The sequence below is a fragment of the Oryx dammah genome, unplaced genomic scaffold, assembly GCF_014754425.2.
Source record: "Oryx dammah isolate SB20612 unplaced genomic scaffold, SCBI_Odam_1.1 HiC_scaffold_3, whole genome shotgun sequence".
Taxonomy (NCBI): Eukaryota; Metazoa; Chordata; class Mammalia; order Artiodactyla; family Bovidae; genus Oryx; species Oryx dammah.
This window is the reverse complement of record NW_024070187.1, coordinates 19,524,852-19,813,209: the sequence shown is the minus strand read 5'-3', so window position 1 is coordinate 19,813,209 and position 288,358 is coordinate 19,524,852. Positions and strand designations below refer to the sequence as shown.

The following is a 288,358-nucleotide window of genomic DNA, read 5'->3' as shown; positions in this document are numbered from 1 at the left end:
TGGTCAGGGGATTAAGAATTTTGAAAACAGGGATTAAGTGGAAATTGAATTGTTTCTCCATGTGATGTGTAATATAAATCCCCTGTGCAGAAAAGAGTTAATACAGAAGACCCTGTTTCTGCGCTTTGAAACTTCTGCTTGCAAGATTTTGCAAGGTTGACCCTTGATTGGTATCTGAAATGCTGGATTTCAGGGAAGCAGGGAGAACCGTTCCCAGAATTAAGGAGAGTGGCCCATTGTGCCTAAAAGTGTGCAGACAATACAGTTTTTCCTGAACACCTGCTTTCCTTCTGGGAGTTTGGAATTTGAGTGCCAGGCAGAGTACCTATGTAGCCAGCCTCCAATAAAAACCCTGGGCACTGTGTTCTTAACAAGCTTCCCTGGTTAGCAACAATTAGCAATGAGTTGTCACAACTCATTGTCAGGGGAATTAAGGGCATCTTGCACTACTCCACTGGGAGAAGACCTTTCAAAATTTAGGCCTGACTTCACTCGAACTCTATTCTATGTGCCTTTTCCCTTTGCTGTTTGGGCTTTGTAGCCTTTTACTGTAAAATATCATAGCTGTGAGTATGAGTATATACTGAATCTTGTGAGTTCTCCTAGCAAATCACCAAACCTGAGGGTGATCTTGGAGACGTTCAACATAGCATCTTATGCACGGTGACTCCAACTCTTCAGTTAATCACACATCTATCGAATTTTCACTGTGTACCCAAATGGGCTTCCCAGTGGCTCAGTAGTAAAGAATCCACCTGCCAATTAATGCAGGAGATGTGGCTTCGATCCTTGGATTGGGAAGATCTCCTGGAGAAAGAAATGGCAACCCACTCCAGTATTCTTGCCTCATAAATCACATAGACAGAGCTGCCTAGTGGGTTATAGTCCATGGGGTCACAAAAGAGCAACCTTTGCACTACTCAGCAACTAAAAACAACCACCCAAGTAGCTTTAAAACATTGGGAACATAAGAATGAGTAAAGTGTATCCCCTATTAAGAGGCCTTGGTCCAGGGGTGCAGTTCTCACCCAAGGTTGATTTTGTCTCCCAGGGGACATTTAGCAAAACTGGAGACATTTTTGATTGTCACCACTGGGACAGTGCTATTGGCATCAAGTAGGTAGAAGCCAGTGAAGTTGCTAAACAGCCTATAGAATAAAGGGAACAGCTCTCCCCACCCCAATAAAGACTTATGCAGGCCAAAATGTCAACATGCCAAGGCTGAGAATCCCTGACCTAGAGGGAGAAACAGACACCTGAACAGATAATTGAAAAGGAATGTGAAAGCTGTCTGTTGGCTTCTTCCCTTGCAGGAGTCTTATCTTCTGCCCTGGTTTAGCCATTCACTCCCACAACTAGGGCACCCAACTGCCACCTTTTCACTCACCCCCTCACAACCTCATATTTCTCATGATAAGTTTAAATTCCTCAGACAATTTCTATAATCATTCCCTCTCCTACCCACCCTACCCCCATATATCTATCTCCCTGTGCAGGCCTCACTGGGCCAACCACAACACTACTAAATCCAAGTCTGCACACCTACCCCAGACCCACAACACAGATGGGTTTGATGGTTTCACTTCAAATTCATGACCACTAACCATCAAGTGAGCCTGAAAGTTGCCAAAGTGGTCCATCTAGTCAAAGCTATGATTTTTCCAGCAGTCATGTATGGATGTGACAGTTGGACTATAAAGAAAGCTGAACGCCGAAGAATTAATTAATGCTTTTAAACTGTGATGTTGGAAAAGACTTTTGAGAGTCCCCTTGGACTGCAAGGAGATCCCACCAGTCAATCCTAAAGATTCATTGGAAGGACTGATGCTGAAGCTGAAACTCCAATATTTTGGCCACCTGATGCAAAGAACTGACTCAATGGAAAAGACCCTGATGCTGGGAAAGATTGAAGGCAGGAGGAGAAGGGGATGACAGATGGTTGGGTGGCATCACTGACTCGATGGATATGAGTTTGACTAAGCTCCAGGAGTTGGTGATGGACAGGGAGGCCTGGCATGCTGCAGTCCATGGGGTTGCAAAGAGTCAGACTGAACCAAGCGACTGAACTGAACTGAACTATCCTTCACTCAGTGATTTCATACCTTGTCCTCTCTCCTCACCTGTATCTCCTACTCCTTTGTTACTTTCAAGATACTTGGGCTGTTTCCAGTGTGACACTGGAGAAAATAAAAACAGTCAGTACTTCCTCAAGCGCTCACAGTCACAGCTGCCTATGTACAGACACCTGGCCCCAAGTCCTCTGTCTTCCTGCTGTTATGAAGGATGGACTCCATTTGTCTACCAGTCCCAACCCGCTCACCTGCTGAAGGACATCACTCTACCAGCCCCTCCCATTTTCTCCTGCATCATCATTTCCTCTCTATCGCAGGTTTCCTGTCAACAGAAAAATATGCTACTAGCATTCCCATCTTAGAAACCTTCCTCTCCTGATCCCAGCTTTTCCTCTATCACTGCTCCATTTCTCGCCTCCCCTTCATAGAAAAAAATCTCAGAACAGTTGTATGTATTTGCTGCTTTGAATTTGCCTCCTTCTCAATTCAGGTTTCTACCAGCATTACTCTTCCCAATCTGCTCTTGTCATCCATGTACCACCCTGCGATGGCAAGTCATCATCTCCTAAGTCAGAGGCAGTAGGGGAACCCAGTGCTCTCCCTGAACTCCAGGGCTGTGCTGAGGTCCCAGCTTCTCTGTGAACCCGATTCCACTATTCCGATTTCTTTCACCAACATCACAGTCCCTCTAAGCTCTCTGACTCACCTCCTCATTCTAATTGCTTTGTTCTCTGAGTGGCTCTAAACTCAATTTCAATGAAAAATAATTCACTTGGCCAACTCATAGTTTCAAGCCAAGCTTCATCATAAACAATTTACCAGGCTATGGATTGGCTGATTAGGTTCAGGTATACATTGGTCACATATACACAAAAATAGCCCATTATTGCTTCTCTGAGTTGACAGCTGACGGAGAGGGAGTGTTCACAGCAACACTAGGCATTAAAGACAATGTATTGTAGCCAGTGTAAATTTCTAATCATTTCTCCCTAATGGCATGGATCACACACTGCCTTAAAATATAGTAATCCTTGCACATTACATGTAGCATTCTCTAGGTTTAAATGCTTACATTCAAGGACAATGCCTAATTATCTCCATATTTTTCAAGCATTAGACTGTGTTCTCAGCTTGATAAAGCCACATTAGGGTAGTATAAAAGGAATATTTACACTTAGGATCTTGGACCTGGCGTATATTTTCCCAATTCTCACCATGCTTCATTCTGTCCTTATGACTGTCTCTTCTGCTGCTAATTCTTTCTAGCTGTATGCTAGACCATAAACTCTGGGTGGGAAATACAGTGGTGTCCTTATATTTACTGCTCTATCTCGAGAACCTTGCTCCTCGGCCTAGCCCATAGTAGGTGACTGGAAAATGTTAACTGAATAAGTAGTAACTGAGAATTGGTCCTAGATCAGACCCTTTGGCTCCAATTCTATGACTCCCTGGCTAGCCCCTTGTCTCATGTGTTTAGTTGCTCAGTTGTGTCCAACTCTTTGCGACCCCACAGACTGTAGCCCACCAGGCTCCTCTGTCCATGGGGATTCTTTCTCTGGGCAAGTATACTGAAGAGGGTTGCCTTTCCCTTCTCCAGGGGATCTTTCCAACCCTGGGATTGAACCCAGGTCTCCAGCATTGCAGGCAGTTCTTTACCAGCTGAGCTACCAGGGAAGCCTCTTCTGCAATATCTTTCCCTACTCATTTTACTCTTGCCCACCCTCATTCAAAAGCCTCTCACCGAGTCTATGATAGGAAGCCTGGCAAGGTACTGTACACCAAACAAAAAGGTGGCTATGCAATGCACTGGTAGCAAACAAATTATCTTCCTGGAAATGTAACCTACCACCTTACTGACCAGTGCTATTGACATGGCTCTCAACTTTTCCTTGGCACTTCATCACCGTATACAATAGGAAAAAAATAACGTCATTCAATAACAATATAAATGTTACTATCAATAAAGATAAGAGCTACATTAGAGCCAGTTTACATATCTTTCATAGGACTGGGAAATTTTAATCTGCTTCTCCATTCAGGTACTTATTGTTCAGGGAGGGGTTTAGGGTTTATATGATCTCAATCATTTTTTTCTTTTACCTCTTACGACCCATATTTTGGACATTTCACAGATCATTAGCATGCCTAATAGAGGAGGAAAATATAAATAGAAAAGGAACTAAAATTAAAATGTATTGACTGGGTTGTACACCCATAACTCTGATATTAAAAAAGAGAGAGAGAGATGGTAACTGGCAGAAGGGGTAGGAGACTAAAATCAGCAATTAAAAATGAAGTGTGAGAACTGACTATGGAATTTCTTTATGAAGAATAGCCTTATTTTCCATTAGAATACACCCTGGGAAACCAGCTATAGTATTCTCTATATGGTAGGTCAATTTTTCCTGCAAAGGAGAATCATATAATCTCAGTGTGAGACATTTCACATGTGAGAGAGAATCTGGACCGGGGGAAAATGTGATGGAAATGAGCTAGAAGAGTGAATTACACACATGTTTGAGTTGAATCTGCTCCTGGCAAGCTGTAAATTACGAGACAGTCATTTATAAGAGAGTCCATAATTGCTAGAGGAATTTCTGTGTTAATCATCAGGAGACAGATTCAATAAAATAAAAAATCAGCACCAGCTTATGTCGGGTTCTCTCTCCTTTCCCTAGTCAGTTATTGGCTATTCTCTGTTGATGACTGAGGAATGACAGCACCTTAATTAGCTATTTTTCCTTGAAGAAAATCACATTGCTTTGATTTAAGCACACCCAGACAAGCTATCCAGGAAGTCAGTGGCTACAGATCTACAAGCCTGTAGATTTCAGAGGATCCCAAAGCCAGTTCCTGTGGTTCAAATAAAACGGCAATATAAGACAGAATTGTAGCCCTTATCTGAGAAGATTAAATTCTGTTTTAATGCAAAACACTTTTTTTTGGCTCCCCAATTACTATATTAGACTGAACCCTCATGTCAAAAATTCAATAAAATTAATTGTATATATATGAAGCATAAACTTGCCTGAATCATACCTATATGAAGAATGATAAATATCATTCAAGTAGAAAGAATAGTCATAAATTTTAATACAAATCAGCTGTTAGGCATGTTAATTTTGTCTTCTTCCTAGTTCAGTGAACTATTTGTATATTCTTATTTTTTGTGAATTAAAATAAAATTTTATTTATAAAATAAACTGGCTTTCTTGGGGTAAGAGGAGTAAGTTATTGAATAGTCCCTCAAAGGGCAGAATAGGCCACTGTGAGTCATAATTATTTGAGATGATTTTTTAAATAATTATACAGCAAAAGTAAGACAAAGATTGGCATTTTTTTCTTTTTTATTGTTTGTTAGCCATTATAACTGAATTACTGGGGTTAGCTATCAGCTTTTCAATCATTTTATTAGTCTTCCTTTCATATGTTAAAACCATCTATTTCCTTGAGTTCTAATTTTGAATTTCTGTATTTCTCTCCAACTTAGTTTAATTCTGTTTTTACCCATTCATGTGAGTAAGGTCATCATAATAAGCACTGTGAGGAAATAATCAAGTTGATTTAAACAAACAGCTTTCCCCTTCTGAAAGAGTTTTACATTCTAATAGGAATAAATCATGGCTACTTAACTAGAAAACAAGATAGAAATACTCAGAGACGAGTAGTATAAAGGGCTAAGAGAATTTAGAAAACAAAAATAATGGATCCAGGGTAGAGAAATTAAGGTAGGCATCACAGAGAAAATTCTGTGATGGGCCTTGATCTGTATCTGTGTTGGGCCTTTAAGGGAAGATATTGTTTATATATGCTGGGACACAAAATCGGGCAGACCTAACTCTATGAGATGACTCAACTTAGTAACTGAGAGAAATTTGTATTTCTCCTCTCTCTCATTTGGGGAAGCAAGGTGTGGTTCATTCAATGGTGAGCTTGATATCCAGCAACCCCCTATGGTAATGGCACAAGCAGGAATGGACTCCTAGGAACTGTTTCTCACCACAGGAGGGACACAAAATACACATCTTCAGCTTGACTCAGATGGGGGCACACTGAGGTCCCAGGAAATAAATGGTTTACACAGCATGTCCTCTTTTCTAAAAAGAGACCACACCTTGCATTTCATTCCTGATAGGGATTGAAAAATGAGAATTAGTCTTTTCTTTCCTTTTTTTAATCCTAGAATTATCTTTGAATTTTTAAACTTTGCCTTCTGAGTGACATGTGATAGTTGCTAAAGACTGTTAGGAAAATAAGGAAGAAATAATGGCCACAAAATGTAGGAGAGGTATTTTTTAAAATTTTAAGGTGGTTAATAGAGTGTCTAGCAACTTGATTACCTATAGCTTGGGTTCCCCTGGTGGCTCAGACAGTAAAGAATCTGCCTGCAATTGGCAAGACTCAGGTTCAATCCCTGGGTGGGAAGATCCCCTGGAGAAAGGAATGGCAACCCACTCCAGTATTCTTACTGGGAAATCCCATGGACAGAGGAGCCTGATGGGCTATAGTCCATGGGGTCACAAAGAGTCAGACAATTTCTTTCACTTTGAGGTCCCGCTATTCACCAGGAGGATGGCAGTGATGTAGACGAGAATACTTCTGTCATCCTTTCCAATGATGATCTGAAACCTAGAAGCCCTAAAGAAAAAAACTGACACAAAACACTTTAATATAAAGAGACACTACAAACATAAAAGACAGTAAAAACTGGAAAATATTTTCAATATATATGGTAAAGGATGAATACCACTTTATATAGAAAGTTCTGACAAATCAATTTCTTTTAGAATAACTACTCACCATTAAGTATATGAAACTATTCCCAACCTCACTGATAATCAATTCAATTTAAACAAGAAATAAATTTTACTTATAAGATAGGCCAAGATTTAAAAGAAAACTAATAGTCAGTCTTGGTGAAATTAGCATAATCATACACTTTCGTGGAAGTATAAATTGCTACAACATTTCAACAAGCTATTTAGCATATTCCTCAAAATTAACGTGCACAATCGCTTTGACTCAGGAATTCTATGAATTTATCCTACAGAAATATAGGAACATAAGAAACATACAAGCATGATCACTTTAACAGTGGTTGTCAAAAAAAAAGAAAAGAAACAACCTAGAAATTTGTCCATAGAAGCTGATTAAATAAATCATCACCAATTTTTACAAGCATGTATCCATTTTGTAATCTCAAGAAAAAAATTTAAAGTATGGTTGGGTGGTTAAAAAAAATTGCTTAAAATGTTCCCTTTAAAAATTAACTTTTTAAATCATGAATCACAAAAATATGTCAAGTAAAAGGTGAAAGCATCACTCAGCCCCCAACCCCACTCCCATTCCCCAAAGTTGGCACTATTAACAATTCGGTATGTATCCTTTGAGGAATGTGTCTGTGTATATTTTAAAGCCATGACCAGCTCTTCTTTTACTAAACCAAGATGCAGTTAAATATTAGTTTTTAAATCTCATAATAATATACAAAGTAAGCAGCACCAAAATGTTACTTCCCAAGTCTACAGTTTCCCAAAAAACTGAAATCCCCAGAGCCATTGTGCAGCTCTGCCTTCTACAGAGGAGTTTAATTTCTACACTTCCCTTGCAACATATTAAATGCCACAGACAACAGAGGCAATGAAGCTTCTCTGAGCCTTAACCATTTTCTCCCAAACTTCCTGACTTTCACCTTATGTAATATAAATGATTTGCTTCCTATTTTAGACCAATGTTTTGTAATTTCCATCACCTTTCTTCCAGTAGCTCTTTTTCTTTCTCCACAGCCTTCCCCTTTCTCTTTAAAATCCAAACGGTTATTTAAATTGTTTTAATTCAACAAACATTTAAGCAATGTTAGAACAATCGCTCTAAAGTGTTTAGATGTCTGGCTGACCCACAATTTCCATTTAAGCCAGACAGTAGCTGGAATTAGTTCAACTGATTATTTTTTTCTCAGTTGATTTGTCTTCATTCCCTGCCTTGGGAGACTCTTCTTCCACCTTCCTCCTCCTTTCCGTTCACTGCTTCCTCTTCTCCTGTCACTCCCTTCCTCTCCTTCTTTTCTCCCTTTCTACCATTCCTGCCCCTCCTATCACACCCACTCTACATTCTCTTTCCTTAATGTTTCAGCTACAATATGTGTTAAAACAGAACTTAAGGATTGCTCCTGGAACTAAAACATGGTGTAAACCATGGTTTCTCCTATAGGCTTTAGCAAGCGAAGATTATGAGCACAATTGTTCCTCATCACCCGCCAACAGCCTAGCCCAGAACAAGGGGAACATAGTAACTAGAGGGGGAGAATAATCTTTCATTTGCAGAACTTAAGCTTGTGTGTCTTGCCTTCTGCATACAGGAACCTCTTCACTTTGATCATTATCTTCTATTAAATTTTTTGAGACATCCTGTTGCTTTCAGTTATACCATCACTGTCTCATTATTTATAACTCCTCGTCCCTATGCACATTTTACTTCTCTAGTTATTTGCATCTAATTGTTACCCTCAGCTCACTTCTGCTTTCACCCATGCCTTTGGGAATGCAATAGCAACATACACAATCAAGATGCTGACCCTTCAATTTGTTGAAAGACACTGCAAAGTTCTAACATTCCTCCTAATGAGGTGTTTTTTTTTTTATTATTGCTTTACAATAACACGTGAAGAGGTGAGACAGGATGGTAAGATTGTGACAGACTTATCTAGGACTGTGAAACATTAAAGAGATTTACATGCTGGTTCTTAATAATCAAAAGTCCAAAAAGTCAAGTCTACTATTGAGACACTATACTTGCAGCTTTGTAAAAGGAACGTAGGAGATATTGTAAAGAGAGATGTTATTTCAGCTTCCCTGGTGGCTCAGATGGTAAAGCGTCTGCCTGCAATGCAGGAGACCTGGGTTCGATCCCTGGGTTGGGAAGATTCCCCTGGAGAAGGAAATGGCAACCCACTCCAGCATTCTTGCCTGGAAAATCCCATGGTTGGAGGAGCCTGATAGGTTACAGTCTATGGGGTCACAAAGAGTCGGACACGACTAAGTGACTTCACTTTCACTTTCTTTAAAATATGAAATTTACTAAGAGAACCACTGGGCTTCCCAGGTAGTGCTAGTGGCAAAGAACCCTCCTGCCAAGTCAGGAAGTGTAAGAGATGGACGTGGGTTCGATCTCTGGGTCGGGAAGATCCCCTGGAGAAGTGCATGGCAACCCACTCCAGTATTCTTGCCTGGAGAATCCCAGGGACAGAGGAGCCTGGTGGGCTACAGTCCACAGAGTCAGAACATGACTGAAGTGACTTAGCATGCATACAAAAGAAACACCATCGTCTTAACTGATTATTTTCACCTCTTGAATCATTCTCATTCACCCTCTTCATTTTAGAAAAATCTAATATTATTGTAATTTCTTCTCTCGAGCTTCCCAGGTGGCACTACTGCTAAAGAATCTGCCTGCCAGTGCAAGGGATGCAAGAGACTCAGGTTCCGTCCCTGGGTGGGGAAGACAGAAATGGCAACCCACTCCGGTATTCTTGCCTGAGAATTCCATGGACAGAGGAGCCAGCTGGGCTACAATCCATGGGGCCACAAAGAGTCAGACACGACTGAACGACTAAGTGCACACAGTCTCTTCTCTGAAGTCTAAATCCTTTAGCGTGGCATCAGTCTACACATGTACTCTTCCCTCCCTCCTGTCATTTTCCCACCCGGGATCTATTCCATTACCATAATGACTTCTCAGTACTCCCTGCTATAATTCGCTATTAGAGCCCAGCTACCCGCTTGGTCCTGAATCCCTTCCCCACTCTCCAGCATGTCTGCTTGCCTCTGCCAGCATTCTCTCCTCCGCTCCAGAGTCTCCACTCTGTGAAAGTGCCTGACCCCTGGGCAAACACAGGCACTCCTTTCTCTATTCCTTTGGTCTTCACACATACCTCCATGAGAGTTTCTGCGTATATCGTTATATATTTACACATACTATTTTGAAATTTTGGTTTAGTATGTCCAGCTCCTCATTATATTGTATTTTTCTGCCATTGAAAAACCATATCCTTTTTCTCCATGACCTCAGCATCTAGAGTACACACCTGGCATTTAGAAGGTGTCTATATCAGTGACATTCCTTGCTTGTAGGTCATTAAAACCAACTACAGCTAAATTAGAAAATAAATATAGTAATAAAAATATTGGATGAATTAGAGAATCGAGGAGAGGGCTAGATAGAGAAATAGGCTCAGAAAATGGACAGGAACCAAAGGATTCAGGGCAGCAGAACCAAGACTAAACTCATGCCACAAGAATAATTACCTTGTTGCCATTGGTAGGTACCTCTATCCTCACTGGGCATCACTGTTGTGAACCTGTGGTGCTGCTACCACTGGACCCTCAATACTTTTAAATGACTTATTTAAAATAAATAAATTTATTTACTTATTTTCACTGCCTCTGCATTCAAATTCTGAGTGCAAGCATCTAGATGGCTGAGCCTAGTTCAGCAACCTGATTCTTAGCTTGTCGCTAGTAGTAATCAGTTCAGTTCAGTCACTCAGTCATATCCAACTCTGCGACCCGATGGACTACAGCATGTGAGGCTTTATAGGCAGGGTGAAGAGAAGTAAACTATTTATTCTCCCAACCTACCCAATGGTCAATTCCCTCAAGCAAGAAGAAAAATTATACAGAGTAGCCAAAAAAAATTACAAATGCTCCCAAGAGTTATATGTTATCATGCTGTAACTATGAACTACAGCAATGAGCAGAATACATTTTAGGTGTATTTAATGATTTTGAATCCATCTTCAAGGATAATGGGATGAGGTTTATTCCTTTTGCTTATTACAGACCCATGTAAGAGGAAAATAAAATTTCACATTTTTTTGAGCTTTTTAAAAAAGTCTGAACTGTCAAAAGACTTTCTAAGAAGTGAGACAGCAAGTAGAAATCTAACCAATGTGATAGATTATTAGCCCAACTCTACTATTGACTATATCAAAGAAATCAGATACTTATGAAGCAATAGTTAATTAGAATTTTAAAAATAGACAATCTACAATGATAGCTGGAGATTGTAGTATAACCCTTTCAACAATTGATAGCTTAAGCAAAATTAATAAATAGTAAGGATATAGAAGAATTATACAACACAATTAATGAATATTTGCATTTATAAAACACTACATTCAATACCTGAAAATATATATATAGTATTTAACTACACAAGAGACATTTACTGAAATGGATTCTATTCTGGTAAATAAAGCAAGTGAAAATTTTCAATGCCCTGAAATTATGTAGAATATGCTGTCTGATCACTGTGAAACTTTACTAATAAATAATAACAAAAAGGGAACTAAAAAATTTGTAACTATTTGGAAATTAAGCATCACATTTTAAAGAACTTATAATTTGAAGAAGAAATCATAGGAAAGTCAGGAAATAATTGAATTGGATAAAAATAAAATGTAATAAAACTGATGGACTGCAACTACTATAGTACCTAAACAAGAAATTTCTAAAATTTAAATCAGAAGAGGGTTTAAAAGAGGGTTTTCACCTCAAGAAACAAAAATATCAAATCCAAACAAAGTACAAAGAGCATAATTTTTTTAAGTAGAAATGAAAAAGCGAGGATAGGAAGAATTCAGAAAATCAACAAAGATGTAGCAGGTATTTGAAAAAAATATTATGTTAACAAGTCCATTCTCTTCCATCCCTGTAAATAGGTTTATCAGTACCATTTTTCTAGATTCCATGTATATACGTTCATATACAATATTTGTTTTTCTCTTTCTGACATACTTCACTCTAGAGGAAAAGGAGAGAGTGGGATAAATGGGGAAGGTAGCATTGACATATACACACTGTCATATGTAAAACAGCTGGTGAGCAGAGAAGTTGCTATACGGCACAAGGAGTCCAATCTGGTGCTCTGCGATGGTCTATGGTGTGGGATGGAGTAGGGGAAGGACGCTCAGGAGGGAAAGGATATACATATAATTATGGCTGCTTCAAGCTGTTGTACAGCAGAAACCAACACAACATTGCAAAGCAATTTTCCTCCATAAAAAATTTAAGCAAATAAATAATAAGTTAATAAAGGGTAAGGATAGCTGGTGACACTGTTGACATCAATCAGCCAAGTTATTTGATCTGCTTTGGTTTTTAGTGTCTTTTCCGTGCTAGCAGCTCTCTGGTAGGAGTTAATAAGTAATATGAAGATCTTTGACCTTTGTGCCTATTTGTATATATCCATCCATATGCTTCCACACCATATCTTTTGGTCTCTGACCATCCATTCATCTTACAGGCTGACTGCCCATAGGTCCATAGACTCTTTTATCCGACATAGATGACCGCATGTATCACACAGAGTTCTGTCTAAATGGAGATTTTCTCTCACCACTGTCATTCATAGCCACTGAATGTGGCTGTAGTGAACTTGTTGTCCATTTTTGGCAGGCACCAACATACCAAACAGGCCCATTCATAAACCAAGCTTGGACTTCGTTTTCCTCAATTATCTTATTGTAACTAGTTCAGTTCAGTTCAGTTGCTCAGTCCTGTCCGACTCTTTGCGACCCCATGAATCGCAGCAAGCCAGGCCTCCCTGTCCATCACCAACTCCCGGAGTTTACTCAGACTCATGTCCATTGAGTCAGTGATGCCATCCAGCCATCTCATCTGTTGTCCCCTTCTTCTCCTGCCCCCAATCCCTCCCAGTATCAGAGTCTTTTCCAATGAGTCAATTCTTTGCATAATGTGGCCAAAGTACTGGAGTTTCAGCTTCAGCATCATTCCTTCCAAAGAAATCTCAGGGTTGATCTCCTTCAGAATGGACTGGTTGGATCTCCTTGCAATCCAAGGGACTCTCAAGAGTCTTCTCCAACACCACAGTTCAAAAGCATCAGTTCTTTGGCACTCAGCTTTCTTCACAATCCAAATCTCACATCCATACATGACCACTTGAAAAACCATAACCTTGACTAGACGGACCTTTGTTGACAAAGTAATGTCTCTGCTTTTGAATATGCTGTCTAGGTTGGTCATAACTTTCCTTCCAAGGAGTAAGCATCTTTTAATTTCATGACTGAAATCACCATCTGCAGTGATTTTGGAGCCCCCAAAAATAAAGTCTGACACTGTTACTACTGTTTCCCCATCTATTTCCCATGAAGTGATGGGACCAGATGCCATGATCTTTGTTTTCTGAATGTTGAGCTTTAAGCCAACTGTTTCACTCTCCTCTTTCACTTTCATCAAGAGGCTTTTTAGTTTTTCTTCACTTTCTGTCATAAGGGTGATGTCATCTGCATATCTGAGGTTATTGATATTTTCCCAGCAATCTTGATTCCAGCTTGTGCTTCTTCCTGCCCAGCGTTTCTCATGAAGTACTCTGCATATAAGTTAAATAAGCAGGGTGACAATATACAGCCTTGACGTACTCCTTTTTCTATTTGGAGTCAGTCTGTTGTTCCATGTCCAGTTCTAAGTGTTGCTTCCTGACCTGCATACAGATTTCTCAAGAGGCAGGTCAGGAGGTCTGGTATGCCCATCTCTTTCAGAATATTCCACAGTTTACTGTGATCCACACAGTCAAAGGCTTTGACATAGTCAATAAAGCAGAAATAGATGTTTTTCTGGAACTCTCTTGATTTTTTAGTAATCCAGTGGATGTTGGCAATTTGATCTCTGGTTCCTCTGCCTTTTCTAAAACCAGCTTGAACATCTGGAAGTTCACGGTTCACATATTGCTGAAGCCTGGCTTGGAGAATTTTGAGCATTACTTTACTAGCATGTGAGATGAGTGCAATTATGCAGCAGTTTGAACATTCCTTGTCATTGCCTTTCTTTGGGATTGGAATGAAAACTGACCTTTTCCAGTCCTGTGGCCACTGCTGAGTTTTCCAAATTTGCTGGCATATTGAGTGCAGCACTTTCACAGCATCATCTTTCAGGATTTGAAATAGCTCAGCTGGAATTCCATCACTTCCACTAGCTTTGTTTGTAACAATGCTTTCCAAAGCCCACTTGACTTCACATTCCAGGATGTCTGGCTCTAGGTGAGTGATCACACCATCGTGATTATCTGGGTTGTGAAGATCTTTTTTGTACAGTTCTTCTGTGTATTCTTGCCACCTCTTCTTAACATCTTCTGCTTCTGTTAGGTCCATACCATTTCTGTCCTTTATCAAGCCCTTCTTTGCATGAAATGTTCCCTTGGTATATCTAATCTTCTTGAAGAGATCTCTAATCTGTCCCATTCTGTTGTTTTCCTCTATTTCTTTGCATTGATCTCTGAGGAAGGCTTTCTTATCTCTCCTTGCTATTCTTTGGAACTCTGTATTCAGATGCTTATATCTTTCCTTTTCTCCTTGGCTTTTCACTTCTCTTCTTTTCACAGCTATTTGTAAGGCCTCCCCAGACAGCCATTTTGCTTTTTTGCATTTCTTTTCCATGGGGATGGTCTTGATCCCTGTCTCCTGTACAATGTCACGAACCTCATTCCATAGTTCATGAGGCACTCTGTCTATCAGATCTAGTCCCTTAAATCTATTTCTCACTTCCACTGTATAATCATAAGGAATTTGATTTAGGTCATACCTGAATGGTCTAGTGGTTTTCCCTACTTTCTTCAATTGTAGTAAGTAATTGTATTGTAACTAAGTGATAACTAAAATTGGGAGGTAAGGGATTGCTGGTGTAGCAATGGCAGATGAAATGGGAGTCACCAGCTTGCTTTTGCTCTCTGCTCATCCTCAATTCCAGATGTACTACTTCCCTTTTACAATGGACTTTGTTAGGCCCACCCAACTGTCCATCTCAATGAGTCAGCATGCTAGCTCATGCTGGCAGTTCCAGACATGCAGTTATGCATTCTGCTTATAGTATTGCCAGCAGCATGCCAGGAGTTCTTTTCAAAAGGCATATGATCCTCTGGATGATTTTGATGTTTTTCAGCTTTACTACAATGCGCCTAAGTGATTCTCATTGCCTTGCTTGGAATTTATTGGATTTGCTGAATGTATCTTTCATTGTTTCTGGAAAGTTCTCAAGCCATAATGTTGCCAGGTATTTCCTGTTTCATACTCTCCTTTAAACTGAAATTCTAACTAAATATATATATTGTATTTATATATAATATATATATACACACACATACATGCACACATATATGTATCTGACCATTTCTGTCTATTCTTGCTATATTTTGACCTGTATTTGATATTTGTCATTTCTCTGTCTCTCTGAGCTACTAAGATTTTCTTCAGTAATTTTTTTTCTGACTTGATAGTTCTTTTCTTAGATGTGTATAATCTGTTATTCAACCAATTCACTGAGGTTTTAGTAATTATACTTTTTGTTGATATAAGTTCTGTTTTATGCTTTTTTTATTTTTATTTATTGAAATATGCTGCTGCTACTAAGTCACTTCAGTCGTGTCCGACTCTGTGCGACCCCATAAATGGCAGCCCACCAGGCTCCCCCGTCCCTGGGATTTTCCAGGCAAGAACACTGGAGTGGGTTGCCATTTCCTTCTCCAGTGCATGAAAGTGAAAATTGAAAGTGAAGTCATTCAGTCATGTCCGACTCTTTTCGACCCCATGAACTGCAGCCTACTAGGCTCCTCCATCCCTGGGATTTTCCAGGCAAGAGTACTGGAGTGGGTTGCCATTGCCTTCTCCGTATTGAAATATATTTTCATATTTTTATACTGTGTGTCTTATAACTCCAAAATATGAAGTTTAAGCATCTGTTTCTTCTTCCTTTCTCACACAGAATAGCTTATTTCCTTGTATTTAGCAATATTTTTTTATTATATACTGCTCATATGCCCTGAAATTTTATCTGTGGAAATGTGTTAATGCCTGGTATCAAAGTAGGTTATTCAAGAAAGAATTTGCCTGTTCCATTCAAGTGTCTGGAACACTTTAAACTGAATTCACAATTCAGATTTTTGGCTTAGTGGGTAGCATTAATTAGGTTACACAGCTGAATTGTGGTTACTAATATCAAAGAATAATTTTTAAAATTTTTCTACTAAATGTGAAGTTTTGAGACTGGCAATTTTTCTTATAGTTCCTCTTATTTATAGTCAGTGCATACTTTGGGCATAGAGTCTTTTGGGACTCCAGCTTTATGTATAAGGGATTTTTTAATTAGACTTTCACTTTAAGTGGCTTCCAGAATGTTTTTCCCTTCCTTGAATTTTACAGACTCACAAAAACCAATACTTAACTACTCAGTATGGTTCATTTACATATCTAGGTACCCAGGTATACCCCAATCTCTTACCTGCATAATCCTTCTTTATTTTCTAATGAATTCAATTAAAGGGTGTTTTTCTACATTTTACCCAGTGTTTTAGGCTCAAGATAGTCTAGAGAACGAATCTGTCTTTTTTCCAGAAACCTTTTTCCACTCAATTCATCAATATGGCAATGTCATAAGTGCTCAAAATCTCAGTTTGTTATCAATTATTTGGCTACAAGTAACAACAAAACAGATTAAATAGTTGCTAAAATAATTGCCTTAAAAAAAAAAAAAGGAGTCTGGAGGTAAACAATGCATTTCCTGCTTCTTTTGCTGATTCCTCTTTTTTTCTTACTATTCTTACACTTTTATTCTCTGTCTCCTGAGAGTTCATATTTAGACCTTTTGTTCCCCTCCTCAAACCTTTTTCTTCTGAGCAAATCGTCCTGATTTAGATGACTCCTTAAAGTAATGAGAACTGTTCTGCTCATTCCTGTACCTGTACTTATTGCCTTGTTGCCATTTCAAGCTCAAAGTTTCTAAAACTAAACTCATTGTCTGAAGTCCAAATATACTATTTATTCCAATTTTCCTCTTTCTTCCAGTGGTGCTATCCTTTTACATTGTCAGAGCATTAAATATTTAAGACATCTCTGACTGTCCCCGTCATGTTGATTTGATCCTTGAAATGTCTCTAATATCTATTGCTTCAATTTTCCTCCTCTTTCAAAGTTCAGATATATTTACCTCAGTTAACTAAATAACCTCTAACAGTTCACTCTGTTTCAAATGCTTCTTTTCTCCAATCTCTTTAAAACAGATTAATCTTTTGTAAATTTAGCTTAAATGAAGTTATGATTCTGAGCCAGAAAACTTCAATGACTCTCCCGTACCCATCACATAAAGTCCAGATTCATGAGACCACCTTTCAGAGCCAGCTCTAATCTGATACCACGGATATATCTGAGCTAATTGTCTGTTTCCCCAAAATGAGCATGTGTTATAGTGGGACAACTTCATTTTCCCCTCTGGGCTTTTACTGTGCCATGCACTGCCCTCCCTCTCTCAGTTTACCAATTTTGCTCCTATTTCTCCCATAGAGGACTTCTGGAAATCACCTTGAATGAACAAGAGACTCTTATTTCTGATATTCAATAGCCAATAAAACATTTGTTCTGCTTCCAATAGATTGGACTCCCTGATGAATCTGAAAAAAAAGAAAAAATAGGTAACTTGCATTATAGATTATTTGTTAGCAACCATTCTTCCCCAGTCTTGTCTGCAGTCTGTGAGCGTTTTGTTGTTGCTGCCACTGTGACTGTCTCTTGTGCTCCCCTCCCCACCCTTTTTTAAGTTTCATGGTTTGTGAAATTCAAAGATGAAAAAAACTTGCTTGAAGCCGCTTAGTTGACTGGGGATTTGTACATCCTTACATGGTTCTAGTTTGTTTTTGAATAAGCAATTCCATCTGGATATTGGCTTTGGGGGGGACTTTATGCAGGTGGCAGGCCACTTACCATGGTGGAGATTTCCTTTTAATTATGTTCATGTTGAATGCCTCCCACAAAGTAGGTAATCTGGACTGATTTCTTTTTGTCATTCTAAATGAGTGTTCATGCTAACATTTTTTTTCTTTCTTTTGAAGATTGTTTATTAGAAAAATAGTTATGGTTTTTAAAACTCCAATTCATTTGATCTTAATGTATTTTCTTTCCCCATAGAGCAGAGATATTTCAAAACTATTTTACTTTAATGGTTTTTTATCTAGGCTAATCCTTTATAAAAGTGCAAAGTGTCTGCATGCTAAAACAAATGTGCATTTGAATGCACAATTGATTAACCAATTTTCAAATAATTAACTTTTTAGATTTTGCATGTGCATTTGTTGCTCATTTGACCATATAATAATTAATTAGCCTTAATTATAATGGATTGCACCTTCAAATTCTGCATGCATATTCTAATAGAATAACAGTGTTTTTTTTATTATTACTTTTCACTTTTTATGTTTTAGTCAAACTGACAAGCACTCACAAGCAAAGGAAGAGAATTTTAAAGGTGGGGGACATTTCACATCTGCAGAAGTTGACATTTTGATTAATGAAGTGTTACAGTTGTTTTTAATGTATTTATTTGGTGGTGCATTCAGCAAAATTAATCCTGATAGATGAAATGTGTTTAAAGCACTGCTTACAAAATGAATGGTGTCTCTAAGCTAATAGAGTTATAAATGAACAGCAACAAAATGAAGAAGACTTTAAAAATGAGTCAAGTGAAAATAAATGCCAGATTATAAAACAATTTACTCTGTGTATCTAGAGAGCCAAAGGGAACTCAAATGCAAAGAATTTGAATTATTGACTAAGTGAGCAACTGAAATATTTAAATATTAGCCTAATGCTATTCAGTCATAAAGTAGGAAGGCTCTGAGACCTGGGCTTCCTACCTTCACTCATGGTATATGCTACTGAAAGACAAAAGCCAAAATTATGCCATGGGAGTATATCAAGAGTCAAGCAGGTAAGTGCAACCATGCCACCCATCAGTGGTTACAAGGGACCATGTTGTCTCTCGAGAATCATGGGAAACAAGAGCCAGAAATAAACAGCTGGCTCAGGTACCTAAATGGCAACGGATGAGCACTGCAAACCAAAACCAGCTTCTCCATAGAAACTTGTGCCCATCTCACTTTTTGGTTTTAAAAGCAAAATAGGTGTATTTAATGTGATCATCACAGAATACTTCTCTATAAAAACTCCTCATAAAAGAGAGTTTCTATTTTATGAATAACAACTTGAGTCTTTATAGACAATTCTTCCAAGATCTTTCAAAATATATAAATAGTCAAGTTTTCACTCTTGAAAGAAAGTGAAGTCGCTCAGTCGTGCCCAACCCTTTGTGACCCCATGGACAGTAGCCTGCACCGAGATCCTCTGTCCATGGGAGTTTCCAGGCAAGAGTACTGGAGTGGGTTGCCATTTCCTTCTCCGGGGAATCTTCCTGACCCAGGGATCGAACCCAGGTTTCTTGCATTGTAGACAGATGCTTTACCATCTGAGCCACTAGAACCCATTTCACTGTTGGGAAAGGTCAAATAAATGTAGATATTCTTTGCATAGAATATTATAGAGCTTCAGAGAGAACTATATGAGTGTAAACTCTGGCCTTATCACTCATTAAGTACTTGACACTGGGGACTTCCTCGGTGGTCCAGGGGCCAGCACTCCACACTCCCAGTACCGGGGGCCCAGGTTAGATCCCTGGTCAGGAATCTAGATCCCATATGCCGTGATGAAGCATTTGCATGACACAACTCAAGATCCCACATGCTGCAATGAAGATCAAAGATCCCCACGGGCCACAACTAAGACCTGAAGTGGTCGAACAAATAAATATTAAAAAAAACTTGACCCGGGGCAAGTTAAAAGATCTCTATCTTGGTTTCATCAAATGTAAATGAGGGTAGATAATAGTTATTATTTATCTTTAATCTCACTGATGTACCCTACCTGCTTAAAAAGTATTATACACTTAGTAGGTGCTCGATAGATAGTTGTTTAATGAATGAATGGATATATAAAGCAATTTTTACATTTCTTGGTACTGAAGTTTCAATAAATCAATGATAAACAAAATTTAATTTGTATCATCTCCTACAGGAGTGATCCTCTGAGATCTCCCCTGTTTGGTTTCTCCACTGAAATGCACTTAACTCATTACATTAGAACATTATCGCTAAAAAAAAAAAAAAAAAGCTCTGTGATAAAAGAAGTTAAGAAAACATAACATATTTTTGCCCTTCTTGGGATTCATGATATAATTAGTTTGCTAAGATACCCAATGAGCCCTGCTGTAGATAAACCTGTTTATCTTTGTTTGTCCAACAATTTCAAAATGAATTTGTTCACAGAAGTCTTTTTTTCACATCGTGATACTCCTTCATTTATTCAAATATTTATAGAGTTTCTAGTATACACCAAACACTATTTTCATTTCTAAAAAGTCATGAACAAGTCCCTGTCCTCTAAGAGTTTATACTATTAGTGATGGAAGCAGATAGTAAAAACTAAAATAATACATGACTTCAGGTAGTAATAAGCACCATGAAGAAAAATTAGACAGAGTTTGGAGATAAACAATGACAGCTGAGCTTGGAGTACAAGTGGTACAGGAATGCACAGAGTATACTTTGAGAAAGTCTACCTATGATTTATACCTGTGTGCTAATCAAGGTTGAAAAGACCCACAAAAGGAGAAGGCTTGAGAAAATTCTTAACACTCTCTTTTCACTTGAATGGATGTGTGCTCTCTATGAAGATCACATTCCTTGACTCTGCAGACCAGCCCTATTGATGGGAATTACTGACCAGGTATAAAAGGAAAACTGTTTCATGGGAGGCATCCAAAAGATTCTTATTTACAGCTCCTCAAATTGTACTTTGTAGGTGGTACTTACTCAGTATATGCCTAAGGCAATTTTCCCTCCTTATAAACTAAGAAAAAAGATGTAATGCTAACCCATTTTATTAAAAGTCTCAGCTGTTCAATTTGCCCTATAATATCTCTCATTAGTAGAAAACTGACTGGTATAATTCTACCTTCCCACACACATATAAATTGGATTCCAGGTTCAATGTCGTTCCTCACATCACTAAGCAGGCCAACTTATGCCTTCTTTTATTCTCTAATTTAGAACATCTACTCAGTATCTACTGTATGTGCAACTCTATGTTAGAAACTGGGTATGCAAAAATGAATTGACCCAAAGAAGCCTATACTAGCACATTGTAGGCAGATGGTTAGGTACTTTCCCTTGTGTTTCCCAGCCTCTATCTTAAGAAATCAGTAAAAGCTTCACAAAAATGAGGTGTAACTCGTTGGTTTCTCACTTTCCAAGCCACAGAGAGCATAATAAATAGAAATAGATGCCTAAGGTAGATTTTAAGTCTTCACTCATGAAATCTTTGGATGGTTTTTAAATATTTAGGATAATGATAATGATTAATATATGACTTTCCAGATGATGCAGTGATAAAGAATTGGCCTGCCAATGCAAGAGACACAGGAGATGTGGGTTCCATCCCCAGGTTGGGAAGATCCCCTGGAGGAGGAAAGCGCAACCAATTCCAGTATTTTTGCCTGGGAAATTTCATGGACAGTGGGCTATATAGTCCATGAGGTCTCAAACAGTCAAACAGGACTGAGCCACACACAGACACACAGAAATGTGCACACACACACACACACACACACACACACACACAAATGATCAATATGACAATCTTTTGCTAATCAATAGAAATAAGATACCGCAAAAGGAGAACTTCTTCCCATTCTTCTCACTGAGGGGTCTGTTTAGCAGCATAACTTCTAAATCTTCATCAGACCACCTATAAATTCTTGGAACTAGTTAGAGCAGAGAAAGCAGTGATTCTAAGCCACCACCTGAAGTCATATGACTCATCTGAAGCAGAAGTGGTAAGAAACATTTAGGCCAGGAATCTGAAGTTATGAACAGCAAAGAAAGTCATAATGATGGTACTGATGAGTCATCTGCCATCTGCTTCTCATTCAGAAAAGATAAGTCAAGATACAAATAACCAAGAATAAAGCAATACCAAGAAAATGCAAAACAGACTGTTTTTCTAGAATGATAGAAGGAAAGACGAAGTGTATGAGAAGCTATCGCAGGGAAACTGATTTATTCAGAACCGCATTAAACAGGCTGGGCAGATACAGATATGATGAGACCTAAAACCTGCAGGAACTGCCATGGGAAAAGGAAAGAGGCCTATACTCTAACCAGAGACCTGGAAGCCAACAGACTCAATAGATGAGTTTCAGTTTAACCAATTCATTCTTCCAACTCTACTTGCTGGCTCAATTTGCGATACCAGAGGCAAGAAAATGTCCTAATGACAAGATTCCATTCTAATGAAAGGAGAGAAGCTGACAGCTCACATAAGGTCTCTTCTTGGTGCCCTGATTCCCTTCAGCCCTCTCCCATGATCTATTTCGACTACCTCACTAGGAGAGACAAATATTCAGTGGAATTGTGTGATGCTCAATGGAGCTTCTCATGTCATTGCTCTTGCTTTATATTGCCATTTTAGCACCAATCACACTGTACTGTGAGGCTTTGTTCACACACTTGTGTCTCTAATAGATGATAAACTAAGAGCAGAAGCAAAAGCTGATTCATCTCTGTCTCTCTAGTACCCAGCAAAGTTCCTGGACCAGATAGGCATTTTTTAAATCTTGGTACAACAACGTCCTACTTTATAGCACAGAGAACTATATTCAACACCCTGTAATAAAACACAGTGGAAAAGAATATAAAAAAAGAATGTATGTATTTGTATACCTGAATCACTTTGCTGTACAGCAGAAATTTATAAAACACTGAAATTCAACTATACTTCAGTTTCAAAAAAAAAAAAAGCTTAATGTATTGAATTTAACTGAAAGTCCTCTTGATGTTTCATTTGTGGCTTGCCTTCCTATTAGTGTACACAATAGGACTTTGGTTATAACTCTTCTCCAGAACCCTAATGAAATTCCACTGAGATTATAGCAGCCCTACTCAAAAACTTAGCTAAAATAGGGGCTGTAGACTTATATTCAATCATTCATCTTACAAATCTTTATTGAGCATCTGCTATGTGCTACACATAGTTCTTAGGGTTTGGGATACACTAGTAAACAAATTAAGAACCCTGCCCTTGTGGAACTTACATTTGAGTAGGAAGCAGGAACAGAAAATTAATATAATAAGTAGACATGCTGGGGCTTCCCTGGTGGTACAGTGGTTAAGAACCCACCTGCCAATGCAAGGGACACGAGTTAGATCCCTGGTCCAGGAAGTCCCTCATGCCACAGGGCAATAAGCCCATACACCACAACTACTAAAGCCCGCTTAACCTAGGGCCTGTTCTCTGCCACAGGAGAAGCCACTGCAATGGGAAGCCCAAGTATCACAGCTGGAGAGTGGCGCCTGCCCTCCACAGCTAGGTAAAGCCCACATGCAGCAACCAAGACCAAGCTCAGCCAAAAAAAGAGTAATAATAATAAGTAGACATGCTAATATAAAAGAGTATAAATGCCACAGAAAAGAAAGAATGTAGAGTAAGAAAGATCAGGAGTGCCGGGATCGGAGTTGGAGGTGGGGCCGTTTGCAGCACTAAGTAGAAAAGTCAGAGTGTGTCTCATTTAGAAGGTGAGGTTTGACTAGACTTAAGGAGATGTTGGGGTTAGCCAAGTGAATATTTGAGAAATGATGTATGATGCTTTCCTCCCCCAACTCCATGGAGAACTTTTAGTCAGTGCTGTCTGAGATTCAGAAGATGTGGTTAGTTGGCTGAGCTGCCAGAGCACTTGCTTTTGGCTCATGCAGTAAATTCAGTGAGTAAGGTTTTAGTCATTTTGTTACTGCTGTGTGACGTGGGAGACTGAGAACAGGAACAGAGAAAGGAGAAGCACAAGACTCAAGAATGGGGAAAGGAGGAGAGGGAGCTCAATGCTTATCTGAGATCAAGGAAGGTTCTGGAAACCTTGTGGGTGGTAGGAAGTCAAAACTTTTCCTATTTCCTAAATATTCTCCCCTGTAGGAAGTTTAAATTATCTAAATTTACCATTGAAAACTCACAGGACCTTTTTGCTGCTGCTAAAGACTTCTTTAACTGGGTTTTTTCCTTCATTCTGTATTTCTGTTGCATCCAAAGGAAAGCAATCAGAACTATAATTTCTGGCCCAGGAGAGGGAACTCCAGTTTTATGGTTTTAATCCTTGCTCTCTGTCAGTCTTATCACATTATATCTCTCTTTTCCTTGGGACTTTTCAAGCTAATCAAAACATAGTTGAAAACGTATGCATTCAACTAAATATGTTTATTAAATGATTGACAAATCCTGACTATATTCCAAGGACACAAAGATGAGGAAGATGTGATCCTATCAGTAGTGAGAAGCCATCTTTAATAGCCTTTTGGGGTGTTATGTACCATAGACCAGGACATCTGACCATAAATCACAAGAAAACAATAAAATATATTTGTCATCCTCTAAAAATAATTCAGTCAAAAATAACATTTTTCCCAATGACATCTAAAGACTTGAAACTTAAGAAAACTCATGTTCTTCCCAATGACTATTTTATGACTGCCATTGTCTTTCCCATAAAAGTCTGAGGCCCCAGCAATATTTAGCCACTCCTCCCTTTCCTGTTAGTAAGTCCGTGTTTCAAAAAAAGGCCTGTATCGCCCACAGTTACCCTTTTATCACTACACCACAAGAAAGGACAAGGATGCAAGCTTCACAAAATTCAGTATAGAAGAACTGGACACAGTGAAGTTAGGCGACACTTTAAGCCAAGGATTATGGACAACCTACGAGCACAGAGAGCGATGGTGGTCCCGTGGTCATAAACCATGACTCTACAGTGAGGTCTGCCCAATGATGTTATTTACATAATATGGAGCTCAGTTGTCTGAGAAATAAAGGTCTCTTCAGCCGTATAGGTCTTAAGAATTTCCCCCCAAATTCAAATAACAAAACATGTAAACCACATGGACGTGGTGTTTGGCGTCACATCACAGAAATGTTTTTGCTTCGATGAGCAGGTAGTTGCTGACTTGAAATAAGACTGCGCTTCTGCAGGGGAATTGCAGACATATAGGGATGGGAGCAGAAAATAAGCGTCGCCCTCACAGACTGCTGTCTTTGTCTCATTCGTTCCGAGGTCCCACCATTCTCAGGAGGATTTTGCACTGCTTCTGTTTTGCTGCCGGGCCTATCCTGTTCCCATACCCAGATGAAGTATTCCTGGAATCGGAGGTGTCATTTTACCAGCCTAACCACAAGTTCTGCTTTGCTTCCTCTGCTCTGCTCTCACCCTTGAATAATACCTCTCCCTCAGTCTACGTTCTAGGACCCAGGGAAGAATACTGAGTCCTCTGCCCTGCATAGCTTCCAAAACAGTAAGACAGACCATCAGGGCCGTAAAATGACAGGCCCATTGTTTGAGCCCCAAACTGGGACTTCCCCTTTTGTATAAGCTGAGTCACATTTTTCCTGTTGTCAACTTGAAGCCTGTCCGTTGATGTACGATAGGCTATCTTGCTGATGTATAAAGCCAGGCAGACAGGTTTCCCTGCATTTGTTTGCCTTACCTTGGACCCTTACCAATTAGAAGCTGTCCACTGGCCAAAGGAGATAAGACGTGGCTTATTACAGCCCAGATACTAGACTGAATGAACTAATTTCTGACAATTTTCTTCTGTTAGCACGCTATCCCCGAGGTTCCTGCCTTGTGCAATCTTACGATTTTGACACACGTCTTTTGGGATGTATATGTGCATTTTATTCTTGCTATCTGTTCAGTTGACACATGCTTTCAAACCACACATCTCTTTGATTGGTTGGCAAATTGTGAAAACAGGAAGTCAAAGGATGGAATCAACTGTGAAACAAACATAACAAGTAAAGCTTTCTGCTTAAGTGCTAAGGTGGGAATGTTGTTATGAGGAACAAACAAACAAAAAATGAGATGATAATATTAATATAATTCCAACAGGAAGAGTGAGCATTCAGAATGCTCTAATTATCTTATTTTCAGGACCTTATAACCATGAAACAGTTGCAGATCTTAATCCACAATATTGCTGCTAGGAATGATAAAATCTCCAAAATTAGGTGAGGGGTGTGATAACATTTGCTGACTAGGAAATATTGGAGATAATATTTTTTGTCTGACAATCACTACCTGCATTGAACTCAAAGGAAAAGAAAGTTGCTGTTCTAATTTAATCCTTTCATTTATTCGCAAATATCTATTAGTTCTCACTCTGAAACAGGATTGTGGAGGTCATAGCATATTCCTTTCTTGCTTATGAGCCTTTGCAACAAGATTTCTCTTGTAATTCTTCAAAGTTGCAATGCATCGGTCCTCCTTTGATATTATTCTCTTCTGGTGAAGTCTCAAAATGAAGGATTTTACCACCAGGATAAAGAATAAAAGGTATCTTCAAATCAGTAGATATGAGGAACACAGGCAAATATTAGAATGAATGAATGAGGCAATCTTTAGACAAATATCAGAATTACTACTTCACTGATATGTAGAATGCTTATGGAGTTTATTACTTTATAACTTTCAAAACTGTAAATGGACTTTAGAAGGATATGGATAAATTTTCAGGTAGGACCACTGTTGGCAATAGAGTAAGGGAAGGACAGAGAATGAACCACTCCTGTAGTAAATCTTGTTTATCTATTTTCTGAGAATTTCTATATAAATATGCTATATAAATGATATCATGTGCCATCTATTCAGATAATTAACTCTTTTTTAAAGTATGATCAATATATCTCAAGCTCTACCACTGTCTGAAAAGAATTTAGAAGAACACTATGGGACATTTTAATGTCATCTTGTTGGAGGGAGAATAAAGAATTCTTAATGAGGACTTAGTACAAAAGTGCTTGTTCATTAGAAGATTAAAACCCAATACATGTATTAATCCATGTAACCTTCAAATACTATTTAAAAGACTGTTTTAGATTGAAGCACTTTTGGGGCAGTTGGATGTTCATTTCAGCCAGCCTTAACTGTATTCAAAAATCTGGTTTCTAGAAATTTAAAATTAAAGCTGGAAGAAAATAAATCTATAGGGAAAATGTGGGGGAAAGGAGGAATAAACTAAGAGTTTGGGATTGACATATATACACTACTGTACTATATATAAAATGGATACCCAACAAGGACCTACTGTAAAGCACAGGGAACTCTACTCAAATTCTATAATAACCTAAGTGGGAAAATAATCTGAAAAAGAATGAACATACGTATGTGTCTATCTGAATCACTCGAATCACTATGCTGTACACTTGAAACTAACACAACATTGTCAATCAACGATAAAATTTTTTTAAAGAGTTAAAGAAAATAAATTACTCTAACCCTCTTATCTCACAGATAAGGAAACTGAGGCACAAACAAAGTGACTCCAGAGATCACAGCATTGATACAATGCTTGAAAGACGCCAAGGCCAACCCAAGTCACTTAGATACTGAGCTTGTTTCATGCTTCTGTGCACGAGGAAATAAATCTGCAACCTAGAATTATCCAGTTACCCTCAATCCCATATTGTGAAATGATTCCATTTAAGGATGTGATCAATCCTAATTGTGAAGGCCCTGCATTGATTTTAAACTCATGAATCTGCCTTAAGAGGTGATACCCTTGTCATAGTTCTAGCCCCACCCACAATGCATTCCAGAGCTGCTCACCCACCTTGGACTACCAAAACAGTTCTTTTTGTTGTTTAATGGAAAGATGAAAAGTGAAGAAAATGTCTAAGTGTAAAGGCACTCCCAAAGAGAAATCCAGAGAAAATAGCAATAATAATGCAAAATATTCAACTATATAATTTCCAAGACTTTCATTTAACTGTGTAGTCAAATAATGCTATTATTCATTTCACAGTTATAGATCAATTTGCTCATGTGTGAAACCTATGAAATAACAACAATTTTCTCTTCAGAGGAATAATTCTGGTCTGAGTTACCCATACAATTTGATGAAAATACATTATTCCAGATGGACTCCAGTTGCTGGGCAAATGGAAATGTGTAAGTGAAAGACTAAAAACCTTATTATCCTAAATGAGGTGGTCAGAGAAAGCATGAGAACATAACTGTATCCCAAGTAATTTATAAGTTTTCTGAATTTTTAAAAATCTTTTCAGGAAAAAAAAACTGCTAAAGAGAAAAAAATGTATGTATTTATAATTTTGACAAATATTTCAGTTTTTTAAAAATCTACTTTTACAGTCAAAGTTTTATGCATACATTGTAGCTATACTAAATATAATACGGTCACTCTCCATCTTCACATACTTGGCCAATTTGTCTATAAACCAAGCACAGGTATTTTCACTCTCCTTTAGATGAATGCATAGTATTCCCCCCACCCACCCACGGGCACGGCTACAAACTAAGGGAATATCACTGGTTTAACTGTGCTGAGTGACATGAGGTTCTGGGCCACCTACCCATGCAGCTACTTGTGTTCTCTGTCATTGCCTGGGCCATTTCTGGACACACCTTTCTATCTAAAAACAGACTGTTGCTGGGCCCATCCACATTCATGACTTGGCCAGTCCAACAGAAATTAGCTCATAACGGGCAGCTCAACTGGGGTCCTGTGGACAAAAGTTCCACCTTTACCTGAACCCAATACCGCTTCAGGAGCTGTTTTTCAAGAAGTATGTAATTCTCCACTGCAAATGGCATGGCCTTTCTCCAAACTCCCAAAGACCTGCCTTGAGTATCTGCAACTAGATATCGCTAGAAGCTCCAGACATCTTTCCCCACCACTGACACCTCTATCGACTCTGATGGATCACACAGCCTAAGGTCTTGGACCCCCACTACAGGCTAGTCCTGTTGCAGAGTCCTTTCCTTCTCTGAAAGTGAAAAGAAAGTGAAGTCACTCAGTCGTGTCCAACTCTTTGCAACCCCATAGCCTGTAGCCTACCAGGTTCCTTGGTCCATGGGATTCTCCAGGCAAGAATACTGGAGTGGGTTACCATTTCCTTCTCCAGGAGGTCTTCCCCACCCAGGGATTGAACCCGAGTCTCCTGCATGGTAAGCGGAAGCTTTACCGTCTGAGCCACCAGGAAAGTCCAGCTGACAGCCTTCTGTGTAAACAAGTGTATGGGCTACAGCATTTCCAGTTTAGAAAGCACTGCCTCCAGAACTGAGAAGAATCCCATTGGGAGCAGTGTCTCCCTGCTTGTGATGGCGATGCAAAATGCAGCAATTTGGCTTTTATATAGGAGAGCGTATTCCACCATATCACTGATCGCTGGGTATCTGTAAACTTCACTGAAGTGGCAGGTCCCTGAAATTGCATCCCACACACTCAAGGATCGCCAACTCTTATTATAGAAGAGTAGACTATCTCTGGAAACTCTGAACACTCAGGCCAGTCTACAGAGCCAAAATCCTCTGGGGGTCATCTTTCCAGATGTTTCTATCCCATGTTTCAAGACCCCAGGTTTTCCAAATCAGGGCCCATAGACACCTGCTTTGGCTGAGCATCAAAATATCTCTTCAGCTTTCAGACTCTATCAAGTTCTGAGTCTGCTCTTGGCTGTTCACTGTTCTACTGGAGGAGATAAGAGGCTCTTCATCATCATAAGGTACCAAAGAGCCTCTCCAACACTCACTCTTAGTATTTGTGAACAGCCCTCAGTTTCTCATATCCCACTGCAGGGCATCAGTACAGGATAGTTATAACCAGTTAACTCTGCTGTCCTTGCATGCCCCATCCCCACATCCTCAAATCCCTGTTTCATCACACCCAGAGGGGTGTTCTCCATTGTGATGTGTCTGTACATCCCCACTGGTGAAATGTCCAGCTATGGGGCTGCCTTCTGTGCCAGGGAATGTCTGCATCCTACATTCCTTTCAGGATGGGGCCCTCCTTGCTTGCTGGGGATTAAGTAAGCCAATCCCCAAACCCATCTTACCACCTGATTTATCAGAACATTTTTAGTATCAACTATATCAATGCAGGTCAACCCAGAAGCAGACATCAAGATAGAATTTAAACTTGTAAGATATTAGGAAAAACTCCTGTGAATGATAAAGGGGGAGGGGGCAGGAGTGGGGAGAGCTTTCAGAGCACCATGAGGTTTGTCTCTGTAAAAAGAGAAAGTTTGTCATCCTAGATCAGAGGATCTCTAACTCTATAGCTCTCCCACTTCTGCATCTTCTGCTCACAAAGTTGTCAGAAGAACTAAAGGTAGGTGTAGATGGAAAGGCCTAGTTCAGAGTCCATGCTGAGAAGGTACTTTAACAACAATGGTTCTTTAACAATGTTAAGTTATATGTTCAATGCAGAAAAAACAGGAATAGGCAGAGCCCCTGCGTGTCCTTCAGAGAAATACAGTGCCCTTAATTCCATGTGTAAATAGGTAGCCATGGAGGCTGCCTCTCTCTGCATTTACAACAACCCTTATTTCTCACCAAAGTCAATGTTAAGCACTTTATATTTAGCTCAAGTTAAAAAACAGGATGCACTTATCTCTTACAGACACAACCTCAAAATGTATTCTGTTTTACAGCCATTATTACTAACCAAAATGCATCTCCCCTATTGTTTAAGCAGAAAGAGGAAAAATAGGGCTTGTGGCAAGAGGTAGAACAAGGCAAACAATTACTGTGTGCTGGTTGATGCCAGGCATTACTTTACACCCTTGATGAATGTCTTCTGACTTCATCCTTACAATAGCACTCAGGAGTAGGAATTATTATCCATATCTTATATGAAAATTGAGGTTTATAGAGGTTAAGTCACTGGTTCATAGTAACTCAATTATCAAAATGATTAATCATTGACTCTAGATCCTTGTATATTTCAGTATTTAAAAGTTTTATTTATAAAGGGAGACTTATGTAAGAGTTATAAAAATATTTCAGCTTAAATGATTTTCTTTTCAATATAAAAAGAATTTTTGCTATATTTTAATATAATGAACTCTGTAATAATTTTTTCCCTACCTCAATTAATACCACATTAAAGTAGTTAGTAGGTTGGTGCAAACATAATTGCAGTTTTGGACCATGAATTTTAAATCATTATAACTAGACTCAAATACATCTTTATTAATCAGAATAGGAACCGTTACAATCAACATATTTTTGCAAATGAGAAATAAGTTTGTTTATTCCCGTAGCAAAAAAAAAAAAAATCTGTGCTTTAGGATTCCATGAACTCTTGGAAACTTTTCTACCTCCTGCTGGTTGTAGAAGTATTTTGCCTGCAAAAAGCTGTCCAGTTGCTTGAAGAAGTGGTAATTAGTTGGCGAGAAGTCAGATGAATATGGCAGATGAGGCAAACTTTTTGTAGCCCAAATTGTTCAACGTTTGAAGTGTTGGTTGTGTGATATACAGATAGGCATTGTCATGGAGAAGAATCGGACCCATTCTGTTGACCAATACCAGGTTCAGGCATTGTAGTTTTGGGGGCATCTCATTGACTTGCTGAGTGTACTTCTCAGATATAATGGTTTCACTGTGTGTAGTGGATCAGACAGGCAGCAGATGACCAAACAGTGACCTCGACCTTTTTCTAGTGCAAGTTTGGCTTTGGGAAGTGCTTTGGAGCTTCTTCTTGCTCCAACCACTGAGATGGTCATCAACAGTTGTTGTATAAAATCCACTGTTCATCACCACAATCCAATTGATAAATGATTCATTGTGGCGGAGAATAAGAGAAGACAACACTTCAAAATGACAATTATTTTGATTTGCATCAGCTCGTGAGGCACCCACTTACCAAGCTTTTTTTCCACTTTCCAATGTGTTTCAAATGCCAAACAACCATAGAATGGTCGACGCTGAGTTCTTTGGCAACTTCTCATATAGTTATAAGAGGATCAACTTTGGTGATTGCTCTCAGTCGGGCGTTGTCACCTTCTGATTGCTGATCGCTACGCTCCTCATCTTCAAGACTCCCTTGCAAAATGTCTTGAACCACCACTGCACTGTACATTCATTAGCAGTTCCTGGGCCAAATGCATTGTTGATGTTCAAGTTTTCTCCACTGCTATACAACCTATTTTGAACTTGAATAAGAAAATCACTTGAATTTGCTTTTTGTCTAACATCATTTCCATAATCTACAGTAAGTATAAAATACACAGCAAGTAATAAGTCATTAGCAAAAATCATAAAGTGAGAAATATGCATTAAAATGATTATAGCATAGTCACATTTAAGAATGTATTCCAATAACAAGTGGCAAATTTCAACAGTGCAAAACTGCAATTAGTTTTGTACCAGCCTAATAATTGTTCATAGATCTATTTCTCTCACTTAAATTTAACCTCCTTGAGGACAGTTGTCATGTCTAATTCTTCTCATCCCTGCCACCCAGAACAAGGCCTAAATATTACAGCTACTTAATTTGTGTATGCTGAGCCAAATAGGAAATCTCAAACAACACAGTTAATTTTTCTTCTAATTCTCCAGTTATTTTGATATAACAAATTAGAATATTAGAGAGGAAAACACATTCTCCTCTTTATTCTGTGGGACCCACATTAACATGGAAGGACTCTCTCAAGAGCATTAAAACTCTTCTATTTGTTAAGAACCCAAAGTTGTTTAACTAGGTTTTTTCCTTGGCTAAAAGATAGATGTGGGCTATGGGAATCAACAGCAAGTCCTCATCCCAGAAACTGACCCCGAGGGTTTCCCCACTGCATAGAGAGAGGTTGGGGAGCGTGAAAGGAAAGAGCATCTGGGGGCTGGGGAACAGATCATGAAAGAGTCACTTCAGAAAATAAGGCTTTGACAGTGGCTTTCTTAGTTTGCATCATGGAGCACAGGCTTAGAGACAGACGAGCCTTAGTCTGAATCCTGCGTGTGGCATTAAGCTGTGTGACCTTGAACCATTTGCTGAAAACTTCTAACCACAGTTTCCTTGAGTGTTTCACACTAATACTATACTAATAGTGTTATTGTGAGGATGAAAAGAAAGAGCACATGTAAAGCATTGAGCACATGGCCAGAGCAGGAGAAATACTCATTAAATAATCACTGCTACTCATTCTTATTTTTCCTTTGCATGCAATTATCTCCTCGTCTGTCTGGGCCAAATGATAACAACACTTGGAACTCATGATTTTAGTAGGTCTTTGAGTTTCCACAGCATCCTCCATCTCAAAGAATCAAAACCCTGGAAAATATAAATTCTTATCTACTTTATTTATATTAGTAAAGGCAGGAGCACATACAATGGCCTATTTATTCAAAAGAACTGTAGTACAGAAAACTAACTCCACAGGCACAAAGAAAAACCAGGCAAACCCTTAGCAGAATCTAGGTCTCTCATCTTGCAGTATTCCTCTTTAATTGGATCAGACTATCTGTTTCCAATGGCTAAATATTATTTATTGGCAGCGTAAGTCATTGCTGCTGATATATTACTCTTTCGGGGAGTGTTTGTTTTTGGAAAACTGCTCTCAAATTTTTCTAAATGTGAATTTAAAAGTCTGTCAGTCTATGTGCCGATAACACAAAACAGATTGTAAATGTAACGGGATGCAATCAAGTCAAACAAATCCAATGAGAGTGCCAGAAGGCTTAATATTAGGACTGCTCCTGTTCACAGGCTTTTGCTAATGACGGAACAATTGTTTGTGCTGATTTGTAGCTGGCATTGATATGCAGACAGCGACACTTTCATCTAAAATCCAGCTCCAAAATTTTTTTAATCCTGTCAGTGAATTTGCTGTGTCTGCAAAGAGCAACTCCAAAGAATCTTTCTCAATAATAAGAAATGAGAATATGTAAGCAGAGTCTTTAATTCTAAATCCAAGGCATTCGTCAAAATAGACAATGATTCTTTTTCTCTTTGTCATTGTTTTGTCATCTACTGGGATGCCTGCCTCTGAACTACTTATGTGAATTTATAAGTAACACAGCTTTAAAATACTGAAATTGGTCAATGATGGAGGGAGGTGGGCATTAAACTACAGAAGGATATTGCAAGATTCCAAACTCATCTAACATTTCCTTCTGAAAATAAGAAAATGTAAATGTGCTCTGACTGCTGTTCACATTGACTGTGGGGACCAGTTTTTTATCAAACAGCACCTGCCTCTCTTTTCAGAGATGTCTGCGTGTGAGGATAAATGCAAACAACAAAGGCTTCGACTGTGGCAGCGGCTGCATCATTTGCTGGGAACTTGCCATTATGTTTCAGGTCAGAGACTGAGGCTTGATGCAGGGAATGGAGCTTTTAATATCAGGTGAATGGATTTTTAAAAGAGTTTGGGAAGCTTTGGGTCTTAGTGAGAAAATAGCACTTTAAAAATAGTCACATTTCTTTTGTACTGCAATTGTCAATGCATGACGAATCATTTTTTATTCTGCTCCATGTAGGCAAAGGGAAAAATCCCCTACCCATCTCTGTGGGCTGGACATTTAAGAAGTCAAAATGTTCCCATGTTTAATCAGTTTCTTGAGAATATGCAATTTACCTCAAAGATTGATCCTGAAACCAGACTTCTAAGGGAGGATGAACAAATGGCACAAATTCATCAATTTGTCCAGGAAGTCCCTGTCACATGTTCCCTGTTTAAACAGGTAATGTTAAGTAAATTGGTAGCATTTCCATAATTCCTACTGGAAAGAAGCTCACATTGTAAGTGACCAAACATCAGAAATAAGAATAATTAGCCTCATTAAAAATTGGAAAAAATGATAAAAAATGAAGGAACACAACACCTTGAGTTGAACACAGCTCTGACTTTGATGATGAAACCCAGGCAGATCTCTTAATGCCTCTGAGCTTCCATTTCTTTGTCTACAAAGCAGAAATAGTCAAAGGTTCCCCTAATTGTGAATAGGAAATGGGAAAATGTGAAGGGCTTTGCAAACAGTAAAACACTTAAAAGCATCAGGAAGAGAAGGAGCTAGAGGAATGATAATAGTAACAATAAAACAATTGTAAAAGCAATTTTATTATTAAATAATATGACAATTATTATCATTACTATTGAAAATAGTAAATCTTGCCCAGAAGTGCTGAAATTAGTAGATGGTACACCTCAGACTATGTTGTTCTTATGCTCTGGAGGAAAAGGAGACACAGAGGCGTCTTAATCTCATATGAAAAAATGAGTCTGTTCTGACTGATGTGGACTCTAGTCACATTAACATGTATTCTTTGAAAGAAATTCTGCAGGCCTTGAATTAAAATCACATCTTTCTGAGAGCCTTTTTCAAAAGCAAAGGGTGGGCTAGTTAAGGATCCTATTCTTCAGAGAGTTTGAGGGTTTCAAATGACCTTGGCCCACCTAACAGGAGTGAGGGATCACATTAACTTTTAAGGTCATATTTCTCTCTCAATAAATCAGTTGGCCACATGTTTATATAGCCTTACCCAAAGGTGCCTGTCAGTGGCAAGCATTCATTATTGTATCTCTGCTCTAAAATTCATAGTGATCCATTGCTTCAGGAACTAAAGATTTTTAAACAGCATCCTAAAAAACACTGCAGGAATTATGGATCAAAAACTACTGAGTATTTTTGCTTCTGAAACCAACACCCCAAGAAAATAAATATATGTTTAACACTAGATGCATTATATATACAACTTCCCACACTCACTTTCAGGGTGAAAAATTTTGTGGTAAGAAGGTAAGGCAACCGGTAGTCACACATGAAGAATCTAAGCACTACAATTCTCTGCTCAGAGATGGAGAAAGATGTGATCAGTATATAGGTTGCCAAGTTTTTCCCTGCCTTTGGTGGTTGTATACTGTGTCTGTTTAGATAAGCCCATTTCCTAGAGTCTTCTTCCTTGTGTAGTCCTGTGTTAGTGCTACCATGGAGATGTTTGCCTGAGATTTGGGAGATTGAGTAAATCAGCAGGCGTTATACTCAGAAGATAGTGGTTGCTTAAATCAGAGAGGAACGGAGAGGTTTGTGTGGTCCTGATCTCCTTGCTCTGTCCATCTTCCTACCTGACTGCCTGCTCTGCTAACCAATAACAGCCCCAGGCTATCTCCAGACCCTTTGTGGTGAATTCACAGAGGCATTAGCCACGAAGGACGGACGAGAAACTTTAAGCAGACTTCCCACTCAGTGCTGTTTCTGACTCCACTCTAGTGACTGGACTTAACTGGCTTCCTGCAAGCTCTACCCCGTTTACCCACTGGAGAGTTGGGTCAAGTCAGGTTCATATATCAACACAGTTAAAGTCATATAAAGATGTTTGGTATTAGAAAAAAAAAGAGCGTGGGCTTCAAAGCCCTTTAAATCTACGTACTCATCATAACTCTTTCCTTTTTTCAGCTATATTACCTTAATTTTCTTAAGCCTCCATTTCTACCTTCAGGCAAAATAGTAAAAAGTCTTGCCTTGGTCTTATGTGAAGAAAGTAGAAGTTCTTCCATGAGAATTTTTTATCATAGCTAGTCTTCAAGTAGGTGTGGGGCTCATGCACTCTGCTGCTGCTGCTGCTGCTGCTGCTAAGTTGCTTCAGTCGTGTCCGACTCTGTGCGACCCCACAGACGGCAGCCCACTAGGCTCCCCCATCCCTGGGATTCTCCAGGCAAGAAAACTGGAGCTCTACCTACATGAAAAGCCTAAGCGGAGACTAAATTGACCCATGATTGTTAGTGCCTTGGAAGCATTCGGGAAGATCAAATAGAGAAACTTTCCAAAGGAAAGCACCTTAGATCCAGGGCACAAAGTTTTCCCCAAAATATTTCCAAGAAACATGAGCTCAGTTAAGGGGGAAGAAATTGCAAACACTCAAGGAAACAAGTTGTCACTAGCAAGAATCAACAAAAACAGAAAAAAAAAAAACAGAATCTGGCTTGCAAAGATTGCAAATAATTAATTTACAAACGTATTTATCAATCTCATACTTTGTGTCAGACTGTCCTTGGTGCCTGGGATCGTTGATGTATCAATAAGCAAAACTGAATTCTTGCTATCTTGGTGACATTTATTATCAATGTTTAAAGTGTAAGGAATGTCCCTTTAAATTTTCTGAAGAGATACTAGAGGGTGTCAAGGGCTTCCCAGGAGGCCGCAAGGGTAAAGAACTCACAAGTCACACTGTTGTGTTGTTGTTTATTTGACAAAAAATAAAATTTTATGGCAACATATTTTATAACATTAGGCTTTGATACCAAATGCATATTAAAAGATGGAATAAAAATGTATCTTCTCTCATGTCTTCAAAAAGGGTGATGCACTCAAGGCATGAAATTTAAGGAGGAATAATTTAGAGACATTCAAGTGCAGGGCTGACCTGCAGCTCCTGCAGCTCCGGCGTTACAGGTGGATACTTTACCGCAGAACCACCGGGGAAGCCCTGTAGTATTTACATTTTATTTTTAAATAACAAGATAAAATTATCTAAGCAACACTTCTTTCCAAATGTCACATTACAGATATGAATTATCATTTTTGTAATAAATGAAAAGGCTAAGTTAGATGTGTTTGTCACTCTGCTTTTTTCTTTTTACACAGGCTTCAGAAGCACTAAAGAAAGAGATTTTGATGTACTATGTAAAAAATGTTGAAATTAGTGAAATCAGAATTTTGTACAGTATGTCTTGAGGCAAATTAGAGAATTACTATTATTTCTATACTCTTAGTTAAATTATATTTAACTTCATGTTCATTTTGTTTTTTGTCTATAGAAAGTTTATCATGGATATAAATTAAATTTAAAAGGTACAAAGAATTTTTTTTTTAAGTTTTAGCCTTATAACAATCGAAATCAACATAATGGCTAAACTGGGTGACCAAATCACAAGTGTAATTATCTTATATCCAATGATTGGTATGCCTGACCACTCCATACACTCTATCAAACTCTCAAAGTTTCAGTTCTGAAAGAAAAAACAATCACATCATCATTTAAGTATGTTTAAAACAGAAATTAGAGGTCACTAACTTAATTTTTATGCATCTCTGTATTGTTTTTCTAAGGGAGACATAATACATTAAATCTTCCCTGGTGGCTCAATGGTAAAGAATCCGCCTGCAAAACAGGAGACGTGGGTTCGGTTCCTGGGTGGGGATAATCCCCTGGAGAAAGAAATGGCAACTCACTCCAGTATTCTTGTCTGGGAAATTGCATGGACAGAGGAGCCTGGCAGGCTACAGTCCATGGGGCCACAAGAGTCAGACAAGACTTAGCAACTAAGCCACCACTACCATTACATTCAAAGATCTTTTATAGGCCTTCTCTGGTGGTCCAGTGTTTAAGATTCTGTGCTCCCCGTTCAGGGGGTACAAGTCTGACCCCTGGTCGGAGAACTAAGATCCTTCCTATGCTGTACAGTGTGACCAAAAAGAAAAATCTTTTATAAACTTACCAAATAGGTAAGTTTTTAAACATACCAGAAGCCAAAATAGATGTCAATACCATTTTTCATGATGAATCCCCTGTGACAATTTTACAAGCTTCTGAGAATTTTCAAACCACAATTCAGGAAATAAAATTTAACTGTTTATAGGCCACTTATGGCTCGCTAATTACTGCACATCATCAAGAAATATTCTCTGTAGCCAGTCACACTCTTTGAAGTCTCTGCATTATTTTACACCATTTATCAGACCTCTCCTTCTCCCTTATAATCCTGTCACTTTTTAATTAAGACCAACATTGTATTACTGTCTCTCCAACCTACCTAGATGGTTCATCTCTGCTTCTTTGCCAGTTCCTCTTCCTTCTCCATGGCTGCAACAAGGCTACACCCCCTGCTTTTCTCTCACCCTTCACATTTGCTTTCCTTTCATTCATCTACATACTGATCCTGGTCTCGGTTCCCCAGTTCTATTTCATTTTGCAGACTGTGTTTCCTGGGTATCCCCTGTCAGCTGGCTCCATTTGGTTAGACCAAATGGGGGCAGTGGAGGGAGAATGGAAGCAGCAACAGAGGCACCGAGGAAGACAGGAGGGTAAGGCGTGGGGGAAGCCAGGGTATTTCCCTCCCTCTCTGGGTCTTGGGTGTCATCTTGGATGTCTTCACTGGAGCTGGGTGGTGCAGGCTTCACTTACATGTCTGGCAATTTATTTTGGCTGCTAGCAAGGTTCTCCTTCATGTGATAACTCACCTCTCAGCAGAAGAAGACTGGGCTTTTTCACAGAGCGGGGTCTGAAGGTTTGGAGAGAGCAAGACTGGAACTGCAAGACCTCTAACGGCATATGGGTTCCAGAATTCACAGTGTCACATCCACCGTGTGCTATTGGTCAACACAAGTTATAAGGCCAGCCCTTATTTGATGGCTAGAAAAAATAGATTTTACTTCTTGATGAAAAGAGCAGAAATAATATATTACAAAAGGCCTGGACACAAAGGAATGTTATTCCATGGGGGCCATTCTTGTAACAATATGCTTCACACCATCCCTCCAGAAACACTACCTCCATCCTAACCATGGCTTAGAGTCCTAGCTGCATGCTGTTCCTAATCTCTGGCTTGTCTCCTTAGCTCCTTCATCACCTGTTAAACCTATTATTTGCATCAGATTGCTTCTGGTTTCTGAGTTACTGATTTCAAGCTAAATGTGTGTTACCTTTCTTACTTTAACAGTGAATAACTCAAATCTGAGTCCAGCTTGGTTTCTCATCCAAAATCCAATCCTAAATGCCCATATTGCCACCTAGGTTTCCTCTTCATCATCTAAACCTGGCATATCCAAAATCTAAGTTACAGTCCTCTCTCCCAGGCAATGACGATTGTCATTTTCTCTATACTCTAAACCGGGGGGTGATTAACGATAGCCAGTGAACAAATGCACCACTGGTGGTTACACTGGAACACGGTCATGCTTGTTTATTTTTGTACCATTTGTGGCTGCTTTTACACCACGAGGGCAGAACTGAGTAGCTGCAACAGAGGCCATGTGACCTGCAAAGTTTAAAATATTTACTATCTGGCTTTTTTGGAAAAATTTGCCAACTCATTTTCTAGACCTCTGGTTCCTTCTTTCTCGTGTACAATCACTGAGCAAGTGTTATCAATATCAGTTCAGACTCTATTTCTAAGTTATCTCAGTATTCTCTTATCTCTCCCTGTCTCCAATCTCCTGATCTGTTTTACATGTCTCCACTAAATTGATTGCCGCAAAATACCATTTTAATTGTTACTCACAGGTCTACAGTGACTTATTTTATGTATCTAGTAATTACAAACTCACAGTCTTCCATGAAGTTACCTTAATTCATCCAACAAAAGTAAATTTGCTCTTTTCCCAACCCATCCTTTCCAATTTAGTGTTCCTTTTCTTACTTCATGTCAGAGCCTATGAATACAGGAATTTTGTTTCATTGCTTAAACCTCTGGCACCAACTACAGTGTCAGGCACATAGTGACCTGAGAGTGAGTCCCTAAATGACTGTTCCCCCTGAATACTACTAACTTTTTCCCTCTTCTGATACTTTATTTATGCATTTCTTCTACCTAGGGTGCCCTCTCCATTTTCTATCTACCCAAACTATTTTCATAGTCTCAGCTTCTTTCCAAACTGTCTTAAACTTAATGATCTCTTCCTTCACTCAAATACTATGACCCTAAAAATCCATATCATCCATCCACCCACTTAGCCCCATGCACAACTGGATATGAAATTAGCTACTATATTGATTCCTGGGACAGTAAGAACATATGTTTAAACATTCAAATTTATAACCTCCTTTCACATACCTCACAGATCTCATTATTGTTGATTAGTGATTTGACCAAAATTACATAGCTAAATATTAAAAGACAGACCAATAGTCCAGTTTCTAAAAACATAAGTTCTAAGTCCAAAACTCTATGTTAATGAGACTTTCTAAGAAATGTCAGATGAGTCAGGTAATATAAAATTTTGTTCTTTTTATTTTTTTTGTAAACTGAGAGGTAAAATTATTCAAATAGAAGAGTCAGGAAAAAGAAATAGAAAACACTTACCCATAGGTTTTTACTCAAAAGAGAAAAAGATCACTTATACAGAATCTTAACAATTACAACTTATCCTTTCAATGTTTGTAAACAAAATCTTGAGATCAATACAGACATCCCTGGAAATAAACTCAAGACATTTAAGTGTTGGAACACTTTTATACCAGCTTGAGAGGACAGATTATTAAATAGTCAGGAATTTCACAATCTAAGCATTAAGTCTTTGGTACTTTGAAATCACCCACTGTGTAAGAACTTACATGGAAATTGGCAATGATGAAAATCAGGAATTTTTCATTTTTTAAAGCTTTTTAAAAATAGTTTTCAAGCATATCACTGGATTGTAAAAGAAGAGGAAGAGAGATAGAGAATAATAATAGCAGTAGCAATTAATAATTGATAAAAAAAGACACATTAGTTTTGAATTTAATATGTCAGTGGGGTGTTAAAGTTTCCTACTATTACTTTATAATATTACTGTCACTTTCTCTCTTTATGTCTGTTGGTATTTGCCTTATATTTCAGTTCAGTTCAGTCGCTCAGTCGTGTCTGACTCTTTGCCACCCCATGAATCGCAGCACGCCAGGCCTCCCTGTCCATCACCAACTCCCAGAGCTTACCCAAACTCATGTCTATCGAGTCAGTGATGCCATCCAGCCATCTCATCCTCGGTCGTCCCCTCATCCTCCTGCCCCCAATCTCTCCCAGCATCAGGGTCTTTATCAGTGAGTCAACTCTTCACATGAGGTGGCCAAAGTACTGGAGTTTCAGCTTTAGCATCATTCCTTCCAATGAACACCCAGGACTGATCTCCTTTAGGATGGACTGGTTGACTCTCCTTGCAGTCCAAGGGACTCACAAGAGTCTTCTCCATCACCACATTCAAAAGCATCAATTCTTTGGCACTCAGCTTTCTTCACAGTCCAACTCTCACATCCATACTTGACCACTACATAGCCTTGATTAGATGGACTTTTGCTGACAAAGTAATATCTCTGCTTTTTAATATGCTATCTAGGTTGGTCATAACTTTCCTTCCAAGGAGCAAATGTCTTTTAATTTCATGGCTGCAGTCACCATCTGCAGTGATTTTGGAGCCCCCAAAAATAAAGTCTGACACTGTTTCCACTGTTTCCCCATCTATTTCCCATGAAGTGATGGGACCGGGATGCCATGATCTTCGTTTTCTGAATGTTGAGCTTTAAGCCAACTGTTTCACTCTTCTCTTTTGCTTTCATCAAGGGGCTTTTTAGTTCTTCTTCACATTTTGCCATAAGGGTGGTGTCATCTGCATATCCGACGTTATTGATATTTCTCCCAGCAATCTTGATTCCAGCTTGTGCTTCTTCCAGCCCATCGTTTTTCATGATGTACTCTGCATAGAAGTTAAATAAGCAGGGTGACAATATACAGCCTTGACATATTCTTTTTCTTATTTGGAACCGGTCTATAGTTCCATGTCCAGTTCTAACTGTTGCTTCCTGACCTGCATACAGGTTTCTCAAGAGGCAGGCCAGGTGGTCTGGTATTCCCATCTCTTTCAGAATTTTCCACAGTTTATTGTGATCCACACAGTCAAAGGCTTTGGCATAGTCAATAAAGCAGAAATAGATGTTTTTCTGGAACTCTCTTGCTTTTTCCATGATCCAGCAGATGTTGGCAATTTGATCTCTGGTTCCTCTGCCTTTTCTAAAACAAGCTTGAACATCTGGAAGTTCACAGTGCACGTATGGCTGAATCCTGGCTTGGAGAATTTTGAGCATTACTTTACTAGCGTGTGAGATGAGTGTAATTGTGCAGTAGTTTGAGCATTCTTTGGCATTGCCTTTCTTTGGGATTGGAATGAAAACAGACCTTTTCCAGTCCTGTGGCCACTGCTGAGTTTTCCAAATTTGCTGGCATATTGAGTGCAGCACTTTCACAACATCATCTTTTGGGATTTGAAATAGCTCCACTGGAATTCCATCACCTCCACTAGCTTTGTTTGTAGTGATGCTTTCTAAGGCCCACTTGACTTCACATTCCAGGATGTCTGGCTCTATGTGAGTGATCACATCATCATAATTATCTTGGTCATGAAGCTCTTTTTTGTACAGTTCTCCTGTGTATTCTTGCCACCTCTTCTTAATAACTTCTGCTTCTGCTAGGTCCATACCATTTCTGTCCTTTATTGAGCCCATAATTGTTGCTCCTATATTGGAGGCACATAGGTTAATGAGTGTAATATTTTCTTCTTGCAGTCGTCACTTTATCATTATATAATGCCCTTCATCTTTTGTTATAGTCTTTCTTTTAAAATACATTTTGTTGATATGAGTATAGCTAACCTCATTATTTTATCATTTCTATTTGAAATATCTTTTTCTGTCTGCTCTGTGTGTGTCTTTAGCTCTGAAGTGATTTTCTTATAGCTAGCTTATTGAAGGTCCTGGTTTTTTACAATCAGATAATGCCTTTTGATCATTTAGTTCATTGATATTTACAGTAATTATTGATAGATATGTAGATATTGCCATTTTATTACTGGCTTCCCATTGTTTTTGAAGTTATTCACTGTCCATTTCTTTTTCTTTTTGTTTCTCACATTGCACTTTGATGATTTTCTTTAGTAGTTTTCTTAGATTCCTTTCTTTTTGGTTTTTGTGTATCTGTTGTACGTTTTTGATTTGTGGCTACTGTTGGCTTTACATATGTTGACTCATAATTATATCTACTTGACTTAAACTGATAGTTCAGTTCATTTCAGGTGCTCAGTCGTGTCCAACTCTTTGCAACGCCATGAATTGCAGCACGCCAGGCCTCCCTGTCCATCACCAACTCCCAGAGTTTACCCCAACTCATGTCCATCGAGTCAGTGATGCCATTCAGCCATCTTATCCTCTGTTGTCCCCTTCTCCTCCTGCCCCCAGTCTCTCCCAGCATCAGGGTCTTTTCCAATGAGTCAACTCTTCTCATGAGGTGGCCAAAGTATTGGAGTTTCAGCTTTAGCATCACTCCTTCCATAGAACAGCCAGGACTGATCTCCTTTAGAGTGGACTTGTTGGATCTCCTTGCAGTCCAAGGGACTCTCAAGAGTCTTCTCCAACACCACAGTTCAAAAGCATCAATTCTTTAGTGCTCAGCCTTCTTCACAGTCCAACTTTCACAACCATACATGACCACTGGAAAAACCATAGCCTTGACTAGACAGACCTTTGTTGGCAAAGTAATGTCTCTGCTTTTCAATATGCTATCTAAGTTGGTCATAACTTTCCTTCCAAGGAGTAAGCATCTTTTAATTTCATGGCTGCACTCATCATCTGCAGTGATTTTGGAGCCCAAAAAATAAAGTCTGACACTATTTCCACTGTTTCCCTATCTATTTCCCATGAAGTGATGGGACCAGATGCCATGATCTTAGTTATTTAAGTTCAAATACATGCTAAACAATCTACATTTTTTTCTCCCCTCTACCACATTTTGTGTCATTGATGTCATATTTTGCATTTTTCGTCTTATTCCTTTACTGTTTATTGTACTTATTAGTGTTTAAAAAAATTTTTTTTAATCTTTGTACTGGCTTGAGACATTATAACAGCTTATCTGATCCCTTATCAGCTTATTTAACATTTGTAATGTTATCCCAGAGACCTCATATGTTACACTATTTTTTTAATTGCCTGTCTGTTGTTTTTATAGGATGATTTCCATCATTCTATCTTCCTGATCACTTATGTGTTTTTTTCTATGTAATTTGGTTATTCATTGCTTCTAGCATATTTTTATCTCAAATAATGAATTATCTGTTTTTTTATTGGATCATCTTTATATTTTCTAGTTACTTGTTAAAATGATTTGTGTTGAGATCATTTCTCTTCCCTAATTCAGGTGGCATTTCTATTACCAATATCTTGAGTTCTTTCGTAAAATTGCTTTTATTTCATAATTTTTTTTCTGGGAATTTTCTCCTGCTATTTTTAAATTTTTTAATTTATTTTTTATTGAAGGATAATTGCTTTACAGAATTTTGCTGTTTTCTCTCAAACCTCAACATGAATCAGCCATGGGTATACACATATCCCCTCCCTTTTGAACCTCCCTCTTATCTCCCTCCCCAACCCACCTTTCTAGGCTGATATAGAGCCCCTGTTTGAGTTTCCTGAAGCCCACAGCAAATTCCCATTGGCTATTTGGCATAGGGTAGTGTAAGTTTCCATGTTGCTCTCTCTATACATCTCACCTTCTCCTTCCCTCTCCACATGTCCATAGTCTATTCTCTATGTCTGTTTCTCCAGTGTTGCCCTGTAAATTAATTCTTCAGTACCATTTTTCTAGATGCTGTATATATGTGTTAGAATATGATATTTATCTTTCTCTTTCTGACTTACTTCACTCTGTATAATAGGTCCTAGGTTCATCCATACCTCACTAGAACTGACTCAAATGCATTCCTTTTTATGGCTGAGTAATATTCCATTGTGTATATGTACCACAACTTCTTTATTTATTCATCTGTCGATGGACACCTAGGTTGCTTCCGTGTTCTAGCTATTGTAAATAGTAATGCAATAAACAATGGAATACATGTGTCTTTTTCAATTTTGGTTTCCTCAGGGTATATGCCTAAGAGTGAGATTGCTGGGTCATATGGTGGTTTTATTCCTAGGTTTTTAAGGAATCTCCATAACATCTTCCATAGTGGCTGTATCAATTTACATTCCCACCAACAGTGCAAGAGCATTCCCTTTTCTCCACAACCTCTCCAGCATTTATTGTTTGTAGACTTTTTGATGATGGCCATTCTGACTGGCGTGAGGTGATATCTCATAGTTTTGATTTGCATTTCTTTAATAATGATCAATGTTGAGCATCTTTTTATGTGTTTGTTAGTCATCTGTATATATTCTTTGGAGAAATGTCTGTTTAGGTCTTTATTCCATGTTTTGATTGGGTTGTTTGTTTTTCTGGTATTGAGTTGTATGAACTGCTTGTATATTTTGGAAATTAATCCTTTGTCAGTTTCATTTGCTATTATTTTCTCCCATTCTGAGGGTTGTCTTTTCACCTTGTTTTTAGTTTCCTTTGCTGTACAAAAGCTTTTAAGTTTAGTTAGGTCCCACTTGTTTACTTTTGTTTTTATTTCTGTTCCTCTAAGGAGGTGGGTCATAGAGGATCTTACTTTGATTTATGTCTTTGAGTATTCTGCCTACGTTTTCCTCTAAGAGTTTTATGGTTTTGGGTCTTACATTCAGGTCCTTAAACCATTCCAAGTTTATCTTTGTATATGGTGTTCAGTTCAGTTCAGTTGCTCAGTCATGTCCAACTCTTTGCGACCCCATAAACCACAGCACACCAGGCCTCCCTATCCATCACCAACTCCCAGAGTCCACCCAAACCCATGTCCATTGAGTTGATGATGCCATCCAACCATCTCATTGTCATTCCCTTCTCCTCCTGCCTTCAATCTTTCCCAGCATCAGGGCCTTTTCAGATGAGTCAGTTTTTCTCATTAGGTGGCCAAAGTATTGGAGTTTCAGTTTCAACATCAGTCCTTCCAATGAACACCCAGGACTGATCTCCTTTAGAATGGACTGGTTGACTCTCCTTGCAGTCCAAGGGACACTCAAGAGTCTTCTCCAACACCACAGTTCAAAAGCATCAATTCTTTGGCACTCAGCTTTCTTCACAGTCCAACTCTCACATCCATACATGACCACTGGAAAAACCATAGTCTTGACTAGATGGACCTTTGTTGACAAAGTAATTTCTCTGCTTTTGAATATGCTCTCTAGGTTGGTACTAACTTTCCTTCCAAGAAGCAAATGTCTTTTAATTTCATGGCTGCAGTCACCATCTGCAGTGATTTTGGAGCCCCAAAAATAAAGTCCGCCACTGTTTCCACTATTTCCCCATCTATTTCCCATGAAGTGATGGGACCAGATGCCATGACCTTCGTTTTCTGAATGTTGAGCTTTAAGCCAACTGTTTCACTCTCCTCTTTCACTTTCATCAAGAGGCTCTTTAGTTCTTCACTTTCTGCCATAAGGTTGGTGTCATATGCATATCTGAGGCTATTGATATTTCTCCCAGCAATCTTGATTCCAGCTTGTGCTTCTTCCAGCCCAGCGTTTTTCATGATGTACTCTGCATAGAAGTTAAATAAGCAGGGTGACAATATACAGCCTTGACGTACTCCTTTTCCTATTTGGAACCCATCTGTTGTTCCATGTCCAGTTCTAACTGTTGCTTCCTGACCTGCATACAGATTTCTCAAGAGGCAGGTCAGGTGGTCTGGTATTCCCATCTCTTTCAGAATTTTCCACCGTTTATTGTGACCCACACAGTCAAAGGCTTTGGCATAGTCAATAAAGCAGAAATAGATGCTTTTCTGGAACTCTCTTGCTTTTTCCATGATCCAGCAGATGTTGGCAATTTGATCTCTGGTTATTCTGCCTTTTCTAAAACCAGCTTGAGCATCTGGAAGTTCATGGTTCACATATTGCTGAAGCCTGGCTTGGAGAATTTTAAGCATCACCTTACTAGCGTGTGAGATGAGTGCAATTGTGCAGTAGTTTGAGCATTCTTTGGCATTGCCTTTCTTTGGGATTGGAATGAAAACTGACCTTTTCCAGTCCTGTGGCCACTGCTGAGTTTGTGTTCTAATTTCATTCTTTTACATGTACCTGTCCAGTTTTCCCAGCACCATTTATTGAAGAGGCTTTGTCCCATTGTATACTCTTGCCTCCTTTGTCAAAAATAAGGGATCCATAGATGCATGGCCTTATTTCTGGGTTTTCTATCTTATTCCATTGGTCTATATTTCTGTTTTTGTGCCAGTACCATACTGTCTTGATGACTGTATCTTTGTAGTATAATCTGAAGTCAGGAAGATTGATTCCTCCATCTCCATTCTTCTTTCTCAAGACTGTTTTGGCTATTCAGGGTCTTTTGTGTTTCCATATGAATTGTGAAAATTTTTGTTCTAGTTCTGTGAAAAATGCCATTGGTAACTTGACAGGGATTGCATCAAATCTATCAATTGCATTTGGTAGTATAGTCATTTTCAAAATATTGATTCTTCCTACCCAGGAACATGGAATATCTCTCCATCTGTTTATGTCAACTTTGATTCTTTCATTAGTGTCTTATAATTTTCTGTGCACAGATCCTTTGTTTTCTTAGGTAAGTTTATTCCTAGATATCTAATGCTTTTTATTGCAATGGTGAATGGGATAGATTCCTTCATTTCTCTTTCTGGTTTTTCATTGTTAGTATGTAGAAATGCAAGTGATTTCTGTGTATTGATTTCGAATCCTGCAACTTTGCTAAATTCACTGATTAGCTCTAATAATTTTCTGATACTATCTTTAGGGTTTTCTATGTACAGTGTCATATCTTCTGTAAAGAGTGAGAGATTTACTTCTTCTTTTCCATCTGGATTCCTTTTATTTCTTTTTCTAGTCTGACTGCTGTAGCTAAGACTTCCAGAACTATGTTGAATAATAGTGGCAAAAGTGGACACCCTTGTCTTGTTCCTGATCTTAAAGGGGATACTTTCAGTTTTTCACCATTGAGAATGACCTTGGCTGTAGTCTTTTCATATATGGCCTTTAGTATGTTGAGGTAGATTCCTTCTATGCCCATTTCTTAAAGAGTTTTAATAATAAATGGGTGCTGAATTTTGTCCAAAAATTTGCAGAATATTTTCTGCATCTAATGAGATTATCATATGGTTTTTATCTTTCAATTTGTTAATATGGTGTATCACACTGATTGATTTGCATATGTTGAAGAATCCTTGCTTCCCAGAATAAACCCAACTTGATCATGGTGTATGAGCTTTTTGATGTGTTGCTGAATTCTGCTTGCTAAAATTTTGTTGAGGATTTTTGCATCTGTGTTCATCAGTGATATTGCCCTGTAGTTTTCTTTTTTTGTGCTTTGCCTGGTTTTGGTATCAGGATAATAGTGGCCTCGTAGAATGAGTTTGGAAGTGTTCCTTCCTCTACAATTTTTTGAAAGGGTTTTAGAAGGATAGGCATTAGCTCTTCTCTAAATGTTTGATAGAATTCTCCTGTGAAGCCATCTGGTCCTGGGCTTTTGTTTTTGTTTTGCAGATTTTTTAATGACAGCTTCAATTTCAGTGCTTGTAATTGGGTAGTTCATAATTTCTATTTCTTCCTGGTTCAGTCTTGGAAGACTGAACTTTCCTAAGAATCTACCATTTCTTCCAGGTTATCTATTTTATTGTCATATAGTTGTTCATAACAGTCTCTTATAATCCTTTGTATTTCTGCATTGTCTGTTGTAACCTCTCCTTTTTCATTTCTAATTTTGTTGATTTGATTCTTCTCTTTTTTTCTTGATGAGTCTGGCTAAAGATTTGTCAATTATGTTTTATCTTCTCAAAGAATCAGCTTTTAGTTTTATTAACCTTTACTGTTGCTTCTTTCTTTTCTTTTTCATTTATTTCTGCTCAGATCTTTATGATTTCTTTCCTTCCACAATTTTGGGATGTTTTTGTTCTTCTTTTTCTTCTTGTTTTAGATGTAAAGTTAGTTTGTCTGTTCAACGTTTTTCTTGTTTCTTGAGGTAGGACTGTATTGCTATAAACTTTCCTCTTAGAACTGCTTTTGCTGCATCCCACAGGTTTTGAGCTGTCATGTTTTTCTTGTCATTTGTTTCTAGAAATTTTTTGATTTCCCTTTTGATTTCTTCAGTAACCTGTTTATTTAAAAATGTGTTGTTTAATCTCTGTGTGCTTGTGTTTTTTACAGTTTTTTTCTTGTAATTTCTATCTAGTCTCATAGCATTGTGGTCGGTGAAGATGCTTGATACAGTTTCAATTTTCTTAAATTTACTGAGGTTTGGTTTATGACCCAAGATGTGGTCTATCCTGGAGAATGTTCCATGTGCACTGGAGAAGAAGGTGTATCCTTCTGCATTTGGATGGAATGTCCTGAAGATATAAATGAGATCCACCTCATCTAATGTATGATTTAAGACTTGTGTTCCCTTATTAACTTTCTGTTTTGATGATCTGTCCATTGGTGTGAGTGGGGTGTTAAAGTCTCCTACTATTACTGTGTTACTGTCAGTTTCTCCTTTATGTCTGTCAGCGTTTGTCTTATGTATTGAGGTGCTCCTATGTTGGGTGTGTAGATATTTATAATTGTTGTGTCTTCCTCTTGGATTGATCCCTTGATCATTATGTGGTGTCCTTCCTTATCTCTTGTAATATTCTTTATTTTAAGGTTTATTTTGTCTGATATGAGGATTGCTACTCCAGCTTTTCTTTTGCTTCCCATTGGCATGGAACATATTTTTCCATCCTCTCACTTTAGTCTATATGTGTCTTTAGGTCTGAAGTGGGTTTCTTGCAGACAGCATATGTATGCGTCTTGTTTTTGTATTCATTTAGCCAGTCTGTGTCTTTTGGTTGGAGCATTTAATCCATTTACAATTAAAGTAATTATTGATATATATGTTCCTATTGCCATTTTCGTAATCATTTGGGTTGATTTTATAGAACTTTTTTCTTCTCTTGTATTTCTTGACTGTATAAGTCCCTTTAACACTTGTTGTAAAGCTGGTTTGGTGGTACTGAATTCTCTTAAATTTTTCTTGTCTGAAAAAGTTTTTATTTCTCCATTAATTTTGAATGAGATCCTTGCCGGTTGCAGTAATCTAGGTTGTAGATTTTTCCCTTTCAGTACTTTAAATATATCCTGCCATTCCCTTCTGGCCTCTGGAGTTTCTGCTGAAAGATCAGCTGTTAAGCATATGGGGTTTCCCTTGTATGTTACTTGTTCCTTCTCCCTTGCTGCTTTTAAAATTCTTTCTTTGTGTTTAGTTTTTGTTAGTTTGATTACTATGTGTCTTGGCATGTTTCTCCTTGGGTTTATCCTGTATGGGACTCTTTGTGCCTCTTGAACTTGATTATTTCCTTTTCCAGTTTGTTGGGCAAACTTTCAACTATAATCTCTTCAAAATTTTTCTCATACCCTTTCTTTTGCTCTTCATCTTCTGGGACCACTATAATTCAAGTGTTGGTGCATTTGATATTGTCCCAGAGGTCTCTGAGACTATTCTCAGGTCTTTTCATTTTTTTTACTTTATTTAGCTCTTCAGAAGTGATTTTCACCATTTTATCTTCCAGCTCACTGATTCGTTCTTCTGCTTCAGATATTCTGCTATTGATTCCTTCTAGAGTACCTTCATGCATTGCAGAAGGAAATGGCAACCCACTCCAGTATTCTTGCCTGGAGAATCCCAGGGATTGGGGAGCCTGGTGGGCTGCAGTCTATGGGGTCACACAAAGTCAGACACAACTGAAGCGACTTAGCAGCAGCAGCAGCTGAGTACTTTTAATTTCAATAATTGTTTTGTTTGTCTCTGACTGTTTTATTCTTTAATTCTTCTAGGTCTTTGTTAATTGATTCTTGCATTTTCTTCTGTTTGTTTTCAAGGTTTTTTAATCATCTTTACTATCATTATTCTGAATTCTTTTTCAGGTAGTTTGCCTATTTCCTCTTCATTTATTTGGACGTGTGTGTTTCTGGTTTGTTCCTTCATATGTGTAGTATTTCTATGCCTTTTCATTAATTTTTAAACTTATTGTGTTTGAGATCTCCTTTTCCCAGGCTTCAGGGAAAGTTGAATTCTTTATTTGAAGAAGATTGAATTCTTTCTTCCTTTTGGTTTCTTCCCTCCTAAGGTTGGTCCAGTGGTTTGTGTAAGATTTCTATAGGGTGAGATTTGTGCTGAGTTTTTGTTTGTTTTTCCTCTGATGGGCAAGGCTGAGTGAGGTGGTAACCCTGTCTGCTGATGATTGGGTTTGTATTTCTGTTTTGTTTGTTATTTAGATGAGGTATCCCACACAGGATGCTACTGGTGGTTGGGAGATGCCAGGTCTTGTATTCAAGTGGTTTCCTTTGTGTGAGTTTTCACTATTTGATACTCCCTAGGGCTAATTCTCTGGTGGTCTAAGGTCTTGGAATCAGTGCTCCCACTCCAAAGGCTCAGGGCTTGATCTCTGGTCAGGAATGAAGATTCCACACGTGGTTTGTTATGGCATTAAGTGAGATTAAAACAAATATCCAAAAATGAGAAATCAAAGATGAAGCCCAGACAAATGACAGTACAAAATCAGGCAAATAATAATTAAAATAATGGAATATACACATACACATACACACCCATGAGCAAAGTCAAAACAGTCCTACAAAAATAAAGTACAGTAGATTGACCTGGCAAACAAAGGAAATCAAAAATTATATTTACCAGTTAAGAACAAAACTAACTAAGGCACAAACTGGAAAATAAAACTAAAGCAAGATGCCAAGTGGCAAATAATGCAATGAAAACAAAACTAACAAGTATGTTGAGAGGAAAGGAAAGAAAGAAAGAATAGATATTCAAATTAAATAGAGGTAGATGAAGATTTATATACATTAAAGATTAACTGCAAGGGGAAAAGAACAGTAGGAAATGCAAACAAAGGAATAAATGTATAAAAATATAATAGGTTTTAAAAAATTAAAATTATAAAAAAGGAGAAAAGAAAAAAAAATGGAAGAATGAAAAAAAGAAAACTCCACAGAACTGCAAAAGCCCAAAGTAGAAGCAAAGGTTTATAACAACAATAAAAACTGTGACTGAATATACACATATACATATACACCCATAAGCAAAATCAAAGTCCAACAAGAATAAAATACAATAGATTAACCCAGCAAACAAAGGAAATCAAAAGTTATATCTACCAGAGCAAAACTAACTAAAGCACAAACTGGAAAACAAAACTAAAGCAAGGTGCCAATTGGGGAATAGACCAATGAAAATAAAACTAACAAATATGTTGAGAGGAAAGGAGAGAAAGAAAAGAAAGAATAAATATGCAAAGTTAAATAGAGGTAGATAAAGATTTATATACATTAAAAATTAACTGCAAGAGGAAAAGAACAGTAGGAACAGCAAAGAAAGGAATAAATGTAGAAAAAATAATAATAGGTTAAAAAATTTTTTTTAATTTTATTTATTTTTTATTTTACTTTACAATTCTGTATTGGTTTTGCCATACATTGACATGAATCCACCACGGGTGTACATGCGTTCCCAAACATGAACCCCCCTCCCAACCCCCTCCCCACAACATCTCTCTGGGTCATCCCCGTGTACCAGCCCCAAGCATGCCGTATCCTGCATCGGACATAGACTGGCAATTCGATTCTTACATGATATTATACATGTTTCAATGCCATTCTCCCAAATCATCTCACCCTCTCCCTCTCCCTCTGAGTCCAAAAGTCCGCTATACACATCTGTGTCTTTTTTGCTGTCTCACATACAGGGTCATCATTGCCATCTTTCTAAATTCCATATATATGTGTTAGTATACTGTATTGGTGTTTTTCTTTCTGGCTTACTTCACTCTGTATAATCGGCTCCAGTTTCATCCATCTCATCAGAACTGATTCAAATGTATTCTTTTTAACGGCTGAGTAATACTCCATTGTGTATATGTACCACAGCTTTCTTATCCATTCATCTGCTGATGGACATCTAGGTTGTTTCCATGTCCTGGCTATTATAAACAGTGCTGCGATGAACATTGGGGTACATGTGTCTCTTTCAATTCTGGTTTCCTCAGTGTGTATGCCCAGCAGTGGGATTGCTGGGTCATAAGGCAGTTCTATTTTTTTTAATTAAAAATAAAAAAGAGTAAAGAAAAAAAGCGGGGGTGGGGGGGGAACTCCACAGAACTTCAAAAGCCCAATGTAGAAGCAGAGGTTTATAACAATAAAAAATGTGACTGAAGGGAAAAAAAGAAGAAAGCTCAAAAGCTTAACTGGATTTCTTAGTGCCAATAAAATTGACAACTACAACAGAGGTGGAGAAAAAGGAAAAAGAGAAAAAAGGAAAAAATCCAAAAGAATCTACAAAACAAGTCAAAAAATAAGAACAATAAATGTTTTCCTCGAGTCACTGCTGTCAGAGTCCTTTCCCTCGCTGGGAGTCACAGTCCACCTCACCTCCCTAGGATGCCCTCCAACACTGTGCTGATCTCTGGACCTGCTGGGGGCAGCTCAGATTCTCATCTGGTCCTACTCCTCTGTGTTCTTGCCTCCAATGTCCACAGCTATCAAAACTAGTGCATTTTCTTTTGTGGGAGCTCTCAAAGACCTTTTATATATTCCATAGACACAGAGTCTGCCTTGTTTATTGTATGGATCTAATTTGCAGTTTGTACAGCTGGTGGGAAGGTTTTGGGTCTTCTTCCTTAGTCACACTGCCCCTGGATTTCTATTGTGGTTTTATTTCCACCTCTGCATGTGGGTCATCCACTGGGATTTGCTCCTGAGGCTGCCCTGGAGGACTTGGGTTTGCCCTTGTGAGGGCTAGGTGTGGAGGTGGTGCAGCTGCTTGGGTCGCAGGGGTTCTGACAGCACCAGGTACTCAGGGGGTTGGCAGCTAGGGCAGCAGGAAATACAGTGCTCTAGAAGGGTACGGCAACCAGTATTGGCCAATATGCTCCAGAATTCTTGCCTGGAGAACGCCCTCCCTGACAGAAGCCTAGAAGCCAGAATCCACAGGGTCGCAGAGAGTCAGACGCGACAAAGTGACACAGTGAGCATAGATGCAAGACTTTTTTGCCTGTGGCAGCTCTGCCCCAGTGAGAGTTGACCGTGAGGGTGGCGCAGCCACTTGGCTTGCAGGGACCCTGGCGGCACCAAGTGTGCAGGGACATGGACTGCCTCCACCGCAGGAGTTCTGGCCCCATCAGAGTCTTTTTTTCAAGCCTCTTGTAGCTGGCGATCAGAAGGCCTCTTTGGCCAGTCTTTCTCCGTAGCCCCACCTGTTCAGGCACTTAGAGGGTTCCCTTGCCTGGGGTCCTTCTCTGTTGTTTGGCTCATCAGTCACTTAAAGGAGCACCCTGGGTGGGGTCCCACTCGGTAGTGCCTCAGGCGTTTGATGGGTGAACTTCTCTATTGTTCAGCTGCCTATGCTGGCATGTGGGGAGAGGGAGGCTATGGCAAGGGCTCCACCCACTACGTGTGACTCAGCAGTATCGCCTTGCTTCCAAGGCTGCCCGGCTTTCTTCCACTGGCATTTCCCACCACGATCTCCTCCCTCACATCCTCTCAATTTGTCTCTCCACAGTCAACAGCAGCCCTCACCCCTGGACTGCTTCACCATCCCCAAACTCCAGCTTCCAGCTGCTGCGCCTTCCAGGGGACCAGCGTTCCTGTCCGGGGTACGTATGGTTTCAGCAAGGACTGTCTGATTCTCATTCCATTTAGGCTGCCACAGGTCAGCTGTTTCACTTTCGGCCTTAAATGTTTCTCCTCTGACTCAGACCATTGCTCCGATGTGGGGATCAGACCCCTGCTTCAGTTCCCCACCCGCCGAGGGCAGGTCCAGTCCTACTAACACGCCTGTTTTTCTCCCTAGTTCCTTCATCCTACTGAGTTTTACGTGGTTCTCTATATTGTTTTCCGCTGCTCAGGTACTCCTGTCCACTCTCAGCTGGTGTTCTGCATACACTTCTGTGTCTGAAGGTGTATACCTGATGTATGCATGGAGAGAGATCTACTCCACATCCACCTACTCCTCTGCCATCTTGTTCTCCCCTCTCTTGCTCTTTCAGTGGAAAACAGTTCCTCTGCCGTCTTATTTTACTTAACTTGCTCTGCCTCTATGAATTTAGGTGAAGCGATTTCCAACTCTGGTGACAAAGAGGTGTTCTTATGTGAGAGCGTCCTTATGCAGGCTGCATATGCCCAGTGCCTTTGGTGGGAGAGCTGGACCTGATGAGTTTGCCAGTCACATCTTTCCTCAGGATGTGCTAGCAGAGGGTATGGCTGATTATGGTGGAGCTAGAGCTTACCTGGAGTGTGAGATGGGATTTCCTCTCTGCTCAGTCATCATCACTGCCCTGTAGGGAGCAGGATCTGCTCTCTGATCACTGAATCAGAAGTTCTGAGGGTTGGGCTCAAGGTGGCTCTGTTCCCTTTAAGAGTGTGTGTTTCCTTCTCCCTGCTCTGGGACCTTTGCCCTCACAGAGGGGAGTGCTGAAGCAAGTGGGGCTCCTGTGCTTAGGGAAGTCCAGTGCTCTGTGTAGGTAACTGTGGTTGCAATCAGACACCGTTCGTGGTCACACCTTGCCATTGTCGTGGCCACCCCAGATCTAGTGCTAGGCTGCAGCGTGGAGAGCGCAGGGGCTCAGTGTCCCCTCATCTTGGGTTAGGACACACGGCAAGGCTGTTGTGGGAATTCCAGCAGCTGTACTGCTGTCAGAACCCTGGGTTGCTTCTGGGGTGCAACCTGAGTAAGCACCAACGGTGGCCACCACCACTCCACCTGAGCTACACCCCAGGGCCTCAGGTTGCCACTGCATTCCTAGACCAGGTCTTTTTCCAGGTCCTGGTTGCCTAGATCTAGTGCCAAGCTGTGGTACAGAGTGAGCAGGGCCAGGGTTCACTCAGTTCCAACTGGGGAATGCAGCAAGGAGGTAGCAGCTAGGACAGACCTCTCTCCGCCTTCCTGGGGACACCCCACACCTGTGCAGTCCTCACAAGCGGGGGTCTAGTCTTCTCCTGCCTTTCTATCTGTCCCAGCATTTCCCCAGGCAGCCAAAGGGGTTTGTCTCCTACTCACAGGACTCAAAGACTCTGGCACCCAGTCTGTGACTGGATCCACTCACTCCCCAGGGCAAGTGTCCATCCGTGCAATCTCCCTTTTCCTCTTGTTCCCTCCCAGGGCTGCAGGTCTCAACCTGATGCTTTTTTTTCCTGTCCTACTTTATTATGTGTTTATCTTTCTGATAGTCTTGGTTGTACAGGAGTCCTTCTGCCAGTTTCCAGTTCGTTTTCTCTGAGAAGTGTTTCACATGCAGGTGTATTTTTGATGTGTTCGTGGAGGGAGGTGAGCTTCATGTCCTCTTACTCTGCCATCTTTCTCTCTCCCTCTCCAGCACCTCATTGGTCTTAAGCCAGACTTTTACAAGACAGAATACTCACTATTGGTCTCCTGATGAATTAATCTGTGTCCTTTCATCAATAGGAAACCTATACTTGAGTAAAGAAACAGGAAGGAGAAATATGAGATTGCAACAAGTAAAGGAGACTCGACTGCAGTGTAACTCGTCTGTGGAAAATAGGGAGTCTAGGAACGAATCGCTTGCCTTCCTTCTGCCATGGGAACTTCTGGGGAAAGACGGCTGCATATTCTTCCATTCACTGTGCTATGTCCATCATCCTTGCCCTCTCCACGAAAAGAATTATGAACAGTTCAAACGCTTCACTTAACTCCTGGAGAATCACTAACCATTTCTGATCACACCCCTTAGTCATCAATAAGCAGGGATTTCCTCAATCCAGATAATCATTTATAAAATATGACCTTGAACAGGTTCAAAGCAAGACGCCAGCACTAATGAAGCAGGGAAAAGTGTGGGGCAAGGGAAAGAGAGCCAGAGTAAAGAAAGAAATCAAGAATGGCACCTAGGATGGGGTGAGTTCTCTAAGGGTTCAGATTCTACTATGTTAGTAGGGTTCTCTTGATGCTTTGAAATGGTAACAACATGGTGCCTGTGCTTGCATTCCGCTTTCCCTCCCTCACAATTCTTGGTGAATCCCTGAGAATATCTGGGAAACTGCACAAAAAGAAAGTTAAAGCAAACTTCTTCTGTCATATGTCCATAAAAGGAAAAGATTTCTATATTTCCAAGAAGCAAAAGTTCGTTTTTAATTCAAGTTTATGCCCCTCTTTAGGGGAAGAGCTATCCAGTAAATTAGATAAATTTCAAAATTTGCTAGCAGAAATAAAAATCCAGAAACTTGGAGGAAAATGAACACAATAACAAATGGTGAGTTTTCTGTCATAAACAACAACACTTGGCTTCGGAAGAGGAGAGGGAGGTGTACAGCTCAATTAGGAAGTGTTCGCCCAGAATACTAATGCCCTCCCAAATGCTCTGCTTAGTTTGCCATGGGCCATTGTCTTTCTCCATAAAGTTAAATTAGCATCTGCAGCAACTCTCCTAGAATTAAAGACTATAGCTCTGTGTCTCATTTTGAACACTTACTGGTCTTGAACTAAATTTGAATCATGAATGGAATATTATTTAAAGGTTGATAATCTTCACGTAACATTACTTCAGCAATGAAACTAAAACCCCTTGAATAAAATTCTGTTGGCTAGCCAAGAGGACCCTGTTAGGTTCCAGTTTAATAAAATTATCTAGCATTTGCAACTGTAAATGCTTTAAGGCTTTTTTAAAGGTGATATTATGACCTATACAGCACTGGGCATAAAGTGATTGACAATAAAACCTTGAGCTGATCTGTAGAGGAAGAGGGGGTGATAGAGGCCCAGGGGAAGTGGCACGTACTTCCTCCAGTTGGGAAGAGTCTCTTTTCTCTTTTCCTCTCTAACATCAACAAGGAGCAACTCTTCTGTTCCAAAAGGATTTTTAAATTTCCATCCCAAAGAAAACATATTCCACTGAGAAAATTCAATAGCCAGTGAGACTGCAGAGCCAGAGCACACTTACTGGGGAGCAAAGTGGCATCCACAGTTACCAAATTAACTTGTCACACCCATGACATCTACCAGTACCTCCAGGTACAGTCTGTCATGCTGTGGAAGGGTACAGTCAGCAGAAATAATCTTGTAATTAGACAATCACACATCTGCAAAGCCCTGGAGGCCATGCGGATCATCTTTTCTGCTCCAGTCTACAGGCATTGTCCCCAGTGGAGAGCCCACAGGCTCTTGTGGTGCTTGGTTCCCAAAGAAGGCTGGACATCCTGCAGACACTTGTGCTAAGATTGGGCTTCTGGAATGTGATGCTTCTGGTGTGTTATTATCTTCTTGTGGGGTGGGAGAGAATAAAAGGAGATCGGGAAGAAAATCCCATCCTGCCAACCTAGGGAAAACCGAACTACCTAGAGGAGGCAAAGAGACCTCATGAGAAAAAGGTTCTGCTTCATTTTTATTTTTCTCTCCCATTTAAAGATTTAGCCAACTCACTAATACCTGGGAAGCAAGAAGCAAGTGTCTCAGCTCAGGGCAGACCTGGAACTAAGAACAACAGGCCAACAGTCGATGTCCACCTAACAAGGGGAGCCAACCTTCCATACGATCCTGTTATGTGAGCTATCATGGATATCCTGATGTCCACACAGAAATCCCAGAAAATTCCAGAAGCCCTATTGGAAATTAGCTGGATCCGCTTGGTATCTATTATCTGATGGGACCTGATATCCTGAAAGTATATTGTATCATGTACTGAAGGACTATTACCTTCCTCATTGAATGCTCAGAGATAGGTGAAAAGCAGCTACTATGATCTCAGAAACTGAGGAAAGCTTCAGGGCTGTTCTCATAGTTCTGACCAGAGAGAAACAGACCCAGCCCATTCATTCTGTTGGACACAAGACAGGAAATGATCTTTTTGTAAGTACGCTGAGAATTGTTAGGGAAAGACGAGATCAAGAAGGAAGGTCACAGTCACTCTACAAACAGTCGTAGCATCAACAAATCAGCAAATGATTTGAGAAAACCAACGTGATTTATGATTAATAATCCTAAAAATCTGTAATAGGTATAGATAGACACAGATATAGATATATACACATACACACAAGGCCTAATGCAGGTAGAATTGAGACAAACATATGACTATTATCAAAAATTAGTTAAAAAATGTGACACGCCACTACTACTACGGCTGCTTCAGTGTCGTGTACAGGGTAACAGAAAGAGATACTCATGTGTCAATTACTATGTTCCCATCAGTGCTATCATCTTGGATCTTCATTCCAAAAATGGCAAGAAGTGATCATCATAATCACAAAACAATACCATTGGACATTATGAAATTTAAAATCGTTTCCTATGTGTTGTTTCATCTCATGATTGCCCTGTGAGAAAAGCAGGCTATTAGGGCAGACATGGTAGTATTAAGAAGAGGAAGCATGGAAAAGAAAGGAAGGGCAGAAAGGGAGAAAGGGAAGGAAGAGAGAAAGGAGGAGGGGGGAAAGTTGTCTCCCAGGTCTTCCCGCAATTGGATATCTGTCTCGATTCTAATAATATCTCCTAATATCTCCTAACAAGTGTTTCAGAGATTAAGAACCACATAGTTCTTTGAAATTCATGATAGCAATTGCTCTACAAATTCTAAGAAGTAATATCATCATCATCAATCTTAGCTATAAAATTTCTCATAAACTCATATATTAAGTTGGGAAACTTTAGAAAAAAACAACAGTAAGAGCAGAGTTAAGCACAAAGTCAAGGAAGTTGGTTAAGGAAGAAAAAAAAAAGCAACAAGCACTAACTTTCCCCATAAGTCTCATAATCTTTCTCCGGGAGGCACTCCGCAGCCAAGCAGTAAGCTTCCATGAAGCACAGGGTGTGTGTAAAGAGACCCAGAGACCAGCCCTTCGAAGGGAAATCCCTCCCATTTTGTCCTCAGTTCAACTCCCAAGATTCCCAGGCTCACTGTGTGAGTCACACTGCAATCGCCTAGGACAGGCATCTGCACGGATGCCCTCTGCTTCAGCAGGGAATTGCAAGTTCCCGCCTGCCTGTAATAAGGGGGAAAATCAGGGCAATAATGTGACCGGATGCTGGAAAGCTGGCAGCCAGAGAAAACAGTAGTGTATTTGGCAAATTTTCTTTTGCAGGGCTTTTTTTTTTTACTGTAAAGAACATTGGCCTCCATGGACTAAGAGAAATTTTGCGTCCCTTTCTCGAATTTGATCTCTTTGTTTCCATTTTAATAGGTCGTGGGAAGTTTCCTGTGAATACGTAAACAAGCTTTGTGTTTATTTTAATCACTTTTTCCTCCTGTTTCCAGGCTCTGGACAACCCCCGGCCCTCACTTGAATTGTGGTGGTTACAGTAGAACACAGCCCAGTTGTAACTCAAGTCTTTTCCTTTTGTAAGAGGAAGTGGTGAGATAAATAAAGGGATGGTGTTTCCTTAAAGCAGCTGCATCTCCTATTAACTGGCTAAAGAACTAACTCCTCAACAAAAATTAGTCAACTGAACTAGTTTAAGAAAGAAAAGAAATCTTTGAGCTGGCGAATTTGTAGCTTTGAAAACTGAACACCTACCTAAGAAAGAATCTCTCGCTTTCCTGTCCTTCATGAATAGTGCCTCTCTCCTTTATTTCTCAGTGAATCACCTTGAAAATGTTGCCATTTTATGATATCTAGTCCCTCTCATCTGAATTATCAACCCACTGTAATCTGGCATCTGCCCTTACTACCTTACTGAAACTTACAAAGAAAATGATCAAAATGACCTGCTTATTGACGAACAGTGAATATTTTAAAGTCCTTATCTTATTAGATTTCTCTGCAGTATTTTTAGATGCTGACCAAGCTCTCCTTTGAAAAATTTCTCTTCTTTTCTTTGCCATGATAACATACTCTCCTGATTCTCTGACATCTCAGAACAATTCTTTTTTTAAGGCAGCAATTATAAAATTTTTAATATTCTTCAAGTAGAGAATAAAGAGTTAAGTAAACACTTTTTAACTTTTAAATTAGATCAATTCTGAGAGTTCTTTCCTGAATCCTCTTCCCCCATCTTCTTAAAAATAGGTGTTCTTTTGTGTTCTCCACCTCTTCTTTATCTTATTTATTCTTGTGTTTTCAACATCACCTCTACATAATTTTCACATCTGTATCTCTAGCCTAGACTTCCTTTCTAAGTCCTTACATCTTCACCTCTCCATCTTGACTGTAGCCATGATTATTATGAACAGTTCTAACTCAGCTCCTGCTGCCAGACTCCCATCACAAGTGCCTGCTGCTGGGCGTCTTTCTGTCTTCTGCCCCCAGGACCTTCTCTAATGCCGCAGGAGTTCAGCAGCCCACAGTGGGGGTGTCAGGAGACAAAAGCTCCAGACTTCCATCCTTCAGATGACTAATTCTTGGAAGCATTCTTTGTTCTTCTCAAAAATCCCTTTTGCCCAGCGTACTGATCTGAATAAAGTACCCTGACATTGTCTCCTCCTCCTTCACCATCCCATTCTTCTTACCTGGATGCTCATGCTTTGTGGGATAACTACCCAAATAAACTACCCACACCCAGGTTCTTATCTCAGGCATTGCTTTTAGCGAAACCCAAAGGTATTTGGTACCAAGAATGGTCCTGGAAAGCAGATTCTCAACGTGAGACTCTATGACCATACTGTCTCCATTTAGATGACACCAGTAATATAATCACCGGTGGGAGCAGGAGAGTGATAAAACCCAGCAGGATGCAGCATTCAATTACTGAGACTCTCACCCAGAATGAATGTGATGAAATGCAGGGGAAAGGAAAAGCCCTGCATGAATGATATGGGCTGATGGTAATTACCAGTATTGTGGAATTGAAAGTTTTTTGTTAGATGTCATAAAAGGTTTGAAAGAATAGGATAGAATAGGAGTAGAAATAAAATAGCAGAATCACATCAGCTATCAACTCAGTGCCCACTGGAAGATCAGAAAGCTTCCATTGGTTCAGCTCAGTTCAGTTGCTCAGTTGTGTCCAGCTCTTTGCGACGCCATGAATCACAGCATGCCAGGCCTCCCTGTCCATCACCAACTCCCAGAGTTCACCCAAACTCATGTCCATCGAGTCAGTGATGCCATCCAGCCATCTCATCCTCTGTCATCCCCTTCTCCTCCTGCCACCAATCTCTCCCAGCATCAGGGTTTTTTCCAATGAGTCAACCCTTGGATGAGGTGGCCAAAGTACTGGAGTTTCAGCTTCAGCATCAGTCCTTCCAATGAACACCAGGAGGATGGAGTGGTTGGCTCTCCTTGCAGTCCAAGGGACTCCCAAGAGTCTTCTCCAACACCACAGTTCAAAAGCATCAATTCTTCGGCACTCAGCTTTCTTCACAGTCCAGCTCTCACATCCATACATGACCACTGGAAAAACCATAGCCTTGACTAGACAGACCTTTGTTGACAAAGTAATGTCTCTGCTTTTTAATATGAAGGTCCAAAAAGAACTTCACTCTTACAATCAGATGGTAGTCTATGTTGAAAGTCAGGTCAAAGAGCTAAACCTTATGAAAAGACTGAATGTACAATGTTGAGATATCTCCCAAGCTGAAGACACAGCCATAATAGAAAAATAGTGTAATCCTGAGACCTGATATGAAGAAATTTGGGTGGATTCATTTAAGAAGATTGAAGCACCAAGTTCTACTGGAGCCTTAAGACTGCCTGAAGCAGCTCGCCCCCTTCTGCTAGAGAAAAAGAGTGTCCCTTACCTGAATATATTGTAAAGATCTCACATGAGGCAGATTCCTAGAAAGATGATATTGCCTCCGTAAGACCTACCATAGTCTCCTCTTAGAATGCACAAACTAATAACTAAGGTCATGACCCAGGATTCACTGAGTAGGGAAATACAGTCCCTGCTCCAGAAGAAAATAGCTTTTTTTAAAAAACAAATTGCAGTACTAGCTTATTAAGACTTCCTTGGTGGCTCAGTGTTAAGAATCTCCCAGCCAATCCAAGAGATGAAGATTCAATTCCTGGTTCAGGAAGATCCCCAAGAGAAGGAAATGGCAACCCACTCCAGTATTCTTGCCTGGGAAATCCCATGGGCAGAGGAGCCTGACAGGCTATAATCCAGTTCAGCTCAGTCACTCAGTCGTGTCTGACTCTTTGTGACCACATGGACTGCAGCGCGCCAGGTCTCCCTGTCCATCACCAACTCCTGGAGCATGCTCAAACTCATATCCATCAAGTCAGTGATGTCATCCAACCATCTTATCCTCTGTCATCCCCTTCTCCTCCTGCCTTCAAACTTTCCCAGCATCAGGGTCTTTTCAAATGAGTCAGTTCTTTGTGTCAGGTGGCCAAAGTAATGGAGTTTCAGCTTCAGCATCAGTCCTTCCAATGAATATACAGGACTGATCTCCTTTAGGATGGACTGGTTGGATCTCCTTGCAGTTCAAGGGACTCCCAAGAGTCTTCTCCAACACCACAGTTCAAAAGCATCAATTCTTTGGCGCTCAGCTTTCTTTATAGTCCAACTCTCACATCCATACATGACCACTGGAAAAACCATAGCTTTGATTAGATGGACCTTTGTTGACAAACTAATGTCTCTGCTTTTTAATATGCTGTCTAGGTTGGTCATGGAGGGAGGAGCCTGGTAGGCTACAGTCCATGGGGTCTCAAACAGTTGGACAAGACTGAGCAACTTAACTTTCACTAGGTTGGTCATATCTTTTCTTTCAAGGAGCAGTGTCTCTTAATTTCATGGCTGCAGTCACCATCTGTGGTGATTTTGGAGCCCAGGAAAATAAAGTCTGTCACTGTTTCCATTGCTTCCCCATCTATCTGCCATGAAGTGATGGGACCGGATGCCACTGTCTTCGCTTTCTGAATATTGAGTTTTAAGCCAGCTTTTTCACTTTCCTCTTTCACTTTCATCAAGAGGCCCTTCAGTTCCTGTTTGCTTTCTACCATAAGGGGGTGTCATCTGCATATCTGAGGTCATTGATATTTCTCCTGGCAATTCCAACTTGTGCTTCATCCAACGTGGCATTTTGCATGATGTACTCTGCATAGAAGTTAGATAAGCAAGGTAAAAATATACAGCCTTGACATACTCCTTTCCTAATTTGGAACCAGTCCATTGTTCCATGTCTGGTTCCATTGCTTCTTGACCTGCATACAGATTTCTCAGAAGGCAGATAAGGTCATCTGGTATTTCCATCTCTTTAAGAATTTTCCACAGTTTGTTGTGATCCACATAGTCAAAGGCTTTGGCATCATCAATAAAACAGAAGTAGATGTTTTTCTGGAACTCTCTTGCTTTTTCTGTGATCCAGTAATTTGATCTCTGGTTCCCCTGCCTTTTCTAAATCCAGCTTGTACATCTGGAAGTTCTCAGTTCATGTACTGCTGAAGCCTCACTTGGAGAATTTTGAGCATTACTTTGCTAGTGTGTGAGATGAGTGCAATTGTACAGTAGTTTGAACATTCTTTGGCATTGCCTTTCTTTGGGATTGGAGTGAAAACTGACCTTTTCTAGTCCTGTGGCCACTGCTAAGTTTTCCAAATTTCCTGGCATATTGAGTGCAGCACTTTAACAGCAGCATCTTTTAGGACTTGAAATAGCTCAGCTGGAATGCCATCACCTCCACTAGCTTTGCTCATAGTGATCCTTCCTTAGGCCCACTTGACTTCACATTCCAGGATGTCTGGCTCTAGGTGAGTGATCACACCATTGTGGTTATCTGGGTCATGAAGATCTTTCTTGTATAGTTCTTCTGTGTATTGTTGCCACCTCTTCTTAATATCTTCTTCTTCTGTTGGGTCCATACTGTTTCTGTCCTTTATTGTACCCATCTTTGCTTGAAATGTTCTCTTGGTACCTCTAATTTTCTTGAAGAGATCTCTAATCTTTCCTATTCTATTGTTTTCCTCTATTTCTTTGCATTGATCACTAAGGAAGGTTTTCTTATCTCTCTTTGCTATTCTTTGGAACTCTGCATTCAGATGGGTATATCTTTCCTTTTCTCCTTTGCATCTTTTCTTTTCTCAGCTATTTCTATGGCCTTCTCAGACAACCATTTTGCCTTTTTGCATTTCTTTTTCTTGGAGATGATCATGATCACTGCCTCCTGTACAATGTGACGAACCTCCATCCATAGTTCTTCAGGCACTCTCTCAGATCTAATCCCATGAATCTGTTTGTACTTCCACTATATAAGCATAAGGGATACGAAATAGGTCATACCTGAATTGTCTAGTGGCTTTCCCTACTTTCTTCAATTTAAGTCTAAATTTTGCCATGGCTATACTCATCTCATTGGAGAAGGAAATGGCAACCCACTCCAGTGTTCTTGCCTGGAGGATCCCAGGGATGGGGGAGCCTGGTGGGCTGCTGTCTATGGGGTCCCACAGAGTCGGACACGACTGAAGCAACTTAGCAGCAGCAACATACTCATCTCACACGCTAGTAAAGTAATGCTCAAAATTCTCCAAGCCAGGCTTCAGCAATATGTGAACCATGAACTTCCAGATGTGCAAGCTGGTTTTAGAAAAGGCAGAGAAACCAGAGATCAAATTGCCAACATCTGCTGGATCATCAAAAAAGCAAGAGAGTTCCAGGAAAATATCTATTTCTGCTTTATTGACTATGCCAAAGCCTTTGACTGTGTGGGCCACAATAAACTGTGGAAAATTCTGAAAGAGATGGGAATACCAGACCACCTGACCTGTCTCTTAAGAAACCTGTATGCAGGTCAGGAAGCAACAGTTAGAACTGGACATGGAACAAAAGACTGGTTACAAATAGGAAAAGGAGTATGTCAAGGCTGTATATTGTCACCCTGCTTATTTAACTTCTATGCAGAGTACATCATTAGAAATGCTGGGCTGGAAGAAGCACAAGCTGGAATCAAGATTGCTGGAAGAAATATCAATAAACTCAGATATGCAAATGACACCATCCTTATGGCAGAAAGTGAAGAGGAACCAAAAAGCCTCTTGATGAAAGTGAAAGAGGAGAGTGAAACAGTTGGCTTAAAGCTCAACATTCAGAAAATGAAGATCATGGCATCTGGTCCCATCACTTCATGGGAAATAGATGGGGAAATAGTGGAAATAGTTTCAGACTTTATTTCTTGGCACTTCAAAATCACTGCAGATGGTGACTGCAGCCATGAAATTAAGAGACACTTGCTCCTTGAAAGGAAAGTTATGACCAACCTAGATAGCATATTGAAAAGCAGAGATATTACTTTCCCAAAAAAGGTCTAGTCAAGGCTATGGTTTTTCCTGTGGTCATGTATGGATGTGAGCGTTGGACTGTGAAGAAAGCTGAGCACCGAAGAACTGATGCTTTTGAACTATGGTGTTGGAGAAGACTCTTGAGAGTCCCTCGGACTGCAATGCGATCCAATCAGTCCATTCTAAAGGAGATCAGTCCTGGGTGTTCTTTGGAAGGAATGATGCTAAAGCTGAAACTCCAGTACTTTGGCCACTTCATGCAAAGAGTGGACTCATTGGAAAAGACTCTGATGCTGGGAGGGATTGGGGGCAGGAGGAGAAGGGGATGAAAGAGGATGAGATGGCTGGATGGCATCACCAACTCGATGGACGTGAGTTTGAGTGAACTCCGGGAGTTGGTGATGGACAGGGAGGCCTGGCGTGCTGCGATTCATGGGGTTGCAAAGAGTCAGACACGACTGAGTGACTAAACAACAATGACAACAGTACTAGCTTATCTGTTTTGAGAGGACTTGGAAGAATATGTGTGGGAAAGGATTGTGAGGGTTAAGATGGGGAGGCAGTATATTAGTCTGAATAAGGGAGATTTGTTGACATTGAAGTACTCTTCCATGACTCAGGATTTAATATCTTGGCAAGAACACAGGAACCCAGTTCCAACACAGAACTGGGATGCCTTCTTGAAGCTTAGTCACAATTATGGCCTATAAGGGTTGAGATCATGGAACTGCCTTGGCAGAGCACTGTAACAGGATCTAGAAGGCTCAGGAAAGAGGGAAAGAAAACACCCTAACCATGTTCAGCAGGACAGCCCAGGGGATATACCCTTTACTAAGATAGCAAAGAATCAAATTTTTGTAAGATTCTCTCATATCTTTGAGAATTTCAGTGCTAATTCTTCTCTGTATGCCTGTGTAGATAGCAGAAATTAATGCCACAATACTGCATTTCCATTTTGCTGATGGGGATGGAGGAATTCCAAAAAACCAGAGAGCAAGTTGTTGCAGTTAATAGTCAGAAGCAAGGTGAAAGTGATTACCATCAGTTCAGTTCAGTTCAGTCGCTCAGTCATGTCTGACTCTTTGTGGCCCTGTGGACTGCAGCACGCCAGGCCTCCCTGTCCGTCACCAATTCCTGGAGTTTATTCAAACTCATGTCCTTTGAGTCGGAGATGCCATCCAACCATCTCATCCTCTGTCGTCCCCTTCTCCTCCTGCCCTCAATCTTTCCCAGCATCAGGGTCTTTTCAAATGATTCAGCTCTTCATATCTGGTGGCAAAAGTATTGGAGTTTCAGCTTCAGCACCAGTCCTTATAATGAATATTCAGGACGATTTCCTTTAGGATGGATTGCCATAATAGGCATCAAATCCAGAATGGCAATCAGAGTACCTTGACCATGGTGTTCTGGGAATGACACAGATGGCCATCTGCCTACAGAAAAAAATCAAGGGCTGGTGAGCAGATAACTGATGTCAGCCTCCACATTGGAAAATCACAAAATACTCAGTTGATTTTCACCAAGGGTCCCACGAAAATTCAATACAGAAAGAGCAATCTTTTCAGCAATAGTGCTGGGACAACTGATGATCCACACATAAAAGAATGGATTTGGACCCTTTTCTCACACCATACATAAAAATTAACTCAAAATTGGTTGTAAATCTAAAGAGCTCAACTATAAAACACTTATTAAAAAAACACAAGTAGATCTTCATGACCTTGGGTAAGGCAACTTCTTAGAGATGACATGCAAGTGATAAGAGGAAAAAAATAATAAATTCAACTTTATTTTTAAAACTTTTATTTTTCAAATGTCACCATCAAGAAAATGATAAGACAATTTTGACTGTTAATTTTATGTTCCAATTTTTCTAGGGTATGGTGCTCTGTTACTTGGTCAAACACCAATCTACCTGTTGCTGTGAGAGTATTTTTTAGATGTAATTGATATTTAAATCAGTAGACTTTGAACACTTTACTCTCCATAAGGTATATGGGTCTTATCCAGTCAGTTGAAGACCTTAAGAGAAAAGACTGAGAGTTCCCTGGAAAAGGAAGTATTCTGCCTCCAGACTTGCCTTCATACAGCAACATATGAAAGACAACATCAACTCCTACCAGAATCTTCAGCCTGCCAACCTGCCTACAGATTTCAGACTTGCCCCCACAATATGTGAACCAATTCCTTAAAATATCTCTTCTCTGTATATATATATATTTTTTCTCAATATATGTATTCTTTCTCTGGGGAACCATGACTAATACAATAACCTACAGAATAGAAAAAATTTGCATATTTTGTATCTGATAAGAGACTACTTTTATCTAGAATGTATTTGAAAACATAGTTCAGTAGTAAAGAAAAAAATAACCAAAGTTTAAAATGAATAAAAGTTTTTACATAGACATTTCTTCATAAAATATACATGAATGGTCATTCATGAAATGATGCATATTATCTTTAGTCATTAGGAAAATGCAAACCAAAACCACAATAAAATATCATTTTACATTTACTAGGATCTAAAATCAAGATGTAAGACAATATCAAATATTGGCAAGAATGTGGAGAAATCATAACCCTCATACATTGTTGTGGGAATGTAAAATGATATAACTACTTGGAAAATAATTTGGGAGTTAACTGTTTAATGTCAAAATAGAGTTACTACATAATTCAGTCCTACATATGAATCCATATAAAATGAAAATACATGCCCACACAAATATTTCTGGAGTATTATTCATACTAGCCAAGAATGCAAACAATTCAAATGTCCATCAACTAGTAACTGGATAAACAGTATGTAGCATACAATAGAATATTATTTGGCAAAAAAAGAGAAATGAAATTCTGATATATGCTGTTAATACAGTTTTGATGACCCTTGAACACATTGTACTAAATGAAAGAAACCAGTAACATCAGATCAAATATTGCATGATTCCACTTACATAAAATGCCCATAATGGTCAAATCTATAGAGACAGAATGTCAATGACTCGTTGCATAAGACTGTGTAAGGCAGTGGAAAGAGGAATGTAAGGAATGGAAAATGAATGTTGGCAGGGATCAAGTGTCTCTTGCAATAATGAAAATGTTCTAAAATTAGCTTATAGTGATGTAACACAACTCTTTAACTACACACATAAAAAAAAACCTCTTTTGAATTATACACTTAAATGAGTAAATTTTGTGGTACATAAATTACAGCTCAATAAAGCTATTTTTAAAAAAAGAAAATAAATTCTTTATTGGCTTCCTCCATTTCTCATTTCATTTTCCCATTCTCTTTCCATGATTTCCTCTGCTTATCTCCCAAACAAACAACTGGCATTTCACACAAATCCCTTTTTTCATTGCATATTTTATGGGAAAATTAATAGTAGGCTTTGGATTTTAGAGTCATCATATACCACATTTGAGAATATTACTCTGACCCATATCACAGTACTGAAGAGGACTGAAAATTCTGAGAGGGCTCAGAGCAAGAGAGGACTTAGCAATAGGTCCAGTCTATGAAGCAAGCCTCCCCACCATTCAGGTCACAAGACCCTGAAGCCCCAGTGGTGATAAAGCTACATACCACAGTAGAGGATGCTTTATGGAGTCTCAGCAGGAGACTCAGCACAGAATCCTCGGGTTTGCAGATGTGTTTTCCACAATAGAGACTGAATATCTCACTATGGCTAATCCTGTGTCTACAATCAGATCTTCCCAATTTGAGCTGGATATTGAGAGAGCCACCAAAATTTGTAAGGTGGATGTTGATTGCACAGCTCCAATCAATCATATTGAATACAGCACCTTGGTGGAGTCAGGTCTCAATAGGCCTAGAGGATACAAGTATATTACGTGAATGTGAGGCCATGATCACTGTATCAGTTACCCCTGATAACTGAGAGCCAGTTTTCAGGACTGGTGGCCTCTTCTTCAACATATAACTATGTATTTGTTTATGGTGAGTCCTCCTTGTGATAGTCGGTCCAATATGTTGACATAAGACAAAAAGGTCTGCACTACACCAGAGCTCCATTAATAGACAATGTAGCCCCTAAAGAACAGAGAAAGGGAAATGAAGTTGGACAGAAATCTGATCAGTATTGTTAGTTGCCCACTATTTGTAGAGGGACAAATGGCCTGAGTAAGGGTATATAAACAGTGAATTACTATTACCCAGAGGTAATAGAGTTCTTGGTACTATTACCAAGAAGCAATAGTAGTATTGACTCCTCACTATCACTGCCAATAATACACTTGCAAAACCTGTGCTTTGATAGCCTATGGTCTTGGACTTTTTTGTATTTGAGGTCTTAGTTCTGAAAGGGGTGGTAATATTTGGGAATTCTTCTACCAGGCAACATTGTAAGTATTCCATTGAATTTGAAACTGTAGTTCCTCATGTCAATGGACCAATTGGCAAAGAAGAAAGCACTCTACTGAGAAGAACACTCAAACCTGATTCTCTTGAGGGGTTAGAGCTGATACAAATTAGAGATAAAAAAGGACTGCATCTGCAGCTTGCAGTGTTTACCACAGTCTCCTATGGTGCTTCCATGCTTGGTGATGACTGCTTATTGGCAATCGGAGCAATCACGCCACACAAGGGACTCAGGCCCTTTCATCCAACCAGTCAGGCAACCTCAACCAGCTGGTGTTGGACTGTTGTTGTTCACTCACTCAGTTGTGTCCAACTCTTTGTGACTCCATGGACTGCAGCAGGCCAGGCTTCCCTGTCCTTCACCATCTCCCAGAGTTTGTGCAAATTGATGTCCATTGAGTCAATGATGCCATCCAACCATCTCATCCTCTGTCACCCTCTTCTCCTGCCCTCAATCTTTCCCAGTACCAGGTCTTTTCCAGTGAGTCAGCTCTTTGCATCAGGTGGCCAAAGTATTGGAGCTTCAACTTCAGCATGAGTCTTTCCCAGTGAATATTCAGGGCTGATTTCCTTTAGGACTGACTGGTTTGATCTTGCTGTCCATGGGACTATCAAGTCTTCTCCAGCACCACAGTTTGAAAGCATCAATTCTTCAGCACTCAACTTTCCTTATGGTCCAACTCTCACAAGGGTTAAAAGCCTAGTGTCAGGAGTAGAAGAGGCAGAAGATAAAAATCAATGACAGTCTGAGGACCACTGAAACAACACAGATTGTAGCTTATACTACTGATCCACCTGAGTATCTTCCTGCCTTCTGTCCCAGGGCCTTCTCTAGCACAAGAGGAAATCCCATGGCTGACAGAACTTCAGTGCAGCTCGTACTTCCTGAGGCTTTCTTCACCTCCATTCATCCAAGTAATTCCTACATCCAGTTGTCTCTACTTCCCAAGAGTCTGTTGAATCTATCATTTGAACTGTGTCTCCTCCAGTCACCTGAGGAGTCTTACTAATTTCAAACCTTCTCTAATATCAAGACAGGCTTTTAAAAAGCAAGTTATGTTTCTGCCCTTTAAATCTTTCAATGGCTTCATATCACCTACAAGTTAAGGACTAAGTTCCTTAGCCAAGTATATAAGGCCCTGGATGGTATTTCTCTGCTTACTTCTCTAGTCTGATTTCCTATCATTTTTTTAATCCTCAGCCTTTTCACTCTCCAGAAATATCAAGTAGCTGAAGCTTCCAGATACCTTGTAGTAGGCATTTACTATTCATTCTCTCTTCTGGAAAACATATTCTAAGTTATCTCTAGGTGACCAGCATTTCTCCATTTTCCAGACTAAGTGCTTACAACTGGACCACAGTTATTGTCCCAGGAATGGTCACTACTTGATCAGAGCCAGCGAATCATGAGATTTATTTTTTTCAGGAATCCTACAGAAAAAAACTTTCCTATTGAAAGAAAACTTTCCTATTAAATGTAAACCCATGAATTACATGAGCTCTGCATCTATGGAGGCCACTTGTAGACAATGGGGGAAAGCCATGGGAATAAAGCCAACACAGTGGATGCAAAGTAAATAATGGAGCAAAAAGAGCTGGATACCGGCTACCTCATCTGAGACCTTATATACTGCCAGAATACAAATTAGATCTACTCTATGTTGCTCATGTGTATGAACCAGGGCCTTCCATTTTTAGCTTAACTTAGTTAGATTCAGATTTTTTTGGTTTTGTCCATTAAATACATCCTAATTGATATAAAATTCTCCAAGCCAGGCTTCAGCAATACATGAACCGTGACCTTCCAGATGTTCAAGCTGGTTTTAGAAAAGGCAGAGGAATGAGAGATCAAATTGCCAACATCTGCTGGATCATCAAAAAAGCAAGAGAGTTCCAGAAAAACATCTATTTCTGCTTCATTGACTATTCCAAAGCCTTTGACTGTGTGGATCACAATAAACTGTGGAAAATTCTGAAAGAGATGGGAATACCAGACCACCTGACCTGCCTCTTGAGAAATCTGTATGCAGGTCAGGAAGCAACAGTTAGAACTGGACATGGAACAACAGACTGGTTTCAAATAGGAAAAGGAGTATGTCAAGGCTGTATATTGTCACCCTGCTTATTTAACTTATATACAAAATACATCATGAGAAACCCTGGGCTGGAAGAAGCACAAGGTGGAGTCAAGATTGCCAGAAGAAATATCAATAACCTCAGATACGCAGATGACACCACCCTTATGGAAGAAAGTGAAGAACGAAAGAGCCTCTTGATGAAAGTGAAAGAAGAGTGAAAAAGTTGGCTTAAAGCTCAACACTCAGAAAACTAAGATCACGGTATCCAGTCCCATCAGTTCAGTTCAGTCGCTCAGCCGTGTCTGACTCTTTGAGACCCCATGAATCACAGTACACCAAGCCTCCCTGTCCATCACCAACTCCCGGAGTTCACTCAAACTCACGTCCATTGCGTCGGTGATGCCATCCAGCCATCTCATCCTTCTCTTTCATCCCCTTCTCCTCCTGCCCCCAATCTCTCCCAGCATCAGAGTCTTTTCCAATGAGTCAACTCTTCACATGAGGTAGCCAAAGTACTGGAGTTTCAGCTTTAGCATCATTCCTTCCAAAGAACACCCAGGACTGACATCCTTTAGAATGCACTGATTGGATCACCTTGCAGTCCAAGGGACTCTCAAGAGTCTTCTCCAACACCACACTTCAAAAGCATCAATGCTTCAGTGCTCAGCTTTCTTCACAGTCCAACGCTCACATCCATACATGACCACTGGAAAAACCATAGCCTTGACTAGACAAGCCTTTATTGGCAAAGTAATGTCTCTCCTTTTTAATATGCTGTCTAGGTTGGTTATAACTTTCCTTGCAAGGAGTAAGCATCTTTTAATTTCATGGCTGCAATCACCATCTGCAGTGATTTTGAAGCCCCAAGAAATAAAGTCTAACACTGTTTCCACTGTTTCCCCATCTATTTCCCATGAATTGATGGGACCAGATGCCATGATCTTCGTTTTCTGAATGGTGAGCTTTAAGCCAACTTTTTCACTCTCCTCTTTCACTTTCATCAAGAAGCTCCTTGGTTCTTCTTCACTTTCTGCCATAAGGATGGTGTCATCTGTATATCTGAGGTTATTGATATTTCTTCCAGCAATCTTGATTCCACCTTGTGCTTCTTCGAACCCAGGGTTTCTCATGATGTACTCTGCATAGAAGTTAAATAAGCAGAGTGACAAGATACAGCCTTGATGTACTCCTTTTCCTATTTGGAACCAGCCTGTTGTTCCATGTCCAGTTCTAACTGTTGCTTCCTGACATGCATACAGGTCTCTCAAGAGGTAGGTTAGATGGTCTGGTATCCCCATCTCTTTCAGAATTTTCCAGAGTTTATTGTGATCCACACAGTCAAAGGCTTTGGCATAGTCAAGAAAACAGTAAATAGATGGAAGAGTGGAAACAGTGGCTGACTTTATTTTGGGGGGCTCCAAAATCACTGCAGATGGTGACTGCAGCCATGAAATTAAAAGACATTTACTCCTTGGAAGGAAAGCTATAACCAACCAAGACAGCATATTAAAAAGCAGAGACATTACTTTGCCAACAAAGGTCCGTCTAGTCAAGGCTATGGTTTTTCCAGCGGTCATGTATGGATGTGAGAGTTGGACTGTGAAGAAAGCTGAGCACTGAAGAACTGATGCTTTTGAAGTGTGGTGTTGGAGAAGACTCTTGAGAGTCCCTTGGACTGCAAGGAGATCCAACCAGTCCATCCTAAAGAGATCAGTCCTGAGTGTTCATTGGAAAGACTGATGTTGACGCTGAAACTCCAATACTTTGGCCACTTGATGCACAGAGCTGACTTATTTGAAAAGACTCTGATGCTGGGAAAGATTGAAGGTGGTAGGAGAAGGGGATGACACAGGATGAGGTGGTTGGATGGCAACACCAACTTTATGGAGATGAATTTGAATAAATTCCGGGAGTTGGTGATGGACAGGGAGGCCTGGCATGCTGCAGTCCATAGAGTCACGAAGAGTCAGACACGACTGAGTGACTGAACTGAACTGAACTGATATACTGTTTCATGTATCTGTATACTTGTACAGGTATAAATGCCTTATTTAAATACTTTGTTTAAATGTTATCTTCCTTGGAAGTTTTTCCTAATTATTCAGAATGTGTTTGTCACATGGATCACTGTGTTTTCTCTGTACATAAATAGAGAAATTTGTATTTTTGTATTTGAATTTTCCCCATATACTGTATGCAGAGCTAATGTGTAGGTCTCTTCCACTAGACTATTATTAATTCTATTTGTTTCTTGAAAGAGAATTTTGCTTTCAACTAGCCCAATGACAGGCACATAGCAAATACTTACATTTGTATATTGTGGTGATTAATCACTGAGTTGGGTTTAACTCTTTGAGACCCCATGGACTGACTGTAGCCTGCCAGGTTCATTTATGGAATTCTCCAGGCAAGAATATGTAATTGGGTTGCCATTTCCCTCTCCAGGGGATCTTCCCAACCCAGGGATTGAACCTGGGTCTCTTGCATTCCAGGCAGATTCCTTACTGACTGAGCAAACCAGGGAAGCCCACATTTATATATTGTTGCACAGCAAAACTTCCCCAAAATCACTGGCTTAAAGCAATCAAGATTAATAATTTCTCTTTATTCTGGGTTTTGAACCCAAAATTTTGAACCCTGAAGAACCTTTCTGGGCTGGTTCTTCTGCTTCATGTAGTGTCATCTGGGGCACAAGGACAAGTGAAAAATACCACATGGCTTCATTCACATGACTGTCACTTTACAACCAGGAACTCAGCTGGGATTGTCAGCCAGAGCTCTTGGTTCTCGTCCAGATGGACCTCTCCTCTCCATGGGCCTGCTTGGGCTTCCTCACAGCATGGTGTCTGGATTCCAAGCAACAAAAGCAGCAACTAAAGATATTTTTAAAATTTTATTAACTATACTTGACTTATAATATTCTATTAATTTTAGGTATACAGCTTCAAAGTCTTTTCCATTACAGATTATTATAAGATACTGAATATAGTTCCCTGTGCTATACAGTAAATCCTTGTTGTTTATTTTATTTATAGTGCTGTGTATCTGTTAATTTGATACTTTTAATTTATCCCTCCCCCTATCCTTTCCCCTATGGCAACTGTAAGTTTGTTTTCTATGTCTATGAGTCTGTTCCTGTTTTGTAAATAAGTTGACTTGTATTCTTTTTTTAGATTCCACATAGAAGTGATATCATATTTGCCTTTCTCTGCCTGATTTACTTTACTCAGTATGATAATCTTTAGGTCTATTCATGTTGGTCCAAATGACAATATTTCATTCATATATATGCAGATTCACAATAGAATATATATATATATTATACATAATATATATATTATATATATATATATACACATAAACACACACATACACACACCCTGCACATCTTCTTGATCCATTTATCTTTTGATGGATATTTGGGTTGTTTCCATGTCTTGGCTATTATGAATAGTAGCAACTGAAGTTATTTTAAAGCCCAGCCTTGCAAGTTACACAGCACCACTTCTATCAATATTGTTCAATAAAGCAGCCATAGGCCAATCAAAATTCAAGGGGAAGAGAAATAGATTCCACTTCTTGATGTATAAGGAAGATTATATTGCAAAAGAGCATTTAATGTGGCAAATAGTGTTGCAGCCATCTCAGAAAACAAAGTAAAACAATCCACTATAGCACTTAACAATCTGTGAATGAATGAATGAGAAAATGAATGAATATACTATTGTCCCCCTTTATTCCTGTCACTCATCTCGTTCCACCACATTTGTGTTTAAAGCTTGATGGTGGCACAATTTCTTTTATTGGAATACTCATCTTTTCTTTCAGTAAGAGTTTCTAGAATTTTCAGCTAGTAAGATCAAGATTTAGGTCAGTTTATATAATTTTTCTCTAATAGTCTCTTTGTGGGGAAAAAAACACCTCTCTTTCAAGCCTGTGTTGCAGGAATGTATTGTGTGTGTATTTGCTTATTCTGTGTATTCAACAGATCTAAAATGCTCTGATATTCTGACTCAAATTTTAAATTCCTGAGACTTTTAAATTTTTTATTTATTTTTGGCTATGCTGAGTATTGCTGCATGGGCTTTTCTCTAGTTGCTGTGAGCAAGGGCTACTCCCTAGTTGAGAGATGCACAGGCTTCTCATTGCAGTGGTTTCTCTCGTGGCAGAGCGTGGGCTCTAGGGCACACAGGCTTCAGTCACGGCGGTACATGGGCTCAGTAGTTGCAGCTCCCAGGCTCTAGAGCACAAGCTCAGTAGTTTCTGTGTATGGGCTTAGCTGTTCCATGTCATGTGGGATCTTCCCAGATCAGGGATCAAACCCATGTCTCCTGCATTCACATATGGACTCTTTACCACTGAGCCACCAGGGAAGTCCCTTAAATTCCTGAATTTTAAGGATTATGTCTGGTTTAATTACTTTATATAAAACACAGTCCAACAATACTTAATGACTGTGAGGTGATAATTTGGCTTGTAGCCAAATTCTTAAGTCTATAAAAATAAGGCAAAGGAGTTTATTACCCTACATCCAAGTCTATGCTACAAAACTCCATGAAGAATGTATAAATGACTGGTTAGCATAGATCAGCATTATATTTTTTCATGTACTATTATAAGACATATAAAGTGAAAATTTTCAATGTTTGAGGCTACATGAACATTGCTAAAGTCTCCACAAGACCCTTCTATCCAATGAGCTTTTTTTAAGACCAGATGGCCCCAGTCAGAGAGCTTTTGTTCAATTAGTCATTTCCTGAGGACACATCTCTATGGTTTGTCCTTTTCAGAATAATTCCTCTGATTTCCTTTCTATCCTTATTGAGTTTGATCTAACTTCTCTTTTGACTTGGGTGTTCAAGATGTCATCACATCCTTTTTGCTGTATATCTTTATAAATTGCCCTGCTTGGGTTTTTGCCACAGTCTCTTCCCACACTAGTTTCTACTTTGGTCCTGCTATTTGTTGTTTCAGTTTTGCCTCATAAACCAAGCCCTAAGTACCAAGACAAATTCTCTGTTTCCAACATTCTTGAATCAGAAACAGTAAACTACATGAACCATCACTTGTCCTGGAACCACCAAACCAAGCCCAATATCTGTGGATACAACTATTTGGAGCTTGGCATATGTATCTTCACAATACCTGTGGTTAGGTTCTGTGCATCACAAAATTTCTAATCAAACCATGATGTAGCTTAAAACCTACTATCCAAGAGTTGAGTTTTAAGTCTCACATATATTTTAATCTTTGGCTCAGATGGTAAAGAATCTGCCTGCAATGTGGGAGACCCAGGTTTGATTCCTGAGAGAGAAAGATCCCCTGGAGAAGCCCATGGCAATCCACTCCAGTATTCTTGCCTGGAGAATTTCATGGACAGAGAAGCCTGGTGGGCTACTGTCCATGGGGTTGCAAAGAGTTGGACATGACTGAAGAAGCTTAGCAGATATATTTGAAGCTTAAGTTACTGAGAACTCTGAAGGTGGGAAACCAGAGGGATAACAGCTTGTATAGTGACCCAGGAAGGTGGTTCTCATGACAGCAGCCACCTATGTACCATGCAGAGGCATTCAGAGAGCATGTTTTAAAAATAAGCTGGAATTTATTTTCTGAATACTGAAAATGACACATCTGTTCTTCATTTGTCCTGGTAGGTGAACTTATGTAATCAGGGAACGGTACTAGTTCTCTGCTTTAGAAATTTTACAAAAACATCTTGTAAAATATAAGGAACAAGGAATTATTTTCTGTCATAGGCCTGTTCTACAGGGTGATCCATGTACTCTGTTTCTTAATCTTTCTTCCCACTTGAGATGCCATCAAGGTAATAATGTTGAATGGACTTCTTGATGTGTCCGAAATCTAGCCAGAGGCTGACGCCAACTCCTCTTCAGGGGCTTGCTGCTGGAAAAATGATATAGTATCTGGTGCTAACTAGCTAATGAATAAAAGAAGGAAGGAAAAAGAACATTAAATTGCTAAATCAAAAACAAAAAATGGAGGAACATCAGGAAATTAATTGAAGTCACCAATGTCACGGGATAAATCTGATGCTGTCTCGCCATCAGGATGCCAGCAGAGCCTTGACTCCTGTTCTTGGAAGAGCAATGGGGAAATCAGTGCTGGCCCCAGCAGGGCTGGGTGGGAGTGACAGGTTAAGAAGTGTCTAGAGAGGCCCAAGGGGCTACGAGAGTTATTGGAACTTTCTCTGGGAATTTGTTAAAAACTGAAGTCATATATCTCTTCATTATTAAGTTGTAAGTAGTTGGAAAATCTACTTTAAGCAAATTCATAAATATGAAGATTATCTCACTTGATCCAAAGGGAGATTTTAAGTCAAATGCCAGGGGTGAAATATATAGTTTCTTAGGCATGAACCAAGAGTAAATAGAGGAAGCCTTGTGCTTTTAAATAAACACCCTCCGTAGGCTCAGACACAGAATCTGCAGTCCCCAAAACATCTACACTTGATAGAGAACAGTATATTACCTGTCTTTCATAAACACACAGAAGAAAGGTTCATAATAAAATGTATTCCAAGATGCATTTGTAAATCAGTTGCTTGGCACTGGAACATATATATTTTTTAATACTAAATCCATAGTTCAGGTTCTTAGATGAATCCAAAAAATTACTTAAAATCATGCAGTTGAAAATCCAGACCATTCAAATGTTGAGTACAACAACCCAAGTTCTTTGAGTTCTAAGCTAAGCAAGCACCAAAGATAGACATCAGAGGAAAATCAGTGTCCATAGTAGTCCAGGAAAATAGTTCCTATGGTAACAATCATATGTATACATTTGCCATTCGTACATCAAGAATCTTCAAGATGTATAGCAGAATATTCCCTCTATCCAAATCCCAACTTGATCTAAGTTTCTTTCCATTTATCAATTAAAAAGTGTTTTCATTCCATTTTAAAATAAAACTGCTACACCATAAGAGGTTTCATTCACTTTTTCTATCTCAATCCATGTTTTTCTTTCTAAAACCAAAATATAGAGCTTTTATTCTACCAGTAATTTTCCTCCATGTTCCAGGGACCCATGATAAGACCTGTAATATAACTTGTCACTCTTTAAGCATAAGAAACCATTAGCCTTTGTCTATCTCTTCCTCACAGAGGCTTTTATTGCTGTCTTCTTTCTCACTTATCCCTTGAGAAAACAGTTCCTTCCAAATTGAAACTAACCAAAAACACTAGTCATTTTGCTCGACTCACAGTGAGACCTAACAGTACCAAAATGTATGAGTTTGGAACAGAGAAAGGGACCTGCAAGGAGTGGTTCACGCCTGAAAACCCCCGAATTCCCCAAAGGCTTTCAGCAAATCCCTTTTATAGGAAAGGTGAGGGAGAGCTGTGGAGAAGGAAATGGCAACCCACTCCAGTGTTCTTGCCTGGAGAATCCCAGGGACGGGGGAGCCTCATGGGCTGCCGTCCACGTTGTCGCACAGAGTCCGAAAAGACTGAAACGACTTAGCAGCAGCAGCAGAGGGAGGGCTGTGGTAGGTTTTTGCAGATTTCTTGGTGTCAGAGTCTTTGTTCTTGACCTCGTGGTAAGGTAATAATGTTCCTATAAATCTCTACCAAACAAATACTATTTTCTGTTCTGGAAAGAAGGGGCAAGGTCCCCAGGCACAACACTCACCCTCTGAGGTCTAGGCCCTGGCTAAGGGGAGGGGGTCCCTGCAAGGCCCAGTTACCCCGCCCAGGAGTATTCCTCCAGCCCCCAGTCTGGGTCGGCCCGCCAGGACTAACAAGGCAGATCTCAGTTGGTAGTTCCCTCAGGTCCAGGGCCCCATACCATGCCCAACTGTCACCACTGAGGGAGCCAGGAGCCCAGGAGCCAAGTAGGCCTCAGCTTCCTCGGTCCTCCAAACAGCAGGGCTCGAGCCTTACAGACGGTGTCCCATCGCAGACTGTCACTTCCATTAGGTCACAGAGGTGATGGGAAAGAGGCTCATGGCCACCTCAATGCCTCAGCTTGGCCAGTTGGCGGCCTTGGCAAGGGTTATGGAGCCCCGAAGGCTGGCCTGAGACCAGGTGAGCTGGAGAGCTCTAGGGAGAAAGCCAGCATCCATCTCTTACCTCACTCTCTGCCTGAAGACTGCCACTCCACCCACCAAGACCGAACAGGCTTCTACCAGTTGCTCATTGACCTCGGTTCGCTGGGGGAGGGGCCCACTGCAGGGTCGACCAATGACTGAGCAGAACCTCTAACCGCGGCTCTAACCTTCCGGTTAGTGGTCGCGCAGAAACAGTTGCCTGGTAATGGTGCTAAGGGCTGCGCACCGCCCTGCTCTTTTGTGAAACCGCTGCTCATTTGTATTTAGAGAATTGTTTAATGTTTGTGTTCCTAGCCTTTGCCAGGGATACTAAACTCACATTTCAATGTTCTTCAACAATAAATCTTCTCAACCAAGATGTCCCTACCTTACATGTTCCAGAATGACATATTTGCCAGGCTCCTCTGTCCACGGGATTTCCCAGGCAAGAATACCAGAGTGGGTTGCCATTTTCTTCTCCAGGGGATCTTCCTGACCCAGAGATCGAACTTGCATTTCCTGCATTAGCAGGTGGATTCTTTACCACTGAGCCACCAGGGAAACCATACAGCCATTACTTATAATTCCCTATTGAATTTATGATGGACATAATAAATTCTGGGATTCTGAATTAAGAATTAATTCTGGGATTTTAAGTGTCTAGACTAAGAAAGAAGGTTCTATTTGTCATTCTCCCCTCCTATTGCCCTCTTTTCCTCTCTATTCAAGTGTTTTTTCCAGAAAGTTGCTCAGCCATGCACTCTTCCAGAGCTTGATTCTTACACTTCATTTTTCAAGCAAGACATGCTACTGAGATAAGGTCTTGGCTGACTTACATTCTGGCCCAGCAGCGGTAATTACCTGCTGTGTAGACTGTCCCCCAGTACAGCAGAGGGAATTTTATTAGAAACGCCAGTGGGTTTTGTGTAAATAGTCATTCTAAGTCGTTAGTGACCATTCTCATTCCCAAGATTGCCATGAAAAATTACGTGTTAGCATCCAACCTAGCTCAGTGTAAGCTTTCAAGTTCCCAGCCAGTCTCAGGAGGCCCTACATCTCTTCTCTCTTGAGATATTCTTTGTCTGCTGGCCAACACATAGCCAAGAAGCAGGCAGACGGGTGTACAACCTCATGAAATTCAGCCCAGTTCTTCCAACTTTTTAAGTATCATTTCCTGTTTGCCTTGAATTAAGCAAGAATTGCTGTGGTATCATACATCATTCACCAAGTACAGTATACTACAGTTCACCTTTCCAAAGGTGTCTGAAACATTCAAGACTTAAGTCATTGGCTCAAAGTTTATGTTAGATTGACTCCAAATGATAATTTAGTTCATACTGTTGCCCCAAAATTCAATTTTCTATTATCTACTTGGTTACCGACTTTATTTCTAGTCTTAATAACTTTAAAAAAAATTATTTTATAGTAATAACTACTCTGACATTGTTATCACTTTAACGAAAATGTTAAAATTAATCATAAATGCAAAGTTTTAGTTCACTAAAGTGTTATTTTCTATTTTTAAAAGGGGAGTGTTAATTAGTCATAAATATCTGGTTTCTAGCAGATTCAAGTGGCTTGGTTCTGCTAAGGATAACATGTTTCATCACCAGAGGTGATAGAACACAAATTGCAGACAACAATCCCGCTAATCCATATTGGCAAGAAAAAACAACCAAACAAATTAATGTAACTCTAGATAAAATTCCTATTTCTTACCAAGGGTTTCACCATTAATCCTCTTAGGATGAAAAGTTCAGCACACTTGTGATACTGGGGAAATCCCAATTTGAGGCAAAGGTAGTTTGGGATAGCTATTGGCATCTCATTGAGTAACAATAATAAAACATTCTACACATGCACGCCTGTTTCCATTTCAGTGGAAGAAATCGAGTGGCATCTGGGTTTGAAGCTCTTACCACTAGGAGAGGCAGTGTATCATAAGGGTTAGGTATATAACCCCAGGAACATACTTGAATGAGTCTGCAGCCCATTCTACACAATCAATGTATGTGCGAGCGTGCTAAGTTTCTTCAGTCATGTTCATGTCTTTGTGACCCTATGGACCATTGACCCAGGAAACGAACTTACATCTCTTATATCTCTTGTACTGGGAGGTGGGTTCTTTACCATCAGCACCACCTAGGAACCCCAACACAATAAATAACATTAAACGAGTTACTCAAGGTCTTTGTGTCTCAGTTTTTCATTTTTAAAATGGGGACGATAATAATAAGCCAAATTTTAGGGATATTATAAACATCTAGAATGAACTGAACTAAACTGAACTGAACCTGGTCCAAAAAAAAATAATTCAACAAATGTTAAGTCCATGGCTATAGCTGTGAAAGCAAGACTACATTTTTATTTTTAAAGCTTTCAGTGGCTGCAGCTAATGAGGTTGTGACTTCTGCTGCTGCTGCTGCTAAGTCGCTTCAGTCGTGTCCAACTCTGTGAGACCCCACAGACGGCAGCCCACCAGGCTCCCCCATCCCTGGGATTCTCCAAGCAAGAACATTGGAGTGGGTTGCCATTTCCTTCTCCAATGCATGAAAGTGCAAAGTGAAAGTGATGTTGTGTCTGACTCTTAGCGACCCCATGGATTGCAGCCCACCAGGCTCCTCTGTCCATGGGATTTTCCAGGCAAGAGTACTGGAGTGGGGTGCCATTGCCTTCTCCAAGGTTGTGACTAGCCCTCTTAACATTTCATTCACATATTTTCAGTAAACTGAATGCAATGAGAGCAAAAGAAATCATTCTGAACTGAGAATAGGGTTATAGTGACTATCTTTGCCACCAACTGATGGTGATTATAAATGAATTGGGCTATTTCCTTATCTGAAGACTGAAGGGAGTAAAATTTATATCTCTAAGTTCCCTCCAGATCTTACAAATAAGACTGTACTTGACTATCTTGAAATAATTGGGATGCAATTTTTTTAACAACCATTTTTCAACAGGTATGTTTGCATGTTTGCTTTTAGATGTTTTCCTCCTTTTAAACTTTAAATTGAAGGTTTGAGTTAACTAAAATAGGGTTTCATGAATTTTGAACCAGAAATACAACAAAATGCATTTTTATACCAAAGAGTCAATAATAGCATATTATACCCTAAATGAACATAATTTTTTAAAACATAAACTTCTAGTTTAGGGCAACTTTGAAAATAAGGACTTCAATTAAGAGCTATATAAAGGAAAGACAGGGAGATAAGAGAAAGCAAGTGTAACTCTTAAAGGAGAATTTAAATTACACTTTTAGAAAGCATTTTTTAAAACAGAGTCATCTTTGCAGGGAGCACATAGTCTTGAAGGGAGGTGCTAAAGAGTCAGAAAGAAGACAAATCAATTACAATCTTCAAAGACAGTATTATCTCAAGGAAACAGATGAGTGCCTCAAGAGAAAAGTTGGTTAAGAAAAAAACCTGATAAAAGAGAACAAAGGGATTTTCCAGATAAATAGAGGGATAATGAAGAGATATGTGGATCAGGAGGAAGATTTTTTTTTTTTTTAAGTTATAAAGCAATCGGGACAATAGGGGAAATTTGGATATGGACAACACATTAGGCAACAGTGTGGTGTCTGATAATTTCTTCAGTGATAACAAGATTGTGGTTAAGTAGAAGAATGTCTTATTAGAAGGTACATGCTCAAGTATTTAAGGGTAAGTAAAGTGAAAAGATGCAACTTATTCTCAACTGGTTCAGGAGGGAAATGTTGAAGAAAAAGAAACAGTAAACGTGGCAAAAATTGGCAATCATGAACGTAGGTGAACAATCTGCAAGTGTTCATTGTATTTTTCTTGTAATTTGACTGTAGGTTTGACATTTTTTTAAAGGAGTTCTCAAAATTTTAAAAATTCACATATAACCTTTGAATAAATGTTATCATTTACCAAAAATAATGAGCTTTCAGATGTATTTGACCCTTGTCCATTCTCCTCCCCTAGCACTTTATCAAAGAAGGAGTGTTTGAATTGGTTCACACATCAGAACACCAGGGGCTTTGGAGGTTAGTGCTCTCCTTGTAATTAGAGCCAGTTATTTTGTGGTATCTATTGGGTAACATCGAGAGAAAAAAAAATGGGAACCTCGAAATGTAAAGTCAGCCAGTGGTGAGAATAAAGCTAGCAAGGGGAATTTCTTCCCCTAAACTGAGGTGGCGTAAAGTCTTGAGTGGATAAACAAGAAGGGATAACTCAATACATACAGCCATATGGCTCACATCTCTTGGGCAGGTATGGGTGGTGGAAAATAAACTGATTTTGGTAGTCTATTGAGCCTTTTTTAATTATAAAAAATCAACTTGTCTAAAACAACAAAATGTGAAAAAAATTTTAAGGAACCCTCAAAAGGTGGAATTTTTCTTAATGAGGAAGCATTCTATCACTATTTTAAATTTAAAACTATAATGAACAATTCTGGCAAGGAGAAAAAGAAATGGTGTTCCCATACATTGCTGATTTCAGCATAAATTAGTACAGCATTTTTGGTAAATAATTTCACAAGAAGTGTCAAGAGTTACAAAAATATTCTTTTCCTTTAATCATTTTTCACAAGGTATCTTAATGAAGGAGAGAAAAGTAAGGGAGAAGGAGGTGAGGGAAGAAGAAATGAAAGAAGGGAAAGAAAGAAGTGAAAAAGAGAGGAAGGAAAGGTGAGCTATATATAATAAGATGGTCATTGCAGATATCTACAAAAACAAAGAGAGGTTAAAAAGAGAGGAGGAAAAAGAAAGGAAATGCTCAATAATGATGACCTGTTTGCATAATGACATCAACATTTGCTGTCATTCATTCTCTGTCATGTCCAACATCAACATCAAGTACATAAAATATTTTGCAAATGGTAAGACTATGCATACATACTAGGTCTCTTCAGTCATATTCAACTATTTGCAGTCCTATGGACTGTAGCCAGCCAGACTGTCCATGGGATTCTCCAGGCAAGAATACTGGAGCGGGTTGCCATTGCCTTCTCAAGGGGATCTTCCATACCCAGCGATCAAACCCATGGCTTTTTACATCTCTTGCTCTGGTAGGCAGGTCCTTTACCACTAGCACCATCTCGGAAGCCTGTAAGACTATACAGGAAGAAGGAAAAATGCTTGCAGTGCCAGGCACATAGAATTAACAATTGCATCTACATTTTTAATTCAACTATGTAGTCATGAAGCACAAAGATATTGATCTGTTGGATTATAACCAGGATAGGAATTGGGTTTATCCTTTTAAAATCCCCATTGCTATTGTTATGAGAAGAGACTTGAGTTTAATTATTCTCCGAATAGTTTAGGGCATGCATGCAGCTTTGTTATTGCTGTTGTTTAGTTGCTAAGTTGTGTCCAACTCTTTTGTGACCCCATGGACTGTAGCCCACTATGTTTCTCTGTCATGGGATTTCCCAGGCTATTTCTTTCTCCAGGGCATCTTCTTAACCCAGGGGTCAAACCCATGTCTTCTGCATTGGCAGGCCACTGAGGCACCAGGGAAGCCCTTGCATGCAGCAAAGTATACTAAACTGAATATAAATTTGGGGGTATCAGTAAATATAAATTCTCTCTTCACCTCTACTGTCCGTATAAAATTATATTAAACCCTTATGATTCCTCAGCCTGTTCTTATATAAAGAAATCTAAAGACACGAAAATAATATTTACAAGATTAGAAAAACAATATATGCCAATTTGATGAGACTACTTATTTTAGGTTTCCACCTTTACAATGTGACTCTGATACTTACTGGCAACACATCTATTTGTCATTTCCAGGAAACTTGGTTTAGAAGGTCACATAGTACACCAGAAGTTAGAATATGGGCTCTAGAGTTAGGTAAATCTGAATCCATGTTGTACATTGAAAATCCTTGAGAATATTTGTTAGCAACTTTCTGCACCTTTGCTTCCCTATGTGTAAAGTGAGTAAAAACTACACCTGTTGTAGGGTGATCATGAAGACAAAATGAGTTGCTATATATAAAGTGGTTAGCACAATGTCTGACATACGACAATGCTAGGTGAACATCAGGGATTGCTGTTGGTCTCTTTAATTTCGTTAACAAGCCATGGTCCGAAACACTATAGGGCCCGGTTCTCTATTTGGACTCATTTACAGTAAGTCAGAGTATTCAGTGGGTAATGTTCCTTGAAAACATCTTCAGTGGCATAATTCTATCACCATATAAGATATGTTAAATAATATATTATTGGGCTATATTACATAATATATAAAATTATATAGGGTTGTGGGAGATTTTAAAAGAAAAACTTTACAAAGTTATGTCCAGATATGTTATTCTCAAGTCCCATAGGATACGTGCAGTTGAGAGGAAACTGAAGAGTAAGTTTAGGCTCTTCCTGGAACTAGCTCTGAAAGAGTTCATTTTCCTATTGCCTCTTGCTGCATTCATAATACCCAAATTCAGGATTTGAATACCCCAGAAGATACTGAGACATTTTAGATCATCTGCATCCCTTTGTTTCTCTAGAAAAGTCAATTACAGAATCATGGGGATTCATCCAAACTTCTTTAAGGAACGGGTCTAATTGTCTAATCCAGCCATAATCAAGAAATAGAGAAGCTGACCAAGAATTTCTCTGTAAAATAAGCAGAAAATTTGACACTAACTAAAAATACCTAAATAATAGAAAATCAATCTGCAGATTGCATCCTGTTATTACTCACCAAGCAGTTCTGGACACTTAAAACAAATAAGGCTGTGTATTAGCACAGCGGAGAAACAGGTGGCACTATTTTTGCTTGCAGGAAACTTGCACTTTATGTGATCAAAATATATGTGTGAATAAACAAATTATGGTGAACTATCAAATGCGTCCAAAATACAGTCCTGACAGCATGATTGTGAACGAGCTTTAAATCCTAAAGTCTTCATTCCAGCAGGTAGTAATCTTTAGGTTCTTTTTAGTTCCACAAATAACTTAGGTCTTGAACTTTCAACACCTCATTAACTGAAAGAAGAGGCTGGGGCAATCAGTGTTGCAATAGCATGACTGCTTTTTTTTTTTTTTTTTTAACTCTCTCAGCCACCAACGGATAGCCGCAAAGCTGCTTCTCCTAAGAATGTGTTGAGAGAGTTTCAAGGCTCACCAAAGTTCACTCTTTTGCTGTCAGAGGTACGATTAGACATTTGACGCATCCCTCGGGTTAATTATAAAGGAGGCATCTCATTGGATTAATAAATACTGAGGCTGTTGCCCTAGAAATGAGGGAAAATAGTACCAAATAATTCAGTTTGCTCTATCTGGTTGGCACTTGGCAGAGTTAGTTATTTGGCAGGTCGACGTGACCCGGGTTAAGTCACAAAAGACCACATGGGGCAGCTGTGGAAGCAAGCCAAGTGATGCTAGCATGTGTCACACAAAGCATTCTGTGCACATTTATCAAGTTCAAGTACCACACAAGATGAGCTGGCTTTCCTCTGTGGATGAAAAGCAAAATTGTTCTTCCACTTATTTGATTGATAAAGATACTTTATTTTGGAGCAAAATTTCACTAAAAGTAGTCTCCAAATGTATTTCTAAATTCTAGGAGTTTGAAAAATATACTGGCAGAGTAAGAGAGTCTATTCCTGGAAAAAGTCTTTCAAAATATATGTATAATCTACAGCCCAAATGCATTAGAAAGCAACTCTGCTTGGACATATCAAAAGTGACTTCTAAGTAAGCACAAACTTGGCACTTTGTTTTACTATGATAATAGAAATGACAGTTAAAAAGTTTATCTTTTTTCTTCCTAGAACAATATCTAACCTGTTTTAAGCTCTTGATAAATATTTCTTGAATAAATGAATAACTCTTTGACTAGCCTAGGAAAGTAGACTCCATTTGACATTTATGCCTATGATTAATCTCCTGGTAATTTCCACTGGTATTTTAGGGACATGTTTTGATACTCTAATTCTTTGAGATTCAAAATTTGGCCCACAGACAATCATCAATGTCCCCTGGGAGCCTGTGAAAACTACAATATTTCAGGCCTAATGAACCAGCATCTTCACGTTACGTGCATGCATGCTCCGTCATGTCCCACTATTTGCAGCCCCCCTAGACTGTAGCCTGTCAGCCTCCAGGCAAGAATATTGGAGTGGGGTACCATTTCCTACTCCAGGAGATCTTCTTGACCCACGGATCAAACCTGCATCTCCTGTGTCTCCTGCTTTGGCAGGTGGATTCTTTACCACTAGTGCCACCTGGGTTTGATAAAGGTTGAAAAAACCTGATTTAAAACAGGTGACACAGTTTTAAAATCAACACCCAAGCCTGCCTTAAAAGGAGACACAAGGGGAGAAAATCTCATAAATGGCAACAGGACCAAATGTGAGGTTTGGAAGGTCAAAAATTTCACTCATACGTGATGTGTGGTAGATACATGAAGTCAAATGCCTGTATCTAAGGAGTTATGACACTTCAGGTAAGTTTCTTAACTGCTCTTAGAATTATTTGTTTAAAAAAAGAAAAGGGCCAACGTAGATATCTTCTAGCCCTAATGAGACTTTTCTCTCGCCCTCAAGTGCCTCGGGTTTGGTTTCCCAGAAATTAACTGGAGCATCTCTTTCACCCTAGGTCACCCTAGTTTTGGACACGACTGAGTGACTTCACCTTCACCCTAGTTTGGCTACGCCATGTGCTTCCTGCCCATCTCCTGCCCCCTCCTCAACTCTGCCAGGTGTTGTACACATTCTGAGTAGACATCTAGTCCATGAAAATGTAAAAACAGCATTTATTCTGAAAAGCCTTGTCATTTCAGACAGCTCAGGTAAGAGTTTACCCATATGTATTGCATTCACGTGTACTTGATTAATAGGGCACAATAAAATAAATGTCTGGGGAATCCCCTGGCAGTCCAGTGGTTAGGACTCTGTGTTTACTGCCAAGGACCCAGATTTGATCCCTGGTGTGGGCCCAGTAAGATCCCAGAAGCTGTGTGGCAGAGCAAAAAAAAAGAAATCTTCCACAAAGATCTGTTTTGTACTTTTTTTTAGTTTTATATTTGTTCTATTAACTTTAGAAGTTTTCTTTTTTTTAGTATTTTTAAAGGTGATTCCATAGAAAATAATTGCCTATACAGCTTTCAGGAAAGTTAAAAGTTTTTATTTATATCCTTAGACTAGAGAAGTACTATGTATGAGGCATGATTTAAGGAAAACATTGCTAATAAACAGTGATTCTCAGCAAGTTATGACAAGTGGCCCTGAACACACCCCGTTCTCACCACCAACACCCCAAATGAGTTGTCTGTTGGGACCTTCCATTTGCCACAAAGACTCAGAACTGGAAAACCATATGTCTCTAAAGTAACCCTGATATGGTGACTGAAGGATATCATCAAATTCTTGCCACACCTCTCATCAAGCGTGCAGAGTGCTCAGTCGTTCAGTCTGAGAGCTGAGGTTTATTTCCCCTCCCCTTGATTCTAAACTAGCCCTTACACACACTTTGACGAATGGGATGTGGCAGCAGTGGCTATATAACTTTCAAGACTGGTCTTCAAAGATCTATAGATTCTACTTAACCCTTCCTGGAATGCTCCTTAGAAACCAGCCACCACTTAAGAAGTACAACTAACCAGGGATCACCGAGCAGTGAGAGAGCCCAAGCTAGCCTCTTAGAGGGTGAGAACCCATGTGGCGGAGCACAGAAGTGCCGTTTACATGAGGAGAGCTTGCTTGGGACTTCCCATCCAGCTCCACCACCAGATGAGTGAACGAGACAGCTCAGGCCATGTGGAGCAGAAAAACTTGCCCAAACTCTGCCTCAATTCCTGACCCAATCATGAGCAAGCAAAACTCTTGTTGATAGCACTGAGTATGGGAGTAATCTGTTACACAGCAATAGATAGCCAAAACACTTGGGGACCAATTATTTTCTCTTTTATTACTTTGTCGGTTTTCATTTTTATTTATTTATTTGGCTGTGCTGGGTCTTAGTTGTGGCTCAAGGGATATTCAGTCTTCGATCAGCATGCGGATCTTTCGTTGCAGCATGCTGGATCTTTTTAGTTGCTGGCACGTGGGATCTAGCTCCCTGTCCAGGGATGGAGCCTGGGCCCCCTGCATTGGGAGCATGGAGTCTTAGCCACTGGACCATCAAGGATGTCCCTTCTATTTTAATCTGTTTTTCCTGACTGGCCTGCCCATTCTGTTCTTGTATACCCTTCCTGGGAATTTTTCCTGAAATCTTCATACAAAACTCTGAAGGAGAGAGGATGATTGGTTTAGTGAATTATCTCCCCCTTATTGGACAGAACATTTTGAACCAGTCAGTCTTACAGGTTATAAGGTATCTATTCTGGTCAAATTAGTTCTGACTTTGCATGCAGAGCCTGGTGTTGCTTTCCTCAGCAGAGCAATTCATGGGGACATTGGGCATGACTGGCACCTGATCTGATTGTTCTGAATATTTTATGATTAAATCTTCAGCCCTCTGAATTAACCAATTATCCCATGCTAAAATTTAGATACTCTTTGTACACAAGAAACTACTCATTGGTTAAACTTCAACAACTGTATGAGAGTTTTCCAATATGATCTGGCTGAATCTGAACTTTAATGTTAGAAAAGGAAAAGAAGGCCTGATATCCATGAACATTTGGTAGAGGTGCTAAAAAGAAATAAACAAGGACTTAAAGACTAGAAGATGGTGAAGGATAACTTTTTCTGGTTCAGCCTAGAGCAGGCCTTTGGCTTAAAGGTGGAGTGTTGATAGAAGATAGGATTTTTCTAGATATGTGGGGTCACTTGAGAAGTCATGTGAAGGCATAATATGGTGACTAACTCTATGTGACAGTAAAGGAAGAGGAAGATGGAACAAGATGCTTGAGGAATATAAGCAAGAGGTTGGAGTCTAGAAAAAAGAGGAAGAGAATAGAAGTTTTGGGAAGTATGAGGTTGTTCACTGTCTACCCTTCTCTGGTAAATTCTATTAAATAATACTTAAAATCAGCATTTACACAATAGACATATATATAGTGTTTACTGACTTCTAGAATTTGTTCTGTATGCTTCCGGAGGCTTTCAGAGTTTTTTAAATGGCATTCCCTTTATAATTTTTTGAGGCGTCTCCAATTTGAAATGTACGTCGTCTCAAACATCTGAGCTGTTAGTATTCTATCCAGGTGATCCAGCACACTGGGTGATGAAAAGAAAGACAAAAATTGCCCAAGTGGCAAAAGTAAAAAAAAAAAAAAAAAAAGTACTCTCTTACATCAGTGAAGTTCAAAATCTAGATGAAGCATGCATTTTTCTTGCAAGAAAAATTCTTAATTTTTCCTTCAAGCTTATGTAAGATTTTCAAAAACAATCTTTTTAGTATTAATTGGACTAAATTTCTTCATTTTAATCAAAGACTATACAATCAGGAAACTAAAGACTTCTCTATGATATTTGTTTATTTATATCTGCTTAGTAAAACCATAATCAGTACTATATCATTACATTCAAAACTGTAAAAACAAACCCAACAGAAATCAAACATAAATCTTGTTCTCATTAAGATGAGAACACAAGAATCTTATATTTGTAAGATAAATCTCCAAGACAAAGTGTGGGACATGAGGAAAGAGTATGTATCCTAGAATTTGGCCAAGTGTGCGTTTTTAAAAATCTATACTTTATACTGGAGTATGGTTGATTTACAATGTTGTGTTATTTTCAGGTATACAGCAAAGTGATTTAAACATATATGTTAAAAATACACAGGCACCTGTTCTTTTTCAGATTATTTTCCTATGTTATTATAAAGTACAGTAGGTCCTTGTAGACTATTTTATATATATAGTAGTGGGTATATGTTAATCCCAACCTTCTAATTTATCCCTCCCCCTACATTTCTGCTTTGTTAACCATAAATTTATTTTCTAAGCCTATGAGTCTACTTCTGTTTTTCAAATAAGTTGATTTGTATCATTTTTCAGATTCCACATATAAATGATATTGTATGGTATTTGTTTTTCTTTCTTATTTCACTTAGTATGATAATTTCTAGGTTAATCCATGTTGCTGCAAATGGCATTATTTCATTCTGTTAATGACTGAAGAATATTCCATTGAATATTGTATACAACATTCATTGTATATATATTCTTTATTCATTCCTCTGTTAATGGGCATTTAAGTGCTTCCTTGTCTTGGCTATTGTAAATAGTGCTGCTATGAACACTGGGATACATGTATCTTTTCAAATTATGGTTTTCTCCAGACATATGCCCCGGAGAGGGATGTCTAAAATATTATCCTTCCTATTTTTTATTAATGTAAAATTAGTAATGTGAAATTTTAAGTGCTCTTTCATACTATGTTTTAAATATGTGGTATGTGTTTTACACTTTAGTCTCAAGTGCTCACTGGCCATCTGTGACGAGGCTACCATATTAAGCAGTGCAGTTTAGCCCATAGAAAACATGGCATGAGTTACAGAGAGGGAAAGAGTGATTTGGGGATATTCCTTCCCTGTTGGATCACCACATACTGGCTTTGTCCTTCATAGCCCCCCTCAGGGTGGCCTCCTCTACACAATGTTCTCTTCTGGGTTCTGGTAACCACTTCTTCAACTTGCCTCTGCAAGCTTAGGGGTGCTGGCAGCACTCTCCTTTGTATTTTGCATAAACCTTCTCCAAACATCTGCCATCTCTCTTTATTAAACCCTTTCTAAGTATCCTTGTTTGAGTATGCCTTCCATTTCCAGCTGGGACACTTTCTGACTCATCTCTTTTATTGGCATTTTTCTAAAAGGTCTAAGGGTTATGTCCCTGAAAGTATTATATTAGGAACAGTCAGTTCTAAGGATGAACCTGTCAAATGATAGGGCGATATACCTAAAAAGTTCACTAATAAGTAGAATTCACTGGAATTTGATAAACTAAAATTTGCTTAATGTAATTATAAAGGTGCCTAATAGGAGTATACCTTCTGTATTCAATACCTATTGCTCAATAAAAAATTAGCAACATGGAAAAGTTTCTGGATTTTTAAAGGTTGAAACAATCTAGAAACTTTAAATGTCAGTATTTTCCCATGTTCCAGGACTTCTGAACACAGTATTCTAGCAAGAATAAAACTTTTGGAAGTCCTACAAGTCTTAGATTTTATGGATTAAAATATCCTCTTTCAAAAAAAAATGTGAGAAAAAAATTCATTTATGTAACACAGATATTGATTTGGTTAGCTTTATTATTGATTTCTAAGATTTATTTTGTTAAGGATTGTTATCAGTTCCAAGAAGGAAATTATATATAAATAATCTTTCTAACTGGTAAATAATACATAGATTATAGGAAAAAGTCTTTGGCACCTGCTAATAAGAAAACTCACCCTGTGCCCATTTATAGATAAAAGAAGTCTATTCAATTGAGTACTGTGATCTATTATGTAAGCTATTTGAGAACATTTTCTAGACACTTTTGGACCTGCCTGTCTCCTTTATCACAAACTATGCATGTCTTCTTTATCACAAACTATGGTCATAATTTCAAATATTTTTGAAACACAGAAAATTCAGTTATATGTTATTCTCTAGTGAAATCCAGACATAAAATATTTTTGTAGATGCTTTTCTTGGCCAAAGACATTGTTTGTGGGACAAACGGGAAAATGGAAAAAAATCTATGCTGAAATGAAACGTACTTGGGGTTCATAAATTGATAACCTAATGGGATGAGAATATTTTCTCCTTTACAAAGTGAAGTGTTTTTTTTTTCAGAGATCAATGAGGTAATAACCACATTGTTGCAAAATATATTTGAATGAGATTCCAGCAGGCATACTAGAAAGAGAAGTACTTACAAAATCAGTTTTCAAAGCTAAACTCCACTTATTTCACTGATGCCAGCCAATGCCCTCCATGTTTCGAAATAGTTGGCAGATGTCCCTAACACCATAACATTATGGGTGCAGCCAATTTTCTTGTGGCTAAATCTACTCTTAAATATTGGTTAAAATAGAATGGAGAGTGAGGAGATTACTCTGAAACTGTGGGCTTCACTGATGCATATGTGGATTCATCTGAAGAAACTCAGGTTTTAAGGACAATAACTTGTAAAACCACAAGAGGGTTTACCCCAAACCTCGATCACTTAGAATTGGCCACAGAAGCTTGGTTTTGAATAACATACTATGTCAAACAGTAAATTAAGCTTCATGCTTACCATCCTTTGCTTCTGTTCAAAAGAAAACATTAGTTTAGAACATTAGTAGGTTAAGTTGTTGAATAAGAGTCTCAGAGTATTTTTTTCTGAGAAGGGGCCAGTGAATTACCCGAAATACTCTCCAACTTATTAATGCAAATATCTCTTAGCCAATCCATTAAGCAAAATTTCACCTACAAAAGTGAGTAATCTAGATTTTTAGGTCACTCTTCCTCTGTAAAATATGTTGAGAAATGTAGAGGGGAAAGAAGGAAATCTTGCTATAAAGAAGGAAATTTTGTGGCTCTGAGGCATTGTGTATAAACCAAAACATATGTATAGGCTGGTATCGACACTGGAATATGAGAATGGGAAACCAAGTCAGGCATTATACCAACAGAACTTCCTAAACTTTTGCAATGATAAGGAATCACGAGATTAACCAACTAGAAGGTGGTAATGTGGTAGTAACATTACATGGAGGAAAATGCTTCTTACTGTTAACATCTTTTAAAATATAGCAATAGAATTTAAAATCATACAGAAAGGCATTTTAGAAAGCCAACTCACTTTTCTCAAAGTTGTCTTTCCTAAAACTTTTCAATAAGGAACATGTTACTATCATTATATTACACATTTATTCCTCATAGTGTTTCATACCCTGAGTATCTCTGCATAAATATCTAATTTACAATTTTTAGTCTGGAACTGAAAGTAGATAATAGTATTTTGTCCAAATTCAGATACACAATAGGTTGTCAAGACATTTGATATTAATTGTTAGTTACTTTTTAAATGTATGCTGCTGCTGCTAAGTCGCTTCAGTTGTGTCCGACTCTGTGCGACCCCATAGATGGCAGCCCACCAGGCTCCCCCGTCCCTGGGATTCTCCAGGCAAGAGCACTGGAGTGGGTTGCCATTTTCTTCTCCAATGCATGAAAGTGAAAAGTGAAAGTGAAGTCGCTCAGTCGTGCCTGACTCTTAGCGACCCCATGAACTGCAGCCTACCAGGCTCCTCCGTCCATAGGATTTTCCAGGCAAGAGTACTGGAGTGGGGTGCCATTGCCTTCTCCTTTTAAATGTATATTTATACCCAAATAAGACTTCAGGTTCTAGAAATCAAAGAAAGAATTTTGTTTATACAAAGAAATTGTTTTGTAATTTTATTTAGTTAGTTTCATTTTTGGTTGTCCTGGATCTTCATTGCTGCACACAAACTTTCTCTAGTTGCAGTGGGCAGCTTCTCATTGCTGTGACTTTTCTTGTTGCAGAGCACGGGCTCTAGAGCACATGGGGTCAGTAGTTGCAACTCATGGGCTTAATTGCTCCATGGCACGTGGAATCTTCCTGGACCAGGGATCGAACCCATGTGCCCTGCATTGGCAGGCAGATTCTCAGCCACTGAACCACCAGTGAAGTCCTATACAAAGTAATTTTTCAGTCTCTTGGGGAGAAGTGTGGAGCGATTTCTTTCCTCTGGAATGAGAACACTTAATGGGCACATATTAAAATGTTCGTTAAAGGCAAACTAATTAATCATTTGGAAAACCTATTGAAAAAAGTAATGTGTGAGATGTTTCACCTCTTTATGTCCAAGTTGCATAGATGTGAAGTCCAACTTGTTTCCTCCTTCTATATGAAGCATTTAAAGCCACTTGGCTGGGAGAGAAATGTGCTTCTCTCCTGCAACTCAGGCCTCCTTGTGTGGCTTGCTTCCCACCATGAAATGAACATAGTTGCCTTGAAGGAAATTTTACACTTGGTCATAATTTTCCTCTTTTTGAACTTTTCTTGCATGCTGAGGAAGTGGAATAAGTCCCCAGCTTAAAAGCAGGCCCTCTTTTCTTCACAATAAATATGTTAGAGGTAAAAGATATAGAATTCAACAAAAATGAAGGAAAGAATTTATCAATGTAGAGTCTGGAGGCTTTTTTTCTCCTCCCAATTTGGCTCTTGTTTTCCACCAAGGTATAATTAGATGGATTTTTTTTTTTCTTGAACTTTTATTTAGACTTGAGGATTAGAAGTAAGAGGGGCCTAATTTAGTATTTTCTTTCATTTTTCTCACCTATTTTCTTACCTCTAGCTGCTTCAGAAAGTTACAAAAACACCTAAGAATCGAATATGAAGCTTATCATTCTATCCTTTAGTTTAGGTTTAAGTTAAAGTTTAGAACTTCTGTTTCTTCCATGCAGAACTAAATATTGCAGTGAAAAGTCTGTCTCTTGTGTTGTATCTTTCTGATATAAATTTCAGATTCTAAGTCACTTCCTATAATTGAATCATTATTTATAATTTTAACATATCTCAAGCCCATTTTTTTAAAAATTTTTAATTTTGTATTGGGGTGTAGCTAATTAACAATGTTGTTGCAGGTGAATGTCTAAGGGATTCAGCCATACATATATATGTATCCATTTTCCTCTAAACTCCCCTCCCATCCAGGTTGCCACATAACAGTACGCAGAGTTCCATGGGCTATACAGTAGGTCCTTGTTGGTTACCATGTCCATCCCAAACACCCTGTTTCTTCCCCCTGTCAAGTCTATTTTTAGAAATGTTTTAAGTTGTGTCTATATCTTAGATATAATTAAATTCAAACTAATTTTAAAAGAATAAGTCTATAACATGACTATTTGTAAAATGATTAATCAAATTTCTGTGCTCTCAAAATTATGAATTTAGAAATAACCTTATTATTCTGTTACATATTCCTACTTTTCATAAAGCACTCATAATCTTTCGTGCACAGTATTGACAGATCTTCTACAAATAAAGTTTCTCAGACCACTTATATCAGAGTTATCTGGGATGCTTTTTAAAAATGCAGACTCCTGGACCATACTCCAGCACAAGTAAATGAAAATCTCTGGGAATAGAATCCAAAATCCTCTTTCTAAACAAGCTCACCAGGAAATTTTTATGTATTCTAAAGTTTGGCAAACATTGGCATGGAGGGTATTCCCTCTATATCCTAAGAATAAAGAAAAAGTTAGATTTTTGTTTAGCTTTTAGTCACCTAATCTGCTACACGCACACACACATTATTTGGAAATAATAAACCATTCTATCTGATGGATGTACACACTAAACTGATGTATTAAAGAGCCACCAAAATCCCATGCTTTACATAAAGCAGTTTATTTCTCACAGGTTGTCCCAGGTGGGTAGGTGGCCCCAATCCAGGTGGTCACTTAGGGGTCCAGGTTGCTTCTGCCTTGCTGTTCTGTCTCCTCTAGAGTGCTGGCCCCATCTTCATGGCTCATGGTCAACACTGGCCCTTGTCATCATGTCCACAGTTCAGCCGCAGTGGGGAAAGGAGACGAAGTGGAGAGCAATAAAATGAGGTCTGCAAGTTGCATGGCTTCCCTGGTGTCTCAGATGGTAAAGAAACTGTTTGCAATGCAGGAGATCCAGGTTTGATCCCTGGGTCAGGAGCAGATCTCCTGGAGAAGGGTATGGTTACTCACTCCAGTATTCTTGCCTAGGAACTCCCATGGACAAAGGAGGCTGGCAGGCTACAGTCCATGGGGTTGCTAAAGTTGGACATGCCTGAGCAACTAACACTTTTCACAAGTTATAGACTTCACTTTTGTTGTTGTTGTTTAGTTGCTGAATTGTGTCTGACTCTTTTGTGACCCCAGGGACTGTTGTCGGCCAGGCTCTTCTGTCCATGGGAATCTCCAGGCAAGAATACTGGAGTGGGTAGCCATTCCCTTCCCCAAGGGATCTTCCCAACCCAGCGATAGAACCTATGTCTCTTGTTTCCTGCATTGCAGTCGAGTTATTTACCACTTGCACTGCCTGGGAAGCCCAAACATGATCACATCCCTGATTAAATCCAGTTCATGACTTCCAGTTGCACTTGGGTTAAAGAGTCTTTCAGTTGGAAGGAAAATAAACCCAACATAATCTAGATAACCTAGATTATCCCCCAAGAAAGTGGGAAGTGGAGGCAGGGGATTGACTCACATAGTGAAAAAAATTCAAGGATAGATTATTTTTAGGTTCACATAGATGGAAGGGACTCAAATGAGTCAAATGCTCTCATCTGTCTTAGTTTTATTGTCAGGTAGGTTCATTATTTATGATAGGTGCTCGAAACCCCAGGCTTATATTCTACATTCACAACAATCCCAACAGAAAGAAATTGACTCTTACCCAGCTCCAGAACTGTTCTGTTTCTTTTGATTTAACTGGCCTAGATATCATCATACGGTTCAGATGTCCAGAACTGATCACTGAAGTCAGAGGTTTACAATGTTTTGATTGGCCATGTCTGAAGCTCAAAGTGAAATCAGATTCACCTATTCACATGTAATGAAAGTTAAGAGTAGTTCCTTTGGGAAAATCAGGGAGCAGACCTAGAAGAAATGGATTCCAGATAGGTCAAAACACAGACATTTATTATAGTCCGCCTCCTAGCTGTACACCATCCAAACATCTTTTTCTTATACCTAAAAATTCAAAAATTCCCCAAGCTTACATTAAGCAATAATATCATGTGGAATCAAAAACATATGTTACAGCACCAGGCACTTGTTACCCACTTACTGCTCCTAGGCTGAGTCTAGACTCTTATTAATGTGCATTTCTCCTGGCTCAGAAACTTGTTGCACGATGATATTTAATCGTCTCCAACAAACATATATTTGTGAGGAGGAAACAAAATAGCTAACTACCATAAGAATTTCTACTTGAAAAAGAGGAAATGGGAGGAGGAGTGCCTTACAATATGCTATTTGTAGGACAGGAGTAGAGGGATCTCTTGTTCTGGCTTTAGAGTGAATTTCTTGAGAACCTCTTATTGTCTACTCCAGGATCTGTCTTCTCAGAGGATTTTGCTAGTCATCTGTCCTCTATGGCCATTGCTGAGAAAGGCACTGGGGAGTGTTCACTTCCTGGTCTTCATGGCCATCTCCTGGTGCTGTTTCTGTTAGTGTGGGTTTAGGATCCTGGCTGAGTACTGCCTTGGGAGTTGAGCAATCACAGCCTTGAGTTTATGGGTGTTGCAGTTTCTCTGGAAACCCAAGTTCCTTAAAAGTTTAGTAAACTCAACCCAATGTTGAGTTTAGTAAACTCAACCCTGTTTCCTATAAATTCAGGGAGTTAGCAACAAAAGCCAGTGTTGGTACTTGAGTCCAGTCCTTGACTCCAGATCCTAAAGGGGTAGTTTCTGTCTTCTAACAATTAACCTGGGTGCTCTGTCAACAGATGTGGGTGCAGCTCCTGGTTTCAGTCTTATCTTCTGATTTCATTCTACCCTCCCCACTTTTGCCAGCACTACATTTAGACTGGAACAGAGGACTTTACTTTCTAAACTCCAGTTATAAAGTTTCCGACTCCTGGTTGGTTGGGATTTCAGGATAAGGGCTAAAGGGGCTGCTGTTAGTGTTTTCACTGCTTTCGGACAAGCCAATGTTAACTGCAGCTTGTCCCTTTCTTAAAGGACCTCACTAAACCTCACAAGAAGGAACCAGTACTTTACTGATTTTTTTAAAAAACACATCCTCAAATCTCCAGTCTCAGTAGACCCATGCTCTGAGTCCCAAGATACTACAGATAGATAATCAATTGTTGTGTTTCGTTTCTCAGCTAAAGCAATGTAGTAAGCAGATAGGGTGGGGGTTCCTTGGTAAATGAGAACCAGGTATGATTTTCTTGACAGAAGAGAGGCCATTTGGCCTAAGCCTTTTTTTTTTTTTTTTAATCTAAACCTGCCCACAATGCTTGTCCTTGGACAGGCCTCAGTAATACTGATCTTAAGAGAACAGAAGGACAAACTTAGCAGGCAAGAAAAGTAACAATAACAAATATATCAAACCAGTTGTAAAGAATCCCAGCTCTATTTCAGTGGTAAAGACAAGCCTAAAGCACTGTCTTGAGCTGTTTCGCAGAATTTAAATCCCCCCACTCTGGTGCTCAACTACCAGATCAATTGGAATCTAAGGAGTGGTGATGCTGATCTTTTCTGATCCTCATGATTTCAATTAACTAAAGCTTGGGCTCTGTTAATCTTTGTCCCAATTCTATGCTGAACTCTCCTCTCTGCATGAATTAACATGTATTCTTAGCTTAAAACTTCCCCAATTTTGCTGTTCTGAAACCTTGTAACTCTGACTGGGACTTGAATCCACATGGCCCAGACTCAAACCCAGCCAAAATCCACAAACTTTTAACTAAAATCACACACCTAGTTTCAGGACTTAATGAAGCTCAGTGACAGATTTTAGAGTGAAACGCACTCCACAGACACAATGTAAACCATCTCAAAAGGCAAGGTGGCCTCAAAATATGGCATGGTTAGTTTTTATGGGCTGGGTAATTTCACAGGCTAATGAGTGGGAGGATTATTCAAGCTATTTGGATAAAGGGGCAGAGATTTCCAGGAATTGGGCCCCACCTACTTTCTTGTTCTTTAGTGGTCATTCTTAGAACTATCCTGGCCTTGTAAGTTAGTTCTAAGAATGACAACCAAAGAACAAAAAAGTAGATGGGGCCCAATTCCTGGAAATCTCTGCCCCTTTCCCCAAATAGCTTGAATAATCCTCCCACTCATTAGTCTGTGAAAATGAGTGTCGTTTAGCTTGTTGATGTGTTGTGTAGAGCATATACTGAGGCTTAAGGTCTAATGGAAGTTGTTGAGTCTGCTGACCATTTTGAATCTATTTGCTTCAAATCAGTTTTTGTGTTCATAGTCCTCAGGTTATGTTATCCTTTCAACTGTTGTGCCCTGCCCTCTTTACTCATGTGTCAGTTTGAGGAATCTGGCTGCAAGTAATAAATCCTTCCTTCTCCTGATCTTTGGCTTGGTTGTGTCTTTTAGTTCAATATCCTCCAAGAAGCTGAAATGCAGCAGGACTCTGTGCAGCCCTCCGAGGGAAAAGTCTTTTTCATATCCCTCTTTCTTGTTTGTAGGCAATAGAGTTCATTCAGCCTCCTTGACTTTCCCTGAATCCCAAAGGGCAAGTTCAAACTGTTGTTGTTGTTCAGGCACTCATTTGTGTCTGACTCTTTGTGACCCCATAGACTGCAGCACACCAGGCTTCCCTGTCCTTCACTATCTCCTGGAGTTTGCTCAAACTCATGTCCATTGAGTCAGTGATGCCATCCAACCATCTCATCTTCTATTATCCCCTTCTCCTCCTGCTTTCAATCTTTCCCAGCATTAGCTTCAGCATCAGTCATTCCAATGAATATTTAGGATTGATTTCCTCCAGGATTGACTGGTTTGATCTCCTTGCAGTCCAAGGGATGCTCAAGAATCTTCTCCAACACCACAGTTTGAAAACATCAATTTTTCAGCACTCAGCCTTCTTTATGGTCTGACTCTCAAATCCATACATGACTACTGGAAAAACCATAGCTTTGACTATACAGACCTTTGCCAGCAAAGTAATGTCTCTGCTTTTTAACATACTGTCTAGGTTTGTCATAGCTTTTCTTCCAAGGAGCAAGCGTCTTTTAATTTCATGGCTGCAATCAAAATCCACAGTGATTTTGGAGCCCAAAACAATAAAGTCTGTCACCGTTTCCATTGTTTCCCCTTCTATTTGCCATGAAGTAATAGGGTCAGAGGAGAAGGCAATGGCACCCCACTCCAGTTCTCTTGCCTGGAAAATCCCATGGATGGAGGAGCCTGGTAGGCTGCAGCCCATGGGATCTCAAAGAGTAGGACATGACTGAGCGACTTCACTTTCACTTTTCACTTTCATGCACTGGAGAAGGAAATGGCAACCCACTCCAGTGCTCTGGCCTGGAGAATCCCAGGGACGGGGGAGCCTGGTGGGCTGCCATCTCTGGGGTCACACAGAGTCAGACACGACTGAAGCGACTTAGCAGCAGCAACATGCCAGCAAATTTGGAAAACTCAGCAGTGGCCACAGAACTGAAAAAAGGTCAGTTTTCATTCCAGTCCAAAAGAAGGGCAGTGCCAAAGAATGTTCAGGCTACCATACAGTTGTGCTCATTTCACATGCTAGCAAGGTTAGACTCAAAAGCCTTCAAGCTGAAACCATTTACCTTAGATTGGAACATGAACCCATGTGGCCAGGACTCAAACACAGCCAAAACCTACCGAATCTGGTTTCAGGACCTAATGAAGCTCAGATTGATGTCTCATCTCAGAAAGAACTCAATGAGAGACAAAGTGATTGGTGAGAAATGGATTAGTTTAGAGAGAAAGATGCGCCACAGACAGAATGTAGGCCATCACAGAGAGTGAGAGGGAGGGCCTGATGTGGCATGGTTAGCCTTTACGGGCTGGGTAATTTTGTAGGCTAATGAGTCAGGGGACTATTCCAACTATTTTGGGGAAAGGGTGGCGATTTCCAGGAACTGGGCCATTGCCCACTTTTTTTTTTTTTTTTTTTTTGACAGTGGCTTGGAACTGTCATGGCGCCTCTGGCTGTGTCATTTAGCTTGCTGACTGAGGATCATGGTCTAGTCTGAAGCTGACCTGTCTGTCATCTTGGACACATTTGATTCTAATTCGTTTATGCTGTGTCCTCAGGCTATGTCATTCTTTCAGAAGTTGTGCCCTGCTATTTCAAAGTTAGGCTTCAGCAGTATGTGAACCCAGAACTTTCAGATGTACAGGCTGGGTTTAGAAAAGACGAAAGAACCAGAGATCAAATTGCCAACATCCGTTGGATCAAGGAGAAAGCAAGGAAATTCCAGAAAAACATTTTCTTCTGCCTTATCGACTATGCTAAATCCTTTGACTGTGTGAATCACGGCAAACTGAAAAATTCTTAAAGAGATGGAAATACCAGACCACCTTACCTGCCTCCTGAGAAACCTGTATGCAGGTCAAGGGGCAACAGTTAGAACCAGACAGGAAACAACTGACTGGTTCCAAATTGGGAAAGGAGTTCAAGGCTGTATACTGTCACCCTGCTTATTTAATTTCTATGCAGAGTACATCATGTGAAATGCCAGGCTAGATGAATCACACGCTGGAATCCAGATTGCCAGGAGAAATGTCAACAACCTCAGATACAGAGATGATACCGCTTTAATGGCAGAAAGTGAAGAGGAACTAAAGAGCCTCTTAATGAAGGTGAAAGAAGGGAGTTAAAAAGCTGGCTTGAAATTCAGCATTCAAAAAACTGAGATCATGGCATTTGATCCCATCGTTCATAGAAGCAAACCGAAGAGGAAAAAGCGGAAGCAGTGACAGATTTTCTTTCCTTGGCCCCGTGGGGCATCATGTAGTTTGTTGTATGTTACAGCGCGTGTATACCGATCCTCAAGGTCTAGTGGGCATCTAGTGACTAGTCTACCATCTTGGGCCTGTTTTGTTCTAATCGGCTTATGTTGTGTCCTTGGGCTATGTCATTCTTTTAAATGTTGTACCCTGCCCCCTTCCTTCCTGTTTCAAAAAGAAGGCTTTATTATCTCTTGCAGTGAGTAAAGAGAACACTGGGGATCTTTCCTAAAGCAGTGTCTCCCTGAACAGCAAAACTGGGGGAAATTTTAAGCTAAGAGTACATGGCCATTTATGCAGGCACTTGGGCAGTTGACATGGACCATTGGCAGAGTCCAAGCTTTAGTTGCTTGAAGTCATAAGGGTCAGAAAATGTCAACATCATCCTTCTTTAGGTTCAGGATGATCTGGCAGTTGAATGTTTCAGACTGATCTTTACCACTGAAATAGAACTCAGAGTCTTTACAACTGATATATTATTTTGCTATGGTTATTTCTCTTGCCTGAGAAGTTGAGAATTATTACTGAGACCTGTTCAAGGGCAGGCTTCCCAGGTGGCACTAGTGGTAGAAAACCTGCCTGCCAATGTAAGAGACCCAGGTTCATTTCCTGGGTCGGGAAGATCCCCTGGAGAAGGGCCTGGCAACCCTGCAGTATTCTTGCCTAGAGAATCCCGTGGACAGAGGAGCCTGGCAGGCTGCGAAGGGTCAGACATGACTGAAGTGACCTAGCACTCCACGTTCAAGGGCCAGCATTGTGCCCAGGCTTAGATCACAAAATGACATAAGTCAAAGAGGGCCTCTCTTCTGTTAAGAAAGTCATGCCTGCTTCTTTTTCTCCCCTATCTACTTACAGTTTACCAAGGATAATATCACAGTACCAGTATATCACAGTATCAGTATATGAGAAAAGGGAGGATGGATCCTGAGCAGGTTAAATCAATAGGAAATGACAGTAACAGACTCAGTATGACCTACAAGGACCTGTAAGTCTGGATCCCTGCCTATCTTTCCAGTCTCATCTGATTGTATTCTATTAACTTTTGGAGCTGCAGCTGCACTTGCCTTATGCCACACCCATCTCTGCTTTTGGCCTTAGAAGCGGAAGTGTTAATCGCTCAGTCATGTCTGACTTTTTGCAACTCCATGATATTTCCCCCAAGTCTCCTCTGACCATGGAATTCTCCAGGCAAGAATACTAGAGTGAGTTGCCATTCCCTTCTCCAGGGGATCTTCCCAACCAGGAATTGAACCTGGGTCTCTTGCATTGAAGGCAGATTCTTTATCATCTGAGCCATGAGGGAAGCCCTGCTTTTGGCCTTCCCCCTGTGCAATTCCTTCTGCCTGAAACAAGACTCCTCTCCTCATGCCCGATTTGATTGGTTCATTTCTAGTTATTTTTCAAGTCAGCACAATTATCGCTTCCTCAACAAAAGCTTAAGTGGGCTTCTAAACTGAGCAGTGTCCTTTTATCTTTCCCCACAGCCACTAAACTTCTCCTTTGTAGCACCTGTCATAATTAACAATTACGTATTTAGTTGTGTAATTACTGTAGCTCTAGTAGGACACAATACTTCTGTAAATTTTAGAATATTGTTCATGGAATGAATAAATAAAGTGCATGAACAAATAAGCCAGCTGAAGGAATATGTGGTGGCAAAGATAGTTCTTTTTTCTCTCATTAATCTCTATATGTCTGGATCTTGTTTTTCTCCAACTCTCTCTTCCTTGTACACCAATACTAGTTTTTCCCTAGGCTGATTGTTCACTAATATCTAAAAAAGAAGATATCTTAGTTGCATAACATGTGACTGTGAGGGAAACTGAGGGCAAAAAGAAAATTTTTCAATTAGGTATTTATGCAAGATACATCATGTTACTTAATGCAAAGTGCTCACATGCGGAAACGGATAACTAGTTGAGCCATTAACCAGCTCTTTGATGGTAAACGTTTATTCTCTCTGAGCCTTTACTTATCTGTAAACTGAAAATAGCAATCTACCATGCAGGATTCTCATAGGAATATAAAAATAGCATGTACTTTGTGCTTAGTAAGCAATCAGTATTTGGTATATATTCTTGTGATATTTCATGAATCACAGAGCTGTCAATATAGTAGGAAGCATGGATTAGAAACCATGGCCATCACTACACATCACCCTGATGGAGATTCTTTTGCCACCATATGATCCCTTTACTATTTATTTATTACCTGTGTGTGTATATGAGTCCTCAGTCATGTCCAGCTCTTTGTGACCACATGAGCTGTAGCCCACAAGGCTCCTCTGTCCATGGAGTGTTTTGTAATACACCCTTGTGTTTCGAAGGAAGCTCTGATTTCTAGAAATTCTTATTATATTATAGATACCACCTCAGCCTTGTCCAAGCACCAGCCTTTAATCCATAATACATTTCACAGACCCCATTCCTCTTTCTCGCCAAAGCAATGATGAAACTTTATGAAGAAAATCTACAGAGCCCTCTAAGGAGGTGGTAGAGGAAAGGCAAAGTGAAATGAACTCTTTTAGCCCATCGGCAACTATGACTATACAACCTGAACCACAAAAAATGGAAAGACATCTTTAAACCAATTCCCACCTCCCTCAACCCCTTTACAAGGCCTATCCTCTTCCTCCATTTATCAGCAGAATACTCTCTTAACAGACCCTACCTTTCAGGGACCTTGCTCAGTAAGTCTTTTTCACTTTCTGTATCTTTAACCACCCCCCTCAATCTGCTCTCTCCCATCAGTAAACATGGCTTCCATCTTAAAATATTCTTTCGTCAACCCCACACCCCCACCCCGCCACCCCGCAGCTCCTTTGCTATCTGCTTCCTCGTCTCTGCAGCCAACCTTCTTTAAACATTGGCTCTCCCTATCTCCACATCCTCGCTTCCTGTTTATCCTTCAACCTCAGGCAATCTGGCTTCTGTCACAGGACTCTTCTCCTGAAACTCACTTTGCCAAGGATTCCAATGAACACCCCACTGTTACATCCAAGGGACTTCTCATTACTTGTCTCAGGTGACAGCTGCTAACCAGGTCAGACCTCCTTCATGAGGCTTGTCCTTAACTTGGCTCCCGCGACAGCACACACCTCTGGCTTCCTTCTTTGGGGGTCCCTCTTCTTTCTCTCAGACCTCACAGGGGGTGTCCCTCTGGTTCTGTGGTAGAGAGCCACTTTTCTTCTTACTCAGAGTGTAAGGGTATCTCCCTCAACTGCCACCTTTATGCAGACAGTTTGCAAATTTCTAACTCCAGTCTGAATCCAGGTTTGAGGCTCAGTTACCCAACTGCTTACTGTACCTCTCCACATGGATGTCCCTTGGGTGACTCAAACTTGATTTTTTGATCACTGGTTTCTTTTTTCTCCCATAGCTCTCAACCACCACCAGCCCCCCCCCTCCCTCCCCAGGTCCTCTTTTCTTATCTCTGTCTCCAGTGAATTTTACCACCAACTACCCTTGGCCAGCTCAGAAACCCAGGTGACATTCTGGAGCCCTGCTTCTGCTTCATCTTGCTTCCAAGCAGTTTACTTGGCTCTATTTCTTCTGCCTCTGTGATACCCATGGAGCTGTCCATTTCTCTCCTTCTTATTGCCTAATCTCTAATTTGAGACCTCTCTAATTTTTCCTAAGTCACTACCCCAGTCTCCCCATGGGTGCCCTAGCCCCTTCTATTGTGTTCTCTCAATTCATTCTCCCCAGTGCTACTAGGGATGTACTTCCAACATACACAGCTGATCATTTTCCTCCCTCTTAAAACCAACCATTGATTTTCTACTGCACTTAAGGCCACAACCCAAACTCCTTATCATGACTATCACTAACTCAAGAACTGGTCCCCACACGCTGCCACACCTAAGCAGTCACCCTCTTCCTCTTCACTTCCTATACAAGTCATCTGGAATGTGCTTTTTCTGTCAAACACATCATGCTCTCTCCTGTCCCTGTTCTTCATATACTCTTTGATCTCCACCAAGCAGTCTTCTCTGACTTTCTACTTGGCTTGAATAATTCCTATTCATCTTTAAGCTCTCATTTTCAGTATCATGTTACTTTCATGGGAAGTTTGCTCTGAGCTTGCAAGTATGAGGTAAGCACCCTTCTGACTGTACTCTAGCACACAACATAGAGTGTTTTATCATTGCCTATATACATGTCAAAAGCAAAGATCATGGCATCTGGTCCCATCACTTCATGGCAAATAGAAGAGGAAGCAATGGAAACAATGACAGACTTTATTTTCTTGGGCTCCAAAATCACTGCAGATGGTGACTGTGGCCCTGAAAGTAAAAGACACTTGCTCCTTGGAAGAATAGCTATGAAAAACCTAGACAGTGTATTAAAAAGCAGAGACTTGACTTTGCCAACAAAGGTCCACATAGACAAAGCTATTGTTTTTCCGGTAGTCATGTACAGATGTGAGAGCTGGACAATAAAAAAAAAAACAACTGAGTGCTGAAGAATTGATGCCTTTGAACTGTGGTGTTGGAGAAGATTCTTAAGAGTCACTTGGACAGCAAGGAGATCAAACCAGTCAATCCTAAAAGAAATCAACCCTGAATATTCATATGAAGGACTGATACTGAAGCTGAAATGTCAATACTCTGGCCACCTGATGCAAAGAGCTGACTCATTGGAAAATACTGGGATGCTGGGAAAGATTGAAGGCAGGAGAAGAAGGGGACAACAGAGGACCAGCTGGTTGGATGGTATCACCAACTCAACAGACATGAGTTTGAGCAAACTCTGGGAGATGGTGAAGGACAGGGAAACCTGGCATGCAACAGCCCACAGGATCACAAAGAGTCACACGTGACTGATCAACTGAACAACAATTTTACATGCCTGTTTTCCCACTTGACAAGAGGCTCTTGGCAGGTAGGCAACACATCTTGTTCACTGTTATATCACTGAATGAGAGAATAAATATATTGAAGTGAGAATAATGCAGTGAAGCATCCCCACGTAAGTTCAGTTTTAATTACAGAATTAGGCTGAGAGAGCAGAGCCTGGGAAATGCCACCACTAGTGTGAAACAAGGATGACCAGCTATGTCATTATTATTACATCTTTAATGGATGTTGTTGCAATGGTATCTCTACTCCTTTCTGCTCCTGCTGTGACCTGAGGATCTCCTTGGCAGACCTTCATAATGGTGCCATTTGACTCTGGTGATGGTCATGTGCTGATTAAGCTGCCTCTCAGGAATATGAAATTGAAACACAAATGACACATCAGTATCTCAAGCACCAGCATAACCCATGACAGTGTAGAAACTTCAGATTAACCATTCGGCAATGGAAAATGAGACCAGCGAGACTTCACTTCTAAAGCTTAAAAAAAAAAAAATTTTTTTTTTTTTCTGAGAAAGCATCTTGCCTAGGTTAGTTTTCAATCACTTCAAATCGTTTGGTAAGCTACTCCCAAACCTTTGCATTTACAGCACAACCCTTTCATGAGCAAAGCAGTTCAAAGGTGGGGCCTACAATTTAGCGCTAAGGTCAGTAAAGCTATGCTTTTGAATTGTATGCATTGTCCACAGATCTGTACCCTCCATGTCAGGCAGGAAGTCTAAAAAGACCAAAAGTAGAAATATATGCCAGCAAATAAAATAATTATCGTCACCAAGAACTAACAATTCTATAGTAAATTTATTAAACGTCAGCGCTTTTCTTTCCGCCTAAAAATATGTGGCACGTAATAAAGTGCTCTTGTTTGGTAAGCAGCCGTCTTGGAGAGTACTCTCATTTGCTAAAGTTGCATGAAACTTGCCTTTTCATGAAATAGTTTAAAACAAAATGTTTTACTCATTCCAAATTGTGTGTATGAAGTTTCATTTTGAGTTTTAGTTTCATTAGAAAATCTGTGAGTTCGTAACTAACTTAAACTAAATTTACTAAACCCCACCCTCTACAGCCCTATTCAATAAAAGGGGAATTATTTCAATAAATTTCAGATTTTTTTAAAATTGCTTTTTACGTAAATGTAAGTCTATGTCTTCTCATCTAACGACTTTGCTCCATTAAACCCACACCCACACCCACCCACACACCTATAACCAAAATCTTTCTCTATGCTCTGAGAGGAAAGAATGCAAGGAAGAACTCCAGTGTTTCTCTCTTTCATACCTTTGAGTAAATTGTTATTCTTTCACTTAAGAAATGTTTTTAGGTAATAGATTAACTATCCCCTCACATTTGAGTGGGGAGAAGACAATGGCAATCCACTGCAGTATTCTTGCCTGGAAAATCCCATGGACGGAGGAGCCTGGTAGGCTGCAGTCCATGGGGTCGCAAAGAGTCGGACACGACTGAGCGACTTCCCTTTCACTTCTCACTTTCACGCATTGGAGAAGGAAATGGCAACCCACTCCAGTGTTCTTGCCTGGAGAATCCCAGGGATGGGGGAGCCTGGTGGGCTGCCATCTATGGGGTCACACAGAGTCGGACACGACTGAAGCGACTTAGCAGCAGCAGCAGCACATTTTAGTGAACAGAATGCCTACCACACTGCCTGGGCTACATTAAAATATAAACAAATAAATAAACAAATGAAAACACTGAACACAGTAAATATTTCCATTACTGTAGCTTTCTGCTCTGCCTGTGTGACCACCAGCAAAGAATACAAATGTATCAGCCTAGGATACAATGTCACAAGTTGGCCAGAACATTTTTTTCTGCTCCCAAGAAGGAATTAAAGTTGTTTTATATGTTTCCCTTTGGTTGTGGAAAAGTATTGAAGAACACTTAAGTCTGAGAAGGTATCACCTGCTGTGTGACCCTGGGCAAGTTACTTAATCTTTCTGACATGTCCCCCTATATATTGAACACATGTTCCCTAGTGTTAGAAAATAAGATAAAATGGGATTCATAAATGTCTCATCTATTTTAAAGATTATTACAAATACTAAATTAGATAATACATATTAAATATTTGGGGTAGCTTTAAACTACAGACCTACATGGTGTTATTTACTCATATCAGATTGAGTTTAACACTTCCAATAACTGTTTTTATTAGTTTCTCTTTTTAAAATTTTTGAATATCTATTTTGTGAGTTGCTAACAGTGGGCCTTACCCACCAAAATTACGATTTTACCCCCCTTTTTTCCCCTTTTCTTTAAATTTGAAATTTAGAAAGACTCTTGATTCTTGACAGTAGTTATTAATCTAAGATCTAAGGAGAATCAGGAATGTCTCTTTTATTAAACTACATCAGTATTATCACTAGGATTACACCCACCTGACATCTTCCAGCCCCATGATAAGCCTACCATTCTCCCAACAGTTCTCTCTTCCTTCTCTCTCTCTCTACCCAGTCTAACTAGGGTCAGTGATCATAAGATTTCAGAGAAATAAATGTTAGGGACCACCAAGCAAATGCTTCTTTAGTATTCTTTCTTATTTTTTTTTTAACTCTTTTTTAAAGATTGATTTATTCTAATTGAAGGATAATTACAATATTGGGATGGTTTTTGCCATACATCAATTTGAATTGGCCATAGGTATACATGTGTCCCCTCCATTCTGAATTCCCCTCCCACTTCCCTCCCCACCAATCCCTCTAGGTTGTCACAGAGCACTGGTTTTGGGTGCCCTGCCTCATGCATTGAACTTGAACTGGTTATCTATTTTACATATGGTAATGTTTATGTTTCAGTGCTATTCTCCCAAGTCATCCAACCCTCTCCTCCCACTGAGTCCAAAATAGCATCTGTTTTTTTGATGTTCTGATTTAATGTGTGTGTGTATTTCTTTTCACCTTCTACTCAAACTGCTCTTTCAAGAACACCTATTTTGTGGTCAGTGCTAAAATATAATTTATTCTCTTGGGGATTAAAGTCATTGTGAAATGCAGAACAATTGCTTGGCAATCAACCCACATTCAACTTAGAGGCATGCCTAATTACTGACAGATCAAGGAGATTTTCTGCCAAATAGTAACAGTATTCTATTCTAAGATATAAAATAAGAAAACAAGTTAAACAGAGGTTGGTGGTTTAGATCTTTGCAGGAAACTACTTCGCCTTCCCACAGGCTCTGAGCTGGCATGAGACAGATCTCATTACACTTTCTCACACATCTCTTCAAAGTATGAAAATACACTTAAAATATTTGAAAAAAACTGGATGTCAAGTACTCTTAATTTTTCTTTCTTTTCCATATGGAGTATCATAAGAAAGGAAAGACTCTAACTCATGGGGGCCTAAAATCAGTTTAATCTGGAAAGCTCTTCCTTTCAGGCAGAGCTGCACTAATAGTGAGCACGGTGCTTTGTAATATGTGCATCAACTACTGCCTGACTATTATTTTGGAAAAAGAAAGAAATCAGAATCAATTTGTCTAATTGCCTATATTAAAGATTTGTTTACATTTTTAAAGAAAACTGTAATAAATCTAAACCAATAGATTTTTCTTATTAGAACAAAAATCCCAAATAGTCTTCACCAGTTGAACTCAGGCAACCTTCAACACTTCCTCTCCTCTGCACCAAGCTACCAGTCCTGTCGTTTGCATTTTCCCCTGCTTCTTCCTTTTCACGACTGATAGTTGGGATCATTCTTTGGCAGCTAATTACTTATCTTTTTCTCAAAGGGGAGTCTTTATTTTTAACCTGCTATAAGAGGACTTAGAAGGATTTGCTGCTGCTGCTAAGTCGCTTCAGTTGTGTTCAACTCTATGCAACCCCATAGATGTCAGCCCACCAGGCTCCTTTGTCCCTGGGATTCTCCAGGCAAGAATACTGGAGTGGGTTGTCATTTCCTTCTCCAACACATGCATGCATGCTAAGGGGCTTCAGTTGTGTCCAACTCTGTGCAACCCCATGGACAGCAGCCCACCAGGCTCCTCCATCCATGGGATTCTCTAGGCAAGAATGCTGGAGTGGGTCGCCATTTCCCTCTCCTCTTAGAAGGATTTAACCAACCTGATATACGCAAAGGGAGTCACAGGCAGATTTGCTGGATTTTTGCAAAGGTATGAGGGCTTCAGCAGAATGCAGAAAGATACACACTGTTTGCTATTTGTCATGGGATGCTCCATGAATAACAACAGTGTGTGCCTATTAACTATTAATATTGTGTGTAAGCATTAATCATTTTTGTCATATTTTTACACACTAGGCTATACAAGTGATTTTAAGCAAAGCTGTACAATCTGATTTCTGTAAATCTTTTGAAAAATATTGTTACTCCAGCCCCATCCCAGATGTTAATCAGAATCTTCCAAGATGCTGCTGGGGAGTATAAAAGTGGAATCTAGTTATGTGTATTTTTCAAATGCTCCAGAGGGGATCCTCGTTCATTTTCCCAGTGGAAAGATTTGGTGCTGTCCCATTCTGAGTATCAAACATCTATATGTCCTATGACAATTTCAATAGGTGGCACTCTTTCCACCTGTCAGCTTTCCTCTTTGGTGAGGATGAACCCTAAGTTATCCCTAGAAATCAGGAGCAGATCAAGGGTGCAACTACCTTTTACCACACCAATATTGAAAACAGATAGCAGAACTTATGTTTGTAAACAATTTGTTAGTAAGACAAATTTGGAGTAAGACATACATTAAAGGTGTGCAGGGAGTAGGCAAGGGTGTGTGGCTACATTTATTATATAAATATAATCATTGATCTAAAGAGCTCAAACATGCCAATTTCTAATATACAATTGGGAAACTTAAGAAACTGGGTAGAGAGGAAATGATGCTAACAAACAAAACCAAGTAGAGGTTAAGAAAAGAGTTTTTGTTTCTGCTTTTGTTTTATAAGGAAGAATGGAGAACACTAATATCATTGCAAAAAAACACAAAACCCCCCAACAACAAAACAACCTCCCCTTGGCCCACACACACACATTAATTGTATGAAAAGTTTATCATGGCATTAAACATAGATATCTGTATCTATAAGCTGGGGAGAGAGCACAGTGTAGCTTGCAAGGACATGAGCTTTAAAAACAGACAAATCTAGATTCAGATCTGGACTTTGGTTCAAGCTCTTTAATCCCAACCAAGTTACTTGACGTTTAATTCTCAAGAAACTATTACCTACCTTATTAGGTTATTCTAAACATTAAATTAAAAGATCAGTTCAGTTCAGTTGCTCAGTTATGTCTGACTCTGGGACCCCATGGACTGCAGCTCACCAGGCCTCCCTGTCCATCACCAACTCCCAGAGCTTGCTCAGACTCATGTCCATTGAGTCAGTGATGCCATCCAACCATCTCATCCTCTGTTGTCCCCTTCTCCTCCTGCCTTCAATCTCTGCCAGCATCAAGCTCCACTACTTTGGTCACCTGATGTGAAAAGATAAGAGATCTAAAAAAATTATCATAATGCTTGGTATATAGCCAGTATTTAACGAAGAAATATAATGCTAGGTATATGTAAGTGCAGATGTTTTGTTTTTATTTTTTTAAGTAACAGAATATTGGAAAAGAGTTTTGAAGGGAAGATTTTTATACTAGTTAGTACTAGTAATGGTACAAAAATTTTGGAGGAAAGTGAGCAGGAAAAGATAGGAGGACAGTTTGGGTATAATGAAAAAGGTCTAATCTTGGATTTACAAAACTTGGGTTTGAGAGGTGATCCTTTATTTGCAGGCAAAGTCACTTAACCTCACTTTTCATTTTTATAAGATGGGAATTAAAGGCCATTTTGAATGTGGCATATGATTTTGAATATTAAACTTGTATTAGTGTGTAGCTAACCATAAAAAGACTAGCGTACAAAAACCTCTTTTTTATTTACTTTACAATATTGTATTGGTTTTGCCATTCATTGACATGAATCCACCATGGGTGTACACGTGTTCCCCATCCTGAACCCCTCCTCCCTCCTCCCTCCCCATCCCATCCCTCTGGGTCATCCCAGTGCACCAGCCCCAACCACCTTGTATCATGCATCGAACCTGGGCTGGTGATTCGTTTCACATATGATAATTCACATGAAAAACGTTTTTTAAATTAACTGTTCGTTTATTTCACTGTTGGCTGTGCTGGGTCTTCGTTGCTGTGTGGGCTTTCTCTAATCCTGAGAGGGAGCTGCTGTTCCGTGCAGTGTGCAGGCTTCTCACTGCGGGGGCTTCCCTTGTTGCAGAGTACCGGCGCAGGCTCTAGCTCTGTGGGCTTCCGTAGTTGCATCTCATGGGCTCTGGAGCTCCAGCTCAGTAGCTGTGGTGAGTGGACTGTTGCCCTGTGGCATAGGGAATCTTTGGACCATTGGCAGGCAGATTTCTAGTTGTAGAGAACAGGAGGCTACTTTTCGTTGTGGTGCACGAAGAGAAGCCCCCGCAAGAGCACAGACTCTAGAGCCTGCAGTTACACGCATGCTCAGTAGTTGTGGCAAGTGGGCTTAGATGTCCCACGGGCATGTGGAATCTTCTTGTACCAGTGATGGAGTCGTTTTCTGTATTGGTGGGTGGATTCTCCTCCACTGTACCACCAGATAAGTCCCCCGAAATACTTTTAAAACTATAAAAATCTTATATCGATGTAGACTGGTGCTGAAGTAATTACTAATAAACTTCATTACTGAAGTTTATCACTGAAGAAGAAGACGTGAAGTCGCTCAGTTGTGTCTGACTCTTTGCAACCCCATGGACTGTAGCCTACCAGGCTCCTCAGTCCATGGAATTTTTCAGGCAAGAGTACTAGAGTGTGTTGCTATTTCCTTCTCCAGGGGATCTTCCTGACTCAGGGATCGTACCCCGGGCTCCTGCACTGCAGGAAGACGCTTTACCGTCTGAGCCTATCACTGAAGCTGAAAAATTACTCTCTCACAGAAAGTGAGACATTAAATGTGTTACCAAATTTGGATGAGAAGAAGAGCAGTTACTGGACTGCAGATTCAGAATTCATGAGAAGGAAAGACATGGATGTCAGGAAGACATTGGCAATACTTCTAGAGGCATTTCCATGAGATCTCTAGCGATCCTAATATTCTTTTTATAACACCTTTGGCAGTTTTTTAATCAGATTAGATTTCTGAGTTTCATCTGACATCTTTTTTAACCCCCATTAAGTCAGTAGACACGTTTGGTTTGAGTGCTAGGATTATATCATTTGTTATCTATTTCTTCAAAAATTTCCAAATTATAGAAAGAGAAATTAACCATATGAAACAAGGTCAGAAAAAAATGTTAGAATCACGTTAACAAAAGAGAATCATAATATTATGATCCTTGGCTTTAGACAATGATTATTTATATTAGTAACAATGTATATCAATAATTTAGAGTGTTCTAAATGTTTCATCTCTTGGAGATTTTTTTTTTTAACTGGCAGTCGACTTATGTTAAATAGATACCTTGTATGGTGCGCAGTAATGTCACTAGACAAAAGAAACAAGAAAGTCCCTTCACAGCAATGACTGCTGTGCTGTTTGAAGGTCAACTGTCTCTTAAGCATGCAGAGAATCTTTATCATGTCATGCTTCAGAAATATGTTTTTGGAGATGGGAAACAACAGGCCATAATTTAATGTTTTTGTTAAACCACTGTAATTCTTTCAAAGGAGTATGTACCACAACTCTTTTCTCTCTGTTAAAGAGAAAATCAAGTCCTTAAGAAAATTTTCTATTCTTCAGGAGGGGAGGAAATTAAGAATCACCTATTATTTTTTGTTAGTACAAGAAATTTGCATTGTAAAGCAAGCTGCTGTTGTCAGCTCTTTAAAGGACAGAGCAGACAGGAAGCTGCCTCCACCCTAAGAGGCTTAGAGACCAGCAACTGAGTTAGACAGCAGGTGCCCAGGCCAATCAAGTCAATTTTCTAACACAGAATAGCATGTCGTGAAACTTGTTCTATTAGTCTTTTTTCTCTGGTAAGGAAGCAAGGATTTTTCTGTGTGGAAGCAGTGCTGGTCTTTCTAATTGGAGGAGGGGAAATGGTAAGGAGTTTAATAACAATTGACTGTTGTTAAAACAGCAAATTATCTTTTAAAAACACATTATCCACACCTATAAGGGGGAATCTCAAGAATGCACACAATTAACAAAAGCTGGCTCTGAATTACTCATGCAAATGTGTACTAATATTTAGTAAACAGCTGATTATGTGCACTATAGCTTTTCTTTCCCAGAAATAGAGGTTAAGAAAGAGGGTGGGTTTTTTTTTTTTTTTGATCAACAATACAAAACTTTACTAAAATATTTTATACCTGTAGACTTAGAATTTTACTTCCTTTTGCTGTTGAAAAGTCACAACAGCCAAGAGGAGTAAGTAATTTTCTTTCAAATTAACAAAATGTCATGGTGGTTAAGGGTGGGGTGGGGTGGGGTGCAGAGAAGTTGGCAAGAAAAGGTTCAGGGCCTGTCGCAAAACCAACTGCAAGTCAAGTGTGATTCCAGACAGACAAGAACCACCTGTTACAACACACAGAGAGGGAGGTGTTTAAAAGATAAATAAGGAGGTGACCCTACAGATCATTTCCCCAATTATCATATACATAAGTAAGGGAGCATTCAGGTAGTCATATCAAACTCATGTCAGTACAATATTTGCCGCATGTTATTCAATGTAAGAAGACATATATTTACGAATATACTTCTAGTCAAGCAAGAAAAACTCCTGGAAGTAGAGAGTTTATGATTGGTAATAGTATTAATAGTAACTACCTGGGCACTTAGTGTCATATTCAATTCTCACAACACACTGTTTTAACATGGGCTTCCCTAGTGGCTCAGACAGTAAAGAATCTGCCTGCAATGCAGGAGATCCAGGAAAGATCCCATGGAGAAGGGAAAGGCAACCCACTCCAGGATTCTTACCTGGAGAATTCCATGGACAGAAGAGCCTGGCAGGCTACAGTCTATGGGATCACCAAGAGTAGCACACCACTGAAAGACTACCACTTCATACTTGACAGAGGAGGGAACTGATACACAAAGAGTTAAGTACCATGCTCAAGGTCGCACATTGAGTAAGGGGTGGAGTCAAGATCCATCTAGGTCTGTCTGACTCCAAAGCCCATGTTTTCCACAATTCTGCTGTTTTGTGCTGGACACAAAGGTAGGTCACAGTCTTCAGGAAACTTTACTTTTGGGACTTGAAAAACAAATTACAAGGCACCTCTTAAACAGCTTACAGCTCATTAGCAATTACCAAGACTTCAAAGACACGTTCGTGTGCAGTTAAAAAAGATGTAAATTCATTTTACATGAATGCTTAGGGAAACGAATGATCTTGCTTAGACAAGTTCGAAACCAGAAGTCGAAGTCAACTTTGTCTCAAAGTGGAATAAACAATGTTTCATTGGAACACACTTTAAACGCTCTTCTTCGTAACAATGTAACATACAAAGAGTTCCCTTTTTAAAGCCTTTTCAAAGAGGAAATATTCCAATCTCATAAAATTAGGTAAAGCCTTCACTTCTAAAGAAATTACAGACAAAAAATGTGAGCTATACAAAATATCTTGTGTTGACTTAAGAATAGCCTGGTCACAATGGAGCGGTCCGATCACAATGTAGCGATCCCAAAACAGATGTGCCCCCAAAAATCTATCTAAAATTTGAATGCCAGTAACGTGAGAACGTCTAATAGAGGGCGAATCTCAAAAACTATCAATCTGATATAACGATTCACACGGGCTTTGTTCTTTATCTCATCTTCAACAAGAATGATTATTCTTTTCAACAAAGCATTAAAAAGAGAAGAAAATCTACTTGGCAATAGAAAAGAAAAACTGTCAACGGATGCGAATGATTATGGAATCCCGAACGTCAGGGAAAATCGAAAGTCCGTCATTCGGAGTTTAGTTCTTTACAGGTCGATTTCTTCATCACTTAATTATAAGGCTGGGCATTTTTGCAAAATAGAGGCTGTTACGCGAGTAAACTTAACCATTTGAAATTACAGGTTTATTTCTTATGACCGAATTTAGGGAGAAGTAAGGAGTCACTGTTGAGAAAGTCCTCTCGGATCTGCGTGCATCCTTCTTCTCAGCCCACGTGGCCAAAGTAAACAGAAGGTGGGCTGGGGCGGTGAGAAGCGGGCCTCGCTCCATTTCCTAATTTGTCGAGTCTTTGAGACTCCAGGCCCCTAAAGCACTAAGGGCATGCCCTCTGAGAGACTGGGGAGTGCTTCTGCAGAGCGAGATTAAAACGACGGTGTGGAGAGGATGCCAAAGCGGGGGCGAGGCGGGGCGAGTGGACCTACCAGAGGTTGGGGTGCGGGCCTGAGCGGGCGAAGGTGGGTGCGCTCCGGGGCGTGCGCGGGGATACCTGCCAGGAGGTGGGAGTCGGGCCGGATGCGCGGACACTGGGGATTGCGGAGGTGCGCATCCACCCTAAGGTCGCGGTGGGTACGAAACCAAAAAAAGTTTAAAAGGTTCAGCTGGGGTCTCGCATCCTCCTGCCGGGGACGCACACTACCTCCCCCGTCGCGCCAGTCCCACGCCTCCACCTGGGTGGCGACCCGTCCGAGGCTCCCGGGGTCCGGACCTTCCCCCGCGCGCCTCTGGGCGCGCTGCTCCCCTGCCTGGCTCCCCAGTCCCAGCCTCGAGCGCGCGCCCCTCCGCTCGGCCCCAGGTGCCTCCGGCTTTCGTGCTGGGAGCCCCGGGGCGAGGAGCCAATTCCCGGGGAGTCCGGGCCGAGAGCCCCGGGGCGGCGGTGGAGGCCCGGGCGGAGAAGGCGGTGTCCGGGGCGGAGGGGAAGGAGGAGGAGGAGGAGGAGGAGGAAGCGGGGCGGAGGAGGCGGAGAAGCGGGAGGAGGAGGAGGCGGAGAGCGGCGGCGGCGGCGGCGGCAGCGGCCAGAGCTCGGGCGGCCCCGCCGCCTCCTCCTCGCGAGCGCCGCGCGCCCAGGCCCGGCTCGCATGCGAGTCACGTCCGCCCCCTCGCCGCGGCCGCCCCGAGACGCCAGCCCCGCCGGGTGATGAGAACAGACGTCAAACTGCCTTATGAATATTGATGCGGAGGCTAGGCTGCTTTCGTAGAGAAGCAGAAGGAAGCAAGATGGCTGCCCTTTAGGATTTGTTAGAAAGGAGACCCGACTGCAAACTGCTGGATTGCTGCAAGGCTGAGGGACGAGAACGAGGTCAGAGCGCTTCTCTTACGCCGCGAAACTCCCCCTTTCCTCTCCCCTTCGCTTTCTCTCGGGCTCACCGGGGCTGGGGAGCGAAGCCTGCAGTGTCACCCGCAAATAACCGAGAGGGAAGAAGGGAAGCTTCACAAATTACTGGAGCCTCTTCAACATGGCTGACAAATATAGTTTTAATTCCCCCCCACCCCCCTTTTAAACCTGTAGTTGTGTGCTCTCCTCTCTCTCCTCTTCATTAATGCTCGTGCCCTCCTCACCCAGAAAACTTACCTTTGTGAGTCCGGCCGGCCGCTTTCCCGGCCTTTTAGCCTCCGGAAAGTGATTTTTCTCTGCTTTCCTTTCTAAACTAGTTCAGCTGTCGGGGGGCACGACTTTTTCCTTGAATCTTCCCCCACCCCCCTCCCTCGGTGGAAGGCAGACGAGCCCCGCGTTTATCCTCACCCACCCCTGGGGAGCACACGGGCCGAGTGGTTTTCGACCCTTTTCTCCGCTGGGGGTCTGGATCTGAGTGTGCGTTTGCGTCCGCCCCCTTCTGCCTGCCCCGTGTCCCCTTTTCGCGGGGGCCGCGCTCAGCGAGTGTCACGGCGAGTGGAACAGGAGTCCACTCGGTCGGGGGTTGTTGTGTGTGTGTGTGTGTGTTTCTTTCCCCGCTGAAGTACGCGTGTTTTGTTAGCGCTGCGGAGCCGAGAGAGGAAAGAATAGTTTCTCGGCTTCCCCAGACAAGACCCGAACCTCACTTTTCTCAAGGTACATCAGCTCTGCGATGGGCTGTACCTTCCAGCGTGGGGGAACGTGTGTGAGAGCATTTGTGGGCAAATCTGTGTCCTGGCTTTGTGCTTCTCCCAAATCAGCTTCGTCGGGTTCGCCGGTAAGTGACAGGCAGACACAAAGGCAGGCGCAGGCCGGGGGAGGGGGCAGACGGGCGGGCGCGGGGACGGGGGGAGAGTGGAGAGCTGGAAGACTGCAAGGTCAGGGGCGCAGAAAGAAATGAAACCCAATCCCAGTGAAGAAACGGAGAAGCAGAGAGCAGATTTCTAACAGTCTCGTCCAAATTTCTCTTTTTCGCAGTTCTCTGGTCTTTTTTCTCCCTTTCTCTGTGTGTCCCTTTTCTCCTCCCGTTCTTCTTCTTTTTCTCCTTCTTCCTTCACTCATACATGACTCTTGAATCTTTTTCATGGAGGCCGCTTTTCTAGTGATACTAAGCTAAGTTTCTATGGAGAGTTTTCTATCTGTGGCAAAATAAAGTGTGGGCTGGATAGACTGCTGGGAAGGTCGAATGCGAAATATAAGTGAAGTTTACAGGCTGTTGCCCTCCTGACATACTTTTAATGGTATTGAGTGAGTTTTTCTCCTCCTCCTTGTACTGTTTAGGAATTGAAAAGGGGTCATTTTCCAGTCGTTTAAAATTTAGTAAAATATTTTTATATTTGCCTGTCTAGGGAGTAGAATACAGCCACAGTTTAAAATCTCGAATCATACATCATGCTTTTCTTTCTCCAGTCAGGGATAGATAATAGCAAATCCAAATCCAAAAATATTCATCAATAAATGATCCAACATAAAAGTAAGATTCTATCTTAGAGACAGTTGGAAATGTATATAGGAAAGATACTGGCTATGGTTTGGTTTGATTTAAGGCTGTGGGTATTGTTGCCTGGCTAATGAAATCATATTTGCATTTTAATGGAAAGTCGAAATACTGGAGGGGAGTTATATTCTTTTCCTTGTTTGCTTGTGTGTTTCATAATAGGTTTGAAGTAGAATATACATTTCAACATAATAAATACTGATATTTTAATGCTATTAAACAGAGAAGTGTTAGTGAAGGATTGGAAAGTCAAACAAGTTTAGAAGTCATGTATACAATTAAAAGATGGATGGGGGAAAAACACAATAATGGACGTTGCTCCATAAATCACATCTCCAAAACTACTTGTTCTTAGTAATTCACTTTGTAACTCTACATTTTGATCTATGGAAAGCAGTTAAGTTTAATCGTTGTAGAGGCATGATTACAAGGGAGACATGTTACTCATCTTTGTGGAATAGAAACAGCTCATTTGGTTGTTCTTATTTGTCCTCAGATATTAAAGAAAACAAAGAGTTTAGCAGAAATGCTTACTATCTGTTGAGAAAACTGTGCTTAATTATCCCAGCAATTCAGAATTTAAAATATATAATTCCTTTTGCCAAGAGTAGTATCTAACTACTTTGGGGGGACTTTTCCAATGTTGTGTATACTGTCTTCAGGCTATTCAATTAATAATAGATATAATATTTATTGCTCACATTGATAAATAAGAATATCTACATTGGTTAATCATTTTAAATGTGACCATGAAGGCCTGTTCTTTCCCAGCATCCAATTTAGACTCTTTTCTAAAAGTAACTGCTAATGAATATTGTATGAGGGACTTGAGTGATTATAAGAAGGACCTGTACATTTTATTCACCAATCCAAATAAAAGTGTTTTTTCTTTTATTAGAACAATTACTTGAATTACTATGGAATAGTTTACAATGAAAGATATAACCTCAGCTCTTTGTTTACCGTATTTGTGAAAGTTAGTGCTACCTGGATTCTCCAAAGATTTCACAGCTTGACCTGTTTTGGGTAATTGAATTGTAGTGAAGTCATAGTGGAGAATAACAAGATAGTTTTTCTTAAACTACAATATTGTTCTGCTTATGTTTAAGAATTGAGCTAATGGTTAATGAGAAATTAACTTGGAATAAGGGAAGTCTCTTGTCTTATTTAAATTCACACATTTACCAAACTTCTTAGGGCTCTGATTAGGTCTGGCCTCTTGCTGGTCCATGCCAGGAACCGATGGGATTGATAGGATTTTGATTCAGTGGCACATGGACCTAAACATTGGCAGGTCCACGTCACTCCCAGCAAGTGAAATGCAGCTGCTCGGGAGTTGTTATGACAGACTTCCAGAGTTCTGTTTGGGCACTAGACTTATATTAGATAATAAAGACTGGAGTTAATGTTTTGGTTTCACTTGTTGGAGTTAGAATTTCTCTATCAATTTCTCCAGTGCTCCACCCATACACAGTGCTGTAAGCCAGATGTCACTATTGAAATGTATTTCCTTATTTGCTGACTCATTAAGAAGTTCTTATGATTCACAGAAACACCTGGCAGAATATCTTATTTTCCATCCTGCCTCAAATCCAAGTTAGTATATTCTTATGAATTCTCAAGAAATTACCATAAAATGTTCTCAAAAGCTATAGATGTTTGACAGTTTTTAGAATGTCTAATATTTAGAAAGTGTTTAATCTGCTTTTCTTTGCCCTAATTCCTTCTACTACAAGAGTTCAATTGTTGTCTTTGCTGTTGATGTTGTCGTTACTTAGAAGAATTTAGTAGTCTTACCTAGCAATCTTCACTAGGAAGAGACTTCTTTTGTAAACGACCGGGTAGACTGTTCCACTCTAATCTTTCTGAGTCATGGAGACAGGTTAAAAGTTTGGATCAGCTAGCTGTCAGTGTTGGTTCATGAAAGTAACATTTTCTCAACTATGAGGCCATCACTGCACAGTAGTTCTTAAGAGTAGTAATGGCACCAGAGCCAGTAGCAAGAAAGTATCTCTTAAGCCAGCTTTACAAATGGAGTCTTAACTGTGGGAGAGTAAGGTTGCCAAGTAGAGCTGGTGGTTATCTTAGAAACTGTGTTGAAGAACACAACCACAAATGATTTTGCCAAATATACAGTATTTACTTGGTCTAGATCTCCAATTTCTATTTTGATTCACTGCCCAAACTCAGTGAATACTGTGGCATTATTTAAGAAGGCTACATAGTGCATCTGTTGTTTTGGTATGTTGTAGGAGAGAAGAGTTTCAGAAAGGAAGAGGGTAAAGCAATACACCTGAATCATTGTGACTAGCAGCCAAAAAGAATTGTGTGTATTTGCTTATTTCCAGCATTATCCTTTAAATTGTGCATTGCAGAAAAACCCTAAGATAAACATATAATACTTTCTCAGTAAAATAGATTTTGGTTGCCCATTCCAAAATAGTAAATTCTACCAGCTTTCATTTATACCTTTTCCACTTGTCATGAAATGCAGTTAAATGTGCCAGGTTTCAAGAAGTATAAATAGATGGTAGGTGGATTTTCAATATTTTGTGTAAAAATAAATTCAGTGATAATGTCAACCTACCTGCAGTATTAAGAATTTGGAAATCAATAGTTTATATTTACTGAGGGTTGTTCCTCAAAGGGACTTGAATTCAAGCTTTGGATAATCTGAGAATTAAGTAAAAAGATGAGTGACTTGGGATGAAGTGTTTTGGAGGACAATTTAGGACATAAAATGAAGTGATTGCTTCACTAAAAATACCATAAATGTTTCTTTCAAGTTAGATTTATGTGTGTTGAAAGATTTATGTTCTGACAATAGCATTGAAACATGTATATTATCATATGTGAAACAGATCTCAAGTCCTGGTTCTATGCATGAGACAGGGTGCTCAGGGCTGGTGCACTGGGATGACCCTGAGGGATGGGATGAGGAGGGAGGAGGGAGGGGGTTCAGGATGGGGAACACATGTACACCCATAGCTGATTCATGACAATGTATGGCAAAAACCACTACAATATTGTAAAGTAATTAGCCTCCAATTAAAATAAATTAATTTTTTAAAAAAGAGTTATGTTCTATGTCTTTTTATTCCCTAATAGAATCTGTTGGTATGCTACTAAGTCAAGGTTTAATTTGTTAGGGGTCAGGGGTGGTGGAGTGAAGCTGCTCAGAGGGTACTAACTTCCAGTTATAAAATGAATAAGTGCTGGGTTGAAAGCATAGTATGGTGACTATAGCCAGCAACACTGTATTGTATATTTGAAAGTTGCTTGTAACTATGTGAGGTCATGGATGTGTTAACTAATAACTATGTGAGGTCATGGATGTGTTAACTAACCTTATTGTGGTAGTCATTTCCCAATATGTACCTATTATAAATTGTTACATTGTATACTTTAAATTGATACAGTGTTATACGTCAGTTACTCTAAATAAAAGCGGGGTGGGGGGGAGATATAATGAATGATGTAGAAGTAGCTAAAAAATGTCATTTAACTAGAAAATGTGTAATCTGTTCTCAATGCATAAGAGAAAAACAAAGTAAAAGGTCTTTGGTGATACAATGATGGAAGCAATGATGCTGTTTTTTCCTTAAATGTAACTTCTGTTATGACAGTTGTCCCATAAAAGCCATCCATTATAAGCATACAGTTGAGTGATGTTTAGTAAATGTATATTTTTAAGCTGAAAATTTTATTGAGCTAGTTGTAGATTCACATGCCATTGTCTGAACTAATAATTGGACATGGACATTCTGTCCAGTATTCCCCAGTGGTAAAACCATAGTATAATATCCCAGTCAGGAGACGGACATTGATATAGTCTACCAACCTTACTCAGATTTGACTTGAATGTTTGTGTATGTGTATATTTCATTCTGTATACCATTTTAAAGATAATCATTTGATCAGATAATTTTAAACATTTCCCCCCGAGAACAGAAGTTTAACACAGTTTTACTTCACCAATCATGTGACTGTGCTACCATGCCTTATTAAAATGTGTATCAGAATATAGGTTTTTGTTTATTCAAATATTTTAAGTTGTTATAACGTTTTATGACATTTCAAGTTACATCATTTGATTCTTATCACAACTCTAGAGGTAGTTGGTGGTAGTGTTATCCCTATCTCTGGAGAGGAAACTAATGCACAGTGAGATTAAATAACTTGCCCAAGGTCATACAGCCAGTACATGTCTTAGTTAGGATTTGAATTTAAGCAGTCTGTCTCTGGAGTCAGTCTTTTAACCACTGTACTATACTGCCGCTAATAATAAACACAGGTAGCGGTAACATAGGCTGAGTAGGGAAAGTCATAAAAGGAGACTTAAAATGCATGCAACTATGTACACAAAACCTTGTGCCTGAATATTCATAGCAGCATTATTAACAATATACATGTAAAATCAGTTTGAGAAAAGAAACTGGTCTGCAGAAGTCTTTGTGATGCCAAGACAAGTGGGAAAAAGAATCTGAACATTGATGGCTCTCCATGTTTTGCGACATATAGCCAGTCTTTACAAACACCAACAAAATTTGACAGATTGTTAATGGTAAAATGAGTTCAGATTTTTAGGAATATCCCCTATGAAATTAGGACATTATTTTTGACACACAGGAATTACTTGGGGTTGGCTTCATTTTAATTTCTAACTTTATATACTTCCAGATACTAGACATTTTTCTTTCCCATTTATCCTGTTGAGAATGATGCCAGCTGAGTCCCTTACCTTGATACCATGACTGTTAACAGCTCCAGGGGAAGAGCCAATGATCTTGAAGCATTCAGCTTTAATAACGTGTGCCTGTTGTTATACTCAGTGAGGACGTCTTGGCTTCATATAATTACTATAATCATTACTTTTTCAAGGAATAGCTATAGAAATGACCCAGAGATGCCTTTTAAGAGTATGATGATAGCATTTACTTATAGGTTTGTTATATATTGTGCCAGGTTCAAGTTAGACACTCTTGTTAGAACCTTTCACCCCATCAAGAAGTTGACATAGTGACTGTTCAGTTCAGTCCCTCAGTCATGTCTGACTCTTTGCGACCCCATGGACTGCAGCATGCCAGGCTTCCCTGTCCATCACCAACTCCCTGAGCTTGCTCAAACTCATGTCCATTGAGTTGGGGATGCCATCCAACCATCTCATCCTCTGTCGTCCCGTTCTCCTCCTGCCTTCAAACTTTCCCAGCATCAGGGTCTTTTCCAGTGAGTCAGTTCTTCGAATCAGGTGGCCAAAGTATTGGAGTTTCCGCTTCAGCCTCAGTCCTTCCAGTGAATATTCAGGGCTGATTTCCTTTAGGATGGACTGGTTGAATCTCCTTTCTGTCCAAGGGACTCTCAAGAGTCTTCTCTAACACCACAGTTCAAAAGCAGCAATTCTTTGGTGCTCAGTTTTCTTTATAGTTCAGCTCTCACATCCATACGTGACTACTGAAAAAGCCATAGCTTTGACTAGACGGACCTTTGTGGGCAAAGTAATGTCTCTGCTTTTTAATATGCTGTCTAGGTTGGTCATAGCTTTTCTTTCAAGGAGCAAGCGTCTTTTAATTTCATGGCTGCAGTCACCATCTGCAATGATTTTGGAGCCCAAAAAATAAAGTTTGTCACTGCTTCCACTGTTTCCCCATCTATTTCCCATGAAGTGATGGGACCAGATGCCATGATCTTAGTTTTCTGAATGTTGAGTTTTAAGCCAACTTTTTCACTCTCCTCTTTCACTTTCATCAAGAGACTCTAGTTCCTCTTCACTTTCTGCCATAAGGGTGGTGTCATCTGCATATCTGAGCTTATTGATATTTCTCCTGGCAATCTTGATTCCAGCTTGTGCTTCATCTAGCCCAGTGTTTCTCATGATGTACTCTGCATAGAAGTTAAATAAACAGAGTGACAGTATAAGCCTTGATGTACTCCTTTCCCAGTTTGGAATCAGTCTGTTGTTCCATGTCCAGTGACTGTTTGGAAAGCAATAATGTAGAATACAGATCTGATCTTTCTTATGGGAGAGATGAGTAGCTTATTTGCTTCTACCATCTCTTATTTCTTGTGACACTTTTTGAACCACCTCAGCTGATAGTCGATTTTCATGCTATTTTTATTATATTCAAAAAGCTATTCACTGAATTTGAGTGTAGTACTCCATCTTTGCTTTTCTAAAGTGAAAGTCGCTCAGTCATGTCCAACTCTTTGTGACCCCACAGTCTATACAGTCTATGGAATTCTCCAGGCCAGAATACTGGAGTGGGTAGCCTTTCCCTTCTTTAGGAGATTTTCCCAACCCAGGGATCAAACCCAGGTCTCCCACATTGCAGGCAGACTCTTTACCAGCTGAGCCACCAGGGAAGCCCAAGAATACTGGAGTGGGCAGCCTATCCCTTTTCCAGTGGATCTTCCTGATACAGGAATCAAATTAGGGTCTCCTGCAACGCAGGCAGATTCTTTACCAACTGAGCTATCAGAGAAGCCCATGAAAGATACACTATATTCAAAACAAAAACAATGGGCTGTGGATATTTGCTGATGGAATGACTGCTCTCTTCAGAGAAAACAGACTTGCCCATGATCAGACATAAAGAGTACATCTCCCACAAAGGTATACCATACATAGTATTGATGTCTTTCACTTGCTACTTTTGCAGTTTTGAGATTTATTAAATTTGTGGCTGTCACAAAGTAATGATAATTACTATTGTCATGATTCATTAGTTATTGCTAAAACTTGCCTCATCATGTCTTTTTCTTGATAGAGTATTAAGTATTGTTTCTATGATTAGATTATACTTTAATGGAAACTCTTCACCCAACTCTTAGAGTTTTTATTATTTCTCCTCAAATTGATTTTCTTTTAAATCTAGCAATAGATAAGAAAAAAGGCTTAAATAGTAATAGTGAAGCCTAGAGGATATAATGTGGTCTATCTCTGAGTTATTTCTCCTATTTTTCATCGCTGCCTGCATTGAGAAACAAGAGTACTTAATTATTATTTTTAAAATACCTTAATTATTAGCTGTGCTGATTCTAAAGTAAAGCACAAGAATCTAAAAATAATGCAATGATACCACACCCGGATTCCATCACTAACCTACTGTCTTGTTCCTATTAATTTATTTTTTAATGTTTGTTCTTTCAGCACTTTTTCCATTTTTGTTTGAAGTCTCTTACTTTGAAGTCACAGAATTTTCATATTTGCCATTGGCTATAAAGTTCTGTCAGTTCTTTTATAACCTTTCATGATTTTTATATTAAAAGGATTACTTTTGGACTCCCACTAATTAGTTTGGATCACTATTAGCTTTTTGTTTGTCTTACTGCATACATCATAACAGAACAAGAAATCATTTCTGCAAATACAGTGATATTTCATAAAATTAGACTGAGCCTCTTAAAAAGTAAATTCAGTTATTTACTTTATATTCATATTTTCATGTGCCAAACATGACTAATAAAAGGGAAAAAAATACCATAAATGGATACTTTCAAACATGAGGGAAGAACATACAGTGATGTATGTCAATTATTTCTCATTAAAACAGGAAAAGTATGAGGGAAGTACAAATCTTTCAACCTAAAAATACCACAAAAATTATTTTTGTAAAAAGAGAAGCAGGTATAGTTCAGCAAGAAAGCACGCATTCTAAACTTTACATTCTAGATTTTATCTATCTTTATTGTAATCTACTCACCTATATGGTGTCTTTTTTCTCCTGTGAAGTTATACTATACATAAAATTGAAATGAAAACAAAGTTGTGTTTTAATTTTTGAATTATCTACCACATTATAGCTTGGAGAACATATTGACCAAAAAGAAAGCTAGTAAACATTTTACTAATAGCTTACAAAGGTAAAATAACTATGACATAATTATGTATTTCTACCAGAAATCAAAATGAGAAAGGACATTTGGTTAACTTTGGGAGCTAAAATTTCAATATATTGAAACAACATTTTTAGTCAAGCATATAGAAGATATAGGATATGGTATTTTAAAATGACTAATACATATGCATGAGGTTTTGCTGAAGTCAGTATTTTTTTAAAATAGTTTCATTTACCACTGACAATTTGCATCAGTATTTTTGCATTGTTATAATTTGTCATGTTTTAAGTAATCCTGAAGATTATCAGAAACTTTTCATATGTAGGAATAAAAAGCTTAGTTGTTGACATTGTCAGTTTCCTTTAATGTAGGTAAGAATTTGGCCTCCTTAAGGAATAGAGTTGTTTTCTGTTAACAAACCCATGTAAAAGATACAATGAGTATAGTGAGGGTAAAATTTAAAATAAGAAGACAGGTAGAAAACTAAATTGTATTTCCGTTCACTCAGATGAAGTTATTGGATACTTTCCTCTGAAAGGATCATATTGTAATTTTATTTGGATGTTGAATTGTTACTTTGCAAACAGTTTGCCTACTCAGTGTCCTAGTAGTTGTTGTGTAATGCTATCTTTCATAATAAGAAAAACAAGAAGTTTTGAGAGGAGCTAGAAAGTGCATTCAGAATTCACTGTTGACATTACAAAACTTGCCCTAAATTTAATTAGGCAGGCAGTTAATTTTGATCATGTCCTTGGTCAGGAGCTACTTAAAGAAAAACGTGATGGAGATTGGTCATTTCCTCCAGTTCTTCCCGCTACTTTTTTTTTTTTTTTTTTTTTTGGCACGGGGCAGGGGTTGGAGGGAGAGAGAAAAAACTTCCCTTGGAAATAATTCCTTGACACTCACATGTTCTTTTTTTAGGGCCCAAAGAAATAGGAGGTTTCTCTTTGGAGCTTGTTGACACTTTCTCGCCTTGCGATTACACGCGGTCACATCAACATTTGACACGTGGGTTCCGTGCGCATGGCAGCGCTATTTACAAACACCATCCAGGGATTCCAGAGAGTCTTATGTAACAGCTGAGAGTACGGGCTTTGTGTGTCCGTGGGCGCGGAGGAATCAAACAATTTTATTCATAATGGAGGAGCCCTTGTCTGGCTCTGATGGGGTCCTGCATCATAATTCACCGAAGTCTAGGTCAGGATCTACCCAATAGGCAACTTACCGGCGCCTCAAAGACTTAATGTAGGATCACTCTTTTCTTTTCCCCGCCCCCTCCTGCAGCAAACGGAATCCGTTATGCCAAGTTTTTTCGGGTGTTTTTTCGAAATGTGGGCAAATTGTGTCTTGGTTCTGGTTGTAATTTACTTCTGCCACTTGTGACAGAAATGCATGTGCCTGCCACCCAGTCTCACAAATGCTTTTTTTTTTTTTTTGAAAACTATTTTCTTATTTGTAAGCAACTTCGGGTGCAAGAGAATTGGTAAACTGACTTGGTAACTCGACGCTCTGACCACAGAATACTCAGGAAAACGGTTGTTTGATCATCCTCCATATCCAGTTCAGTTGTACCCATCCCTGTCGTTTCTCACCTCCCTCTTAAATTTTTGCCATTATCACACCTCCCTCAGCCCTCTTCCATCTTGTTACATATCAAGACATGGTATTTCTTTTTAAAATTAGATTTCAATACTTAGGGAATTGTTCTTCTTTTCCATATTGCTTTTAAGTTTTTCATTTATACTTATCATTTTTTAAAAGTCTCAAGTTAAAAATAATTAAAACACCCAAGAATTTGTGTCTCATCCTGTGTACCTGTGTTCCTGGTGCTTTTTTTTTTTTTTTTTCATTGTAAATTGGTTGGAATATTTAAAATATGAGTAAATTTTGAGTCCTTTTTGATCAAAAAGGATCCTGAAATGCAATACAAAAAAATGACTCAAAATTTACTCATATTTTAAATAATCCAACCAGTCACTGATTATCCAAAAATAGAAACCTTGCCTAACAAAGAATTGAAATTAAATCATCACCAAAAAAAAAAAAAAAAAACTTGTAGTTACTTAAAAAGTTGGGCTGTTTGAAGTCTTTCATAGAATTTTTTTTTTCCTAATCACGCTATCTTTCTAAAAAGAGGAATGATCAGAATCTTTGAAATGTGGTACTGTAAATGGGAGGAATTTAACTTTACAAAATAAAGAATTTTCTCCCCAAGAGATAAACCAAACACCAAGGAATGTTTGGTATAGGAATAATTTAGAGGTTATGTCTTCAAGTCTATTATTTACCTGTGAGACTTAGAAATTAAATTTGAGCTGTTTAACAGCTGTATGTGCTCTCTTTTAGAAGAAATTATCAAGAGAGTGATTAATTTAACCAACATAAGGAAATCTGAAAATAGACATTTTCCATTTTTTCTTGCTGAGTAAAATTTCCTTCTAAATTTGAAGATATATAATTTATTTAGTGGTTATAAGTTATTGTACTTTTCTAAATCATTAAGATTTAGTAAATTTAGATTATAAGCTTTAAAAATTATTTTCATTTTTTATTTGCATGCTTATCATTGTTTTGACCTGAAGATGGTGTGTTTATCTTAATTGCCCTACATTCAAATAGTGAAAGTTTATGTAAAATTACCTACAAGTATACTTTCTTACTAAAAACAGTACCATGTCTGAATACTCTTGAGCTTTCACAAGGATGATCTTAGCCTATGTTAGAACATTACCATTTTCCTCTCTTCTTATACCTTTATTGGACAGTAAACTATATATGGTTATAAGCTGAATCTGCTCAGAATTTGATAAAGGTTATAAGTTGATTCATTTCTGCTAAGAAAGGGATTAAATATAACTATATTTTTGTTTCACTTGAAGCTGCAAGCATTCAGTAAACATTTATTCAATAGGTGGGCTTCCTTCGTGAAGGTGAGATGAACAGCAATTGTCTCTGTTTTATAAAAGATTAAAATGGTAGGTCAAATGTGAAGGATACCTAGCAAGATGCAGTGTGGGAATTTAGGTTGTTTTTTCTTTCCAGCAACTATTGAGAGCATGTGTTTGCACACGCATGTGTGTGTTCTCTCACTCAAAAAGTTTTTGGACTTCTGAGTTAATTTCTCTTCGGTAGGAATGATTAATTAAACCATAGTAAAACTATCTACAAATATAAAATTAAAAAAATATTGATGTCATGCATTTTCCCAAATATCGTGAAGGTGACCAAAATCCCCAGGGGTCTTTTATAAAAACTACTTTTATATGATTCCTTAGAAGACGGTTGAGGAATCACATAGGTGCTCACACATAAAAACAAACAGCTGGTGTGGTGATGTTAAAATTGGCCAGGGTGTTCCCTCTAGCGTGGGAGTCCTAGGTCATAATGATGCCTTCCCGTGTGGTCAAGGGCACATGGCTTTCGTGTTTACACACACAGTCCCAGAATTCTGGACACCAGTGGTGCAGCAGTGGGGGCAGGGGTGGTCTGTATCTCACAAACTGTTTAATGACCTGGGTCATGAATATTGATAGAGAATGAGAAAGAACTGATTGTGGTAAATGTGCCTGGAGGGGAAATAGAGTAGATGCTTAAAGCAGGCTTCCCCCCCTCACCCCCCAACCTCTAGACTGTTTATTTTAAGCTATCATTACCACCCAAAAGGAGCTTTCTACTTTGAACTTAAAATAGTAGCTTTTAACCGGACAAGTGAGTAAGCGCTTTGGTATCCAGGGACTGGAGGTGACAAAGCTCTCAAGAGTGTCACTCTCTTTCGTAACCAAGCTGACTCAGACTCTTTTGGAAGCTTTGATGGCAGTTTAACCAGCTCTAATGATATTACTGCATATGTGCATGGAAACAGATAATTGGAGCTAGAGCTACCATTTTCTCCTGTTTTAAAATTGTTTCTTACCCATTATTCCAATTTTATTTGTGAAAATAGGCCAATTCTACTACATATAGAAATGCTTTTCAAAATCACTGGATATATTTGTATAGAACTACTTTGTTTATCTATGTAAACATGTAGCCTATGTAGCCTATGTCTATAACAATACAGAGGGAAATACCTTCTTATCTGGTAGAATCATGATAAAGGGGAAAAAAGAGTGAATGGTAATTCTGGAAAAATATATGATAATACCATGGTGGTATTCATACAACTAATTGGCAAGCAACTATTTTTAAACATGGAAAAGACCTAAAAGGATGAGGGGGAAACATGTTATAAATAAGGAAAATATAGTTTTCCGTGAATAAATGCTTTATGACAAACTGTGGACATTTAAAATATTTGTTTCAAACTCTTTCCTCTTGGTAACAAATTATCCAAGACATTATCTACCTCTCTCTGAACTTTTAACAGATTGTTCTGGACTGTGGGTTTAATTTTGTGCACATGTATGTGTGTTTGAGTATGCATGTGTTTTGAGTATGTTTTTCTATTTTAGATCTAGCTATGCAAACTAGAGACATTGCCCACTACTTATAAGATATTGCTCCCTGGATTTGCATCACATTTACTTCAATATGTCAATAAATCATTCATCAGATTTGCAAAAAGTATAGCTTATTTTCAAAGATAGAATCATAGACTATTATTAACAAGAAACAAAACTTTAGAGATTATCTGTTGCATTAACTAGAAAAAAATGGTGGCATAGAGAGAAGACCATAGCCTCAAATTGAATAATAATAATTAAGGTCTTCACATTGTGTCAAGAACCATACTAGGGACTTTCAGAGGTTATCTTATTCAATTCTTACATCACATCTATTTTTGTTGGTGCTATTATTATCCTCATTTTATTAAAGAAGAAACCAAGACATTGGATTAAATAATTCCCCTATACATTTTGAATTATCTTTGACATCTCCCTATTTGCAAATTTATCCTTAAACCCTATAGAATATTTTACTATGGCCCTTTGGCTTATCTCTTTCCATTTCTGCTTCCCTCACCCTTTTTTTTTTTTTTTAATTTAAATATTTATTTATCTTTGGCTGTGCTGGGTCTTCACTGCTGCACGGGCTTTCCTCTAGCTGCAGAGAGCAGGGCCTCCTCACTAGTGGTATGCAGGCCCCTTATTGCGGTGGCTCTTTTGTTGCAGAGCATGGGCTCTAGGCCTGTGGGCTTCTTCAGTAGCTGCGGTGTGTGTTTAGTAGTTTCGGCTCCACAGGCCCAGTAGTTGTGACGCCCAGGCTCGGCTGTTTCATGACACATGGAATCTTCTGAGTCAGGGATCAAACAATGTCTCTTGGATTGGCAGGTAGATTCATTACCACTGAGCCACCAGGGAAGCTCTCACCCTATACTTGTCTTCGTTCTGTTCCTTTGTAACTGAAATTTCTTCCTTCTTGGTGTTCTCACCTATATGAACTTTCTCTTCCATCTTCTTGGCTTTTTCAGCTGTTCACCATATTTTCCCTGGAATCTGTCTTCATTGCCTCCTTATTTCTGAAAAATCAATCAACTCCTAAACAGTTCAGTTCAGTCGCTCAGTTGTGTCCAACTCTTTGAGATCCCATGAATTGCAGCACACTAGGCCTCCCTGTCCATCACCATCTCCCAGAGTTCACTCAGACTCATGAACATCGAGTCAGTGATGCCATCCAGCCATCTCATCCTCTGTTGTCCCCTTATCCTCCTGCCCCCAATCCCTCCCAGCATCAGAGTCCTTTCCAATGAGTCAACTCTTCACATGAGGTGGCCAAAGTATTGGAGTTTCAGCTTTAGCATCAGTCGTTTCAATGAACACCCAGGACTGATCTCCTTTAGAATGGACCAATTGGATCTCCTTGCAGTCCAAGGGACTCTCAAGAGTCTTCTCCAACACCACAGTTCAAAAGCATCAATTCTTCGGCACTCAGCTTTCTTCACAGTACAACTCTCACATCCATACGTGACCACTGGAAAAATCATAGCCTTGACTAGATGGACCTTTGTTGGCAAAGTAATGTCTCTACTTTTTAATATGCTCTCTAGGTTGGTCATAACTTTCCTTCCAAGGAGTAAGCATCTTTTGATTTTATGACTGCGATCAACATCTGCAGTGATTTTGGAGCCCCCCAAAATAAAGTCTGATACTGTTTCCTCATCATTTCCCATGAAGTGATGGGACCAGATGCCATGATCTTCGTTTTCTGAATGTTGAGCTTTAAGCCAGCGTTTTCACTCTCCTCTTTCACTTTCATCAAGACGTAAATTGAAGAAAGTAGGGAAAACCACTAGACCATTCAGGTATGACCTAAATCAAATCCCTTATGATTATACAGTGGAAGTGAGAAATATATTTGAGGGACTAGATCTGATAGACAGAGTGCCTGATGAACTATGGATGGAGGTTCGTGACGTTGTACAGGAGACAGGGATCAAGACCATCTCCATGGAAAAGAAATGCAAAAAAGCAAAATGGCTGTCTGAGGAGCCCTTACAAATAGCTGTGAAAAGAAGAGAAGCAAAAAGCAAAGGAGAAAAGGAAAGATATAAGCATCTGAATATAGAGTTCCAAAGAATAGCAAGAAGAGATAAGAAAGACTTCTTCAGTGATCAATGCAAAGAAATAGAGGAAAACAACAGAATGGAAAGACTAGAGATCTCTTCAAGAAAATTAGAGATACCAAGGGAACATTTCATGCAAAGATGGGCTCAATAAAGAACAGAAATGGTATGGACCTAACAGAAGCAGAAGATATTAAGAAGAGGTGGCAAGAATACACAGAAGAACTGTACAAAAAAGACCTTCATGACCCAGATAATCATGATGGTGTGATCACTCACCTAGAGCCAGACATCCTGGAATGTGAAGTCAGGTGGGCCTTAGAAAGCATCACTACGAGCAAAGCTAGTGGAGGTGACGGAATTCCATTGGAGCTATTTCAAATGCTGAAAGATGATGCTGTGAAAGTGCTGCACTCAATATGCCAGCAAATTTGGAAAACTCAGCAGTGGCCACAGGTCTGGAAAAGGTCAGTTTTCATTCCTAAACAGTTGTATTCCATCAAACAATTTGTTTTTTATTTTGTTTTTTGGCTGCACCATGCAGTTTGTGGTATCCTAGTTCCCTGACCAGGGTCAAACCTGGGCTTTTGGCAGTGAAAGAATAATGTCCTAACCACTGGAGCACCAAAGAATTCACAAACAGTCTGGTTTTTGGAGTTAGGAAGATCTATTTTTGAATCCTGACTTGCCTTCTTATAAGCTGTGTATATTCTTACACAACACGGCAGCTTTAGCCTCTCTGAATCAGCTTCCCCATCTGTCAAATGGGGCCAGCTAAAAATTCTCATCTGTCTCAATGGTTTTTCAAGTTTCTTAATTATACCACTTGGTGAATGAAATATACCTTCTATTTAAACTCTTTCTTCTCTGTGCTCTGTGCTTATTCTCTTCTGATTTAGTTTTCGTTCATTATTCTGCTGGTTGGGTCCACCGTTGCTTTAGCTCCATGTCTTTCTTGGGATTTCATTCTTTCTTTCCTTTCCTTTTCTTTTCACTGATTTACATCCACAATTTATTTATTTTGTCCAGAAATGGTGGGTAGGAGGAAAACTGAGTCCTTATATGTCCAAAATGCCTTGAATTTTCCCTCAGAGCTAATTGATAAAATAATGGTATATAGAATTCCATGTTCAAAGTAATTTTCCCTGAGAACTTGGGAGACACTGGTGCATTGAAACAACATTTCATCCAGTGTTGGTTAATGAGAGATCTGAAATAAATATGGTTCATCTTTTTTAGATAACTTTTTTCAAAAAAGCTTATTCCCTGAAGTTAGGGAAGTGGGGCTTTTAGGAGGGAATGAAAAGACAGATAAAAATATTTAATCTCTCAGCAAAGTCTGTTGACTCTAGTTTTGAACTCTATCCAGAATCTGACCCATTTTCTGTCATTTCCTATCATTTCACCATTTCCACACTCTTGCAAGCCACTATCATGTCTAACTTTGAATATAACCTTGTCATCCTAATGGATCTCCCTGCTTCTGACTTTGCCCTCCCTTCCTCACCTTACCAAGGTGTTTTAACCAAATTCAGAAATAAAAGTTTAATCATTTAAAAATTGTCAGCTCATACCTCTGCTCAAAGCTACTGATGAATCCCTATTTAACTCAGAGTAAAAGCCAGGGTTTTTTTTGTAGCCTCCAAGATCTCAGCTGATATTTATGTTTCTGATTCCATTTCTTTCCAGTTCTCTCCCTCATTCTAATAGCCACGGCTGTCTTGCTGTCCAAGCAACAAAATGAGCATCCTCTTTCCTCTAGGTTTTTGCGCTTGCTCTTTCCTTTTCTTGGAACCTTTGTTTGGGTATCCACTTATGTAGCTTTTTCCTTTACTTCCAATCTCTCCTTGAGAGTGTCAGTTTTCCAGGAATAAAATTCAGGGACTTTCCTGGAAATCCAGTATTTAAGACTCTGTGCTTCCTCTTCAGGGGTTATGGGTTCAATCCCTGGTCCAGAAACTAAGTTCCCACATACCACGTGGTATGGCCAAAAGGAAAAACAAACCCATAACCATTTAACAGAACTACCACACTTAACCTTGTCTCATTTTCTTTCATTAGGTTTATCATCACTTGCTAGAGTACTCGTTGCTGCTTTAAAAAAAAGAGGGGGAATTTCCTGTTGGTCCAAGGGTTAGGACTCTTGAGTTTCCACTGCATGGGTTCAATCCCTGTTTGGGGAACTAAGATCCTGCAAGCCAGGAGGTGTGACCAGAAAAGTTTCTTTTAATTTATTTCTGTTCCTCCCAGAAGATGTGAGTTCCATGAGAACAAGGGCATTGTTTGGGTCACTTATAGCTTCAGCACCTAGAATGGTGGCTGGCATGTGGTAGACACTGAATAAATATTTGGTGAATATATATATATATATGAATAAAATGGTGAGTAAAGGGGCAATAATATAATTTTATTTTTACTGCTTTCCCTTTAAGGCTACCAGTGTTCTGTTTGACACAATATCCCAGGAGTTTCTAGGGCCAAGGAAACATTTGTAGCTAAAATGTCATACATACTGGCAACTGTACTCCTTTCTGATGTTATTATAATTGGATAGTATTTCAGGTACCTATGTGTTTAAAAATCTACTTTCAAATACAAACAAGATTTTAAAAGCTACCTTAAGTTTTAAACAACTAGTTTATGAGTAGATTTTTGGAGCTAAAACCTCCTAAAAGATGAGCAATGCATATGTTCTTCTTTCTGCTTCCTTTCTCTGAGTTGTGTGGTTACCAACTTCCTTCCAGCTAGGAGAAATGGCACTGTTCTCAGTATCTCTTAGCTTCTTCTATCAAGATGAGATAATATCCTTCAGAAAATTAGTTATGAACTCAAGTATCCTTGACATTTATTTCATAGTGAAAAATAATTACAGATCGATGATTCTTCAATGAAGTTTTCCAAAAGTTTTGAAATACCCTCTTTATTAACTGAGGGGAGGGTGGGATATAAATTCATAGTGTTTTGAGTGCATTTTTCTCTCATTATTGATTTTATCATTTAAGGCTCAAAGTCCAGTAGAATTTGAGTGTGATTTGTAAGTTTCATGTTGGGAGTTCTATTTCTGTTTTAAGTGTTATGACCATTGCCTAGCATAGCACCTGGAACATTGTAAGCCCATAATAGCTATTTGTTGAATGTGGACCCTTACTTTTGGAGAATTCTGATTCCAAAGTCTTTGTAGCATAAAAACTCATAATGATCAATATTCTACTTGATGCTAGTAAAACGGAGTATAAACTGATAGAGTAATTCTTTGTTTTCTTCCAAATATAGAGAATTTTGTAAAATCAGAGATTTGGTTTAAGATTTTTAATATCTTCTATTAACATAATTATATGTGACCACATAGCCAGATAAGAGAAGCCAGTAGTCTTTCACAGTGTAACTTACTGAAGCATCCTTTGAAATTCTTAAAATTTATACTCGTGTTACCAAGGTACAATTCTTTTTTTCTTTTTTTTTTTTTTTTTTTTGCCTAGGACTGGGGAGATTGGGAGGAAATGGGGAGTAAGTGATAGTGGGCATGGGGATTCTTTTGGGGGTAGTGAAACTGTTTTAATGGCTGCACAATTCTGTGCCCAAGGTGCAGTTTTTGAGCTACAAGTTTCTTGATAAAGGATGCTGGTCCTTGCTGTCATTGTTTCCTTTGCCTGGTCACAGTCACCTACAGAAGTAAACTAGCTTCTTTCTTCTGGATGTCATTATTCATTTTCATATACTTTACCTGTTTTGGAAAAACAAATAGAAAACTGTCCCTGTCCAGTAGTCCATGGGGTTGCAAAGAGTCAAACATAACTGAGCAACTTTCATTTTACCTGTTTTGGAAGTCTGTTTTCTAATATTCTTCCAAGGCTTATCATCTTCCTATGTTTATAGCATGCGTTTTTCAGACAGGTCAAACAGGATTAATACATATTTGGTATTGCAAAAATACATTATTGACTTTAAATGAGTTCTTTAGCTTTTCATGTGATGCTGGGCAGGAAGTTTATTACTGTTTCCTCATCTATAGAAAGAATAACTTGGGCAAAATAATGTTTTCTGAAATTTCACTGAACTTCAAAATTTGAATTTGAATATACATATGGGCTTCCCTGATGGCTTAGCTGGTAAAGAATCCATCTGCAATGCAAGAGACCCCAGTTTGATTCCTGGGTCAGGAAGATCCGCTGGAGAAGGAATACAATATCCACTCTGGTATTAAGAATCTGTCTGCAATGCGGGAGACCTGGATTTGATCCCTGGGTTGGGAAGATCCCCTGGGGAAGGGAATGGCTACCACTCCAGTATTCTAGCCTGGAGAATTTGGGGTTGCAAAGTGTTGGACACAACTGAACAACTTTTGCTTTCATATGACTACTTGCAGCGTATCACAGATATTAACTATTTGTTTCATTGAAGTGACCTTGTTATTTCCTTTCAAGGAATTCTGCTTTTCAGACCTCTTAAGGATGTATATTTTGTTTTTAAGAGGAAGTTCATTTCTGCACATCAATACAAAGGATAAAAAGTTTACCTGTCTTTAATCCCTGAAGAAAAATGTTCTAAAATTGCCTTTTGCTGTGAACAATTTACTAAAGTGATGAGTTCCTGGATTAATCTTTAAAGAAAATGTCAAGCTTATTGAAAAACTTGAGATAACAAGTCATTTTAGTAAGTAAAGGAAGTAAAGTCTAGTTGAAAATGAAAGATTGTCTACAAGAATGCAAAGTTGATGAGTCTAGGAAATTCAGAGAAATTTGCTGATTTATTTTCTTTACTCAGTGAATACAAAAGTCCACTTACTCAGATATTAATTACATGCTAAATTAAACCATCTTTGAAGTCAGGCTAATATCCTTAAGAGAACTCCTCTTAAACTGATATATGAACAGGATATAATTTAACAGAGATTAGTACTAGTTAGGAACAATCTTGAGACTTCTTCAGGATTTCAGTTTATAACCTACTGATTGAAGGTTAGTTTTATACATGGAAATATAAAATGCACCATGCCTATAAAAATAATGAATATAATTTCTTAAATAGTAGATAGCAGTGACTTCAAAAGACCACAGGTCGTTCTGTAAACATACACGCTGACAAAAGTATTATAAGTATGGATTTAGCATGCTAATTATATTCTCATCCAGAACCTCAACTTGTTTTATAACTATATTACATATATGAATAAAATCTGACAGGTATCAGAGTTACAAAAAGCCAAGTGTTTTTATAAATATATATAAAACCTTGGTCAGTCTATACCTTCTTTGATAGGTCTTAAAGGTTATTTCACCAGTGTCTTCTAAAAGCTTTATTTGTACATTGTGAAAACCCTTTTTGAGAACCAGCTCACTGTGATCACAGAATTTTAGTCACTACTATTTCCCTATACCTATTTGCAAAAGAAGACTTGATATATTTCTAGGATGACATACGGTTTTGAAGTTTTTTTTTTAAATCCTGAGAGAAAAATACTGAGATTTTCTATTTCTAGTCCAGCATGTGAGGAGTTTGCCGTCCTACTAAGTGAAAAGCTGAACAAACTGAAAAATCAACAATTGTTCTTTGTTCCATGAGAGAAGCATGATCATAGGGCAAACTACTGCTTCCAAAATTGGAGACAAACAGGCAGATTCTGAGAATCATAAACTTGTTGGAGCAGAAATATGTGAGTAGAAATGGCCACAGGAACCAGTGCCATGGTAGAAAAAAATCCTGTAATTAGCAAACTGCTGGAGCTTCACTGTGGATAAAAGTCATAGGGATAAGTCATTAGGGGAGCCTAGCTATGGGGGGTGGGCAGGCACATTTTTGTGAATTTTAGCTCCAGGATCTCTACCAGGGCCTTAAAGTAAATACTAAATATATTTAAATATTTATAAGATATTTAATAGAAACATTAGAGGAAAATTGTCTTCTGCTTCTGGAAGGAGCAGGGAACGGTTTTGAAATATGCCAGAGCATTGTGTTTTTCTTGACAAAGCCTCCCTTCGGGGGAAACCGTTTTACCAGAGCTCAGAATACTGCAGATCCCTCTAACCTCCCATGTGGGGGAAGGGAAATATGCACCTCCAGACTCCTCCAGCTATTTTATCCTTCTTTTAAAAGTGAGGGGAAAGGGGACTGACAACCACTAGTGAGATTCACAGTCCGGGGGCAAAGACTCACCAGAAGACTGAGCTAAGACCTAATCATATGACTCTAGAATATGTCCCACGTCTCCACACTGCACTGCCTACCACATTTGTTGTTGATTATTGTTAAGTAGTATCTGACTCTTGTGACCCCATGGACTGTAGCCCACAAGGCTCTTCTCTCCATGGGATTTCCCAGGTAGGAATACTGGAGGGGGGGTGGTGCCATTTCCTCCTCCAGGGGATCTTCCTGACTCAGGGATAGAACCCGCATCTCCTTCATTGGCAAGCGGATTTTTTTACCACTTTTTACCATGGATTTTTTGTACCATTTCTTCCCACCAGGGAAGCCCCTGTATTACTAAAGGCCTGTTTACTGCAGTTTCTTATCCTGAGTACATCATGTCCACCTTACAACAAAAAATTACGAGGCATACTAAAAGGTTAAAACAAACAAACAAACAAAACCTCAGAATTTGAAGAGACCAAACAAGCATCAGAACCAGACTGAGATATGGCAGGAATGTTGGAATTATCAGACCAGGATTTTTTTTTTTTTTTTAACTAAAACCTAAGGATTTTAAATGGAAAAGTAGACAATGTGTAAGAACAGATGAGTAATGTTAGCACAGAAATGACAATTTTTAGGGAAAAAAATGCTTCTGGTGAAAAACATTGTAACAGACATGAAGAATTTGCCTTTGAGCACTCCTAAGTAGACTGTGGGCTTCCCCGACGGCTCAGTGGATAAAGAATCTGCCTGCAGTGCAGAAGACACAGGAGACATGGGTTTGACCCCTGGGTCAGGAGGATCCCCTGGAGAAGGATATGGCAACCCACTCGAGTATTCTTGCTTAAAATCCCATGGACCGAGGAGCATGGTGGGCTACAGTCCATGAGATTGAAAAGAATCAGACAGGATTGAGTGACTGAGCACACAAGTAGACTGTATATGACTGAAGAAGGAATCTCAGAACTTGAGGATATAACAACAGAAGCTTCAAAAATGGAAAATACAGGAGAAACAACAACAAAACAGAATATCCAGAACAGAATATCCAAGAACTGTGGAATAGTTACAAAAGATGTACTATAGGCAAAATGGGAATCCTCAGAGCAAGGCAGGAACAGAAGCAATCTTTGAAGCAGCAGTGGCTAGAATTTCCCCAAGTTAATGTCAGACACCAAACCACATATCCAAGAAGCTCAGGGAACACTAAACAGGATGAATACCAAAACAAAAAGCCACACGTAGATATCATATTCAAACTTCAGAAAATCAAAGGAAAAGAAAAACATTTGAAAGAAGAAAAAGAATACCTTTCCTATAGAGAAGCAAAGATAAAAATTACATTCGACTTATCCCAAGATACCATGAAAGCAAAAATAAAGTGGAGGGAGATATTTAAAATACAGAGATTAAAAAAAAAAAAAAAAAAACAACCATCAACCTAGAATTCTGTACCCTGTGAAATTGTTCTGTAAAAGTAAAGGAGAAACAAAGTGTTTCTAAGACAAGAAATGGAAGGAATTTGTTGCCAGTAGTTTTCCCTGTAAGAAATGCTAAAAGGCATTCTTCACAGAGAAGGAAAATGACATAGATCAGAAACAAGGATCTACATAAAGGAAGAGCATTGGTGATGCAACTGAAAATAAAATGAAGACTTATTTTTATTATTCTTAGTTGGTCTAACATATAATAGTTGGTTCAAAATAATAATAGCAATACTAAATCATATATGTGGATATACAAAATACATGGATATATAATGTCTGTATGTTGTAATTACATATATACACATATAGTGTATATTCTCATGTAGTGAAATAAGTGACAGCGATGATACACAAACAAGAAGGTGGAATTAAGAATATTTTATTATAAGGTACTTGTATTACCAATGAAGTAGTTTATATTGTTATTGGAAAGTAGACTTGAATTAGTTGTAAATGTCTGTTGCAAACTCTAAGGCAACCACTAAAAAATGATTTTTAAAAAGTATAACTCATATACTAAGAAATGAGAGAAAAGGGAAATACAAAATGCTCAGTGAAAACCACAAAAGAAAGGAAAGGTGTGGAAGACAAAAATAAAAAAACCAAGGCTATAATTAGAAAGCAGTAATAGCAGATATTAATTCAACTATACCAATAAACACTTTAAATACCAATTATCTAAATACACCAGTTAGAAAACAGAGATCATCAGAGTGGATCAAAAAACAAAATCTAACTATATGTTTTCTACAGGATATCCACTTTAAATGTAAAGACACATAGTGATTATAAGTAAAGGTTATGCAAACACTGACAGTAATAAAAAGAAAAGCTAAGATAGCTATATTACTTTCAAACAGAGCTGACTTCAGACTTAAAAAGTGGATTTTGTACTGATAAAGAGGTTCAGTTCAGTCGCTCAGTCGTGTCCGACTCTTTGCAGTACCATGAATTGCAGCATGCTAGGCCTCCCTGTCCATCACCAACTCCTGGAGTTCACACAGACTCATGTCCATCGAGTTGGTGATGGCATCCAGCCATCTCATCCTCTGTCATCCCCTTCTCCTCCTGCCCCCAATCCCTCCCAGCATCAGAGTCTTTCCAATGAGTCAGCTCTTTCCATGAGGTGGCCAGAGTACTGGAGTTGCAGCTTTAGCATCATTCCTTCCAAAGAACACTCAGGGCTGATCTCCTTCAGAATGGACGGGTTGGATCTCCTTGCAGTCCAAGGGACTCTCAAGAGTCTTCTCCAACACCACAGTTCAGAAGCATCAATTCTTCGGCGCTCAGCTTTCTTCACAGTCCAACTCTCACATCCATACATGACCACAGGAAAAACCATAGCCTTGACTAGACGGACCTTAGTCAGCAAAGTAATGTCTCTGCTTTTGAATATGCTCTCTAGGTTAGTCATAACTTTCCTTCCAAGGAGTAAGCATATTTTAATTTCATGGCTGCAGTCACCATCTGCAGTGATTTTGGAGCCCCCAAAAATAAAGTCTGACACTCTTTCCCCATCTATTTCCCATGAAGTGATGGGACCAGATGCCATGATCTTCATTTTCTGAATGTTGAGCTCTAAGCCAACTTTTTCACTCTCCTCTTTCACTTTCATCAAGAGGCTCTTTAGTTCCTCTTCACTTTCTGCCATAAGGGTGGTGTCATCTGCATATCTGAGGTTATTGATATTTCTCCCAGCAATCTTGATTCCAGCTTGTGCTTCTTCCAGCCCAGCGTTTCTCATGATGTACTCTGCATATAAGTTAAATAAGCAGGGTGACAATATACAGCCTTGACGTACTCCTTTTCCTATTTGGAACCAGTCTGTTGTTCCATGTCCAGTTCTAACTGTTACTTCCTGACCTTGATATAGGTTTCTCAAGAGGCAGGTCAGGTGATCTGGTATTCCCATCTCTTGAAGAATTTTCCAGTTTGTTGTGATCCACACAGTCAAAGGCTTTGGCATAGTCATTAAAGCAGAAATAGATATTTTTCTGGAACTCTCTTTTTCAATGATCCAGCGGATGTTGGCAATTTGATCTCTGGTTCCTCTGCCTTTTCTAAAACCAGCTTGAACATCTGAAAGTTCATGGTTCACATCTTGCTGAAGACTGGCTTGGAGAATTTTGAGCATTACTTTGCTAGCGTGTGAGATGAGTACAATTATGCAGTAGTTTGATCATTCTTTGGCATTGCCGTTCTTTGGGATTGGAATGAAAATGGACCTTTTCCAATCCTGTGGCCACTGCAGGGTTTTCCAAGTTTGCTGGCATATTGAGTGCAGCACTTTCACAGCATCATCTTTCAGCATTTGAAATAGCTCAATAGGAATTCCATCACCTCCTCTAGCTTTGTTCGTAGTGATGCTTTCTAAGGGCCACTTGACTTCACATTCCAGGATGTCTGGCTCTAGGTGAGTGATCACACCATCGTCATTATCTGGGTCATGAAGATCTTTTTTGTACAGTTCTTCTGTGTATTCTTGCCACCTCTTCTTAATATCTTCTGCTGCTATTAGGTCCATACCATTTCTGTCCTTTATCGAGCCCATCTTTGCATGAAATGTTCCCTTGGTATCTCTAATTTTCTTGAAGAAATCTCTAGTCTTTCCCATTCTGTTGTTTTCCTCTATTTCTTTGCATTGATCGCTGAGGAAGTCTTTCTTATCTCTTCTTGCTATTCTTTGGAACTCTGCATTCAGATGCTTATATCTTTCCTTTTCTCCTTTGCGTTTTGCTTCTCTTCTTCTCTCAGCTATTTGTAAGGCCTCCCCAGACAGCCATTTTGTTTTTTTGCATGGGGTGGATAAAGAGGTTAAGACTCCCAAAAAGATATACAATTTTTAATGTGCATGCATCTAACAATAGTATCGAAATAAGTGAGGCAAAAACTGATAGAACATCAAAAAAGAAAAGGAAAAGAATCTACTATTATAATTGGGGAATTTAACAACCTTTGTATTACAAATAGCCAGCTCTAGAAGGCCAAAAATCAGTCAGAACATAGTAGCACCATCAATCAGTGGGATACAATTGACATCTGTAGATTTCATCCAGTGATTGTGTGTTAGTCTAACACACAGCATATGTTGATATCATCCAATGATAGCATATTACATATTCTTTTCAAGCTCTCATGGAACATTCACCAAGACAGACCACATTCTAGGCCATAAAAAATACCTTATCGAGGTTTAAAGGAATAGGAATTATAATTCCCTTAGAGTCTGCTCTCAGACCCTAAGGGAATTATACTAGAAATCAATTACATTGAAAAATCCCTAAACACCTGGAGATTTAACATACTTGTAAATCAAACACAGGTCAAGGAAGGGATCTCAAGAGAAATATAAAAATATTTTGAACTAAATGAAAATGAAAATACAACATATAAATTTGTGGGAAATCAATGAATATAGTGTTCAAAGGTAATATATGTATAGTACTGAATACATATATCAGATATGAAAAATCTAAAATCAATAAGGGAATGTCTCTGGTGGCCTAGTGGTCAAGATTCTGTGCTTCCACTGCAAATGGCATGGGTTTGATCCCTGTTTAGGGAACTAAAATCTCGCATGCTGCATTGGCATGGCCAAAAATAAATAAATAATATAGATAAATAAAATCAATAAGCTAAGCTTTCATCTTAGGAAACTAGAAAATTGAGAGCAAATTCAATCCAAAGTAAGCAGAAGAAAATAAAAATCAGAGGTAAAATCAATGAAATTCAAAGCAGGAAATCAATAAAGGAGACAGTACTACAGATGCCATGGACATTAAAAAGATAATAAGAGAATAATGTGAAAGCTGTATGCCCACAAGTGTGGTAGCCTAGATGAAGAGAGCTAATTCCTTGAAAGACACAATCTGCCAAAATTCACACAAGAAGGATTAAATAATCAAAATAGACCTATATTTCTTAAATAAATTGAATCAGTAATTAAAAACTTTTCAAAACAAAACACCTGGTCTTTCTCATGGGTTCATTGGTGAATTCTACCAAACATTTAAGGAAGAAATTATATCAATTTCAGAGAACACATGCAGAGAAAATAATTTCTAACTCATTCTTTGAAGTCAGCCTTGTGTGTGCTACTCCCATACTACTAATTTATCCCTCTCTCTTTCCCCTTTAGTAACTATAAGTTTGTTTTCTGCATCTGTGAGTCTGTTTCTTTTTTGTATACATTTGCTTCAAATGGCAATGTTTCATTCTTTTTTATGGCAGAGTAAGAGTCCACTGTGTGTGTGTGTGTGTGTGTGTGTGTGTGTATGCACACATTTATTTATATATATACACACACACATATACACATACTCATACTGTGTCTTCTTAAATCAATCATCTCTTGATGGGCACTTGGGTAGTTTCTAAGGCTTGGCTATTGTAAATAGTGCTGCTATGAACATTGGCATGCGTGTATCTTTTTGAATTAGAATTTTCATCTTTTCAGGATATATGCCCAGGAGTGGTGTTGCTGGATCATATGGTAGCTCTATTTTTAGCTTTTAAGGAAAGTCCATACTGTTTTCCATATTGGCAGTGCCAATTTACATCCACCAAGAATGTAAAAGTATTCCCCTTTTCCCATACTCACACCAGCATTATTATTTGTAGACTTTTTTTTTTTTTTTGTAGACTTTTGTATCATAGCCGTTCTGACTGGTGTGAGTTGATAACCTCTTGGTGATACAACACCAAATACATGATTCTTGAAAGGAATAGTTTTTAAGCTGGACTTCATTAAAATGGGAATAAAGCATCTACCTGCAATGTGGGAGACCTGGGTTTGATCCCTGGGTTGGGAAGATCCCCTGGAAAAGGAAATGGCAACCCACTCCTGTACTCTTGCCTTGAAAATCCCATGGATGGAGAAGCCTGGTAGGCTACCATCCATAGGGTTGCCAAGATTCAGACACGACTGAGCGACTTCACCTTCACTTTCATGAAAATGAAAAACTGGAAATTCTCTGGCTGTCAGTGGTTAGGACTTTGAGCTTTCACTTCCAAGGGCCAGGGTTCGATCCCTGGTAAGGGAACTAAGATCCCACAAGCTGAGCAGCAGTGCCAAAAAAATTTTTTTAACTTCTTTTCTACTAAAGTGTATGTTGAAAGAATGAGAATACAAGCCATAGACTGGGAGAAAATATTTACAAAGAACACATTTAATAAAGGACAGTCATATACAGAGAACTATATGCAGAGAAAACTATATATGCAGAGAGAACTATATAGAGAGAAAAATATAGAGAACTCTTGAAACTGAAAACAATTGAAAAATGAACATCCTATTTAAAAATTGGGCTAAAGACCTGGACAGACATATTATCAAAGAAGATATACAGATGGTAAATAAGTTTATGAAAAGGTATTCATCATCATATGTAATTAGGGAATTACAAATTAATTAATGAGGTTACTCAGCCCACCTAATAGAATGGCCAAAAGCTAGAATGCTAAAAACACCAAGTGCCGGTGAGGTTATGGAACAACAGAAATTCTTCACTCATTGATGGTAGAATGCAAAATGGTAGAGCCACTTTTGGAAGAAAGTTTGGCAGTTACTAATAACACTAAATATACTCTTACCATATAATCCAGTGATTGCACTCCTGGGAATTTACTCAAAGGAGTTGGAAACTTAAGTCTGCAGAAAAATCCACATAGAGTGTTTATGGTCACTTTCTTCCTAATTGCCAAAACTTGATAGCAACCAAGATGCCCTTCAGTAGGTAAATGGATAAATATACTGTGGCATGCAGACAATAGAATATTATTTAACACTAAAAAAATTAGCTATCAAGCAATGAAAAGACATAGAGGAATCTTAAATGCATATTACCAAGAAAAATAGTCTATTCTGTAAAAGTCCATACCCTTTGATTCTGATTGCATGATGTTCTGGAAAAGGTGAAACTATGCAGATACTATAAAGATTAGTTTTTCCAGGAATTAGGGGTGGGAAAGATGAATAGGGTGAAACTGTTCTGTAATATATTACAAAGGTAAATATATGTCATTAAACATCTGTCAAAATTCATAGACTGTAAAACGGCAAGAGTAAAACCATAGGGTCAACTTGGTGATAATGATGAGTCAGTGCAGGTTCATCAATGATAACAAATGCACCACCCCAAAAGGAAGCCTCATAGTGGGAGAGGTTTTACACGTGTGTTGCAACACACCAGGCTTCTGTGTCCTTCACTGTTTCTCTGAGTGTGCACAAACTTGTGTCCGTTGAGTCAGTGATGCCATCCAAGCATCTTGTCTTCTGTTGACCCCTTTTCATCCAGACCTCAGTCTTTCCCAGCATCAGGATCTTTTCCAGTTAGTTGGCTCTTTGCATCAGGTGACCAGTGTATTGAAGCTTCAGCTTCAGCATCAGTCCTTCCAATGAATATTCAGGGTTGATTTCCTTTAGGGTTGACTGGTTTGATCTCCTTGCTGTCTAAGGGACTCTCAAGAGTCTTCTCCAACATCACAGTTCAAAAGCATCAAATTCTTTGGCACTCAGCCTTCTTTATGGTTCAACTCTCACATCCATACATGACTACTGGAAAAACCATAGCTTTGACTATACAGACCTTTGTAGGCAAAGTGATGTCTCTGCTTTTTAATATACTGCCTAGATTGGTCATAGCTTTTCTTCCAGGGGGCAAGCGTCTTATTTTCCTGGCTGCAGTCACTGTCCACAGTGATTTTGGAGCCCAGGAAAATAAAGTTACTGTTTCCACTTTTCCCCATCTGTTTGCCATGAAGTGATGGGACCGGATGCCACAGTGTTAGTTTTTAAAATGTTGACTTTTAAGCAAACTATTTCACTCTCCTCTTTCACTTTCATCAAGAAGCTCTCTAGTTCCTCTTTGCTTTCTGCCATAAGGGTGGTGTCTTCTGTATATCTAAGGTTATTGATATTTCTCCCAGCAATCTTGATTCTAGCTTGAGCTTCATCCAGCCCAGCATTTCACATGATGTACTCTGAATATAAGTTAAATAAGCAGGGTGACAATATACAGCCTTAACGTACTCCTTTCCCAATTTTGAACCAGTCTGTTGTTCCATATTCAGTTCTAACTATTGCTTCTTGACCTGCACCAGATATCTCAGGAAGCAGGTAAGGCAATCTGGTATTCCCATCTCTTGAAGACTTTTCCACAGTTTGTTGTGATCCACACAGTCAAAGTCTTTGGCATAGTCAATAAAGCAGAAGTAGATGTTTTTCTGGAACTCTCTTGCTTTTTCTGTGATCCAATGGATATTGGCAATTTGACCTCTGGTTCCTCTGCCTTTCTAAATCCACCTTTTTCATCTAGAAGTTCTCAGTTCATGTACTGCTAAAGCCTAGCTTAAAGAATTTTAAGCATAATCTTGCTTGAATGTGAAATGAGTGCAATTGTGTGGTAATTTAAACCTTCTTTGGGATTGGAATGAAAACGGACCTTTTCCAGTCCTGTGGCCGCTGCTGAGTTTTCCAGATTTGCTGGCATGTTGAGTGCAGCACTTTTACAGCATCATCTTTCAGGATTTGAAACAGCTCAACTGGAATTCCATCACCTCCACTAGCTTTGTTTGTAGTAATGCTTCCTAAGGGCCACTTGACATTACACTCCAGGATATCTGTCTCTAGGTGAGTGACCATACCATTGTGGTTATCTGGATCATTAGGATGTATTTTGTACACTTCTTCTGTGTATTCTTGCCACCTCTTCTTACTATCTTCTGCTTCTGTTAGGTCTTCGCCATTTTTGTCCATTATTGTGCCCATCTTTCCATGAAATACTCCCTTTGTATCTCTAGTTTTTTAGAGAAATCTCTCTCATTGTATTGTTTTCCTCTACTTCTTTCCATTGTTCACTTAGGAAAGCTTTCTTGTTTCCTCTTGCCCTTCTCTGGAACTCCACATTCAGTTGCGTATATTTTTCCCTTCCGCCTTGCCTTTTGTGCCTCTTCCTTTCTCATCTATTTGTAAGGCCTCTTCAGACAGCCCCTTCGCCTTCTTGCATTTCTTTTTCTTGGGGATAGTTTTGGTAGTGTTATGAACCTGCGTCCATAGTTCTTCGGGCTCTCTTGTCTACCAGATCTAGTCCCTTGAATCGGTTCATCACCTCCACTGTATAATCATAAGGGATTTGATTTAGGTCGTACCTGAATGGTCTAGTGGTTTTCCCTCCTTTCTTCAATTTGAGCCTGAATTTTGCAATAAGGAGCTCATGATCTATGCCACAGTTGGCTCCAGGTCTTGTTTTTTGCTGACTGTATAGAATTTCTCCATTTTCAGTTGCAAAGGATATAATCAATCTGATTATATGTGTGTGCATGTGTGGTAAGTCACTTTGGCTGCTGCTGCTGAGTCGCTCCAGTCATGTCCAACTCTGTGTGACCCCGTGGACTGTAGCCCACCAGGCTCCTCTGTCCATGGGGTTCTCCAGGCAAGAATACTGGAAAGGGTTGCCGTTCCCTTCTCCAGGGGATCTTCCCAGCCCAGGGATCAAACCCACATCTCTTACGTCTCCTACACTGGCAGGCAGGTTCTTTACCACAAGTGTGTAGACCAAAGTATATTACAACTCATTATTCTTTCCATTAAATTTTAGAGTGAACCAAAATCTGCTCTAAAAATATGTTTAATTTTAAAAATGTAATGCAACCTAAAAGCACCATAAATTTATTAAAAGAAAACATGCTAGGCAGTAAAAGTATCTTTTGTTTTTCTTAGTGTTTCAGTTCAAGTCCTTTCTTGACTCTAGGTTTCCAGTCTGAGGTTGAGAAAATAACCTAATCTTCTTAATCGAGTCACAACCTTATTTCAATGAACAGTTAGTACCAGTCCTTTATGTAAAAGGTGAGGGAGGGGATATGAGTTGATCAGAAGATGGCCAGTGGGAGAGATTTACTTGGCGTCGTTCAGTGCCTTTGATAGATGAAAGGCTACAAGCCAAACTCATGTACCTACAGAGTCCATGCCTTTTCTCGGAGTACTGAAGATGAGAGTCCTGTTTGGTTTTATGTGAGGATTCCCCGCACCCCCTCCCCCCGCCCCATCACTCCTCAGAAAATGAAGGATGTCTATCCTCCTCATTTAGGAAATGAGTGCTTGTAATAGAAACTTATTTTTAGTCAGCTGTTCCCCTTAGATGATTTATGCCACCTCTGACCTGCTTTCTGATAAAACATGACTTCATTCATGGCTCTGGAGATGACCTGGCATAAGCCTGGAGTGTTAAGTCATTTTAATGACAGTTGGAGAGAGGATTGGATCTCCCACTGTGAGACTGTCTACTGTGAGGTTCTGTAAAGCAGCTGCGTTGCTAGTGAGGCCTGGTTACGTTTATCCCACTATTAGGTTCTTCAGTATTGCTCATCTTTCTCAAAAGGAAAGAGGTTTTTCCAGCATGCAGAGTATCTGGCTTTTAATGGCTGTTGCGTGCTTAGTTGCTCAGTTGTGTCCGACTCTTTGTGACCCCGTGGACTGTAGCCCGCCAGGCTCCTCTGTCCACGGGGATTCTTCAGGCAAGAATACTGGAGTGGGTTGCCATGCCCTTCACCAGAGGATCTTCCTGACCCAGGAATCGAACCAGGGTCTCCTGCATTGCAGGTGGATTCTTTACCACCTGAGCTCCCAGGGAAGCTCCTTGTAGTGGCTACAGAGCTGAAATAACATACATATACTTGGTTGTTCTTTTATCTCTTTTCCCTTTGCTTTGTTAACTGACTCATTCTTGAGGGTTACAGTGGTTATGCTTTTCTGGTCAGCTGATGGTTGACCTTTCTTAGAAATGACACTTTCACCTCTCCAAGTATAAAGTTAATGCTCCAGTTTCATTGAGCATCTCATCTACTCAGTGAAGAATCAGGACATTCAGGATTGATTCCCATGGCCTGTGACCCCGAGTCAACTTGGTGCAAAGGCCTTTTCTCAGACATCCTCCTCTAAAGGCAGGGTCAGTGACTCCTTTTTTTTTTTTTTCCAAACTCTGTTTTTCTCAGTGATGATTTTAAAATGGTGATTTTGTTCTTTCAGTATCTAAAAATGCTTCCTATATTCCAGAACCTCAGTCATTAATATGTCGGGGGAAATAACATACTCTCACATTCCTGTTCTCATACTTTTAATTGGATAAAATACATTCACATGTTTTATAATTATTGAGGTTTTTTTTTGTTTTAAAATATATAGTTTCTTTGTTTTACAAGGGAGCTACATTATACTTTTTTGTTTTAGAGCTTATATGTTACGCTGTGGTATCATGACATTCCAAAAAAAAAGGTAAGCAAGTTCTGACATTTAAATATTTTCCATCATTTACCTTTCCCTGTATTGTATTCACCAATAGTATTTCACATTTTTATTGATGTTGCCCTTTTATCATTCTTTATAACTCAATTCCTCCTGTTTATTCCTCTGCTTCAAAATTGCTTTCCCCAGCTACCTCCTGTCCCACTTTTATTCCTTGTTTGCCTCTATAAAATATGGTTAAAAATAAAGCCTCTACTATAAATCATTATTATTATACTCATTTGTATTTCTACCTAGAACATTTTAAAGCCCTCAAAAAGTTTCCGTTGTTCAGTCACCCTCCCTAAGCTATGATCTGTGTACTCTTTGGCCAAGTCTTTTGTTATTTTCTTTATTGAATTGGGTGTTATATGTCTCTGTCTGTGTGGGCATGGTTGATAAACTTTCAATTTAGCCACAATTAATATGCTTTTGGATGAGTTTCTTTTTCTTGGGAGTTTGTTGATGGTATTACTTTGTCTTGTGATTAAAAATGTGTGACAGAGTTCTGTAGCAAAATAATGCTTTCTTACCTGTTTGCATTCTTCTGTTTAGAAGAACTGGTAGTTGACAACGGGCTCTTTTTAATTTTGGTTTCTACAACACAGGGGTTGCTAGGTAACTTCTAATCCCTTTCAACAAGAGAATAGTCAACAACAACAACAAATTTCTGCTCTCTTTAGATTGTATATTCCATCTAGAAGATCTACCAAATAAAAAATGACTTAAAACATTTTTTAAATGTGCAGTTCTATATAGACTGCCTTCTACATCTTTGGAACATGGCATCAAATATTTTTTAATTAAACTGTCATTTCTTCAACATTATGATCTGCTTATTCTTAAGAAATTAACTTCTAAGCAACATCTGCCATCTCCAGGAAATGTATGAAAATCCAGTCTAATTTGAAAATATTAATTTTATGACAATATATCAAAATTTTGTTATTAAAATATCTACTTGGATTTCTCATTTACTTATATGACTTAAGTGTGGTACAGCTGTTCATACTAAACATTTCATTTATTTAGGGGGAAAATGTACTTAAATTCTGTTATCCTGGTCATTACTTGAAAGTTTAACCTCATATTCTAAAGTTTAAATGATTTCAATCTCACAAAGCATATAATTTTTACATAAAATTTTTAAAAATTAAAAAAACCTTTTATCTTTAAGTTTTCATGTCTTCTATCAGATTTCCATTTCCATTTCCATTTTCTTCTATCAGATGTTTCTTTCTAGCTACTGCCAAAGATAATAGTTACATTTTCCCCAGTAACAAGTAGTACATTTGCAAAGACTTTAAAAATTATTTCATTGGAGTATAGTTGATTTACAATGTTGTGATTTGCAAAGATTTTAGGAATTGCTTAAAGCCTGTATTAAAAAATCCTTTATTTAAGAATCATTCAAATAGCTAGAGCTGATATGTAGCAGGTATACATGAGTAGGGCTGTGCTGAAGGTTGCTGAAATATTTCCAAGATGGTGAGGGAATTCTACTGCTCTAGGACACCTTGCCTCCTTCTCCATGACTCCCTGATCTTCCCCACAGTCCTGTAGCTAAAAGAGATGGTTTCTTGGACCTTCCTCCAACACTGTGACCCATGCTTTGACATGCTAGCTGTTAAGTGTTTTTATTATCACTCATGTGGATAGTGACAAAATCATCATTTACATGTTTTGGTGTTTTTAAGAGTACCTTATGATAGAAGTACTTTATGTCATGTTAATAGCATTTCTAATTTTGTAAAATGCATAATTTGCTTTTAATAATCCAAGTAAATAAAACCATGGTCTCATTACTCTGAAAGATCTGCTTTATTGCTTTATAATATGAAATTACCAAAACTAAAGGAGAATATATCAATACATTGTAAAATAATTTAGGGGAAATCAGTAAGCATTGTGATTATCAGTTTACAGTTACCTGTTATGTGAGGATTATTCATTACAAAGTTTTAATATTTAGTATATGGAGGTGGTTGTTGTTCACTTACTAAGTTGTGTCTGACTCTTGTGACCCCATGGACTGCAGCATGCCAAGCTTCCCTATCCTTCACTATCTCCCTGAGTTTGCTCAAACTCATGTGAAGTAAAATTATATTGATTATTCTAATTATTCTAATTTCCTATCAATATAATTTTGTCCTAGTTTTACACCTTATTCATTGTGTAATACCTCTTTTTTTAAACATGTATTTGTAATATCTGTATCAAATTAGACCGTATTTAAGTCATAGAATCATAACACCTTAAACCTGGTTTGGAACAGAGATAAAACAATTCAACATTTTATATACTTCTCAAAGCTCAGTTTCCTTAAGTGATTGGCCTCAGATCATGAAGTTATAGTGAATTAGTGGCAGAATTAAAACTAAGATGGATTTATACTTTGCTTATCTTTTCTACCTGCCTACTTCCTTAGTTTGCTTATGGGTCTACGAGAGTGATGGGTGAGAAATGTCTTCTGAGATTCAGCTCAAAGCCTCACTCCTAATAGAAATATTGTTCTGCAGTCAGCCATAGAAATTTAGTCACCAAGATCTAAAGTTCTTGTGTGGAGAAAAAGGAACACATGAACCATAAAAAAATCAGTATACACATTTTTCTCCATCTCTTTCATCTTCTCTGCCCCTTTCTTTTCCTCCACTACATAGAGTTCCTAGAAGGGATCCCCAAAATGCTTAGACATTGTGAATGGCAGCTCTGTTACAGAGAATTACAGAGAATTGTGTTTCCTATTCTAGTGGATGAATGTTTCCTATTTTAGTGGCTTTTCAGAGTTAAAAAAAAAATGGCCACACCTCCGTTGGTTTATGTAAATAACAGCCCAGTCTCTGACCTAAGAGGTCAAGTATTAACAAGTGTCAGAGTGTCATAGAAATGTTTGCATTTCGGATGCAAGAAATTATGCATGCTTGTTCTGCTTGACTTTTACTCAGTATTTTTTTTTTTTAATGTGAGTTTTTCATCTTGGTGTTCCAAAATATCTATTCCCTCATAACTTTTGTTTGCCTGTTTGTTTTTGGAAGGTATATATGTTAATAATCTATACACAACGCCAACACCAAATGAATTTGTATCTGTAACAAATTGGGACATGGTACCTAATTTTTTTGTGCAATAGAAATACTTTAACAGTTTATAACTGCTGCCTACTGTTTCAGCTTTGTTTGGCAATTTTAGTTCTATAGACTGTTCATTAGGAACAGTCTTGTTTGGTGTATATATGTATACTTTTATCTTAGTGGAATTTGTTCTGTAAATTCTTACTGAATTTTTCCTTGGAGTTACTATTTTGTGTTAGGAAGAGTGAGGAGTAAATATACATGAGGACTTCCTTTAGTTTTCTTCTTAGAGCTTTAACTGCTGTAGTGAATTATTATTATTATTATTTTTAAAGCTTTAATAGAACAAACATTGCTGCCAAGGAGCTGACATTCTGAAATAGCACTTCCCTTTGGGCACCTTGCAGTGGGGATCCTTTCCTTGCAGAGAGAGGAGGGAGCCTGAGCCCAGGCTTGTTGGGGCGGGGGAGGAGGAGAAGGGAGAGGAAAGAGGGAGGAGACCTGAGTCCTGGGGATATCCTGCTGAGGTCAGTAACCTGCTGTTCAGTGGACATCCAGTCTGACCCCTTTTAGACCTGGAGAAGGCTCACGTCCAGCAGGGAGGCAGCCCAGGCAGCATGACAACAGGAAGGAAACACCTATGTCTGGGAAACTTTGTAGAGACAGGCAGTAAAGGTGGCTGAGTAGCACAAAGGGGGAAGGAAGGACTAGATCCAGCAGCATGAACATAGTGCCCTGCTTGCAGTGGAGATATTTATCTGATGATTTGATCAGTGAAATATCTGTCTATTGGAAGGAGAATGAATATGAGACTGCAAAGAAAGATTTCTGTATACAACGCATAGTGTATAGTGATGTGTACATCCCGATAGTTTGTAAAGAAGAATTTGGTTCCACTTTTGAAGGAAAGTGTCTGCTACTAGTATTTGAAGTACAGAGTAACTTACCTTTCACCAAAAAGAATTCTGTTCTTCCCTGAATCTCCTATAAGCTGTTGGAGGCCTGCCACCTACAAAGTGCTCACAGACATGACTGACAGTATTTTGAAGATTCAATGACTAAGAATGTAATCAGTAAATCTTAGCTGTTTTTATTGTCACTGTTATTTTTTTCATCTACACTCTGGAGAATATTGCAAAAGGATATTATCCTTTTGAAACAGTGAATAGTTGATGAAGATAAAATAGCAGAATAAGCTTCAGTCTAGGGAGACAAAAGAAAAATCTGTCTCGGAACCACATTATCCTTAGAAAGATAGTGATTTTGACTGTGAGATTTATTTCATTCAGTTGAAAATATGGATGGGAGTGAGAAAATTTCAGTGTTCTTGGTTTGCAGCGGGTGGGGGCGGGAGGCAGTGTTACCTTGATTTCTGTCTGGTTGCAGTTACCCTTCATGTTTATTCTGTTTAGCCTTCTAAATGATTTTTGTTTTCTTTATAATCTCAGTATATCAGGTCAGAGGGAAAACTCAATATATAAGCAGATTGTTATTGTTTTACATTTGCTTTGAGAGTATTTACCATAGCATCCTAAATAGTGTTATTAAGGTTCTCTTTCAAACCCTGTACCCAAGCATATGAGTCATCACTGCAATGATTCCTGAATGATATCATGTTGGAGACATTCCAAGACTGAACACAGCTGAGACCATTGGTCGGTGAAGAACTGTGTTCTGCCAGGAGCCTTGTGGCCTCTTACAGGTGTACATTCTCTTTACTGTGACAGCCTCTTTCTATAAAGGAGCTTTTTGGGGCATAGAAAATTGGAACTTCATGGGCTCTTTGATGATTTGCCAGCTTGGTTCCCAGTGAGTCGGATAACTGCTCATGGTGACATGCATTTCTCTAGGGCCCCCCATCTTGGGCTGGTCTTTAGAGAGGAGCCTCACTCAGCCCACTCACACCATTCTGAGCCAAGGACATTGCTGTCCTGAATGCCTTACAGTGTAGATAAAAATCTTACACCAATTACATTCTGGTAAAACTTTGAGTTTACTCTGAGAATGCATTAACCATTTAGGTTTTACATTACTATTTTAAACAGAAAACAGCAAGGCAAGTGCTTCCTTCCTTCCTCAATATTTGGTCCATAAGTTGCTAAACCTAGCCTTAGGAATCTAAGGCTATGCAGACAAAGACCCTCTTCTTACCATTGTCTCTTTGACCTTTTCTAAAATGACAAAATATTTCATTGTCTCCAACCCTAACCTCCTGAACTGTACTTGTCTGATAATAATTATTTGGAATACATGGGTTCCTCAAATATGTCATGTCAGAAGTTTATTTTGTCATTTCAATTTCCTTTACAAAATTTTTTTTCCGATTAATACCATCATTCTTCCAGGCAACCAAACTCAAAGCTTTATTGCTATAATTGAGTCTTTCTTCCTACATCTACAGTGTTACTAATAACCACCCATTTCTCAATCAGTAATATTTCCCTACTTTATCAAGACTTATCACTTTACATCTGAACTATGACAACAAGCCAATATCTTTTTTTAAAAAAACAATTTTATTTATCTATCTATTTTTGGCTGTGCTGGGTCTCCAGCTGTGTGGACTTTTCTCTAACTGCAGCAAGCAGGAGCTACTGTCTAGTTGCAGTGCCTGGGATTCTCATTGCAGTGGCTTCTCTTGTTGGAGAGCACAGGCTCTGGGGCTGCGTGGGCTTTAGTAGTCGCAACTCCCAGACTCTAGAGCACAGGCTCAATAGTTGTGGTGCACGGGCTTAGCTGCCCCAAAGCACGTGGCATCTTCATGGATCAGGGATCGATCTGCGTCTCCTGCACTGACAGGTGGATTCTTTACCACTGAGCCGCTTGGGGAAGCGCCAAGCCTCGGCATCCTCTCCTGCATCACATTCACTAGGATGGCTTTGAACAAACAAAAAAGACAATAACAAGTGTTTGTCAGGGTGTGGAAGAATTGGAACCCTCATATAATTGCTGACGGGAATGTAAAATGGCAGAGACTTTGTAAAAAACAGTTTGGTAGCTCCTCAAAAGGTTACATGTAAAATCATCATATGACCTAGCAATTTCACTCCTAGGAATTCTACTCCCAAGAGAATTGAAAACATATGTCCATAGGAAAACTTAGAAACAATGAGCAGACATGTTTAGAGCTGCATTATTCACAGTAGCCTAAAGGTGAAAGCAATCTGTGTCTATCAACAGATAAATAGAAAAAGAGAATGTGGTATATGTATATAATGGAATACTCTTCTGCCTTAAGAAGGAAGGAGATTCTGATATGTTATACCATGGATGAACCTTCAAGACATTATGCGAGGTAAAATAAACCAGTCACAAAAGGACAAAGATGATTCTGCTTATATGAAGTACCTAGGATAGTCAAATTCATAGAGACAAAAAGTAGAATTATGTGCTTAAAAATGATGACTTCTATGGTATGTGAATTACATCTTAATTTTTAATTGAGACATGACAGTCTTAATACATTGACTTTTATGATGCCGTGTTGCTGAAGAAACAGCATGCCCCAGTCTCAGCTTAGTATTTCTGGCTATGTAATGGAGAAAAGTAAGTGACCTCCCTTCTGACTCTGTAAAATAGGGATAAGAGTAAGTACCTTTCCAGATGTTTGTGTTAAATGAATTAACATATCCAGTTACTTCTGGCACGGTATCTGGCATCACTAAGAACCTAGTAAATTTACTAAGACCTCTTGGGACGTGAGCCTTCAGCAGCTTCCAGTACTATTTCAGATACTATTTCCAGATATTCTGGAAAGTGGTCCAGTTCCTTTGCCATTTTACCAGTACTCTGTATTCTGGCTCAAAATTGCCTCTCCAGATTCTCCTAAGGCTATTTTATAGAAACCCCTCCTTCAGAATGGGCTTTTTTTAGTCCCCCTAATGTTGCTTTGCATATTTTTGCAACTGTGTCTTTTCTTGAAAACAATGCTCTCTCCCTGTTCCTCTCTCTGAATTTCATCCTGCCTTAAGACTCAACAGAAGCCTGTCCTCATGCATTAAACTTTTCCTCTCATTTCAGTACATGGATATCTCTCATTTTTGTAGCACCCAAGATTTTCACTACATCTTTGATCAGTGAAGCGTTACTTTGGTTATATTTTTTAAGTATTTATCTTATCATGGGATCTTTTGAAAGTATGTGTCGAGCTAAATTAAAGCCCCTGAGCATTGGGTTACATGTTATAACCCTTTACCTTTTCCACAGCATTTAGAACATTGCCTTGATGTGGTATATTTGGGATAAACATCTGCTATAGGTGAGTTAAGCTAGTGCTACATCTCAACAAGTACAGGAACTTAAACTAATGATTCTCTATTTTGGCTGCACCTTAGAAACACTTGGGGAATAAGGTTTCATTTTTAGGCCAACAAATCAGAACCTCTGAGTGTTAGGCCTCAGCTTTATACCCAGATAATAATTATAATCAAGACTGAGGACTATTGGCTTCAACCAGTGAAATAATAGAAGCCAGTGGGTCTCAAACTTAATTGATAATCAGAGTTAAGATGTGATGATCACAGACTGACATGGGCAGAGATGCTTTGGGTAGTGCAAACTGCTCTGCAAATACTAGACAAATATTATGGTGCCGTTGAGACTTTGATGGCCTTGAGAAAGATCCTTAAACCCCGAAATTTATCAGAGCCAACGGCACAGTGGGGAAATACCTAACTATAGGCATCTAAAACCTCTAAACTCTGCATCATAGCTTTCATACCAGATGTGCATGCCTAGTTCCTTTTAGCTCTTAAAAATATTTAAACTCTTCATCTTTTCCAGGCTGGCCACCATTCAGCAGCAGACCCTCTCAAGATTGTCCACTTGCCTTTGCTCCTGGTTGAGTTACCTCACATGGAAGCAGGAGATGGGCTCAGCGGCAGCCAGCAAGCCATGATCCAGGAGGTGCAGTGAGGGATAGAGCTGCTGGTAAGGCATGGCGACAGTGATGCTAGTTTGCAAGTATGTTTATTCTCACTTGAATGGTCAACCTCTCGTCCAGTCTCCAGCTCTGTACTCTCTCAAATGCCTCTATTATCTATGCTTACGATGCATGGCTTAGATTTTAAGGTCTGTGAATCCCCTAAAGTTGTGTGCTGACTTTTAAATGTATACGTTGTTTGTTTGTTTGTTTTCCTTCTGGAGAAAAGGAAGGTTTTCATCAGATTTTTAATGTCTGATATCTTAGTAAAAGAGAAATAAGAACTATTCAAATAAGTAAGCACAGAGAAAGTTCCTGTCTTTAACAACTTGTTACAGTATTTCTTTTCTCCATTCTTACCTCACCTCTAGCTACTTTGTCTCAATCTTGTTGAGGACCAGAATAAGGCTATTTTATGGTTATTTACTAGTCAAAGTGAGCATCTCTTGAGCTTAGGCAGCTGAGTTTCATGACAGTTTGGTTTCATAGACCTAGCTGAGAAATAAAGTTTAGAATGACAGATGTCAGAAGAGTCTATCTGATCTTCACATGATTTTTTTCTGAAAAATGAAAATAGAGGTATGAACAAAGAGAAAGACACCCTTTTCATTATGTTCTTATAGTTGATCTTAATAAAGATCAATAATTTTGTTAATGAGCATCCCAACCTAAAGGTTTTTTCTTTTTTTTTTTTAATCAGATCACTATCTTCTATATAGACATACAGAAGGAGGGAGCTGATTTATTTTTTCCCCAAAACGTTCAAGATAAATGTGTTTAGTTGCTGGGTCATGTCTGACTCTTTGGCAGCCCATGGACTCTAGCCTGCCAGACTCCTCTGTCCATGGGGATTCTCCAGTCAAGAATACTAGAGTGGGTTGCCATGCCCTCCTCCAGGAGATCTTTCCATCCCAGGGATCAAACCCAGGGCTCCTGCATTGTGGGCAGATTTTTTTGCCATCTGAGCCCCCAGTGAAGCCCATGAATACTGGAGGAGGGTAGCCTATTCATTCTCCAGGGGATCTTCCCAACCTAGGAAACAAAACAGGGTCTCCTGCATTGCAGGCGGTTTCATTACCAGCTGAACTACCAGGGAAGCCCTTAAGGTGAATAGTAGAATAAATTCTACTGTATATACCTTTGCTTGTTTAAGTTGTAGATGCATTGTAGAAGAGGAAGTACAGGTTAGCTGGACAAAGGGAGGAATGAGATTTTTTTTTTTTTCATCTATAGTTCTTTAGTAGGTAATTCTGCTTTAGTTTCACTGAGTCTTGTTTATGCGTTCAGCATAGTAAATCTTCTAAAAAGCCTGTGCAGCTTAATCTCTGCCCTCACTACAGATGCCTGAGGATATAAGTATCCACTCTGCCACTTGATACTTCTTAGAGACTGACCTGGTGCTGAGAAATCCTTCCCAAAGTGTCCTCAGTTAAACTCCCATGATTCCTGGATATTGCCATTTTCAAGACACAGGGCAAGTGCATCTGCCTAGATTACCTCTCTGCCCCGGGAGTTTTAAGTCACCATGTAAGGGAAAGAGAACTCAGCACAGTGGTAACTCTCAGAATGAAAATTTTCCCCTTGCATGCTAATGTTTTTAGAGTAATCATTGTCACTGAAAATAGACTTCCTCTTTCCCCTCTCATACTGGAAAATCTTAGGTAATTATGAATAAAGCTTTCTTTGCTTTTCCCCTCCTCCCTGAGTGAATGCTTTGCCCCTCACTGTGGGGACTGTGGCTATTCTTTCTGTGTTTGGCTTTAACATGAGAACTGAGACAAACATTAAGAAAATTTTATCTCAAGTCATAACATTAGTCAGAAGATTTTCTCCTCTTAGAGATGATGGGTGGATAAATAAGGAAAAGCAAAAGTTTAGGGGAAAGTATAAGATAAATGACTAATAAGAAAAGTGGACAGGGATTTCCCTGGTGGTCCAGTGGCTAAGACTCCATGCTCTCAGTGCAGAGGACCTGGGTTCCATCCCTGGTCAGGGAACCAGATCTCACGTGCTGCAGCTAGACCCAGTGCAGCCAAATAAATATAGTTTTTTAAAAAGAAAAGAGGACAGGAGATTAAAATATTAGCTGTTATTATTATTTTTTTTTTTAAATTTCAAGTCACTCCTGAAGGAGTCCTTCCTTCATATCCAAAAAGAATCTAATTTTGCATTCAGTTTTTTTTACAGTTTGGTAAGCTCAGCCTAGGACTTATTTTCAATAGTAAATAAGCTGGGGCTTATTTTTAGTAATGTTGATTAGCTGTGTGTTCCATGGGAAAGTTATTTAACCTCTTTAAGCCTTGTTTTATTTGGCAAGGAGGAAAATAGGTCAGAGTTAAATAATAATAGAATTGTGTAATGTTATATGGATAATATGTTCAGGGCTTGGCACATAGTAAGTTCCCAATTGTATAGTAGCATTTTTTTATTATTATTAATCACTATTACTAATGTTGCTTTTAGTTTTTTAATAATGAATTCATTCAAAAGGTGTTTCTTGACCACCTATCAACCAGGTACTGTTTAGGAAGGGACATATTAATGAGCAAAACAGACAAAAGTCTTTCCTTGTTTATAGAGTGGGAGCCAGACATAAATACAGATGCATACTATATGGAATATCAGGGAATACTAAGCATAAGCGTTTTGTCAGAAAAAGGAAATTGGAGGCACAGTGAGTTAGTAATTGAAGACAGAGTAGTCAGAAAAGACATCAGGATAAAATTGCTTGCTGAGTAAAAAACATGAGAAAGGAATATGCTCATACCGTAAAGTTACATGGGGACAGAGTGTTCCAGTAGAGGGGAAATACCACAAAGCCCCTAGAGCAGTTTTTTTTTCGGAGTGATTCAAAGAGAATCAGAACGTCATGTACAGCTTCTTCATGCATCACCAGTAAACATTTGCCCAGGTACCCAAGTGAATGATACAGATAAGAACTTTAAAAGTTCAGAGAATGGCAAGGTGCATCTAGACTAAAACAGGTAGAGAGGATTTCATGAAGGAAGGTGGTGGTCTGGATCTCGGAGGCGAGGAAGAATTTGGATAGTTGGTAAAAGGGTACAAACCTTCAGTTACAAGATAAATAAAATCTGAGGATCTAATATATAATGTGACTATAGTTGACAATGCTGTATTGTATAATTAAAATTTGCTAAGAAAGTACAACTTAAATGTTCTCACCAAAAAAAAAAAAAAAAAAACAAGAACCTAAACGTCAGGTGATGGCGGTGGTAATTAACTTGATGGGCGAAACTCTTTCACAGTATCTATGTCAAATCATCATATTGTATACTTTATATATTTTAGTTTTATTTGTCATTCATACCTCAATGAAGCTTAAATAAAAACTCCAAAGTAAAAGTTCTAGTTAAAATTACTTTTGTACAGTTCACAGTCATACAGCCTCACATCATCAGCCACAAAACAAACAAAACAGTAAGGAATGACATCCCAGTGGACTGAAGTAAATGAGAAATAGCATGAGGTGGAATAAAATTAGGATGTTGGCTTTGCAGGCAGGAGTGCACTAGGAAAAAGGAAGAGGCAGACAACTTTTCAGAGTTGGCAAGTAGTGGGCGGGAAGATGGCAAAATCAGTGAGGTCAATTTTTGTAAAACTCTTAAAGGCAGTTTAAAGATTATTACCTGCTCTCATATAAATATTGAGGAACAGCTGAAGCAGGTAAGTAACATGGTAAATTCAGGTCTTTAGTGATATTATTATAAGTAGTCTAGAAGAGTGAGGGAGATGAAGGAAGTGGTTGCAGTCACTGAGTGAGGCTGAAAACATGGATTACAGTAAGAGATAAGACAGAAAAGGGAAGATAGGTTTGATATATTTTAAAGAAAAACGCAAGGGATTAAGAAGAAATGTTTTCAAGTTTTAAATTGGCCAATGAAGTGTGGCCGTTATAGGAAATTATAGGAAATAGGGTACCCAGAGGTGACGTATGACTTCCCTAAGTCCATGTCACTAGTTATTGGCAGAACCCAGACTAGCTCCACGTCTCCATATTGACAGCCCCTGCCTCTGCTCCCTGTGCCTTCTGTAGGAAATATTACTGATTTGTATTTTGCCAGATTGCTTGTGGAGAACAGAGTTAGAGTGTTTGGATTTGCCTATTCACACTGTCTTATAGCCACTTTTTCTAATTAATGTGGACTTTTTTTAATTTACTCTCACATGAAACAGATCTAAGTTGCTTAGAAAGGGTCAAAGAAGCATTGGTAAAACTAGAAGAGGTTCATCGTATATGCTTAGATTCTCCCACCTGTGGTGATTATTGTTTCCTGATTTAAAACGTCATCTTTCTGCCTTTCCAGTAGTTTGAGATGGAACAGTTATTTCTATCATTGTACCTTTTTTCTGTTTATTTTTCTAAAGAAAAATGCCTTTTCTCATCCTAAATATAAATCACCACTCATATTTTTAAATGAACACTTCAGACGTCCCTTCCTTCTAGATCAGTTTTATAAACTGAAATTCATTGTCGTTGTTCTTATAGACCTGATCGATTTATCCTTTGAACCATAAGACTTTAAACAAAAAAGACCCTAGAGATCATCCAATGCAGTGTTCTTCAAACTGCACCCTTCAAACTATTATTTTGCTACCCATCTATTTGTTATTAAATATGTTCTTATTTTTAATGAAATGTAACTTTCTAACAAGAGAAAATTTTAGTTTTCTGTTCACACTAGTGCTACACGTCTTTCTTTATACATTCCTTTTCTTTCTCCATTATACATGCACATTATAATACAAGTCATGACTGAACCTTATGAAAGCAAAATCTTCATTATCTGTGGTGTCTTGTCATATATTTGTATAATGCCCAGTTTGGTCTCATAGTCTCTATGTCCCAAGAGAGTGAATTCTGGAAGACATGGGTTTCTGCTGAGAACTTTGGCAGTCCCTGAATTCACAAATAGCACTGTAACACTTTGGACATCAGTGCCTGTCCATGAATGACAGGTACTGTGAGTTTGGAACGAGTCAGCCATGCTAAAATAGACTGCACCCTATGAAAGTTATTTTCACCATTCTTGAATTTCAGTTTCCCTATCAAAAGGTGAAGTATCAGCTGCCTCTATTGATCTCATAGGATATTTTAAGCATAAATGAGTGAGTCTTGGTGAAAACACTTTGTATTCTGAAAGAAAGTTGCAATGCAACTAAAGACAATGGAACTGTTTACCTGTCTTTACAGATGTTAATCTAACCAAACCTTCTCCTGAAAGTGTGAAATTAATTTGTTATCTTGGCTTTTTTAATGTTGAAAAGATGGAGAGAACAAGTAACAGGTTTCTGAGAATCTGTGATCACACAGTTAACGTCGTGTATGTCTATAATGTGTCTCCCAGGTGGCACTAATGGTAAAAAGCCCGCCTGCCAATACTGGAGACATAAGAGATGTGGGTTTGATCCCTGGGTTGGGAAGATCCCCTGGAATAGGAAATGGCAACCCACTCCAGTATTCTTACCTGGAGAATCCATGGACAGAGGAACCTGGTGGGCTACAGTCTCTAGGGTCACAAAGAGTCAGATACAACTGAACCAGCTTAGCATGCACTCATGTAATTTTCAACCAAGAACACATACAGTCCTTTGAATGTTAGTGGTGGAGTTGAGGGAACTTAAAAATGCAAAACAAAAACAACAAACCAACCAACCAACCAAGAAAATACCTTGACCATCTTTTCCAGATCTAGAATCCCTCTCACATGTACACGTGCACACACATCTTTCCTTAAATTCTTCTCGTCATCTTGCTTCTTACTACATTGAGAACACGCCACTTGTTAAGCAGGAATGTCTACCACTTTCTTTTCCACTCACACCCACAAATCCAGCTTGTCCACATCTCTCTGCTCATTCTTACCACTCTTAATTTCCTTTTTCCATGAATTAATCACTTCCTAATTGTTCCCTGTGATTCTTTTCTTCCACTCCCCCTCCCCCACGCCCCGCTGGTCAATTTAAAGTACTTTAGTGTGCTCTTTCTTAAATCCAGATATAAGTAGGTATTGTTGTTGTTGTTGTTTAAACTTTGTAATCCCCATGGACTGTAGCCCACCAGGCTCCTCTGTCCATATTATTTTCCAGGCAAGAGTGGGCTGCCATTTCCTTCTCCAGGATATCTTCCTGATCCAGGGATCAAACTCACATTCTCCTGCATTGGCAGGCAGATTTGTTACCTCTGAGCCACCAGGGAAGCTCATAAGCATGTATGCTCCTCCTTACTACCCTTTGATAGGTGTCTGTTGGCAAACTTTGTTAAAGCACCCATGCCCCTCCCTACACACCTTCCTTTCAAAGTTATTACAATTAAAATGAAGTTCATTTGCTAAGTGCAGAAAGGGATACGATGTGGGGACTTGTAGGGCCACCTACCTACCCTCTTTTCAGCCAGTGTGGCCCTGAACAGCCCTGTGAACTCTTGCTATCTAAAGAGCTCAGTTTGGAAAACCATTGGCCTATAAGAAGTAGATCAAACTCTGTTTGATATTCCTTATCTGGCTCTTGATTACTCTTCAACCTCCTGTCACCATATTGACTGTCTCTCAGATTATGTGGTATAATTATTCCTAACTATAGGTCTAAAACATAACATAATATTTCATACATTCAAGTTTTCATGCCTGTTGTTCCTCTCCTGGTTAACTGCTCTTTTCCCATAAAGCCTCAGCTCAGATTTCTTATCAACACATCCTCATATTCGTGGCATTTCTTGTCCCTCAAACATCACACTCACTGTAGTCCTGTGTGCCTGTCTTCTCTGAAATCCTTAGGACAGGGCTGTCTTATCTCCCATGCCTAACATTATGTACAGTGTTTGGTTACATAGTAGGCACTTAATCACACTCTTCAGAAGAAAGAATTCACTCTGTGATCATATCTTCTATTATTTGTTGTTCTCTCTGGCTCCTTCAAATAGATACACCTGCCCTTTAAGTGGGAATGGGGCAGAGGAGGAACTGGGAGGGTAAATTAGAATTTACAGTGTCTAGACTTGGTAATTTTGTATACAGAGTTACATTATTTCAGAACTTGAACCTCAGAGCTACTCAACTGTAACTGTTGTTGTTGAGTTGCTCAGTCCTGGGGTAACTCTGTCCTGGTCTAACTCTTGCCACTCCATGGATGGTAGCCCACCAGGCTCCGCTGTCTGTGTGATTTCCCATGCAAGGATACTAGAGAGGGTTGCTCTTTCCTTCTGCAGGGAATCTTCCTGAGCCAGGGATCGAACCTGCATTTCCTGCACTACAGGTGGATTCTTCACCACTGAGTCACCTGGGAAGCCCAATTGTAGCTATCACTTGCATAATTAACATTTGATGGTCATGTATTTTTTCTCTAAAGTATGTGCTGCTGCTGCTGCTGCTGCTGCTAAGTCGCTTCAGTCATGTACAACTCTTTGTGACCCCATAGACAGCAGCCCACCAGGCTCCCCTGTCCCTGGGATTCTCCAGGCAAGAACCCTGGAGTGGGTCACCATTTCTTTCTCCAGTGCATAAAAGTGAAAAGTAAAAGTGAAGTCGCTCAGTCGTGTCCGACTCTTAGCGACCCCATGGACTGCAGCCCACCAGGCTCCTCTGTCCATGGGATTTTCCAGGCAAGAGTACTGGAGTGGGTTGCCATTGCCTTCTCTAAAAGTGTGTGCTAAGTTACTTCAATCATGTCTGATTCTTTGTGACCCTATGGACTGTAGCTCTCCAGGCTCCTCTGTCCAAGGGATTCTCCAGGCAAAAATTCTGGAGGGGGTTGCCATTCCCTTCTCCAGGGGATTTTCCTGCCCCAGGGATGAAACCCGGGTCTCTTACGTCTTCTGTATTGACAAGTGGATTCTTCACTCGCACCACCTGGGAAGTATCCCTAAAGTATCCTACCCTAAGTAAATTGATTACACTTGGGATTTGTTGGCTATTTTGGGAGACATTAAGGATATTCTGATTCCAGGAGTATTCATTAACACAAATGCTTCACCATAGGAAGAGAAATTTAAAAGCTATTATGAATGATATATGATGTCTATTGGGTGATAGTTTTAATGAATAAACACACTCAAGACCTTGCTTGGTGAGACATAAATACAGGAAATGTCTTGAAAATTCCAGAAAGTTTAGTTGATGATGGATTTTCTGACCCAGCACATTTTTATTTTGTTCTGTTTTTCACCGTCAGGGGAAAGGAGGCAGGTTGCTCAGTGTACTTTTGAATGTAGGCTTTTGTGGGAGCCGTGTGTTTGGCAGAGATATCCAGGTGCCTTGTGATGATATGAGGACATCACTGGGATTGTATGCAAACTTGCAGGGCTAAATCAATATTTTGGATCTCTAGAGAGCATTTCAGGAAAGACCTCTGAGCTCTAGGTTCCCTAACCAAACAGTGACATGTTTATTAAAATTCATAGCTTCAGAGGAAGGTAAATAAATTTTTCCACATCAAATGCAGAATTGAATACTTGGGCATTTTAAGTGTGTTTTATTTAGAAAAACAGAAAAATGTATAGCCTTTTGATATATCTTTACTACTAAAAGTATAAAATCAGATGGTCTCAAAAAGATTTTTTTCCCTTACTTAATTTCATACATTTTTTAAAACTATTTTTAAAGTGGAAATGTAGTTAATTTAAAATGTGTTAGTTCAGGTGTACAGCAAAGTGATTCAGTTATACACACACGAATATATTCTTTTCTGATTCTTTTCCATTATAGGTTATTACACGATACTGACTATGGTTCCCTGTGCTGTACAGTAGGGCCCTTGCTGTTTATCTATTTTATATATAGTAGTGTATATCTATTAATTCCAGATTTCTAATTTACCCTCTCACCCCCGCTTTGGTAAACATAAGTTTCTTTTCTGTGTCTGTTTTGTAAATACATTTGTATCATTTGTTTAGATCTTACAACATATGATATTGGTGTTTCTCTTTCTGACTTCCTGCACTTAGTATGGTAGTCTCTGGGTCCATCCATGTTGCTGCAGATGGCATTCTTTCATTCTTCTGTATAGGCGAGTGATACTCCATTGTATGTATGTACCACATCTTCTTTCTTCATTCTGCTGTTGATGGACATTTAGGTCGCTTCTGCATCTTGGCAGTGGTAGATAGTGCTGCAGTGAAAGTTGGGGTCCATGTATCTTTTCAAGTTAGAGTTTTCTCTGGATATACCCTGAGGAGTGGGGTTGCTGTGCCATACGTGTGTGCATGCTCAGTTGTGTCTGACTCTTTGCAACCCCATGGATTGTAGCCTGCCAGGCTCCTCCTCCCATGGAATTTTTTAGGCAAGAATACTGGAGTGGGGTGCCGTTTCCAATCCAGGGGGTCTTTTCAACTCAGGGGTTGAACCCATGTCACTGGCATCTCCTGCACTGGCAGGTGGATTCTTTACCACTAGCTCTACCTGGGAAGCCCTGCTGGCTCCTATGGGAATTATTTTCAGCTTCTTACGGAGTCCCCATACTGTTCTCCATATGGCTGCACCAATTTACATCCCCACCAGCAATGTAGGGGAGGCCCCCTTTCCCCCACACCCTCTCCAGCATTTATTATGGATATTTGTAGACTTTTCAGTGATGGCCATTCTGACTGGTGTGAGGTGATACCTCACTGAATTGGGCCAGTGATGAACCATGAACTTAAGGGTATATTAGAAGGTAGGCTTGAACATGTAGAAGCAATTGTCTCACTTTTGGAATTGTGGTTACTTTTGCCATTTGAAAAGACCCTGATGTTGAGAAAGATAGAAGGCAGGAGGAAGAGGGGACGACAGAGGATGAGATGGTTAGATGGCATCACCGACTCAATGGACATGAGTTTGGGTAAACTCCAGGAGTTGGTGATGGACACAGAGGCCTGGTGTGCTGTGGTTCATGGGGTCGCAGAGTCGGACATGACTGAGTGACTGAACTGAACTGAACTTGCCTTTACTTAGGGCTTCCCAACCCCTTAGAGGGTGGCTCAGATGGTAAAAAATCCACCTGCAATGCAGGTTTCCCAGGTGGAACTACTGGTAATGAATCCGCCTGCCAAAGTAGGAGACATGAGAGACGTGGGTTTGCCCCTTGGGTCAGAAAGGGCCCCTGGAAGAGGGCATAGCGATCCATTCTAGTATTCTTACCTGGAAACTCCCTTGGACAGAGGAGCCTGATGAGCCACCGTCCTTGGGTTTGCGAAGAGTTGGACAGGACTGAAGCGATTTAGCACAGGGAGAGAAAAAATGCTTTCCTGTTGGATCTGCAGATAATGTACTTAATATCTTTGACCCATTGGTAGACTGTTTTTCCATTAAACTAGTTTATCAGCAATAGCAGATAATACTCTTGATGATAGATAGTATAAACCTGAGACTGTTTGGTTTATATCCTATTAGAATACAAAGGTCACAATGATATGATATGCACAACTGACATTGATATGAAAAACTGTGAATTTGTTTTTAGAGGACATTCAGGGGAAAATGTAAGCTTTAAACTTCCACTGTTATTTCTCTAAGCCTCAGTTCAATAATTATTTCTATTTTGAAAATTTCTTCTAGAGTTTTGTTTTGTGAATGTAGGAAAAGATACATTAATTTAAAAAATCCTGCTACATCTCTACTTGTTATATGTTTATTCAACCTTTGTCTAATTACCTTCTCATTTAGTTCTCATTTCCTCCCTCCTGCTTGTTAAACCGTTTTTCATTTTCCTCCCTTTCTGAGAGCACTGCTTCCTGCTGTTCAGTAGTTCAGAGACCATGTGTCATATATATATAATATATATGTGTATATATATATATACACACATACACATGCATATATATATATATACACAGACACACTCATGTCATACTTTTCATCAAAATAAAAAAGAAGTTTGACTTTACCATGGTACTTACATTTTATGTTCAAGGTCTAAGGTTTATGTTCATGAGACAATTATGACTTTGAAAGTGAAAAGAAAGTGATAGTTTCTCAGTTGTGGACAGCTCTTTGTGAGCCCATGGACTGTAGCCCACCAGGCTCCTCTGCCCATGGAATTCTCCAAGCAAGAATACTGGAGTGGGTTGCTGTTCCTTTCTCCAGCAGATCTTCCTGACCCACGTCTCCTGCATTGCAGGCAGATTCTTTACCGGCTGAGCCAGCAGGGATGCTATTATGACGAGACACTCGATAATACTATGATTAAAAATCTTTGTAGTGGAATCCTTCTACCCCAGAAAAGTGAGAATTAAATTCTTCTTTTAATTCAAGTATTTAGCTAAATCATTTAAATACTTTTAAATTAAAAGTTTAACTTAGAAACATTCCATTTGACATATTTTTATTTATTTTGATTAATTTTTATTGGAATATAGTTGCTTTACAATGTCACATTAGCTTCTGTTGTGCAGCAAAGTGGATCAGCTATATGTATGCATATATCGCCTCCTCTTCAGATCTCCTTCCCATTTAGGTCACCACAGAGCACTGAATAAACTTCCCTGTGTGAATGTAGGAAAAGATACATTAATTTAAAAAATCCTGCTACATCTCTACTTGTTATATGTTTATTCAACCTTTGTCTAATTACCTTCTCATTTAGTAGTAGGTTCTCCTTAGTTATCTATTTTTTACATAGTAGTGGGTATATGTCAGTCTTGATCTCCCAATTCATTCCCTTTTCTCCCCCCTTGGTATCCATAAGTTTATTCTTTTCATCTGTGTCTTTGGTTCTGCTTTGCAAATAAGTTCATTTGTACCATTTTCCTAGATTCCACATATAAGCAATAATTTTTTCTCTGACTCCCTTCACTCTATATGATGGTCTCTAGGTCCATCCACATCTCTGCAAATGGTACTATTTCATTCCTTTTTATGGCTGAGTAATATTCCATTGTATGTACCATGGATATATTTTAAAAGTTAGATGAATTGCCTTTAAAGGCAAAATTATCTCTTCCTCAAAAAAGGCACCATTTTCCCTTCAAATATGTAATTGACAAGAACTGTTTTCCTGTTGAAGTGGTTCATATTTACATATCTTATTTGTGATATTGTTTAATATAAAGTATTTCTAAAAATTTTATGGAAAGTCTAAGACTGTATTTCCATTCATTGACAGTAATCAACACAATATATATTGAGGCAAAAAGTATTGTTTTTTTAAGTGATCAATTCTGAGTGCATTTGTTACAGTGCTTATTTTTGTTCCCATTGCAGTGCTCAGTAGCTTTTAGTAAATTTTAAAACCATCAGTTGATAATATTTAAACCAGGAACTTTTTAAGTGGGGGGTATTTCTTCTTTGTGAGCTTTTTAAAGAAAAACTTCATTTCACTGAGAGGGTTTCAAGGCTACTTATTACAAATTATGAAAGCAAACTATAAAGCAATAAAAAGTCACCTCCAAGTTGGGACTAGAGTTGAATCCCTCCCAGGACATCTTCATCCAGAATCTATGGGTTACTATCTCCTGTCCTCCAGATTTGTGTGACCATAGAAATTAACTGTATATTTTAGGAGATACCAACCACTCCCATCTTCTCTCTTCTTTGACTTCTTGTAAACATAGATATATGTCCAATGAACTGGTTCTCTGACTCATAAATATAATGAATATGTACTTATATAGCTATCTCTTCCAACTTCAGTTTTATAGAAAGCTTGCAAAAACTGTGGATAAGTAGCAAACATATATTAATCTTACTTAATGGATAGCTGATGCTAAAATAATATAAAAATCAGATTATTTATATTGTTTTCCTAGCCCTTATCATTGATAAGCCTGAGTCTTCTGAGAGATGAGGTGACTGCTTCAGGGTGGAGTGATGAACTACTGTGGCTCAGATCTGTCTGTTCAGTCCTCTGAATACACAGTGGTTCTATTTCCACAGCCACAGACTGCCTCTATTAAAGAAAAATCTGTAATTCATACTTTATTTTTTAAATCTTTTCCCTTAACTATTATTATTAAGCAAATACTGGAAAGATTTTTTTTTTAATCACTTATTGTTTTCAGTTAATGAATGTTTTTCTTCTTTGAAATTCTGGTTTTCTCAAAAGCAATAGTTTTTTAGTTTCTTCTAAATAACACTTAGTAGTTTTAGTAATATCATAACTTTAGTTAATGGCCACACTAAGCCCTTATTTTGAACCACATTCTCTCTTTATAGCAAAGCTTGGGTTTTTATTATCATTTATAATTTATCAAAGAGTACTTTGTCTTTAGATTCCATAATTTTGTGATCCAGTTACTGTCAAAGAGTAGTGGATACTATGTTAACACCATAAAGATTTTATTATGAAGACAGGCTGTTTGCTACTGTGGCAGGCAAAATGAAACTAGTAAATACAAACATTTTCTGAAACAAAACAGAATGTGAGTAAGTAAAAGCATCAAAGAGTGTTGGATGCCTGGCCAAATATTTTTTAGTGAAACCCTTTCAGAAATGTCACTGGAAACATTGGATTTCATAGTTATCCTTGTAAACTGAAAATGACGTAGTGGAGTTTGAGCTCATGAAGTACTTGGACTTCTCTCTTACTTAGATTAGGGTTCCTAACACTGTGCTTGGCACATGTTAGGTAATAAATGTTTGGTGGATCGATAGTGATTACTAAACAAGGAGGAGAGCTGGAAAAATACTAACAACATCCAGTTAGTTATTTTGAAACATTTTATATAAGTTTATATGATAAAAGTAGTGCCATATGACTATGTTATACTAAGTGAAGAACTATTTCCATTCTTATATAGACCGTATAAATTCATATTTGGCCTATATAATTATACCAGAATACATAAAACCAAATTTGTTTAGATTTGGAAAGGAGTGGTAGGTGAGGGTTTTATACTTTGAATTTACTGGAAAATAATATTTCTAGTTTTAAAAGCTATCCTAAGTAATACTGTGAACAGTTGGGAATTGAATGTGCTTCTGTCCATGAAAGGCCTTTGTATATTTGTCAGGACATTTCATCACACAGAGAGGAGTGCACAGTACCTGAGCTCTTAACTGCAGTACTGATGCTGCTGAGCAGTAGGTAATACCAAAAAGACTCAGATTAACAAGGTTAAGGAAATATTTCAGCAAGATTTGAGTAAATTTTCAACATAATAAGGAATATATAATCTCTGTGAAGGCATCCCAGCTCCTTGAGGTAAATTTAGCCCCTGTCTTGTCTGTGTCTCCAGAGCATGTCGTATATGATCTTTTAGGAAACTAACCACTCTGTTTTCTTTGGTGCTTAAAGCAACTCTCTTCCTCAGGGACAAGAATCTTGAGTCCTTGGTGCATACCAGGCACTTAACAGATATATTTGAATGAATAGTCTAGTACTGCCAAAAATTACAGACATCGTATAATATTAGGCAAGCAGTAGATAGAAGGAAAGTGCCGTCAGTTATTCAGAATAACTTTCTAATGGGGTGAACTTTAGTTATGCTTTTTTCTTCTCCCCTGCCCCCCGCCGAGCTCAGAGTCCTAGCTTCCCAAAGAGCTCAGTTGGTAAAGAATCCACCTGCAATGCGGGACACCCAGGTTTGATTCCTGGGTCAGGAAAATCCCCTGGAGAAGGGATAGGCTACCTGCTCCAGTATTCTTGGGCTTCCCTTGTGGCTCAGCTGGTAAAGAATCCACCTGCAATGTGGGAGACCTGGTTTCGATCCCTGGGTTGGGAAGATCTGCTGGAGAAGGGAAAGGCTACCGACTCTAGTATTCTGGCCTAGAGAATTCCATGGACAGTCCATGGATTCGCAAAGAGTTGGACACGACTGAGCAACTTTCACTTTCTTTCAGAGTTCTAACCACTTGACTGCCAGGGAATTCCCGTGTGTGTGTGTGAGAAAGAGAGAGAGAGAGAGAGAGAGAAAAGTAAGATGTCTCTTGGAAAACTGAAAGGTATTGCTTGTGGGAATACTTGAGCTCTGGGTCTAATTGCAGAACAGTAATTTGAAAAGTTTAAAGGTTATATATATTCCAAAAGTATAATTTTTTTTTCAAAAGTTGAAATTTATTTAGACATTATAACTCCTTTGAATTGATTTTAGCAATGTATATTTCCCCGTAACACCAATCTAGCGAGGTCTTCTAATTTATTGATCTGAAGTATATGACATTCTATTTTTTTTTTAATATTCTCTATATCTATAGATATGGCACTTAGGTTTATTTTTTTTTAATTGCATGAGTGATTTTTCTATCCACTGTATTATCTTTTCTAAGAATTTACACTTAAATTCATTTATTAAGTATAATATACAGGTTTTTGTTATTAATTCTCTTATTATTGTCAATCTCCTCCCGCCTTCTTTTTTCACTTACGTTTGTTTTGTTTTCCTAAATTATTTGGTTGGAATGCCTAAGTCATTTATTTTATTTTGTGTTGTCAATAAAAGGAGTTTAAGACTCTAGTTATAATAATTTGGTTACAGCCCATGTATTTTGGGCTTCCCTGGAGACTCAGCTGGTAAAGAATCTACCTGCAATGCAGGAGACCTGGGTTGGGTTCCTAGGGAGGGAAGATCCCCTGCAGAAGGGAAAGGCTACCCACGCCAGTATTCTGGCCTGGAAAATCCCACAGACTGTATAGGCCATAGGTCACACAGTGTCGGACATGACTGAGCGACTTTAATTTGCATGCATTTTGAGATGTGCTATATTCATTATCATTTTTTTCAGAAATTTTTAAAAGTTTAAACTTCTTTGAACAAAAAGTTATTTAGAAAAAGAAAAGTTGCTTCAGTTTATACTTCACTTGACTATTGTCATTATTTGCAATATTTATTCTTCTGTTGTTTTTCATTCTATAGGCAATGAGTACTTTAAAAATTTTCTTTTAATCAAAGTATAGTCAATTTACAATGTTGCAGGTATACAGCAAAGTGGTGCAATTATACATATATCTATTATTTTTCATATTCTTTTCCATTTTAGAGTATTATAAGATACTGAATACAGTTCCCTGTACTATAGAGTAGTTCCTTATTGTTTATCTATTGTATATATAATAGTGCATATCTGTTAATCCCAAATTGCCTATTTATCCCTCCTTCCCCTTTGGTAACCATAAGTTTTGTATGTCTGTGAGTCTATTTCTGTTTGGTCAGTAAGTTCATTTGTATCATTTTTTAAGATTCTGCAAGATATCATATATTTGTCTGACTCATTTCACTTAATATGATAATCCATCTGTGTTGCTGCAAAGGCATTATTTCATTATGTTTTATGACCGAGTAATATTCCACATTGTGTGTGTGTGTATGCATGCATACCACATCTCTATCCTTTCATCTGCTGATGGATACTTAGGTTGCTTCCACATCTTGGCTGTCATAAATAATGCTGCAGTGAACATTGGTGTGTATGTATCTTTTTGAATTAGAGATTCCTCCAAGTATATGCCCAGGAGTGGGATTGCTAGATCATATGGTAACTATTTTTAGCTTTTTTTAGGAAGCTGCATACTGTTCTCCATAGTGACTGCAGAAGTTTACGTTCCCACCAACAGTGTAGGAGGGTTCCCTTTTCTCCACACCCTCTCCTAGCATTTATTATTTGGAGTCTTTTTAATGATGGCCTTTCTGACCTCAGTGTAGTTTTGATTTGCATTTCTCTTTTCATTCCAATCCCAAAGAAAGGCAATGCCAAAGAATGCTCAAACTACCACACAATTGCACTCATCTCACATGCTAGCAAAGTAGTGCTCAAAATTCTCCAAGCCAGGCTTCAACAGAATGTGAACCATGAACTTTGAGATGTTCAAGCTGGATTTAGAAAAGGCAGAGGAATCAGATCAAATTGCCAACATCCGCTGGATCATCGAAAAAGCAAGAGAGTTCCAGAAAAACATCTACTTCTGCTTTATTGACTATGCCAAAGCCTTTGACTGTGTGGATCACAACAAACTGTGGAAAATTCTTCAAGAGATGGAAACACCAGACCACCTGACCTGCCTTCTGAGAAATCTGTATGCAGGTCAGGAAGCAACAGTTAGAATTGGACATGGAACAAAAGACTGGTTCCAAATCGGGAAAGGAGTACAAGGCTGTGTATTGTCACCCTGCTTATTTAACTTATATGCAGAATACATCATGAAAAATGCTGGACTGGATGAAGCACAAGCTGGAACCAAGATTGCCAGGAGAAATATCAATAACCTCAGATATACAGATGACACTACCCTTATGGCAGAAAGCAAAGAAGTAAAGAGCCTCTTGGTGAACATGAAAGAGGAGAGTGAAAAAGTTGGCTTAAAACTCAACATTCAGAAAAACTGAGATCATGGCATCTGGTCCCATCACTTCATGGCAAATAGATGGGGAAACAGTAGAAACAGTGAGAGACTATTTTGCGGGGCTCCAAAATCACTGCAGATGGTGACTGCAGCCATCAGATTAAAAGACACTTGCTCCTTGGAAGGAAAGTTATGACCAACCTAGACAGCATAATAAAAAGCAGGGACATTACTTTGCCAACAAAGGTCCATCTCGTCAAGGCTATAGTTTTCCCAGTAGTCAGGTATGGATGTGAGAGTTGGACTATAAAGAAAGCTGAGCACCGAAGAAGTGATGCTTTTGAACTGTGGTGTTGGAGAAGACTCTTGAGAGTCCCTTAGAGAGCAAGGAGATCCAACCAGTCCATCCTAAAGGAGATCAATCCTGAATATTCACTGGAAGGACTGATGCTGAAGGTGAAGCTCCAAAACTTTGGCCACCTGATGCAAACAGCTGACTCATCTGAAAAGACCCTGATGCTGGGAAAGATTGAAGGCAGGAGGAGGAGGGGATGATGGAGGATGAGATGGTTGGATGGCATCACCGACTAAATGGACATGAGTTTGAATAAACTCTGGAAATTGGTGATGGACAGGGAGGCCTGGTGTGCTGCAGTCCACGGGGTCGCAAAGAGTCAGACATGACCGGGCGACTGAACTGAACTAGTGACGCGAAGCATCCCTGTGTCGGGGTGAGCCTGCCACAGGAATGTGTAGCTGGGAAGAAATTCCACAGCACTGTTCAGTTTCTGTCTGTTTTCAGTTGCCTCTAAGCTTTGGTATAGTGATGGAGGACTTGCATTGCAAAATCTCCTTTTCTCCTGTTAGCCCTGACTGCCCCGATCCATGCCTCAGTGAAAGGGTTTTGGGGCAGTCGGCTAGCACTCTTCCTTATTTCTACGTTCCACAGCTGCCTGAAAGAGGGACTGAGATTAGACTCTTAGATATGTCCTTTAATGTGGATTTATCTGCATTTTATCCAGAAATTCCTCAGAACTTCTGTTTCTCAGCTGTCACTATTATCTAGTACTTTAGTGCTCATGTAGGATATTTCCGCTTTTCTTTTTTTGTTTTTAATTATTTCAGTCATTTAATGGGAAAAGGGCTTGGATGTCTGGTGTTATGTAACCATTTCTCTCTCCAAGTTCTCCAGCCTAATTTTGAACATGATGAAAATTAGTTCCTTAAATGAATTTAATATTGGATGCTGCTTTCAAGGAAATTCAGAATAGAAAGCAATCTTTCAAGAAAAGAGAATAAATTATCAGCTGGTCTCACAAGGATAAAAATAAGCCAAGTTTTTTGGAGTAATTTTTTCTTTGTTTTTTTTTTTAACATTTCCAATTCAAATTGAATTCTTTAGATGAAAGCAAAGAGCTAAAATTTTTAACTGACAAGAATCCTAAGCATTCACTGATAAGAATCTATAAGCTCATTGGAAATTTTCCATAAATTTTGCTAGGACGTTAAGACTCAGTTGCTTTCTTAAGATCCTCAGCGGGATCTCAAAATTTAGGAACTAGTGCTGTAAATATCTAAGAAAATTAAGTCAAAAATGTACCATCTTATAAGTTTCTAGTTTTGCTACATAAAAGGAGAGTGAAGATGTGTAACTGGAGTGCAGAAAACTAGATTTGCTACCATTCAGAGTGTATCTAGAATTAATACTAGATTTTAACACAGTCCTGATTGCATGGTTCTTGAGTATGCTGGAGAGGAAGAAGCGGAGAGTTTTAAAAGACAAGCGGAGAGCACAGTCAGTTTGTTCTGGCCGTGACATCGGACTCAGTGTCTATATTAAGGCAGCATAAGAGGGAACTGAAATGATTGGTCGTGATGGCAATTCTGCAGGTCTGTGGTTTCTGAGGGGAGCCCAGCTCTTTTTTTCTGCTGTGGAAGGCACTATAAATACCTTCATTTTGTTGTTAGGTGTTAGCAGGATGAGAAAGCTCCCACTTTAATTTATCAGAATATTTTCATGTCCATTTTTGGTTTGGTGGGAATGGGTAGAACAATTTTCAGCAAAATTTGAACAAATCGTTGGATTTGTGAACAATGTAAACTGGCCAGCATTGAGCCGGACTCCCCAACATCTTCCTCTGAATTACATTTTGAGTTCTCTGAGGAATCAAGTTCCCAAATTGGGAAACCAGTTTTCTCATTCATTTTTAACATCTAATTATTATTTTTTTTTTTGCCATTAAGTGTAAGGGACATGGAGACTTGATTACTTTTATTGCAGGAAGTTAAAGTTTATTAGGCATCTTTATTTAACCATTTATCCTTCTATATTTCTTGCATCTTTTCCAATCATAGAAAAGATGCTGAGCAAGCTCAATTTTGTTTCGTAGCTTGTATGATGAAGACGAGTAAAATAGTGTGTAAAGGCTGAATAGTGGTGAGTAGATGGTGTTTCCAATTAATCTCAATGTTTGGAATTAATTTAGCATTAATTCTATTCTTTGGTATCTTCCTGTTTTTTTGACATAGTGACCTGCCATAACAAAGAGGAAACAGTGGGAAACTTGGTGCCAATTAAAACCAGCCTCCTTCCACCAAAGAAGTGAACTGTCAGCAAATGTAATCTCAAATTCAAATAGTGATAAGTGTTTTAGATGAAACAGAATAAAAGGGCAAGGCTATTAAATTTCAACATCTACTGGGGAACAATTAAAATGCATGCCAGTTTAATTAAGTTTGGTATTTAATATGTTACAACTTGCACAACAGAAATCCAAATAGATGCCTAATGCATGGTGTGTATGTTTGGGTGGAGGCCGCTTTCAGCAGAACTGAATGCACTGGGATGAATGTCTGCATAATATTGTTTATACATTCACCTTTGGCATTCATTCCAGCTATGAGAATGGCAGTGTTTGAAGGCTGAATTTGTTCTAGGCTAAGTCAAGCATAATAACAGATTTTTGGATCAAAATAAGTCTTCAGCCTCATTTGTGAGGAAAGTTGAAATATCTTTCCTTACCCTAACAGAGATTCTCTAGATGATCCCGGATACAGAACTCATTGCCTTTAGATCTTTATATTAAGTATTCTGCTGAACTGACTTTCAGGTTTAGAGATCTAAATCCTTTGATACAGGTTCATACCTGACATAATGCACTTCCAACTTTCTTGTAACTGAAATAAGATAACATGCCAGGTTGGTGTGTCCCAATTTAAATAGGACAGAAATTTAACAGCAGATTTCTCAGATATGTTTTTGTGTTTCTTAATGGAATTAAATACATGATTTTGCTTTTCTACAGTGAAGATATTTTATTGATAAAAGATGTCTAAGAAAATTGAGAAATCTTAAACTTGTAGCTATGCAATTACTATTTTAAACATATATAGAAAACTAAAGTTTATTTCTAATCATCTGGGAATACTAACATGCTAAAAATATTTAGTTATAGCTATTTTACGGACATTTCAGGTTTGTTTGCTGTTTATAGTGGAGCTAGTGGTAAAGAATCCGCCCGCCAATTCAGGAGACTTAAGAGACACAGGTTCAGTGCCTGGGTTGGGATCATCCTGTGGAGAAGGAAATGGCAACCTACTCCGGTATTCTTGCCTGCAGTATCCCATGGACAGAGGAGCCTGGTGGGCTACAGTCAACAGGGTCACAAAGAGTCAGACACAGCTGGGCAGCTGAGCATACACATACACGTACCATCTAGAATAATTGTCTCTCTTCTATTTTTCTTTCAGTGAATAGTCACTTTTTGGGTGCCTTTTGCATATATTGCTAGGCTTTCAGGTTGGGAGGGAAGGTAGATAAGACCTGGAATTTGCCTCTCGGGAGTCCAAAGCTGAGTCAAAGATGGACAAACCTTGTTAGCGATAACCAGGGAATTTAGAAATCCCTGTGTGACGTCCTTGCCTTTTAATCCTGTGGGCTAAAAACTAAACAAATCATTTATATTATAGTCAAAGTAGTTTTTTTGAGGATTTATTTTGTGTATATGGGACCTGGGTTAAATATGTATGGCAAGAGATTTTAAACTTATTTTCCTCAATCGCTAATTCACTAACCAGGTGTTATTTTTTCCAGGTAGTATCTTATCTATACCTGCCTGTACCTTTTCTCTTTACCAAGTACTTTGTGTTCTAGTTTTTAATGCATTTATTCACTAAAATAAATATCTATGTTAAAATGCTGAATTTTAAATCTTAAGATTTTTATAGACCAGTAGGAGAGAAAATATGTATACCCAATCATTCATTCAACAAATATTGAGTATTTTCTGCCAGGTATTGGATTAAGTATTTTGATTATGACTATGAAACCAGTAGACAGCTTCTTCTCTGCAAGAAGCTTAAACCTAGTGGAGGATGCAGAGAGGGAAATTGGCAGGTACAGTATAGTGTGTTAAGTGCTATGTTGAAGAAAAATACAGCAATGCATCTAAGAATACAATGGTGTTCTTATACCATTCTAGTGACCGTGTAACATGCCCTTGGAAAGTCAGTTTCCTAGAGGAAGTACTGTCTACGTCAAGATCTGAATAGAATAAATGAGAGTTAATTTGTCCAGAATGGGAAGGGTGAAGAAGAAATAGATGGGGAAGATTTCTACAGTGAAACGAATAAGACCACATGTGCAAAGACACAAGAAACAGAGAGAATCTTCGGAGTTAAAGAAACTGTAAATTATAAACACATCAGCAGGAGACTGGGGCAGTGAAGGTCAGAGAAAGGTTTGGAGAGAAGTCACTGGTAGATCCTGATAGCTTTAGGGTCATATTAAGGGGATTAAGGACTGTCAAGGCTAAGAGAATCTACTGTGATGATGGGAGTAAGTAGACAAGCAAGAGTGTTCAGCATTGAGCTTTGGTATAGAGAATAGGTACAAGATGAGGAAGACCAGAGGCAAGAAGACCATTTAATGGTCTATTGTAGGAATCCAGGAATGAGATGGTGACAGTAAGACCATGATAGTAAGAATGAGGATGTAGATGTTTTATGGATTCCAGATACAATGAGAAGGTAGAGCCAATAATACTTGCTTTTGATGGGATGTTTGTAAGAGAAAAGAAAGAATTAAACATCCAAAATTTCTTCTTGAGTAACTTTTGTTCAGTCACTCAGTTGTGTCCAACTCTTTGCAACCCATGGACTGCAGCACGCCAGCCTTCCCTGTACTTCACCATCTCCCAGACCTTGCTCAAACACATGTCCATTGAGTTGAGGATGCTATCCAGCCATCTCATCCTCTGTCATCCCCTTCTCCTCCTGCCTTCAATCTTTCCCAGCATCAGGGTCTTTTCTAATGAGTCGGCTCTTTGCATCAGCTGGCCAAAGTTTTGGAGCTTCACCTTCAGCATCAGTCCTTCCAATGAATATTCAGGACTGATTTCCTTTAGGGTGGACTGGTTGGATCTCCTTGCAGTCCAAGGGACTCTCAAGAGTCTTCTCCAACACCACAGTTCAAAAGCATCAATTCTTTGATGCTCAGCCTTCTTTATGGTCCAATTCTCACATCCATACATGACTACTGGAAAAATCATAGCTTTGACTAGATGGACGTTGGTTGGCAAAGTAATGTCTCTGTTCTTTAATATGCTGTCTAGGTTTGTTATAGCTTTTCTTCCAAGCGGCAAGCATCTTTTAATTTCATGGCTGCAGTCACCATCCACAGTGATTTTGGAGCCAAGAAAATAAAGTCTGTCACAGTTTCCATTGTTTCCCCATCTATTTGCCATGAAGTGATAGGACTGGATGCCATGATCTTTGGTTTTTGAATGTTGAGTTTTAAACCAACTATTTCACTCTCCTCTTTCACCTCCATCAAGAGGCTCTTTAGTTCCTCTTCACTTTCTGCCATGAGGGTAGTGTCATCTGCATATCTGAGGTTATTGATGTTTCTCCCAGCAATCTTGATTCCAGCTTGTGCTTTATCCAGCCCGGCATTTTGCATGATGTACTCTGCATGTAAGTTTAAAAAGCAGGGTGACAATATACAGCCTTGAGGTCCTCCTTTCCTAATTTTGAACCAGTCCATTTTTCCAAGTCCGGTTCTAACTGTTACTTCTTCACCTGCATACAGGTTTCTCAGGAGGCAGGTAAGGTGGTCTGATATTCCCATCTCTTTAAGAATTTTCCACAGCTTTTTGTGATCTACACAGTCAAAGGCTTTAGCATAGTCAATGAAACAGAAGTAGATGTTTTTTCTGGAATTCTTTTGCTTTTTCTGTGATCTGATGGATGTTGGCAATCTGATGTCTGGTTCCTCTGCCTTTTCTAAATCCAGTTTGAGCATATGAAAGTTCTCGGTTCATGTACTGTTGAAGCCTAGCTTGGAGAACTTTGAGCATTACTTTGCTAGCCTGTGAAATGAGTGCAATTGTGTGGTACTTTGAACATTCTTTGGGATTGCCCTAAAGAATGCCCATTTAAGTAATTGGGTAGATAGAATATATTACCAGTGATAGGAATACACAAGAGATGATAAGTTTGGAGCAAAAGACAGTGAATTCAGTTTGGGGTATGTAGATAATGAGGAGACAGTTGTAAATTCAAATTGTCAACTCTGCTGAGGACTAGAAGTAGAGATCTGAGGTTGGTCTGCAACTTGAGAGCTTGGGTATTAAATAGGTCACCCAGGAAATGGTTATGTTTCCGTCATTCTGGCCATCTCTTGGGTTACCTTGCTCTCTTTTCTTTCTCATTAAGATCTCTAAACTCTAAAGATTTCTCAGCTCCCATTTTAGACCATCTTCTTTAACAGTGCTATCTCTGAAGGTAATCTCATGGAGTTCTGTGGCTTTAAATACCATTGATAGGCTGACACAGCTCAAAGTCAATTCCAGCTTAGACTGCTTACTTAGTTCTTAACTTTTATACCCAACTCCCTGCCTAGTATACCCATCTGAATGATAATATGCATTTCAAACTTACCTTGTACAAGACCTAACTCATAATTTCCCATTAATCTTGTTACTGGCATTCACCTCTCTCTGTAAATGGCACCGTTATCAATCTTGTGACTCAGGATAAACCTCTACGCATATCCTGGTTTCTTCTTCCCTTTCATGCAGCACCACATCCAATCTATTACCAAGTAGTTTTGTTTCTGCCTCCAAAATGCATCCAAATTCATTCATTTCTCTGTATTTTCACTGCTATCATCCTAGTCCAGGATATTATATGCTTTCTTTTGGATTACTGCAGTCTCCCATCTTGATGTATCTGCTCTTAATGCGTTCAGTTCATCCTTCACAAACTACCAGGGCAATCTTTTAAAAAGTCCAAATTAGAGTACGCAACTGTTCTACATAAAATGCTTAGATGGCTTCCCATTGGATTTAAATAGTAATCTAGGTGCACAGTGATAGACTATTTTGGGGGGTTCCAAAATCACTGAGGATGGTGACTGCAGCCATGAAATTAAAGATGCTTATTCCTTGGAAGAAAAGTTATAACTAATCTAGACAGCATGTTAAGAAGCTTTACTTTGCTGACAAAGGTCCATACAGTCAAAGCTGTGGTTTTTCCAGTAGTCATGTATAGATGTGAGAGTTGGACCATGAAAAAGGCTGAAAGTGAAAGTGAAGCCGCTTAGTCATGTCCGACTCTTTGCAACCCCATGGACTGTAGCCTACCAGGCTCCTCCATCCATGGGATTCTCCAGGCAAGAGTACTGGAATGGGTTGCCATTTCCTTCTCCAGGGGAACTTCCTGATCCAGGGATCGAACCCAGGTCTCCCGCATTCCGGGCAGATTTTTTAACCTCTGAGCCACCAGGGAAGAAGGCTGAGTGCCAAAGAATTGATGCTTTCAAATTGTGGTGCTAGAGAAGACTCTTGAGAGTCCCTTGGACTGCATGGAGATCAAACCAGTCAATCCTGAAGAAAATCAACACTGAATATACATTGGCAGGACTGATGCTGAAGCTGAAGCTCCAGTACTTTGGCCACCTGATGCAAAGAGACGATTCATTGGAAAAGACTCTGATGCTGGGAAAGATCGAAGGCAAAACAAGAAGGGTATGGTAGAGGATGAGATGGTTAGATAGCATCACGAATTCAATGGATATGAGTTTGAACAAACTCAGGGATATAGTGAGGGACCAGGAAGCCTGGCAAGCTGTAGTCCATGGGTTTGCAAAGAGTTGGACATGACTTAATAACTGAGAAACAACAACATCTAGGCGCCTCACCCCTGCCTGGCCTATATGTATCTCTGAAAAGTGAAAGTGAAGTTGCTCAGTCATGTCCAACTCTTTGTGACCCCATGGACTATACAGTCCGTGGAATTCTCCAGGCCAGAATACTGGAGTGGATAGCCTTTCCCTTCTCCAGCGGATCTTCCCAACCTAGGGATTGAACCTAGGTCTCCTGCATTGCAGATGGATTCTTTACCAGCTGAGCCACCAGGGATGCCCAAGAATACTGGAGTGGGTAGCCTATCCCTTCTCCAGCAGATCTTCCCAATCTAGGAATCAAATCAGGGTCTCCTGCCTTGCAGGCAGATTCTTTACCAACTGAGCTACTGGGGAAGCCCAACTGTGGGCTTGAAACCTCTCTCTCTCGTGCTTACTGAGAACCACCCAAACCAGTTTCTCTGTTCCTCAGATAAGCCAAGCTCATTTATGCTTCACTGCTTTTGTACTTTTTGTTCCTTCCGACTGGAACATTCTTCCCCCAGCTTTTCCTACCAGTGGCTTTTTCGTTCAGCTCAGATAGATGTCAGCAACTAAAGAGCCTTTTCGATAACTTCTCTATTGAATAGTTCTGTTTTAATCCCTCTCAGATCTATTTCCTTGAAAACACTTAACAGTCTGCAGTTGTTTTGTTTACTTGCTTGTCTAAATAAACTTCATGAATGAAATCTAGATTATCTTGTGCGTCCTTACAGCCCTAGAATTCAGAGCAATACCTTGGTTATACGTCCCTGTTAAATAGAATGAGTAAATAGATGAATGAACGTTGAAGAAGTTGTAGACTGGAACCCCAAGGATGCTGGCATTTAATGAATAAACAGAGGAGGAGGAGCTTGGTAGGAAAGTGAGAAGGAGCAATGAGATACAGACAACAGGTGAGTCAAGGTGTTACTGAAGTGAGAGTATCCCAATACAAGTCTAAAGAAAGAGACAGTTCAGAAAAGGGCAACCCTTCTGTTTGGACAGGAACAGGAAAGGCTGTATGGAGGAAGTAAATTTTTATTGCACCCTGGCAGATAGGTAGGGAAATCTTGTAGGAAGGATGGGATGGAGGCGGAGAAGCAGAATATACATGCCTTGGTAGGGAACAGAAAGTCATCCCATTAATCTTTCATATACCTTAGCTAACAGTTAGTAACCCTTTTAGTGTTAGTGTTGACACTAGACTATTAAACAAAGGCTCCATCAGAGTTACACAGTAAGTGGAAGAATGAAGATTGGAATGCAGAGCTACCTGACTGCAAGTCCACTTTTCTTTGTTCTGACTTGTCATTGAGATTCTCTATAAATACCTCATATCTACCCTGTAAATAACAGTATGCCAGTGATGGAATGAGGTGTGAATGAGTAGGTGGCAGTCAACACAGATATCCTTAACTTTGATTATTCCCATTATAGTATCAAGAAAACTTGAGGCTGAGGAGAAAAATAACTATTCTCATTGTAGCATTTTCATTGTCCCCCAAATAGAAAATTTTAAATATTTGAACCATGCAGTTTTTATCTTGTCAGATAGTTGACAAGTCCCGTTTACTCATAATGGAGAGCACCTCTTCTTTATACCTTTATTGTTCTACTTTGCAAAATGATCTGTACTGATCATTTGAAGCCCATTTGAGATTGAGAGGGACAGCAGACTTTCCAAAGATCATATTTAATCACCAAACACTATTAAATGACTAAGCTTATAACAGTTTCAAGTGTTGAATTATTTTTCCTGTGTATTCAAAACCAACTGTTTATAAAGATTGGCAACTTGGAATAGAATTTTGTAGTGAATTGTTTATATGTGCCTATATTTGTAGGTGCACACACACACACACCCTTGTATTTTGGTATTTATTTTTTTCAGTTTTAAGATATAATTGAAAAATGATCACCATGAATATTTCAGTTAATATCCATCACCTCACATAGATATTTTTGTCTTGTGATGAGAACTCATAAAGTCTACCTCTTAGCAACTTTCAGATCTACAATATAGTATTGTTAACACTATACCTGTAAGTTTGTACCTTTTGCTCACCCTCACACATTTTGCCATTATCACCTCTGGTAACTATCAATCTAGCCCCTGTTATGAGTTTGTTTGAGATCATGTGGTATTTGTCTTTCTCTGCCTGACTTATGTCACTTAGCATAATACCCTCAGGGTCCATCCATATTGTTACAAATAGCAGGATTTCCTTTTTTTGTATGGCCAGATAATATTCAACTTTACATATAATAATTTCACAGTTCTTTATCCATTTATCCATTAACATACACTTGGGTTATTTCCATGCCTTGACTATTGTAAATGATGCTTCTGTGAACATGGGCATGCAGGTATTTCTTCAACATAGTGCTTTTATTTACTTTGGATGTAAACCCAGAAGCAGAATTTCTGGATCATATGGTAGTTCTATTTTTAATTTTTTGAGGATCCACCATAGTTTTCTGTAGCTGCTGCACCAGTTTACAATCCTACAAACAGTGTACAAGTGTTCCATTTTCTCCACTTTCTCACCAGAATTTGTTATCTCTTGTTGTGCTGACAATAGCTGTTCTAAAAGCCATGAAGTCACATATCTCACTGTGGTTTTAATTTGCATTTCCCTAATATTGAGCATCTTTGATAGGCTTGTTGGCCATACCTATATCTTCTTAGTATAAATGTCTGTTCAGGTCCTTTGCTCAATTAATTGAATTATTTGAGGTTTTTGCCATTGTATGAATTTTTTATATACATTGGATATTAACTTGTTTTCAGTTACTTGATTTGCAGTTTTTTTCCACAGTGCATAGATTGTCTTTACATCTTGTTGATTGTTTCTTTTGCTTTGCAGAAACATTTTAGTTCGATGCAAAGAGTTGACTCATTGGAAAAGACTCTGATTCTGGGAGGGATTGGGGGCAGGAGGAGAAGGGGATGACAGAGGATGAGATGGCTGGATGGCATCACTGACTCGATGGGCATGAGTCTGAGTGAACTCCAGGAGTTGGTGATGGACAGGGAGGCCTGGTGTGCTGCGATTCATGGGGTCGCAAAGAGTCGGACACGACTGAGCGACTGAACTGAACTGAGACCCATTTGTTCATCTTATATTTTGTTGCTTGTGCTCTAGGTATCATATCCAGAAAATTTTTGTGACCCTATGGACTGTTGCCTGCCATGCTCCTATGTCCATGTAATCCTCCAGGCAAGAATACTGGGGTGGGTTGCCGTTACCGTCTCCAGAGGATCTTCCTGATCCAGGGATTGAACCAGGGTTTCCTTCACTGCAGGCGGACTCCTTTCTATCTGAGCCATCAAGGAAACTCAGAAAATCTTTAGCAAGATCTATGTCAAGGAACTTTTTTCCCTATGTTTTCTTCTAGGAGTTTTATTATTTCAGCTCTTAAGTCTTTAATAAATTTTGAGTTAATTTCTGTGAATGGTAGAAGTTAAGAATCATTCTTTTGCATGTGAATATTCAGTTTTCCCAGGCTTCTCTAGTGGCTCTGTGGTAAAAAGTCTGCCTGCCAGTATAGGAGACATGGGTTCAATCCCTGGGTTGGAAAGAGCCCCTGGAGAAGGAAATGGCAACCCATTCCAGTATTCTTGCTTTTGATGCTATTATTGTAAATGGAATAATTTTCTTTATTTCTTTTTCAGCTAATTCATTGCAAATGTATAAAAGCACTACTGCTTTTTGTAGTGTTTTGTATCCCGCAACTTTGCAGAAGTTGTTGATTAAGGATGGTGTTTTAGTAGAGTCTTCAAGATTTTCTACATATAAAATCATGTTATCTGAAAACAGAGAAATTTTACTTTTTCCTTTCTGGTTCTGATGCCTTTTATTTCTTTTTCTTGCCGGATTCCTCTGGCTAGGACTTCCACTACCATGTTGATTACAGGTGGTGAGAGTAGGTACCCTTTTCTTGTTCCTGATCACAGAGGAAACTTTTTCAAAGTTTTACTATTCAGTATCATAAATGGTCTTTATTATGTTGAGGTACATTCACTCTACTTAGTTTGTTGAAAGTCTTTTTTTTTTTAATCATGGATCTTGAATTCTGTCATGCTATTTCTATATCTATTGAGATGATATGATTTTTATCTTTCATCTTATTAATGTGATGTGCCACTTTTCTTGATTGGGGTATGTTGAACTATCCTTTCATTTCAGGGATGAATCCCACTTGATCATGGTGTGTGATTCCTTTAATGTGTTGCTGAATTCGATTTACTAGTATTTTGTTGAGAGTTTTTGTACCTGTATGCATTAGGGATATTGGGCTGCAGTTTTCTTGTAGTATCCTTCTTTTAATACTTTGTTGAGTTCAGCTCGCTAGTATTTTGTTTGGAGTGTTTGCATCTATATTCATTAGGGATATTGGCCTGCAGTTTTCTTGTGGTGTCCTTATCTGGCTTTAGATATTAGGGTAATGCCGGCCTCATCTGGGAGTGTTCCCTTCTATTCCCACGAAGAGTTTGAGGAGGCTTGGCGTTAACTTTTCTTTAAATTTTATTAAAATACACCAGTGAAGCCATCTTGTCCTGAGTCATTTTTTCTTGGTAGGTTTTTTGATTATTGATTCAATCTCCCTACTCATTATTGTTTAGATTTTCTATTCCTTTATGATTTAATCTTGGTATTTTGTATGTTTCTAGGAGTTTATCCATTAATTTTAGGGTGTCCAAGTTTGTTGGCATATAGTTTTTCAAAGTAGTCTCTTATGATCCTTTGTGTATCTGTGGTATCAGTTGTAATATCTCTCTTTTTAAAATCTGAGTCCTATCTATTTTTCTTGTCCAGCTAAAAGTTTGTCAAATTTGTTTATGTTTTCAAAGGGCCTACTCTTAGTTTGGAAATCTTTTCTGTTGTTTCTCCAATTTTATTTCTGCTCTAATCTTTATTAGTTCCTTCCTTCTGCTTTGAGTTTAGTTTACAAGCCTGTATTTTAAGCTAGAGTCAAATTATTCATTTGTGCACACTAAATGAAAGTTAAGATACCCTAGATTTTGGAAATTGAAATTGTGAAGGCTGTCTATATTTTCTAGTGCTGTCCTTTAGATACATAAAAAGTTGAATTCATGTTATTAACCTCAATTTTTTAAAACTTTCCATTATTTAAAAAAGTGCATTCATTCTCCACCACACCCTTCTCCCACCAAAAGACTCCATGGAAGTTTATTTTGCAAATGTATCTGCTTTTTTGTTTTCTTTTTAACTACATCAAGTCTGAGTTTAATTCTTGACTCAACTCATCAACCCTTCTGAGATGGAACTATATAGCTGCAGTATGAAATAGCCTACAGTGGCTATTTTGGGACTAGAACTCAGTATTTTAGCTGAAATGTGACAGTACACTTACTTGATTATCATGATTATAAAGGTAGACTTTAGGGAGATTGTAGTGGGCTTCCTTTGTGGCTCAGCTATTAAAGAATCCGCCTACAATATGGGAGACCTGGGCTCCATCCTTGGGTTGGGAAGATCCCCTGGAGAAGGAAAAGGCTACCCACTCCAGCATTCTGGCCTGGAGAATTCCATGGAGGAGTCCATGGGGGTCACAAAGAGTCGGACACGACTGTGTGACTTTCACTTTCAGCTCTTCAGGTCTACTCAGAAGCAGTAAAGTCAGAAGAAGCATACTAAAATTTTTAAGCCAATCTTAATCAAATTGGATGATTGTGCATCAAAGCTTATAGTAATCATCACAAATAACCTTACTCAAAGTGACACCCTAATTGCTATCACATCTATGCCCTTCTCATTTTAAGATTTTACGTTATCTTTGCTTGACCAAATAGATTTCTTGTTATTTTAAGATCTCTGTTTCAAGTCTCCTTTCTATAAATTTCCTGAGGCATTTCCCTTTACTCGATGCTTTTATTTCATTGCAACTGAAGATATCCTAAAAATTCTTCAGAGCTTCTACAAAAATCATCTCCAGTATGATGTATGTTCTGTGGTTCTGTGTTTGTATGAGCCTGATAGCATTTATCTTCTTTTTTAATTGTATTTATTTATTTTTGTCTGTGCCATGTGGCTTTCAGGATCTTAGTTCCCTTACCAGGCGGTCAAACCCTGGCCCCTGGTAGTGAAAGTACCAAGTCCCAAGCACTGTACCACCAGGGAATTCCTTCATTGATTTTCTTAAAACTCTGTGGTGCACCTCTAAGTTAGGTATAAGTTTTCTGAGAGCACTATGACAGTCATCATTGTGATTCTCATGGTATCTAACATAGTACTCAGCTCACATGCTTAATATATGGTAAGCTGAACTACAGATTTGAAAGTGTATGTCAGAAAATATACCATGAAAGTTTATCATGTATAATAATATAGATATAATGCTTGCTTTTACAGAAAATGCCACGTGAGACTTTTTAATAAAAATCAAATATTCTTCAAGTAAGTAGCATTTAAACTGAAAAGAATGGGTTATTTCAGTTTCTTTCTATAGTAACATCTTATGATCACTTAGCAGATCATGAAATATATGTTCAAGAAAATTAATGAAAAGAGCTTTTTAAACCTTGTGAGTCTTGACTTATATTTATTACCCAGAAGCTGAATTCTTATTCTGCATATTATAATTTCAATTATTTAAAGCTTAAATTAGCTTGGAGGTATTTAAAATCTTTGATTGGTAACTCTGTGGCAGTCTTCCAAAGTTGGAAATGCCGGAGTGGGTTCTGAGGAAAGATTTAGAGTTTTGAAAGTATTATGAATGAAAAAGCAGAAAGGAATACAGCATTTCCCCAGTATTGCTTCAATAATGCCATTTTAAGCATCATCTCAAAGCATTAACGATAGTTAAGATGAGATCAGTCAGTTTTCTTTTTTTTCCTTGGCTGCAATGATTTCACCATCTCTTCAAGCTGCCTCTTGCCACAAAGAGAACATTTAAACATGAGAATTTGCCTTGAATTGTAAGAAACTGAAAGGGGACCAGAATGCCAACTCAGTTCTGGGATTATACCCCATAACCTCTTTCAGCAGAACAGTGTAGAATTTTTATGCAGTACCATAAATGGGTGGCCTGAGGAACATTTTAATTGTAAGTCAGTACCTTTGAGTAGAAAAGTTTGACAATTCAGAGTTCTGTTTTCTCCATGTGTGACTAAAGAAATTTTCCCATTAGGAGAAACACCATAGTTTCCTTCCTACCTGTTGTTTTCCCCTCAAATGAAATTAATTTTGCTTCAGAGTATTTTATGATCTGTCCATGGGGTCACAAAAGAGTTGGACACTACTCAGCAACTAAAACAAAAAACAAAATTTTATGATCTTATTGCTCACCATGGGTTTAGAAGACTGTGTAAAACATTTCCACACTTTGAATACTGGAGTTAGTGGGCTTGGAGTTTGGTTAGAGTTTCTTGGGGAGATGAAAGAGGACAAGTAGAGTAGAAATAAATATTTTTAAAGCCAAAGACTAATGCAAATGAGTGTTTGTTTCCAATATGTTTATTTCTCTGTAATTCTTTGCAACAGGTGAGGGAAAGGAAAGTTGAAAGGAAATACTGTTTTGAATTTTTATAAAGTTTTTTCATGGAAATGTTGGTACTTCTGCTTCCTACATTTCTGTAACCTTTATAAATTAATCTGGGATGTTCTTTTTCTTCATCTTAATTCAGTGACTATTTTAACCAGTAACCTTATCTTATGGTGCCATTTTATAAGATGACAGTTAAAGTCTGAGTGTTGTATACCCACTGAAAGATGGAAAGAAAGGGGTGCAAGGGAAATCTACAACTTTTAGAGAGCTGGTGATATTTCAAATGTACATTATTTCAGATTTATGTTGCATATGAGTGCATGCTAAGTCCAACTCTTTGCAATCCTATGGATAGTAGCCTGCCAAGCTCCTCAGTCCACAGGATTCTCCATGAAAGAATACTGGAGAAGGTTGCCATGTGGATTCTTTACCACTAGCGCCAAAGGAAGCTGTATGTTGCATATATCATATTCAAATATAACTGAAGTGTAAACATGACAATTTGATAAAAGACAGAAAAAGTATGACATTTTCTATTATATTTTTTTCTCTAGAAAATTCTGTTTTCTATGAAAATGCCATGAACTTGTATTATTCACTGATTTATTAATTTGAAATGATTTTCAAACAAAAGTTGATTCATTTTTAGTGAATTTAGTTATAGTCATGATAACAGATATAGCTATGTTTGTTGTGCAAATCACTAACCAAATCAACCTCTAATGCATCCTTTGGTGTGACCTGTGAATCTGTCAGTTCAATTCAGTTCAGTCCAGTGACTCAGTAGTGTCCAGCTCTTTGCGACCCCATGAACCGCAGCACACCAGGCCTCCCTGTCCATCACCAACTCCTGGATTCCACCCAGACCCATGTCCATTGAGTCGGTGATGCCATCCAACCATCTCATCCTCTGCCGTCCCCTTCTCCTCCTGCCCTCAATCTTTCCCAGCTATCCCCTAAATAATGCTGTGGTTGTATGGAAATTACTTTGTAGGTAATTAAGTCTTATTATGAATATTCAGATGATATTATTAATATTCAGATGATATTTTTAACACAGACATAGTCAAAGTATATTTTTTTCGTTTTTCTCAGTGTTTAGATTTAGTGAGTTTATAATCCTTTTTTTTTTCCTTTTTCTTATCCTTTCCACATATGCTCTATGAAGATTTACATTAGCGCAATGCTACATTAAAGGAACAGTCACCCAGATTACACCCTGAGAGCCGTCTTTCTCTTAATTTTAAGGGCATAATTTAAATTGTCTATTTAGCTCACACACAGAAAATTAGCAATTTCTGAGTACTAGAGCAAAGTAAGATAGTTTCACGAGTAAAATTGCTGCTGGGAATCTGAATTTTCCTGTTTGTCTTCATTTATTTTTAAAATTATGCTTCAGGGTTGTTTTATATTCAATATTATTGCTAAAGACTGTACTCTAATACATGGTAGGTTTAAGAGCATTTAGAGAGAAAAAGAGTTTTGTGGTTATGTTATCAAAAGTTTAATTGTTCACTTCAAGTTTGAAGAAATTTCTGATAGGAGAATTTTTTTCTCCTAAATATATAAGTATATTGGCACTTTCGATGTTTAGAAAATAATCATAAAAAGCTAGATTTTCTATTCCTATTCTATTCAACATTATCCTTAATTGGATTCTTTACATTACTGTAGTTCCTCAGCCATAATCTGATTTTATTTCTATTATTTATACTTTGTGCATAAAAAGTTACTTTGTGTGAGTTCTTGTGCTTCCATTACATTTTTATGTGATCTGGTCTTGGACAATTAGGAGTGTCTTTCTTGATGTGGCAGGTGGTAACTCAGACATCACAAAGACTATGTTTATAAGACTTAATCTTAAAACCAAGTATTCATTTGTCTCTTTAAATATCTATATATAATGTAAATCACTTTTTACATTAATTAAATGACTCTACTCTTAAAATTACCAAGAAAGATTTGTTACCGTTAATTGAAGAATTTTGAATCACTGTTTCAAAACATTTTGGTTTGAGATTTTGTAGCCATTTCTAAATATTTTCATCAGGACAGAAGAGACTTTGAGCTAAAGGCAAAAGCCTTTTCTAAGGAAGAGTTTAAGTATTAGAATGGTAATGTAACTGGGAATTAGGGAGAATAGTTTTTACATGTTTAATTTGAAGTTAAAGCACAAATGTCTTTGGCTCTCAAAGATGAACTCAGAGCTCTTTACACCCAAGTTATGGATATGAATTTATATTTTCCTAGACCACAAGTTAAAGATTCATGTACATATTTAAAACTGCATAAAGTCATCATGTACATCTGAGTTAGGATTTTTTAGTGTGTGCTGTTCTGTGGGATGTTGGTTTTGCAGGGTATTCTGTAAACTATGATTCTGCACTGAAGCTATGTCTAGGAAATGCCACGCATGCATTGACTTTATTGGGATCCCACCATCATATTAAAGGCTTTGAGGACTTTCATTAAAGGAAGATTTAAACTTATTCATAACCCAGTTTTCCTTATTTTCTCTCAGCCTCATCCTTCCTTTTAAAAAACGTGTATTAATAACCAATAGAACTAGTACTTTATAGATCATATGATGTGACCTTGTTCCTACAGTGTGGTTGTCTATTTGTGTTCTTGCAACTTACATACAGACTAATCTCCAGTGTATTTAGCAATGCACTTAAAAAGAGACTTGCTAGAGATGTCAAGAATCTATCATTTTGGGTTGGACACCATTGCCCAGAATCTGGTCCTTAATTTGAAAATCCAGAAACCCAATTTTATCTTTCTCTCAGAGTTGATTGGATTGAAAGTGATTTGTTTTAATCAAATGCACATGAAGTTGGTATTTAAATAAACATATATTTCTCGATTCATAATCAGAAATTCACACTTATAAATACGATGTACGTACGTGCCTTGTCCAGAGTACTTGCATTCAGGGTGCCCAGTGTTTCTTGGATCTGGAGAACTTAAGGAATATTTTCTTATCTAGATCTCAATGAAGAAAGCACTCTTCCTCACATGTAGGAAAATTTGCTCACCTAGTGACTGTACCCATACTGGCCAATCCAGAGTTTCTCTTCCCAGGACAGTATATGGAGTGCTTATATGACCATAAGGAGCACCAAAGCTGCTTCTCTGCCGGGCACTGACCGCCTCCATCGAGCCACATTTTGGCTCAGAGGTTGACAGGTCATATCTATGTCTGCCCTGTATCAGCTATGCCAAGCTTCTTTCCTCTCTTAGCTTCTATTTACTTATTATTAAATGAAGTGAAAAGTATACTTTCCAGGCCGAGAGTAGTCTTTGTGATGACTTATTTCACTGAGACCCCAGTAGTTGTTGCTGCTAAGTCGCTTCACTTGTGTCCGACTCTGTGCGACCCCTTGGACAGCAGCCCACAAGGCTCCCCTGTCCCTGGGACTCTCCAGGCAAGAACTCTGGAGTGGGTTGCCATTTCCTCTCCAGTCCATGAAAGTGAAAATTGAAAGTGAAGTCGCTCAGTCATGTCCGACTCTTAGCGACCCCATGGACTGCAGCCCACCAGGCTCCTCTGTCCATGGGGTTTTCCAGGCAAGAGTACTGGAGTGGGGTGCCATTGCCTTCTCCACAGTAGTTGTTAATTGTAGCCAGTTTTAAAGAATCATATCATTTTTGCACTCAGAAAGATCTTAGACATAATCCTGTTCATTTCCCTCTGATTATAATTGAGGTTTGTTTTTTTTTTTTTTAATTGTGATGTGCAGATGTTATGACTTGCTCAAAAATCTATATCCAGGACTAGATCTGAAGAGCTGGCCTTGTATATATATGTCTTATCCCACCAGTTTAGTAATTAAAAAATTTTAACGATAGATATTCACCGCTGCTTCTGGATCCCTTAAGATTGTATGTCCAGAGTAAGAGCCTTCTTGAGGGGAAAACTGTATAGCCTTTTTATTTCTATTTTGATACTAGTTAAAACATACACTATAATTTGGGGCAATATGAAGTATTTATCAGATCTTCTGACAGAACACAGAAGATCAAAAAAAAATGAGAGTAACCTTCATAACTTATGGGAACATGTTTCTGATGAACACATGGTTATATACTCTTGTCAAGTAAAATCAAATAGTTGATGTTTCCCATTTTCTTAATGCTTTGTCCACTAGAAAATCTCTTTTACTTCTTTTCTTCTGGAAGGACAAAATTTATTTTATATTATGAAATAATGTTAGTTTGAATATGAATATATCATTCTATTTTTTAATTTTTATGCCTCTGAATGATTAACCCTGTCAGAAATTATATAGAGTTCTTTTATTTTACTAGAAACTGTTTTGTTAGATCTACGTGACAGTTTTATTGGAAACATACTCCAGGATATAAAAATAAAAGCATTTTCCCCTGCAGTTTACCTGCAAACATACCATGATAGTGTCCCGCCATTCCCCACCCCACTGTCCCTATGGTGTCTTCTTGGCTAGACTCTATACTTTTGACGGCATCCTATCTTGGTCTTTGAAAGTCAGCCCTATTCATCTTAAAACTCCCAAGTCAAGCCTAATTCAGTACTCTTCCCCTCCCAGCAGAGTCTTTATCTGTGGCTCCAACACGTGGAGAGTCTGACTCTAGAATATCTCTGCCCCCGCCTCCTCTATTTTAAACACCAGCCAGGAGGAAGTTAGGCAAGGCTAAGGAAGGATGGAAAGAACTTAGGGTCCCTTATGCGCCTGCAGGACAAGGCTGCAGGACTTTGAATACTGCTATTTTGGTGGTTGACATTGACTAACTACTGGGTGTCCTCTGTGGGGCAGGCGTTCAAGCACTGGCTCTCTGGGCACCCATGGCTCTTGAGAGGGGCCCACAGGGGCCCTTCCTACGTGGCTCCCTGACCAGGAAGCCTGTCCTCTGTCCCTTCTGTCACTATGTCCAGTTCAGCTTTGCCTACAGCAAGTCCATGCTACACCCTCTCTGTGCCATGGTGCTTATCCACTGGACACATCTTCAGAGAGTGTATCAGTGAGGTCAAGCCCAAAGAACGACAGTTTCTGTAATACATTTTTCTTTAATTGAAAATGTCAGACATCGGATAGAGTGTATTCCAATAAGTGTATCCCAGTGTCCTAGGGAAAATAAGCCACTCACAATTAGCCGTTCTAATGATGAAAATGGACTGAAGCTGAAAAATCTAACTTTTATAATTTATGAGAAACGATGCTTGTGACACATGGCATTTGTAATTATGTTTGATCATCTTTTCCCCCAACACATATTAATTTGGTGAGAGTGAGAGACCAGGAATAAGTCCAAATTCAAGAAACAATCCCAGGATTAACACATATGTGGATAATTGAAAACTGACAAAAGAGCATGCCCATCTCACCGACTGGGAAACCAGTTGGCTCGAGTTGTAAACTGTAAGCAGATCTGCTTCTAAACTGCCAGGTGTCTGCACATTTTACATGCAGACTTCTGTCTCCAGGCCTCTTCTCCAGTCTTCACTGACATTTCTCCTCTCTCCGCCCTCAAATAGTCTGTTATTCAATTGTTGTCTATACTGTTATTTTTAAGATAAGAAACACATTTTAAAACTTACAATATTGGAATTATATAGTTTCTACTGAGGATTATGAAAACTGGGACAAGTCCTCTCTATAAGCATGGGTAACACACCACAGGAGCAAATCAAAGTGCTTGTCGTGTGCGTAGCTACTTGTATAATTAATACACTTCCGGAAATGTAGGCATTTTCTCTGAGATTCTGACACATTTGTGTGTTTGCTGGGCTTTTTTCCCCAAAATTATGGGAAGTATATCTTAAGATATTTCTTAATATTAAAATTGAAAGTTCTTATTAGATGAGACATTGAAAAGTCAGTTTTGAAGTAAAAATATTAATTCACTTTATAGTCTTCATATTTAATATATATATAAGGCATTATGTTCCAAGCTTAACATGTAGTTTGGAGACAAAGTTTGCTATTGAAAGTAGGTTTTGCATAGATTGACTGTTTTCTTAAAAATTTTAGCTTTAATATTAAATTAATGAAAAATAACTTTTAATTTCTTAAGTTATGCCCTATAAAATCGCTTTGCTTACTTCCAGAATGGACTTAGCCAATACTGATATTATATAGTAAGAAAGTAAGTCAAACTGAGTGGAGAGAATTTGATAGATGCAGAAGATAAGGATGGAAATCTGTCAGGATTTTAGAGCACTACCCGTGGGGACCTTCAGTGGACAAAACCGAGGACCATTGTCCTGCATGCATCTTGAAATAAATATGTCGACTCCAGTTATCTCCCATTTTGGTGGGAAGAATCTAAAATAGTTTTGGAGAATAGTGCCATCTTCACAGGAAGGGTAGTGAAATATATCATCATTATTCAATGTTTTCCATGTTTGGAACTAATTAATTCCTAACACCTGAATTACAATAGGGGCTGAGCCTATCAAGGAGGCAATAGAGACATACAGTAATCTCCTAAGGCTGATGCTGAGACACAGGTACTTGAATAGCTACAGTGCTTGAAAGTAACTAGTCTTAAGAATTTACTCCCTGCAATGTGCCTGTGTCAGTAAACAGGACTCATATGATGACGGCAGAGTATTTTATATACTTTCAATATTAGAACATGAAGTCAAAAAATTTTTATAGAAAAAAAATTATTGCCTTATCCTATGGTAGCTATACATATCTATAAATTGACTTTTTTTTGTCTCCTTGGAAAAAGCTGACATGAGATTTAAATGACTTTTTTTTCCCCTTTCTTTTCTTTTAGAGCAGTTAAAGCCACACCACCAACAAAATCAATAAACCAAAAAGTAAAAGCAAAAACAGAAAGCCCTCTTCACAAATTTTGAGCATCATCTACAGCTTTATGTGGTGAGAGATGCAGCTACCATTCTTGAATGATTCAAAGAGAGTCAAATGGTGTTGAGCTAAATTACAACCCTAAATGCATATTGGTGAAATGAGATGCTGATCCATTTGCACACTAATGTGCTATTTTTAAGTCATGCATCATAGCATCTTCAAAGAGGCCTGTCATAATTATGATGGATTAGACTGCAGAGTCAGTCCTGGATGCAGTGATTGTTTCACAGATGCTGCCAATGTGACTTGAATTCCTAATAAATTATTGTCAGAGAGGTGGGAGAAGGAGCAAAATCAAATACCAAAGGAAAGCTGCTGTGGCTGTTTTTGGTCTTAGAAAACCAAAAATGTTAGCTACTAGTCAAAAGGCTAGTATTTTCAACTGAGATAAACGGGCTTCATTAATGTGTACCTCTAATACTGAGGATGAAGGTGGACATACTTGGAATTTTTACTTAAAGTTCTCAGTCTCTATCTCAGTATCTTTCTCTTTCTCTTCCTCTCCCCTGTAGCTTACAAAAAATTATCCTGGAGCATTAGCTGAAATCATGAAGTGGCCATAACATATTCTTGTACATTTCTATTATCTGGTTATAACTTGACCTTTAGAATTTCCAAAAAATTGGCTGTTTTATAATAGACAAAACTGTTCTTTTTGGTTCTTTAGAAGACCATACTTCAAGGTGAACATTAGACTGTTACGATGGAGAAACATAAATAATATGACTAGTAAAATCTAAATTATGACATTTTAAGCTATGATTTAATTAACACCCATCATTTAGGTAATTTCTGAAACTGCTTCTTTAGGCTTTGAACAAATTGCCAAAGCTGGTAGTGTGTGTACACGGTTTAAGCAATGAGTTACTTATTACATTTGTGCATGCTCAGCCGTGTCTGACTCTTTGCGACCCCATAGACTGTAGCCCGCCAGGCTCCTCTGTCCATGGGATTCTCCAGGCAAGAATACTGGAATGGGTTGCCATGCCCTCCTCCAGGGGATCTTCCCGACCCAGGGATCAGCCCATGTCTCTTGCGTCTCCTGCATTGTAAGGTGGATTCTTTACCACTGAGCCACCTGGGAAACTCATTATTACATTTTGATTAGCAAAGATAACTGTTAGAGCAGTTAAAGTAGATAAATATATGCCATGTCTTTTCCTAAGTTAAAGATTCAATTCCATGTTATTTATTGAATATTGCTTTTTCAGTTTTTTTTTTACATAGTCCCTTCTGTATCTGATAACTACTGATGTATATTCTACTTAGAACACTAGTTCTTCTGCCTCAGTGATTTTGGTAGATCTGTTTGGTGAACATTCATTGTCATCCTTTTAAAACTAACTTTGACTTAGTGGCACATGTATTTCTCTCTTATGGAAGAGGGAATGGAGTTAAATTTCATGAGAGAAATTGGGATTGATGGCATGCAGACCTTGACAGGTGAAAGTGTTTTCCCCTCTCCTGTACTCCTGTGGCAATTGAATACTCATATTGTGTTACCAAAACCATAGTCCAGGGCAGTACAGAACCTATGCCTCTATGGCGCTGCCAGTTTAGCCCCTGTGGGAGCAATTATTTTGAAGCCTAACTTGAGCAAACTGCTCAGTTTTTACATCTGTAAAATAACAGAGTGGAACTAGATTTTTTCTTATGCTCAGAAATGCTTTATACATTGTCATGACCATCATCATCACATTTATCACTCATTTTGAATAATTAAAAATTTCTTAGCCTTGCAAAAGTTTAACATACTGTTCAGTAAGTCTATAGGCAAGAGTGCTTTGTCCATTGCTATTCTGGAAATAAGGAAGACTGCTGCAAGTAAAATGGCACATATTTGTTCTCAGGGAACTTTCATTCTATTTCCAAAAAAGAAGAAAAGAAACAAATATGATTTGTTAATATTTCAGTAGCTTTAACAGTAGTGTGCCTAGAACTACCTCTTAACAGTTTGCGAGAGCAGATTGTGAAATTTTCAGGAATTTTGTGAGTTGGTGGTTGATTGCTTGAAATTAGCCATCATCTGTCAGAACATCTCTTAAGGAATATGTTAAAAGCTCACTATTCATTTTAAAATTGTGACTAAATGCTATAACATTAAGTGTTGACACCATGAAAAAAAATAACTGGGTAAGCTTAGCCAGTCTTCCTTTCTAGGTCTGCCAAAGGCTCTTCTGCCTATGTTCCTGCCGACAAACTTCCTAACAGTTTTAAGAAAAAATTAGTGCTTTAGTTTTGATTGGCCAATGTCCCTGTAGATAAGTCATTGTTGTTATTGTAGAAATTGAATCTTATTCTAAAATGAAAATTTTCTCTTCTGATTTTTATAGGTATACTTTTATTTGGCATTAACTATTTGACAATTGTATTTGGTATAAATTATCATATACAAACATCCAAGAGCTGGTATTACTTTAAAAACATTTTAATATTGCTTCACAATGGAATAAATAGCATCCTGATTAGTACAATACATCATATTAATTATATGCTCTCTAATGTAGGAAAAATGAAGGATATTCCATTTCAATCTCAATTATGAGGATTCAAAAATGTTTCTGCTATCAGTCATGTAGAAGAACAGATATGAATGAATAAAAACTCTATTTCTGTTTTTAGTCTCTGTGAGGCAAAAGGAATGCCACACAAAAATATCTCTCTAATACAAATTTACATTCATTTAAAAAAATCCACTTAGTTTAATTATGAAAAAAATTTCCCTTTTCCCCTTGAATTGTAAAAATATTAACTCTGTTTTCACAGCTTAACAGATAAAAATTATCTTGGAAGTTTTTTTTGTCTTACATACAAATTATTGACTTCTGTAAGCTTGAAAAAAATTTTTATATACACTGTAAAAATTATATCAGGAAAGTATTTTTATACAGGAAAGCTTTTATAAGCAGGAAGGTATTATACAATGATCAAAATGAACAGGTCTGATTTCTTTCTTCTTTCGTTACAAGATAAATAATGTTCCAATGTCAGTGTAAAAGCACTTGGTGATTTTAAGAGCGCTGTTGCAAGTAGGCTCCTGGATTGTGTAATATTCTGGAGTATATATGCAAAAAGTGTGGTCTAGGACAAACTGAAGTCAAAGAAAATATTTCTTTTCTCCCTCTAAAATGGTACTTTTTTGGTTTAAATTGTCTGAATTAGATTCATAGACCAGTAACAAATAATTCTCAAATAAAAGTTATCCCCATCCAAAAATGAAAAGATAATATATAATTTTTCTGTCCTCCCTGAAAGAGTTAACCATGTAACTTTCGACATCTGATGGTTGTACTCAGTAAAGGAATTGCTGTCATAGACAAAATAGAATTCTAATACTAGGATTAAATTAGTGTTTAAAACTGGCTATTGTGTTTAAAACTCCATATTGAAATAAATTTTAAGTCACCTTCATTTCTTCTTAGAAGCTATTATTATGCTCATAAAAGATTTGCAAACTCCATCCATTGTAATTCTGTTCTTGACACTTTAAAGAACGTCCAAATTATGTGGTATGGATTGTAATAATGTATTACTTTATATATAAATATCTTTTTTTTTTTTTTTTGGTCACACCATTAGACTTGTGGGATTTTTATTTCCCAACCAGGGATTGAATCCATGTCCTCTGCATTACAGAGAAGTCCCCACTTAATATATAAATATTTTTTATCTAAAAAAGTAAGTAGGACAATATATATTCAGAGCCTGCAAATTTCATATAATATATAACAATATAATGTACATGTGTGTGTGTGTGTATATATATATGTGTGTATATATATATATGTAAATACATTTTGTTTGGTGTATGTGTTAGTCAATTTTACACTTGCCAAAAAAAACATTTTTTGCTATAGTATTTGGAAAAATAATTGACCTAATTCTATAAAGAATTATCTAGCTTATATCTGTGCTTCTTAATTTCTTTTAACTAAAGTATAGTTATTTTACAATGTTTTGTTAGTATCAAGTGTACAGCAAAGTGATTCAGTCATATGCATACACATGCTGGCCCACACACATATGTTATTTTTTGGATACTTTTCCATTATAGGTTATTATAGGATAATGAGTATAGTTCCTTGTACTATACTTTAGGTCCTTATTGTTTACCTATTTTATATATAGTAGTATACATATCCAAATCTCCTAATTTATCTCCCCCACCCTATCCTTCCACTGCTACCCCTTACTATTGCCTTTGGTAACCGTAAGTTTATTTTCTATGTCTGTGAGCCTATTTCTTTTTTTGTGAACAAGTTTGTTTGTATCAGTTTTTGAATTCCACATGTAAGTAATATTAATATGATATTTGTCTCTGTCTGACTTACTTAGTATGATAATCTCTAGGCCCATCTATGTTGCTGCAGATGGTATTATTTCATTCTTTTTAATGGCTGAGTACTATTCCATTATGTATTCAGTATATACACCTCTTCTTTATTTTATTTATTTTTGGCTCTTCTGGGTCTTCATTGCTACACGTGGGCTTTTGTCAAGTTGCAGTGAGTAGGGGCCACTTCTCGTCGCAGTGCACAGGTTTCTCATTGTGGTAGCTTCTCCTCTTGTGGAGCACCACTCTAAGATAGGCTCAATAGTTGTGTCTCCCAGGCTCTAGAGCACAAGCTGAATGGTTGTGGCTCACAGGCTTAGTTGCTCTGTGGCCTGTGGGATCTTCCTGGAGCAGGGATCAAGCCCACGTCTCCTGCACTGGCAGACAGATTCCTTACCACTGAGCCACCAGGGAAGCTCCTCCCATATCTTCCTTACCCATTTATCTGTTGATGGACATTTAGGTCACTCCCACATCTTGCCTATTGTAAATAGTGCTGCTGTGAAAACTGGTGTGCATATACAGTTTTAAATTAGAGTTTTCTCTAATATATGCCCAGGAGTGGGCTTGCTGGATCATATGGTAGCTCTATTTTTAGCTTTTTAAGGAAACTCCACAGCAGCTGTGCCAGTTATAGTCCCACCAGCAGTGTATGAGGGTTCTCCATCCCCTCTCTAGCATTTGTTATCAGTAGACTTTCTGATGATGGCCCTTCTGACTGGTGTGAGGTGATAATTCATTGTAGTTTTAATTCTTATTTCTCTAATAATTAAGAATGTTGAGAATCTTTTCATGTGCCTATTGGCCATCTGTCTGTCTTCTTTGGAGAAATATCTGTTTAGGTCTTCTGCCCATCTTTTGATTGGATTGTTTGTTGTTGTTGTTTTTTAATATAAAGGTGTATGAGCTGTGTGTACATTTTGAAAATTAAGCCCTTATTGGTAGCTTTATCTGCAAATTTTTTCCCCATCCTTCTCAGGCTGTGGACTGAGGAAGTCTTTAGGCAGCCTTTCTGCTGATGGGTGGGGCTGCGTTCCCATCCAGTTTGTTATTTGGCCTGAGGCACCCCACCACTGGAGCCCAAGGCTATTGAATGGGGCGAGGTCTTGGGGCCAAAACGTCAGCCTCCTGGAAAGCTCACACAAATGAATGTTCCCCAGTATGTTCACCACCATTCCCCAGGAGGTCCTGCAAGACCAGCAGGTAGGTCTGGCCCAGGCTTCTATCAAGTTGCTGCTTTTGCCCTGGGTCCTGGTGCACAAGAGATTTTGTGTGCACTCTTTAAGAGCCTCTGTTTCCCCCAATCCTGGGGAGCTCCTGCAGTCAAGCCCTACTGACCTTCAAAGCCAAATGCTCTGGAGGGTTCCTCTTCCTGGTGCTGGATGAACTCTCACTTCTGTGGGAGAACCTCTGTGATATGATCATTCTCCGGTTTGTCAGTCGTTCACTTGAGGGGTATGGGATTTGATTATATTGGGAGTTCACCACTAGGCTGGTGTGGTTCCGTCTGTATGTCTTTAACTGTAGGAAGTGTTTTCTGGTAGGTTTCAGTCTTTTTCAAGGATGGTTGTTCTGTAGATTGTTGTGATTTTGGTGTGCTCTTTAAGCTTCTAATTTGCCATTTTGGCTGCTCTCATATGCTTCTTAATTTTTGAAAAACGGTAATGCCCTCATTTTGGAGAAACCTCCAAAGACTACAAATCAATATTAAGGATTCTGAAAGCTAAAGGTTATTTTTTATTAAAGATTATATCAATGATTACAAGTATCAGTTTAGCTCAGAGCTACCCAATAGAAATGAAACCTAAGCCACATTTGAAATTTAAAATTTTCCAGTACTCACAGTAAAACAAGTAAAAAGAAACAAATGAAATTCAATGATCTGTTTTTACTCATTATATCCAATATAGCATTGTTTCAGCATGAAATACGAATTTACTTATTTTATATTTTTTTGGCCCACACTAAGTTCTTTGAAATACAGTGTGTATTTATACTTACAGAACTACTCGACTTGGACTAAACAGGTTTCAAAGGCCCAATGGCCGTTTGTGACTAGTGACTATACACATCTAGGCCATCTCTTAATATTTGAAAGGAAGTAGGTCCAGTAGAAATCAAGATATCAGTTTGTTCTGTTATTTTACTTTGGCCATTGTGAATTATGACCTTTTAAGTTATATTTATTTATATGCATGCCTAAATGTTATAAAATGACACAGTTAAAGGCAATCTCCCTCTCAGTGCTGTTTTCCAGCCTCTCCATTCCTTTTCCTGGAAGCAAAGTATTTAAACCAGAGCTCATTTTATTTTTATTCTTGTAAATGTACAGGTTGTGGCATTCTTATACATACTGTCCTGCAGCTTTCTTTATTTCATTTAATTACTTGGAAATACTTTATCTGAAAATGTAGGTTCTTTCCAAACTTTTGCTCGTGCAAAACGTTGCACATACATCATTTAACACATATATATGAGCATATTTGTTAGAAAAGTTTTTAAAACTGAAGAATCAAAGGAAGTTTTTACAGAATTCTGTAGCTGTTGCTAAATCCCCTGTATGTTATTTGTACTAGTTTTGACTCATTTTTTCTGTTTGATGGTTGATTTGTTTTCCTCTGTCAATTTGTATGAGTCTTACATGTCAAGAAAAGTATTACGTGACTTTTAACTTTGCTTAGGGGCTTATGTTTGCATGCATACACTTTAGTGAACTTCCTCATCTTTCATGGCTTTAGATTTTGTGTCACAAAGAACTTTTCCAGTTATTAGATTATGCTTTTAAGTTTTGTAAGACTGTTGTTAAACTTTTTAGTGATTTGTTTTCCATATTCAGATGTTAAATCTATCTAGAATGCATTTTGGTATAAGATATAAGGAATTAGTCCAACTTCATAATTTTTTCAGAATACTATCCTATCGATCTAACATTACCTCATATAATATTTCTATGCATGTTTGAATCTACTTCTTTATATTCTATTCCATTGGTCTTATAAACACCCTATTATCTATTGATGTGCAAGGACAGGCTGTTTTAAGTAGAGCTTTTGTTACTTTTTAATATCTTTCAATTTGGCTACTGCCCTGCTCAGGCTGCATTACAGTTCTCTTTCACATTATTCCTGGATATCCAATTTGTTTATTTTTCCACATAAACTTTAGAGTCTGGCTTCTTAATTCCTCAAAACATTCTGCTAGTATTTTTATGAAAATATATTAAATGAATTGGTTGATTTGACCACTGTGTAAGAAGATATATTACCTTTCTACTTGTTTTGTGTTTGTAGATCCCTCAATCTTATTTTAACGTTTTATTCAGATAGGTCTTTCACATATCTTTTTAAGTGTATCCTTAGTGTTTAAAAAAAGTTTACATTTTTTTATTTCACCAAAGCTTCTGACTAGTTGTTGCTATTAGGTACCAAGGTGGTTGATTTTTTTTTTTTTCCTCTAGCTACTTTACTATCCTTTGTAACAGTTTTTCAGTTAATTCTCCTGGTTGGCCAGTGTACAATCTTATTCTCTGCAAATGGTAACTTTAGTGTTGCTTTCCAATATTTATTTCTTCCTCTGTTTCATTTGTCCTGGTTAGTAAGCAGTGGCTATTTTAATAGACCTTTTTTTATAGCCCAAAGGGAAAATAGACTTGATTTCTTTTTCTGCTTACATCCTTAAAATAAATTTAATGAGAAAAACTGTGGGAAAATAAAGCATGACTCCATAATAAATGGGGCAGCATTCACTTTATATAATGGATTATTTTTTTATTTTTAGTGCCCATTTCATCCTGCTTTCCCTACTATTTGGACCTTGAAATGTCCATCAATATTGGTCTCAAAAATGTTTGAATGAATGACTGAATAAAGAAATGAACTCAAGATGAATAAAGTTATATCAGTCTAAGTGAAACTGATTAGATGTTTATAGTAAGCACAAAAATAAACAGAGTAGGATATTTTTAAAGAATTCACAGTCCAATAATAGAGACCAAGCAAGATACAACTGCATGTGATGTGTTCAGCAGTAGACTATTTATAAGGTAAAGAAGGAGAATAGAAATGGGAGTGATTAATTCTTCTGGAAAATCAGGAGGGAATCCCTAGAGAAGGTGATCTGAGACAGTTTTAGCTGGATACAGAAGTCACTGGGCATGATAAGGGGACTAGGAAGGCATTCTAGGAGATAAAACAACAGTGTGGAGGTCTGAAACAGCTTACAGTGTTTGGGTATTTATAAGCTGTTGTTATGGTTGGAGTATAATCTGTGGGAGCAAGTAGGAGGACAGAAGAATGGAAACTTGCATATGAAAAACAATGTCTATTAGGCAGGAATTCGCAGAAGAAGGAAGCAGCTGGATCCTATAGAGGAAAATAAAGAATCACTTAGAAAGGGCATATAAATTTACTTTCACCCCTATACGCCATCCCCTGGAATGTTAACACTGCAGGGACTGTGTGTTGTCTTCCAGGTGTGTTTGAGTAAAGAGTTTGAGAACTGCTGATGCAGGCAATAAGAGTTAGTAAAGTGTGTGGGCTTCCCTGATAGCTCAGTCGGTAAAGAATCTGCCTGTAATACAGGAGACCCAGGTTCGATCCGTGGGTTGGGAAGATCTCCTGAAGAAGGAAATGGTAACCCACTCTAGCATTCTTGCCTGGGCAATCCCATGGACAGAGGAGCCTGGAGGGCTATAGTCCATGGGGTTGCAGGACTCAGACATAACTTAGAAACCAACCACCACCAAAGTGTGTGAAGAAGGGTATGACACCAGATTTGCATTTTAGAACATTCCCTTTGATAGCAGTTTGAAGGATCCTTGCAAGACTGGGAAGAGGACAGCTGGGTTCAAGAGAAAAATCTTTTAAAAAACTACTGCAGTAGATAGTGAAGCAATCTAGTCATGTCCGACTCTGCGACCCCAGGGACTGTGGTAGCTTACCAGGCTCCTCCCTCCATGGGATTCTCCAGGCAAGAGTACTAGAGTGGGTTGCCATTTCCTTCTCCAGGGGATCTTCCCGACCCAGGGATCAAACCCAGGTCTCCTGCATTCCAGGCAGACGCTTTAACCTCTGAGCCACCGGGAAAGCCCCATAAGAAAATGTGGATCTGGCCACTAAATGGCAGTGAAGATAATTCAAGGAATATGCAGGAAATGGAGTTGACAGAACTTGGCAAGCGGTTGGATATGTAAGGTGCTAGAGGAGAAAGAAAGGAGGTATTTTTCCTCTGTTGTTCTTAGCATTTGGACAAGAAAAATTATTATTAGGGAAGGAAGTTGATAATATTTACTAATACAGTATGAACGTCTCACATTAGCTGGTGATTTTGATCTTTGTTTTTTGTGAACATAAATATTTGAGGGTTGCTGGGAAGACAAGAATAAGCATATCCTGAGTAGCTCTTGACTGTCACTTTGAGACATGAAAAGGAGTATCACAGTTTGCTATGTCTAGGAATAGCAATATTATTAAGGCCACAGTTTTTCTGTAAGGTGTACTGTTAGTGTTAGATATATATTAATGTACTTTAATTTTTGTTTCTGTGCTCTTTAGAATTCATTCAGAGGGCAGCCTTTTGGATGGCCCCGAAGCAAGCCTGATGGAACAGGACAGAACCCACCATGTTGAGGGCAACAGACTAAGTCCATTCCTGATACCATCTGCGTCTCCCATTTGCCAGACAGAACCTCTGGCGAGAAAGCTCCAGAATGGAAGCCCATTAACCGAGAGACCTTATCTGGAAGTGAATGGAGACAGCAAGTGGCAGTCGTTCAAAAGTTATTATGGAATACCCCACATGAAAGGAAGCCAAAAGAGTCGCGTGAGTCCGGATTTCATACAGGAAGGTAGAGGGTATTCCAGATGTCTGCAGAATGGCGGGATAAAACGCACAGTTAGCGAACCTTCTCTTTCTGGGCTCCATCAGAACAAGAAACTGAAACCAGACCAAAAGGCTAATGGAGAAAGAAAGAGCTTCGGGGAAAGCCAAGAAGGAAATCTAGACAAAGGCAGCAGTCAACCAAACGTCTCCCATGTGAGTGGTAGGAGGGAATCTGTGAGCTCTGCGGCCCAAGAAAATGAAATGAAAGATTTCACCAGTTTTCCAACACACAATGGCGGTGGGTCTGACAACCCAGAGCTTCAGATTCTGAACGAACAGGAGGGGAAAAGTGCTAACTACCACGACAAGAACATTGTATTACTTCTCAAAAACAAGGCCGTGCTCATGCCTAATGGTGCTACAGTTTCTGCCTCTTCCATGGAAAACACACACGGTGAACTCCTGGAAAAAACACTGTCTCAATATTATCCAGATTGTGTTTCCATCGCGGTGCAGAAAACCACATCTCACATACATGCCATTAACAGTCAGGCTACTAATGAGTTGTCCTGTGAGGTCACTCACCCAGCGCATACCTCAGGGCAGATCAGTTTCCCACAGACCTCGAACTCTGAGCTGCCTCCAGAGCCAGCCGCAGCGGCGACTGAGAGCTGTGAGGCGGATGGTGCCAGTAAACCAGCTGCAACGCTCGGGGCCTGCCCCTTTCAGAAACCAGAAGAGCAGAAGTCCGCTTTTGAGATATGCCCATCTCCGGCAGAAAGCAGTAACATCCAAGGAACTGCAAAGCTAGGCTCTGGTGAAGAATTCTGCTTGGGTCCCAGTGGCAATTTGCAGTCTCCCGGCGGCAGCTCTGAACGGTATTTAAAGCAAAATGAAATGAATGGTGCTTGCTTCAAGCAAAGCTCAGTGTTCACTAAGGATTCCTTTTCTGCCACTACCACGCCACCACCATCACAATTGCTTCTTTCTCCCCCTCCTCCTCTTCCGCAGGTTCCTCAGCTTCCTTCTCTAGGAAACGGCACTCTGAATGGTGGGGTTTTGAAAGAACTCCATCACTACCCCAACCAAAGTGACCCAACTCTTCTAAGGGAAGTTAAAATAGAGGGTCAACATGAGGCACCACCACCCCAGAGTCCCACTCCCTCCGCCCATGTGTCCAACCCCTCTCTAATGCTTCCAGTAAGGCCTCAGAATAATTGTGTTAACAAGAATGACAGTCGGACTCCGGGGACAATGACTATTCCATTGGGTTCTGAGAAAACCAGACAACTTTCAGAACATCTCAAGCCTAACCCACCGACTCTTCGTAGTGGTGGAGATCCACAGGATCACTGCCAGCATTTGATGGGGCACAAACAGCAAGAGATTCTCAAGAGTCAAGACAAGGAACAAACACGTAACTGCATGCTCCCGACAGAGCGCTATCTGAAACCAGGATGGATTGAATTGAAGGCCCCTCACTATCATCCAGCAGAATCCCATCTAAAATGTAATGAGACAACCCTGCGGTCAATTCTTCAGTATCAGTCCAGCCCCTCCAATCAAATGACCTCCAAACAATACACTGGAAATTCCAACATGCCTGGGGGGCTCCCAGGGCAGGCTTATATCCAGAAAATAATGCAGCCAGAGCAGAGGCCACCAAGGTACCAAGTTGAGATGAATCAAGTGCAGTCTCAAGGTACAGTGGACCAGCATCTCCAGTTCCAAAATCCCTCACTCCAGGCGCACTTCTCCAAAGGGGAGCCTTCACCGGACACTCACAGGCAGTCACTGTGTGCCCCGAGATGTCATTTCCAACAAAGACCAGATCCCCAAACTGAAAAAATCATGCCCCCAACAATAAGACAGCACTTGAATCAACAGACTTCAGAGACTGAACCCTTCTCAAATTCACACCTTTTACAGCATAAGCCTCATAAGCAGGCAGCACAAACACAACTACCCCAGAATTCACATCTCTCTCAAAACCACCAACAGCAGCAAAAATTACAGCTGAAGAATAAAGAACAAATGCCCCAGACCTTTCCTCATCTCCAGGGCAACAGTGATGAGCCAAGAGAAGGAACATTCTTTAGCCAGGTTAAAGTAGAAGAATGCTTTCCTGGTGAAGATCAATATTCAAAATCAAGTGAGTTCCAGACTCATAATCCCAAAATGGGACTGGAGCAAGTACAGAATATAAACAGTATAAATTCCCCCTATGGTCAGATCTTGAAGTCAAATGCAAGCAAAGTACAGATTTCTGGCTCAAACCATATACAACTCGTTCCAGACAATAAAGAACAGACTGTAAATTCTGAAGTGTTTGCAGGAAACAAGACCCCAAATGTGCATCACATGCAATATTTTCCAAATAATGTGACCCCTAAGCAAGATATTCTTCACAGGTGCTTTCAACAACAGGAACAAAAGCCTCAACAGGCTTCAGTTCTGCAGGGATATAAAAGTAGGAACCAAGACGTGTCTGGTCAACAAGCTGCACAACTCGCTCAGCAAAGGTACTTGATGCAAAACCAAGCAAATGTGTTCCCTGTACCCGATCAGACAGGAACTCACGTTCAGACCCCACCTCAGAAGGACATTCAAAAGCACGCTGCTCTGAGGTGGCACCTCTTACAGAAGCAAGAACAGCAGCAAACACAGCTCCAAGCCGAGTCTTGCCGAAGTCAGATGCAAAGGCCGATTAAGGTCGAGCCTGGATCCAAACCCCATGCCTGTATGCGCCCCCTGTCAGCACAGCCAGAAAATAAAATGTGGAAAAAGATACCCAAGCAAGAGATTCCACCTCCCAGCTGTGACAGTGCGCAGCCGCGGAGCATCCTTGAGACCATGGAGCAGCATCTGAATCAATTTCAGGTCAAATCATTATTTGACCATAAGGCTCTTAATCTCAAATCACAGAAGCAAGTAAAAGTTGAAATGTCAGGGCCAGTCACGGTTTTAACTAGACAGACCACTGCTGCAGAACTTGAGAGCCACACCCCAGCTTTAGAGCAGCAAGCAACGCCTTCCTCAGAAAAGACACCAACCAAAAGAACAGCTGGTTCTGTTCTCAATAATTTTTTAGAGTCACCTTCCAAATTACTAGATATTCCTATAAAAAATTTATTTGATACACCTGTCAAGACTCAGTATGATTTCCCATCGTGCAGATGTGTAGGTAAGTGCCAGAAATGTACTGAGACACATGGTATTTATCCAGAATTAGCAAATTTGTCTTCAGATATGGGATTTTTCTTTCTTTTTTTTAAAAATCTTGAGTCTGGCAGCAATTTGTGAAGGCTCATAAAAACCTGAAGCTTACATTTCTTGTCTTTAAATTACAGATGCTTGTGCTGTGCAAGAGGGAACTTCATTTACACTCAATTTTTCAAAAAAAAAATTAAAATGATTGTGCATGCTCATTTGTCCCTACCTTCAAACCCTTTAAAATATAAAGGTATCTGTTTTAGACTAATCAATCTATTTAACTCTTTGTGTATCAACTCCTGGAGAGATACCCAAGCTATAAAACCATCTCATTAAAATGGCCAAGTAACTGCCATATGCAAATTGATGTAGGAGCTTTTAATATTTTTTTTAATTCAAGGTTGAATGTATTAGTAGTCTTACAAGGTTAACTTCCAGTTAAGGGGGAAATGATCATCCTTCTGCCTCAGTGAGTTGGGGAAAATTATAATGCTGAAGTTCTAAATACTCATAAAGTTGCCCTTTCTCTGTGTATTCATTTGAAACATTGTGTGATTTATATATATTTTGATAATATTTTCTCTTTAAAATTTCATCTGTTTGATAGAAAATATGGTATTTCCCTTTCTTTTTTTTTTTTTTTAAAGAAGAGCTTCTTTTTGTTAAAATTCAAGCTGCTTGATAGGTGTGTTGTTGGATACAGTAGAAGACATTTGTAAAAACCAGTGTTAAACTACTGTGGCTAATAGTCCACCCACACCATGTTATTCTTCTCACAATGGGACACCCCACATTTTATAGGAGGATGGAGGGAGGATCCATACTGCCCCTTGGCGTATGGTTAATATTATTGCCTCATGGGGCTAACGTGCCACACATATCATAAACAACACTGGGTAAGTTATCCTCATCTTCACGCCCCGCTCCTATCACACTAACCCTTTTTTCCCTCACTTGTCATCTTTGATGGTATGCAAGAGCCTCTTCCTTTTATCTGACCCTCTCTTCAAGTTTTCTCTCATCATAAGTTGTTCTAAAGTACATACAGACATGGATCTGGATTCAGTGTTCTTATTTTTAAAACAGAGTGATTGAATGTTATGGGGAAAGAAGAGGAGAAAAAGGTATCTTAATAATAAACTGAACAAGGTCCTGGGGGGTGAGATAGGACAGGAGATTTTATATTTAATCTTTTAACATCCAAATAGCAGGCAGGCTTCTAGTAAGCTGTAATTTTTTTGTTCAGTTTAAAAAATTGGATTGTAGTTGATATTACATATAATATATTCTAATTCCCTCACTATTTTCTTTGTTCCACTTACTTGGTTTAAAATAGCTCCTTATCCCATATCTGAAATGTATTTAATATATTTTTATCTGACAGGCAGAATGTACATATACTTAATTATTTCACACATTTTTTTTAATAGATTAGTCCGTCAATTCATTTTAAAGGAAAAAAAATGTTTAAAGTCACATTTAGGGCCCTTACTGTACAGTTGGGGGATAAGCTTTGTGGATATAGCCTTTATATTTAGTATAATTGAGGTCTAAAATAATAATCTTCTATTATCTCAACAGAGCAAATTATTGAAAAAGATGAAGGTCCTTTTTATACCCATCTAGGAGCAGGTCCTAATGTGGCAGCTATTAGAGAAATCATGGAAGAAAGGTAATTAACACAAAGGCACAGGGCAGATGAACGGTTATCCTTTTGTATATGTCAGAATTTTTCCAGCTTTCACATACAAAGCAGTAAACAATTGTAAACTGAGTAATTATTAGTAAGCTTAGCTATTCCAGGGTTGCCAACGCTACACACTGTGCTATTCACCAGAGAGTCACAATATTTGACAGGACTAATAGTCTGCAAGCTGGCACAGGCTGCCCACTTTGAGATGGATGCCAGAAAACCCAGGCATGGACAAGAACCAGCCAGCCAGCCAGCCTGCCAGGCATAAGGGTGCTGGCGCAGGCTGCAAAGAGAGGCCCCACTCTGGTCTTCCCACTTGATGATAAAGTGTCAGAAAGAGGGGAAAGGTGGTATAAGAAAGGAACCATTGAGTTCAGTTCACCTCGAGTTATAAAAGAGTAGCTATCTCTAAGGAAGTTGTCCACTGGTATGAGCAGAAAGCAAGAATGATATACTGAATAGAAATAGAACAGATTCTATTTATAGCTACATTTATGTTTAACTGTTAGTCATAAGTATGCAAGTATTTACCTGAATCTACATGGTTACTCCTGTATGTAGAAGATTCTGAGATAATCAGTGCAGAGAGAGACATTCATATAGGTGTCAACAGCGCTGAGCTGCTGTTATGCTGGGGTGCCTTTTCTTTAAGAGGTAGGCAGTTTTATCATTAAAATACATTAGGAAGCATTCTGGGCAGCAAGGACATATTCTGTATCATTGTTGCCCAATTCTAAATTATTTATTTCTAAATTAGCATATAAAAATTCACTAAATGATCATCTCATAGCCTGGCAAAAATAGTGAATTTTCCTAAGTGCCCTCTTTTATTAGCAAGTAGTAAGTAGTGTCTTGGTCATAAGGGAAAGTATAATCTGTTTCTAGAATTATTCCGTAGTTTCAAAATTGCTGGATACTAGTTATTTGACAGCCTCTTAAACAACGTGAGAGAGATTCTTAGAGGAATAGATTCTAACTAAAATCTATTAAGATTCCCCAAGTTTTAAAATAGTTAAATTCAGCAAAGGACAAATCAAATAGTACATATCTTGGAAGACTAAATTTAACAAACTTGGAAAAGTTTTGTGCTTTGTGAAATTATGTATAAAAATAAGCTTCCCCATTATTTTTACCCAACATACAATTTCAAAACAGTTCATTACAATTATCAATATATTTTGATACTAAAGAGATACAAGGCTTAAAGTCTGTTATCCAGTTTCCTTGGCTTAGTTCTGGGGTTTTTTTTGATAAACTATTCATTTCCCAGGATGTGATCATAGAATAAAATTATGCTCAAATGTTCAGTATTTTGGTTGCCTCTCAGATTCATTTGCTAATTCTATGTGTGTGTGTGTTTCTGTGGATTTCTTTAAGGTTTGGACAGAAGGGTAAAGCTATTAGGATTGAAAGAGTCATCTATACTGGTAAAGAAGGCAAAAGTTCTCAGGGATGTCCTATTGCCAAATGGGTAAGTGTGACTTGACAAGGCCTTTGATCTTCAGTCTTGGGCGTTTTGATTCATTCATCTAACCCTGAGAATAGGGTTGCCCAGATCAGACAGTCGTTTATGCCAGTTGAAAGGAATATTGCTTATATTTATCATTGTGTCATCTCTTAAGAAAAAGGCAGTTTAAAACCATGTACAAACTGTACTTAATTGAAAGAACTTAATGGCGAGGAGGAGGTCTGTTCAGGTGCCTACTAGAAGTATAATTCTTCCCTGCATGTGAGGTCCTTAATCCTTTAAAAACCTGCAGTTAATCTTTATCTTGTCATTTTTGAAGCCCTGGGACTTTAAAGTCTTGCCCATTTAGCTCTGGCTTTAATGCAGGGAGCATTGCCTGCAGTGTCCTGGGGAGGGGCTGCTACACACTGCCTGCATTTGCATCTCTCCTGGTTCTGACCCCAGGGTAAGCCCCAGCATCATAGATGGGCAACAAAAGGCAGGTGGCATGTGATGATAGATGTCAACCTAATTGTGACCAGATGTGAGAAAATATACAGACATCAATCAATGCTCTCCTCTGCTGCAAGTGACCCTTGTTTTGTTTTGGTTGGGGTGGGGGTGTTGGGGTGGAATGGTGACCCGAACAGGTGGTTCGCAGAAGCTGCAGCGAGGAGAAGCTACTGTGCTTGGTGCGGGAGCGAGCTGGCCACACGTGTGAGGCTGCGGTGATCGTGATTCTCATCCTGGTGTGGGAAGGCATCCCAGTCTCTCTGGCCGACAAGCTGTACTCGGAGCTCACCGAGACGCTAAGGAAGTACGGCATGCTCACCAACCGGCGCTGCGCCCTGAACGAAGAGTAAGTGCCTCCCGGGGCCTCTCCTCCTTCTCCGCTGCTAAAAAAGCCTGACCATTGGCTTGAGGGTAAAGAGTCGAACTTGTGTTTTCATGTTTATAAAATAGGGCTCAAAATGCCCGCTTCACAAACCTGCGATAGGATCTTGTATTTGCTAACATGGATATTTTGAGGAAGGTGCACTCACTAATATTTTGTACCTTTGGACAGTGTAGCTAAGAGTTAGAAGCAGCTTGCGGGAAGTCTGTGTATATCCACAAACTGGACCATACTATAAACTTGAAAATATTTGTGTTTCCACTCGCTGCAAGCTCGCACTTTTTGTGTGCCTGGCCATCATGTTAGTAAGTATTGATACCACTTCTGTGTTGCAGTATTTAAGACAGTAAGCTTGGTAAGAAACTTTAGGGTTTCCAGATCAAGGATTTTACTACATCTGTAGCAGACAAAAATACAAGGCTTGTGGAGGTCCTGTAGGAACAAACTGGTTTTGACTTTATTGCAATCTAGTTCATTACTTCCATTGTCATAATCAAAATTGCCTCTATTTTTACTGCTGCTAAATAATCAACACATTAGCTATGGATGGGCATTATTTAGGAAAACAAGGGTATACATTTAAATATATTTAATGCAACCAAGAATTTATGGTTTGTTTGTGTTTTTTTATTTTTTAATCTCATCTACTTGCAGGAAATTTAAATCTTCACTTTGAGAAAGTGTACTTTTTAATTTTCCTTCTGCTATGGTATTCTTGTATATCATTAAAAAATAAATACAGGAAAATTCACAGTGCTGCACTGAAATCCTATGTAACTATTTTAGTCACAGTTTAATTTTGCACTTCTTCTTTTAGTCTCCTTTCTCCTGGGTCCACCAAATTACAAAATAGTTTACTGAGTTTATGGAAATATTGTCTGTTCATTGCAGAAACCCACTGCTAACCAAATTTGTAATTTCACTGACTATTACTCTAACTGGTATGGTTTAAGTATATGTTAACATAGGTTCTCCCTCTGGGACATGGGGGGCAGGTAGAGGGGGTTCTAAATCAACTATTAATAATCTATCAAAGTTACTGTTTCAATATGAAAATGTGGCTTGGTTTTCTATGATATTTATGATCCAAAAATTTCATGGTGTGTACCTTATGGCCATAAACCTACTTTCACAAATAATAGATTGGAGGATCCAAGTTGTTGATTCATAAGACATGACTCAAACTTATGGTTGACTGCTTTGAAGTGAAGTGAAAGTTGCTCAGTCATGTCCAACTCTTTGAAACTGCATGTCCATGAAATTCTCCAGGCCAGAATACTGGGACTGGTTGCCTCTCACTTCTCCAGGGGATCTTCCCAACATAGGGATCGAACCTAGGTCTCCCACATTGCAGGCGAGTTCTTTACCAGTTGAACCACAAGGGAAGCCCAAGAATACTAGAGTATATCCCTTCTCCAGCAGATCTTCCCAACCCAGGAATCAAACCGGGGTCTCCTTCATTGCTTTAGGTGTAAAGTAATATTCTATTTATCCTAACATCTCATGTTTCATCTTTTAAAAAAAATTGATTTAGGTGCCTTTAATCAGAAAGAAGATGAGCATTAAGACATCTTGAGCTGGTGTTGGTAATAACATTTTTCTCAGGAATTCAGTGACCCTGCCTTGTGTTTGTAAAGCAGACCTCCTCTTAGACTTGGTGGCTGGAACTTCTAAACCACCAAAGATCTTGTGAAAATGACAGTTCTGTTTACATTTCTTAAAGTTTCTTGCAAACTATATTTCACATCCTTTGAAATTGATTTAATTTTTATAATACCTGTTATTTTTCCCATGAAGGCTTTTCTTTGATTCCTATAAATGCCATTGTGTCTGAAACAGAATTTATTTCTATATGTCAGATTTTATGTTAAAACTTTGCTAAATTACATTATTGTGCATTTGAAAATGATGAATGTTGATGGGGCTGGAGTCTAAGAAAAAATTGTGATTTGTTTCACTGTCTAAATAGGAGACAAGTACAAAACTATTAAAAGATGTGCTGCAAATATTAAGACATTTTATTTTATTTTATTATTATTATTTTTTTTATTAAGACATTTTAAAGGCCAGTCTGTATCCTTTTGCTTAACTTGGTCTGGAATTTCAAAGTAAAGATGAGGAGTTATTTAGATGGTATTTTGGCTTTGGGCTACTCATACTTACAGCAGTCCCCCCAAAAAACAAAAAATATGCTTGAAGTATGTGATTCAGATAGACACTTAACCAATGGCATACCATATATCACTCAGATACAGCTTATGAAGTATCTCCTACCCTATAAAATAAATTTTATTTCATATCTGGCAAACGTTAAAATTATTATTATTATTTGCCAAGTATGAAGAATATTTATTTTCATGGTATGAGATTTTCTTTTTATTGCAGTTTGGTTATTGTTTCTCTATCCTTAGGCCTTGAAAAACTCCTGGTAACAGGGTCAAAGGGTTTCCCTGGTGGCTCAGCAGGAAAAGCATCTGCCTGCAATGCAGGAGACCCGGGTTCGACCCCTGGGTCGGGAAGATCCCCTGGAGGAGGAAATAGCAACCCACTCCAGTACTCTTGCCTGGAGAATCCTATGGACAGAGGAGCCTGGTGGGCTATAGTCCATGGGATCACGAAGAGTCAGACACGACTGAAATAACTAAACAACAACAACAATGAAGGATAATCTCAAATTGGGGCTGCTGACTCATTTTAATGTTCAAAGCTATGTGACCCTCATCACTGAATTGTTATAAATCCCAGTGCCTGCGTGCACCATAACCACCCACTGTGAGTCCAGAAACAACTCTGAGAGCATCTTCCAGTGGGAAAGTCAGAATGAATTTTTACATTTCCTTTGAGCCTAAGCCATTTGTTTCTCCTTTAAAGATTTCCCTTTGAGATGTCCATTTTATGGACTAAGCCTAACCAGTATTTTTTTGGCAAGTAGAAGTTGTGGGACTGCTATCTGTCATTATAAGAAAGTCAAAGCCAGAACTGTCTCTGCCATGCTAGGTGATCTTAAACTTTTAAAGAAACTGTATATTATAAAAAATTTTCCAATAAACATAAATGGAGAGTACAGGATAATGAATCCCCAGGAACTCATCACACAGCCTCAATATTTATCAACATTTTGCCAATACTATTACATATATCCTCTTTGCCACACTTTCTAACCCCACCCCCGCCACTGTTTTAAAGCAAAACAGATGTCATATCATCTCAGCTACATTCACTCTGATGTATAGCGCTAACAGATAAGGACTTTTTTATTTTTAAACAAAACCTAGTCACAGTGGCATTATCCTTCATTTCAAAATTGAGTGGTTCTTGAATATCATTTAATGTTCAGACCACATTTAAAATTCCCTAACTGGATCCAATTTCCAATATACACAGAGAGTAAAAAAAATACGGAAAAAAAGAAAGTCTGTATCTTGCATTTGATTGAGACTTTTTAGTAGGTCCTAGTTCAAGCCTATCATCTAACATAATTATTGATAAAACTTCCTTTTATTTTCAAAAGTGTCCCAGTTTGTAAGATAAAGTATATGATTCACAAGCCTCTTGTGAATAGTTTCCCCTCTTTTTAAGGAATTTGTTAGACTGTATGATTTTGATTTGCTTTGTAAAATTTCCCACACTCTGGATTTGACTGTGCACACTTGCTTAACTTGTTCCTCTGCCACTAATATCATTTAGACACTGGTAGTTAGAGACTTAAATATGTATATATACATGTACATTAGCAAAATGCTTCATAAGTGGTCATGAAATAATCTTACTTCTTTAGACCCATCATGAGAGACATAATATCTGCTTTGTTCCATTTATAGTGATATTATCAGTGTTCATTTCAGAAGTTATTAGCTTGATCCACACATCATAAAGTTTCCTGGAAAACTTTCACTTAACGGCTTAGCACATCCATCGATGATTATTACCTGTTTCTATTAGTTCGCAAATTGAAATGTTTCTTATTTTTTAATGTTGTACAAATTTACTTGTTGTATACATTTATTTTGCTAGTTTTCTATTCTTGCATAAGTTTGAATAGCTGATCTAGTTTCTAGCTTACATTTCTTTTCTTTTTTACAGTTAGAAGTCCAAAGAGGTTGAAGCATTTTAAAAATATGTTGCATAGGCAAATATTTTTACTACAATTTCTCTGATTTGTTATTTAACAATTAGCCAAATTTTGAGTCATGTTGAAATGAGGCTACAATGTGAAAATTCTAACTGTAATTGAAAGGCCTCTGTCGAAAGAAATGTGCCTTTTTAGTATCCACTTCATGTAGGAAATCACCTTGAAGTCACTTTGTTATGTAGTGATTTTTTAAAATTTAGATATAATTCACACACTATAAAATTCACCCTTTTAGTATACAATACAGCGCATTAGTGGATTCACAAAGTTCTGCAACATTTTCGTCACGCCCAAATATAAACCTCATAGCCATTGGTTAGTCACTTTCCATTCTTCTCTCCCCTAAATGACAAGTACTGATCAACTTTCTGTCTCTATAAATTTGCCTCCTCTGGGCATTTCATATTAATAGAATCATACAATATTTAACCTGTCTGTCTGGCCTTTTCCATTTAGCATAATGTGTGGTCTTTAATTTTTTTTTTTAATTTTTAGCAGAGTATAGTTGGTTTACAATGTTGTCTTAGTTTCAGGTGTCCAGCATAGTGATTCACTTGTACATATATTCACTCTTTTTCAGATTCTTCTCCCATATAGATTGTTGCAGGATACTGAGCAGAGTTTCCTGTGCTTTGTTGGTTTTCTGTATATAGTAGTGTGTGTATGTTAACCCCAAGCTCCTTTGTTTTGTAAATCATTTTTTAAAAATTAGATTCCGCATGACTGATATCATGTGATATTTGGCTTTCTCTGACTGACTTCACTTAGTATGATAATCTCCAGGTCCATCCATGTTGCTGCAGATGGCATTATTTCATTCTTTTCTATAGCCAAGTGATACTCCATTGTGTATGTGTGTGTGTGTATATATATATATATCACATTCATTCTTCTGTCGATGGACAGTTAGGTTGCTTCCATGTTTTGGCTATTGTAAATAGTGTTGCAGTAAACATCGGGGTGCATATATCTTTTCAAATTCTAGTTTTCTCCAGATACATGCCCAGAAATGAGATCGCTGGATAATATGGTAGTTCCATTTTTAGTTTTTTAAGGAACTTCCATACTATTCTCTATAATAGCTGTACCAATTTACATTTCCCACAAACAGTGTAGAAGTGTCCCCTTTTCTCCACACCCTCTCCAGCGTTTACTGTTTATAGATTTTTTGATAATGGCCATTGTGACTGGTGTAAGGTTATTGCTCACTGTCGTTTTGACTTGCATTTCTCTCTCTAATAATTAGCGATGTTGAGCATCTTTTCATGTGCTTTTTGGCCATCTGGATGTCTTTGGAGAAATGTCTGTGTAGATCTTCTGCCCATTTTTTGATTTTTTTAAAATATAGAACTACATGAACTGTTTGTATATTAGAAATTAATCCCTTGTCAGTCACTTTTTTTGCAAATATTTTCTCCCGTTCTGTGGGTTATCTTTTCATTTTGTTTATGGTTTCCTTTGCTGTACAGAAGATTTTAAGTTTAATTAGGTTGCTTTTTTTGTTTGTTTTTATTTTCACTAGGAGGTGGATCAAAAAAAGGCTATTGCAAAATTTTTGTTAAAGAGTATTCTGCCTATATTTTCCTTTAAGAGTTTTTAGTGTCCAGCTTTGCATTTAGGTCTTTAATACATTTCAAAGTTTATTTTTGTGTATGTTTTTAGAGAGTGTTCTAATTTCATTCTTTTACATGTGGCTGTCCAGTTTTCCCAGCCCCACTTATTAAAGAGACTGTCTTTTCTCCATTGTATATTCTTGCCTCCTTAGCCATAGATTAATTGAGCAAAGATGCGTGGCTTTATTTCTGTTCCATTGATTTGTTAATATATTTCTGTTTTTGCACCAGTACCAAGCTGTTTTGATAACTGTGACTTTGTAGAATAGTCTGAAGTCAGGGAGCCTGATTCCTCCAGCTTTAGTTTTCTTTCTCAGGATTGTCAGGCTAGTCAGGGTCTTTTGTGTATCCATACAAATTAAAGTATTTTTTATTTTAGTTCTGTGAAAAATGCCACTGGCAATTTGATAGGGATTGCATTGCATCTGTATATTGCCTTGGGTACTATAGTCATTTTGATAATATTGATTCTTCTAATCCAAGAACATATCTTGGAACATGTCTTGATATATCTTTCCATCTTTGTCATCTTCGCTTTCTTTCATCAGTGTCTGATAGTTTTCAGAGTACAGGTCTTTTGGCTCTTTAGGTAGGATTTTATTCCTATATCTTATAATGTTTTAAAGGTTTGACTTTGTCATCACAGTAATCAGTACTTTATTTCTTTTTTATGACTGAATAATATTCCATTGTGTACATATACCACATTTTCTCTATTTATCAGTTCATAGACATTTTGGTTATTTCTACTTTTTGGCTGCTAAAAATATCTGTGTACATGTTTTTGTATAGACATATATTTTCACTTCTCTTGGGTATATACCTAGGAATGGCATTGATAGTCATTTGGTAATGCTGTTTAACTTTCTGAGGAACTGCCAGACTTTTCCAAAACAGCTGCACCACTCTTCATGCTTAGCAACAAAATAGAGGTTCTTATGTTTCTGCATTTTAATCAAAAGTATTTATTGTCTGCCTTTTTCATTATAACCTTTCAGCGGGTATAATGTGTATTTCATGTTTTTTTTTTTTTAATTCTTTTTTTTTAATTTATTTTTTATTTTACTTTACAATTCTGTATTGGTTTTGCCATACATTGACATGAATCCACCACGGGTGTACATGCGTTCCCAAGGTTTTGATTTGCATTTCCCTATGAGTAATGATGGGGCTGCTCTGTGGCTCAGACGGTAAAGCGTCTGCCTGCGATGCAGGAGACCCGGGTTCGATTCCTGGGTTGGGAAGATCCCCTGGGGAAGGAAATAGCAATCCACTCCAGCACTCTTGCCTGGAAAATCCCATGGACGGAGGAGCCTGATAGACTACAGTCCATGGGGTCGCAAAGAGTCGGACACGACTGAACGACTTCACTTCACATGAGTAATGATGTTAGTCGTTATTTCATTTGCTATTGGCTATTCCTCTTTATCTTCTTTGAAGAAATCTTTATACTTAAATCTTTGCTCAATTTTTAATTGTTCTGGATACTAGAACTCATCAGATATATGGTTTGCAGATTTTCTCATTCTGTAGGTTATCTCTTCATTTGATGATATCCTTGAAGCACAGTTTTTTATTTTGATGAAATCAATTTGTCTTTTTAAATTAACTGCTTGTACTTTTAGTGTCATATCTAAGAAATCATTGTATAATCCAAGGTCTTGAAGAGTTACACCAATGTTTTCTTCCCAGGGTATTATAGTTCTAGCTCTTACATTTGAGTCTTTTGATCACTGTTGAGTTATCATGTGAGATAAGAAGTCAACTTCATTCTTTTGCATGTGACTATCCAGTTGTCTCAGCACCATTTGTTGAAGAGTCTGTGTTTTCCATATTGAATTTCTTGTCATTCCTGTTGAAAATTAATTGAGAAAGATGTATGGGTCATTTCAGGACTTTGCTATTTCATTAATTTATATACCTGTCCTTTTGCCAATACTTCATGGCATTGACTGCCGTAGTTGTCGTGATAAGTTTTGAAATTGGGTGTGTAAATCTCTGTTTTCCTTTTATAGGATTATTTTGGCTATTTTGTGTCCTTTTCAGGTCTCTATGAATTTTAGGATCAACTTATGAATCTCCCCATCTGGGATTTTGACAGAGGTTCTATTGATATATTAACAATATTACATCTTCCTATTTATTAGACAGTATGTCTTTACATTTATTTAGGTTTTTAATTTTTTTCAATGATGTTTTATAGTTTGCAGTGTACAAGTACTACACTTATTTTGTCAAATTCCCAAATAATTTATTATTTTTGATACTATTTAAGTGGAATTATTTTGATTTCATTTTTGAATTGTTCATTGCTAGTATACCCTTACACGATTGGTTTTTATATATTAACCTTGTATCCTGCAAACTTATTAAACTAATTGATTAGTATTAATTTTTTTTAGTGGATTCCTTAGGATTTATACATACAAAAGTCTTGTCATCTACAAATAAGAGATAATTTCTTCATTGCCAATCTGAGTGTCTTTACTTTTTTTTTTTTTTTAACCCTTTTGCATTATTTCCCTGGCTAGAACATATAGTAGATTGTGAACAGAACTGGCAAAAGCAAACATCTATGTTTTATCCCTGATTTTAAGGGGAAACTTTTAGTTTTTCACTATTTAGTATGATGCTAAATGTAGGGTTTTTGTAAATGTTCTTTGTCAGATAGAGGAAGATTTTTTTCTGTTCTTAGGTTGAACATTTTTATCATAAAAGGATGTTGGACTTTTCTCAGATGCTTTTTCTGTATTTCATTTTGTTAATGTAGTATTTAATATTGATTGATTTTTTTTTTTTTTTTTTTTTTTGTACATTGGACCAACATTGCATTTCTAGGATAGTTATTACTTGGCTATAGTGTATGCTTTTTGTGTATGTTGTTGGATTCTGTTTGCTGGTGTTTTATTGAGGATTTTTTCATCTATATTGATAAGATATTGGTCTATAGTTTTCTTTTGATGTCTTTGTTTTATGGTTTCAGGGTAATACTAGATTTCTAGGATGCATTGGGAAGGGTTCTCTCATATTATTTGGAAGAATTTGTAAAGGATTGGGGCTAGTTCTTTAAATGTTCTTTAAATGTAACAGGAAAATCATGTACTCCTGGGTTTATCCTTGCAGGCAGTTTTTTGATTATTGATTCAGTCTTTTTGTTATAGATATATTCAGATTTCTATTTCCTCAGTTTCAGTAGTTTGTGCTTCCTGGAACTTTTGTCCATTTCATCTATGTTATCTAATTTGTTAATAGATCATTTTTATAGTATTATAATGCTTTTAATAAGGTCATTGGTAATATCCTCTTTTTGATTTCTAATTTTAGTAATTTTGGTCTTCTCTCTTTTTCTTGGTCAGTCTAGCTAGTTTTGTCTACCAAGACCTCAGACAGCTACAGTGTTCAACAACTGCCTCTAACTATTGTCAACAAATACCTCCAGTGGGGAAAAGGCTGTATATAATAGGTGAGCTCCAGGTCAGATCAAATAAAGAAAGCCTTGTCGGTGAGGTCTTCTAGAGAGCTACCAAATAGGTAAAATAATGACATTTCTCCAAGAGTAGGGGCTTTGGAGGATATCCAGCCTAATTCTGGAGTAACAATTCTAAAGTGACTATATTGTTACTTTAGATATATTCAGTGTGAAGATATAGAAATTTTTTTTAGAAAGAGAAATTTTGAACTTTTTAACCCATCAATTCATACTATTTCCTATTCATAGGATTACAGGATCTTTACTTATCTTTAGACTTCTTTCATCTTACACTGAAATTCTTAATTGAAGTTAACAATGATTTCTTCATGTCAGAACATACATAAGTAACTTCAAAATAATATTGTTTCTACAAATAAGACTGTTGTTGTCCAGTGAGGTCTGGAGAACAACACATAAATGAAGGATGCAACCATCCACCTGTCCACATGTATCCAGAGTAAATGAAGTCATTATCTCAGAGAAGTATCTGCTCTCCAATTGCAGCATTGTTACTATGACCGAGGTGTGGAGACAACCTAAGACTCCATTAATGGATAAATGGACAAAGGTGTGGTTTGTGTACACACACACACACACACAGGAATATTATGCAGCTTTTAAAAAAGGAAATCCTGTCATTTTTGAAACATGGATGAACTTGGAGGGTATTATACTGACTGAAATAAGCCATATGGAAAAAGACAAATACTAGTGGTATCAATTATCCATGGAGTCAAAAACAAACAAATAAAAATCAAACTCATTAAAACAGAGTAGCATAGTGGTTGTGAGAGGCTATGGCCTGAAGGAAATAGGGAGAGATTAGTAAAGTATTTCATTATAAAATAAGATCTGAGGCTCTAGTGTATAACATGGTAACTATGGTTGATAACATCTTATGATATAATTGAAATTTGCTAAAAGGGTCATACTTAAATGTTCTTTGCAAGAAAAAAACAAGATAAATTTGTGAGGTGACAGATGTGTTAACTAACTTCATGGGAAAATCCTTTCATAATATATGCTTATATCAAATCATCACATTGTATACTTTAAATATTTACAATTTTATTTTTCAATTATACCTCAGTACAGCTAGGAAAAAAATACCTATTAATATAGTTTTCCTTGTGGCTTGTTTTATCTTGTTTTAAATTTTTGATTTCTTTGCTTGGTCGCCTGTTTATTGCCCTTAGGATATAGCTGACTTGGTCTGTAAAGTCACTGTACTATATTTTAGCCAAAAACTAGAAAGCACTCAAAGGCCCATCTGTGTTAGAATGGTTAATTTGTGGCATATTTATACAACTGAAAACTGTATGCATGTAAATATAGTAAAACTACATGTAACAATACAGTTGTAACATCCAAAAAATGTTGAAGAAAAGATACAAATAAGCTTACACTAAATAATTGCATGTACCTGTGTATGTTATATATGTATGTGTATAACATACATACACACATTTCTATTTTTATACTACAGTATAATATAGCATACTACATGTAGTGTCAGTTCAGTTCAGTCTCTCAGTTGTGTCTGACTCTTTGCCACCCCATGGGCTGCAGCACTCCAGGCTTCCCTGTCCATCACCAACTCCCAGAGCTTACTCAAAGTCATGTCCAGTGAGTCAGTGATGCCATCCAACCATCTCATCCTCTTCTCCTCCCACCTTCAATCTTTACCAGCATCAGGGTCTTTTCAAATGAGTCAGTTCTTCGAATCAGGTGGCCAAAGTATTGGAGTTTCTGCTTCAGCATCAGTCCTTCCAATGAATATTCAGGACTGATTTCCTTTAGGATGGACTGGTTGACTCTCCTTGCAGTCCAAGGGACTCTCAAGAGTCTTCTCCAACACCATAGTTCAAAAGCATCAATTCTTCAACGCTCAGGTTTCTTTATAGTCCAACTCTCACATCCATGTATGACTACTGGAAAAACCATAGCTTTGACTAGATGGACCTTTGTTGATGAAGTAATGTCTCTGCTTCTTAATATGCTATCTAGTTTGGTCATAGCTTTTCTTCCAGAGAGCAAGCGTCTTTTAATTTCATGGCTGCAGTCACTATCTGCAGTGATTTTGGAGCCCCCAAAAATAATGTCTGTCACTCTTTCCATTGTTTCCCCATCTATTTGCCATGAAGTGATGGGACCGAATGCTATGATCTTAGTTTTCTGAATGTTGAGCTTTAAGCCAACTTTTTCACTCTTCCTCTTTCACATTTATCAAGAGGCTCTTTAGCTCTTCACTTTCTGCCATAAGGGTGGTGTCATCTGCATATCTGAGGTTATTGATAATTCTCCCAACAGTCTTGATTCCAGCTTGTGCTTCATCCAGCCTGGCATTTCACGTGATGTACTCTGCATATAATTTAAATAAGCAGGGTGACAATATATGGTCTTGATGTTCTTTCCCGATTTGGAACCAGTCTGTTGTTTCATGGTCAGTTCTAACTGTTGCTTCTTGACCTGCATACAGATTTCTCAGGAGGTAGGTAAGGTGGTCTGGTATTCCCATCTCTTTCAGAATTTTTTAGTTTGTTGTGATCCACACAGTCAAAGGCTTTGCCATAGTCAGTAAAGCAGAAGTAGATGTTTTTCTGGAACTCTCTTGCTTTTTTGATGCTCTAACGGATGTTGGCATTTTGATCTCTGGTTCCTCTGCCTTTTCTTTACATGTAGTATAAAAATAGTCAAAACTGTGTATATGTGTTTGTGTGTGTGTATATATAAATGTTTGTGTGATCTATACTATACATAGAATGAAAATGGGCAAAACTATATATATACACACACATACTTTTTCACTTTTATATCACTTTCACATACATGTACACATGCATACACACTAAACTCAGTAGGTTTACAGTATCTACTGTATAAGGAGCTTCCTCAGTGGCTCAGTTGGTAGAGAATCCCCTGGCAGTGCAGATCTGGGTTTAATCCCTGCGTCGCGAAGATTCCCTGGGGAAGGGAGTGGCAACCCTCTCCAGTATTTTTGCCTGGAGAATTCCATGGGAAGAGGATACTGGCAGGCTGCAGTCCATGGAATCACAAAGATTTAGACACAATTGAGTGACCAAGCACAATGGACACAATAGTGTATATATAGTATAAAGGGTTTCCCTCGTGCTTCAGTGGTAAAGAATTTGCCTGCCAATGCAGGAGACTCAGATTCGATCCCTGCATCAGGAAGATCTCCTGGAGAAGGAAATGGCAACCTACTCCAGTATTCTTACCTGGAGAACCTCATGGCTACAGTCCATGGAATTGCAATGAGTCGGACATGCCTGAGTGTATGGGCCCAGGCAGAGGCACACATATAGTGTAAAGATAGGCAAAACTCATCTCTTGTGATAGAAGTTACTTGTGATAGACAGTGCCTGAAAGGATGGGGTTTTGAAGGTGCAAGTCGATGTGTTGTTTCTTAGTTTAAGTGCCACATGGGTATGTTTCATTTATGAGTGATTGCAAGCTTTAAAATCATGTGTACTTTTCTCCAGTTTATACTGCAATAAAATGTTTATTTAAATGGTCTTTTTGAGTCAGTTGAAATAGTTCTTTTCTCATTTGATTGTGGCACAGCTTAATATAAAGTTAGAGTTTTAAAATTGATTTGCACCCATTTTGGAATGTAGATACCCAGAATATGAGATTGATGGCCCAGTCAGTGCTACCCATAGTCATGAACTTGGTTCTTTGCTTTCTTAGGAGAACCTGTGCCTGTCAGGGGCTGGACCCAGACACCTGTGGTGCCTCCTTTTCTTTTGGTTGTTCATGGAGCATGTACTACAATGGATGTAAGTTTGCCAGAAGCAAGATCCCAAGAAAATTTAAGCTGCTTGGGGATGACCCAAAAGAGGTTTGTTTACTTCCTAATGTATAATCTGTTTATTTTTCATGGAGAATTGGTGAACACAGATGAAATGAATAATATGATATACTCTGCTAAACTCTCATTAGCAGAGAGAATTTCATCTCAAAGATGGATAAATAAATTTTGGCTAAACTGTAGACACACATAATAATATTTTATAAAATTATGCATGATAACAACCATGTGATACCAAAGTAATAGGGTTTGAGCAACACAAACTCTTTATGCTTATGGCTTTTTATTCTTTGTCTTCTATATTAATTTGAGTTTTACACAGCTGTCATTTACATATTAAAATTATTAATGCTTGACTGTTAAAACTGTCATCTTTTAAACCTGAATTATAGAAGCCATGTTTGTGACTGCCACATTCATAAAAGACCATTTCTATTCACATTTTCAGCCCATGAGACTTGATGATTTAATGTTACTATAAGAAGTGCATTCAAGTAACTAAAACATACTTAGATTTTAATATAAAAGTGTAGTTGAAATAAATGAACTCTGATTTCTCATTGACGTCACTGGGTTTGTCCTTTCTCTAGACTATCAATTTCTCGAAATATAACTTGTAAACTGGTATGAAATTTAACAACTTTTGGGTAGCTTGTGTTCTAGGGTATGTTAATTGAATAATTGGAAAACCTCAGTATGCTTAGTGTTTAAATACAAAATTTTTAGTGAATCTGTACACAGTATAGTTTTCTTTCAAATTTTAGATGCAATTGAAATAGATATCTATACTATTGATGTAATAATTTTTACATGTCCCTCTAATTGAAAAATGTGTTATCTCTATTTTTGTAATTATAATAGTAATCAGAAATTTAATAAGGTGCAAAAGCTTTTCAAGTCACAATAAAATTTTTTTCATAGAATCATAATATTTTAATAAGCTGTATTAATGTGCTAGATGTCCTCTTTTCATAAAGAAAAACATCCAGCTATTTAATAAACCTAATGAATAGCAAATTTGCATGCTGCCTTCCACTTTAATTTTTCACACTGGAGAGCTTTTTCACCACTACTTCATAAATATTTATTCCTGTATTTCATGTAAACCAAATCCAGGGGATGGCTAGTAACATCCTCTGTCTGTCAGATAGGAGGGCTTCAGTCAGAAATCTGCTCACCTTCTGAAATACAAACGTTTTTCTGCCAGCTGGTTAAATCTCCCAAGGTTTTTAGAGACATATCAATGTGAAATGAGAACATCTAGGTATGAATGGAACAATGGACTATTATCACCTAGCATTTAAAAAAGCATATTTTTTGTTTGGGGGGAGGGAATGTAACTGAACATTTTTCCTCTTTTAAACTTTACAAAATTTTTCACATATACCACATTATAGTTCTTGGAGTTTTATTCATATTTGCATCACCTAGTGATTTTTAGTCCTATGGAGATATCATTTCAAATTTTGAAATGCTATTTTTATAAACATTTAAAAATATAAAGATTGGAAATAGGTTAAACCAAACAAATCCTTTCAACACCTCATCTTCCTTGGCCACTAACTGGAGAGGAGTAGAGAATGTGACCTTTTAAATGGCCTCATTCTCCTAATCTACTACTAGTGTAGACATATATTAATAAAATGCATGCAAAGTATAAAATTGATTAATCTTATTAAAATAACAAAGTGATAGACACTTAACAACACAAAAATAGGTTATAAATGGTCTATGCTTTTCACTTAGTGTGTCAAGATGGCAGTTATTTAATAAGAGGTGCTATATATAGTGATTTGGATCTAAGATGTAGGGGGGAAAATCTAATTAATCACATTTCATATATGGATAGAATGGATTTGGAATTTAATATGCAGAATTGTTCATTTTATACAGGAAGAGAAACTGGAGTCACATTTACAAAACCTGTCCACTCTTATGGCCCCAACATACAAGAAACTTGCACCTGATGCATATAATAATCAGGTGAGTTTAAACAATGATTGACAGTTACTGAGACGCTTTACTTACTCATTATTGATGACCTACCTGTCTTTCCAGAAATAGTTTTGAAGCAATGTTTCTCTTTTATCTAACTTTTTTATCTTCTGAATTGTTGAAGCCACTGTAATGTTCTGTTTTTGATATGTGAAAATTATACCATCCAAAAGAGCATATTTCTGGTCTTTTAATCTGTAAAGATAATGAGTTTTTAAGGCTCACAAGCTGTTTTACTTACTAATCTTGTTCTCATATGGATAATTTTATCTCTATAGACAGGCTATAGTGGTTAATTAAATTATATGATTCAAACTATAGTTCCAACCACCTGTTAGCCACCTGTTAACTGTTTTCATAGCAAGTCTATACATATAGAGCTATGGGTGTACCACTTTGTAAGTGTATATACATGTGATGAGATATATTAGATTTTGCTAGTTTCCCCCTGTTTTCTAAGTGTGTGCCAGGTTGTGCCTATATGGAAGGCTTGGTGGTGTGTTTAGAGATGCTCATGAAGGAGGCGAAAGACCATGAAGTCTACACAGTTTCAATAAACTCCTTCTTTAGAGGAGAAATGTAAAATGCCAACTATAGGAAAAAAGGATAACAGCTGGGATAGAGGTATGCACACATTTCTGAAGGAAAAAAAGCTTCTCCCTGAGTAGAGGAGAGCTGTAAGGTCATAAATGGCCTTGGAGACCATACAAAGATCTTTGAACTTTAAAATCTTGTAGACAAGAGGCCTATCACTGGGGTGTGTTCTAAGTGTATATTGGGGAAAATGAGGGTGAAGCAGTTCTGTTAAGGTTGAAAGTGAGTGTTAGTTGCTCAGTTGTGTCCAACCCTTTGCACCCCCATAGACTGTAGCCCACCAGGCTCCTCTGTCCATGGGATTCCCCAGGCAAGAATACTGGAGTGGGTTGCCATGACCTCCTCCAGGGGATCTACCTGACCCAGGGATCAAGCCCGTCTCCCACATTGCCAGCAGATTTTTTTACTGTCTGAGCCACCAGGGAAGTGGTGAGAGTGAAGTGTTTTAACTCTATATGGCTACTCAAGCCAAATAAATGAAATACAGCTTAGATTAGTGGAAGATTAGAGAAGTAAACTATTGCAGCCATTGGGCAAGACATGTTAAGGTCCTAATTTAACAAAATAGCAGTGATAAAATTAAATATATGAAATATTTGAGGTGGAACTCATAGTGACCAAGTGGATTTGAAGATGAGCAAAAGAGAATTTGAGGATCCACCAAATATCTGGCTTAGGTGGTTATTAATTAGTATTAGGAATCAGTGAAGAAAATTAAGTTTGGAGGAGATAAGGAGAAGATAAATGTCGTTTTGGACATGTTAGATCTGACATATTTCTAGGATAATTAGAAAAACAATCAGGAAAAAAAATCCAAGTTAGCACTGTGGGAGTTATCAAAATGTAGGAAGTAGTTAGTAGTAAATACAATTTGTCAGAGTGGAGATTATAAAGATGAAAAGGGGCTAATGATTTTGACATTTAACAGTTTAGGGGTGAGTGGAGGAAGAGAAACCATTGAAGAAAGGGCTCAGGGGGGTAGGAACAATGGAATAGGAGAGGTTAAAGATTTAAGAGGAAGAGGAAGACTGATAGACGGGGGAAAGCTGGAAGTGATGAGAAGGTATTCAGAGTATGCAGCGGGGATATTTGGAAGTGTGAAGGGCAACATTTTTGCAAACATTGTTATTTGCAATACTTAACAATGTTAAAGACTCTAAGGGGACTAGATTGGTCTACACACTAGAGACAGGGGACCAATTCTAATTAACAATTTAGCTATTCTTTAACATGTGGACATCAAAATTTTCCTCAAATCCCAATTCACTTTTTTTTTTTAAGTAGCAAAGAGGGCAGCTTTAATGATTGTCTCTTTATAAGTTGTTTTATGTCACACGTCCGACATGACTGAAGCGACTTAGCAGCAGCAGCAGCATGTCACACCTAGATTTTTAGAGATGTATATGTGACTGTTTTAAATGTGGTTAATGTCAGTGGGATTAATATTGTTATTTTACAACCTTACCTATTTTAATCAGTGTCACAGGAAAGTATAAGGAATGGCTTGATACTGTTGTAAAACAGCTCTGGGTAAGCAACACAATAAATCAAGCTATAAAAAGAAAATGAATTGAGTCTATATTGCTAAATTTCAAGTTTGGCCATTTTCTATTACATGAATTTTTTTATAGGGGTTATTAATCAAATGGATTTAACTGAGGAATGGGACAGAACAACAAGCATTGATGTTCACCTTACTCCTTTGATTCTTACTATAGACTGTATCATACAAACACGGTTATCTAAGCATCTGTATTCTCCTCTGTTTGTGTTTGGAGTATTTTATGCATTTCCTAAACCTGGAATATCTAAAATACGAAGGAGCCTCAGATTTTTAAGATATAACATGATTGTGATTATATATAATCCCTTAGATGTGTTTTAGTATTTGTATATGAGCAAATGTGTAGATGTACTATGGGCTTCCCTGGTGGCTCAGTGGTAAAGAATCTGCTTGCCAATGCAGGAGACCCAGGTTTGATCCCTGGGTCAGGAAGATCCCCTGGAGAACTGGCAACCCACTCCAGTATTCTTGCTTGGGAAATGCCATGGACAAAGGAGCCTAATCAGTTGGCATAAGTTTTGGTTAAGCACGACCAATAATGTCTAGAGATCTACTGTATAATTGTACCTATAATCAACAAATTTAAATTTAAACATTTTCTAAAATTGTAGCTCTCATGTTGTGTTCTTACCACCATAAAATACATACATACATTCATACATTAAAAAATAGATGTAATGTCTATGTAAACTAAATCATCTAATGGCTAAGAATGAATAAGGTGTTTTTTAAAATTTCATGGTAGGTACTATTGGAAATATTTATCCATATGTCTTCACGTGGTTTAGAGATCTGAAAAACAACCATGTGATCGTTTCCTACAGAATATGTAAAACATAAAAGTTACGGACGCTGCCAAGGTCTGTTATTTGGTCTTTGCCTCCTTTTCCCCAGTTGAATATAATACCTTTATTTCTCACATATGCATGTTTTTCCTTGCTTTAGTCCTGTATTTCATGAAGTCTTATTGCCAAAGTTAAGCTTCATTGGGTCTTCACAGCATTTCTTCTGTCAGCTCCATGATATAAGACTATATTTTCTTAAATACACCTTCATATCTGCCAGTAGATTTGTATTTCGCTGTCTTTTCTATGATTATCTTACCACTAAAGTTTAGGCCTGAATTAGCGGGCTTAAATCTTAAAATCATGGGCTTTCATCAAGTGTGGAAATGACATTTTAGACCAAGAGAACTTTCTATGACAGTGGAAATATTTCCGGTCTACACTATTTAGAATGGTAGTTACTAGCTACATGTGGTTACTGAATACGTGATATGTGGATAGTGCAACTGATTTAATGAAATTCCCATTTTAATTAATTTAGATTTAAATTGCCACATGTGGCTGCTAGCCAGCAAATTGAACAGCACAGCTTTACACCATCAGAAAGTCATCCACTTAGAATTGTCTTCCAGACAGATTAATTTCCAGTAATTCATTTACAGACTCCTGCATGGTGTTTCTTATAAGATGGCATAAGTCTAAAAACCAACTAGATTTTGTATCATTTTTATTCAAGGAACAGAATAAAGCTAACTAGACCACAGCATGGACTAAATAGTCACAAACCACTGTTTGTGGTTTGTGAAATAGAGTGGTCGTTTACCTTTAGCCAGTCTCTCAAAAATGCTGTATAAGCCTAATAGTAAATAATGTTCAAACCATCAAACACTTTATCATGTTATGACTTCAGCTTCTAGCCATGGTGGATTAACAGAAACTGATTTACTTTCACACATTTAAAAAAAAAGAAAAAATACATAAAACAGTAGTTTTTAGATATAAGACAATAAGAAACTCAAGATACTAACCCTAGAGAGAAGGGAATTTAAAAAGGTAAACTACAATTACCCCAACTTACTTCCTAAAGAGCACATTAGGCTTCAGGCAAGAAGGAGGAACCTACACAGATGCCATGGTTTTCTCTGTGTTAGGATACGAAGTTCAGAATTTGGTAAAAGTGCTGGAATTCACAATTCAGAGTCCCAAAGAGGAGAATGCTTCATTGAGAAGAGCTCCAGAGATCTGTAGAGTCTTCAGCTGTATACTGAATGTTGCTTGCATGTGAAGAGATTACCAGGGCCACGGAAGGAATCATCAAAATGGGCAAAACAGTCCTTTGATTTTATACAGGACTTGGAATAGTTATTGTTAATACCATCCAGAAGGAAGAGACACCCTAACATGAAAGATATTAAGTATTTAGAATTTTCTGGCCTTGGTAACAGAAGTAGATTAGGCTGTTCTGGTTCCATCTAATAATGTTTAAAAGCAAGACTTGAAAGGATCAATCTGATTCCAACAAACTTAATGGGGGTGGAGGGTGGTTTTCCCAGATGGCATAGTGGCAAAGAAACTGTCTACCAATGCAGGAGATGCAAGAGATGTGGGTTTGATCCCTGGGTCAGGAAGATCCCCTGGAGGAGGAAATGGCAACCCACTCCAGTATTCTTGCCTGGGAAATTCCATGGACAAAGTAGCCTGGCGGGCTATAGTCCATGGGGTCACAAAGAGTAAGACACAACTGAGTACGCACACATAACAGCATCTCAGAACAAAAAAAAAATTTTTAGATAGAATTAATAGTGTATAGTAACTCATCAAAAATTACGAGGTATACAAAGAAATTAGAAAACATGATCCATAATTGGGGGCAGGGAGCAGGGGTAGGGAGCAATCAACAGAAACAGTTCCAGAAATGATATATGATAAGAATATATTGACAAGGGCATTAAATCGCTAATATTTCATTTACTTAAGACAATAGAGGAAAGTATGAGCATGACTTTAGAAACAGCTAAGAAGAAGCACAAGCTGGAATCAAGATTGCTGGGAGAAATATCAATAACCTCAGATATGCAGATGACACCACCCTTATGGCAGAAAGTGAAGAGGAACTAAAAAGCCTCTTGATGAAAGAGGAGAGTGAAAAAGTTGGCTTAAAGCTCAACATTCAGAAAAGGAAGATCATGGCATCTAGCCCCATCACTTCATGGGAAATAGATGGGGAAACAGTGGAAACAGTGGCGGACTTTATTTTTCTGGCCTCCAAAATCACTGCAGATGGTGACTGCAGCCATGAAACTAAAAGATGCTTACCCACTCCAGTATTCTTGCCTGGAGAATCCCAGGGACGGGGGAGCCTGGTGGGCTGCCATCTATGGGGTCGCACAGAGTCGGACACGACTGAAGTGACTTAGCAGCAGCAGCAGCACTCCTTGGAAGAAAAGTTATGACCAACCTAGATAGCATATTCAAAAGCAGAGACATTACTTTGCCAACAAAGGTCCCTAGTCAAGGCTATGGTTTTTCCAGTGGTCATGTATGGATTTGAGAGTTGGACTGTGAGGAAAGCTGAGCACTGAAGAACTGATGCTTTTGAACTGTGGTATTGGAGAAGACTCTTGAGAGTCCCTTGGATTGCAAGGTGATCCAACAAGTCCATTCTAAAGGAGATCAGCCCTGGGTGTTCTTTGGAAGGACCGATGCTAAAGCTGAAACTCCAGTACTTTGACCACCTCATGTGAAGAGTTGACTCATTGGAAAAGACTCTGATGCTGGGAGGGATTGGGGGCAGGAGGAGAAGGGGACGACAGAGGATGAGATGGCTGGATGGCATCACCGACTCAATGGACATGAGTTTGGGTGAACTCCAGGAATTGGTGATGGACAGGGAAGCCTGGCATGCTGAAAATTCATGGGGTCGCAAAGAGTCGGACACAACTGAGTGACTGAACTGAACTGAAGAAGACATCAGACCCATACTGAACTTCTTGAGATGAAAAACATATAATATCTGAATAAAAAATACAGTAGATGGAATTAACAGCAGATTAGTGAGCTTGAATATGTGGTGATAGAAATGTCCCAATGTGAAAGAGGAAAAGCAAAACTGAAAAATAAAATGAATTGATCGAATGCCTATGGCACAGTATTATTACCCTAATATGTATGTAATTAGAATCCCAGAAGGAGAACAGAGAATATTTTAAAATATAATGGCCAATTACTCACACAATAAACCCATTGATCCCAGAAGAAGCTCAGCAAGCCCCAAATAGAGGTTGTGTGTGTGAGGGAGGGAGATTAACAAAGAATGCTACATAAAATCACATTAAAATCAATAACATGAAGAGCAGATGGAGGAGGGGAAAGAAAAGACTATGTATAGAGAAAAATGATAATAGACATAGAAAAATGCAAGAAAAAAAGATAGAAACATTTTTAAAGTACTGGGAAAAAAAATAAAACTATCAACCTTGAAATCGGTAAAGACTCTAAAAACTGAATGCAAAATAAAAAATTTTTTTCAGACATACCAAAGTTGAAATAATTTGGCACCAGCAGACTAACACTTCAGAAATGTTAAAGGAAGCCCTCTGATAGAAAAATACTAGATAGAAATCTGGATTGACAAAAAGTAATGAAGACATCAAAAATAGTAGATATTTAAGAAAAAAAGACTTTTTCCCCTTATTTAAAAATTTTTCTTTAAAAGATAATTTGCTATTTTAAAATATATTTAAAATGTAATTTAAGGCTCATAACATGTAAAAGTGCAGAAGCTGGGGAATTGGAAATATATGGTTGTAAGATTCTTATATATGGAATAATATAATACTATATGGATAAACTATTGCACTGCACTATAAACTTTAAAGTAAGCAGCCACTAAAAAAAAAGGGTATAGTCCCCCAGTAAAGAGATGAGAATAGAATCCCAAAGCATTTTTAAAAATATGGAACCAAAGATAAAACAAATATAAAACAAATAGCATATGGCATATTTAATCCTAGCAATATTAAAAAACCACATCAAAAGTAAATTTTTTTACCATTCCCTACTTAAAAGGTAGAGCTTGTGATACTGAATAATCACACTCATGTAAAACAGTTATGATTTTAAAAAAACAAGAACCAAGAAATATTGTACTAATGTCAATCAAAAGCTGGAGTGATATTAATAGCAAGGTAGATTTCATGGCATAGAATATTATAAAGATCATTTCATAGTGATAAAAAGGTCAGGTTAGCAAGAGAACATAATCCTAACTATGCATATAATAAATAGCTTCAAATTATATTGAACAAAAACTGATAGAACTAAGAAATCTCCAACCGCAATCAATTTTCAGTATATCTTTCTCAATGACTGTTAGAACAAGTGGACAGAAAATTAATAAGGGAACAGAAGACTTGAACAGCACTTTTAACCAAATTGATGTTATTGACATGTATAAAACTCCCCACACAATGACAGAGTACGTTAATTTCAAGTGTACAAGGATGATTTACCAAGATAATAGTTTGGTGACCGGAATATTAACTAATCAGTAAATTTAAAAGTCACAAAGTATGCTCTCTGACCCTACAAAGTAAAAATCACAAATCTCAACAAAGAAACTATTTCAAACTGAATGAAAATGAAGATGTGGCATTGAAATTTGTGGGATGCAACTATGAAGCCTTACTTAAAGATTTATAGCATCGAACAGTTATATCAGAAGAGTATAAAGCCTCAAATCAGTGATCTTCTACCCTATGAAACTTGGAGAAAAGGAGCACTTTTAGCCTTATAAGAAACAGAAGGAAAGAAAAGCAGAAGTTAAGAACAGGAATCAATAAGATAGAATGCACAAAACAAAATATATCAGTGAAGCCAAAAACTATTTCTTTGAGTCAGTTTAATCAAGAAAAAAATAGAAGGTACAAATTGTCAATATCAAGAATTAGAGATGAGAAATCACTGTAGATCCTACAAATTAATAATAGAAAATATTATCAAAACTTTATGAAAATAAAATCAATGACTTAGATGAAATGAACAAAGTCCTTAAAAGGTGCAAATTACCAAAGCTTAAAAAATAAATAGGACATGGAAGAAACCTAGATGTCCATTGACAGATGAATGGATAAAGAAGTTGTGGTACATATATACAATGGAATATTACTCAGCCATAAAAATGAACACATTTGAGTCAGTTCTAGTGAGGTGGATGAACCTAGAGATTATTACACAGAGTAAAGTAAGTCATATACATTACCATGTGTAAAATAGATAGCTAATGGGAAGTTGCTGTATAGAGCTCAACGCAGTCCTCTGTGACAATGTGGAGGGCTGGGGTGGGTGTGGGGTTGGGGGAGGGTGGGGATATATGTATATTTATGACTGATTCACATTGTTGTATGGCAGAAACCAACACAATATTCTAAACCAATTATCCTCCAATTAAAAATAAATTTAAAGAAAGAAAATAAATACCACAAATACTTCTGTGTCTATTAAAGAAATTATAAGTAAAAACTTTCTCAAAAAGAAAACTCCAAACCCAAATGATTTCCCCCTTACAAATTTCACCCATTATTTAAGAAAGAGATACTCATGGAAATTCTTCTAGAGAATAGCAAAGGAGTAAATACTTCCCAATTCCTTCTATGAGACTGGAAATATCCTGATACTAAAATCAGACAAGGACATTAAAGAAAAAATAAAATCCAATGATCTTCATGAATATTAATATGAAAATTCTTAACAAAATTTCATGCAAATACATCCAATACTGGTATAAAAGGAATAATACATCATGATCAAGTGGAGTTTATTTCAGGAACAGTTAGTTCATTTAACAGTCAAAGATCAATCAATGTGATTCACTGTATTAACCAACATATTAGAGGAAACAATATCTCAGCAGAGAAAAGGCATTTGACAAGATTTAACATCCATAGAAGGAAAATTTCTCAGCCTAATAAAGGGCATAGATGAAAAACCTAAAGCTAACATGAGTAATGGTGAAAGACTGAAAGCTTTCCCCTAACGACAACTAAAGTGCTTAGTGTTTTTACGGCATGGCAGCAAGCTAAAGAAGCATTTCACTCCTTGACTTGTTCAAGGTGGAATTGTAATTTGCTTTACTCTATTTTGTGACATGAAGCTTCTTAATGTTATTTTGTGATAAAAAGTGAGTCTTTGCTCAGTTCTGTCTGACTCTTTGCGACCCCGTGGACTATAGCCCACCAGGTTCCTCTATCTGTGGAATTCTCCAGGTAAGAATACTGGAATGGGTTGCCATTTCCTCCTCCAGGGCATCTTCCTGACCCAGAGACTGAACCTGGGTTGATCTGCATTGATCAAATCTGCACTGGAGGCAGATTCTTTACCACCTGAGCCACCTATCCATTTTGTGTTGGGATCATGCCTGTTATCTAAGGTAGACCTTTGACATCTGTGAAAAATCAATAAATGGAAAGCTAAAATTAAAAAAACAAAAAAATTACCCAGAATAAGAAAAGGATGGCCATTCTTACCACTTCTAGTTAACACCTTTCTTTTAGCTTCTCAACTAGGTTTTACTGTTTGTTGACAATGTTCTCTGTGCCACATTTATAAACATAAGTTTAATATACAGTTGTCATACAGTAATAAAAATAAATACATAATTCTTTATCAAATGGATGTTTGCTTAATAAAATTCAAGATAGGTTTTCAATTTTCATCTTGGCAGCAAGCTTGTTGTGGCATCCTAATTTTTTAAATTGAGGTATAGTTGATTTACCACATGAGTTTCACATGTACAACACAGATATTCACAACTATTAAAGATTATACTTCATTTATAATTACTGTAAATTTTCAGCTATGTTCCTTGTGCTGTATAAATATCCTTATAGCTTATTCTATTTAACATCTAACTGGAAATTTTAGACAGTGCAGAAGGCAAGGATACAGATTGAATATGAAGGAATAAAATTGTCCCTTATTTGCAGACAACATGTGTCTCTACATGGAAAATTCCAAAGAATCTACCAAAAAACCTCCTAGAACTAATAAATGGCTTACAACAGTTGCAAACTATAAAAATCAATTATATTTTCTATACACTAGCAATAAACAATTAAAAATTGAAATGAAAACCAAGAGCATCAAAAATGAAATCCATAGATACATATTTGACAGAACTGTATAAGACCTATGCACTGAAAACTACAAAACACTGCAGAGAGAAATTATAGAAGACCTAAATAACTGGAAAAATATGCAGTGTTCATGGATCACAAGACTAAATATTATTTGTCAGTTCTTCCCAAATTAATCAATGGATTCAGTACATGACCTACCAATGTCTTACCAGGTGTTCTGAAGGAATTGACAAGGTGACTCTAAAATATATAGAGAGAAGTGTAAAGAATCCATAGTTGTCAGTTTTTTAAAGACCAAAATATGAATATTTATACTCCAGGATTTCAAGATTTACTACAAATGTACATATACTAGTAATCAAGACAGTTAGTTATTGGCCTACACACACGCCAGTACACTATTACATAACAAAAGATCAGGACAGATAGTCTGGAAATAGATTCAACATGTACGGTCAAGTGATTTTCAATAAAGGCAATTCAATGGGATAAGTACAAACTTTTTTTGCCCACTGGTGTTTGAACAGTTGAATATCCATATGGAAAAAAAATTCTTTGACTCTTATTCTCACACCCTGTATAGAAATTAACTCAAAATGGATCCATTTGTATAAAATTCTAGAAAATGCAAACTAATCTCTAGTGACAAAGCCGATCAGTAGTTTGTGCTTGAGAAGAAAGTCATGTGGCTCAGCTGGTAAAGAATCGACCTGCAATGTGGGAGACCCCAGTTCAACCCCTGGATTGGGAAGATCCCCTGGAGAAGGGAAAGGCTAGCCACTCCAGCATTCTGGCCTGGAGAATTCCATGGACTCTATACTCCATGGGGTCGCAAAGAGTCAGACATGACTGAGCAACTTTCACTTACTTACTTACTGGAGAACAAAGTAGGAGGCATGAAAGTAAAGAGGCATGAGCAAACTTTGGGGAATGATGGATATGCACATTATTTTGTTTGTGGCAATGGTTTCACATATATATAGTGTACTGTTTGATATATATTATATAAACAGCATATATTTAAAGTATAAGTCAATTATACCTCAACACTGTAAAATAAAAACTTTACTATGTCAAACCACTTGCCCCATTTCGCCTCACTCCATTGTGTTTTGGGATATAAAATATAATACTAAGGAATTTCTTGACCTGCTCAGTATACCCATCTTAAACTTTTTTGTCAAATGTGTGCCTAAGAATTTCAGATGCCTAAGTCCTTCCCACTCATAGACACACTTCTATTTTTCAGATTGAATATGAACACAGAGCAGCAGAGTGCCGTCTGGGTCTGAAGGAAGGCCGTCCATTCTCAGGGGTCACCGCATGTTTGGACTTCTGTGCTCATGCCCACAGAGACTTGCAGAACATGCAGAATGGCAGCACACTGGTAGGTGGAGCTGAGGACAGGCTAGCGGCATGTGCTCCTGAAGAGGAGAGGATGGAAGCTAGCAGCATTTAATGAAAGTAATCTGCTTCCTGCAGATGTCATTGTAGCGACCAGTGTCTTCATGAATGATTGCTGTTGCAAGTGACCTTATTTGGCATAACTAGTACTCGTATAACAGGTTGGCATATCAGTGGAAAACTGTTGAGAAGTATGTGAAAATCATGAAAATTCTTGGTGCTAAACTGGTGACTAAACATTGCTAGCTATAACTGGATAGCTTTCAGAATTTAGTATCAAATATCGGGTAAGTTATAATCAGTTCAGCAAAAAGTCATACACAAGCCAAGATACCAGTCTAACTTACATAGAGAGGATGTATGAAAAATGTGTCGCCATTGTCACAGTAACTACTATAAAAGGTTCAAAGTCCAAAACCACCTATTGTAGCTACATATTACAGTCAGTGAAATGAACTGCCCTCAGTTGGAAACTTTGCTAAGGGGAGAAAATGGATCCATCTTAGGATGGAGCAATGTGTTCTATACCAATAAAACTCAGGGTGTGGCCTTGCACCTAGAGGGATGATGACCCAGGATGGAGATAAAAAATGAAAAAGCTTAAGTACAGAAACTATAAATTAATCAACCTAATGAGTCATCAGTTCGTGAGGTTCTGATGGCAAGTATATTGGAGTGGTTTGCCATTCCCTCCTCCAGAATGCCAAAGAATTGATGCCTTCAAATTGTGGTGCTGGAGAAGACTCCTGAAAGTCCCCTGGACAGCAAGGAGAGCAAACCAGGCAGTCTTAAATCAACCCTGAGTACTCGTTGGCAGGACTGATGCTGAAGCTGAAGCTCCAGTATTTTGGTCATCTGATGCGAACAGCCGACTCATTGGAAAAGTCCCTGATGCTGAGAAAGATTGAGGGCAGAAGGAGAAGAGGGCATCAGAGGATGAGATGGCTGGGTGGCATCACCAGTGCAATGGACATGAACTTGGGCAAACTTCAGGAGATGATGAGGGACAGGGACACGTGGTCTTCTGCAGTCCATGGGGTCGCAAAGAATCGGACATGACTGAGCGACTGAACAACAGTGAGTCATCAACATGAATATAAGTGTAACTGAGGAAGATGAGACCTAACGTGGAAAATATAAGGCAGGCACTATAGTTCTATTACAGAGGAGAAAAGAATTCACAGAGGTAGTAGGCAGTAGAAGTAATTTGAGGAAGCTGGTGTGAAATTTTTGTTGAAAAGCAGAGAAGGTACTGATTAATACCTATAATTTAGAGCAGGGGTTGGACACTTTTTCTGTTAAAAAGCTTTGCAGGCCACATAGGATCTCTGTAATGTTCTTTGGGTCCCTCCCAATAAAAAGTTCTTTAAAAATGAAAAAAAAAAAAATCTTAATTCAGTGGCCATACAAAAAACAGGCTGTGAGGCAGATTGGCCACTAACCCAAGTTTGCTAACTTCTGATCCAGGAGAACAAACACGAGGCTTATCATCTACAATATCTTATATCATCGCTAATCAGGTATTGAACATCTGCTCATTTGGAGGCTCTGCTAGATTCTGGGGATTAGGGGAAATAAATGATAGATGGAGCTATAGTTGGTCCTGAAGATAATCAGATTCCTCTTCAGCAAGGAGATGGAAAGCAGGCAGAGGAAGAAAAAGTTTTCAAGTGGAGGGGAATTTACCTCTGATAGACTGCAATTTCTATGTAGTTAGATGGAAAGCTGCACAAGACAAGTAGAAGTGAGTAGGAATAAATTGTGGGAAAAGGTGACAGATGCTCAGAGACAAGGATTTGGGATGACTTCTGTGTACCATTTTAACACCATCACACGTTAAACTTATTTACAAACATAAATCTAACCATCACATTCCTTTCAAGCATATCTCTCAATGATTTTTATGTTACCTTGGATTTTAAATAACTGTGGTCACATTTTCTCTGTTAATTAAAAGCATTCAATACTCAAAGCTAGTATTTCAAAACCAACAAACAGTCTTTCAAAGCCAGTGTGATTGTGGCCAACCAAAGAAAAAAAAAGTACCATCAAGTTATCAGAGCAGCAGAAGTAGCTTTTTTCCTTTTTAGAAAAGAAATGAGAAAGAAGAGAAACAGTAAGTTAGATTTCACAGAGTATAGAGGAGAGAAAAGAAACGTGGAAACAGCATTAAGTTACATATGAATCAAATCTTCAGTTTTACATTATTTAGATTTCACCTTGGTATCTGGTGCAAATTTCCTAAACACAGTTAAGGAGAGTTAGGTGTGAAGAAAGATGTGAAATTTCTTTGTGCACAAAAGTATGAAATGAGGCGAATGTGATATTACCAAAAACAGAGGAAGTCGTTTTGGTGGAGGAAACTTGTAGTTTCTTTTTTGAAGAGGCTTCACCTCTAGCACATCTATTTTGTAAGTGTGAAAAGTGGAAGATTGCTACACTTTGGGTACAGTACAGTTTCTTCCCTTAGAAATGTCTGTGAGGAACAGGGTCTCTACAGGTAACAATTCCTGATAGATTAAAAAAAAAAAAAAGAACATGAACTTATTTATCTTGATGTACCATTTTGATGCAGTCTTCATTAATAACAGACAAACATGGTTTTATGGTAACAAACCAATCTGGTCCAGTAGGCCAGCACCATGAATCTAAATACCGAGGGGAAACTTACACACAGCAGCTTTCATTTGGACTGAATCTGAAGCTGTGCTCTCTTACTTCCCTGCCAGGTATGCACCCTCACTAGAGAAGACAATCGAGAAATTGGAGGGAAACCTGAGGATGAGCAGCTCCACGTTCTGCCTCTCTACAAAGTCTCTGATGTTGATGAATTTGGCAGTGTAGAAGCTCAGGAGGAGAAAAAACGAAACGGCGCCATTCAGGTACTGAGTTCTTTTCGGCGGAAGGTCAGGATGTTAGCAGAGCCAGTCAAGACGGGCCGACAGAGGAAACTAGAAGCCAAGAAAGCTGCAGCTGAAAAGCTTTCCTCTTTGGAGAACAGCACAAATAAGAGTGAAAAAGAAAAGTCAGCCTCATCTCGTCCAAAACAGACTGAAAATGCAAGCCAGGCTAAACAGCTGCCAGGTAAATCTAACGTGAAGCGCTGTAGATTCATGTGTTAGATGACACATTTTAAAAGTGAACATTGTTGATTTTGGAAGATTAAGTTCAGCCATGGTCTTCATTCCGTACCAGAATTTTCTCTAAGGTAGCAAGGCCCAGGCTTTGTTCTTGAAGATGTAATGAGATGTTGCACCATTAGCCCCAGTTTGAGGAAGAAGTTTGGATTTTATTTTCTAATAAATGGCAGAGTTTTATGGTAAGTGACGTGGTGAAATTAGAGTTATTAGCAATGACTGGCAAGCCGAATTGGAGGTGGAGTAACTAATAGCTTGGAGACAGATGCAGTCAACCGAGAGGGAGATAATAAGAGCTTGAACTTTGGTGTAGTGAAGATGATAGAAGCAAATTCTTCCAAAATGATTATCAATACATCAGTGACAAACCATTAGAATGAAGGAGAAAAAATAGTTAAGGATGATTCTAAAGTTATAAGCCCAGATAATAGTACTATTTATTGAGATATGGAAGGGGAAGGGCAGGAGAATAGGGTACTTTTCCTTAGCCAGGTTGAGTCTGAGGTATGCAAGGGGGCTCCACATATAGTTCTTTATAAAACTTTTATCCATCAAAATAGATCACATCTATAGTTATAGCAATAGAGCATTATTTATCAATGCTAAGTGAATATTCTTTCTAAAGCTTCTCACTTTATGACTATATTAATACTCTAAAAAATAAAATCATACAAATGTTGTCCATATCCAAATTTAAGAGATGGTATTGACCTAGCCAGAAACAAAAGAAAAATGTATATCTTTTGCGTTAGTATCCTGCTTTACTTGGAACCACCCATCTCTGCTTCACTAAGTCAAATCTCCCTACTGATTGATTTGTCTCTGAATCTCAGAGATAAAACTAAGTAATTTAGAATCATATGTCAAAGATGTTTAATAAATATTTGTTGATACGTTGATTTACACTAAGTAAATCCGATCCACTCCCTGATAGCTCCTTTAAGTTAGCTGTATAGTATAATCAGTAAGAACTTTGCATGTAGTTCCTTCTAACTGGCCTCTGCAGTAGTCATTTCAGTTTTCAGAACTGCCATTGCAGCTCCATTTATCTGTTCTGATCTCATATTACTTTTTTTTTTTTTGCTTAAGTGAAGTCATGAAACAGAAGTGTGACTTTTACCAGTTTCACATACAAAGCTAAAAGTTTCTTTAAAGTTCTATCTATAACTGTGAATTTCCTTCCTGGAAAGCATGCTAATGAAATAGAGTTTGCCAACTGTATAAAGTGTTTTGGATATTTAAATGAATACTTTTTTTTTTTTCCCTCATAGCATTGCTAAATCTTCCATAACAAATTTTCCTACTCCTTTACCCATTTAACATTGTTTGCCAGGCAATGGAGAAATAAAGTGAAATGAGACAGGATCCTTTCCCTCAAGGAACTGCTTTACAGTGAGGTGAAGAAAGAACTAAAAATGGATAATTCCAGTATCCATTATATAGTATCCAGGATATTATGACTATTGCTTTATGTGACTTATGTTTGCAGTGACTATGACCAAGAATTACAAAAGCACTAGAAGCTGGCTTTAGAGAAGGCTTCCTTGAGGAAGGGATGACTGCGTCAAGAAGGGCAGGGAGATGGGGAGGATGGACAGGGCACTTCAGTAGGCAGTGTGGCGTGTTCAAAAGCACAGAAGCTCTGGAGCACGTGGTGCCCTCAGTGGAATGGCTTTTGGATGTTTTATTACATTTCCCACCATTCACCCAGTTGTACTGTTATGGATTCTGCCATTTTGTCTCTAACGCTTTAGACACACAAAACTATGCGAGACAGTGATTAGAGAGCTCTGATGTTACTCTCGTCCTTGTTTGATGGGTCTTGCATAATTCTAGTCCTGGTTCTCACTTGCATGTAAACATCCTCACTGGCCTTCATAAAATGATAATCAAGCATATTTGTCCCTGCTCTCTCTTATCCTGTCCACAGAACTTCTGCGACTTTCAGGACCAGTCATGCAGCCATCCCAGCAGCCCCAGTCCCAACCCCAACTGCAGAAACAACTTCCACAGCCACAGAAGCAGCCGCCACAGCTGCAGCGACCTCAGCAGCAGCCCCTGCAACAGCAGCCACCTCACCCCTTAACTAATAACTCTCAGTCAGAGTCGGTCAGCTCTTACTCTTCATCTGGATCCACCACTCTGTACATGAGACAGCCCAATGCAATGAGCCCTTATCCAGGCTCTTCGCACACTTCAGATATTTATGGAGGTGCCAACCCTGTGAACCTCTATTCCACCTCATCCCAAGCTGCAGGTTCCTATTTGAATTCTTCTAATCCCGTGAGCCCCTACTCTGGGCTTTTGAATCAGAGTAACCAGTATCCATCATATCAATGCAATGGAAACATATCAATGGACAGCTGCTCCCAATATCTGGGCTCTTATTCTCCCCAGCCTCAGCCCATGGATCTCTATAGGTATCCAAACCAAGACCCTCTGTCTAAGCTAAATCTGCCACCCATCCACACACTTTACCAGCCAAGGTTCGGAAACAGCCAGAGTTTTACTTCTAAGTACTTAGGTTACGGAAACCAAAATATGCAAGGAGATGCCTTCAGCAGTTGTACTATCAGACCAAATGTACACCATGTAGGGGCATTTCCTCCTTATTCCACGCATGAGATGGATGGCCACTTCATGGGAGCCACCTCGAGATTACCACCCAATTTGAGCAATTCAGACATAGACTATAAAAACGGTGAGCATCACCCAGCTTCTCATTTAATCCATAACTACAGTGCAGCTCCGAGCATGTTCAACAGTTCCCTTCATGCTCTGCATCTCCAAAACAAGGAGAACGACATGCTCTCCCACACAGCCAATGGCTTATCTAAGGTGCTTCCGGGTCTTAACCCTGAGAGAACTACTTCTGTGCAGGAAGGCTTGCCCAAAGTACAGGAGGCTGGCAGTCAGGAAAAGCAGCCTTCGGCCGCCGAGGACAATGATGAGGTCTGGTCAGACAGTGAGCAGAGCTTCCTGGATCCTGACATCGGAGGAGTGGCTGTGGCTCCAACTCATGGGTCAATTCTCATCGAGTGTGCAAAGCGGGAGCTGCACGCCACAACCCCTTTAAAGAATCCCAACAGGAATCACCCCACCAGGATCTCGCTTGTCTTTTACCAGCACAAGAGCATGAATGAGCCAAAACACGGCTTGGCGCTCTGGGAAGCCAAAATGGCCGAGAAAGCCCGTGAGAAAGAGGAAGAATGTGAAAAGCATGGCCCGGACTATGTGCCTCAGAAAACCCACGGCAAAAAGGTGAAACGGGAGCCCACTGAGCCGCATGAACCTTCTGAACCCACTTACCTGCGCTTCATCAAGTCCCTTGCTGAAAGGACCATGTCCGTGACCACAGACTCCACAGTAACTACATCTCCATATGCCTTCACTAGGGTCACGGGGCCTTACAACAGATACATGTGATGTCGCCCCTGGAGTTGGTTACCTCATTTGAAAAGACCACAACCAACTTGTCCGTTAGTGTAGTTCTCATGACGTGGGCAGTGGTGAAAGGACACAATAATCCTGACAAATGTGGTGGGAGGAACCTCGGCTCACCAGCAAAACAAGAGGTCATCTTACCATAGCACTTAATTTCCACTGACTCCTAAGTGGTCGCAGATGGAATCTAGGCAAAAGACCAAAGCATTCTATGCAAAAAGAAGGTGGAGAAGGAAGTGTTCCACGATTTACATTTTTAAACACTGGTTCTATTACTGGACGAGACGATATGTAAATGTGATTCCCTACCCCTTACAACTCTACACATCTGTGACCACTTTTAATAACACCAAGTTTGCATAGTCATGGAACACAAATCAAGTACTGTAGTATTACAGGGGCAGGAATCTTAAAATACCATCTGGTGCTGAATATACAATGTACTGAAATACTGGAATTATGGCTTTTAAACATGCAGTTTTTACTGTAATCTTAATATTAACTTTTATTTATCGAAATAGCTACAGGAAGCATGAATAGACAGCAAAACACTGAATTAGTTTGGATGTTCTAAGAAATGGTGCTAAGAAAATGGTGTCTTTATCAGTTGAAAATTTAATGCCTTTATATCATCAAGATGCTATCAGTGTACTCCAATGCCCTTGAATAATGGGGGTACCTTTTCATTCAAGTTTTTAATCTTAATTACCTATTCTTACACAAGCTTAGTTTTTAAAATGTGGACATTTTAAAGGCCTCTGGATTTTGCTCATCCAGGGAAGTCCTTGTAGGACAATAAACATATATATGTACATATATATATACACATATGTATATGTGTACAAACATGTATATCTATAAATATTTTAAATGGTGTTTTAGAAGCACTTTGTCTACCTAAGCTTTGACAACTTGAACAATGCTAAGGTACTGAGATGTTTTAAAAAAAAAAAGAAAAAAACGTTTACTTTCATTTTAGAATGAAAAGTTGATTTTTTTAAGGAAAGCTTTTAAAATATTTTTGCTTTTAGCCATGCATCTGCTGATGAGCAATGTATCCATTTTTATTACAGCCAGTTACATCCAAAACGGGGCTTACTGGATTCAAGGGAATATATTAGTCTACAAAACACATGTTTTCTGGTGCTCATCTTACATGCTATACTGTAAAACAGTTTTATACAAAATTGTATGACAAGTTCATTGCTCAAATATGTAGAGTTTTAAGAATTTTCTATTAACTGCAGGTAATAAATAAAAGCATGCTACAGACTCAACAAAGCTAGTTCACTTAAGCCAATGCTATTTTATGGATCTGTATGGTTCCCTTTGGCGAACCAAATGGCAGTCTGCCTTTGTGTTGATAATTGTACATTTTAATGTTGTCATTTCTTAGCTTAAGTGTCCTCTTTACCAGAAAGATTGAGCAGACTGATGACTGTGTAAGATGAATAAACAGGGTTAGTTCCATGTGAATCTATTAATTAAAAAAAATTTAAAAACAGGCAGCTGGTTTGCTGTGGTGGTTTTAAATCATTAATTTGTATAAAGAAATGAAAGAGATGTATAGTAAGTAAATTAAATTGTACACAAACTTTTTTAACGCAATGCTTTAGTATTTTAGTACTGTAAAAAGAGATTAAAATATATACATATATATATAAATATATATAGAGAGAGATTTGAAACAGAATTCACATCATGATGGTGCTACTCAACCTGCTACAAATATATCATAATGTGAGCTAAGAATTCATTAAAGGTTTGAGTGATGTTCCTACTTGTCATATACCTCAACACTAGTTTGGCAATAGGATATTGAACTGAGAGTGAAAGCTTATAGCATTGTGTACCATCATTTTTTTCCAAGGCTTTTTTTTTTTAGTTAAAAAAAAACACCTTTTTCCAATACTTGATTTCTTAGCAAGTATAACTTGAACTTCAACCTTTTTGTTCTAAAAATTCAGGGATATTTCAGCTCATGTTCTCCTTATGCCAACACGTCACCTGTGTTCATGTAAAATTGTTATAGGTTAATAAATATATTCTTTTTCAGGGATTTAACCCTTTTATTTTGAATCCCTCCTATTTTACTTGTCTATGTCCTGATGTAACTAAAACTAATCTTGTAAATCTGTTGGCCATTTTTATTGTAAAGAAAAGCATTTTAAGAGTTTAGAAAATCTTTTGACTGTTTCAAGCAGAAAAAAATTACATGAAAATAGAATGCACTGAGTTGATAAAGGGAAAATTGTTAAGTCAGGAGTTTGGCAAGTGGCTGTTGGCTAGAGTCTTTAACTCTCTAAATAAAAGATGTTTTGACCCTGTAATCAATACAGGTACAGATCCACAGGACTTTTCTACACAAGCAAACACTTAGGGGGATGGTGTGCAATCAACTGTACAATTATGTCTTAGTCTGTGTACATTTTTGCTTACTAACATTTCAAATAAACTCTTAATCAATGGAGGCCTTTGAGTTTTATTGGTCAAATCTTAATGGATTTTTTTTTGGGGGGGGGGTCAAAACATGGCTTTTGTCTTAAAAAAAACTTTTTTTTCTCTAGTTTTTGGCTGTGACCCTTTACAAGCATTTCAAGATCATTTGCTTTATATATGTCAAACTGCATGATTTGAATGTTTTGCATATGCCATGTATCTAACCCCAAACATTTGGTTACTACATGCACATTTGTTGGTTTTGAGTCAACCATCCCTAGATGATTTGGTTTCTGTACCAATCCACTGTCATTTGTCAAACTGCTGGCCAACAGCAGGAAATATAGTTTGGGGGGTTGAGGAGAGGCTAGGTAGGAAGGAGAAAAAATTAAGTGGCATATTGTAAATATCAGATCTATAATTGTAAATATCAAACCTGCCTCAGAATGAATGGAAAGCAGATCTCCAATTTGCTTATATAGGAATATCAGGTTGACTATATAGCCATACTTGAAAATGCTTCTGAGTGGTGTCAACTTTACTTGAATGAATTTTTCATCCTGATTGACGCACAGTGGTGTACAGTTCACTTCTAAAGCTAGTGGTTAACTTGTGTAGGAAACTTCTGCAGTCTGACACTAAGATAATGAGTTCTGTGTGCATTTTTCTACACTTTTTTTAAAAACTTATTTTCATGAGATGTTTGGTTTGTCTATAAAAATCTGAGGATGGTTATAAATACTGTAAGTATTGTAATGTTATGAATGCAGGTTATTTGAAAGCGTTTATTATTATATCATTCCTGATAACGCTATGTGAGTGTTTTTAATAAAATTTATATTTATTTAATGCACTCTAAGTATTGTCTTGTTGTTGAAGTTTCTGTTCACTTCCTGAATTACTGCCACCTCAGTGGGGCTGAAAAACAGTTGCTTTTTAAGGATACTTTTTAGATGGTTATTCTTAATTGTAAACTATATCTAAGGTAGCATGCAAATAATTAAGGCCAAAATATTTCTCTGATTGAATAGCTATTCAGCTGATTTTTTTTCAAGCTTACTTTTTAACCTACTCACTTTTCACGTGTAGCCAGTGTCAGGAATGGAGTGACAGCTCTTCTGAGGACCTCAGCTGACCATCCCTCCTCGTGTACAGTCTCAGCACCATTAGTGAGAGCAGGGACCCCAGAGTTGAGTTCACATTGCTTAAGTCTAAGGCCAGCCCTTTTCTCAGATTCTCATTTTCCTCTTCCTGTCCACTCTTAATGGAAAATTCCTCTCCCTGCCTATGAGACAGGCAGGCAGTGTTAGGAAGGGGAGTGGGAAGAGGTGGTCTGAGAAGCACCAGACAAACGCATGTCCACGTCCACCCCCACGTGGCTCCAGGAAGCTGGAAGCTAGGTTGCCCTCCTCTCCATCCCTTCCCTGTCATGTGAACCGCTCCTCACACAGCCCCTGTGCACTCCTGCTGAACACTTTATAGAAACGCAAGATAGAAAACAGAGTTACACGTTCTAATTACCTTGAGTCTTCCAACTACCGTCCCTACCCTTTCTGAAACTGGTAGAGAATTTGGTTCTTCATGCATTTACATCATGCATGTAGTAAAGGGAATTCTTTCTCATATTTTTCTCTCTGTCAAATAGTCATTCTTGAACCCAGAAAATGACTGCCGTTTAGTAACCTTTGAACTCATTGCCTAGGTGATTCCTCTAGCATTCTACTCAAAGCCAGGGTGGTAAGAAGCAATGTCACCGTTAAAAAGCAGTAATCCAACCATTTGTGGGTTTTGTTTTTAATTTCAACCCTCTGGAGATGTTGTCAGTTCTCATTTCACAATCCATCCTCTGGCTTAACCTTGGGAACTTCTAGCTCTTCAGGTTTGTTAGTATGCACTGTTCCAGGCAAGGGGCATTTAAGATTCTGTGAGTGCAAAAGCTTTTCCTGCCAGGGGCCTTCCTGATCTCACTGGCCAGGCAGAGGCTGATGCCAATGCCCCATAAATGAAGGTGTGGGCCACTTTGCTGCTTCCGAGCCTGCAGGTGGACTTGAATCGGGGAGACAGCTGATAATGACAGACGAGCCAGCATCAAAAGCTTTCCTGGCCCCTTGCCTCCTCTGGAAATAACTGCCAAGAATGAACCTTTTCATGCAAGCAGGCATGCGCACAGCTGCCATGTCACACATACCCCTTACTCCTTTCCTTGGTCTCTAGTTGCTCTAGCGTAAAAACTCTCCTGCATTGGGTAATTCGAGCTTCTGTTCCTTTCCATCAGCTGTGTAAGAACCAAATTCGGTGAGAAAAGACCTTATTCATCCCGGCAGCTACTGCTCAAGCTGCAGAGAATTTTTAATTGGTTCTGTGGGTTTAAAGGCCACCTGGAGGTGAGTGTCCAGCATCTTTCTCAAATCAATGCAGTGGGAGAGTCCTGGCCACAGGAAGACACTTGCTAACTAACTTCAGTCTCAGGCTTCGCAGTAAGGGGTGGGGCACTTCCTCCCTGCCTCCCTCCCGTGAGAAACACACTCTAGTTAGAGTGGCGAGAAAATGTCCACAAAAGATGCCCAGCAGAGAATTAGCAGTAATTATAGATTATTTCAGTTTTGCCAGCACTCTTCAGTTTCGAAGAACAAAGATACTTTTGTTCCCATATTCTCGAGGCCACCTGCCTGCATTTCCCTCTCTTACAAGGCAATTTCTCACAAATGTCTTTGCTCCCTCTCGAAACATTTCCCTCTTGAAAGGAGCCACTCTTTCCCTTGCATGTATGCTGCACAAATATGCTTTCTTTGGGGGCTTCCTTTTATGCAATTTCAAAAGAATTTCTCAAGTCAAATTGACATTTTACTCTCTAATCAATTCTTAATTCAAACTGAAATGAGATTTCTCCTTAGGTGTTGAGTAAAATAGTAGTTACACAGAGATACTCCACTTCTTCCCTACCCCGACAAGAATGAATTCGGATCATTTAAATTCACTGATAGGCATATTCACGGAGCACTTGCCTTATATTTCTTGCACAGAAGAGTCCCATTAATAGAAATCTGGGTGGTGGTGCTTGAAACTTGAGATGCCCCTAGTAGCCTAACACCTCTCTAACAAGCAGCTCTTGACTGAGCTTTAAGGAACATGCTGAAGCACCAGCAGCAGTATAGCAGAAAGCATCAGGCTTTGGATGCAGACTAGCACTTTTACTGGTTAAGCCTCATCTGTAAAAGTCAGTAAAATAGTGCATTCCTCACAGGGATATGGTAAGGATTAATAAGAATCTAAAACTTTAAGTACAAACTAGAATAAACGGTTATTTTTACAAAGTGTTTCCTTTCCCTCCCTCCCCTTTGCTTCATGCTAGCAGTTGTATCCTACTGATCACACTCTAGTGCTCATCCAACTGACTCCTTACCACAGGACCTGGAATTCCCTCACCCTTGACCAAACAGGTTTGTGTAACAGCATATGAACTCTTGATCATGAAGCACCAAGAGGACCTCAAAGCTAGAGAGAAGACAGTGACAAAAACAAGGAAATAATTCTCTGTCATATACTCTTATTGAGCCTCAAACTGATTTTCAGATAAGTAAATCATCCCAGAAAAGAAAGTAAAAGTGATAGTCTGTCAGTCAGGTCTGACTCTTTGCGATCCCATGGACTGTAGCCCACCAGGCTCCTCTGTCCATGGAGATTTTCCAGCCAGCTGTTGCCATTCCCTTCTCCAGGGGACATTCCTGCCCCAGGGATGAAACCCAGGTCTCCTGCATTGTAGACAGATTCTTTACCATCTGAGCCATCAGGGTATAGTAAATAATCCCCTGGTGACTGGGTAAAAATTCCAGTAATTGGAATGACATCACAGTTTCTAAGATACTAAATATACACCAAAGACCAATAAAAAGCTCAAACAATTTGAGTTAAAATCAGAAGGAAAAAAAATCAACCAGAGCATAAAATAAATGACTGAGGAAATTATATTTGTATTTCCTTTCCTTATAATATCACCTACTAACAGGTATATATTTCATGAAATTAATGTCTATAATATCCATGTTTCAAATATGTGTATTTGAATAAAATATTTTAAGGGAAAATATATTAAAATGAAAGAGTTATGTTTTAAATATTATATATACTGATTAAATTTTCATTTTTATATTCCCTAGATGATGACTTACAATAAAGAACTATAACTTTGAGTTCAAATCCTGACTCTGCATTACTAGTGTGCAACCTTGGGCTATGCACTAATCTGTCCTCTATTTTTCTCAATTTACACATCCCAAAAATGAAAATATGCCACAAAGTTGTTGTGAGGAATAAATGAGTTCATTTAAAGTACATCAAATGAATTTTTTAAAAAAGTCAGATATTATGTTACTTAGTTGAGCTAAAGCTATAATTTCCTAACATAGTGGTTTTATTTTATGCATTTTCAAGTAATTAATGAGAAAAAGGAAGTACATTTTAACTTACAAAATCAGGGATAAGCAGATTTGAATGAGATCTTAGAGATCAACTTTTCCACCACCCTGGTTTTATATAATCATTCCTTCATTCACCCACCCATTAAGAAATAGTTTAAACCTTCATTGTTAAAGCTGGTTTCAAGTGCATTTCTAGGAGTTAGGCATCCATCAATGAGCAAAACCAATATGTCTCTATCTTTTGGAGCCTATATTCTAATTAGGAAAGAGAGACACAGAATAAAGTATTAATAGATAAGTGCAGGAGGAAAAAGTAAAAGTGAAAAAGTTGGCTTAAAGCTCAACATTCAGAAAACTAAGATCATGGCATCTGGTCCCATCACTTCATGGGAAGTAATGGGGAAACAGTGGAAACAGTGGCAGACTTTTTTTGGGGGGGGGCTCCAAAATCACTGCAGATGGTGATTGCAGCCATGAAATTAAAAGACGCTTACTCCTTGGAAAGAAAGTTATGACCAACCTAGATAGCATATTCAAAAGCAGAGACATTACTTTGCCAACAAAGGTCTGTCCAGTCAAGGCTATGGTTTTTCCAGTGGTCATGTATGGATGTGAGAGTTGGACTGTGAAGAAAGCTGAGTGCCGAAGAATTGATGCTTTTGAACTGTGGTGTTGGAGAAGACTCTTGAGAGTCCCTTGGACTGCAAGGAGATCCAACCTGGGTGTCCATTCTAAAGGAGATCAGTCCTGGGTGTTCTTTGGAAGGAATGATGCTAAAGCTGAAACTCCAATATTTTGGCCACCTCATGTGAAAAATTGACTCATTGGAAAAGACTCTGATGCTGGAAGAGATTGGGGGCAGGAGGAGAAGGGGATGACAGAGGATGAGATGGCTGGATGGCATCGCTGACTCGATGGACATGAGTTTGGGTGAACTCTGGGAGTTGGTGATGGACAGGGAGGCCTGGCATGCTGCAATTCATGGGGTCGCAAAGAGTCAGACACGACTGAGTGACTGAACTGAACTGAACTGAAAAAGTAAGGCAAGTTAAGGGGAAAGGGAGCACTGACTATTGGGAGGAATGCTGGATTTTCTAAATAATCAGTAATCAGCCAAGGAGGTTTTACTGACAATATTTGAAGATGAAAGTCATGTGGATATTTGAGAAAGAGTATATAAGCAGAGAGAAAAGCAGGAGAAAAGCTCTAAAGTTGGAAAACTCAGAAAAGCTGTGGCCAGACCAGAATAAGCCATGAAGAGAGTGGTGAGGATAAGGTCAGATGATGGCCTTCACCCTAAGATGATGAGTGAACAGCCTAAGTTTACTATACAAGGAACTAGAAAAAAGGAACAAATTAAGCCCAAAGTTAGCAGAAGCAAGGCAATAACAAAGATTGGAGCAGAAATTAATGAAATAGAGACCATAAAAAACAATCAAAAAGATCATTAAAATTAAGAGCTGATTTTATTTTTTTTGAAAAGATAAAGAAAATTTATGAACTTTTAGTCAGACAAACTTTGAAAAACTGGAAGAGGACAAGGACTCAGAATCACAACAAATGGGAAAAGTTACAACTGATAGCCCAGAGAAACAAAATATCATGATAGACCACTAAAAAAAAGTTACATGCCCAAAACTGGATAATGTAGACCTGGATAAATTCCCAGAAACAGAAAAATTTCTAGGAAGACTGAATCATAAAGAAACAGAATATGAAAGATCAATAGTGAGTTAGGAGATTGAATCAGCATTCAAGTAGGTCAACAAACAAAAGTCCAGGACCAGACTACTTCACTGGTGAATTCTACCAAATATTTAAAGAAGAACAACACCCACTTCATCAATGGACAGTTCATACATGCAAAAAAGTCAATACGGAAAAGTAGCTTTAAATCATATATTTCACCCAAACAATACCTATAGAACATTCCATCCAAAAAGAGCAGAATACACCTTCTTAAGTGCATGTGGAACTTCCTCCAGGGTAGATCACATTCTAGGCCACAAACAAGTCTCAAAAAATTTAGGAAGGCTGGAATTATATCAAGCATCTATTCCAACCACAATGTTATGTAAGCAGAATTGAAAATACAACAGAACTTTATAAATCTATGGGACAAGGCTTTCCTGGTGGCTCAGTGGTAAAGAATATGTCTGCCAATGCAGGAGACTTCGGTTTAATCCCTGATCCAAGAAGATATCACATTGCATGGGGCAATTAAGCCCACTTGCCACAAATACTAAGCCTGTGCTCTAGATTCCAGGAGCTGCAACTACTAAAGCCTGCATGCCCTAGAGCTTGTGTTCTGCAAAGAGAAGTAACTGCAATGAGAAGCTCGGGAACCACAACTACAGAGTAGCCCCCATGAGCCACAACTGGAGAAAACCCCATGCAGTGATAAAGACCTACTATAGCCAAAAATAATTAAATAATAAATAAATCCATGAGACACAGCAAAAGTGGTTCTAAGAGGGAAGCTTATAGTGATACAGGCCTACCTCAAGAAACAAGTAAATCTCAAACAACCTATCTTTCCATATAAATAAATTAGAAAAAGAAAAGCAAATCAAGCCCAAATTCAGCAGAAGGAGAGAAATAAAGATCAGAGAGGAAATAAAGATTAAAAATAAAATCAATAGATCAATGAAATTGAGTTGTTTTTTAAAAAATTTTAAGTTGAGCCAGACTCATCAAGAAAAAAAAGAGAGGGTCCAAATAAAATAAAGTTAGAAATGAACGAAGGGAAGTTATAACCTCTATCACAGAAATATAATCATATGAGAATACTATGAACAGTTATATGCCAATAAACTAAACAACCTAGAAGAAAGGGAAACAGTCTTAGAAACATTTAATCTTCCAAGACTGAGTCAGGAAGAAGAAAATCTGAATGATCATTTACTAATAATAAAGTTGAATCAGTAATCAAAATCTCTCAATAAATAGGACAGACCTCTTCACAGGGGAATTCTATCATATGTTTAAAGAAGAGATCTTTCTTAAACTATTCCAAAAAAATTGAAGAGGAGGGGTTACTTCCAAACTCTTCTACAAGGCCAGCATTACTGTGATATGAAAACCAGACAAAGCACTAAAAAAAAGAAGAAAAGGAATATTACACAACAGAATCCTTGATGAACATATATGCAAAAATCTTCAACAAAATATTAGCAAATCAAGTTCAACAATACATAAAAAGGATCATATATCATGACTGAGTGGGTTTTATCCAGGAATACATAGATGATTTAATAACCAGAAATCAGTCAATGTGATATACCACATTAATGAAAGAAGTATAAGAATTACATGATAAATCTTAATAGATGCAGAAAAGCCTTTGATAAAACTCAACATCCATTGAAGATTAAAGATCTTATCAAAGTTGGTATAGATGGCACATACCACAAAATAATAAAGGATATTTATGACAAACCCACAGCTAACATCATTTTCACTGGTGAGAAAGACAAAGATGTCCACTCTTGTCACTTTTATTCATCATAGTCTTGATAGCCCTAGTCACAGGAATAGACAAAGAAAGGAAAGTAAAAAGCATCCAAATTGGAAAGGAAGAGGTAAAACTGTCACTATCTGGAGGTGACATGATAGGATATATTAAAAAAAAAAAAACTGAAGACTCTACCAAAATATTATTAGAATTAATAAGTGAATTCAATTCAGTGAAGTTGTAAGATACAATAATTACAGAAATCTGCTGAGCTTTTATCCATTAATAATGAACTATCACAAACAGAAATCAAGAAAGTAATGAATAAAATGCCTAGGAATAAATTTAACTAAGAATGTGAATACTATAAGACATTGTAGAAGGAAATTGAAGACAACAGAAATACCCTAAGTTCATGGATTGGAAGAATTAACATTGTTAAAATGTCCATACTACCTAAAGCAATTTACAAATTTAATGCAATTTTCTATCAAATACTCATGATATTATTCACAGAACTAGAACAAATAATCCTAAGATTTGTATGGAACCAGAAAAGACCTTGACTAGCCAAAACAATCTTGAGAAAAAAGAATAAAGCTGGAAATATCATACTCCCCAACTTCAGACTATACTGCAAAGCTACAGTAATCAAAACAATAAGATACTGGCACAAAAACAAATATATAGATCAATGGAACAGAAGAGAACTCGGAAATAAGTCTATATTTATATGGTCAACTAATCTATGATGAAGAGGCAAAAATGTACAATCTGGAAAAGAGAGTGTCTTCAATAACTGGTTTGGAGACAACCAGAGAATTTCATGTGAAAGAATGAAACTAGAACATTTTCTCATACCACACACAATAATAAACTCAAAATGTATTAATGACCTAAACCATAAAACTCCTAAAAGAAAACAAGACATTGGTCTTAGCAATATTTTTTGGATCTGTTTCCTCAAGGAAGAGAAACAAAAGCAAAAATAAGCAAATGGCTTTTGCAAAGCAAAGAAAACCATGAAAAAAATGAAACCTACTTTTTCCAAAGTGTTGGGAGAAGATATCTGCAAACAATTTGATAAGGGGTTAATATCCAAAGTATTTAAATAACTCATGAAAGTTAATATCAAAAATAAAAGCAATAGAATTTAAAAATGGGCTGAGGACCTGAATAGGCATTTTCCCCAAAGAATACAGATACAGGCACATGAAAAGATGATCACCATCACTAATCATTAGAGAAATGCAAATCAAAACCATACTAAGTTATCACCTCACATCTGTCAAAATGACTATTACAGAAAGAGAACAAGTGTTAGCAAGGATGTGGAGAAAATGGAACCCTTGTGCACTGTTGGTAGGAATGTAATTTGCTGCAGTCACTATGGAAAAGAGTATGAAGATTCTTTTAAAAATTAAAAATAGAACTATGATATGTCCAACAATTCCCTTCCTGGGTTTTTATCTGAAGAAAAAATACTAATTTAAAAAAATACAGACGCATATTTATTGCAGCATTTTTTACAATAGCCAAACTATGGAAGCAAATTAAAGGCCCACTGATAGATAGATATACCCACCAACCCACCCACTTAAATACTCAGCCATAAAAAAATGAACCTAGAGCCTCTTATACAGAGTAAAATATGTCAAAAAGAGAAAAACAAACAACATATATTAACGCATATATATGTAATCTAGAAAAGGAATGGTGACATGGATGTAGAGAACAAATGTAGATACAGAAGGGCAAGGAGAGGATGAGATGAATTGAGAAAGTAGCATTAATATATGTATATATACTTTCATATGTAAAATAGCTAGTGGGAAGTTGCTATATAACACAGAGAGCCCAGCCTGATGCTCTGTGATAACTTAGAGTGGTCGGATGCGGGGAGGGGAGGGAGGTATAACAGGGAGGGGATATATATATAATTATGACTGATTCATGTTGCTGTATGGTAGAAATCAACACAACATTGTAAACCAATTTTCCTCCAATTAAAAAATAAATAAACTAATGAAATTTTGCCATTTTCAATGTGAATGGACCTAGAAGGTATAATGCTTAGAAAAAATAAGAGAAAAATACTGTATGTTTTCACTTAAAAAATAAAACAAACAATTATAATGAAACAGAAACAGACTAACAGATACAGAGGATAAATTAGTGGTTACTAGAGAAGAGAAGGGTGGTGGAAGCATCAAAATAGATGAAAGAGATTAAGAGATACAAACTACTAGGTATAAAACAAATGTTAGCGGATGTAATGTACATCACAGGGAATATAATAAATATTTTAATAACTTTCTCTTGAATGTAACATGTTAAAATATTGAATTAATATGTTGTACACCTGAAATTAATATTGTAAGTCAAATAAATTAAAAAAAATTTTTTTAATGAATTAACAACAATCCTTCTCAAACACTTTCAAAAAATTGATGCAGATAGGACACTTCCAAATTTATTTTACAAGGCTAGCATTACCTTGAAACCAAACAAGATAATGACACTACAAGAATTACTGGGCAATATCCTGATGTACATAGATGCAAAAGCCCTCAACAAAATATTAACAGATCAAAGTCAACAGTAAATTAAAATAATTATATAGAATGATTAGGTTGGATTTATTCTAGTGATGCAAAGATGGTTTAATACCTTCAAACTAAATTAATATGCTATTCCACATTGAGTTAAAATTACATGTTCATCTCAACAGACGCCAGGAAGACATTTGACAAAATTCAACATCCATTCTGATAAAAAACTGATTAAAAAAAAAAACACAAAACCTCTCAACAAAGTAGGTATAGAGGGAATGTACCTCAGCTTAATAAAGACAATATATATAACAAAACACATATCAAAAAGTTGAAAACTTTTCTTCTAAGATCAGGAACAAAACAAGGATGTCCACTCACCACCTTTTTCAACATAGTATTGGAAGCCCAAGCATTGGAAGCACAAGCCAGAGCAATTAGGAAAGAAAAAGAATAAAGAGTATCCAAATGGGAAAGAGGTTAAATAGTCACCATTTGCAGATGACAGTGTATTTTCTCTAGCAAACCCTAAAAGTGATACCAAAAGACCTTAGAATAAAAGAATTCAGTAAAGTGGCAGGATACAAAAAATCAACAGAAAAATCATTTGCATTGCTATTTACTGAGCTATTGGAAAGAGAAAAGAAGAAAAATATCTCATTTACATTCCTATTTACACTACCATCAAAAATAATAAAATACCTAGGAAAAAATATAACTAAGGTAGTGAAAGATCAGTACATTGAAAACTATAAAACACCAATGAAGGAAATTGAAGATACAAATAAATGGAAAAATATTCTGTGCTCATGTATTGAAAGAATATTGTTGGAATGTTCATGTTACTCAAAGCAGACTATAAATTCAATCAATTCCTATGAAAATTCCAATGGCATTCTTCACAGATCAGAAAAAATATAACCCTAAAATTGGTATGGAATCACAAGAGTATGAATAGCCAAAACAATCTTGACAAAGATGAACAAAGTTGAAGGCATCAAAATTCTGATTTCACACTATATTACAAAGCTATGGTAATCAAAACCAGAGGGTATTGGCAAAAAAAATCTAGACACAGATTAATGGAACAGAATAGAGAACCCAGAGATAAAAGCATGCATATATGTTCAATAAATTTATGGCAAAGGAGATAAGAATATATTAATACAATAAGGAAAAGACAGCCTCTTCAATAAATAATGTTGAGAAAACTAGATATCCACATGCAAAAGAAACGGAATCCCTGTCTTATACCATATACAAAACTAACTCAAAATGAATTAAAGACTTGACTGTCAGACCTGAAACAGCAAGACTCCTAGAAGAAAACATAGATGGTAAGCTCCTTGACGTCAGTCTCGGCAATGCTTTTTTGACTGGACACCAACAAATCCATAAATTAACAAGTAGCGGTAGATAAACCAAAAAAGCACTGCACAGCAAAAGAACCCAACAACAAAATGAAAAGAAACCTGTGGAATTAGTCAAAATATTTTTCAATCATATATCTGACAAAGGATTAACATCCAAGTACTAAAAACAACTCATACAACTTGAGAGCAAAAAAACAATATGACTTAAATGGGTAGATCTAAATAGAAATTTTTTGAAAGAAGATATACAGATGGCCAACAGATACATGAAAAGTATTTAATATCACTAATTACAAGGGAAATGCAAATCAAAATCACAATGTGGTATCACTCTGTACCTGTTAGAATAGCTATAATAATTTTTAAAAAGTATTGGCAAAGATGTGGAGAAAAGGAAACCTCATATACTGTTGATATGAATGTAAATTTGTATAGCCACTACATAAAGCACTACGGAGGTTCCTCAAAAAATTAAAAATATAACTGCCATATGACCTAGTAATCCTACTTCTGTGTGTTTATCTGAAGGAAAGAAAACACTAACTCAAAATGATATCTGTACCCCACGTTCACCTCAGCGTTATTTATAATAGCTCAAAAGGAAGCAAGTGTCTCTAGACAGATGAATAGGTAAAGAATATATAGACATATATGTACATATAATACATACACACTTCACAGGCATGTATACACACAGTGGAATCTTAATCAGCCATACAAAGAAAATCCCGTCATTGGCAAGAACATGGATGGACCTTGAGGGCACTCTGCGAAGAGTAGTGCCAGGCAGAGCAAGACAAATGTCCTACAATCTCACTTATATGTGGAATCTAAAAACTAAAACAAAAGTGAACTTACGGATACAAAGAACAGAATAGTGGTTGCCAGGGGCAGGGGTTAGACAGGGGTGAAATGGGGGAGTGACTCAAAAAGTACAAACTTCCAGTACAAAATAAATAAGTCTTGGAGATATAGTGTACAGCATGGTGACTATAGTTAATAAAACAGTATTGTATATTTGAAAGTTTCTAGAAGAACATATCTTAAAAGTCCTTATCATAAAAACGAAAAAAGTTGTAGCTGTGTGGTAATGGATAACTAGATTTATTGTGGTAATCATTTTACAATATAGACATATATCAAATCATTATGTTATTAATATAATGAAACCAGTATAACACTACAATGAAACTAATATAACACTATAATGTCAATTATATCTCAATTTTAAGAAGACATTTGAACAGGAAAGGAAGTAGTAAAATTATCTTTGTGTGTGGATGATATGATATTATATATAGATATATCATATATAGATATGATATGATATATAGAAAAATCCTAGAAACTCCACCAAAAACTGCTATAATTGATTTTAAAAATCAGTAAAGTTTCAAGATACAAAAATAAACAAACATATAGTAGACAGTAGTGTTTCTATACTTTAACAATAAAATATGTGAAAAAGAAAACAATTAATTTGCAATAGTATCAAAAACAATAAAATACTTAGGCGCAAACTTGAACCAGGTGATGCAAGATGCACAATGAAAACTATAAGATAATGATAAAAGAAATTAAAGAACACAAACAATTGGAAAGATATCTCATGTTCATGGATCAGAAGAATTAATATTGTTAAAACATCCATGTTACCCAAAGCCATCAATGCAATCCCTATAAAAATTCCAATGGCATTTTTAACAGAAACAGAAAAAACAATCTTACAATTTGCATGGAACCACATAAGACTCCAAATAGCCAAAACAATCCTGAGAAAGAACAAAGCCAGAAACAGCACACTCCTGGTATCAAATTATACCACAAAGCTATAGACATCAAGATAGTATGGTACTGGCATAAACCTGCACAAGGACCAATGCAACAGAATCAAGAGCCCAGAAATGAAACCCCCACATATAAAGTGAACTCATATTTGACAAAGGAACTAAGAATACTTAACATGGAAAAGATAGTCTCTTTAATAAATGATGCTGGGAAAACTGGATAACCACATGCAAAAAAAGAGAAAATATCCCCCTATGTTAGACCAGTCAGAAAAAAAAAACCCAGCTCAAATGAATTAAATATTTAAACTTAAAACCTGAAAACATTATACCTATAAAGAAAACATAGGAAGAAAACTCTCTGACATTGTTCTTGGCAGTGATTTCCTGGATAAGACAGCAAAAGCAAAAACAAGTGTGACTACAAGAAACTAAAAAGCTTCTGCACAGCAAAAGAAACAAAATAAAAAAAAACAATGCATGGAATGAGAAAATATTCAAAAATCATACATCTGATAAGCAGTTAATATCCAAAAATGGTAGACTCTCCTTCTCTATGGGGTTCTAAGACCTCTAGTGAATGCCTAAAACTGGATAGTACCAAACACTGTATATACTATGTGTTTTTCCTACACATATAAATCTATGATAAAAGCTTAATTTATAAATTAGGCACAATAAGAGATTAAAAACAACTAATAATACAATAGAACTGTAACAATATACTGGAATAGAAGTTGTGTAAATATGGTGTCTCTCTCGCCCTTTCTCTTATTGTACTGTACTCACCCTTCTTCTTGTAATGATGTGAGATGACAGAAAGTGTGTGTGTGTGATGAGATGAAGTGAGGTGAAGGACTCGGGCACTGTAACCTAGTGCTAGGCTGCTACTGGCCTGACAATTCATGAGACGACCATCTGCTTTAGGGAACCCTGGATCACTGAACCTCGACAATGTCAATTGTTGGGGATCCTGGGAAGGACGCAGCAGTGAGATTTTATCATGCGACTCAGAATGGTACACAATTTAAAATTTATGAATTATTTACTTCTGGAGTTTTCAACCAATATTTTGGACTATGGTTGACGGCAGGTAACCGAAACCACAGAAAGTGAAACCACAGACAAGGGGGCTTCTGTATGTGAAGGACTCACACAAGTCAATAGCAGACCAAACAAACAAATAAACAAAAATGAAAACAAAAATCTGAACAACCTGATGGGAAAATAGGCAGACACACTGAGTAAACAGTTTTCTAAAGAAGACACAGAGGTCCAGCAGGTACAGAAAAAAGTGCTTGACATCACTAGTCACCAGGGAAATGCAAATCAAAACCACAATAAGATGATCACATCACACCTGTTAGAATGTCTATCATCAAAATACAAGAGAACAAGTGTTGGTAAGGGGGTGGACAGAGGAACCCTTGTGCACTTTGGTGGGGATGTAAATTGGTACAGCCTCTATGGAAAACAGCAAGGAAGTTTCTCAACAATTGAAAAAGGAACTACTATACGACCCAGACATCCACTTCTGGGTATGTCTCCAAAGGAACTGAAATCAGGATCTTGCAGAGATTCTGCATTCCTGTTTTCACTGCAACATTACTCACAATAGCCAAGATATAGAGACAATCTAAGAATCTGTCAGTGGATGAATGGATAAAGTAGATGTGCTTTAGATACTTAGTAGATATTATTCAGCCATGAGAAAGAAGAAGGGAATCCTGCCACTTGCAACAACTTGGATGAACCTTGAAGGCATTGTGCTAAGTAAGACAGATAAAGACAAATACTGTATGATCTCACTTATATGCAGAATCTAAAAAAGTCAAAGTAAGTAACAGAAAGTAGAATGGTGGTCATTGGTCAAAGGGTACAAACTTCGTTATATGATTGACATCTGTAGGCATCTAATGTACAGAATGGTGATTTTAGCTAGCAGTGCTTTATTATACACTGGAATGTTGCTAAGAAAATAGATCTTAAGTGTTCTCAACAACAACAACAAAAGAAATAACTGTATGACAGTTTGGAGGTGTTATATAAACCTGTGGTGGTAATGATTTTGCAATACATAAATGAATCAAATCAACCTGTTGCACACCTTAAACTTACACAATGTTTTGTGTGAAGAGAGCTAAATAAAGCTGGGGGGAAAAGGTAAAGATGGAAGCAAGGAGATAAGGCAGAAGCAGCCCACTGAAATAAGCCAAGTAAGAGACCAGGGTGATAGACGTGATGACAAGTGGCTGAATCAAGGATGTGGGTATGAAACAAGAGTGACCTCAAAGTTTTTGACTTAGGCAATTCGAAGATTAAAACTGTCATTTACTCAGGAGGAAAAAATGAAATTCAGATGTGAGGACTACAGAAAGAAAAGGTTGGGGGTCTGGGGTAGGAAGAGTTAGGAGTCCAATTTCAAAGATGTTGAGTTTAAGATACCGAACAGATATTCAAGTGGAGCTTTGGGGAAAAGTCAACTGGAAATAAAACCTGGAGTCCAGGAACAAGTGTGACTGGAGATTCAAATGTGGGAATCATCAGCATAAGATGATGTTAAAACCATTAGACTAGATAAAATCACCTAAGGAGGAGTATAGATAGAAAAGATACTCAAGGGGGGAGCCGTGGCTCATTCTAACATTCAGAAACTGAGATGCGGAAAAGAAATCTGCAAAACAGACTGAAAAAGAGCTGTTAATGATATAGGAGGCATGGGGGTGAGATGGAGACAAACCACGTAAAGAAAGATTATGGTCAACATTCACAGGAGTGGTCTTGAGGGAATGGCACAGGCCAAAGGCTAACTAGACAGAGTCAAGAAGTGGAGAAGAGGTGGGGAAGGAGAGGTGGGGACCCTGGGAGTTTGGGGTTGGCAGGTGCAAACTCTTACATTTAGGATAGATATAGAACAGGTCCTACTGTATACAGCACACAGAAATATAATATCCTGTGACAAACCATAATAGAAAAGGATATAAGAAAAGAATGTATATATGTGTACAACTGAGTTACTTTGCTGTACAACAGATATTGGCACAACACTGTAAATCAACTGTACTTCAATTTTTAAAAATTAGATAAATTTAAAAAAAAAGAATTAGAGAAGAGGCAGTTTCAAACAGTGGTTCTTTCAAGGAGTTTTGCTATGAAGAGAGAAGAGAAATGAGGGGGTGTCTGGAGAGCAGGTGGAAGCAAGGTGAAGCTGGGATACCACAGCTCTCTGTATGCAGACAGTAATGGTCTGGAGAGAAGGGAAACTAATGACGCAGGAGAAAGAGGGGAGAACTCTGGACTGACATACTTGAGGTGGCAAGAGATTTCTTTAAATTAAAAAAAAAAATGCTGAAGAAACTGAGGCCTAGGGTGGTAAAGCAAGTTGGCTGAGGTCCCAAGGCAGCAAGGGACGGACCCAGGCCTCTGCTATGTCTTGCAAGAAGTTTCCCACCTGATCAGACAAGTGCAGGCGCCATGACTAAAGCCAGAGAGACAGGGAGGTAAAAGCCCACTGACTTGATAGATTCCTTTGCTGTATTAAATAAATGCCATTTAATGACAAATATATGTCCCATTTCTAACTAAAGTGGTGCCTTTTCTTAAGCAGAGTGCTGGTAGGTCTTTCATATATAAAGCTCATAACTAATGATAAAAAATTAGTGTAGTAACAGTTCATGCCTCAAATGTTCATTTGTAAATCACAAGTAGGAAAATTTCTCTCCTACTCCAAATGTGTACAGGCAGTTTCTTAACAAGGAAGGATTATCATCTAGATACATTATAAAGACACAAACACTCTAGTCCAAGTTAGTATAGAACTTGGATAAGAGCAATCTTTGCCAAGGCTTATTCCTGTTTCTTTCTTCCTTTCCTTTTTTTTTAAGAATATAAAGCCTTCGACTGTGTGGATCACAATAAACTGGAAAATTCTGAAGGAGATGAGGATACCAGACCACCTAACCTGCCTCTTGAAAAACCTGTATGCAGGTCAGGAAGCAACAATTAGAACTGGACATGGAACAACAGACTGGTTCCAAATAGGAAAAGGAGTACGTCAAGGCTGTATATTGTCACCCTGCTTATTTAACTTCTATGCAGAGAACATCATGAGAAACGCTGGGCTGAAAGAAGCACAAGCTGGAATCAAGATTGCCGGGAGAAATATCAATAACCTCAGATATGCAGATGACACCACCCTTATGGCAGAAAGTGAAGAGGAACTAAAAAGCCTCTTGATGAAAGTGAAAGAGGAGAGTGAAAAAGTTGGCTTAAAGCTCAACATTCAGAAAACGAAGATCATGGCATCTGGTCCCATCACTTCATGGGAAATAGATGGGGAAACAGTGGAAACAGTGTCAGACTTTATTTTGGGAGGCTCCAAAATCACTGCAGATGGTGATTGCAGCCATGAAATTAAAAGATGCTTACTCCTTGGAAGGAAAGCTATGACCAACCTAGATAACATATTCAAAAGCAGAGACATTACTTTGCCGACTAAGGTCTGCCTAGTCAAGGCTATGGTTTTTCCAGTAGTCGTGTATGGATGTGAGTTGGAGTACAAAGAAAGCTAACTGCTGAAGAATTGATACTTTTGAACTGTGGTGTTGGAGAAGACTCCTGAGAGTCCCTTGGACTGCAAGGAGATCCAACCAGTCCATCCTAAAGGAGATCAGTCCTGGGTGTTCACTGGAAGGACCGACGTTAAAGCTGAAACTCCAATAGTTTGGCCACCTGATGTGAAGACCTGACTCATTTGAAAAGACCCTGATGCTGGGAAAGATTGAGGGCAGGAGGAGAAGGGGATGACAGAGGACGAGATGGTTGGATGGCATCACTGAATCGATGGACATGGGTTTGGTAAACTCCGGCAGTTGGTGATGGACAGGGAGGCCTGACATGCTGCAGTTTGTGGGGTCACAAAGAGTCAGACACAACTGAGCAACTGAACTGAAACACTGTAAACCTCAGGAAGATGGACATTTGAGGGAGAAAATAATTGAGTGCATTTTTAATAAGGTCCACCTATGAAGTCAGATTGAACTGGGAGTTAAGTATAAACTTAATTCAGTTAGTTGGTTATTTCTTGGCCACTTCAATTGCAGTAATGCAGTTTATCTAATAATTATTATTAGATAATTATTGATTAAATTATCTAATCTCTTTAAGCTTTGTTTACACATCTGGTAAATGAGGGATAACATTTGCTGCAAGGTTTCTGTGCAAATTAAATAAAATTATTTATATAAAATAATGTGCAGTGGAATGCCCAGAACATTCTGCTACACATGTAGCCTGTGTAGTCCACTTGCTTCCTTCTTGGGTTCCATTGCAGGCAGTGGGGCTGGTAGGAGGAAGGCCAGCATTCTGGCCCTGGCTCCTCTTCACTAGCAATAGCTAAGCAAGTACATGTCAAGTACTGTTGAGCTACAGAAAAACTACACAAGCATCTGCCTTCAAAGACTTTAGCACAGAGTCAGGATGACAAGCTTTGGGAGCAGCACCTATGCCTGACCAGGTCCCTTCAGGGGCGTCTCATTGCTCCCAGGATCAAGGTCAATCTCCTGGCCAGGGTTTACAGCATCCTTGGTGATGGGCCCAGGCTTTTGGTTCTGGTCACATCTCCTGCCCCTCCTCTGGCCCCTATCTTCAGTCCCAATTTACCCTTTAGACATGTTGACTCTCCTTGGTTCCCCACTGCAGCGATTCTTCATGGCACATTTCCCAGTGCCCAGAGCAGCTTAGTATCTCTCCCCTACAGCCCTGCCTCCCATCTCATACCACTCGTCAGGCTATAATGGCTTGCTTAGGTCCTCAAAAACAGGGCCAGGGGTCTCTAGAGGTCCTGGTTTTACTTCCCACCCCTCAATTCCCCACCTAGTGTCTGTCATATAAGAGGAATTCAAATGATACCAAATAACAATTTCCTAAAAGGATTTATTGTGATATATCACAATATAGAGTTGCAGAGGCTTGAAGCCCCATGAATGCTGTTGCTCTTAAGAGGTACAAAGCTCAAAGGAAGGAGACACAGATACTGAGCAGCCTAGGAAGGTGACACTTAAGCTACCTGGAAACATACAAGAGCTTTGCTGAGTAGCAAGCAAAGGGGAGATTCAACAGTAAATCCTTGAACTTGAAAGGGAAAAGAACAAAATGCAAAATGAAAGAATAACCTGAATCTACATAATAATCCAGTTTATCAAAATATATGTCCTGGGTACAAACTGTGTTCAGGGCAACTTGGAAGATAAATGAAAGCTTATGAAAGAACCACCACCCTGGGAGGTAGCGTGTGCTTTAGTGTGAACAATGAAATAAAAGTGTGAAATAAGTAGTTGCCAAATACGAGATCAAACAAGCCTCTCGATTATTCAGAGGAACAAGAGGTCCCTGGGAGGGGCTGTTCCCAGAGGAAGCTGTGCACAAGAGGTGCGATCTGAGCTGGGCTTTGAAGGATGGAGGAGTTTGGTTAGGTAAATGTGTCTTAAGCACCCAGCCATGTCAGACTGTTTGCACCCCCATGGATGGTAGCCCACTAGGCTCCTCTGCCCATGGGATTTCCCAGGCAAGAATACTGCAGTAGGTTGCTATTCCCTGCTCCAGAGGATCTTCCCAATGCAGGGATCAAACCCGTGTCTCCTGGATTGCGGCATTTTCTTTACTTTCTTTTCTTTACTTTGCCACCAGCGAAGCCCAGATGGATTCGGAAATGCTGACCGGCCCTCTTTAGGAAGCTCCCCCCACAAACTGTAAGACAGGACCTGTCTCCTCTGGACAGTTTTCTTTTACAGTTATCAAACGTCCAAGGACTTGGAGGCAAGGGGGTAAAGCAGACAAAATATTGGCTCTGGATAAACCTGAGTTTGATTCCTGGTTCTGTGCTTTTTGGCACAATTTCCTCATCTCTGTTAAGCAGCAGTAGTAGCAGGCCTCTCCCAACGGTGGCTGCAAGGATTGCATGAGCTAAGCGTGGGAATGTGTCCAGCAAGGCGCCCAGTGCACAAGAAGCCTGGCTCTTCCAGACAATTCAGAGAGGCTGCGGGGAGCATGAATTTGTGCTTACCAGTTTAAAATCATTATCTTAGACAAGAGGAAGTGGAACAGAAAAGGAGAGAGGCCAGAGAAAGACACCTTTTAAAGAGTTAGATAAGCAGAGGAAATAAGAAAAGGCCACAAACGTAAAACCCCAGAGAGTATATATCTTTAAAAGCAACAGAGAGATAAAGGAAAGTGTTGAACTGACAGAGGAAGCTGATGACACTGAGAGAGCTCACCCCAAAGGCTTAAAGGCTTGAATAAAAGAATTAGGAAACAGACCTAAGACAGAGGGCATACATTTCTCCCCCCAACCCAAACTGAGAAAGTCAAAAATCTAAACTAAGGGTTAAATGTTGACAAAAATCTGTAAAAATCAGCACATAAAAAACTTTTTTTTTTTAAATAAAAAAAATTGTAGTGAAAAGGAGAATAGATATTTGAGGACAGGTCATGGTGAGTAGGAAGGAAGAGAGGGTGTGAGTATAGCCTTTCCTGGTGCTGGTGTTAATGCTGCTCTTGCTTGCTGGTATCTTTCACAAATGAATGCAGACAGGAGTCAAAGTGAGCCTGGAGTATTTATGGTCTACAAAAAATGGAGAAGGCCAAATGTTGGCCCAAAGAAAAGCTAACAAGAAAAAAAAAAAATAACCCTTGCATCATTCTGAATGGTGTGTTAATAACAGCTGGGAAGTAAGCACAGTAAATCCCGAGCTGGGAGAGTTTGCCTCTGGAGAGAAGTTGCGCAGATGTAGCTCACCACTTGCCAGAGGAATCCAATTCTCAACTGGGGCTGTTTCAAGCCAAGGTCACCACCTCCTCCATAGATATTGAGAACAGCTGGTGTGGAGTCGACCTCTAGCTGGGTCTCTGACCCGAGACTATTGGGACCCAATGAAACAGAGCATGACTAGGAGACAATTCTTTCTGACTCTATCCCGAGGCTGAAATCTGTAACACACAGGCCGGGGGCCAAGTGTACCCTTCCTCTTCTCCCAGGGCTCTGGGTCCCTGAGTCAGCCTTGGTGGCAGGGTGGGCAAAGGACCCAAAGGGTCCGTGTATATGGGGTTCATGACAGCAAAAAGGTCCTGGGAAGCTGTACAATCACAAGCAACAGATGGCTAAAAGAGAGCCATCTCCAAATCAGAACCAGACCCATTTTTCCCCTGGTTTGACCCCACTGCATTTCGTTGCTAAGTCATGTCTGACTCTTTGCAACCCCATGGATTGCAGCACGCCAGGCTTCCCTGTCCTTCACCATATCCTGGAGTTTGCTCAAACTCATGTTTATTGAGTCAGTGATGCCATCCGACCATCTCATCCCCTGTCGCCCCTTCTTCTCCTACTCTCAATCTTTCCCAGCATTAGGGTTCTTCCAATGAGTCAACACTTTCTTAAAGACATCCTATGTGGAAGAGGCAAATGAGAGTAGTGATCAAGTTAAACATAGGCATGGTTGACTGCTAGGCCTGAGTTCAAATTGAGGGTTCCATCAATTATGAGCCTGTAATTAACTGCCAAGCTAGTTAACATCTCTATGTTTGAGTGTATCAAGAAAGTGGGGAAAATGATACCTATACCTCAGAAAAAGGGTTGAAGGGTTAAATAAGACTGTTCATGGATGTCAGTTCTCAGCACAGTGTCTGTCACTATGTCCTCAGCAAATAGTGGTTAGTATTCCATAAATCTGGATTTTTCCCTGGCATTGATTAATTTTAAACTAAAACTTTTAGTTTCAAAAGGCAACAAAGTTCTACTACAAATGCACTCAACAACATAGAGGAATCTCACAAAATGCTAAAAAAAAAAAAAAAAAAAAAAAGCCCAAAACAAAAAAATACTGGAAAAAAAGTCAAAGGTCTACTAGCAACCAAGAGAACACCCAGTTAAGAAAAAGATACATTCACAGTGGTAGACATTCTGTGCTGCTTCACTTACCCTTGCCCTACCACCTCCCGGGAAAGGCGGGGTCCCTGGATGAGGCGGATTCTTAGTCTGGAAGAGGCAGCATCCCAGTTTCTAATTCCCTCCTGTGTCCCGTGTCACAGCAGACCTCACCTGCAACATTCTAGCCTCTCTGGGGTCCACCTGAACACCCCGTCTCTGTTTCATCTACCTTAAAGCTCAGCTGGGGAGAAGGCATAGGAGGGGCTCACAAAAGTTACAAGGAGACAGAGACTAGTAGGTACTGGTGAAGACACAAAAGACAATCAAAGGCCTCGCAGAGATGCTGGGTGAGACTCCCTAGAGAAGTAAAACATTCAAGAGCAGCTGTGTGTGTGTGTGTGTTTGTGTGTGTGTGTGTGTGTGAAGGAAGGTATGTAGGTGATTTTAAAAGTTATGCATGGGCCCAGACAAAACTCACGCTTGGAAAAGATCTTAAGTTTTCAACTCAGGCTTATCCCAAGGCCCAGAGCACACTGAACTCAGCAAAGGATGACCACAGCACAGAGCCAGCCTACAATGACTGGGAGGGATTGCTGCTTTCCCAAATGCCCAATTTGAAAAATCACAAGGTACACAAAGAAACAGGAAAATACAGTCCATTCCAAATAAGAAAATAAACTGGCAGAATGCACCTCTAAAAGCACAGGCATCAGATTTACCAGACAAAAACTGTAAAACAATGATCTTTTTCAACAACAAAACACACAACCCAATTAAAAAATGGGTGAAGGTCTTGAATAGATGTTTCTCCCAAGAAGACATACATGAAAAGATGCTCAACATCAGTAATCATCCCAGAAATGCAAATCAACCACAACAACCATCAGGATTTCCATAACAAATGTAGGCAAGGATGTGCAGAAATTGGAATTCTTATGCACTGCTAGTAGGAATATAACATAGTTCAATCACTGTGGAAAGCAGTCTGGTGGTTCGTAAAAAAAAAGAATCAAACAGAATTCCCATACCATCTAGCAATTTCACTTCTGGGTGCATACCCAAAATAATTGAAAAGAGACACTCAAATATATGTACACCCATGTTCATACCTAACATTATTCATAATAATGGAAGTGGAAGCAGCCCAAATATCCACTGACAGGTGAATGGTATTATGGATAAATATTTGTGCCCTTCTCCCCAACTAACACGTTGAAATCCTAACCCCTAATGCCATGGTATCAGTAGACAAGGTCTTCAGGAGGTAATTAGGTGATGAGGATGGAGACTTCAGGAATGAGATTAGTGTCCTTATTGGGAGAGACGCTAGAACTTGCTCCCTCTCTCTGCTTCCCAATATGTGGAGATACGAGAAGGCAGCCACCTACAAAACAAGAAGTGGACCTCAACCAGACTCAAGATCTGCTGGCACCTTGATCTTTGACTGCCAGGCTCAAGAAGTATAAGAAACATGTTTGCTGTTTGAGCTACCCAGTCTACGGTAATTTGTTACAGCAGCCCAAACTGACTAAGACAAATGGGAAAATATGTATAAGCAGTATGTGTGTATATGATGGAATATCACGAAGTCACAAAAATGAGATTTTGATACATGCTACAACATGGGGTTTCCCTGGTGGCTCAGAGGTTAAAGCATCTGCCTGCAATGTGGGAGACCTGGGTTCAATCCCTGGGTTGGGAAGATCCCCTGGAGAAGGAAATGGCAACCCACTCCAGTATTCTTGCCTGGAGAATCCCATGGGCGGAGGAGCCTGGAGGACTACAGTCCACGGGGTCGCAAAGAGTTGGACATGACTGAGCGACTTCACTTTCACAACATGGATAAACCTTGACGACATTGTCTGAGTGAAATAGCCAGGCACAGAATGACAAATACATGATTTCTCTTATATGACGTATAAGTGCCTAGAGCAGTCAGATTTGGGACACAGAACTGAACAGTTGTTGTCAGGGTTGGGTCTGGGGGGAAATGGGAAGTCAGTGTTTGATGGGTAGAAAACTTTGGTTTGGGAAGTCAAAACATTTCTGAATTATTCTGAACATTTCTCCATTCTTCAATGGAGATGTTTGCACAACAATGTGAATGTACTTAATGCCACTTAACTACATACCTAAAAACTGCTAAAACAAAAAAAAACTTCTGTTATGCATATTTCATCACAATAAAAATTACAAAATAAAACCTAAGTTGAAAACGTGGACTTTAACAAATGTGACTTAAAGTCTATCCTGGGTGGCTCAGTGGTAAAAGAATCCAGCTGCCACTGCAAGAGACCCAGGTTTGATGCCTGATACAGGAGGATCCTACATACCTCAGGGCAGCTAAGCCTGTGCTAAACCCAGCTAAGCCACATCTCCTGAGCCTGTGCTCTAGAGCCTGGGCTGGAGTTGCAACTACCGAGCCCACCTGCGCCAACTACTGAAGCCCAAGTGCCCTAGAGCCCATGTTCTGCAATAAGAAAAGCCACTGCAATGAGAAGCCCATGCCCTACATCTAGAGAAAGCCCTAGCAGCAGCAAAGACCCAGCACGGCCCAAAATAAACACAATTATTTCTTAAAAATTGGTCCCATTGTGCTCCCTTCTAAACACACTACCTCCTGAAGCCCTTCCAATGTTTTTCATGTATTTATACCTTCAATGGCACGCCCACTCCAGCACTCTTGCCTGGAAAATCCCGTGGACAAAGGAGCCTGTTATGTTGCAGTCCATTTGGTCGCTAAGAGTTGGGCACGACTGAGCAACTTCACTTTCACTTTTCACTTTCATGCATTGGAGAAGGAAATGGCAACCCACTGTTCTTGCCTGGAGAATCCCAGGGATGGCGGAGCCTAGTGCACTGCCGTCTATGGGGTCGCACAGAGTTGGACACGACTGAAGTGACTTAGCAGCAGCAGCAGCAGCATACCTTCAACAAGTATTTATTGAACATTGATCATGCTCCAGATTCTGTTCTAGACACAAGAGATACAACAGCTTAAAAGTAAGAACAAAAAATCTCTGTGCTGCTGGACATTTATATCATATGAGTCAGGAATTCTGGAGCTACTAGTACCTGAAATCAACCTCTACTGTGTGAAGCAGTGGTCAGCACTGCACAGCCAAGCATTTTCATAGCAAAGATTCCAAATAATGATCCTCAGTGGGGCTTCCCTGGTGGCTCAGATGGTAAAGAATCTGCAACGCAGGAGACCTAGGTTTGATCCTTGGGTCAGGAAGATCCATTAGAAAAGGGAACGGCAATCTACTCCACTATTCTTGCCTGAGAAATCCCATAAACAGAGGAGCCTGATGGGCTACAGTCCATGGGGTCACAAAGAGTCAGACATGACTGAATGACTAACACTTTTACTTTCAATATCAATTCAATTGAGCAACTTTAACATGCCAGGCATAGTGTAAGAGAGCTGAATGGAAGGCTAAACATGACTCAGTTCTAGCCCTTACAAGCTTCTTTTTAAGTCCAACTGCCTGTAGAACGCACACGTTCAAGGCGCGTTCAGATGCTTATGGAAGGGAATGACTCTGATGACCATTCACAGTATTTTAAGATCAAGGTACAGAACTTGTCAAAGGCTATGCTTTCTTCTCCCATGTAGCCTGTGATATTACTTATATGTTTGTGTCTTGGGAAGTTGTAAGCTTAGTAAGGTTATTAATCATCACTAATATTTATAGAGAATTTTACACTATACCAAAGATTGCTATAAAAGCATTACATGGATTAACTTTTTCAATTCTCACTAATCACCATTTGTAAGAGAGAGAAGGTCTTTTTTTCCTCTTCAAATTTTATTTTTTTCACTATTCACTGTTTTAAGGAAGTCCTGTTATTCTCTCCATTTTACAGTTGAGAAAATGGAGATACGGAATTGAAAGATTGCAGAGCTAAAAGGTGGCTCCAGAGCCTGATGGAAAGGAAGGCAGATGTGAGAGATTCTCTTTTCTCTGGGCAATAGTCTCTCTAGCTGACCAGTCAGAACAGTCAGAGACCCAGTAAATCAGCCTTTTGCCCTGCTGTCCAATTTTTCACACAGCTCCCAGGTGGCCACATGTATGATTAGCCTCATCTAGGACCTTCAGCAGAGTGCTGTGGATGGTGTCTGGGCTCCATTAATGAACTGGCTAAGAAACACTGCCCATTAATTTTTTGCTCCCCGGTAATGGGATCTGGGTCAGTAAGAAAGGGTGAGGGGAAGGGAAAGAGAAAAATGGTCTCAGATTCAATGACACAGGTAAGAATGTTGAGTGCACAGGCATCACACTCGCATTATAACCCCCAGTTGGGCCATGCATTTCTCAGACTTTCTGAAAAGAGTCAGTGGAAAACATTACACGGAGATGTGGTCTTATAATACCTGGGATCCTGCTCCGTTCAGTGCTTCCATCTCTGAATGACAAAAGCATACTTTGTGGGTGTGTGTGGGTGTGTGTCTGGTTCCAGATACAAGCCAGCAGCTGATGTCAAGAGACTCGCCTACCCCTTGGTATATTCAACAGCAGTGAATCACTTGCTCTCATGGTAACCATTCACAACGAGAGTTTTAGAAGAGGGAAAACCCCCGAGGCTGCCAGAATGACACTCTGCAACGGAAGGACAGAAAGACGCCCAGAAGCCACTCACTGAATATAACCATGAGACCTTTCAGAGAAAAGAGGGTTGTTCAGCATTTCTGAGTCACTATTAATGTGAGCCAACTGGAAACAGAAAGAATGACTCAAGAGAGCACTACCTAGCCTGGAAATGGGGTCACTGAGTGGGGGGTGGGGAAGAGCTGAGGGTGAGGATGGCGGGAGGAAGCAAGACATGAGAATGATGTTTCCTCAATGCTGATGCTCTTCTCAAGTATTTTTAATGACACCAGTGCTCCGAAAAGGCCAGAAACTAGAAAGTGGCAGACGTCCAAGCCCCCTCAGAGCTTTAGAGACAAAGCCCAGAAATGAAAGAATTTGACCTTACAGTTGAGTGTGTATAGTATCTACATTTGATCATCAGAGAGGGGAAAAATGAACTGAGCTAGGCCAGAAAACTCCTTTACCTACTTTCCCTTTTAAATCAGGTACAGGGATTCAATATACCAATGACAGCTGCCAGGATTGATGAGGGAACTGGGAAGAGAGGAAGTAGTCAGGGAAGAGGAGGAGAGAAAGAAAGGAAAAAGAGGGGTATGGGGAGAGGAATAGCTCCTTTTACCCACAAGGAAACCAGGAAGTTAAGAACTTCCGAACAGGGAAAGGGAGCTATTCCTAATTCCCTCTCTCTACTTTCTCTCTCTCCCTCCAAACAAAATGCTCAGTCTAGGCTTAATACAACCACATTTTATATGTGTTTCTGGTTTGTTTATATCATTCCCCACTAGGGAAAATTACGGAGAAGGCGATGGCACCCCACTCCAGTACTCTTGCCTGGAAAATCCCATGGGTGGAGGAGCCTGGTGGGCTGCAGTCCATGGGGTCGCTAAGAGTCGGACACAACTGAGCGACTTCATTTTCACTTTTCACTTTCATGCATTGGAGAAGGAAATTGCAACCCACTCCAGTGTTCTTGCCTGGAGAACCCCAGGGATGGCGGAGCCTGATGGGCTGCCGTCTATGGGGTCGCACAGAGTCGGACATGACTGAAGCAACTTAGATTCGGAAATGACTGAAGCAACTTAGCAGCAGCAGCAGGGGAAAATTAAGGGTGATGAAGGAGAGAACTGAGAGGCGGGGGTAAACATACATCTATTCCAACATGCAGGGTCGGCTCTGGGGTGTTTTGCATGTAGCTTCACATGTCTCCTGGAATTCTCCTCTCAGCTAGTGGACTGGACAACCTTGACTGGCAAGGGGCATTCATTTTCCTTTTAGAGTAAGCCCCTCCCACTTTCACGCTTCCCCATATGGACCTGGGCATGTTTATGCTCACCTTCAAGGTGAAGGAGACCCTAGTCCTGGTTCTCTACAAAAGGTAGTGCGGAGTCAAAAGCGTGAGACACACTGAGCCACAATCCTAATAAATAATCTGCTTCATTTTCTCGGAGTTGATGACATCCATGTCCAACTTCATGGGTACACAGCCAGCACGGTCACATAGGGCCCATGTTCAGACAGCCCCATACTTGGGGTTTAATTGTCTTGCTGTCACGCCCTTGAATGTCTTAAAACTTTTTTTTTTTGCCACTTTTTTTAAAATTGAAGGATAATTGCATTACAGAATTTAGTGGTTTTCTGTTCAGTCATACATCAACAAGAATCAGCCATAGGGGTATCCATGTTCCCTCCCGAACCTCCTCCTTCCCATTTCCCTCCCCATCCCAGCCTTCTAGATGGTCACAGAGCCCCTGTTTGAGTTCCCTGAGTCATACAGCAAATTCCCATTGGCTATCTGTTTTACATATGGTATTGTAAATGTCCGTTACTTTCTCCATACCCTCTCCCTCCCCCTGCCCGCCCCCCGTGTCCTTAAGTCTGTTCTCTATGTCTGTTTCTCCATGGCTGTCCTGAAAATAAATTCATCAGTATCATCTTTCTAGATTCCATATATATGTGCCAGTATATGATATTTATATTTCTCTTTCTGACTTACTTCACTCTGCATGATAGGCTCTAGATTCCTGCACCTCATTAGAACTGACTCATTTGCCTTCCTTTTTATGGCTGAGTAGTATTCCATTGTATATATGTACCACAGCTTCTTTATCCCTTCATCTGTCAATGGACATTTATGTTGCTTCCTTGTTCTAGCTATTGTAAATAGTGCTGCAATGAACATTGGAGTACGTGTGTCTTTTTCAATTTTGGTTTCCTCAGGGTATGTGCCTAGGAGTGGGATTGTTGGGTCATATGGTGGTTTTATTCCTAACTTTTTAAGGAATCTCCATACCATCTTCCATAGTGGCTGTATCAACTTACATTCCCACCAGCAATGCAAGAGGATTCCCTTTTCTTCACACCTTCTCCAGCATTTATTGTTTGTAGACTTTTTGACGATGGCCATTCTGACTAGTGTGAGGTGGTATCTCATTGTACTTTTGATTCACATTTCTCCAACAATGAGCGATGTTGAGCATCTTTTCATGTGTTTGTTAGCCATCTGTATATCTTCTTTAGAGAACTGTCTGTTTAGGTCTTTTCCTCACTTTTTGACTGGGTCATGTGTTTTCCTGGTATTCAGTTGTATGAGCTGCTTGTATATTTTGGAAATTAATTATTGTCAGTTGTTTGCTCTTATTTTCTCCCATTCTGAGGGTTGTCTTTTCACCTTTTTATAGTTTCCTTTGCTATGCAAAAGCTTTTAACTAGGTCCCACTTGTTTATTTTCATTTTCATTACTCTAGGAGATGGATCATAGAAAATTTTGCTTTATGTCATCAAGTGTTCTGCCTATATTTTTCCTCTAAGAGTTTTATAGTTTCTGGTCTTACATTTAGGTCTTTAATCCATTTTGAGTTTATATTTGTGTATGGTGTTAGGAAGTGTTCTAATTTCATTCTGTTGCATGGAGCTGTACAGTTTTCCCAGGACCACTTATTGAAGAGGGTATCTTTGCCCCATTGTATATTCTTGCCACCTTTGTCAAAAATAAGTTATCCATAGGTGTGTGGGTTTATCTTTGGGCTCTCTGTCTTCTTCCATTGGTCTATACTTCTGCTTTGGTGCTAGTACCATACTGTCTTGATGACTGTAGCTTTGTAGTATAGTCTGAACTCAGGAAGGCTGATTCTTCCAGCTTCATTCTTCTTTCTCAAGACTGGGAAGTCTTAAACTTTTTGAGTACTTTTTGTAAATGAAGTCCAGTGGGACAGTAGAAAATGTGCTGAGTACTTGCATCCTGGCTCATGGCACCTCAGGCCCCACCTAGCCTCCTACCTGCCTCCCACCCTCTGACTACAGTTCCCCACCATTCCAAGCAGGTGGTGGAGGAGGACTGGGGTCACACAAGCACACCAGGTGGCATCTTAGGGCAGACCATGACCAAGGCTGGAAGGAGGCACCTTGGTGTGAATTGTGAATGGCTGGCCAGGGCCCATCTCAGCAGGGAAAGCGTCTCACCCACTTAGCCCTGATCCAGGTACCATACTCCTCCCAGAGGGGAGGGTTCAAGATGCTTGCATGTCCTCTTGTGTGTCACTGCAGAAAAGTGATGCTCCTGGCTCAACCTCCCCAGACCTGGCCCTCAGTCAAGGTAGAGCTGAGAGGACTGGCTGCTGGGAGGAAGTGAAAGAGGCTGCATGGCAGAGTGTGGGCCTCAGGTACCTATGAGGATCAACACTTTCCTCTCCAATAGCCCTGTATCCTGGGGGGAATCTCCTCTCCCTCCTTCCATCCTTCCTGAGTCTGGGTTGCATTTATCTCATCTGGCCAGTTTTAAGAGCTCTTTGAAAGAATGAAATTCAAATAGTATAATTTCAGTGATTCTGCATGAGTAGGATGACCTGATTTAAAACAATATAAAGTTAATATAAAGTTGTGTAATATAAAGTTAAATGGTAATATAAAGTTGTGTAATATAAAGTTAAATGGTAAAATTCATGCCAATAATTCAAGATTTTAATATTTCTTAACTCAGAACAACATTAAATAGCAAGTAGAAAACAACAGGCCAAATCATGGAAGTTTATATGAACCTTTAATAGGCAATTTTTTTTCCTGTTCTTTGAACAAGGAAGCCTCAGATTTCCAGAATACACAGGTTCCAATAAATTATGTAGCCACATTGATTAGATCATTCAATTAAAAAAGCTGTACTGAAGCCCTTTTAAGTACAAATTATTCTAATATGTCCTTTCAATAAATAATACTTTTCTCTATGCTTAAATCATTTCACTCAATCTCTATATTTATTTATTTTTGTATATTTTTTGCCCTTACTAGATTTTAAATTCTCTGAAGACAAAGACTATACCTTATTTATCTTTTAACTAATTTGTCTTAAACCTAGTCCAATGCTTCAAATAAAAAAGATTCCCCACTAAAATTTGCTCTATGACTGCAGAATAGCCACAATGTCAGAGAAGGAAGACCCTGAGCTTATCTCCTCCCAAGGGCACACCAAAATGCAAATATTTACAGAGAAACTATTGATCAGAACAACCTGAAAGCTAACAGAAAATATATTCCACAACTAAAGATATAAGGAGGGGTAGGGGGCAGAACGGAGAAGGCAATGGCACCCTACTCCAGTACTCTTGCCTGGAAAATCCCATGGACAGAAGAGCCTGGTGGGCTGCAGTCCATGGGGTCGCTACGAGTTGGACACGACTGAAGCAACTTAGCAGCAGCAGCAGAGGGGGGCAGAGACACAGTATAGTTGCGACCCACATCCCCAGGTGTTAGTTATATTGCTCAGTCGTGTCCAACTCTTTGCAACCCCATGGACTGTAGCCTACCAGGATCCTCCACCTACGGGATTTTCCAGACAAGAGTACTGGAGTGGGTTGCCATTTCCTTCTCCAGGGGATCCTCCTGACCCAGGAATCGAACCCGGGTTTCCTGCATTTTAGGCAGACGCTTTACTGTCTGAGCCACCAAGGTGGGTGACCCACAAATGGGTGAATTTGTAGAGGTTCTCTCCAAGGAGTGAGGGGGCTAAGCCCCACATCAGATTCCCTAGCCCAGGGTGGGAGGCTGCATTGGAAAGGTAAGCCCCCAGAACATCTGACTTTGAAGGCCAGTGGGGATTGCACACAGGCGAGCTGGAGGGTTATAAGAAATAGACTCCATTCTTAAAGGATGCATGCAAAATCTCCAACAATCCAAGAACCAGATCAGAGACAGTAATTTTAAAGGAGCCTGGGTGAGATCACTTGATCTTAGAGAGCCTCCCAGAGAGGCAGGAGGCAAATGAGACTCCCCCTGGGGACAAAAATACTAGTGGCAGCCATTTGGGGGAGCATCTTTCTACCGTAAGGACACTGTTGCTGGCGAGTGCCACTTTGGATTCCTCCCTCTAGCCTATTAGCACTAGGGGCTTACCTGCCCCTCAGTATCATTCAGACCCCACTGCCAGGTGCAGTCGGACTCCCCATGGGCAGTTCACAGCTAGTCACTCCAGGACCCAGCACCTCCCACTAGCAGGCCAGAACCCCAGGTCTCCCAAGATCCCAGTCCTACCCACCAACATGCTGGCAGCAGCCCCAGAACTCCCCAAAGATCAGAACAGAAATAAATGAAACAGACTAAAAAAGAAGAGAAAATAAAGACCAATGGAACCAAGCTGGTTCTTTAAAAGGGTAAATAAGACTGATAAAACTTCAGCTAGACTCAAAGAAAATGAGAGGGCTCAAATAAATAAAATCAGAAGTGAAAAAGAAGTTGTTAACACCAACACCACAGAAATACAAAGGATTGTAAGAGATTACTGTCAACAATTATATGCCAGTAAAATACAAAATCTAGATGAAATAGAAATTCCTTAAAACATATAATCCCTAGACAGAATCCAAGAGAAAAGCAAAATATGGACAAGACCAATTATCAGCAATGAAACTGAATCAGTACATTTAAAAACTCCCATCAAGCAAAAGTCTAAGAACAAATGCCTTCACAGGTAAATTCTACCAAACATTTAAAGAAAATAAATGGCTAGCCTCTCAAACTTTTCCAAAAATATTTAAGATTAAGAGATGCTTCTGCACTCATTCTATGAGGCTAGCGTCACCCTGGCAAAACCAGAGACAGAACAGACAAATAAAACTATAAGCTGACATCACTGATAAACATAAATATAAAAGTCCTCAACAAAATATTATCAAGCCAAATTCAATGTTACTTAGAAAGGATCATACACGATGATCAAGGGGGATTTAGCCCAAGGATGCAAGGATGGTTCAACATCTACAAAATCAATCAATGTGATATACCACATTAACAAATTGAACATTAAAAATCATATAATCAACTCAA

The 288,358-nt window shown here is 38.7% G+C and overlaps 1 protein-coding gene across 1 annotated transcript; it reads left to right on the top strand.

The window, feature by feature from the left end:
- The first annotated feature begins 120,153 nt into the window (after positions 1-120,153).
- TET2 (tet methylcytosine dioxygenase 2) lies at positions 120,154-255,803 on the top strand. The gene is made up of 11 exons (XM_040237533.1): positions 120,154-120,439; positions 162,117-162,263; positions 211,882-215,333; positions 216,944-217,034; positions 218,433-218,526; positions 219,153-219,361; positions 232,326-232,476; positions 234,340-234,429; positions 245,770-245,907; positions 248,654-249,008; positions 250,992-255,803. The coding sequence occupies exons 3-11, from the start codon at positions 211,928-211,930 to the stop codon at positions 252,485-252,487; spliced, it is 6,030 nt and encodes a 2,009-aa protein (XP_040093467.1). The 5' UTR covers positions 120,154-120,439; positions 162,117-162,263; positions 211,882-211,927; the 3' UTR covers positions 252,488-255,803.
- Positions 255,804-288,358: the final 32,555 nt, after the last annotated feature.

Coding starts and splice junctions, on each gene's coding strand:
- TET2 (XM_040237533.1), top strand. CDS start 211,928: ATGGAACAGGACAGAACCCACCATGTTGAGGGCAACAGACTAAGTCCA. Junction 232,477..234,339: donor TTGGGGATGACCCAAAAGAG/GTTTGTTTACTT, acceptor CATTTTATACAG/GAAGAGAAACTGGAGTCACA. Junction 234,430..245,769: donor CTGATGCATATAATAATCAG/GTGAGTTTAAAC, acceptor TCTATTTTTCAG/ATTGAATATGAACACAGAGC.